General features: G+C 37.7%; 7 protein-coding genes and 1 long non-coding RNA gene across 8 annotated transcripts; 3 read left to right on the forward strand and 5 right to left on the reverse strand.

Annotated features, from left to right (window-relative positions):
- Nucleotides 1–27,205: 27,205 nt before the first annotated feature.
- Nucleotides 27,206–31,150, reverse strand: HEY-like (hairy/enhancer-of-split related with YRPW motif 1-like). The gene is made up of 5 exons (NM_001164995.1): nt 31,019–31,150; nt 30,811–30,859; nt 30,086–30,169; nt 29,703–29,781; nt 27,206–28,960 (listed from the first exon to the last, which is right to left on the reverse strand). The coding sequence occupies exons 1-5, from the start codon at nt 31,075–31,077 to the stop codon at nt 28,362–28,364; spliced, it is 870 nt and encodes a 289-aa protein (NP_001158467.1). The 5' UTR covers nt 31,078–31,150; the 3' UTR covers nt 27,206–28,361.
- Nucleotides 31,151–71,008: 39,858 nt separating this feature from the next.
- Nucleotides 71,009–73,489, reverse strand: LOC100377130 (small ribosomal subunit protein bS1m-like). Its single transcript, XM_002736417.4, has 2 exons — nt 73,031–73,489; nt 71,009–72,430 (listed from the first exon to the last, which is right to left on the reverse strand). The coding sequence occupies exons 1-2, from the start codon at nt 73,453–73,455 to the stop codon at nt 72,295–72,297; spliced, it is 561 nt and encodes a 186-aa protein (XP_002736463.1). The 5' UTR covers nt 73,456–73,489; the 3' UTR covers nt 71,009–72,294.
- On the forward strand, nt 73,484–93,785 carry LOC100376977 (5'-deoxynucleotidase HDDC2-like). Its single transcript, XM_085507792.1, has 6 exons — nt 73,484–73,655; nt 81,266–81,393; nt 91,425–91,527; nt 92,083–92,151; nt 93,185–93,323; nt 93,648–93,785. The coding sequence occupies exons 1-6, from the start codon at nt 73,599–73,601 to the stop codon at nt 93,737–93,739; spliced, it is 588 nt and encodes a 195-aa protein (XP_085363918.1). The 5' UTR covers nt 73,484–73,598; the 3' UTR covers nt 93,740–93,785.
- Nucleotides 93,786–95,115: 1,330 nt separating this feature from the next.
- Nucleotides 95,116–149,418, reverse strand: LOC100376827 (dolichyl-diphosphooligosaccharide--protein glycosyltransferase subunit 2-like). The gene is made up of 17 exons (XM_002736415.4): nt 149,309–149,418; nt 127,855–128,048; nt 122,732–122,827; nt 121,317–121,425; nt 117,417–117,480; nt 116,238–116,358; nt 114,895–114,984; nt 113,828–113,935; nt 111,375–111,443; nt 105,724–105,851; nt 100,384–100,593; nt 99,764–99,878; nt 98,127–98,324; nt 97,753–97,938; nt 97,175–97,250; nt 95,905–96,034; nt 95,116–95,439 (listed from the first exon to the last, which is right to left on the reverse strand). The coding sequence occupies exons 1-17, from the start codon at nt 149,316–149,318 to the stop codon at nt 95,433–95,435; spliced, it is 1,911 nt and encodes a 636-aa protein (XP_002736461.2). The 5' UTR covers nt 149,319–149,418; the 3' UTR covers nt 95,116–95,432.
- Nucleotides 149,419–149,785: 367 nt separating this feature from the next.
- LOC102805280 (structural maintenance of chromosomes flexible hinge domain-containing protein 1-like) lies at nt 149,786–213,858 on the forward strand. Its single transcript, XM_085507793.1, has 43 exons — nt 149,786–149,954; nt 150,112–150,190; nt 151,598–151,759; nt 154,757–154,839; nt 162,438–162,565; nt 165,421–165,547; nt 167,224–167,343; nt 168,493–168,656; nt 169,224–169,534; nt 173,225–173,318; nt 173,554–173,737; nt 173,927–174,124; nt 175,087–175,200; nt 177,405–177,511; nt 177,911–177,993; nt 178,427–178,537; nt 178,789–178,866; nt 179,484–179,603; nt 179,849–179,993; nt 182,472–182,644; nt 182,827–182,969; nt 183,885–184,019; nt 184,280–184,442; nt 188,234–188,444; nt 188,721–188,850; nt 189,564–189,803; nt 191,985–192,110; nt 197,106–197,185; nt 200,329–200,486; nt 201,515–201,701; nt 201,897–201,984; nt 203,046–203,177; nt 203,964–204,110; nt 204,885–205,008; nt 205,485–205,604; nt 205,735–205,820; nt 208,922–209,041; nt 209,585–209,775; nt 210,443–210,552; nt 210,942–211,012; nt 211,421–211,592; nt 212,031–212,189; nt 212,641–213,858. The coding sequence occupies exons 1-43, from the start codon at nt 149,793–149,795 to the stop codon at nt 212,916–212,918; spliced, it is 6,114 nt and encodes a 2,037-aa protein (XP_085363919.1). The 5' UTR covers nt 149,786–149,792; the 3' UTR covers nt 212,919–213,858.
- A 5,428-nt stretch (nt 213,859–219,286) lies between these two features.
- Nucleotides 219,287–220,816, reverse strand: LOC146734370 (uncharacterized). The gene is made up of 2 exons (XR_014931582.1): nt 219,812–220,816; nt 219,287–219,533 (listed from the first exon to the last, which is right to left on the reverse strand). It is a non-coding gene; the product is annotated as an uncharacterized LOC146734370 (long non-coding RNA).
- Nucleotides 220,817–223,549: 2,733 nt separating this feature from the next.
- LOC100368701 (uncharacterized) lies at nt 223,550–235,572 on the reverse strand. Its single transcript, XM_002741475.4, has 5 exons — nt 235,462–235,572; nt 232,044–232,242; nt 229,945–230,194; nt 228,098–228,271; nt 223,550–226,016 (listed from the first exon to the last, which is right to left on the reverse strand). The coding sequence occupies exons 2-5, from the start codon at nt 232,213–232,215 to the stop codon at nt 225,797–225,799; spliced, it is 816 nt and encodes a 271-aa protein (XP_002741521.1). The 5' UTR covers nt 232,216–232,242; nt 235,462–235,572; the 3' UTR covers nt 223,550–225,796.
- A 40,456-nt stretch (nt 235,573–276,028) lies between these two features.
- Nucleotides 276,029–276,649, forward strand: LOC146734371 (uncharacterized). Its single transcript, XM_085508221.1, has one exon. The coding sequence runs from the start codon at nt 276,029–276,031 to the stop codon at nt 276,647–276,649; it is 621 nt and encodes a 206-aa protein (XP_085364347.1).
- Nucleotides 276,650–288,358: the final 11,709 nt, after the last annotated feature.

Genomic DNA, 288,358 nt, shown 5'->3' on the forward strand with positions numbered 1-288,358 from the left:
TTTCGTACGGTACCGTGGGCACCGATACATGCGCATTTGATATGGTTTGTGAAACTAGTATATGTTGCGTCGTGAGAATATGTATATGCGTCATTGTATATTTCATGATAGAACGAACCTCACTGTTGTATAAGTAGTCACTTGTGATATTGGCAAAAACCAAGTAGTTAAAACAAAGTCCCATGGAATTTTAACTTGTGAGAAAGTCACATTTATAACCTTTGTAGCAGTAATAGTAATTGTGTCAACTCTGTCGGTAATGACACATTTTTTTCGCGCCGCTGATTTCCTTGTGGTCACGATAGTTAAAGTATATCTGTGACTTGGCTAAATTACTATTATTCTTGGAAATCATAGTGGCTTAAAAAATACAACGTGAGACAATAACTTGCAAATACCAAGCTGTCCTCAAAATCATTCTTCCCATCTCAATGTTTCAAATGTTTCACCGTGTTAGTGATGAATACATGTGTTTCCACCCTGATACTATTAGTATTTAAAGCAGCCTCATGTCGTTCACCTCTCTCATCGACACCACATGCAGTACAGATGATCTTAAATCGGAGCAGCAATCTACAAAATGCATGTCATATAATGGGTAACAGCGAGCGGTGGACTCTAATTCCAGACGGACTGTTCCCACACATATTAATAACAGTCTCAATTTGAGGTGGAAAGTGAATTCGAGTTAGAAAAGAAAAGTAATCACCTTCAGCAGAGATCACTTAAATGATAAGCCACTGAAACACGTGACCACAAGACACGATTGATATTTCAAATTGTGTTAAAATTTAGCATTCATCCGCGGTTGTGGTGGCAGACCCGACTACATTCTGCCTTAACTTGCGGTTTTATTTTTTTTCAGCGGTGGTTTGGTGTGGGTATATCATAAGCCCCTAACATATGTATGTATGTTAGTCGCTTATAAAATTACTGTGATCAAACTCCTGGGATTATAAGTCGTCTATATTTATCACTGATGAGATAAATAATACATACCGAGGCGTTCATCGTTCATCATTTCACGTGAATAAACAATGGATTGCACACCGCGTGTAAGCGCCACATACATCATGGCGCTATCAATAAATCTTTCTTCTGTTATAAGCGGTCTTTTGGTGAAAACAACAAAGTATTTTATGGATTGATATCGATCAAATATATATCTAAATATATTGGGGTTTTATACTAGTACGATATACATAACTGTAATATATACGTGAAAATATAAGTACTAGTGTTTTTTATAATGTGTTCCATAAACATAAATTATGTGTCATAAACACACGTGCACTTATTAAGTTTTCTGCAGATATATACGGTGTTTCATTTACATAAATGGTGTTCCATAAACATAAATTGAGTTCCACGGACATAAGCAGTGGTAAATAGACATACATGGTGTTGAATTGACATATGAATTTCGCAACAACAAATAAAGAAATAACAAAAAAGAGCATTAAACTGCGCCATATTTGAGACTAGAAACAAAACCCTTTTTTGTTTTACATAGATATTATATGGCATTGTGTATAGTTTTTTTTTTACTAATTTTATATCAAATAAGCATCATTCTCAGTATGCTAAAATAAAATATTGAATATTTTTGTTAGTGAAGGGTGACAAAGTTGACTGTGGCGTCCATATCGGTTTTATTTCAGAAATGCATTCGCCAACTAGTAGTGTCTAACAGTGTCTTTGCTGGGCGTGACGTCATCATCCTCTCAAAGCAGATCGAGTCGCGTGTTGTACTCCTCTCGTTATTTGTAAATCCAATGTATCGATCCTATTTTCCTGTTTGCGCTAATTGTAATATAATCTAATCTATACGCTATTAGCAAGCGATATCGAACGCCTTCTAAACCCCAAGGCCAGTGATAATAACTACATGTTGTACGCCTATCAAAACCAGTTGACTTGACCAACGCAAGTTTCTAAGCGCTCCGTTATTAAAGCCCCGCATTCTTATTTGTAGATCGGTACCAAGTGCAGCCCTGTTATCGGACGAGAACCGAACGGTGCTCCGAGCCTAGGTCAATATGCAAGCATAAGAATGAGATTGTGTGTGTTGTACGACTGATCCATAATAAACACTTCCTCCGTCACAGTTGTGACACCCACTACTAGTATTTGTTCAGGCTACGAAATCCTGGTAAATTTTATCAGCAAGTTTAGGTCTCACCTATTGTTGCTCACATCCCCGTTTTTAAATACATGTAATAATGAATCAACCACAGCGCCATATTTGATGAGGAAAAGGGTCTATGGCAAGATAATGTGTGAGGTGAAGCCGAACACAATATCGCATCTAGACTCTTCTCTGAATCCAATATACAGTATTCGAATATATTGGTAATTTGCCATTTTGTTCGTAAATATCTACAAATTTATTTAAATGTCGTGCCTTTTTTAATGAATGAATGTTTAGGGCGAGTCCTACATAAATTCCAATCTCTTTGAGCACACATATGTATAACTTTCCAATACAACAATCCAATGCGGTTCAGATCTTGGTAACTTTCTTCCAATCTGATTGAAATCTGATGTATTGTACGGCGTGTATTTTATTTTATATATTTGTTTTACTTCTCTATTTTGTTTAATTATTTTATATTTTTTTTTATGTTTTTTTGTTACGTACTTGTGATTCGGTTCATTTTTAACCCAATCCCTATTTAAACGAGATTTCAACGAGATCTACATTGCTGGTTTAGTCAACGAATCACAGACCTCTTTCTATAGCGCACCTGATGACGTCACCGGTTAGAGTCAGGTCACAAACACACTCAAATAAAATGGCGGTTTATACCGATGTTAGCGACGAAAAAGATCGGGAAAACACGGTATCTCGGTAAGTTTATCATTGTCAAATGCAAGGAAAGTCGTCTATGATTTTTATGTTTATATTGTGGCTTAAATGGTTCCAGTTAAGGTCGTTATTTTGCGTAGTTATTCCGTGAATGATGATTCGCTTCGACCGAACACCGGTACTAGTATCTTTTTCCAGTCGTTTGCCTTAGAGACGGGTGACTCTGATATTTTGTTGGCGATCGAGCCAAAATCTTTTACGGTGTTGAAGCCGTAGCTGTAAATATTCATCACAATGTATCAACATTTTGTACAATAACTCTTTGTAAATCAAAAATATACTAGTAATTTTCTATTAATAATTTATGCAAGTAAATTTATTGAGCTGTACATGAATTGGTGGGCAAAATATAATGTACAGGAAGATTGTCCGTAGACGGAGTATTGCTACAGTATGAATTGCAAAAAAGTGACACTAGAGCGAGAAACTGACACTTTCTCGCACCTCATCTACACTTGATATTATCCTCGCCACTGATATTTTTTCGACGTGGTGGTGGTGTGGAATTTTGAAATAAAACGGTTTAATGACGAGAATCCAAATTCCCACTGATAATAAGGTCAACAAAAATTTGCGAGAAAATGCATTGGAGAAACAAAGTATACCGATAAGAACATGAAGAGTTGTCAAACTGCGAAAAGTGTGCGCTTCTCACATTTTAACAATTTAAGGTGTAAGTGACAGTAGTAATACTGAAGTCAATCTAAATGTTACTACAAATCAAACACGCAATAGTTGCATTCAAATAAATTCTTTTATGTTGAAGGAATTTAAAATTTGCAGTTGTATTTTTGTGTAAATCGGAGAAGCCACCTAAGCAGCCCCCTCCTAATAATTCCTTCGGCTTTGGCAGTCAACCGCACATTTAGATCGCCGAAGCAATGACGATTTGGATGGTACATGTCTGGCCGTGTTCTGTGCAACTTACAATAAATGATAGTCAAGAACAACTCATTAAAAGGAAAAATTAAATATATTGTCCATTGTTAGCCTACGAACACAGTCGCAGAGTTCTGGGTAAATCAAGTGCGCATACTCATTTTCATCCAATCAGGCGTGCCGTAACAGCCAATATTTCCTTGATTTACCCAGAACTCTGTGCGAATCCCCCTTGATTCTGGCTGCTGGCCATTTTCGTTCATGAAATCGTCTGATATCGTCAGAAAACGCGGGATTTGTGCAGTTTTGAATAAAACCAAGTTTATGATTATGAACAATGGTTATTAACGTAACACCTGATCCCCTCTAAAATTTTTGTTTCGCATTTCAAGGTAAGAAATCGAAATTTGAAACCGACAGGGTGTCGATTTACTAGGTGCCATGTTTCACAACTTGTTTATTTATATACGTATAGCGGAGGATTTTTTTTTTTAAATTAGTATTTATTGATTTTCAGCCCCCAAGTGACTGTGCCTACGAAGGCAATTGAAAATTGGCCCCCGAGTATCTAACCACCTTTACGGGGCATTTTCCCTGGGCAACCTTTGATTGAGATGATTGTCTTCGAAATGAAACCCGTGTGACGCAACACGGTCTTTTTTCTTGTGCATTGAAATTGTTTGTTAAGTATTTTCTCCAACGAGTACGCCGTCAGCCAAATTAAAAGACTAGCTGTGATTGGCTTATGAGATTGGAACGGGATTTTTATAAGCATTGGGTCAGATCCTTGTTTTGGCATTATCAACAAATAAAATTAAATTCAAAATAATGAAAAAAAAGCCTGTTACGGTGAACACACCTCATAAATTGTCCAAATCGCGCATAACGCCAGAGCACGCATGCGTACGGTCGCCTTTATATCTCTACCGTTTTTGGCGTCGAGTTATCGTGTTATGATACCATTGAATTATAATTCAGGTGAACGGTGGATCGCAGTTCCGTTCAGTCAATTAGATAGCAAAACAAAATGAAAAACATCTATTGGATCCGTGTATTGGTCGATGACTTCGTTCTGTACTCACCTAACAATTTTGTTGACAATACAACCAACGGTGTCGTGTTCAATATAATTATAATTTTCAGTTAATTATTGTTGAATGCGCTGACGCACATGGCGCCGATCATAATGACCAAACTTTTAATGATGACCAAGTCAAAATTGATTACTAAAGCTGTGTATAGTCTAGAACCATGTTCCGAGCATACGTTGTATGTACTGCACAGATGCAAATCGCCCTTCGGGTATATTTCCAAAAAAACGGCATGCTAACTGTTTGCGGAGCGTGAGATGCGAAGAAGACCATAGTTAAAGTTTAATCTACATTGAGGGAAATGCCCCGGGCGTTCGTGTTCACATTACGTACACTGCATGCCTCTGAAAAAAAACGCAACAATGATGCAAAAGCCGTAAAATGATTTTTTGGGGAATTCTTTAAAAAAAATATAAAAAAAAGCGATGCCGGCTGCCAGAGCAACCAACTATAAAAACTTGAATGGAAGTATAAATAAATGTGGAGTGTACCGCAAAACACACCAACGACTGGCTCTTAAAATTGGGGGGGTGATTGCTACTACTATATATTTAAACGGCCGATGATAAGCGTCGGCTGAAGCCCAAACCACAAACGCGAAATTAATTGACGTACTTAACATTTTTATATAGATACTACCATCCGGCGCATCGACTTGCTTGCACAACACTTACACCGTTTACAAATAAAATAAATGTGTACATTGTATGCCGAACACGTTAGCCCGTATGTATATAGCTGTAACAAAGTTGATGAAAAGTTTTTTTCTTTTTCTTTTTTCACAACCGATTTCGGAAACTCGTAAAAATCTGTTTTCTTTTGTAATAAAAGTACATTTTCTCTGCATTCGGTGTGCGTATAACCCCCAGAGTTCAAATGAGTTCGTCGCCGCTGACTGGAAACTTTAAACATAAAAAGAGCACCGCACAGCGGGCCGTCTTTCGGTTTGGAGCCGCCTTTCTCCTATCATAATGGTTTCAACGAAACGGACGTTTCTGATACAAAGACTGAGAACGCGGGAACGTGTGTATGTTTCGTCGGATTTTAAGGTGAATAACCCGCCAGTTAAACGTTTGTATTCATGATTGTCTGTGCAATGAAAACAATTACCAAGATGGAGCCGTGGTACAGACTGACTCACCTAACATGTAGCAGCCTGGCTGTAAATGTTAAAGCGCGATGGTCGTCGCGCAGCGCGTGTTCGAATTTCACGTAAATAAACAATTTTACACGCGTTGTATACGTCGCTATGAGTCCCATATCGAACAGGACGCGGCACGACGACTACCGCCCTTTAAAGTTGGAATATCCAAGTAAGGTATAAGTCATTAAATTGGTGCACGATGAACACTGGTTCAATGAACGCCCAGCGACACACACTTATAACTAGGAATTGGAAATAAATGTTGTTTCAATCTCGTGTTATTGACAGCAATTTTAATTTATTTCCTCCTGACACCAGTCGCCATGGCAACATTGGGTGTTGATAGATTCGGAATTGACAAAAACTATGAAAATATTGTTATTTTTCATGTTGAATTTAAAAAAAAACACCCGTAGAGTACATTTTATTGAGAATTGGGTGAAATTAAAAGACATCCTTTCTATCGTTATGTGGACATGAATGAATAAGTGTAAGAATATAATTGTTTCACTATCTCTGTCACAACTATGCGTTCATCGCATGGTCACGTAATGGACAGTCCGCTGAATGATAAAGACAACTTTACAACCTAGTCAAGCAGTACGTATATTGCGTCACCTGGGTATCATGGTTATATTTTTATTTAAAATTAACCGATGTTTTGAAGCACGTTATACGGTGATGGGTAAAATCCATCATTTATTATTTGGGGAGAACAACACCATATGCTAAAATACGACGTTTCTAGCGCCACATGTAGAAAGGAAAAACTACTCTGTGTTATTCATAGACCAAAAGCGCGACAAAAACGCAGTGGGTTGTCTTACTACCCACTCCTACGCACAGTAATTATAAGTCAAGATAAAACTCAACGTCACACGTGTGTCAAGAATGTGCTATTGAATTTGATAATAATGGCACACAACTTCAATGAACTGATTACATGCACTACGGAGCTGTTTGGATGGGAAAACACACTAGCGTAAATTAGAAATGGATACAAGGACACATCAGACCAATCACAATCCACCAAATCCACGTGCGTACATGCATACGACATCCAACCTTTGCACACAAAGCATTTTTAGAAACAGTCTTATCACATATATTTTTCACTATTTCGCTTCCTACGATTCTGGTCCGATTAAAAAAACAAAAAGGCGTTCAAAATAAGTTAACCCATGAACGCCCCTTTTTTCACCCAAATGTTGGTTTAACATTTTGTCCATTTTGGTGTAAGTACCAAATAGACATAGTTTCATATTGGCTACAGAAGAGATCAAAATATGTGTGTTGTTCAAATTATTATTATGTGCAAGGTGACTAGTAAGCTGTGTGTGATGACTTTGGTGTTTCGAATGTGGCAAAAGTCACGGTATTATTGACCGTTAGTATTGTTCATTCAATGTGCTTCCCTGTGCGTCCTTCCCCTCCGCATTTTCTTGATCGTAAAAATCATTGATTTTTGATGATGTTAGTAATTTCATTAAAAGGAAAAGATTATTTCAGCTAAGAATAGTTTTTTAGGCAAGTAATATTTCTACAGGAGCCATTTGCAGCTGTACTTGCTTCCATCACTTCCAACAACCGGAAAATGATTTCGCGATCATGTAGCTTTTTTGCTATCAACAATTTTTTTCTTTGCATAATTTCCAATGTCGATTTTCTTTTCAAAATTGTTTCTATTCATTATATTAATTTACCAAATCTACCAAACCCTGAACTTCTAATGACTAACCCCTTTTCACAGACACATTCTTTCTTTTTTCTCCCATTTGCATTTTTTGCTTATTTATAGCGAGATAGACATCGTAACACCCAAAATGCCAGCTATGCCAAATTATGGTCCCGTAATTTCCTGACAGCCTTGTCACTTTGACCTTCATAGTGTCAATACACTATCGCCCATGACGGTGAAACACCGCCTAATATGTTTTTTTGTTTATCTGTCACGACTATTCTGACAATGTGCACAAAGGCCTTTCAATATGGCCGGGTGCATTCGGGGAAAGTCCATTCCGGGGCTACGAGGCGACACAGCAGTTGTATTGAAAACCGTGTGCTTAGCATACCACAATCGTCCAGTAAAACACCTGCCTAACACCACACGTGTACGAGACAAGACTCTGTTATCGTCTATGTTCCAAAAGACTCTTATCGTGTATGTCTCAGACAAGACTCTCCTATATCGTTTATGTTCCACGCGCTCTAATTGTCGTAGGATAATAGAAGTGTTTTGTTATGAGCTTTCTTTGAAGCTTTAAGTCCTTGCGTCCTTATAATGAATTGTGGCATAGTTCCATATGTAGTATACTCTATTTGCAAGTTATACAACAGATTACGACCTTCACTGATTTTTTACATTCTGGCTTGGCTCCCTATGTTGTCGGATATTTAATTCTGCTTTTTTAGCCTCACGAGGGAGTGTAATGTGAGGTAATAGAAGAACCCCAAGTCGCGCCAAATTATACGGACGGCGGCAAAACATCTCTTCAATGTTTAGTTCATTATGAGCTCACGACAGCAAAACAACAGGAGAACATAACATTGTTAATTCAAGCATTTACTTCTGCAGTTTACGGGGCTTCCCATTTTTTTTTAAAAACCAGAGCCTGGAGAATTTTGGGGGAAAAAGGCGCTGGATCAACTGCAGTACACGTGTATTACACATTCCACTCAACTGCAATACACGTATATTACACTTTCCACTCAACTGCAATACACGTGTATTACACTTTCCACTCAACTGCAATACACGTGTATTACACTTTCCACTCAACTGCAGTACGCGTATATTACACATTCCACTCAACTGCAGTACACGTGCATTACACATTCCACTCATCTGCTGTACACGTGCATTACACATTCCACTCAACTGCAGTACACGTGCATTACACATTCCAATCAACTGCAATACACGTGCATTACACATTCCACTCAACTGCAGTACGTGTATATTACACATTCCACTCAACTGCTGTACACGTGCATTACACATTCCACTCAACTGCAATACACGTGTATTACATATTCCACTCAACTGACTCAACTGCAGTACACGTGCATTACACATTCCACTCAACTGCAATACACGTGCATTACACATTACACTCAACTGCAGTACGCGTATATTACACATTCCACTCAACTGCAGTACACGTGCATTACACATTGCAATCAACTGCAATACACGTGCATTACACATTCCACTCAACTGCAGTACACGTGCATTACACATTGCAATCAACTGCAATACACGTGCATTACACATTCCACTCAACTGCAATACACGTGTATTACATATTCCACTCAACTGCAGTACACGTGCATTACACATTCCACTCAACTGCAGTACGCGTATATTACACATTCCACTCAACTGCAATACACGTATATTACACATTCCAATCAACTGCAATACACTGCATTACACATTCCACTCAACTGCAGTACGCGTATCTTACACATTCCACTCAACTGCTGTACACGTGCATTACACATTCCACTCAACTGCAATACACGTGTATTACATATTCCACTCAACTGCAATACACGTGTATTACACTTTCCACTCAACTGCAATACACGTGTATTACACTTTCCACTCAACTGCAATACACGTGTATTACACTTTCCACTCAACTGCAGTACGCGTATATTACACATTCCACTCAACTACAGTACACGTGCATTACACATTACACTCAACTGCAATACACGTGCATTACACATTCCACTCAACTACAGTACACGTGCATTACACATTCCACTCAACTGCAATACACGTGCATTACACATTCCACTCAACTGCAGTACACGTGTATTACACATTCCACTCAAATGCAGTACACGTGCATTACACTTTCCACTCAAATGCAGTACACGTGCATTACATATTCCAATCAACTGCAGTACACGTGCATTACACATTCCACTCAACTGCAGTACGCGTATATTACACATTCCACTCAACTGCAATACACGTGCATTGCACATTCCACTCAACTGCAGTACACGTGCATTACACATCCCACTCAACTGCAGTACACGTGCATTACACATTCCAATCAACTACAGTACACGTGTATTACACTTTCCACTCAACTGCAGTACGCGTATATTACACATTCCACTCAACTGCAATACACGTGCATTACACATTCCACTCAACTGCAATACACGTGTATTACACTTTCCACTCAACTGCAGTATGCGTATATTACACATTCCAATCAACTGCAGTACACGTATATTACACATTCCAATCAACTGCAGTACACGTGTATTACACATTCCACTCAACTGCAATACACGTGCATTACACATTCCAATCAACTGCAGTACACGTGTATTACACATTGCAATCAACTGCAGTACACGTGTATTACACATTCCAATCAACTGCAATACACGTGTATTACACATTCCACTCAACTGCAATACACGTGCATTACACATTCCAATCAACTGCAGTACACGTGCATTACACATTCCAATCAACTGCAATACACGTGTATTACACATTGCAATCAACTGCAATACACGTGCATTACACATTCCACTCAACTGCAGTACACGTGCATTACACATTGCAATCAACTGCAATACACGTGCATTACACATTCCACTCAACTGCAATGCACGTGTATTACATATTCCACTCAACTGCAGTACACGTGCATTACACATTCCACTCAACTGCAGTACGCGTATATTACACATTCCACTCAACTGCAATACACGTATATTACACATTCCACTCAACTGCAGTACACTGCATTACACATTCCACTCAAATGCAGTACACGTGCATTACACTTTCCACTCAAATGCAGTACACGTGCATTACATATTCCAATCAACTGCAGTACACGTGCATTACACATTCCACTCAACTGCAGTACGCGTATATTACACATTCCACTCAACTGCAATACACGTGCATTGCACATTCCACTCAACTGCAGTACACGTGCATTACACATCCCACTCAACTGCAGTACACGTGCATTACACATTCCAATCAACTGCAGTACACGTGTATTACACTTTCCACTCAACTGCAGTACGCGTATATTACACATTCCACTCAACTGCAATACACGTGCATTACACATTCCACTCAACTGCAATACACGTGTATTACACTTTCCACTCAACTGCAGTACGCGTATATTACACATTCCACTAAACTGCAGTAGACGTGCATTACACATTCCACTCAACTGCAGTAGACGTGCATTACACATTCCACTCAACTGCAGTAGACGTGCATTACACATTCCACTCAACTGCAGTACGCGTATATTACACATTCCACTCAACTGCAGTACACGTGCATTACACATTCCACTCATCTGCTGTACACGGGCATTACACATTCCACTCAACTGCAGTACACGTATATTATACATTCCACTCAACTGCTGTACACGTGCATTACACATTCCACTCAACTGCAGTACACGTGCATTACACATTCCACTCAACTGCTGTACACGGGCATTACACATTCCACTCAACTGCAGTACACGTGCATTACACATTCCAATCAACTACAGTACACGTACATTACACATTCCAATCAACTGCAGTACACGTGCATTACACATTCCACTCAACTGCAGTACATGTATATTACACATTCCACTCAACTGCTGTACACGTGCATTACACATTCCAATCAACTGCAGTACACGTGCATTACACATTCCAATCAACTACAGTACACGTACATTACACATTCCAATCAACTGCAGTACACGTGCATTACACACTCCACTCAACTGCAGTACACGTGCATTACACATTCCAATCAACTGCAGTACACGTGCATTACACTTTCCACTCAACTGCAGTACACGTGCATTACATATTCCAATCAACTGCAGTACACGTGCATTACACATTCCAATCAACTGCAGTACACGTACATTACACATTTCACTCAACTGCAGTACACGTGTATTACACATTCCACTCAACTGCAGTACACGTGCATTACACATTCCACTCAACTGCAATACACGTGTATTACATATTCCACTCAACTGCAGTACACGTGCATTACACATTCCAATCAACTGCAGTACACGTGCATTACACATTCCACTCAACTGCAGTACACGTGCATTACACATTCCAATCAACTGCAGTACACGTGTATTACACATTCCACTCAACTGCAGTACACGTGCATTACACATTCCAATCAACTGCAGTACACGTACATTACACAATTCACTCAACTGCAGTACACGTGTATTACACATTCCACTCAACTGCAGTACACGTGCATTACACATTCCAATCAACTGCAGTACACGTACATTACACATTTCACTCAACTGCAGTACACGTGCATTACACATTCCAATCAACTGCGGTACACGTGCATTAGGGACGACGTCAAAAGATCGATGTCGGATAAAAAACTTATTTTCTTTAGTTTGGGGTGGAGGGTTTTGACCTTAAAAAGTTTCCATCCTACAAAAACGATTTTTTTTTTAATGAAGTCAAAAAAATCTTGGAGTATATGTAGTATGTTTTTTTTCTATCCAATCATGAACAAAAATAACAGCAAATGAAAAAAAAAGCACAACCAAGAACAAAATGGTTTGGTCTGAGTGTAAAGTCTTTTTACACCCACCCGACAACCAACTGCTATGCCATACTACTGACCGATTATCAATTTCTATTTAATGCTGAATGTAGTCTGACGCCATGGTCAATTATTATTAATTATGTTTCAGTGGGGGGGGGGCTTTGGGTAAAAACTAAAGGAATTAAGTTTTTATCCTACATTGAACTTTTGATGTTGTCCCTTACACAACTGCAGTACACGTGTATTACACATTCCAATCAACTGCAGTACACGTGTATTACAAATTGCAATCAACTGCAGTACACGTGCATTACACATTCCACTCAACTGCAGTACACGTGTATTACAAATTGCAATCAACTGCAGTACACGTATATTACACATTCCAATCAACTGCAGTACACGTGTTTTACACATTGCAATCAACTGCAGTACACGTGTATTACACATTCCACTCAACTGCAGTACACGTGTATTACAAATTGCAATCAACTGCAGTAGACGTGCATTACACATTCCACTCAACTGCAGTACGCGTATATTACACATTCCACTCAACTGCAGTACACGTGCATTACACATTCCACTCATCTGCTGTACACGGGCATTACACATTCCACTCAACTGCAGTACACGTATATTATACATTCCACTCAACTGCTGTACACGTGCATTACACATTCCACTCAACTGCAGTACACGTGTTTTACACATTGCAATCAACTGCAGTACACGTGTATTACACATTGCAATCAACTGCAGTACACTTATATTACACATTCCAATCAACTGCAGTACACGTGTATTACAAATTGCAATCAACTGCAGTACACGTGTATTACACATTGCAATCAACTGCAATACACGTGCATTACACATTCCACTCAACTGCAATACACGTGTATTACATATTCCACTCAACTGCAGTACACGTGCATTACACATTCCACTCAACTGCAATACACGTGCATTACACATTCCACTCAACTGCAGTACGCGTATATTACACATTCCACTCAACTGCAATACACGTATATTACACATTCCAATCAACTGCAATACACTGCATTACACATTCCACTCAACTGCAGTACGCGTATATTACACATTCCACTCAACTGCTGTACACGTGCATTACACATTCCACTCAACTGCAATACACGTGTATTACATATTCCACTCAACTGCAATACACGTGTATTACACTTTCCACTCAACTGCAATACACGTGTATTACACTTTCCACTCAACTGCAATACACGTGTATTACACTTTCCACTCAACTGCAGTACGCGTATATTACACATTCCACTCAACTACAGTACACGTGCATTACACATTCCACTCAACTGCAATACACGTGCATTACACATTCCACTCAACTGCAGTACGCGTATATTACACATTCCACTCAACTGCAATACACGTATATTACACATTCCAATCAACTGCAATACACTGCATTACACATTCCACTCAACTGCAGTACGCGTATATTACACATTCCACTCAACTGCTGTACACGTGCATTACACATTCCACTCAACTGCAATACACGTGTATTACATATTCCACTCAACTGCAATACACGTGTATTACACTTTCCACTCAACTGCAATACACGTGTATTACACTTTCTACTCAACTGCAATACACGTGTATTACACTTTCCACTCAACTGCAGTACGCGTATATTACACATTCCACTCAACTACAGTACACGTGCATTACACATTCCACTCAACTGCAATACACGTGCATTACACATTCCACTCAACTGCAGTACACGTGCATTACACATTCCACTCAACTGCAATACACGTGCATTACACATTCCACTCAACTGCAGTACACGTGTATTACACATTCCACTCAACTGCAGTACACGTGCATTACATATTCCAATCAACTGCAGTACACGTGCATTACACATTCCACTCAACTGCAGTACGCGTATATTACACATTCCACTCAACTGCAATACACGTGCATTGCACATTCCACTCAACTGCAGTACACGTGCATTACACATTCCACTCAACTGCAGTACACGTGCATTACACATTCCAATCAACTGCAGTACACGTGTATTACACTTTCCACTCAACTGCAGTACGCGTATATTACACATTCCACTCAACTGCAATACACGTGCATTACACATTCCACTCAACTGCAATACACGTGTATTACACTTTCCACTCAACTGCAGTACGCGTATATTACACATTCCACTAAACTGCAGTAGACGTGCATTACACATTCCACTCAACTGCAGTAGACGTGCATTACACATTCCACTCAACTGCAGTAGACGTGCATTACACATTCCACTCAACTGCAGTACGCGTATATTACACATTCCACTCAACTGCAATACACGTGCATTACACATTCCACTCAACTGCTGTACACGGGCATTACACATTCCACTCAACTGCAGTACACGTATATTATACATTCCACTCAACTGCTGTACACGTGCATTACACATTCCACTCAACTGCAGTACACGTGCATTACACATTCCACTCAACTGCTGTACACGGGCATTACACATTCCACTCAACTGCAGTACATGTATATTACACATTCCACTCAACTGCTGTACACGTGCATTACACATTCCAATCAACTGCAGTACACGTGCATTACACATTCCAATCAACTGCAGTACACGTGTATTACACATTCCACTCAACTGCAGTACACGTGCATTACACATTCCAATCAACTGCAGTACACGTACATTACACATTTCACTCAACTGCAGTACACGTGTATTACACATTCCACTCAACTGCAGTACACGTGCATTACACATTCCAATCAACTGCAGTACACGTACATTACACATTCCACTCAACTGCAGTACACGTGCATTACACATTCCAATCAACTGCGGTACACGTGCATTAGGGACGACGTCAAAAGATCGATGTCGGATAAAAAAAACTTATTTTCTTTAGTTTGGGGTGGAGGGTTTTGACCTTAAAAAGTTTCCATCCTACAAAAACGATTTTTTTTTAATGAAGTCAAAAAAATCTTGGAGTATATGTAGTATGTTTTTTTTCTATCCAATCATGAACAAAAATAACAGAAAATGAAAAAAAAAGCACATCCAAGAACAAAATGGTTTGGTCTGAGTGTAAAGTCTTTTTACACCCACCCGACAACCAACTGCTATGCCATACTACTGACCGATTATCATTTTCTATTTAATGCTGAATGTAGTCTGACGCCATGGTCAATTTTTATTAATTATGTTTCAGTGGGGGGGGGGGCTTTGGGTAAAAACTAAAGGAATTAAGTTTTTATCCTACATTGAACTTTTGATGTTGTCCCTTACACAACTGCAGTACACGTGTATTACACATTCCAATCAACTGCAGTACACGTATATTACACATTGCAATCAACTGCAGTACACGTGTATGACACATTCCAATCAACTGCAGTACACGTGTATTACACATTCCAATCAACTGCAGTACACGTGTATTACACATTCCAATCAACTGCAGTACACGTGTATTACACATTCCAATCAACTGCAGTACACGTGTATTACAAATTGCAATCAACTGCAGTACACGTGTTTTACACATTGCAATCAACTGCAGTACACGTGTATTACACATTGCAATCAACTGCAGTACACTTATATTACACATTCCACTCAACTGCAGTACACGTGTATTACAAATTGCAATCAACTGCAGTACACGTGTATTACACATTCCAATCAACTGCAGTACACGTATATTACACATTCCACTCAACTGCAGTACACGTATATTACACATTCCACTCAACTGCAGTACACGTGTATTACACATTCCACTCAAATGCAGTACACGTGTATTACAAACTGCAATCAACTGCAGTACACGTGTATTACACATTCCAATCAACTGCAGTACACGTATATTACACATTCCAATCAACTGCAGTACACGTGTATTACACATTGCAATCAACTGCAGTACACGTATATTACACATTCCACTCAACTGCAGTACACGTATATTACACATTCCACTCAACTGCAGTACACGTGTATTACAAATTGCAATCAACTGCAGTACACGTGTATTACACATTCCAATCAACAGCAGTACACGTATATTACACATTCCAATCAACTGCAGTACACGTGTATTACACATTCCACTCAACTGCAATACACGTGCATTACACATTCCAATCAACTGCAGTACACGTGTATTACACATTGCAATCAACTGCAGTACACGTATATTACACATTCCAATCAACTGCAGTACACGTGTATTACACATTGCAATCAACTGCAGTACACGTGTATTACACATTGCAATCAACTGCAGTACACGTATATTACACATTCCAATCAACTGCAGTACACGTATATTACACATTCCAATCAACTGCAGTACACGTGTATTACACATTCCACTCAACTGCAATACACGTGCATTACACATTCCAATCAACTGCAGTACACGTGTATTACACATTGCAATCAACTGCAGTACACGTGTATTACACATTCCAATCAACTGCAATACACGTGTATTACACATTCCACTCAACTGCAATACACGTGCATTACACATTCCAATCAACTGCAGTACACGTGCATTACACATTCCAATCAACTGCAATACACGTGTATTACACATTCCAATCAACTGCAGTACACGTATATTACACATTCCAATCAACTGCAGTACACGTGTATTACACATTGCAATCAACTGCAGTACACGTATATTACACATTCCACTCAACTGCAGTACACGTGTATTACAAATTGCAATCAACTGCAGTACACGTGTATTACACATTCCAATCAACAGCAGTACACGTATATTACACATTCCAATCAACTGCAGTACACGTGTATTACACATTCCACTCAACTGCAATACACGTGCATTACACATTCCAATCAACTGCAGTACACGTGTATTACACATTGCAATCAACTGCAGTACACGTATATTACACATTCCAATCAACTGCAGTACACGTGTATTACACATTGCAATCAACTGCAGTACACGTGTATTACACATTGCAATCAACTGCAGTACACGTATATTACACATTCCAATCAACTGCAGTACACGTGTATTACACATTCCAATCAACAGCAGTACACGTATATTACACATTCCAATCAACTGCAGTACACGTGTATTACACATTCCACTCAACTGCAATACACGTGCATTACACATTCCAATCAACTGCAGTACACGTGTATTACACATTGCAATCAACTGCAGTACACGTATATTACACATTCCAATCAACTGCAGTACACGTGTATTACACATTGCAATCAACTGCAGTACACGTGTATTACACATTGCAATCAACTGCTGTACACGTGCATTACACATTCCACTCAACTGCAGTACACGTGTATTACAAATTGCAATCAACTGCAGTACACGTGTATTACACATTCCAATCAACTGCAGTACACGTGCATTACACATTCCACTCAACTGCAATACACGTGCATTACACATTCCACTCAACTGCAGTACAAGCGAATTTTAACTGCGTGACTATAAACTCGTTAAATACAAAGAGATATTAAAGGGCGGTAGTCGTCGCGCCCCGCATGCGCGAGATATGGGTCTCATATAAACAAAGGTGTTGACTCTGACTGTTGTGCAGACCAACGGATCTAAACTGAGACGTTACCAAGTTAGATAATTTCTTTGGTGATTGGAAGGTATCGAAGGAGTCACCGGCGGTAATTAGTACAGTCGCGTCCAGGTCAAAACTCGTACTCGTGATTTAATTAGAAGAGCACATTGGATTCTGGAAAAATATTGTTTTATAAATGTCCCACATGCACGGCGCGACGACCATCGCCCTTTTAATATTTATCGCTGGGCCGTGGTCAATGTAGTAGTCCAAAGCAAGCCTTCTTTCATGCTCGTAGAGCAGACACGCGCCCTCATCGGCGTAAATGGCTTTTTTTTTTAGTTCGGGAGATTTTACTATGATTATTATGGGGTACTACATACATGTATTAATGCGCACTTATTTCATAGACATCAGGTGTAACGTGTCACCTACAATGACTACCTTGTATCATTCTTGTCTCTATCTGAACTCAGAAATGCTGATCTATTCTATCACTGTTAACTTTGAGGTCGCTGTTGATCAATGTTTAGTAATTTTCAATTATCCAACTCCCCCAAAATTATCATAATGTCGATTTACATATCTACTATGTTTTTCATAAATTTATTAGAAATCTGTAGTGAATACTTGATGTTTCAAGTGCGTCAATGGTTCTCAAACCGGTAACATAAAAACAATAGTTCTCAAGCTGGTAACTTAAAAAAAAACAATAGTTTCCAGACATGTTAGTACGTCCATGGTTCCAACATAGAAATAACAAGAAATTAGCTCCATGTTTCAAGTTTATATGTGTGTACATATTATTATGACATTTCACACGGCCCAGAATTGTCAACTATTATTGTGCGATTGAAAAGTACACAAAGGACAAAAATATATGGTCAACAGAAACATTTGTTGTCAGTGCCATTGGCGCATTATCCAGTGGCCGCCATATTTACGATTTTCTGGTGTGAACGGAAGATTGTGAGATCTTAATCTCTTAACTACCGGGTGCAACTTACGTCGACGTAAGTGAACGTGGTATATATTTCATGTTTATTAGACATTTGTGGCATACGGCATAATTTCAATCGAAATGATGCACACCGAGCACGATACAACAAATAAATAAAATCTTTATTTTTAGTAGTACCTAACCTGGTTTAAAATGGCGGATTTCCACGTATTCTCGGGCGGTATTTTCATAGACTTGCAACCATCACCGATGAAAACAAAATTCCCAAACTCTCGGGAAACTTTGAGCATGCTGTTGATACCCTCCTGAATAGTCACGATGTAACGTGACTATCCCGTACTCATGTGTCGTATATGAATTTGGTTACTTGGAATTACATCAAAGTTAAGTTTGTGTTGTTTTATCGACTTAAACTGTTTTCATTGGCTTTTCGACCGGCGTTCCACAGCAGCTCACACATAGCCTATAGAATAACACGTGACAGTGGTGCGCGTCTAAGCAATATAGAACGTTCCGTGACGTAGCTCCGCCCGGAATAATAATGAGTGACTATCTTCATTGTATTGCCAGTTTTGGATAGATTCATTTTCTTTGTTTGGGACGAGCCATATAAAATATGAATTTATGCTGACGGGAAATACTTTGTGGAGTTTATATGATTCCCAACTATTGTTAACTTATGTTGGCGTCAGTTATATGACTTTTTGCATAAAGTGGGTAATGATATACAGTTGTCATGGTTACTTGTTTTACCAACATATCATTAAAATATGGCAGTAATTATACTTTCACATTTACACGTATGTGGCTATGACATGTGTCTACTCATTAATTGTACCGTGGTCTTATGTTCAGTGTCAGAGAATGTTATCATGCAGGTAATATTGTTACTCTGCAAATAGGAAGGTAACTAATATGGAACTAGAGAGTCATTGGTGTTTGATCCGTTCACTGTCCCTTGTATGTGTGTATTTTAGTAAGTCCCATTGTCCCAGTCCCAGGAATTGTATCAATGAGTTGAGTAACTAACTATTCCTGCGATCGGACGTGCGATGAACGGCGTTTCGTCCACGCGTTCGTCCTTTTGTAAACGACTCGCGCCCACCGCCACAGCACGTATGTAACGCCAGTGGTTGCACTAAAGTAAACACATCGAGATATTTTTGCGCACAAATGAATCCTTTCTAAAAATCCATTTACCGCCATATAGTTTGGTTCACCACTAAAAAGATGTAAGTAGGCCCTCATCGTTATCAGATTCAAGATTATGCATATAGAACAGAACATGAAGGGTGGCCGCATTCGCCAGAAAGTGGCCGATACATCTCTGAACAAGTTCACACCCTTGACTGATTCCCGATTTCTGCCTGATTGACATCGCCATGGCAATGGTTAACTTCGCTGCTGCGGCTTTGAAACATGCCTTGAAACTTTTACTCGTCTGAACACTGCATTATAAAGAGTCCACGTGGCCACTGCAAGTTCAAGTAGGGACTGGGGCATTATTTTATGTGTAATTCATAGTATCCACAGTGAAGGGATACTTCGCATCCCCGTACGCACTGCCCCTCGCCGCATTTGTTTATCTCTCACCATAATCTACAATCGACTTCGAATAAGCCGATTATAATTAAAACACAATTCAAAACATGCTAAACATGAAATATAACTATTTACTATATATAGCTATATGTGAGTACGGTACAAATACGAATAATGCCGACTATCGGGGACGTCATACTCCCTGGCGACGAAAGGAATCAATGCATTGATAAAGTAGCGATAAGACCGTTGGTGACGTGATCAGTAAAAAACACATCTACGTCGTATTATTCTCTACTGGCATGAATTGTTCCGCATTTCACAAACCGTGCCTTGGAATACAAAATCCTATACTATTTGCCGGCTACAATAAATGCCTAATTTCATACAACAGCCACAAAAAAATATACAAACTATAATTCAGATATAAGCAATTTCAATAACCATCATGATTTGGTAGCGGAATCACACTTTGGCTCTGTTTTTAATTACTTTCTAAGACTGTATAGTTGTATTATATTCGTGGTGAGTGTTGCCAAAGAGTATGTATTGTTTACCAACGCCTTTGGGGATCGTGCGGTCTTGTGCTCGACTCGTTTCTTTAGTGTTAAACTTCCGTCGCCGTATCCGTTCCAACCCGAGGCAGTCACGTGGAGCAACGGATGAGTGACGTCACTGACTTCTCCCAATTTATTCTCGCCTTCTAAGAAGAAAACAAAATCAAAGATTAAATACCGGCTTAATTTAATATTCGCGCTCTTTTGTCTCTGTTAACAGAGCGTCTCTCTTATTTAACAAGGTTGTGAATATCCTCTTCCCCAAAAGGCGAGCAACAAATGGAGCGAGGTGGATTCATTGAAACCCAGTGTTCCGTTGATGAAAACAATGAACATTTGAGATCGTTGTTCGCACAGGTGTCTGGTTGCCCAGGCAACAGCGCATCCCCGTTCCACATTCCTTATTTTAAAAATACGCTAAATTTAAAAAATAAATGACCCTAGTCTTTCACGTCATATATATTTAAATAGAAATGTGTTAACGTGTCGACGAACAGTTCATAGTTTTGTATACTTCTTAATGCGATCTTTGAAACTGCCATGTTTTTAATTTATAGAAATCGTTATTATTCATTTTTTTAAATAATACACGATTAAGTACCAGATACTATGAATTTGCAGATATTTCAGTTGTACGCAACTCTTCATTTCTTCGCTCAACGTAGAAAATAATTTGACAAACTTTAAAAGTAAATACACTGAACTGTTTTTTATCCGCATTTTTAATCAAGGTATTCACAGAGTCATGCAGATTGTTCTGTTTTTATTTTATTCTTTACACACGGAGTATTGTTTTTTACAAACGATTAAAAAGGGGGTGTATTACTGTACCTAATACACTATATATTCTGTAGTTAATGCACGTAAAATGAATGAAACGGCCATTTCTGTAGTTAACGGCCATTTCTGTAGTTAACGGCCATTTCAGAAACAAACTCTAGATGTATTGATGTTTGTATTTTTGCTTTAAAGCGTCACGTGACGAACTTGAACGTCAGACAGCTACCGAATTTCGTATAAATAAACTGTATTTTTAAAATTACCCATGTCAAACTGTAACGCTTTAAAACGACTTCGGACCCAACATCAGTTGTCATAGAAACGATTATCTTCAATCACATATGCGTAATCTACCAAACTCGTTCATTTTCCATTACTGAACCATTTTTGATGTCGCTGGGTGACCAGTCTCCTTTGGATTATGATTTGCAGTAAACTGAATAATTACATTATTTCGTCACATACAAGATTACATTCATTTCGTCACGTGACATTTTCAATAACGGAAATACGAAAGTACTTTGAATTAATAGTACGTTCCAGTAATACAAATTGATAGTGGTGTCAAACGAATGCAATTCTTTAACGTGAAAAAAGCAACTGTTTTTACTGACTTTACGATAAATTTTATATTTTGGAACTAAGCACACAGATATAAAATATAATCATCCATATTGCCAAAGTATATAAACATTAAATGTCATAAAATTTATCCAGCATGAAAACAAACGTTATCATGTTGAAGCCGAAGTGTTCCTAGCCGACGTTTTCCTATCCAATAGATTACCATATCTTCAACTAATGTTTCTAAAACTTTAACTTTCTCAAATCGGCTCAAATTTGTAACTGGGTGGTGACTGTTAGCGGTGACGGCTGCACAGGCGGGGCGGGGGGTGGTTGCCCCTCGAAAAAAACGTTGTGGGCATCGTCCCTCCAAAATCAAGCTGAAACCCTTAGTGTAAGCAAAACTTGCCCCTCAAAATGCAGGAAGTAGCCTTTCAGAGGGTCTAGATTTCAAAAATGTGTAGGTGGAGCATGCCGCGGACCCCCCTAGTAAGGTTGCGACTTCGGCGCAAGGTTGGCTAGCAGATTCCCCCATGCGAAATCTACTGTGTTCATTCCGTCAGTATAAACATGATGTCTCAAGTAAATAAGTAAGTTTTCTACGAAAAATTAAACACGAAATGTTTCAAAAATGTTAAGCGTTGTTGAAACAGAACATCGTCGGGAATTACGTCAGTTTTAATAGTTAATTAAGAAAAAACGAAATTGTACCAAGTCCTTGTAGACGACCTTATTTGTGTTTAGAGATTCCCTATAATAAGATTTGTCGGCGTCAAAAAACGTATATTACAGATGTCGAAAAATTATTGAATCACATTGAAGCAATATAATTTTGTTTTATCGGGGATAATGTTGATTTCATCTAGACATTGAGAAACCGACAGGCGCATTAAAAGTAACATCCGGTCGCACTCAGCCTAGCGCTCCTGCCTAGTTTGATACCGTGGGAAACGCTTTGTAACGAGGCGAAACTTATTTACCTCTATTGTGATATCCGACTTTATTATTTGCCCAAATATCTCGTTAAAACATTGTCGCCAATTGTTTAAAAAGATCCCGGCAAAATTGTCGAAATTACAAGCGCACAAAGAAGGGGATTGTCCGCGGGAACAATGAAACGATGCCGGCTCGTGCGGTTTAAATAGAGATTGTCCCCACTCAGTACTTGTTTCCTCGATGACGGTTGAGTGCGCATTATTAAGAGAGACACAATAATTATAACAGTTCTCTGTGTCGATTTAAAAAGATGTTAAATTGAAAAAAAATGAAATAGTGGTCTTAGCATATGATTGTGAGTCCAATCCGTTGTGTGACTCATTTTGATATGTAAATCCGTCGGTGTGGGAAAGTGCGTGGCTCGCCAGTCATCTCCATTTTTTTAGAAATGCCCAGCTGTATTAAGTACTTTGATACAGAAAAGGCGACATTCCATCCTTTTTAATATAATTAAAAAATAGTTTTTCGAATTATTTTCCCCGTTCTTAATATATTCACGATTCGAGTAATACACGTAAGCACTGGGCCGGCCGGTTCCTTCATTGTTCTTGTTTGGCATGTTTACAACAACAAAAATCGTGGGGAATTCTTATTAAAACTTGTACAAAATGTCAAATACTGTCTGTTTCTTAATGGAACCAATAAATACATAAAATTAGAACAAAAAGTTGACGGGAAAGAGTAGAAAACTATTTATGTGATAAAAGTGAAATAAATAATTTTAACCCAGTTAGAAACAAAAAAAACGAAAAACGGAGATAGTTATATGAAAATGACTTGTCGCAATTCAAATATGCCTTAGAGGCAAATCATTTGAAATCATGGGGTGACTTAAATGGTGTGACCAGTGTATTTTATCTGTACATTGTTATCTTCTTGAATGTTTCACTAAAATATCTTCCGTGCATTTTTATATATCTTGAAATGCCTCCCCCAATGATTTCAAATGGCCAACTCCTCATGCATTACCCCAACAAAGATCACACACACATCCCGGTGGGTTGTAACGACATTTTATCGATCATTACATTTGGGGGCATGCATAATATAAGGTTATTACGATGATACCTCAAAGTATGCACGAAGACAGTACAGCGGGAGTATCAACCGACGCGCAGCGAGGTGTACTGTCTGGCTGCATACTTTGAGGTATCTTCGTAATAACCTTATTATTATACTTCTTTTCATCCCAACGATACATTATGGGTATGCCGAAATACAGTAAGTTTAAAACAGAATCAGCGAACTTGTGTGGAGTCCGGTCAAACCCTGGTGGCAGCCATGTTTGTTTTTATTATTAGAGGACTCTTACGCGCGTAATCATTCCATTTTTGGAATTCGCATTTCCTAATATGGTAAAATGAAAATAACCCGTAAAATACCGCAAAATTACGGCACGTTGTAACTTATGGCGTTACGGTGACAGATGTATAATAATGCCAATTACTTTATATTTTTTCATCGATTGATTGTTGAATTGTATCAAAAATGTAGTAGTATTATTAATGCTGGTGATTGTTTTTGACTCAATTGGAATTTATTTATTGTCATAATACAAGTACATTCGTATCAGACGTCGATGTGATATCATAAGCGTATAAATTCCACTGCAATTGAAAGGTAGACAGCCAATCCACATAATGTGTTATATTCTCAGGCTTGCCGTGGAGAGATAATTGGTGGTCATAGTCGTGATGAGTCATACGGGGATCTCTTCAAAAGTTGCTATAATATATCATGAGTCTAGATATTTGAAAGTCCATCACAAACATTTAAGGTAAGCAAAATAGTTTGTGGATTACCAACCTCAGTTATATGTATGTTGATCTATGTTCTGGATTGTTTAACGCTGTGAATCGCAAAGACACAGTTACCGTGAAAACAGTTCGAGCACCGAGTTCATACAGTTGATGATGCCTACAACATCTGAATTCATCACATATGTTGCATTAGTGGAGAAACGAAACAACAAGCTTGCGTCACCAGCCCCCTCAACATTTTGTACAGTTTCCTGTGTTTTTCTTTGTTAATTTTGGAAATAATTGACAGTTTCCAATTTTTACATCGTTTCCATTTATATATATATATATATGGGTTTATCTGTGAACCACCCCAACAAAGGCACTGTGGTTCAACAGATTGATCAGCAAAAGTTTATTTATTTGCTCTTTGTCAAGAAGAACAATTCTTTGGTAGCGCTGAATCACGTGACAATAAGCACCACCATTTAATGTAAATTTCGATTTGATTTTACGCCGGGTGGCTGTCACGTATGTCACGTAGCTACGATGAAGTGGACCACAGTCGGACAAGTCCACCAGTCATTGATTTGCTAGCTACCGGGTACTGACTAAACATGGGAGAAACCATACGGTTATAAACGATGTGTCTTGATACAACACGAGATACACGTCATATTTGCATCCCATGGTTAAATGTCAAATTGTAACGTTGTTCTTGATTCATACTTGTTCTGTCTATAGTATTCAATATAATTACAGAAGATGAGAAGATTTATCCGAAATTATCTTTTTTTTTTCTTATCACTGTGTTGTCCTTGACAATTACTTCATTACGTAAATTTCCAGTGTTGGTTCTATTTGACAGTTCCGAAATAGTTTTAGTTTTTTCTCGCATAGTTTCGTTCAGTAACTCAGTCTATTAATATTGAGATAAAACAAACACACGTGTTTTCCAGACCGATAAGCAATTTTGTGTTCGCAAATTTCTCGGTGTGCAAATATTATCATTGCCAGCGTAAAGCTGCATGGCTCGCCGTGCACGTAACTGAATTACTAATGTCATGTGAGATAATTTTTATCATCCAAGGCTGACTAATTTGTAAAATAAAAGATTTGCTTCGCCACGGACTCGCCGCCCACTATAATTAACGACCTGTCGAATGTAACTGGCTCAGTTTGTTCCCCTTTTTTGTTAGGGACGTTTCCACCAGATGCCTAACTCAGGCTGTTTCAAGCAAATTGTATAGCGCCCTCATTTTACGCTTCGTTGTCATGTGGCCGGGAAGGTGCAGTCACTGTAAAACTTGTTTTTTTCTTTGAAGACTTTTTAATCACATTGACACGTGTAGCTGTATTACACGCGACCATCACCACTCTATAATGTACGTATAAATTAAAACGTTGTTCAAAGGCACGTCACGAAAGAAAGACACGTCTCGTGGGACGTTGGTTTAATAGCTCGTTCGTACTGTATTGTAAAGTGAAAACGATTCTTATATTTGGGTGGAGTACTAGTCAGGCATCGTGCGAAAAAAATGTGTTTTATCTTGGTAGGCGGGGGTTACGTGGGTGGAAGGCGTACATCCAATAACGTGTATACATTTATAACAAAATACGTAACTATCTATTTTGATTCTTCTTTTCCACATTACGCGCCGGGATTAATTTCCAATCACCGTGTTTTTTTTTTCAAATCATGTAAGGGCGGTCAGAAACTCCTTAAAATAACGTGGGGATAAGGGAATATTGTTGGATTGTTGGAGCAAACTGACTTGCCATTCACTATACAACATACATCAAGAAACAAGATGATAAATAAAACACCGGTTTTAAATATTTCATTTTTTTAATGAAAGGTTTCACAAACCTGTACAGTAATTTACATATAACAATCTTGCATAGACGGGGCTCATCGGAGCACGTGCTCAAAAAAGAGACGCCCTTTTTAAAACTGGTCCTCTGTTTCAACCTCTGCCGAAATTACTTTTTTCTATAATAAGTCAGTTTTCTAATTTCTCTCAAATGAATAAAATGTACAATGTCTTAATTGTGTTGGAGGATACGCTGTTATACCATACCATTTATTGCATCTTTCTTTGGTTTTACAAAAAACGTGGTAGTTGTAGATGAAATCAGTTGGTTGGACCAGTGCCGCAACTGATCCACATTATATGCGTGACAGTTAGGGAACTACATCACATAGAAGTATCCTCCAAAAATGAGACTGCCAACCAATCTAACATAAATCACGCTTAGTCCGTGTAGCGTTGGCAACTACGAATAATACAGCTTCAAGCTTTAGCTGTTTGGCAGCAAACAAATGAACTAGAACAAAAGAATAAATAACTATAAAACAAATTTCAAACATAAATTCTTGTTAACTATGTACAAGAAAAGGATTTCAGATAAGGCACCTTGAAGCCTGTTCGTAGAAAAAAAACAAATCACGCATTATTTAATAAAGAAAAACAATTATCAAAATATAAAGATTGTCTTTCATATGCTTGGTACTCAAGGCGATAAGTTTCGTACAAAACATCATATATTCATAAAAAAATAAAAGTTTGTGTCTTGGCAAGTTCTGTCAGTGGAGCTAAATTTATAATGCGATTTTAGCATTAATTGGCCAGGTTCCATGAACGTTGACGATGTTAAATTGTGACGTCAGAGAACTTTAGTTATCACGTGTTCGTGGAGGTTGGCCGACTTCAAATTTGCAGCTTATATTTTCCTCAATATAAGTCCTTGTTGTGCTCCATAAGACGTTGAGCGGTGGAGGGATGTAATAAATTATGGTCATTTCAATGGTACAAATATCGGTGGTGAGATTTCGCCTGCTTCCCCGGTTGTCCTGAAACACGGACACCATAACTGACGATTGTTGACGTATTTGGTACAACAGATATTGCAAATAGGTCACGGCCTGGCGCCGTGCAGTGTGTCCAATGGCACAGAAACTGCACAAGTTCCGCTATATGTGTGTTCAGTAAACAAGTTCCGATCCCCACGGTCTGTACGGTTTTGACACAATAGTATGTGACGTTGGGCTGAATCCGTTAGGCGATAGTACTGGTAGTGTGCTCACTGACATGGGGAATTGCGTGTGCACGGCAGGCATTGACGACAGAAGCTGTGGTGATATCTGCGCCGTACAGCTTGTACTGGTGACTGAAGACGGCATTCGAAGGTGGCACGAGGTTGGTAGTGATGCTGTGTCTGGTCCCTGACTTGTCATAATTGGCTGTCTCATAGGTTCTGAGGTGGCTTGTATAGGAGCTGCAGGTGGTATCGACAGATGTGGGTCCGTAGGATTGTTGTGTTGGCTTATTACGGTGGTGGATGTGAACTGGCTGTGATGGGATGAAACGTTATTCCAGGCCTGTCTGCGTTGTGCTTCTTGCTGTGCTGAGTAACACTGGAGATGGCTCATCAAACGGAGACGCAGGGGGTCTTGGATGTCCAACCCTTCAACGGTTACTAGGTAACGAGCAACTTCCGCTGCACACTCTCTGAATCCAAGGGCTCGGTAATCCATAGCGTAGGCATGCGCGTCACCATAAGGATGGAACGACCCATCGATACCTGTTAATGAGAGGAAAGAAAATATTAGTCATGTGTCAAAAGTACAGCAAATACCGTTCCCCATCTTATCATATCTATCTTTATCTATGCAGTTTACAGAACATAATTTGATATGTGGAAAAATTGTTCAACAAACAATCTACTCTCTGATTGGTAGCTGTTAGGACTGGGTAGCCAATCAGGCGTGATCTTGTAGATAGCTTTGCATTGACTTCCACAGTTTATGCTGGAGGCAGGTGCCAACACTCGACTTGCTTAGACAGAAAACAAGAACCGGAGCCCGTTTTCATTACCATATCGTTAACGAAAATAATCTTTCTGTTTTCCATCAATGCCTCAAATGTGGGCACGTTATATTTCAGATCTGTACAGGTGGGAGCCAGAATAGAATGTTCCCCTGTCATAGATCTGGGCAATGTATCTCGGTCAACACACGAGCAAAGCATTGAACGCACTGCCAGTATAAAAGACCATAGCATGAATAGCAAATGAGCCTTGTCAACACAGTGCCTTGTCATTTCCGTATTCAAAACTAATTGCGCGATCCCCATTCATTCGCACAAGCCTGTGTACTTCTAATGTATTGTTTCCGGCATTTTCTCACGCCCGTAGTTTGCTGGCTGGCTGAACTGTACTGCACGCCACTAGAACGCCTATCTCCTTGAAACCTCCGTTAAGAGGGTGCAGGTGACTAATAAAACTCATTCTATTACTTAAAAATTAAAATAGTGATAATACTTACAAGCTCCTTTAGCATGAAGCATTTTCAGGTGGTCGACCGTCATTTGCAATATCTCGGCCTTTTCCAGCTTAGCAGAGCCCTATTGAAAACGTAAACAAAGAACAAAGTAGGCGTTAGTCATATATATATATAAGAACGCGATTTAGTATTTTTCTCACAAAAAACAAATCAAAGAGATACCATCCAAGACTGTATGATATATTCCCCGCACGCACGAGTCGCCCTCCCACAAACTGTCTATAGAATTTTTTTTAGATTGCGGCATTTCAGAAAAACATGATGATAAGGTTCCTCGTTAGAGAGTTATTTATTGAAAATATGTGTTATCCAAAATGTTTATAAAACTAAACAATATAAATGTCCATTATTAAAATTGTTTTTACCTGTTTTTCGAATGCCGCAGGCACGAGCCGGCGCAGCTCCGACAGACTGTTGTTGATTCTGTCTCGCCGTCTCTTCTCGATTATCTGTTGAAAAAAAAAAGAAAAGAAAAAATAATTAAAAAATGAAGTAAAAGCACGATGTACGCCGGACAACATCACATCCCAATCATGGAGGATAAATCCGTCGCCATGGCGACAACACACAAAAGCCTCGCCAGGTTCGTCGATCAAGTACGAGTTGACATGCGACACCCCTATTGTATAGTGGAGTGGCGTGTTGCTCGATTCCACTTCCTGGACCCGATCAGCTGATTGCTTCGTTGAAAGAACGCCGCCCGAGCACACACACACACACGCCCGCCCGCCCGCCCGCCCGCGTGAGTGTGGAGGGGGGTGAAATACCATCGGTGCTACGTCAGCCATTCCTACAACTTGTAGAACGTCACTTCTATTTGCCATGACTATCGCCACTTCTATTGCCGATTGGGAATACATGCATGCTACGGTTACATGGTATGTGGCATGCCTGTTCCGGTCGTTCAATTGTGGCTACAGTACAAGTATCGAGTTATTCCAGCCATCGAACGTAAACATTGAATCCGCGTGCAAAGTAAACCAAGTTAAACTGTTGATAACCGAAAACCATAATAATGATATTTCTCCGGATGTATACTTGTTATTATTATTAATAATAATAATAATAAATAGCGGAAATAAACACTTACCCCGCGTCGTTTTTTCCGTGACGCCAGTGGACATGACTGACTCGGTGAGCTGTAACGGCAAAAGAAAAAACTCTGATTACAATATGCCACACGCAAGCGTTAAACATCAACACATTAAGACCCATTTCAGAGCGCCTGCACACGTGTCTTAAAAATTGTAGCAAGGCAACAATTTTTTAAAAAAATATTTCGAATTTGGTTTTCTTACCTCTTGTTCATTTCGTCGAAAATGTCCTCACTTTCTGTTTCACTAAACGTCCTCTTCATTTTCGTAGTGTGTTTTGGTTAGGTTCTCGGGAGCGATCAGGAAGTACGTGTTGACTCGTTCGTCTTCTCCTCTCAAATGCTGTACTCTATTTCCCACGCTTGGAGCTCAATAAAAAAGTTCGAGTGTGTGAAATTCACTCCTACCCAGCGGGGCAACGTCAATGATTGACAGGTCATTTGCTGGTCGACATGCCATGTTGTCAATTTCACGCGCCTTGATTGGTTCACGCATGACCAGGTGATCGGTCATCGTGTGGACGGTTTCAAGAGACCCAACTAGTATGGCCCATATGGTCGCGTGCCATCCCTTTAGGACTCAGCTAATCGTTAATGACGTCGGGGGTGAGTGCACCATGAGAATTTGTGTGCAATAGACGTTGTCAAAATGGAGCTGAAAAATCGCAACCAAAATATTTCATTTCAACGCAGAGCATATATAATACGGGGCGAACTAGACTGAATAAATTCAAAGCTCACGTTCTTCAGGTTATCAAAGGTTTTTTCTTTGTCTGGCGGCTTAACTGTCACCCGTTCATAATGAAAAGACCCGCCGAATGTGGTGGGGACCATGAAACCGTGTATTTCCTAATAGACGCGCGGCATGCACGCGCTCTATCGTGGGAACCTACACAGCTATAGAAAATTGGCCAATGACAAGACCGCTGGCCGACTTTTTTGTTTGACAAGTACTTTTCGCTTCACCGATCATCGGTCGGATTTTACCGTGTGAACGTTCTACCGAGCTATGGAAAACTTCTGATTTTAACGGATCCTAATATTGAGGGGCAGGGAAAACGGTTGGGGGAATTCGAACAAGGAACAGGGTAGCGTTTGTACAGCATGTCTATCGCCGGAACGCCGGGTCGTTCGGCACTTCCACGGTTTTTATCCAAACTATGCCAAGCATGGACCTTTCAACGCCAAATTCTTTAAAATCATTACAAAATTCTGTTTAATAACCCCACGTGCCAGCCTGGGTAACACCTCACATTCCCGGGTGGGTGGTGTACAGGGGGAATCAAGCACCAGATTGTGTGTAAACACAGTATTTTCGCTGAGGGAAAACGTTCCCACGGTCGGCTGTTTGTTTATTTATTTTTAGCTCCACGGCCCAAACACACGTGACAAGGCAGAATTGGGAATAATTGCTAACAGGCGGCGGTGTGTCATTGAGTAGGCCGGCCGATCAGTCTGTGTATCACTCTCTCAACGCCACTTTAGTCGTGTGTGCGCATAATACTATGCAGACGGTGGAAACGCTCTTCTCAGCTGGTTCAAGGCACTCAACAAGACGATGCTTGGATTATTCAAAACTCGAAGCTGTCCGAAACATCTCGTGTCCCAGTTCCGTATCTTGTTCATGTACTTGATAGTAAGTACGCTTGCTCCTCGGGCGATCTAAAACTAGCTTTCTCACAGTACGTTTACAAAGATTATCGAGGGGTGACAATAAAGGGGGCGTAGCCAAAGACAAACACGCATAAATACACCATGACTCGAAATAAAAGTGCACTTTTATTTGTAAAACATTGTGATTGTTGTTGTTTCAGTGGGTAGCTGTCGAGACAGCGACTGATACTCATCAATACTGTTACCCTCTTTCATCGCACTGAGTATGAACGTTGGGCAATAAAACGCGACACACACTGAATGTGTATGGGACACAGTGACGGACACTTGGCACTCTACCCTCTCTGTCATCGTCCACACCCATCGACTCTTGGACAACTGTCCAGATAATTAGTCTACGACGTGCTCCACGGGTGCATTCATACATTGACACCCTACTCATGTAAATCAGAGCAAATATACAGTATGGTTTATTAAATACTTCCGCTACAAAATCAGCAATTACCATTCAAATAAAATAAAGTGTGTGTTTGTTATTATTTTCAGAACCACCAAACTGCGTGTATTGTATTTATATACGTTTAATATTATGTTTATTTCGGCGTCATTCAAGTTCACATTGTATCTCAATATCAGTTTCTCATCGTGTTGAACCAATGTTCCGAATAGAAAATTTTCGGTGATCAGCGAGTCTCTAGTTTCCTATTCAAGTGTTGTCTATTTCTCTACTCAGTTGAAATAGGCGGTTTCTAGACACTTCATCATACATTCAAATGACGATGACTCATTCAAATAGTGTTTCTTAGAGTCAGTAACAGCGATGGGGAAGAGTTGTACATTTAACGAGAGGATGCTGAAAACACGACTGTTCCGAATAACGAAAATGAGATGGGGGAATTAAACTGAAGCCTAATAAAACCGAATGAGGTATTAACTAGTGCGTCTGTTTGACAAAAACAACACTGGCGATACGGAAAGCGACTCGCGTGTGCCTGATAAGAGACATGTGTTAGGTGTTGATATCATAATTGGCCCGGAGGTCGCTCTCCACTCAGGCCACTGGACACGCGTGCGCGTGACCGATAATCTTTACTAACAACCGTGTTTATAACACAGTATGACTAAACCGCAAATTGCTGTATGGTAATGGACACATTTCACCCAGTCGTGGTAGATAAATGAATGGTGATATTTTCTCGTTGACGTGGGTATTTTTCTTAGAATATCAAATTGCACATTTTAAAAAAAGAAATCCGGAAATACTGGCATGTTATGTTCTATTTTAAAAGTGTGGGGGGGGGGGGGTACGTCACGTGGAAATTTATTGGTCCTTAATTCATTTTAGTTTCGATGTTTTATCCGTCTTAACTGTCTGTGAAGCTACAACGACGACGACTCATATAATCTACTAACTGATGTCGTGTGAAATGTTTGATCCCAGCAACTTTATGCATTTCATCAACGATTTCTTTCTCGTTTAAAACTGAAGAGCATTTGACTTGTATGTAGCTTTAGTCGCATACAATTTTTTACGCATTAAAGTTTAAGAAAATGTTCAGTTCATAATATGATATGTATACACGTTTCCACTGTTCCATGGAAGTTGACATTTAATTTCCAGTCCTTCCAATTCGGGTACATGTATCTAGAGAAGTCCTAACATGTTTGGACATTTTTTTGAAGTGTTGATCGGGCGTAGGACGTAAATCATAGGGGTCATCCATTAGTCTGAAATATTTTAACTGATTTCAATAAATAGATCGATTCGACGACAGTTACGGTGACGCCTTAGGGGCTGGCCGCTCTGGAAGAGCCTGAGTGAAATATAAAACTGAAAAATTTTTTTTTTCTTAGGAGCAAGATTGGGGGGGGGGGTGTTGCTGCTTTGTTTTGCTTTTGTTTTCGATTTCTCTATTAAATGTGAGTGCTTTGCTATATATACTTTTGTAACCATTGTTTCTGTGATTTTTACAGTATGTTTTTATTTTTTCTGTGTAGATCTGTTTCCTTAAAATTATCGCAGAGTATATAATAGTAAACACATTATGTTACGTTGTTCGGGCGGGTTAGTGTATATTTGAATAACCCGACTTTGCGCCTGAACGCTTGCACACTGGAAGATATTATCTTGGCAAACGTTGCGGAAATTGAGGCGAGCGTCCGAAAGTCGTTCAGTGAAAAGAAGCTGGTCGTCAACATCGGTGGCTGCGCTGCGTGTGGGAAAGGGGATTATTTTTGAACCTGAGTATCGCTGAGTATTTGATTTCTCTTTCAGCTATCGCATCTCACTTTGCAAATATGTTTCCCAACGTTCGCTGGTCATGCTGAACACCTAGCACCAACCGGATGATTTATAAATACACTAAAGTCAACTTTATGCTTCTGATTGGAGGCCAATAGATTAAAACATCGGGCGACGCTCAACAATTAGAGTAGTCTGGGGAGAAATGGAGAGAGCCAATCAGAGTCATGGTAGAGGTATAGGCTATTACATTAACGACAGTTTCCCACAGAACAGAGTGTGAGTTGTAATCATATCGCCGTGCGAACGGCGGTTAGGGTCCCAGTCGTGTAACCTAAGATCTTTGCCAGGCTAACTATCCTATGCCCTCCCTTGGCGCTGAGCGTATAGATGAAATGTACAACACGGCTTCATAGCAGGGCTGAGATAACTTATTGGCCAGGCACCAACGCTATGGAAAACTACGGTCTCCATGCGCTGGATGACGAAGATAAAACGTTGATTGATGGTCTCTGAGCAGACGTTCGCACGCTGTCCAGCCATAAGCACCAGTCCTTCGCAGTAACTGTCAGAAGGCTGGCGATAATTGACTCTCCCTGCATACTTGTTTTTTTTTTTTGGCAATGTTTTCTGTACAGTCGCCAGTACTGATGCACACAGTCAGAGCACATGCGTGCCTCCGTGCTCGCCAATTGTGTCACGTGACAAAACGTGATGTGTATATCTTTACGAGAGTTTCTTCTCTTAAATGCCCTTTAAGCTTCTGGCCTGGAAACAGAAATTGTAAAAAAAAATCACCGCGGTAAAAATCGACTATTAAAAAAGCATTTAAATTGATGATCGTGATCTCCGACTGTTGAATCATGGGATAAAACGTTGAGAGAACCCTAGACGAACAATTTCCCACACGGTATTGTGTATGGTACTGATCCCTTGAGAACAGCGACAACTGGCCACTAGGGAGTTATGTGTCGCCATTTCAGATTCTCCTCTGACGTCACCGCATTGATGGCAATGATTCTTCTTTTTATGACCAATTAAGCCACAAACAGTTCCCACAATATCTTTATTTAATCGCGTTTCTCTCTTAATTGTTTTTCCTGTGCTATTACCATTGTATGCAACGTGCATTTAAATACATTTTTAAGGCAATGGTTTTCAATAAATAACCATAATGCAAAATTAATAAGAAAGTGTAATAAATCCAGAAGTATGCTCCATTTAAAAATGTTTCCATTAACGGGGCCGATGGGAGACTTTACTAGTGAAAACGTAAACTTGGAAAAGTACACGCTCCTTGCAATGATATCCGTTTACTTAAGCACGTCAATGCAATTGTTGGTGAAATTATTCTTGTCAATGTTATTAACGCGTCTATATCTTTGTTTCCTTCTCATATACATATAACTGTTTCGTTCTCTATGTGTGTGTCTCTCTCAGCTGGAACCCCAGCTATCGATATCCATAATCGTTATCACGTGTGAAAAAAACACTGACGATTAATACTGGGCGACCATCATAACGGGCCCCTTTTCAATGGTTTTTGTCATTTCTGTTGTTGAACTCCGAAACAATGACAATAGAGCGCGAAAACGGTCTCCTCCCACTGTCTGTGTCACCCTCCCGAACGCATTGGACACTTTTGCCACGTACTGGAGTGTGCCTTGTTTGCAATACGTGACCGGTCAAACGGGGACAAGTTCACACTTTGACTCCAATGTGTATACATTAACGATTCGTCTCAATGATGAAATGTCATTCGCGTTTTTAATTTCATTGTGGAGCACAATTTAATGTTGGCGAAAAACTGGGCAATTGTGATCTCCCGAAAAATGTTCCACGGAATAACAATGCTCTCCTTCTCTATGGCCCTAATTTGTCATTCCGACTTGCAGCTGCCCGCTGAATTTTCCCACACTCACCATGATGCCCCGATGGTATCGCAAAGGGCACTGGGTTTTACATGTAAGCTGGAGGAAAGTCACCTGAAATGAAGTTCTACTAAATACTAAAATAAACAAGGAAGCCCACTGCAGCAATAACTAGTACAAGAAACATGCAATTCTTATTTGTCTTAAATATCAAGACAGTCCATATGTAGTTACAATTACCTCCACATTTGTAACGTTCACTGAACGGTGAGACAGAAAGTGTTGCTGTGTTTACGCCGAATATAGCGTATACTATGTTTGTTCTCACACTGCTGACAAACATTCTCACTGAAGCGTTAAATTGTGTGGCTACGTGTGCCCTAATGTACAATGTATTGGAAGAAAGCTAAGTGTACATTAGCTGCAATATCTCTATGGCCGTACACGTGTATGCAGGTGTCTTGTCTTCCCATTAAAGAAAAGGACCTACTTCTCCAAAGAGGGGTGGCCGCTACTGAAACCGGGATGAAAACGTTCATTGCCGCCCGTCCTCGCTGAATTGTCTTTGTTTAAAACCAAACGGGTGTAACTAAAATGAAATTCCTGGCTTCAACGACACTAGGGGATGCAGATACTTGCATATAAATGAGAACGGGCACAGTTACAAAAACTCACCCGCCCGAAAACGGCAGTGGGCGAGCACCAGAATGGACAATGCGATTGCCTTGAGTGACGGTACGCCAACTGAAAGGAGCGTGTGCGTGCATTGTGTATGGACTATACCAAGAGCGCCCCTTGGCAGTCTTCCACAATGCCGGCCTTTACGTACCATTGTTTGGTATATTTGCTTTACAAATCTTTAGCCGTTAGCCCCGGGCCAATGAGCATTGTATAGGCAGTGTCTGTTGCCATTGTTTTCGACATTTTCCCATGGAAAAATTCGACCAACTCTGACTGGGGCGCAAACAGAATAGTATACGCGTATACTGCAATGTTTCAAACGTTTGATATCTTTGTTATATTGAGCCCCCCCCCCTCTATTCTGTCCGATGAAACCTTTTTAAATGATTACACGGGAAAACGGGATTCGTTATTGTCATCGCTTACATTTTAGCTGCATATCCGAGTTAGTAGCTAAAATCGCAGAGTTAGTGTATCTCATGCGTTGCCAACTAACGTGAATGACCAATCGGAAAGCAGCCGATTATTGGTTTATATGCCGGAAATCAACACCAGGCGTGACCCTTTACACCAGCATAGCGGCGTGTTAGACCACAGGAAACAATTATTCATATTGATATATATATATATATATATATATATATATATATATATATATATATATATATATATATATATATATATATATATATATATATATATATTAATACAAACTATTTTATATATATAGAATTACTATATTATTGTAAAAAATTCACAATGGCACAAAGAGTAATTTTAAAAGTCTACAACACCAACGAATCGATATAGCTGATTCAAATATATTCACCAATGAATATTTTATTGTATAATTTGTCGTCGGGTTTACGCCTTTCCTGTGTGTTCGATTTTAAAGCGAAACAGGGTAGCTTGTCTTGTCCAAAAACGTGCCAGTCGTACGCACAACACGCTTAAGCACATTGCACAACTTTAACGCACTCATTTGACGCTGCACACGACTCACACTGACTTTGTCGTGCTCGCGTGCTAATGCATGTGTTGTTGGCGAATAATAAGAGATCTTGTCCGTGAAATTCTTGTTCCCGCTGTTACGAACCTAAAATAACTACACTGTCTTTTTGTTTAGTAGTATTATTGTTTCTGCTCAAAATATTGAAAGCAAACATTGTTTAATAATTATGATATTTCCTACAACATCGTCACATTTATTCGTTTTCCGCCAACGTAACATTTCCATGGCAACAATTCGAAAAGAACATAACACTGGCTCCATCTGGTCCTAAATTTGATGATAAACCGGTGTATATTTTTATTTATTTTCAATTTGTGCTTAAAACGATTCAGCTGCGACCAGCAGGCTATAAAATAGGTCATTTTCATGTTGTTATTTTAGGGCTAATATGCTTCGACTTTTGAATTGGTTCCAAGTGTCAGCCTTAGCGTAGCGATTGGTGTCGATTGCGATTCGGATTTACATCATTTCGCGTTCGCGGCGTAATCCTACGCCAATTGGTCAAACGTCGAGTCAGTGCGTTATCGTGCCACCACCGATGTTTAGTCAATCAACGCTGTTGCGTGCATGTTCAATGTATATAGAGGAAATTATTTAATGCACACACGGAACGAATCGTTCGACCCTCATACTGTACTGTATCTATAGGTTGGTCAATGTGCAGGTGCACCACTGAGCGGTCCCTGGGGTTTCCACACTCTGACAATTAATATATATTTCATTGATGCGAACTTGAAAATAAACTGCTCTTTTCGACGGCTTCTACAATCCCACCATTAAACCTAAGGTGACACGTGTCTGTTTAGGAACATATTAACACCAAAGCAGTAACCGAGATGTTGTCATGGTTTCGCATCACGGCGATGTCCAGCGATATATTCTAACCCGCCAGTTGTCACCAGAGTATGACATATCTGTTGAGAATAGATGGGATTATATTCGTTTAATTAAAATTATATTAGTATAGGGACTAGCATACTATATTGGACGTTCAAGTTTGTTCATGACTCAGCGGGGATCATTCCGCGACGCGAAGTCCGCGACGGGTGTTTAAAGTCCCGAATTATTGATGACAAAAGTTTCTGCCGAAGGGAGCAAAATAAGGAAGAATGTTTGCCAGCATGTTTGGTCACGGTAGCCGGATAGCTGTCAGCGTCGAGTTTATGCTCCACAATATGCCAGCATGCCCACAGATTACAATGTTATGCTATCTTACACACAGCGTTGGGTCAACATGCTGAGTGGGTTTCATGCTAATAAGAACGGCTCGCCTGATTGGTTTATCCAGTGCGCTACCCTTGCTTGTACCACGATCCTCTGAACCAATCACATGGAGCGGTCTATAGGAATAACGTTACACGCTCGGCTCGCGTCTACCGTGGGAACGGGATGTTTCCATCGAATAGCTGGAATACCGCTCCCAGGCTCTATCGAACCTGATTTAGTTATTTCATTACTGGAAAGTCTGTGTGTCAATTCACAGGCAAGAGGTAATAATTACCGCCCAGTGTGACACCGTGTTCGATTCTTAGCCGGCAATTAGTCGTTTGATCGCTTTTTGTTAATTTTGTAAACAGTTTGTTCCACCACGAAACATATCTTTGGTCGAATGGCAGAAACTTGAATAGTATTTTTTTTAGGAATAGTTATTCAGTGAATTCGTAAAAGAAGACAATGATATTAATAAAATCGCTAGTAAACATTAAAACATTTTTTAATGATTTTTCACGTGACGGCACAAGTGTATCTGAAATACAAATTTATTTGTCATCCCATATAACTCACTGATAAATTCGTGATGAATTGTTGGTATTTGAATATATCAAACCACTGCCAACCATAACCATTTTAGTTTCAGTGTTCCCTGTATGTTCTTTGTTAACTCAAATCAAACCCAAAACGAATGTAGGTGCATTATTTTATTTTATTTTATTTTATTTTATTTTATTTTATTTTATTTTATTTTATTTTATTTTATTTTATTTTATTTTATTTTATTTTATTTTATTTTATTTTATTTTATTTTATTCCACGACTTTATCGTCAGTATGTCATTTTTTTCTTTAAAACTTTGAACAAAATGTATCGTTCTTTTCGGATATGAATGTATAATAGTTTGAATATTGAACGAAAGAGTAAGTTTCAAAGAGAGAAAAATGGTTAATGTTTCCCGGGCCAGGGGACTTCGTGCGAAGCCGTAATTTATTCGAATTGTAATACAGTGTAGTTGAAATTGAGCACATGACATCAGTGAAACTAAGTTTAACGAATCAGTCATTATTATAGCATAACTCAAAAATACTTTAGTTTTTTATGTGAGGTGCGTAATTTGTTGAAACAAATCCAACGATTACGACACGTGGTTCTGCAATCTCCGGATCAACCGATGTCACAAACAGGCGATTTTATTGTTTTTAGCGGAAAGCCTATTTTTGGCACGTGTCGTGTCCTGCTATTAGTCTGACTAAATATGACCCGTACCATGGAAGTGTAACGGTCAGACATACAATGGGACCCGTTCCTTTGGTGTATATAACTGCATAATTGGCAGTCTAACTGTGTTGTCCCAATACAGTTGACAATGATAGCGGTCGATTATTGCCCACACGTCGGTCCGACCAGTGTCTCTTGTCACATGCCAGCACCACTCGCCAATTCCTACAAGCCCGTGCTTCCTGCCTTCACTACGAGATAGCCTACCGCCACATTTTCCATAGTCGCTACCAACTTTTGTTTGCCGCCTGTGATAAGTTTAGTATAGTATCAGTTAATGTATTCAGAAATTTGCAGCCTTCTATTGTTATGACTATTTTCCCACGGTTGGTTCCTAGCTTTGGTGCAGGCTGGGCATTGGGCTCGACTATTTTACTTCAGTGGGTATTCGCAAACTCATCTTTTGTTTTCTATATTAATTTAAACAACAGCACACTTGGATTGACAATAAAACAAAAACAAAGAAATCATTCTTGTTTTTTTCCATAAATTTGGCTCTCGCCTTTGATAGAGATTTCATCAAAACCACTCCAACTTTATAGAGTGGCCATGGAAACGCACACTGTTTCTCATCTTTATCTATTAAAACATCTTGCATTTTAACACTCTTGAATTTTAGTTCGACCTTGTCCTGTTGTCCATATATTTTCGAAGATTTTGACCAAAACCTGTGGCCAATGGAAAAGTATGTCCATTTGGTCCAAAAATTAACAAAAAAATAAAATGCATTATTGTTGTACCAAAGTTTGTATTGGAAATGGGGTTAATACACGTTATATTTAGCATTTTGGTATTCTAGCGACTATAAATAAATTAATATTACGGCTCTAATAGTGATAATAAAATATGTATTGTAGAATATAAATATTTGTATTTAGTCAGTAGCCTCTTATAATCTCCTTAGTCCCATACCCCTTTGACAATGGGCATGATTCCGGTGATCACGTTTTCCCGGAGCTGGAAGCAGCACGCCGTGACGAATCTTGCGTAATACAAATGTATTAATTCACTCGCACGAGTCTGCAGATCACTACACCGTGTACGCATGCATACAGTCGTACTCAATAAACTGTAAAAACACACGTGACTATCACCAGACTTTAGAAAATAAAGCGTTCCTTGCCCGCCTCGCTATCTATAGCGTGTTTGTTCCCTCTATTGCTTTTTCGTGTTTTTTTTTTTCGTCAAGAGTTTGTTCTTGTGAATTTTGAACTTGAAACCATCATAGAATGTCGATGAAAAGATCATATTCAAGAATTTCTCAAACTAAATAAAATGGTGGACGTGAATTATCAGAATATTTATTTTAATCATTCGTTCTTTCATTGTTTGGAGTTGACCATAGATGCACACTTGTGTGTGGCAACTTCACGAGATTCACATTTTTCACAAAACGTTGTATGCCAAAACGTATCTGAATTTCGCAAAGACCTTCATTTGAAGCTTATCTGTTCAATCTGCGCCCCTATATATAGTTTGGGACAGCCCATTCATACCCATGACGTAAACAAGATGGCTGGAAAGTTGACACAGTATTTAATCCTCCCGTTCATTAGAAAAGTTCGTCCAATGTGTTGGCACCCTGTTAAAACGGTCAGTGTGCCCATCGCGCGATTGATCGCTTCGCTTTGCTTTGTTAAAAATGGCCTCGATTCTCATGTTGGACATGTATCGTTTGTACTCTCACCGCCGTCAGCTGCGTTGATACACGGTTGTAACAAGTGTTATTTCTATGCTTGATAGTAGCCCTGCTATCTTGCCTCGTTACGAAGTTATACAACCGGCTTATATCCGTGAAATTCTAGTAGTACGACTGCCTGAAAACGTCTCGGTCCACAACCCGATGTCATCCAGAGCTTTCGAAGGTGACTTGAGCGTATGCAGGGGCGGCTGTACATAACGACACACGTGTGTATATGATACGTCTATCAACCACCCGGTAATTGTATATCCACGCTGAACGTTGAAACGGTTCAGTCTAGGCTCAGATACTTTTTTCTAATTATCTTTAGGTTTATACCGCCGACGATTCTCAGTTCCAAACTCAACTCACAGTGACCGTGCTCGGTCACAGTCTTCAGTTATCTACTGACGTCACATTACGTCACAGGAGAGAAATCAAACATGACGTGAAGAAGAAAATAAATATTGTCTACTGAAGTAAATAACTTCAATATTTGACATTTATTCGTTTCTCTATGTGGGTTTTTGTTGTTGCCTTCGATCAGGATGGTCGATTTTATTGGCTGGGGGTTAGAGTGTCGATGTTCCGTTGTTTAATCAGTAATACTCGGTGGACCAAAACATATCATCCCCGACACTGCTGAAGTCGAAGTACCGAAATAGGGGAAATATATAAAAACGACATTTCATGAGTATTACGACAGTGAATTGGTGGAATTATTCTCAAATGTCACGTGACCGAATGCGTGAGTTATGCACGTGGCTTAAGGTCATGACGGAGTTGTCCATGTATGTGTCCAGTAAAGTTTATTAAAGTATATGTGCGGGCGCACTCATGATGTGTTATTATATGTGTCAAGATAATGAATTACAGTTTTCTATATCTAAGACGTTGTCTTATGAATCAGGGTAATAATCTTATATGGAACGTCCTGAATTGCACTGACTTGCGATGTAGGTATGGTTGAAGATTTTTGAAGTCCTAGGCACCTTTCATAGTACCTAATATAACATGTACACTTTTTTTCAGCTGACGCGCCGAACCAATTCGCATTTTCCTAACTATAAGACTTACGTTCAAAACGATAACATTATTTATAGAGTTTAACGTTAAACGCAGCAAAGAAGTCACGGAGTGTTAATTTTTCGCTGTCAGCAATGGGCGGAGATTCGAGGTTCCCACCGTCCAAAATTGGACGCTCTCCAGACACGCCGCGGGCGCTATCATTTTTGAGACCGTTAATTTACGAGGCGGATCATGACCCAACATAAATACATCTTGTCCTGTATATGCTTGAAAAAAAAACACTCGATAAAAAAAAACTTGAACAATTCTGGAAAAAAACAGAGCATTGACAATAAGCCAGAGGCAGCTGACTGTTGCTCCCCTCCATCCCCTATGGAAACAATAAAATTGAAGGTGTGCGTTGTTTTCGCAATTTTATGTCACTATGGAATTTCAAGGTGCGTACCCATCGTGAATCGATGCTTTGTGATTCCCAGCGGCTCCGAACATTTCTCCCACGGTAAGGCGCATTGCGCTATTGAGTCTAACACCTAGTAATTACATCACCCGACATAAACTAAACGAAAAACGATTAGATGATGGATATTGGTAGCCGTTCAAAAAGTGTGCGATCTGAGTAAAAAAAATATCATTAGAAACAGTGCCAATACACCGAGGAAAGTAAAGGTCGGTGCGACATACGGCCAGGCAGCTGCACGGTTCACGGGGCAACAACAAGTTATCAGTAACCGACTGTGCTGGGGGAAATCTGGCTGATCGTAACACATTTAAACAGTATGGCTACAAATTAAGTCGTGGTTTTACTGAAAGATAGCTTTGACGCAGTTGTAGGCACTGATGCGGCCCTTTAATACCAAGAAATACTAACAGAGCTTTTTAATCAAACTTTACAAAAAAAAGCTATCGATAATTCAACTGAAATGATGAGAGAAAAATCATCAGACGGTCACATCATAATTTATTGGTCAGGGACCAAAAGATCAATTTGTCGTTGTTGGGTGTGGTGATTTCTTTTCCCAAAATAGTTCCCATGTCTTTGCTGCAAAACAATATGCGTGTATTTGTGAATATAGTTCTGGTTTATTAATAAATAACTAATGATACATATATTGTTTTATCATTTCATATTCCAATTCATCATACTACCGATTTGATAGCGAACAAAGACCCCGGAGAGACCCGACGAAGACCCTGGACAGGCCCGACAATCACTTATTAATTTTCATTTGCTCACAATTTCTCCGTGAATGACCCGGAGCTGAAACGCGATTCCAAATAAAAACAACCTAAATTAGCGTTAAATCACAGACCCTACATTATGATCTATGGTTAAAATAAACGGACGACAAATGAACAGCCTGAACATATCAGTGTTCTCCTTCGTATAATAGGCGTCGCTTCGCCCAATCATGTTTTCACCTCAATGGCCCGATATACGAACTCTCTGGTATGTTTTCAAGTCATGAACAGTTCGTCTGGTGGTAGTCTTTGAGAAATCATTGAATTTCCATTGAGATGAATGTGAAATAATGTGTAAGTAGTGGACATCCGACCCAATGATATTGCACATGTCCAACAATTCTTCAGTTTATTACTAACTGATTTAATGTTAAAATTCAGCAATAAATTTGAGGCCACTCAGAAAACCAACTTGAAGAACACAATAATAGAAAAAGACGTACGTCACTTGATCTTGGTTTCGTTATTTTTTGCAATGAGCTTGAACACGTGGAATTACTCGATTTGTCTTTGAAAAAAAGCTCATCACCCGCACCAAACAGTACGCAGACAACGACGGAGTCGCCCACAGTCGGGGTTCATCCCTCGCATATTCACATAAGGCGATATAAAAACCAACATAGCCTGGCCAATTAAGGCAGACATGAGCCGGATAACGTTGCATACTTTTACTGCACGCTTTCCAACACAACATCAACCCAGGTACAAAAATAGCACGTGGTGATGAAAATACAACGGACTCCCAGCAAGTGACTGACACGGACTACCTCTTGGATAACAGAACACGAGTAGGGATTGTAAACGCATCGCTGAAATCGACACACGGTCTTCTTGTGCGGCCAATCATTTTATATATTCGTCTAAAGTAATTCTGCTGTCAAATTAAACAGCGTATTCTCATCGACAGATCGTTGTCAAACTCTCCAGATATAAAAAGAAAACGGAAAATAGCAATTTCAATGATAAAAACAAAATCTGAATTTGTAATGGACGCGGTTGGATTTTCTTGTTCACTTCTTGCTCACAATAAATGCAAAAGTTTCTTCATCGCCAACTTTATTCAAGTTAAATCACAAATTAGAAATGATCTGCCACGTATTTTGACAATGACGCGACGTGTTCTCTCAGCGTCCGACCTCTTGAACACTTGAAAAAACAGGACATAACTCGAATCGAGTACAAATTTGATGAATACAAACTTGAACGTGCCAGTAAAAAAAACAAATACGTAGATTCACGCGCTGTTGTCAACATTATAAATAACTTCTATTATGTGTAAATATTGCGGTAAAAATAAATATATGCGTACATGTGTTCAACAAATTGTCGACCCGTGCATCATTTGAAGCCAGAATAACATACTAGTAGTATGTTTGACGACAATCCCCTCCCCTATATCATCTAGCAAACTGATCCCAAATACACCAAGACACGCTGAAAGTATTTTATCCATACATAGGCCATCGTCCAGTAAAGGGACACTTTCAGTTAAGCCTAATCTCACAGCAAATTTACTTTCTGGATTAAAATTACAATGGATAACAAAAGATAGATTAACTTTGTAAACAACATAAACAATAGTGTCCCATGATTCTCTGGTGCAATCCCTGGGCTTGGAAGGTTTCTTTGAAAACTAAGTGCCAGTTTGCGATTTGCCTACTAAGGCAGAAATAGTTACTGTAACGGTTCTTGGTACTTCCGAAGTAGAGACTCCCTCAACGGCGGTATGAGAGACGTATTGCCTGCATAGACATAAGGTTTACGCTGAATGTCATCAATCTCAGTGTATAGAAATCCACACGCATTGTGCTACGTGCATTGTGCTACGTGCCTTTGATGTTGTAAAGCAAATTATAAATCGCCAATTAAACGGCGCAAATGTTTAGGTTAATTTTGCCATAGATTCAAGTTCGTCATGACTTCATCACGCACGGTCCTGCCATGTGTCCCATAAGATCTACCCCAACACGGCATGTAGCTACAAAATTGAATATTAAAAATAAATAACGTTTACTGTTCTTATATTAAACAGGCTTGACTAATTTATTTGTGTCCAATGCAGTGATTTTTCGATACTTCGTAAACATGGAATGTTGACTCGTGACATGACCCGCCAATCATCGTTGTGCTAATGAAGTTCTACGTCGACTCTACATGAAGCAAGTCCCCACTCAAAGTGACACAGACCACATTTTTACAAAATAATTTACTTGTGATAGCTCACGCGCTCTGTTTTGATTCGCACACGCTTCGGGGTAAGACTCAGAGATTCCTCTGAATCGTGATCCAAGCGACTGTTTTTGTTTCTTGGACATGCTCACAAGATAATTCACATTAATATTTAATAATCAACAAAACTGTTTCAGTTCTTCACGGAACACCTATCAGTCTTTTGGGAACACAAGTACACCGAGAGCGCCGATGTGGACACCCGTCGCAGTTATCGGTCGAAAGAGGGCGACATGCTCGGTTTTTATATCCGCCTTTTTCGTAAACGGGTTTGTCCGTGTATGTTTCAAAGAGAAGCGTAACGTGGAAAATATTCTTAGATTTAATTGACATACATGTCATGCTGTGTGCAGCTAAAAAGTAAATGGTGAAGCTAAGAGAAATGATAAAGAATGACTCATAAACATAAGTGGTAAAATCTTACGAACTGCGCATGGCCAAAATGTGAATGCAGTTCAAGCTCGTGATAAAACATGACACAAGTGTTAAAATAAAATACCAATATCGCCGTTAGTTGTGGACAGCTTAATGATAACAACATAAACACGGTGAGCTACTACTTCAACAAAAAATATTAACGAAAATTGTTGGCAAAGGCGAGTCTAAATTAGGCACACGGTAGTATATGATATGTGCTCGAAATGTGACAAATTTTCTGTTCAAATCGCCTGGAGTACTGAGGTTTTAAAGGTATGAGAAATTCGTCGTATGAAAAATTCACATTCTTTCCAAACAATGGAACACCTCTCCTTTTATTTTCTCTTTGTCATTACTCGATGCTAGAAAAATATCTCACAGAAAAAGATTTTGCATTGCTTTCAAAGTTTCCATACTCGTTACCGTTTAGTCGCGCTCATCCTTAAATTCTCTAATACGCATGCGCGCTGCTGTGGTACGTAAAATAAAAGTTGAATGAACTGCACGTGGGGGAATGGGGTCAAAGGTAATGAGGTCAAACTAATACTATTGTGTGTTGCAGAGTCAATATTTTTGTTTTATGATAAATCATAATACAATTTGGTCTCAACAGCAGTTTTCAGTGACTTTCGCGGAATTTTGTCCTCGTGTATGCAATAAATTCCGTAAACGCATATGTGTAAAATACAGAAATCGAGTGCGCACTCGATCTAGTCTCGCTGGGGACACATTAATTAGAATTCAATAACAATACACTATCTCATTCTGCTACGTCATCTGCTAATTAAAATAGTAATCAATGCAAGACTAAAGAGTGTTTCAACATTTTAATCAAGACTATATGGCAACAAAAAAATGGGTTTATCTGGTCCAAAGTTAACAAAGAAATTATAGAAAAATACCTAAATATGTGCAAAATATTGCACAATCTCAGATTTGTTCATTTCGTGATGATATCCCCAATTCTCTAATTTTGATGAATATTTTTGTAATTTTTAATAAAAAGTGGTATTTCGACTTCTTTTTTAAAACGGCAAGTCCGATTGCTTTGATATTATACATATATATATAGTATAGGCAGACCTCTCTCAGATTTGTTCATTCCCTGGTGAAATCTTTAAAACTCTAATGTTGATGAATATTTTTGTAATTTTTAGTAAATGGTGATTTTTTAAACTTCTTGTTAAAATCGCAAATCTGATTGCTTTGATGTTATACATTTAGGTACCTCAGGTAGACCTTTTTCAGATTTGTTCATTTTCTAATGATATTTTCGGTTCTTTAATTGAAATGTGGAGCGGAGCTGTTGGATTATACATCAAGAACTTGTTATCTGAAATTATTGCATTCCCACTATATATCCATTATAATACGACTAAATACGAACAAGTTTGCGGCGTTGATGACTTATAACCGTAACTGTTGCTATGAAAATGACGTCTTAATGTTAATTATTTAATATAAGAAGCATGAAACAGTTTGGCCTTCAGAGTGCTTCATCAATCCATTCACATCATTATATAGGTTTACCTTGACATTAAAATAATCTGTCCAATAACCGGAAATGTCCGCCGTCGTCGTTATGAAATACACCCCCTCATCCGTGTCCGGCTCGAAAGCCCTCCCCCAGTTCCCAAATTTGAAATACTTCCGCAATGATACGTCTTTTCTAAAAATGTTCTTGGGTATCGTATTTCAAGATGAATCTTCGCCATAGAAGTATGTGACGAAATAAACGTTTTGAATAGTGAAACAACTCGCGGCAAAATATACTAGAGGCTCCACGCACACTCACACGCACGCCAATCATGTACAATTATTTGAAGTCGTCAGGATTTTATGTAAATATAAACATGATTTATTTTTTGCATTATTTTTTGAGATGTTATCTGATTCCACACCGCTTGCAAACTTGGTGGCGTTGCGTCTGTTTCTTAAGCAAGTCTGTAACTGGCGCCTTATTTACACTGAAAACACACATTGAAATAGTTACACGCCATTTTGTATTTCGCTCTATGAATGAATTAACAAAACGTTAATTTAGGTATAGCACGATCTATCTCATTGTGAGAATATATTATATCTTGAAATTATGGAATAGCTAAAATGTTAGCTGTCACTGTGAGGCAAAACAACAATTAGGCCTCACATTCACTGCACTGCGTACGTATTTTTCATCTATATCATCAGTTATCATTATTATTGGTGATAACATTGTGTGGAATTTTTTTTTGAAGAATGAGATAAAACACTATTCAGGAGTATTACCCCCACCTGAGTTACCGCCTTTTGCCGTCGTTGCAGCAGTCTGCTCGGCAACAGGTCCACCCACCGACCCGTCACAAGGCGTCGCATCTGTCGCTCGACATTCCAGTACGGTTCAACCAGTGTCCCTTGGAAACAGAGGTCTCCCGATGAGTTTGTTGAATCAAGCGCGTCTCTTCGTGGTATCATTAACAACAGTCATCTTATACTGAAGCATAGTTGCAGGAGTCCGAGATGTAGATAATGGTCTGATCAGCTTTACTGGCCCCGGGCTTTTCTAGAAGCAATTTGGAGTAAGGATGAATGGAAACACCGTACTGTTATGTAGATCAGTTAAGTGCCACCGGGAGACGGTGTCCAAGCAACGGGAAAACATGATGTAATCTTTTACATCTTTTGCTTCTCGTTTCCGCCACAACTCTCAAATTGACGGCCGCGCGTTTATCCGCGTGCGCCATCGGGAAAGAAACTGTTTCCATATGCGGGTCACCGAAGTATCACACTTTTCTTCTTTAATGGATTTCGTTTTATTTACAAAGCTCAAGCATAGTCAACAGTGTGAGGCTGGTCGACACTGATAAGTGGGGTGGGACGCTATTCTATGGCAACAGAAAGCGACAATGATGATTTTACCATCAAGTCATACTCTTTAGGAAGTCAATTCGAATGTTTATAAATATAGGACAGCAACCTCGCCAAATTAAACATACATGAACATTACATAAATCCTCATCTTTAGTCAAAGTTTTTATTTCAAATTCGAGTTATTAAAATGACTTATTGAATGACAAATTCTAAACTCTGACATCTTACAACAATATATTAGAAATTATGTGTGAATTTGTTTACACAACAACACAACAACAACAAAATAGAAAAGTTGATTGGATTTTATAAGGGAATATAATTTTATTATACTATTAATTGTGCCGAATGGTGTGTGTCCATCTGCTTTATGAAGCCTTTAGTTAAAGGGAGAAAATCAGCACTAGTTATTGGGAATTATAAAAGAAAACAAATTGTCACTTTGCTATCCAGATGATTAGACATTTTAAATGTCCACACAACTCTACCACATTCTTTGAGATATACGTAACTGTTGTAGAGTTAATTTAGTTATAGGTATCTCCTGGTTTCAAATTATTTTAACATTTTTTTTTATTCAACAACAATGTATTTCGCATGATTCTTATAAGCCCCTTGCAAATAATCATGCGTAATAGCCGTATTTAAAGGGCGGTGATCGTCGTGCCGCGTTCTGTTCGATATGGGACTCATAGAAACGTATACAACGCGTGTAAAATACATTGTTTATTTACCTGAAATTCGATCACGCGCTGCGCGACGACCACTGCGCTTTAAACAGCACTCGAAATGCGTAAACTTATCATACTATTTCATTATTGTTACCGTAGTTTTTCATTCTTTATTCAGCGATGTTCTTCGCCTTAATGTCTCGTTTTTGAGTGCTGTGAATAGCTTTAATGTTATCAGAGCAGAGCAGAGCAGAGCAGAGCAGAGCAGAGCAGAGCAGAGCAGAGCAGAGCAGAGCAGAGCAGAGCAGAGCAGGGCAGAGCAGAGCAGAGCAGAGGAGCAGAGCAGAGGAGCAGAGCAGAGCAATAATAAAGGCATGCGTAGCTATATATACATCATTATAGTAGGGAAACACGTGACCTTGGCTTTGTTGGATATGTTGAAGGAAAGAGTGTACCCTTTATGTCACAAAAGGACATATTTCAAAAAAGAACTAATCAACAGGGTATCAAAGTATCAAATCAATTGAGGTAGCGGTTTTCAAAAGGCAAAATTGCATTTTCACTAAAGATTACCCCAAAATTGCTAAAAATAAAGGATTAATGACGTCATCACGAAATGACCAAATGTGATGGAGTTTCTCCAATGTAATTACATATCAAAGCAATCAGCTGGTAGTTTTCGAGAAGAAGTCGAAAATATATTTTCTATTGTTGGCGACGGACAATCACCTATATGAATAGGTCCGCTCCGTCATCTTTGATGACAGCGGACTTGTGGAAATAATCAGAGTAATATTGGATGTAAACCACGGGAATGCAACCATGCTTTACACGTCGTGTAGAATAAATACCATACCGTTCATTAGTTTATTTCTTTGTTTCCTGTGTACGTATCTCACCACGTGACTATACCGTAATTTACACGCGATATTGTGTTTAACATAAACCACAAAACATCCGTCTTCAAAGATTGTTTTTCAAAGTTGTACTCCTTATTTCCCTGCTAGAATCGGGGAGCGAGAGCATTGGATTTTGTACAGTACAGCTCAGGAAAAATTATATCCAATAAAACCGTCCTAAAATATATAGAGTGGCCTCGAATAATTGCAATTATGAAAAGTATGTTTCATTTGGCGATTACACATGACCTTCGGTGTAGGCTAGCTTTAACTTTCCAATATTTCAGGATTTGTTGCCATGCCAACTGATATTATAATCATTTTTCATAGTGATTAGAAAAGTCAATTGGAGGTGCTGGGGAGGGGGACTGCATATGATACAAAATGGGACTGCAACTTCGAGTGATATTCTATCTAACTTAACTTAGTTTGAAACTGAAACTGTACGGCACAATAATATTTTCTTATAAAATTTAAAATATATATTTCAGAAAAGACTGTTATCCACCAAAATTATAAAATAATTTGGCATAAAGAATTACACACATATATCGACACTCATTTATAGTTTATAATTTTGTTCATTATGTTAGTAGTTAAATAATAAGAAAACATCGAAACTGATTACGGAAAAGAATTGAACTCTTGTTTTTCAATAAACTTTTAACTTACTACCCGACACTAGGAGTGGAATGAAGTCACTGCTTATCATTCCTGAGGGGAGGGGAGCATAAGAGATCTCCTATTTCGATAGGGATTTAACGATCAACAACGTATCGTGATTTCCAGCAGGAGTCGGGAACTACACACAAAAGGCCACACATCGCCAATTACTTCCCGGTCGCCTATAAACGGTTTTTAGTATCGCACGCTGATCTGTCATCGCGCTGTAACTTGAAAGCCGGGGCAGGGAAACACGTCGCGTGCACGTGTCGTAGATCAGGCACAACTCCACTGCTAATTGCAATGCGTTAAAGGCACAGATCTCGTCTATAGGTACAAACAATAGTCACATCCGATAAAGCCTTTTAATAATTCAGTGACCACAATGTTACTATTAATGGACGGGGCTGCTCGTTAATATCTCCTCCAACTAGATAGACTGAATCCCTATCAACGTCGTACATTACAATCCGTCAGACCAGCAGGGCGCACAACCCCAGCCTTGCCATATGCCGCTAATAAATCCGCCGCCGCACTAAATCTGGAAATGAACACGCATATGACAAAAATATCAGCTAATGTTTAATTTAAAAGGTTTATAATAAACCATCTGACTGTGTCCCATTAATGATTGGGTTCCTAGTCGCTGACAGATTGTAGATATTTGATTTCTGAATTAGTAAATAGTTATTTTCTCACAAGTTTTCATCACGAACTTGGCGGAGTAAATTTACGATGATGACCTTGAATTTCTAGAGTGCTATAACAGAAAATTGTATTCGGAAACGGCTCACACAGTTTCTATAATTTTATTCTATTTTTAATAACATTATATTATGAACTTGAACGAGTATCTGTGATCACGTGATATGATAGTCAGTCAGATCACTAATAGCTATTACTAGATGACGGAATGTCAGTTGTCGACTGATTTCCGCGTTAATGCATGGATCCGACAACTCAGCGCCCCGTGCGGCTCGTTGAATGCATCATCCCACAGAGGCGTCTGCAACGGATACCGACATTGTAATTTTTGTTTCGCTTCCGTGTTGTTTTATTTTTTGGCGAAGGTCGTTGTTTACCACTCGTCGATTCAATACTTAACATTTTCATCAGTCTCGAAGTATTGGTTATTCTTGTGTTATCCAGCATTCGCTTGCAACTTGAATGCCAATCAATCAACACACACGGGCTCCGATCTTCGTCATCGCTTGGCGGGATCGCAAAGGGACGTCGACCCGCGCCCGCCACGGTATCTCATCAAGAATTGCCACAGGCTAGCCTGAATAAAAATATAACACGGTGTTGTTTTTTCTGGCATTGAAAGAAAAACAACTGATCTATAGCGAAAGAGCGCTCTAGAAGTTGTGAAACAATTATAATTTTGGCTTTCTAAAATGTATCTGTATGTTGTTATCGTTGAGTAAAAACCTCCTGATAGTAAATCGTCATTTGAACATGTAACCACACAAACATGTGTCTTTCAACAAAAGTTAGTGGCGTTACTTGCATTTTCTATTTTAGAGAAGAAAAAAAAAACACCAATGTTGAGGGCGCACTCACTACCAAAGTCATGTGCTTGGGAATTACAATTCTGAATTAATTAGCTATTTTATTTCGCATTTGATTTGCTGACATATGTTACTGTATCGTGATTGGCACACACAAACCCTATTCATTGCATTGTAAACGCCGATTCAAGCAATTATAACACGTTTCTGGCTGTCTGCAATCCGTAGAAATTCAACAAACATGCCTTCCTAATGCCAATAACCACTGTTTTAACATACCATTGTGATTTATAAATTTAATAAGCAATTTTTATTTTTCAAACTTTTTTTATATAAATATGGTTGATAACATTCTAATTTGACTCCCAATGCTTTCGCGGAAATCATTTCCGTAACTATTGTTATATTACTATTGTAGGCGTAATATCAATCAGAATCATTTTTCACGGTGACTACGTTCTACCTTTGTAAATTGTCCACATGTAATTACGTTATAACCCTAAACAAATCTAGTCTCGTCCCATTAGTGTGCTCCTTTCAATGACAATGCTAATACAACAAACATAACAAAGCATTCTCTCCACCCACACTCCATACTTTTTCCTAAAAAGTACTGATTACAAAATTTAAAAACTGAAATTGGGATCCATTTAAATATACACGCAAGTATCCTGACGATAAGCCATTCGCCCCTAATATCATAATGGTACATGCCAATGACGTACAGCTGTCTCACCCCACAGGGATCAAATAGATCCCACGACTGTGAACGTGGGGATCAAGTGAAACGGCCGTTCACAGAAACCTTACAATGGCCATGACCTTGACACGAAGCCTTCCAAGCATCATTTTTAAAACACACATACAATTAAATATAATACCGCGTTGATTTTAAACAATTGTCGCTGAGAACACTTGTTTTGCAGAAAACAAAAGTATGTGCAATCTGGACTAACACGGTCATGAGAAAGAGTCATTACTTTGGTTAAGCTTCAAATTGGATTATAGATCAGTTCACAGTCCCTCTAAAGTAGTTTCTTTAACCACCAAATAAAAATGGAATTGGAGAATCACCCCATTCCCTTGTAATCGGAACAGAAACTAGCGTTACAATTATACGACTGAGAGAATGATGTGATCCAAAATGGCGCCGTCGTGAATACAATGACGTGCAAAACCAAGACCCAAAAATCATACATCTTTGTGACATTAAACAGTATTTCAATTGATTGTGTTGCCGATATACATAGTTGTTGCAATTAATATGCCTGAAAAACAAAATAAGCAACAACAACAAAATTACCGAAGTAAAATGTGTACAACGTCGTAACTGGGACCGGCCATTTTGTTTTTAACTACGCCGTTTACTTCTTAAAAATAAGTGTAATTTTTTGAACGAACAATCATCAAAATCGTATATTCAACATGACCATTGTGCTAAACGTATTTCAAATCTAACAAAAACACAAATGTTGTCATGTTGTCAAGAATGTACCGTTAATGAGAGGAACAGAAAAACGAGTCAGTTTACAAGTCATGGCACAGTCCCTCTATTACAAAAGGTGAAAAAGACATAATTTCACACAAGAAAACGTCGAGCATCAACATATTGTATACAACGAAACTTACTCTCCTTAAAAACAAAGACGTTACAAATCAACTATGGTAAAAAATATTTGTATACGGTATCGAATATGTTCTGGAAACGTTAAAAAATAGATCACAGCACTGAACACGATGTATCTCGAAGCTATCAACAGTATAGTACCGCGCTTCGCGGGAAGCCGTTTCAAGCGTTAGCCCACTCATCCCGCCGATTCACACGTAAAACAATAGGCGTTTCCAGACCAGTGATAGAGGGACTGTGATCAGTTATATTGGATCAGTCCGCATCGGTGATTAAACTCCCGTGTGAATCGTCTCGATGCGTTCACTCAGATGTTTCGGTCCTGTTCGATGTGGATTCATGCGACGTATAAACGCTTGTAACATACCAACCTGTTTACATGAAATTCGAACGCAAACGGCGTTGCACGGCAACTATATTGCTTTATTAATCAAAATTTGAAAATGTGTTACAATTGGGTGGAAATATAGTATTCGTAATTCAGAAAAAAAAAAAAGTGATGGTGCATTTTCCATTTCATTTTTTGAGAATCGCTTTGTAACCGCGATCAATTGTATAATATCCTTTCGATTGTGTGTTACATAACTATTTTCCGCACATATCGGGACAATGCGGTTTAACAAGAAATAACAAGAAAGACAAACGCTACAACTTACTAATACATTTTTACTAATTTAAAAAAAAATGATAATTTTGAAATTCGAATGTTTCTTGTATATGCACAAGCATTGTGTTCTTTAGTAAAACGTCGTAGCTACATAGTAAAGATGAGCACACTGGAAAACATTGTAATCATTGTTTACTTTTCTTTCAGTGCCCTCCAAGCCAGCAGCCAGAAAACAACTCTTATTTGTATAACTTACACACACATTGGTATATTTTCAAGCTGCGTAGTATTAATATAGGCAGTAAATGCACGATGTCTTTCGGGCAATTGGGAAAGTCAGTACAAGAGGCAATAATTTTGTTCAAAGTACAGTGAAATTGAGTGGCTAGTTGGCCTAATTGTGATCGATTAATGATCTATTGATTTCTTAATTAGGGTTTTAGATAAACGAAAAACAAACTCTGATTTTGCCCGTCTATACATTATGATAATACATATTGGTGTGGTTGTTTTATCGACCAAATCACGTGACCGACACCCGACAAAGACGTTGGCTACTGCAGTTTTTCCGCCCACGTAACCGGCACCGTTTGTTGCTGCGATGTTAACGTCCACGTGACCGACATATAAAGAAGACGCCTGTCATTTCCCCTATTCACGTGACCGACACATGACATAATCGCCTGCTTCTGCCATTTCCTCTATACACGTGACTGACACCTGACATGACCGCCTGCTTCTGCCATTTCCCCTATTCACGTGACCGACACCTGACATGACCTCCTGCTTCTGCCATTTCCTCTATACACGTCACCGACACCTGACATAACCGCATGCTTCTGCCATTTCCTCTATTCACGTGGGCCAACACCTGACATAACCGCCTGCTTCTGCTATTTCCCCTATTCACGTGACGGACACCTGACATAACCGCCTGCTTCTGCCATTCCCTTTATTCACGTGGCCAACATCTTACATAACCGCCTGCTTCTGCCATTTCCTCTATACACGTGACCAACACATGACATAACCGCCTACTTGTGACATTTTCTCTATACACGTGACCAACACCTGACATAACCGCCTACTTCTGCCATTTCCTCTATACACGTGACCGACACCTGACATAACCACCTGCTTCTGCCATTTTCTCTATACACGTGACCAACACCTGACATAACTGCCTGCTTCTGCAATTTCCTCTATACACGTGAATGACACCTGACATAACCGCCTGCTTCTGCCATTTCCTCTATACACGTGACCAACACCTGACATAACTGCCTGCTTCTGCCATTTCCCCTATTCACGTGACCAACACCTGACATAACCGCCTGCTTCTGCCATTTCCTCTATACACGTGACTGACACCTGACATAACCGCCTGCTTCTGCCATTTCCTCTATCTATTCACGTGACCAACACCTGACATAACCGCCTGATTCTGCCATTTCCTCTATACATGTGACCAACACCTGACATAACCGCCTGCTTCTGCCATTTCCTCTATACACGTGACTGACACCTGACATAACCGCCTGCTTCTGCAATTTCCTCTATCTATTCACGTGACCAACACCTGACATAACCGCCTGATTCTGCCATTTCCTCTATACATGTGACCAACACCTGACATAACCGCCTGCTTCTGCCATTTCCTCTATCTATTCACGTGACCAACACCTGACATAACCGCCTGCTTCTGCCAATTCTTCTATACACGTGACTGACACCTGACATAACCACCTGCTTCTGCCATTTCCTCTATCTATTCACGTGACCAACATCTGACATAACCGCCTGTTTCTGCCATTTCCTCTATACACGTGACCAACACCTGACATAACCGCCTGCTTCTGCCATTTCCTCTATTCACGTGGCCAACACCTGACATAACCGCCTGATTCTGCTATTTCCCCTATTCACGTGACGGACACCTGACATAACCGCCTGCTTCTGCCATTCCCTTTATTCACGTGCCCAACATCAGACATAACCGCCTGCTTCTGCCATTTTCTCTATACACGTGACCAACACCTGACATAACTGCCTGCTTCTGCAATTTCCTCTATACACGTGAATGACACCTGACATAACCGCCTGCTTCTGCCATTTCCTCTATACACGTGACCAACACCTGACATAACTGCCTGCTTCTGCCATTTCCCCTATTCACGTGACCAACACCTGACATAACCGCCTGCTTCTGCCATTTCCTCTATACACGTGACTGACACCTGACATAACCGCCTGCTTCTGCAATTTCCTCTATCTATTCACGTGACCAACACCTGACATAACCGCCTGATTCTGCCATTTCCTCTATACATGTGACCAACACCTGACATAACCGCCTGCTTCTGCCATTTCCTCTATCTATTCACGTGACCAACACCTGACATAACCGCCTGCTTCTGCCAATTCTTCTATACACGTGACTGACACCTGACATAACCACCTGCTTCTGCCATTTCCTCTATCTATTCACGTGACCAACATCTGACATAACCGCCTGCTTCTGCCATTTACTCTATACACGTGACCAACACCTGACATAACCGCCTGCTTCTGCCATTTCCTCTATTCACGTGGCCAACACCTGACATAACCGCCTGCTTCTGCTATATCCCCTATTCACGTGACGGACACCTGACATAACCGCCTGCTTCTGCCATTCCCTTTATTCACGTGGCCAACATCTGACATAACCGCCTGCTTCTGCCATTTCCTCTATACACGTGACCAACACATGACATAACCGCCTACTTGTGACATTTTCTCTATACACGTGACCAACACCTGACATAACCGCCTACTTCTGCCATTTCCTCTATACACGTGACTGACACCTGACATAACCGCCTGCTTCTGCCATTTTCGCTATACACGTGACCAACACCTGACATAACTGCCTGCTTCTGCAATTTCCTCTATACACGTGACTGACACCTGACATAACCGCCTGCTACTGCCATTTCCTCTATACACGTGACCAACACCTGACATAACTGCCTGCTTCTGCCATTTCCCCTATTCACGTGACCAACACCTGACATAACTGCCTGCTTCTGCAATTTCCTCTATACACGTGACTGACACCTGACATAACCGCCTGCTACTGCCATTTCCTCTATACACGTGACCAACACCTGACATAACCGCCTGCTTCTGCTATTTCCCCTATTCACGTGACGGACACCTGACATAACCGCCTGCTTCTGCCATTCCCTTTATTCACGTGGCCAACATCAGACATAACCGCCTGCTTCTGCCATTTCCTCTATACACGTGACCAACACATGACATAACCGCCTACTTGTGACATTTTCTCTATACACGTGACCAACACCTGACATAACCGCCTACTTCTGCCATTTCCTCTATACACGTGACCGACACCTGACATAACCACCTGCTTCTGCCATTTTCTCTATACACGTGACCAACACCTGACATAACTGCCTGCTTCTGCAATTTCCTCTATACACGTGAATGACACCTGACATAACCGCCTGCTTCTGCCATTTCCTCTATACACGTGACCAACACCTGACATAACTGCCTGCTTCTGCCATTTCCCCTATTCACGTGACCAACACCTGACATAACCGCCTGCTTCTGCCATTTCCTCTATACACGTGACTGACACCTGACATAACCGCCTGCTTCTGCAATTTCCTCTATCTATTCACGTGACCAACACCTGACATAACCGCCTGATTCTGCCATTTCCTCTATACATGTGACCAACACCTGACATAACCGCCTGCTTCTGCCATTTCCTCTATCTATTCACGTGACCAACACCTGACATAACCGCCTGCTTCTGCCATTTCCTCTATACACGTGACCAACACCTGACATAACCGCCTGCTTCTGCCATTTCCTCTATTCACGTGGCCAACACCTGACATAACCGCCTGCTTCTGCTATATCCCCTATTCACGTGACGGACACCTGACATAACCGCCTGCTTCTGCCATTCCCTTTATTCACGTGGCCAACATCTGACATAACCGCCTGCTTCTGCCATTTCCTCTATCTATTCACGTGACCAACACCTGACATAACCGCTTGATTCTGCCATTTCCTCTATACATGTGACCAACACCTGACATAACCGCCTGCTTCTGCCATTTCCTCTATACACGTGACTGACACCTGACATAACCGCCTGCTTCTGCCATTTCCTCTATCTATTCACGTGACCAACACCTGACATAACCGCCTGATTCTGCCATTTCCTCTATACATGTGACCAACACCTGACATAACCGCCTGCTTCTGCCATTTCCTCTATCTATTCACGTGACCAACACCTGACATAACTGCCTGCTTCTGCCAATTCTTCTATACACGTGACTGACACCTGACATAACCACCTGCTTCTGCCATTTCCTCTATCTATTCACGTGACCAACATCTGACATAACCGCCTGTTTCTGCCATTTCCTCTATACACGTGACCAACACCTGACATAACCGCCTGCTTCTGCCATTTCCTCTATTCACGTGGCCAACACCTGACATAACCGCCTGCTTCTGCTATTTCCCCTATTCACGTGACGGACACCTGACATAACCGCCTGCTTCTGCCATTCCCTTTATTCACGTGGCCAACATCAGACATAACCGCCTGCTTCTGCCATTTTCTCTATACACGTGACCAACACCTGACATAACTGCCTGCTTCTGCCATTTCCTCTATTCACGTGGCCAACACCTGACATAACCGCCTGCTTCTGCTATATCCCCTATTCACGTGACGGACACCTGACATAACCGCCTGCTTCTGCCATTCCCTTTATTCACGTGGCCGACACCTGACATAACCGCCTGCTTCTGCCATTTCCCCCCTATTCACGTGGCCACATAATATCACATGTTTGTGAGGGCAATATCACGATTTGTTGCCTGCTCAAGGAACAGTGGTCATGACTATAATATTGATCATGCCAGAGCCGAAGGCATCATCAATAATATGGTTACGACCAACGGCCCGTGGGCAGACCCATGTGTTATTTATTGACCATGACCATGTGTTATTTATTATATCACATCGAACAGACATCCACCATGACAATCACATCTGCCATACATCACTCACACCCACTATCCCACAAAATAACAACACTTATATTTGAAGTATGCAATATTTTATTTTATCTATTATAACAAGTTTCACATTACTCGACACAATACATACATTGTTTGCTGAAAAACTGCAAATTACACTCAGTAAATGCTATTTTCAGTCAGGGATAGTTTTTTTTAGTAACCAGGTTCCAGCAGTGTGAATCACTCAATATATATATAAAATTTGTTGAAATGAATTGAGAAATACTCAAATGTTATGACCACTCGCTAGATAAAAATGTCAGAGTGCCGTGGAAGGGCCTGAAACTACTTTTTCACGAACGTACCACACCTTCACATCACAAACACTGTTTACTCATTAATATTCTTAATATTCATTGCACACCCAGTCCGTTCATCACAAACACTGTTTACTCATTAATATTCTTAATATTCATTGTACACCCAGTCCGTCCATCACAAACACTGTTTACTCATTAATATTCTTAATATTCATTGTACACCCAGTCCGTCCATCACAAACATTGAAAATTCTACGATACGAGTGTATGGATTGCAATTAATTGCCGGTCAGTGGATTCAGTTATTGTCAATAATATCCAGGGGCAGGGAGGGAGTGGGGCATTTTTGGTTCTTCATCTTGTAAATGATCTATAATCGATATAGTTAAACGATCGATAGTAGCGTTTAACCTCAATGGGAACACCGATATCAAGATGCACCCTTCTATATCGGATTGTGCATTCAATGTTGACACGGTGTTGATAGCTTGGAATAGGGGGTTTTTCGTTCACGTAATCAATAACAATGTCCCACACTTTTTTATTTAGAAAAATTGTAGAAAAAAACACTGTTGGTATCGGGTAACGCGGACCGGCGTCGATAAATAACGACGCCCTAAGTAGAACGGAGCACGTCCGGCTTGTAATTAGCGGTGGTCATAATAAAAGTAGACATAATGATGTCTCAATGCAAAATAATGACCGTAAAGGCACGTGCCAAGTGTCAATTGTTTACATTGCAACAGACGACCGTTTACTGCCAGCATCATGACCGGCGTTTTGACGGTATGCGCATTTTTCCTGGAAAGTCACCTCATATTTGTAACACGGTCGTGCAGCTGTTCCATGAGTTTCAATAAAAGATGTTCTTAAATTTAACGATTGCCAGTAATGTATTATATTTGATTTCATAGCTTGTGTTGCTTCTCTATGTTTTGTCAATGTGCCCTTGGAGGCGAGTGGTCGTTAACAGATGCCAAAACAATTATCTAATTGATATTACCTAAACGTCTGTCATTTTCACGTCAAACAGGAAACGGGTGAATAAATGCTATATCATGCTCGAAGATTGTCGTTCTTTCTTTGTAGTCTCTGTTTTTGTATCGGCAAATTTTCAACATCAGTACCTATTATATTGGTATAATGATGGCCGACATATTAATGAGTGCCGTTTATGGCTAGTCGGATTACCGGACACATTGAATTGAGCAGGTGGGATCTTATATTAAAATGGGGCAAATATATTACGACGCCAGAAACACTTGAAAGCGGCCCACTTTCACTCGGGTATAACCTTGTTCTATATATGCAAATTGGGTTGGCTGTATTTGTGTCACTGAACAAACTATATGTATATGACTAAAAAAAATGAGTACTTGATATCCGATACGATCTTTTGCAGCCGTAGAGCAATCGAGACTGTGTTCCGCCATAGACTTTACCTTTTCTAAGATCCAGGATTCTATGTACAAAAATGTCTCAGATTGTCTTTCATCGGATATAATACCGCCCAGAATGTTCGATATAAACCGTATATGCATGGTGAAACAAATGCCAACAAACAACAAGCACGCGACCTGTGATAGCCAACGTCGCGTTGTTTGTCAATACAAATAGAGTATTCCTACTATTGGTTGGAAAACACGCAGGACCACAGTTTATTTATCTGTGTACAATTTATGACGAACTAGCCATTTACTTTTGGGCCGTACTTATATGGGACTGGTTACTTCTGAAAGACTGCGTTTTTTCGGCATCAAATACAATAAATGTGCCATTTTAGTAGAGCCTGTGAGATAGCCTTGAATTGCCAAAATGTTTCGGGGCTATTACAAGTTACAAGTATTAAAGAACATTGCCCCGGGGTCACCACGCTTCTCGTTGGGTCAGCGTGTTGTTTATTTCCTTTTGAAGTCTACGACCACAAAGACAAAGTTTCCACTTAATTCCAAGCGCATTTTGACACAGTTTAAATTCCTGGTTAAGAAGAGGAATATTACTTGAAAAAAAATCATGTTATCTTCTTGTAATCCTGAACTATAGTGAGACGACGACGTCAGTTTTCAAAAAAGAAAGATAGAAAAATCGTTTAAAACTGACGGCAGAGCAAGAAAAAAGTGTCTACACGGTGCAGCGACTGAATTACGTTCAAACATGGGCATACAAACGTCATATCATAAGTCAAACGACAAGAAATTTACATCACTCAGGCTTCTTACACTATTATGTTACGCTATAATAATGATTTTTTACCCGACACTGACAATAACAACATTTAGTAGCACTATAAATGCTTCGCTAGACAGTCGTTCAAATCTCGACTTAAAAATGAACTTTCTCGTCTTAAGACATTCAGCGTGCCTCTACCACGGCGACGCTAGGGTATAATAGGTCTACTCGTGCATAATACACCGCCTGAATAGAAACTAACATCTTTGGAAATAGCCAAGGTTAAACCGAGAAGATACCCCCATAAAAAGCCATAGCGATATGCACGCATTTTCTGAACCGGAGAATCTTAAAACGTGACAATACAGGCTACTGGTATATTCATGAGCACTGCAGTATTGGTGTCTACTGTCCACCAAAGTTGCCCCTTTTAAAACTCTAGAAAATACACGTTTGCCCCGGTACACCGTAAACATTTCTGCAGTATTTAAAAAACAATTGAGTCAGTTTTTGATTGGTAAAAATATTTTCTATCAGACTGTGGAGCCGCCTCCTTGACAAACTCGCTTCGTACTTTGGCGCCCATAAGTTAACTAATTTATTTACTTATAAACGCAGCGTGTAAATCAATAAAAACACGCACAGTCGTCATCATCATTGTTATTCTTGTTCAACTATGTAAATATCAAACACGGTATAGGTGTAGTTCGACTAATTTGAGGCACGCGCCGGCGCAGTTGAACGTCAATAATAATCACCATATCAATGACTTGCAAAGAGGGAAGATGAAAAAGGAATGTCTTGCTCAGGTCTTACCCATAAACTTGTCGCTTCAAAAAATCCAATGAAATTCAAAATGTATGAATAGTGATGGGCGTATGTGATTGTATTTGTGATTTAGGCAAGACATTGACTACGGCACGGACTCATAGTTAAACTACCCTCAGCTGTCACCAAACCAGTCACTGTAGTGACGAAAGATAATTCTATGGTTCAAAGGACTCGAGTGTCATAGAGAAGGTACATTCACGAGTAGCAAAAGGTAGACAAGAAATAGACTAAGTCACAGTCCCTCTACCACCGGTCTCGAAACGGCGCGTCTAATAAGTGCAATATTATCCTTAATAATGTTTATTTGAAGTGCTCCAGCCATCGCAGTGCTTCATGTTCGATATGGGACCCATAGCAACGTATTCAACCATGTAAAATATATTATTTGTTTACAAAAAGTTGGAACACGTGTTGCGTGGCAAGTGTAGCGCTTTAAATTGTCATACTTAGACCATGGGCATACTCTCTAGTACGTCCATGCTTAGACGTAAAAGTTCATATCCCATTTTGTTGATTGCTATGTATGTCCTTTTTAACAACCAATCTATTTGAAAATGTTTTTTTTCTTTTCATAAAATCATTTCTCTGATTGTTGTTGGCAATATTTCTTTGCTTTTCTGCGTTTTTGATGTGTGATGAATCAAAGGCATTGGCAGTATTATAATAACATGAACAAATAAACAAGTCATTCATTACTGAACATTCGATCACTGCACAATCACACGAAATGCTCATCAACTCACTTTCCACCAAATAACACAAAACTTTATTAAACATACGGGCAAAGTGATATGTTTATGAATATGTAACTGCAGAAAAAAACAGAGCAAATACACCCAAGCATTTTGCATTGAAATGATTAACCAGAATTGTGAATGAAGGTATGACCATTTTGACGTTTGTGAGCAGTTAATTAGAGAATACCCACAATGCTCTGCTTCATTATTTGCTACTGTCTATATTATAAAGACTATAATGCGAATATTTTTAATGTAACATATTCACACTTCATGTGCACAGAACAGTGCTGGTTTAGTAAAATGCTTTGTGTAGCATGGAGTTCCTTGTGTGTAGCTCGCTGACTTTGCAGTGAATGACTTATTTGTTCATCCTATTATAATGCTGGATAAGGGCTTTAAATGTTGTCGGGTGTGGGGCGACGACTGTTGCGTTTAATGAGCGGTGGTCGCCGCGCGGCGCCCTGTTCGATATGGGACTCATAGCGACGTATACAACGCGTGTAAAATACGTTGTTTGTTTACATGAAATTCGAACAAGCGCTGCGCGACGACTACTACCCTTTTACAACCATGGGTGTCGTACTGAATGACATTTGGTCACAATTACAGTGTTTGATATCTTCCTTTTCACTAGCACCTTGTGATCAAGTTGTTAAGGTTGTCTAATTCCCATAGCGACCCCCATGGCAATTCCAAGTCGAGACAGCATATGATAAATGGACAGCATTCGAACAACGAGCACAATATCGAATAAGAATGAAGGTAAAACTCAACTCAAGGCCATGGAGGTGATTCATTACTCAGTTATTTTCCGGTAAAGCCAGGTGGGTTTCCTTCCACGCAGCACAGGAAAGGAAGAAATGGGTCAAAAATACGAAACGGTAGTCCAAGGCCGCCCTCAGTGGCAGAATATAAGTTTTGACTTTCGGAAATTCGACTCGTATAATACGTACATATATAGACGTAATGCATTTCTTTGCATTTATAATTGCTCCGTTTTAAAGCCTTTGGTTTTTTTATATAATAAAACAAATACTTGCATATAAACGACAATTTTATAAACATATTCTGTATTAAAAAAATATTGCTATAATACCATGTAAATACAAAACATACCTTCATCTCATTGGCTCTATAATTTTCAATAAACTTACAATGACACCTTGTCCTACCCGAAAGCATAAATTGCCAAAAATTAGACATACCAAATCGAGACACTATCGCACGTAAATTTATGAATTTAACTTTATTTATCCTAGGTATATTTAGCGACAATGAAACAAATATTAGTATTAGCTTGACCCAAAATAAAATCCTTAAAACAATTTCGTGAATGAATTGACAGCTGTGACTAGTGTCGACGACTTTCACGAAATGTTGCCATGATTTTATTGTTCAGATTGCATTACACGTCGTTGTTGTTGGTGTACATTGTTATGTTATCACTTATTCACCGTGTATCTATGACAAATTATATACATGTTCTGGAAGCGCTGTGAAAGAGAAACGGAACAACATGTGTTGTAACTATGTTTTCTAGATTGTGTGCAGTCTTCTGTCTGTGGGTGATATGTCACTGTGTTTAATGTGACTCAATGTACATGATTGCTGGTGATTTCACAAGGCAATCAACTGACTAATCGTATTGTCTGCACACATTTCCAGATTAGAAGGTGCCGCGTCGATGTTTTGTTTTTTACATATGCTATCATATTGGAAAAGTATACGTACGACCTGAGAGCGGTATCCGGACAAAACGCCCCCAGACAAAACACCCACATATCATATATTTTTTTACAGCGCTATGTTTTCGATCACGGATCGGTGGGCGGAACTATCGAAGTTTGTATTACAATAGAGAAAATATGATTAGAATGCGATTAGACGTTGGACATATGCACGCGCATTTGTTTAGTGATCTGATTCAAGTTGGCTGAATGATGGCAGCCATTTTAATTTCAAAATTGCTACGAAATCGCACATTTTCACGATCATTGCACCGGATCTCAGTCGTGCAATGGCACCGTGATATGTGCATTTTTCGGACTGGGTCGGGTTAAACATTGCCTATTAAAGTTGTATCAATAGTTTATTGAAACATGTAAAATTCCTTGGAAGGAATTACATTGGTTATACATAACACCGACAATGAAAATCCAGATAAAGAAATCTAATACAAAACAAACTACACACGAAAGACACTGGCTTACCAAAACATAACTTTATATGGAAAGAATACCAAGTAACAATGTATGAAATACAAACATAATATGCGATCCGTGTCAGTTATTTTTAACTTCAATGGCCCAATAAATATAATATTATTTCAAGCCCTGAAATGGAATAAATTTTTGAATTCTCTCCGGTAGGTTCTATTTTATTTCTTCCTTTTTTGCGGAGTCATTATTTATTTCATCATTCCAGTGCACTTTAAACAGGTTTTTTAGTTTTTACTTTTAGTGTTTTTAATTCTCTATGTTTGTTCTTACTTTGTTTGTTTCATTGAGATTGGCTAACTGGGGATGTTATTATTACATTGTATTTAGTTTTTAATTTGATGAATTTACGAAACGATTGCAGTATTTACCCAATGGCATCTGTTTTTTGATATACGTGTCTAGTGGGAATCAAGTTCCCATAAATATCCTTGAACCGTAAGAACATCCTCCGCATCTGATCTGTATGTGCTTTTTTTTAAATACATTTCTAGTGGAATCAGCCAAATTTTCCATAAATACCCATAAATGAAGTGTTCTTTTTCACTCCAAGTATGAGAACCGACAGAGACTCAAATAAACATCCTCCACGTCTGATCTGTATGTGCTGTATAAACTAGGAGTGGTTTAAGTAATTTATCAAACAATCATAAGGCCACACTGATTTAATGTTGTGGATGACATCCTCTGGAGACCCCAAAACTAATGCGAGAGGGCGAAAAAATAAAATCCTGCCAAAAAAAAAAATGCTGCTAAAACCACAGGACTACGGAGCTGGTATTACGAATTGAACCACAGAACAGAGTGTATCAAAAAAAAACAAAAAAACAAGAAGTCTTTATTTGTAGGAGGCACATGTTGATGTACACATCTATTACTGTATTACTGTCACAGGTATAACCATTTCAGACAAGCTCTAGTACATGTAGTCATGATGAAGTACCGTCAGTCAGAAACACTGCATTCAAGGTACAGCATGAACACCATTTTCAGTACAAGTCAAGGCGGAATGTACATATCACTACTTTATGACAATAACTAACAAAACATTGCACTGTGTGTGCAAGCAAATTATCCGAATCAGAAAATGAAAAAAAAAAAATAAGAAAATTTTCTTCACCTCGAAAGCGGACTTCGGCCGAGGAGCTTCTTCTGCTTTCGTTGCAGTTTTGTCGACTTCAATGCGGACAAAGCAACCAAACTGACTTGTCGCCTGACCGACTTTTAGGCCACCATATACACCTCCACTCCTCTCCCATTTCTCTCATCGTTGCAGAAGAAACGGAGGAAGGCGCGACATTGCACTTTTTAACGTTATCCGATATTATCGTCTAAAAATGTCTAAGTTAGACAGGTCTGTCTGGGCAACTATTGGGACAGTTCGTTTTTCTCCGATATTATCGATAATATCGTCTAACAATGTCTAACATGTCTAAGTTAGACAGGTCTGTCTAGGCAACTATTGGGACAGTTCGTTTTTCTCCGATATTATCGATAATATCGTCTAACAATGTCTAACATGTCTAAGTTAGACAGGTCTGTCTAGGCAACTATTGGGACAGTTCGTTTTTCTCCGATATTATCGATAATATCGTCTAACAATGTCTAAAAATGTCTAAGTTAGACAGGTCTGTCTGGGCAACTATTGGGGACAGTTCGTTTTTCTCCAATATTATCGATAAAATCGTCTAATAATGTCTTAAAATGTATAAGTTAGACAGGTCTGTCTGGCCAACTATTGGGACAGTTCGTTTTTCTCCGATATTATCGATAATATCGTCTAACAATGTCTAAAAATGTCCAAGTTAGACAGGTTTGTCTGGGCAACTATTGGGACAGTTCGTTTTTCTCCGATATTATCGATAATATCGATAAAATCGTCCAATAATGTCTAAAAATGTCTGAGTTAGACAGGTCTGTCTGGGCGTCTAATAATGTCTAAAAATGTATAAGTTAGACATCTCTGCCAACATTTCATTAGATTTTATTAGACGATAATTATCCGATAATGATTTATATGACATTGTCGCGCCTTCATGAAGAAAGAGGAAACGTGGGACAGCCACTCTGGACAATGTGTTCTTGAAGTTGTCTGGGCGAAACTAGCTTGCCGCTACCAATCTCTCGTATAGCTGTGTAAACGTCACATCTGCGTACCAGTCTACAACAATCCCACCGTTTTTCCTCTGAACTTTTATGCTCACGTATTTTGGTGGTCTGGTCGCCATGTTGGAATCATTTACGACAAAATTGGCACGTTTTGAGGTAGTCCAAAACGAGTTTTACGACAAGCCGGCGCTTTGTGACAATATGAGTCGGCAAGTTCCAGACAGAAAACCGATCTGTGGAGACTCGTCGTCGGTTATTTCTTTTTCTTTCTTTTGAGAACAGTCGAAAACTAATGCGCGCGCGGATGTCATCCATAAAATTAAGTCGGTGTGGCCTAATAATGTGTTTTTATTTTATTGAGCTTGTTTATTTGTTGTTGTTTTTCCAATAAAATGAAACATTATGAGAGTGTATAAATAGCGAAAGCCGGGTATACCGCGACACAAACAAATGTCGTGTTTGTTTGGCGGTAATCCGACCTTTGACGTTTATGGACTCTATGAACATTTGTGTAATGTTCCTATTCAAGATGGCCAAATGGCAGCCATTTTAAATCATACATTTTCACCATTTCAGAACCGGTCTCAGTCATGCGTGATTTTGTTCAAACTTTGTACATAGATTGAATTTTGATGCAGGTCTTTTTATATTCAAAATGGCTGACTAGCAGCCATGTTGGTGTTATTTTATTGTGCCCCTAATCATTTCTCCAACATTCTTCGACAGATTTTGTTTTGCCCCCCTCCCCTCCAAGAAAAACAAAATCATGAACCGTTTTTTTCAGCATGCCAATTTTATTAAAACTTCATAATGAAAGGTTTGCATGGGACACAATATTCAAAAGTAATGTCACATGATTTGTTAACGAGTAGCCTTACGTTCTGTACAAGTGACATCTAAATAATGATTTGCTATTGACCTTTGACATAAACGGCCGCCGAGACCTTGTTTAGAACAAATATACAAGATTTGTTTTTGCTCCCCAAAAAGTGGTCTAATCTCTCCATCTTTGCATCCATTTTTTGTATCAATAGACACAATGACTGAAGAGAATAACGCTATTCGAGAAACAAAAACAACTGTGGCCTTTCGCTCAGTGAAATCTTGATTGCTATTTGCTTCTAAAGTCTATTTAGTTGTACTTCATGCAATATTATATATGGAAAATAATCCTGAAATTCGAGCGACTTTAATTTTCATCTTCAATGCATCTTAAAAGAGTTGAATATTCTCATCTTGTAAATCTTTGTTATTGTAGCAGCTTTTGCATCGAAATACACAATAGAAACCGTGAGGAAAAACTTTGATGTAGAACCAAAATAATTCTTGAGGTTTCTATGACATTGCAAACTGACATAGCCAGCAAAATGTTAGCAAATCACTTATTCATCGTATGATTCTTTTACAAGCAGACAGTCATAACAAAATCCTGTAAACACTTTATTAGTTCTTGTTTTTTATACAAATGTATTTGTTTCGCTATTCAATTCAAGATGGAGGCCATTTCATACATCATATACAACACATATCCCACAATGCAGCATTTGTACTTATGTGAAAACAAATCAAAATGACCAAATCAGTGGTGCATAGATAGATTTAACTCAAACTTGGTACTTCACGGAACATTGACGACTTCATTTCATTTTACAGCTTTGATTCAAAATGGCTGATTGGCAGCTATCTTATTTTAAAGAAAGGGTTTCCAGAGCCATACGCATGTACACTAGTAGAAGCATACCAAGGCATTATGGGATCTAGAACTTAGGCTTCATGGATAGATTTTAATTATGATACATAAACTATAATATTTGACATGCATGTATGTTTTGAATGAATGCATTCACAAAGTAAAGATGTATCATGGGGTGTATAGTACATGTGTACAAACTTTAATTGCAAAATGAACAAAGACCGTGTCACATCTTGACTTGTCCTTGCTAGTGCAAACTGTAACAAGTCTAATGAGTGTCATTGTAATTTTTAACCAAAAGTCAAATCAAAATAGCTGTCAGAGTGAGAATTTGGTCACCATTAAATCTGTGATTTTCTGTCCACTTCAAGATCTTGCGTATTGCACGAAAGGTGGGGGATCAAATGTCTGCCGCAAAAATCAAACGATTCATTTGATTATGAATTTATTCATAGCTGAATGTCAAAATGATGATCTTTCTGAGGAGAATATGGCATTGAGAAATACTTACTTCATTTAAATTATTGACCATCATCAAGTCATAGATCTTGGATTAAATGTGTATAGTACATATCCAAAAAATACTTTTGCGTTTGCGAATCTCAAACTATGTTTTTCCATCACTGGAATGATATGATTTCATACATAATGATGGATATCGTAGTGAACAGAAGTGGAATATTGTATTTATTGTCTTTTACATAGTAGATCAACTTGAACAACACTTATACACAAACATAATGAGGTACACCCAAGACGTTATCAAAACGAGTGTAGCTTTGCAGTAAAAAAAAACTGATGTAAAACAAGCATTTTTCACTCTGTATTCTGATATCAGTGGTTTTTTTCAGTTGTGTTTAACAGGATTCTCCCAAAGTCTTTTACACTATTGACAATGCATCCTGCTAGATATTCCAACATTACTTAAAGCGTGTTCCTATAAACACTTATAGTACCAGTCTACAATTACAAGTCTCGTATCTGTACAGTTATTTGGTACTCTATTTTCTCATTGTTTATCTGCAAGTCCAAGTAGTGTAGCATCTGCTTCTAAGAGAGAGATATCATGAGTAGCACCAATAAAATGCTGAGCAAGTTCCAAATCGTGAAGACGTAGACGAACTTTCACACCACGATGAAATCTCCTGTGATTAAGAGAAGAGAAGAATAAGCAGTGGAATATGACAATAGCACAGAATTAGTACATTTCAGTGATGTACAGTCATCTTTAGTGCATTTCAGTGAGAACACATTGGTATATTACCAAGAAAATAAAAATATGCTAATTGAAATCAAGTCACCAGAATTAATGATTCATTGTGTGGTTATGTAAATAATTGTTAAAATTTACATCCTGTCTTAAGGAAATACTGTATGTGAAAAATGAAACAACATGTCAACAAATCAGACCATTATTAGAAAAATTGTTGAAAATGGTTTAATTAAGCAAGTTCATTAACAATCATACATGTAAGTATACCAGACCTTACTTTTTAAGAAGAGTGATCACTCCACTCATCAATCACTTGCCCAAATCTAGACCTAGAAGAACTAATTACCATTCTCCCAATCCCCATCATTTTGAAGAAATTGTAATAGCACAACTCTTCTAGAGAGAAAGGTCAACGTTCTTCATGCTGCTGAAGAAGGGCACCCCCATACACCATCAAATTACACCAATGCCGAGGCATGGCGGACAGGTGACGGCTAGCTACTGACATCTAGCTACTGACATCAACACTTACCGCGGATCAATGTCGGGAATACTTGGCCTTTTACAAACACAGTGAAACTTGCCACCAAAATTTATATATAAATCGTCGCCAACAACGTGAAATATTTTCCCGATGACAACGGCATCTTTACCATCCCCGATGTGGACAAGAGTAGAATTCCTGAACATACTGGCAAAGGACCTTGGAGGCTCCACCATTGGAGGTGGTTCATCTAGTATTGTTGCATGTTTCACAAAAGCTTTTGCAAAACCTGTTACTTTTGATTGCGTATCGACAGTGTCGTTGTTGGCAAGTCCTCCATCACTGCCAGTTTGTTCATTCTCCGTTTGGTCGGAATCGTTCCCGTTCGTCGATGAAAATGATCTTCGGGACAGAGCTCTGCCTAATATCCGAGGGAAACTTTCAAAGCCGCACCGCAGCATGGGCGCAGCCATTTTGTCGTGCTCAACAAAATATCCAATCAGAGGGCAACTTACAAAACGTTCTGCTTGTCAGTTCGGTCAGAGGTCATCAGGTCGGCATTGGAAAACAACACACTGGTGGCATACAACACAACACAACATTAACGACTGATGTCATGGCTTCAGAGGTTAGGAAAATGTTGGAATTCTTCTCATTGATTGGACAGCTAAAGGTTAGTAATATAAAATAATAATTAATTTCATAAAGTTGGCAATCACATTTCATCGGACTTTATTATTGCCACGTGAGCTAAGCCGGTAATGGGGGGGGGGGGTGCTCACAACTCGCACTGTTTTACTATTACCTGTAAATATAGAAAGTGGGAGACGACGTCTGAACGTCGTACTTATAGCATCTTGCGCAAGAACACAGACTTAATTTTTGGTTAACCCAAATGACGGTAATTTTTAATACGTACAATAACAATCACTGCACATGCGTAAAGTTTTCAACAAGAAGTCAAAAATATATAACTTTTTACCAAAAATTACAAAAATATTCATCCAAATTAGAGAATTAAAGATATCATCACGAAATGAACAAATCTTATGGAGTTCTGCCCATGGTACATATACACCAAATATCAAAGCAATGAGAATTGTGGTTTTCAAGAAGAAGTCGAAAAAGTAAAAAGTTGACATGGACGACAACAAACAATCACTCATATGATAATAAAAAGTTAAACATAAAAGAGGCTGCTGCATTTGGCAAGTGAGACTTTCAGAAATGTAATAACAGGTCTAAGTTAATGAATTGAAGGGCACGGATCTAGAACTTAGCCGTACCTACACACGGATTGGTGACGTCACAAAATACATGACCTTCAATCGGCGGCTTTTCCTCTGTATATATGAATTGGTATATACAAATTACAATAAAGATACTTAAGACATTACACATAAGGTAAAACAAATCACGTGACAATATAATGATAATAACGATAATAAATCCTAGCTTAACAGTTGAACAGAACGCTCATATAGTCAGTCGGGTGACGCCGAGGGTCACGCACTGTGTTGCAAAATGGCCGTGTGGTTGAAACTGGGTCATGGCGTGACGGGTGAGGAAGACATCATTAAACACTCAAAATCACAATAAAACGGGGAAGTGGTTGCATATTGCAGGGTAGCCAACATGGGAAATGAAAAAACGCCCAATACAAACGACATGGGTTCGAATCACACGAGATACACACTCACCAGAACCGAAGCAATTAGAAACCAGCAATCGATTTGGCTTTTCCGTTCAACTCATCGGAACACTGGAGTAGTTAGAAAAATGAACACCACTCAACGACCAACGTCGTGGCGTGGTACACAAGCGTGCCATCAAAATAAAACAAAATTAGCTTGAAAAGACAGTGGATTTGAGTCCCGCTCAGAGCTACTATAAAAACGTAAATCAAATAAACTGAAATCTCTCAAACCGTAAACAAGTAAACAAAGAACGTCGCGAAAAAATAATAAACCTCACAAAACTCCACCATACAAAACTGAATGAATGAATAATAAAATAACTTACGTCTTAAACTGGAAGACGCGCAATTTGTTCAACAGTTTCCAGATTGTGACAAGAGATAAACTAGACCCAAGTCAAGGTATATATATTACGAAAACAATTCAAGCAACAGACAAATATCTTCTGTGGTGTGGAATTTATACTGTGTCTGCGGAATTGTTGATTGAGGGTTCGAAGCCAGCAGTTAACATTTTGTTAGAAAGTTTCACAATTAAATCAAATATCCAATAATACCAGTATATTTATTTCATTATTTTAACAACTTGCAATGGTGGAAGTTGGTCAAACACGAGTTCTTACACCTAAATAAGTATCAAATATTTGTCGACACATTTATTCTCTCAACCTTGTAGAGGTGGAAATTAATTAAACAACAGGTATTTACTCACAAATATAATGGTCAATATTTGTCCATACATTCATTTTGTCAATTTAAGAACTTGTAATTGTTGGAATTAATCAAATGAGAGTTGTCTACACCAAAATAAGTTTCAAATACTTGTCCATACATTTATTCTCTCAATTTAACAACTTGTAATTGTGGGAATTAATCAAACGAGAGCTGTCTACACCAAAATAACTCTAAAATATTTGTCCGCACATTTATTCTCTCAATTTAACAACTTGTAATGGTGTAAAATAATTAAACGAGAGCTGTCTACACCAAAATAAGTCTAAAAAATATTTGTCCGCACATTTATTCTCTCAATTTAACAGCTTGTAATTGTGGGAATTAATCAAACGAGAGCTGTCTACACCAAAATAAGTCTAAAATATTTGTCTGCACACTTATTCTCTCAATTTAACAACTTGTAATTGTGGGAATTAATCAAACGAGAGCTGTCTACACCAAAATAAGTCTAAAATATTTGTCCGCACATTTATTCTTTCAACTTAACAACCTGTAATTGTGAGAATTAATCAAACGGGAGTTGTTTACACCAAAATAAGTATTAAATATTTGTTGAGACATTTATTCTCTCAATTTAACAACTTGTAATGGTGTAAAATAATTAAACGAGAGTTGTCTACACCAAAATTAATCTCAAATATTTGTCCACACATTTATTGTCACAATTTAACCACTTGTTAATAGTGGAAATTACTTAAACGCGACTTGTTTAATCAGTTGACATCAATGCAACTTACCCGCAGACAGTGCACAACAGAGTATCATTATTGAGCAATTATAAACAGGAACGTGTCTTGGCATTAGAGTTGGGGTCGGGTCAGGTATGGGCAACGCAAACGCAAATGGCAAACACCCAATTGGCAAGATGAACACTAACGGGTTATGGCATGCATATAGTTTACACAAGTAAAAACACAAAATTGGCAATTTTTGGACAATTGTAACTCAATAATAGAAATATGTTGTATTTCTATATATATACACACTATATAGTCTTATCAAATGCAAACACATCCAGTCAATCAATTGTGGTCTTGTGGTTCAGTTGTCTACACAGTGATCAGGAGGATCGGGTTCAATTCCCATGCCTGCTAGTCTTTTTTCGCAAACACTAATTTGCAATAAAGCTAAATATGAAAACAAATGATTCACAGTCAATTCGTCCCAATTCACATTCGTCCCAACACATTCGTCCCACAAGTCGATTCGTCCCAATTCACATTCGTCCCACGAGTCGATTCGTCCCAATTCACATTCGTCCCATTTCACATTCGTCCCAATTCACATTCGTCCAATTTATTTAATTTTTGGTCAGCATTACGATCTTGAGCAGGGTCAATTTCTATGCCAACTGTTACTGACACGCTAATTAATAACTCCACGTTGCATGTACGATGTATTTGTATTTATTAACTAATAACTCTACGTTGCATGTAAGGTGTATTTGTATTTATTAACTAATAACTTGTACGTTGCATGTACGGTGTATTTGTATTTATTAACTAATAACTCTACGTTGCATGTAAGGTGTGTTTGTATTTATTACCTAATAACTTGTACGTTGCATGTACGGTGTATTTGTATTTATTAACTAATAACTCTACGTTGCGTGTACGGTGTATTTGTATTTATTAACTAATAACTTGTACGTTGCATGTACGATGTATTTGTATTTATTAACTAATAACTCTGCGTTGCGTGTACGGTGTATTTGTATTTATTAACTAATAACTTGTACGTTGCGTGTACGATGTATTTGTATTTATTAACTAATAACTCTACGTTGCATGTACGATGTATTTGTATTTATTAACTAATAACTTGTACGTTGCGTGTAAGGTGTATTTGTTTTTATTAACTAATAACTCTACGTTGCGTGTACGGTGTATTTGTATTTATTAACTAATAACTTGTACGGTGTATTTGTATTTATTAACTAATAACTTGTACGTTGCGTGTAAGGTGTATTTGTTTTTATTAACTAATAACTCTACGTTGCATATAAGGTGTATTTGTATATAACGTCGGCAAAAACAGTGCGTGGGACGAATCGACTTTGGGACGAATCAACTTGTGGGACGAATCGACTTTGGGACGAATTAACTTGTGGGACGAATCGACTTGGGACGAATCGACTTGTGTGACGAAATGACTTAGGACGAATGTGATTTGGGACGAATCGACCGTCCCCCAAACAAATCATTCATTTGCATGACTATACCCATATGGTTCAGTGGATATGTACAATGTAGGCAATGTGAGAGATCGCTGGTTCGAATCCAGTACAGTTAGTACGATTTTTGAATGCTAGTGAAAACATTGATCTTATAAGTAAGACTTAAATCCTATCATTTGTGTGAAGACACTCGTGGTACAGTGGACAAGACAGTGCGCTGGGAACTCAAAGATTGCAAGTTCGAATCATGGACAGGACACTCCTACAAGACAAGATATGAAAGAAAAAAAAAACATAAACAGCAACTTCTGTATATCAAGAACTCAAGTCAGAAAAACAGAACACAAGAAACTACCTCACATGGAAGCCAGTCGAAGTCGTCGAAGTACGAACACAGTTGACAGCTGCAGGTCACGTGCAACAACAGACACGAGGATCAATGCTGCTCTCCAAATGGGTCCTTTCCTTTCTATGGACCCGCTAAGGATTGCTAATCCCCCTTTCTAACTCTTCCCCCAAAAATAATATATCGCCCCTTTTAGAATGTATTGATCCACAAATTAATGAATATTCATGAGCACAGAAACTGCTACGTCATGAATAAATTAGCATAATTTAAAAAAAAAATTGCATAAAGTGTAGGTACTCCTTCTGGAGTTCTGCCTTCAAAATATATTTTGTTCTTTTCCTTTCAGTAAATGACACAAGAGGTTAGAAAGTGGATTTTATCCTCTAAAAAGTTTTATTTTTTGCAGAGTCTATCTTCAATTGGAGTTTTTGATTTTCTGCATCTACCCAGTTCAATTTCAAGTTTGTGGCTACCAAGTCAGAGTTGAAATAATAATATAATGTGGTTGTTAACATATTTGAGTTTTGTTCAAACACTGGCTGATGGTGTTTAGTGACAGTATCATTTAGTCAATCACATCTTCCACTTCATATTTGAAAATCTGTCCTCCATTATTATGGATTAATGACATCAGGAAACAGAAAATGCATTTTTGTATGAGTATCTTAAAAAATAAAAACAAAATTTGCATATGAAAAATATTTGACTAGTGCTGCTAAGACAAAACTCAGAATACGTGCTCATGTCTCTCAAATTGAAAAGAGCAGATATAATAACATTAATGCTGAAGATGGATTCTGCCCAGTCTGTGACCAACAGAGTTAAGAATAAAAAACATTTCTTCCTCAAACCTATATAAGAAAGAAATTCTATATAATGAAATAACATGATTAAAAATATTAATTTCAGTAAAATCAACTCTGTGCTAAAAAAGTATGAGACAATGAGACAAGACAAATCCTAAAATGCCAGCTGCATGTCTCAACCAACCAACCAACCAACACGTAATAAAACCAAATTTTAGCCAGAGGCTTAAGGGTATAACGGAATATTTCCAGTTCCGGCCAAACAACTTCCACAGGAAGTTTACTATGTGTGAGTGGATTCATTCGCCAAGTGATGGAAATGTAATATTGGGTATATTGGAACTGTTTCCAAAATTCTAGTTTTTATTAGTTTCTGTTTGTATGCAGTCTAAAAACAGGGACTAATGTATTAACCTCTGTGTGTCCGTGTGTGCATCCGGACCTATATCTTAGACATGCCTCTACCGATTACATTCAAACTTCACACATACATCATATGTAATATTATACATACTGGTATGCACATCAATTTGTTTCACAATCTGATTCAAGATGGCCGAATTGCAGCCATTTTGTGCTGAAAAATGATCAAAATCAAACATTTTCGGATCTCAGCTGTTTACAGATAAATTTTGTTCAAACTTGGTACATACATTGGACATTATGGGATCTTGATGCACATCATTTTATTTTTCAGATTCAAAATAGCCTAATGACATCCATTTTGTTTTAATGAATTCAGTTCTGGTGCCATATCTCTGACATGCTTTGACTGATTGTGTTGAAATTTTATATATTCATTATACAACATGTAATAAATAAGATAAGATAAGATAATTCTTTATTACAACCTTGTAGAATGAATTACATATCTATTTTGGTTCATGAAATGCAATAAAGGTGTTAAAATAAACATAACAAGTTAGATATCTAAAATCTACTACAATACAGTTACATGAAATAATGTAAAAAAAAAAAAATATATTAATGACCCATTAGGTGGTTTTCTCTAATGGTATTTGCTGTAGATATATATATCTACGATTCAAAATTGCGGATCGGTTGCCATTTTGTTTTAATTAATACTGTTCCAGAGCAATATCTTTCAATATGGACAAGTACTGGTACTCGTTAGATGATTAGATACAAGATAACTGAATGTCAATCATTTTAATGTTAAAAAATAATCGTAATCAAGCATCAGCTTTTGGATCCATAGCTCTGGCATGTTTATGTTCAAACTATACAATTACTATAAACAAAACTATATATCTTAAAATTTGTAAGTAACAGTAACTGTGCCATGCATGGCTTGCTGCATTTTACCGAAGATTAACAGTAGTTGACCCCATGACCTACCACATTCTTGACTGCAAGTTATCCCGAAGTCGCAAAGCTGCCGATTAAAATCTAGAGGTTGAATAGTGAAAAGCTGAAATGCAATATCACTAACAGCAGGTGGTGGTTGTATCTAAACACTGATGCAACAAAAATATTTCAAAAGTTTACATGTTATACTGTAATAGTAACCTACCTTAGTCATTTGTTTGTAAAATGCAAGTATGATGCGGGTGATTGGCTTCCTTTTGCAGTATAAATTATATAAATAGTCATATAAATTTAAATCTGTTGTGACAGTGGGCTACAAATCCAAAATTAATTAGGCCATCATGATGAAATAGTTACATTTTTTTTCTGCTACTCAATTTTGATTACTCATTCTATTAACAGTATTGGGATCGGTTCTCTCTCTAAGATTACTTTGCCTTGACCTTGTGTTCAATCCTAAAGTTGTGTTATGCAACATCCAGTTGAATGATAGTGTTAAATGCTGACAATCTGACACGGTCAATGCCCTTCCTAAAAATTAATCTCATAAACAGAAGGACATAAAACAACTCAAGAGTCGAGTGTGCATATCTTGACTGCCCCGGTAATCTTAATAGAAAATGCTTTACATTGAATGTAGATGTTATGATACTCGTCGAATTCGATCTTAAACTAAGAATACCATACATGTTATATTGTACAAAATTATTGGTGTGCCAAAGGCTTCAAACAAAATATATTTTTTTTCATATTTGATGAGAACCGCAGCTAAAGTGGTATTTTATGTGTATCATTTCATCCTTTTTCTAACAAAATTTCAATTGAAACAAATAAGTTCACATACTGCTGATTAATAATAAAATGATTAATTGTAACTAGATTTTATGCTGTATTTGCAAAATTATACGCACATGTGAAAAACTCACATCTACATAATGTTTGACGGATTCAAAATGACAGAATTTGATGCAACTCATTGCACACCTTTGATTGTTCATTTCATTTGGTTTCATCAGTGTTGTTTTTCCTGATTGTGTCCCGTGTAGTGCATTATTATACAAATATTGATAAATCTATTGACCAGTTGTGTAAATTCTCTATGTTAACATTGTAACTATGACAACAATGTATTTCATTCATATATTTTAAGATTTGAAGTGATCTTACTGTGTGTTTGTTTGTTTGTTGCTAGCAAGTCAAGAGAACTGGCTGGGTACTGAAAGGAATCCAGAATGTAGAGAGTGTGTCTGATCATATGTATCGAATGGCAATGATGTCATTACTTGTAGATGACAATAAAGACAATCTAAATAGAACCCAGTAAGTATCACAGATGACAAACAAGTGTTATTACAAGTTTATTTCCAAGAATATCACACTATTATATATGGAGTCTAATGTTGCTGTAGATTGGTCATACTTAATTGCCAATGATATAAATTGGTCCTATCTGAGTGCAATCAATGGCTTACTTTGGTGCCACACTGTAAATTGAGCCTACCACCCATTGCCTATGTGAGTGCCACACTGTAAATTGAGCCTACCACCCATTGCCGATGTGAGTGCCATGCTGTAAATTGAGCCTACCAGGGTGCCACCCATTGCCTATGTGAGTGCCATGCTGTAAATTGAGCTTACCAGGGTGCCACCCATTGCCTATGTGAGTGCCATGCTGTAAATTGAGCCTACCAGGGTGCCACCCATTGCCTATGTGAGTGCCATGCTGTAAATTGAGCCTACCACCCATTGCCTATGTGAGTGCCATGCTGTAAATTGAGCCTACCAGGGTGCCACCCATTGCCTATGTGAGTGCCATGCTGTAAATTGAGCCTACCAGGGTGCCACCCATTGCCTATGTGAGTGCCACACTGTAAATTGAGCCTACCACCCATTGCCTATGTGAGTGCCATGCTGTAAATTGAGCCTACCAGGGTGCCACCCATTGCCTATGTGAGTGCCATGCTGTAAATTGAGCCTACCAGGGTGCCACCCATTGCCTATGTGAGTGCCATGCTGTAAATTGAGCTTACCAGGGTGCCACCCATTGCCTATGTGAGTGCCATGCTGTAAATTGAGCCTACCAGGGTGCCACCCATTGCCTATGTGAGTGCCATGCTGTAAATTGAGCTTACCAGGGTGCCACCCATTGCCTATGTGAGTGCCATGCTGTAAATTGAGCCTACCAGGGTGCCAGCCATTGCCTATGTGAGTGCCATGCTGTAAATTGAGCCTACCAGGGTGCCACCCATTGCCTATGTGAGTGCCATGCTGTAAATTGAGCTTACCAGGGTGCCACCCATTGCCTATGTGAGTGCCATGCTGTAAATTGAGCTTACCAGGGTGCCACCCATTGCCTATGTGAGTGCCACACTGTAAATTAAGCTTACCAGGGTGCCACCCATTGCCTATGTGAGTGCCATGCTGTAAATTGAGCTTACCAGGGTGCCACCCATTGCCTATGTGAGTGCCATGCTGTAAATTGAGCTTACCAGGGTGCCACCCATTGCCTATGTGAGTGCCATGCTGTAAATTGAGCTTACCAGGGTGCCACCCATTGCCTATGTGAGTGCCATGCTGTAAATTGAGCTTACCAGGGTGCCACCCATTGCCTATGTGAGTGCCATGCTGTAAATTGAGCTTACCAGGGTGCCACCCATTGCCTATGTGAGTGCCATGCTGTAAATTGAGCTTACCAGGGTGCCACCCATTGCCTATGTGAGTGCCATGCTGTAAATTGAGCTTACCAGGATGCCACCCATTGCCTATGTGAGTGCCATGCTGTAAATTGAGCCTACCAGGGTGCCACCCATTGCCTATGTGAGTGCCACACTGTAAATTGAGCCTACCAGGGTGCCACCCATTGCCTATGTGAGTGCCATGCTGTAAATTGAGCCTACCAGGGTGCCACCCATTGCCTATGTGAGTGCCACACTGTAAATTGAGCTTACCAGGGTGCCACCCATTGCCTATGTGAGTGCCATGCTGTAAATTGAGCTTACCAGGGTGCCACCCATTGCCTATGTGAGTGCCATGCTGTAAATTGAGCTTACCAGGGTGCCACCCATTGCCGATGTGAGTGCCATGCTGTAAATTGAGCCTACCAGGGTGCCAGCCATTGCCTATGTGAGTGCCATGCTGTAAATTGAGCCTACCAGGGTGCCACCCATTGCCTATGTGAGTGCCATGCTGTAAATTGAGCCTACCACCCATTGCCTATGTGAGTGCCATGCTGTAAATTGAGCCTACCACCCATTGCCTATGTGAGTGCCATGCTGTAAATTGAGCTTACCAGGGTGCCACCCATTGCCTATGTGAGTGCCATGCTGTAAATTGAGCCTACCACCCATTGCCTATGTGAGTGCCATGCTGTAAATTGAGCCTACCACCCATTGCCTATGTGAGTGCCATGCTGTAAATTGAGCTTACCAGGGTGCCACCCATTGCCTATGTGAGTGCCATGCTGTAAATTGAGCTTACCAGGGTGCCACCCATTGCCTATGTGAGTGCCATGCTGTAAATTGAGCCTACCACCCATTGCCTATGTGAGTGCCATGCTGTAAATTGAGCCTACCACCCATTGCCTATGTGAGTGCCATGCTGTAAATTGAGCTTACCAGGGTGCCACCCATTGCCTATGTGAGTGCCATGCTGTAAATTGAGCTTACCAGGGTGCCACCCATTGCCTATGTGAGTGCCATGCTGTAAATTGAGCCTACCAGGGTGCCAGCCATTGCCTATGTGAGTGCCACACTGTAAATTGAGCCTACCAGGGTGCCACCCATTGCCTATGTGAGTGCCATGCTGTAAATTGAGCTTACCAGGGTGCCACCCATTGCCTATGTGAGTGCCACACTGTAAATTAAGCTTACCAGGGTGCCACCCATTGCCTATGTGAGTGCCATGCTGTAAATTGAGCTTACCAGGGTGCCACCCATTGCCTATGTGAGTGCCATGCTGTAAATTGAGCTTACCAGGGTGCCACCCATTGCCTATGTGAGTGCCATGCTGTAAATTGAGCTTACCAGGGTGCCACCCATTGCCTATGTGAGTGCCATGCTGTAAATTGAGCTTACCAGGGTGCCACCCATTGCCTATGTGAGTGCCACACTGTAAATTAAGCTTACCAGGGTGCCACCCATTGCCTATGTGAGTGCCATGCTGTAAATTGAGCTTACCAGGGTGCCACCCATTGCCTATGTGAGTGCCATGCTGTAAATTGAGCTTACCAGGGTGCCACCCATTGCCTATGTGAGTGCCATGCTGTAAATTGAGCTTACCAGGGTGCCACCCATTGCCTATGTGAGTGCCATGCTGTAAATTGAGCTTACCAGGGTGCCACCCATTGCCTATGTGAGTGCCATGCTGTAAATTGAGCTTACCAGGGTGCCACCCATTGCCTATGTGAGTGCCATGCTGTAAATTGAGCTTACCAGGGTGCCACCCATTGCCTATGTGAGTGCCATGCTCTAAATTGAGCTTACCAGGATGCCACCCATTGCCTATGTGAGTGCCATGCTGTAAATTGAGCCTACCAGGGTGCCACCCATTGCCTATGTGAGTGCCACACTGTAAATTGAGCCTACCAGGGTGCCACCCATTGCCTATGTGAGTGCCATGCTGTAAATTGAGCCTACCAGGGTGCCACCCATTGCCTATGTGAGTGCCACACTGTAAATTGAGCTTACCAGGGTGCCACCCATTGCCTATGTGAGTGCCATGCTGTAAATTGAGCTTACCAGGGTGCCACCCATTGCCTATGTGAGTGCCATGCTGTAAATTGAGCTTACCAGGGTGCCACCCATTGCCGATGTGAGTGCCATGCTGTAAATTGAGCCTACCAGGGTGCCAGCCATTGCCTATGTGAGTGCCATGCTGTAAATTGAGCCTACCAGGGTGCCACCCATTGCCTATGTGAGTGCCATGCTGTAAATTGAGCCTACCACCCATTGCCTATGTGAGTGCCATGCTGTAAATTGAGCCTACCACCCATTGCCTATGTGAGTGCCATGCTGTAAATTGAGCTTACCAGGGTGCCACCCATTGCCTATGTGAGTGCCATGCTGTAAATTGAGCCTACCACCCATTGCCTATGTGAGTGCCATGCTGTAAATTGAGCCTACCACCCATTGCCTATGTGAGTGCCATGCTGTAAATTGAGCTTACCAGGGTGCCACCCATTGCCTATGTGAGTGCCATGCTGTAAATTGAGCTTACCAGGGTGCCACCCATTGCCTATGTGAGTGCCATGCTGTAAATTGAGCCTACCACCCATTGCCTATGTGAGTGCCATGCTGTAAATTGAGCCTACCACCCATTGCCTATGTGAGTGCCATGCTGTAAATTGAGCTTACCAGGGTGCCACCCATTGCCTATGTGAGTGCCATGCTGTAAATTGAGCTTACCAGGGTGCCACCCATTGCCTATGTGAGTGCCATGCTGTAAATTGAGCCTACCAGGGTGCCAGCCATTGCCTATGTGAGTGCCATGCTGTAAATTGAGCCTACCAGGGTGCCACCCATTGCCTATGTGAGTGCCATGCTGTAAATTGAGCTTACCAGGATGCCACCCATTGCCTATGTGAGTGCCATGCTGTAAATTGAGCTTACCAGGGTGCCACCCATTGCCTATGTGAGTGCCATGCTGTAAATTGAGCCTACCAGAGTGCCACCCATTGCCTATGTGAGTGCCATGCTGTAAATTGAGCCTACCAGGATGCCACCCATTGCCTATGTGAGTGCCATGCTGTAAATTGAGCCTACCAGGATGCCACCCATTGCCTATGTGAGTGCCATGCTGTAAATTGAGCCTACCAGGGTGCCACCCATTGTCTATGTGAGTGCCATGCTGTAAATTGAGCTTACCAGGGTGCCACCCATTGCCTATGTGAGTGCCATGCTGTAAATTGAGCCTACCAGGGTGCCACCCATTGCCTATGTGAGTGCCATGCTGTAAATTGAGCCTACCAGGGTGCCACCCATTGTCTATGTGAGTGCCATGCTGTAAATTGAGCTTACCAGGGTGCCACCCATTGCCTATGTGAGTGCCATGCTGTAAATTGAGCCTACGAGAGTGCCACCCATTGCCTATGTGAGTGCCATGCTGAAAATTGAGCCTACCAGGGTGCCACCCATTGTCTATGTGAGTGCCATGCTGTAAATTGAGCCTACCAGGATGCCACCCATTGCCTATGTGAGTGCCATGCTGTAAATTGAGCCTACCAGGGTGCCACCCATTGCCTATGTGAGTGCCATGCTGTAAATTGAGCTTACCAGGGTGCCACCCATTGCCTATGTGAGTGCCATGCTGTAAATTGAGCCTACCAGAGTGCTACCCATTGCCTATGTGAGTGCCATGCTGTAAATTGAGCCTACCAGAGTGCTACCCATTGCCTATGTGAGTGCCATGCTGTAAATTGAGCTTACCCGAGTGCTACCCATTGCCTATGTGAGTGCCATGCTGTAAATTGAGCCTACCAGGGTGCCAGCCATTGCCTATGTGAGTGCCATGCTGTAAATTGAGCCTACCAGGGTACCACCCATTGCCTATGTGAGTGCCATGCTGTAAATTGAGTTACCAGGGTGCCACCCATTGCCTATGTGAGTGCCATGCTGTAAATTGAGCTTACCAGGATGCCACCCATTGCCTATGTGAGTGCCATGCTGTAAATTGAACTTACCAGGATGCAACCCATTGCCTATGTGAGTGCCATGCTGTAAATTGAGCTTACCAGGATGCCACCCATTGCCTATGTGAGTGCCATGCTGTAAATTGAGCCTACCAGAGTGCTACCCATTGCCTATGTGAGTGCCATGCTGTAAATTGAGCTTACCAGGGTGCCACCCATTGCCTATGTGAGTGCCATGCTGTAAATTGAGCTTACCAGGATGCCACCCATTGCCTATGTGAGTGCCATGCTGTAAATTGAGCTTACCAGGATGCCACCCATTGCCTATGTGAGTGCTATGCTGTAAATTGAGCTTACCAGGATGCCACCCATTGCCTATGTGAGTGCCATGCTGTAAATTGAACTTACCAGGATGCCACCCATTGCCTATGTGAGTGCCATGCTGTAAATTGAGCTTACCAGGATGCCACCCATTGCCTATGTGAGTGCCATGCTGTAAATTGAGCCTACCAGAGTGCTACCCATTGCCTATGTGAGTGCCATGCTGTAAATTGAGCTTACCAGGGTGCCACCCATTGCCTATGTGAGTGCCATGCTGTAAATTGAGCTTACCAGGATGCCACCCATTGCCTATGTGAGTGCCATGCTGTAAATTGAGCCTACCAGGGTGCCACCCATTGTCTATGTGAGTGCCATGCTGTAAATTGAGCCTACCAGGATGCCACCCATTGCCTATGTGAGTGCCATGCTGTAAATTGAGCTTACCAGGGTGCCACCCATTGCCTATGTGAGTGTCATGCTGTAAATTGAGCCTACCAGGGTGCCACCCATTGCCTATGTGAGTGCCATGCTGTAAATTGAGCCTACCAGGGTGCCACCCATTGCCTATGTGAGTGCCATGCTGTAAATTGAGCTTACCAGGATGCCACCCATTGCCTATGTGAGTGCCATGCTGTAAATTGAGCTTACCAGAGTGCTACCCATTGCCTATGTGAGTGCCATGCTGTAAATTGAGCTTACCAGGATGCCACCCATTGCCTATGTGAGTGCCATGCTGTAAATTGAGCTTACCAGGGTGCCACCCATTGCCTATGTGAGTGCCATGCTGTAAATTGAGCCTACCAGGGTGCCACCCATTGCCTATGTGAGTGCCATGCTGTAAATTGAGCTTACCAGGATGCCACCCATTGCCTATGTGAGTGCCATGCTGTAAATTGAACTTACCAGGATGCCACCCATTGCCTATGTGAGTGCCATGCTGTAAATTAAGCTTACCAGGATGCCACCCATTGCCTATGTGAGTGCCATGCTGTAAATTGAGCCTACCAGAGTGCTACCCATTGCCTATGTGAGTGCCATGCTGTAAATTGAGCTTACCAGGGTGCCACCCATTGCCTATGTGAGTGCCATGCTGTAAATTGAGCTTACCAGGATGCCACCCATTGCCTATGTGAGTGCCATGCTGTAAATTGAGCTTACCAGGATGCCACCCATTGCCTATGTGAGTGCCATGCTGTAAATTGAGCTTACCAGGATGCCACCCATTGCCTATGTGAGTGCCATGCTGTAAATTGAACTTACCAGGATGCCACCCATTGCCTATGTGAGTGCCATGCTGTAAATTGAGCTTACCAGGATGCCACCCATTGCCTATGTGAGTGCCATGCTGTAAATTGAGCCTACCAGAGTGCTACCCATTGCCTATGTGAGTGCCATGCTGTAAATTGAGCTTACCAGGGTGCCACCCATTGCCTATGTGAGTGCCATGCTGTAAATTGAGCTTACCAGGATGCCACCCATTGCCTATGTGAGTGCCATGCTGTAAATTGAGCTTACCAGGATGCCACCCATTGCCTATGTGAGTGCCATGCTGTAAATTGAGCTTACCAGGATGCTACCCATTGCCTATGTGAGTGCCATGCTGTAAATTGAGCCTACCAGGGTGCCACCCATTGCCTATGTGAGTGCCATGCTGTAAATTGAGCCTACCCGAGTGCTACCCATTGCCTATGTGAGTGCCATGCTGTAAATTGAGCTTACCAGGATGCCACCCATTGCCTATGTGAGTGCCATGCTGTAAATTGAGCTTACCAGGGTACCACCCATTGCTTATGTGAGTGCCATGCTGTAAATTGAGCCTACCAGGGTGCCACCCATTGCCTATGTGAGTGCCATGCTGTAAATTGAGCTTACCAGGATGCCACCCATTGCCTATGTGAGTGCCATGCTGTAAATTGAGCCTACCAGAGTGCTACCCATTGCCTATGTGAGTGCCATGCTGTAAATTGAGCTTACCAGGGTGCCACCCATTGCCTATGTGAGTGCCATGCTGTAAATTGAGCCTACCAGGGTGCCACCCATTGCCTATGTGAGTGCCATGCTGTAAATTGAGCCTACCAGGGTACCACCCATTGCCTATGTGAGTGCCATGCTGTAAATTGAGCTTACCAGGGTGCCACCCATTGCCTATGTGAGTGCCATGCTGTAAATTGAGCCTACCAGGGTGCCACCCATTGCCTATGTGAGTGCCATGCTGTAAATTGAGCCTACCAGGATGCCACCCATTGCCTATGTGAGTGCCATGCTGTAAATTGAGCTTACCAGGGTGCCACCCATTGCCTATGTGAGTGTCATGCTGTAAATTGAGCCTACCAGGGTGCCACCCATTGCCTATGTGAGTGCCATGCTGTAAATTGAGCCTACCAGGGTGCCACCCATTGCCTATGTGAGTGCCATGCTGTAAATTGAGCTTACCAGGATGCCACCCATTGCCTATGTGAGTGCCATGCTGTAAATTGAGCTTACCAGGGTGCCACCCATTGCCTATGTGAGTGTCATGATGTAAATTGAGCTTACCAGGGTGCCACCCATTGCCTATGTGAGTGCCATGCTGTAAATTGAGCTTACCGGGATGCCACCCATTGCCTATGTGAGTGCCATGCTGTAAATTGAGCTTACCAGGATGCCACACATTGCCTATGTGAGTGCCATGCTGTAAATTGAGCTTACCAGGATGCCACCCATTGCCTATCTGAGTGCCATGCTGTAAATTGAGCCTACCAGGGTGCCACCCATTGCCTATGTGAGTGCCATGCTGTAAATTGAGCTTACCAGGGTGCCACCCATTGCCTATGTGAGTGCCATGCTGTAAATTGAGCTTACCAGGATGCCACCCATTGCCTATGTGAGTGCCATGCTGTAAATTGAGCTTACCAGGGTGCCACCCATTGCCTATGTGAGTGCCATGCTGTAAATTGAGCCTACCAGGGTACCACCCATTGCCTATGTGAGTGCCATGCTGTAAATTGAGCTTACCAGGGTGCCACCCATTGCCTATGTGAGTGCCATGCTGTAAATTGAGCCTACCAGGGTGCCACCCATTGCCTATGTGAGTGCCATGCTGTAAATTGAGCCTACCAGGATGCCACCCATTGCCTATGTGAGTGCCATGCTGTAAATTGAGCTTACCAGGGTGCCACCCATTGCCTATGTGAGTGTCATGCTGTAAATTGAGCCTACCAGGGTGCCACCCATTGCCTATGTGAGTGCCATGCTGTAAATTGAGCCTACCAGGGTGCCACCCATTGCCTATGTGAGTGCCATGCTGTAAATTGAGCTTACCAGGATGCCACCCATTGCCTATGTGAGTGCCATGCTGTAAATTGAGCTTACCAGGGTGCCACCCATTGCCTATGTGAGTGTCATGATGTAAATTGAGCTTACCAGGGTGCCACCCATTGCCTATGTGAGTGCCATGCTGTAAATTGAGCTTACCAGGATGCCACCCATTGCCTATGTGAGTGCCATGCTGTAAATTGAGCTTACCAGGATGCCACACATTGCCTATGTGAGTGCCATGCTGTAAATTGAGCTTACCAGGATGCCACCCATTGCCTATCTGAGTGCCATGCTGTAAATTGAGCCTACCAGGGTGCCACCCATTGCCTATGTGAGTGCCATGCTGTAAATTGAGCTTACCAGGGTGCCACCCATTGCCTATGTGAGTGCCATGCTGTAAATTGAGCTTACCAGGATGCCACCCATTGCCTATGTGAGTGCCATGCTGTAAATTGAGCTTACCAGGGTGCCACCCATTGCCTATGTGAGTGCCATGCTGTAAATTGAGCCTACCAGGGTGCCACCCATTGCCTATGTGAGTGCCATGCTGTAAATTGAGCTTACCAGGGTGCCACCCATTGCCTACATGTATGTGAGTGCCATGCTGTAAATTGAGCTTACCAGGATGCCACCCATTGCCTATGTGAGTGCCATGCTGTAAATTGAGCCTACCAGGGTGCCACCCATTGCCTACATGTATGTGAGTGCCATGCTGTAAATTGAGCTTACCAGGGTGCCTCCCATTGCCTATGTGAGTGCCATGCTGTAAATTTAACTATACTCAGATGCCCATGATATAAATCTGAGTGCTCATGGTATAAATTGGCCCCACCATGGTGCCTGTAGTATAAATTGGGCCTACCATTGTGTCTATTGTATTAATTCGCCCTATCGTGGTGCCTGTGGTATAAATTGGCCCCACCATGGTGCCTGTGGTATAAATTGGCCCCACCATGGTGCCTGTGGTATAAATTGGGCCTACCATGATGCATTTGATATAAATGTCCCCCATTAACGCATTTTCTGGTAATTTCAAATTAATTTTACAATTTCCAGTTAAATATTAAATGATATAAACTATTTATGTATATTTATGTGTATTTCCCAGTTGTATGAAATTAGCTTTAGTACATGATATGGCAGAGTGCATTGTGGGAGATATAGCACCAACAGATGGGATAAGTAAAGAAGAAAAACACAGACGAGAGAAGGTAATACATAATATTAACATAGTATTCAACCCATTCATCACCAAACATATGCCTATCAAAATGTTAGTGCATCATTTCGTGCAATTTTATTGTTTTTCTCACAAATGCATTTAATTTGGCTACATTTGGACCTACCTGGGTGCCAGACATGATCAGAATTTCAACGTAATATATGCAGACTTATTCTGTGAATGGGGATAAAAGATGACTTTGTAAAATGATCCGTACTCTTATATACTAGTAGGCATTTGACACATCACTCAAATGCTTACTAATACACAAGAGTACGGATCATCAATGCAATCAAGCGGCAATTAGTGAGTTTACATAGTGAATAAATTACAATCTATTTAAATTATATGAGAATGGAAGATTTTTATAATGAGTTAATAGTGGTATAACATTAGGCATAGAAAAGTATATTTTCTAATGGTTTATGGATGCACATTAGTTTATTTAACATATCTAATTTTGCATGGTAATTCATCTATTCAATATTCTCAGTGTTAAAATCACATAATATCTTACAAGGCTATGACATTTGTATTGTTCCAGAAAGCAATGGAAAGATTGTCAGGACTAGTTAGTCTAGATCAAGGAAATGAGCTATATAATCTGTGGGAGGTATGTGTATATTATTGTAAGCTACAGACATTAGATCGACTGTCATTGCGGATTTACTTGACCTTTAAGACCGTAACTTTCCCAATACTCTGGAGTACTTGACCTCTGTCATGGACAAATTGTTCCTGCTTACCTGAACTTTTGCATTGTGTGAATTTGCATATAGCCATGTATAAACATTATTGCATTGTGACCCCCCAGACAGTGTTTCTCTATGCAGTTATGTAAACTTGGTGCTCATTGTAAACTTGCATGATCTTATGTAGTTATCTCAACTTTGTGGTAGACTATAGTACATGCCTATCATATTATTCTGTGTAAATTGTGTACTACTTAGACTTTTGACCTGAACTTGAACATGGTGGCCTGGCTTAGGTGACCATTGGACCATGCCTTGTATTGACCTATATGTTAATTAGCATGGCACTGAAATTGTACTTCAAGTGTATCATCTTTGTTGTCCAATGTGTTCAAGCATACACAAACTCCCAGTGCAAAGCAACTTCCACCATGATGTTGTATGGTAACACAATGTGGATGTACGATCTGTTGGAATTGATTTCAGCACAAAATGGCATGATTTAAAAAAAAAATAATTAGCAATTTTTGAATGGTAAACTGAATATGGAATGAAGTATTTATTGCCTTTCACGGTTAATAACAGGTCATTATAAAGCCTAGTTTGCACACAGTTACCATGGTTTATGAGTTTGCATAATAGGTTTTATGAGCATTTTGGAAGGAATGGATGTTTAACAGCACATAAAAGTAGGGGTTGGCACTAAGCCAGGTTTATTTAAGTTGTGATATCTTCAGTTCTCTTATTTTAGTGAAAACTGTTCATTGTTCACCGTTCCATGAAAACTACTAGCTCAGTTGCTTTGATATGTAGGTACCGTGAATGGACCTCTGTCAGATTTGTTCCATTATTTAAAATGGCCATTCCAATTGCTTTGATACTTTATATGTACCAGTAGACAGATTTATTTAGTGAATATTTTTGTCAACAGGCTGTTTGTTATCATTTTTATAGGAATATGAATACCAATCCAGTAAAGAAGCACATTTTGTAAAAGATTTAGACAGATTTGAAATGATTCTCCAAGCTCATGAATACGAACAACAAAATGCACGATATGGTGAACTTCAAGAATTTTTTGATGCCACAAAAGGTAACTACATGTACTTTAATATCACTATTGATGTTTTGAGCATATTCACTGTGTTCTTAATGGTATTTTACATGTTCATGTATATTTAGTTTAGTGGATTTTAATTAGCGAAATTAAAACTCTGAATAATTAATGCATTCACAGTACACTGATTGAAGCCTCAGATATATGGTGCATTATGGGATAGCCTCCTATCCTATTGAGTTGAAACAATTACTTAAAAACATTTCCACTCACTTGCTTCACTAAATTATCTTCATTGACAAGTTTAAATTATTTCATGAATGCAAGAAATTCCATTTTCTTTCTATACCCTCATTTCAGGTAAATTCCAGCATCCACTGGTGAAGACTTGGGTGGCAGAATTAAACACATTAAGAGACTCAACCAAAGACACGACAGATTCCACAAGTTGATTTTATATACCTTGAATTATCTATTAAATTAATCTTTACGATACTACCCAGTTTTGCACTTCCGTTTTTTATCATAAAGACTTGCTCCAATTATAGTCATGGACTAACCAAGTTTGCCGATATTTCTGAATCACTAGTGCATGTTTCTCTGGACCACTTTCCACCCACCTCTGTATTATACGTTGTCTGATTGCATTGTGTAGAGTGCAATAGAAATCACTTGTATCTCAAACAAAAGGTAGATAAAACTAATTATTATACATCTATAACACCATAGTTACAGCGTATTTTGCAGTATTGCACTGGGTATTTTCATCCTACCATATTAGGAATGATTACACGCTTAAGCGTCCTCTATCAATAAACAAGAATTTGAAAATATTACTTTGTACCAAAAACTAGAGAATTGAAGATGTCATCAGGAAATGAACAAATCTGACAGGACTATCCCAAGAATCTGTTGCAAATATGAACACATTTGGTTTAACGATTTTGAAGAAGACAGGCTGTGCATTGTCGACAGCGGCCCTAAAAATCTGTTCTAAAAGGTATGGATTTCGGCATTCCCATGATGTATAATAAGGCAATTACAAAGTATGCCATCTCTGCCAATACTGTCGTCGTGCATACTTTGCAGTATCCTCATTATTAAAATTGTGTACAATTCCACTTCAAACAGTTGAAGACTATCGTAACAATCAGGAATTTTGTTTTCATAACCTGCCTGATGAGCGTGCCCACAGATCTTCTGCAAAAATTGAATTGATTTTGAAGCTTAAATTTTTTTTATGGTGCTGAAATCGCGTGAATCTCACCATGTGTATTAAGCATGAACCACCCCCCCAAAAAAGTTTGTCCCACCTAACAACTGTACGACCCGTTTTTACATCTAATTTCATGCATAACAGAATCCTACACGTGCAATTGAGATGCACTATGGGAATACAGCCGTTTGCTAACAAAACAATCACTAAAACCCATAGACATTACAATACTGACTTTTTTTAGTTCTGTCATCGAAGATGAGAGTAGAACTGTACATGCAAGTAATTTTTAGGTGTACCTGTGGTGGACCTCTATTAGATTACAGTAGTTCCTTTTGTGACATAAGAACACTTGGTTGATTTCTCCTCATGCATGGCTCTCCCTTATTGCATGGCTCTGCTGAAACAGCGCAGCTATTTAGGCCATCACAGTTGCTTGTTTGGTGAATATGGACTTTGAAAATCACTTGTTTAAACAACCCCCCAGAATATTAACCGTTTTGTATGTGAATTTTTAATCACCAAGACTCATATTCTATGCATTTGTTTTGGAGACTAAATGGACTGCAGGTCTTAACGACACAAATTGTTCAGTTGACACAATACAATGACTAAAGGTGGTATAGTATTTTATTTTAGCCCGGGTTCCGAGCCATTCCCAGTACAAAAGAACAATTTTTAAAAAATACATCAGAATTTGCACTGAACCTTGTACATCAATTTCATACATACACTTTATGTTGCGTTTATTTTTTTAAAGTTACTATAGTTGGTAAATGATACTGGAAATCTAGTTTTCGTGTTCAACGACGAGTCATCTCGGTTACCATTTACCAACTTGTTTGCGCCTGCATCCAGACGTGTGCCAATATTTACTTTATTTCACTCAGACCACCATACATAATACAACTTTTCTGGGAAATGTACATTTAAGCTCTGCAAGAAATGACATTACAAAAAATTATTACCGCAAGAAAACAATAACATGTTGCAGTTTGTTCCTATAACAGTCATTGTTTCATTGTATGTAATGTGTGCCCCTCCCTCTCCATACACATTATTTTCACAAAATAGTCATTTTTGCAAATTTCAGTGACAGTTTCACAGCAAACAATTGTCATCAAAATATGAAAATTATAAGCAGACGCATTTGAGTAAAGATAAGTTGAAATCATTTTAGTATAAAGTTAAACAAGTCTGTCATTCAGAAATAATCTCCAGTACATCTCACATAAATGTAAACTAGATAATCCAAAACAATTGACAATTTGTCAAATGCAAATGATCCAAACGGTTCAATTTAATATCCAACGTCATGGAAGGGGAATCAATCATTATATTAAGTAATATTCTTGTCCCCATGGTTACGTTGATAGCTGAAAACAATTGAAATAAACTTACCTTTTCTTTGCAATTGCACCCAGCATCCTATTACCAGCTAAGAATGTGACCACTCCAATGAGAGTGAGATATTTCAGTGTAGAAAACATATCAAGGTAGAGGAAATAGCAGTAGTACAGCCCAAAGATGCCTGAAAAAACATAAAATTTAATTCAGTCACGTTTGTATTGATTATTGTCCCATGTGGCATGTTTGTTAACCCTTTATGCAGATTGTTGTTAACATCACCTGCAGACAAGGTGTAGAAGTAAAATTCTAGATATGGGGACAAGTGTTTCTCTCAAATATTGCTTCATCATATCTGAGCCATTATTTAATACATAACATTTTTCAAAACCGAAATGTTATACTACATAATCAAAAACATAATTAGCATCTTCCTAGATTTTGTTCAAGTGAGATGCAACTTGTCTTAGAACATTATAACACTGTTAATCTGAATCTAGCCATCTGATTGGATGCAGCAATGTCTTATATCAAGTACTAGAAGACTTGTGATCCTGCCCTGAACCTGAATAAACTGGTTTAAATATCTAACTTTAATAGAGATCGCACAACCAAGCACTGTTCAGTGATCACTTAGGCTCAGATATCATCTCCCACAAATATACTAATTTTTCTTATAAAAACTACCAAATACTCGAGTTTACTACCTATAAATATAGTCTAAAAACATTCCCATAATGACTGAAGAGACAATACACCAAATGTAATATCACATTTGTCGGTTCGGATGTTCTATAGATGTCGTTGATGGCTTTTTTAAATACTATTCACTCAAACCCTTTTCTAATTTTACGCTGTCCTTCTCTATATAGTCAAGAGATCTCATATTGAGAAATCTCGGTGGAGAGAGAAGCATTTATTATAGCATTCTATACTACACAGTAACTCACTAATCTAGGCTACCATGTGAAGAGTTAAAATGCATTAATTAAACGATTTTAGAAAACTTACATAAGGTTTCTTTTATGTACCGTAATAAAAATAATAATTTAGATTAAAAAATCCAGTAATGTCTTAACCCATAAGCAACAGAAAACTAACTAGCTTATAAACACTAAACATGTAATTTTTTTCACAAAATAGCCTGCATACAAGTTGGTGGAAAAATACAGCATTTAAATGGTTTAATGAAAGCTATTGACATAGAAATGTGACATTTAAGTCAACAGGGCTGTCTTTCTCACTATAGAGGGCATACTTCTATTTCAATTCAAAATGCCTATAATAAGGTTTGATGTGATCAACTAATGTATAAAGCACTTACCACCTAGGCCTACATGAAACCCAATTGTACCCAATGAGAATGTGAAGTTCTTCAAATTGGCACCAATTCGTATCCACTGTAAAGAATAATGAATTACAGTACTGTTAGTACATTCCGACAATCACAGATGGGGTAAGATTGACAATGGCCGAGTTTCATTCACTAATGAATGCGACTTTGAGGGAATCTTTGTTAAGGTCTGCAGAAGCTTGTGTTCGACCAGGTCTGGTTGACACCAGGATAGCACATTAAAAATGCTATTTGACAGAGAGAAGACCAAACAGCCCTGTCATGTAGTCCCAAACATGAATATGCCTTTTGTGGCAAAAATGCACTATGTGTCAGCACTAGCAATTTACACATACAAACAAAAAAGTCAGGAGAGACAATAGTGACATTCAATTACTAGAACTGTCGCCTTGCACAAAAAAATTATTGAAAATGTGTGATGTAGAAACCGCAAGTTTATCTCTGTGCTAACATTGCCTTTGATTACTTTTAAATTTAGAAACCACATGGCCAGTATTAGCAGGCAGTTCTAAGGAAACTTATTACAAATATATCAGAACAAGCCTTACCAGAATTATAAGTACCAAGAATGGTAAAACACACAATGCAGCGAAGAAATTTGACAGCATCAATGGTGGGCGCTTCTCTGGTTTATTGAATTCATGTTGTATTTCTGGTTTCTTAGCATACTGATTGACAACTTCTTGTTTATTATCACCGTCTGCTGTTTCAGGGAATTTCAACTGCAAGTCAGCCTGCGAATAAAGCAACAAAATGATCACTTAAAATCCAGACAATTGTTTTCAGATGCAACTCTTGTATCATAGCAACTAGGTGGCTCGAAACGATGCCTTTCCTATCTTGAAATCAATGCTGAATATGTTCAGTGACTGACTTGATGGCTCAAAAGTCATCTATAATGTAGTATCCAGTAGTGACTTACCACAACCCAAACGAATGGATTCTGTACAACTGCATCACCAATAATCATCGACATTGTGTATTTGCCAGAGAGAGAATTGAAGTGTTCTTTAGCACTTTCGGCAACATCTAACTCAAATCTATATACATCATTGTCATCAGCCTCCGCAATAAAAATGATCTCTTGCTTGGTCTTAACATTCACCAGTTGAACAAAAGTCTGAAAAAAGCAATTTATACGACATAGCAATTACCGTATTTGTCTTCAATTAGGCGCCACTTTGTTACACTTTCATGTTATGGTGGCGCTTATTTGTGGTTAAATTTGAGCAACTTTGTTTCAAATGGCGCTTATTTCAAGCACTTCAAGTTCTAGTACCGGTAACTGTGTTACAAGCCATTGTTTTTGCTCCATTCTGGTGATAGATTATTGACAATATTTTACATTACAGTCTGACACTTAGTCACTGTAGCCTTTATTTTAAATACTGAGTAAATGACCCGTTTTCAGACAGTTTAGAAAGTTATACAAAAAATATCATTCTTTAGAAAACATTCACAGTTTGCCGTACAATCAACAGAAAAATAAAACAAACACAAATTCAACGCTTAGTAGTCAATGATCACGGTAGCAAAATCCGGTCATGCTGCATTCCACGGTTACGATTATTACTCAGTAGTAGTTATAATAACGTACAAAAAATAAAATGCAAGTAAAATTCAACTTAATTTCATCGTAAGCGAATGATTCTGGTCGCATGTAAACGCTCGGCGCGATTCGATGTCTGCCATGCTTCCTGTCTAGGACTTGACCTGGAACGCGTTTTTTGACCTGATAGGTCAAGTCGTTAATTAACCAATCAAAATGCTGGATGATGCCAACGTGATCAAATTACCATAGCTCATTTAAATAATGTATGAACGCAATGCGGAAGTGATTTGCCGATGTTTGCGATATTTTGGCTTTGATTTTGGTGGGAAAAACGGCATGATTTTTTTTTTTCAAATCAAGAAATTAGTTATTTTTGGAAAGTAAACTGAGCATTTAAAGAATAATTTAACACTGTTTACTGTGACAACAGTGCATTTGAAACAGAACATTTTCGCGTTGTTTTAATTTCGTTTTTATGGACTTACTGCGAAATTAAAAACCACGCTGATATTTTCTACAGTAGACTAAAAAAGACATGTTTCGAGAGATTATAGACCGATTTCTTAAAAATTTTTAGAAAGAAAACCAATTTTTTTTACATAAAAGCCATTCGTACAGTAACAGCGAGGGACTTCCGCGATCGCGTCCATCGCTACGAACCGGTAACCGGTAGTCGATCCGCCGGCGCCCAATTCACGATCATTACGTGCCAAAATTTCAACTTTGTCTGGCGCTTAATTGAGGTGTAAAATACAAAGTTTTTGTGGCACTGGCGCCTAATTGAAGGTGGCGCTTAACTGAAGACAAATACGGTAATATAAATGAAATGAAATAAAATGGAATGGATCTTCTATTGATATTGTGTCCCTCAGTATTAGTTGACATCTCATTTGATGTTGGTTTGACCCAACTAGTTCTAAACAGATCAAGACTTGCACAGAAAAATCAAAGCTGGAATACAAAACAATACTTCTGACAACCTACAGATAAAGTTCATGTTGTCTCACCTGATGTGCAGTCATAATTTTGCTGGTTGCTTTATCCTTCAAAGCAAACTTGAACACAATCAACTGATGGTGATCTGCTTCTACAACTCTGTCAACTTTTCCTGGATAATTCACCCTGTCAATCAAAAAACGATGAACATATTGAAACCATTATTACCTTAACATCTGGGCATGTCAGTTATCACATATTTGTTATGAAGCACACCAACAAAAGGGAAGAGCCCTTGAATAGAACTAGTTGATTCACACTTAATTTGGTCCGCCATTTAAGAGGGCATTGATCTCAAATAAATGCAATATATACAAGCGGCATTGTGTGACCAATGAAAATGCATGCTTACATTTTACAGGTGTATATTATTACAACCAGAACGGCAATACACCAACACAATTTGCTACTGAAAGTTGAGAGAAAGAGGAAGAGGAAGAGGAAGAGGAACAACTACATAATAAATTTTTCTTACAAATAGTATTCAATTCTTTCTCATTGATCACGCTCCATGTTCCTCTGAGCTATGCAACTTGTGCATCTTGGAACAGAATGATATGTATGCAAATCAAATACATAAGCTTCCTGCTGATAATTCATTACTACAATATCCCAACAATTCTCGACTTACTTAACACTCTTAGAGGCAATAGACTGGTCTCTATCCATCACAGCCATCTCAGAGTTCACCACAGTCACTTCTGTGGTCACCTTAACCTTGACCTCTGACCCCTCAGTTCCAATTAATCTTTTATCTTCTTTGCTTGGAGTGACATTTACTTCAATGGTATAGAAGCCTGGTGCGGGTTTGGTTTGCATCAAATTCAACTCGTACAGAGATCTGAAAAATAAAAATATACATGTTTTAAGTGATTTATAAATTCAATTTCACATTAATATTTGTTTCATTACTAGCGTATACACTTACTCAAGTAACAAAGGCCTGACTATGGTAACAACTTGTGTTTTAATGTTCCAGAATGTGACAAGGAGCTTCTCAGCTGATATAGCACAACTGTTTGCAGTACATACTCAGAAAAGAAAGATCTAAAAATGCCACTCAAGCATTACGAATTTGGTGAAAAAAATGCATACACATTTGGCAGATATGACCAATTTTGAACTTGTTCAGTACGAGCATGTCAGATGCGACCTGGAACTGCATTTTTTGAAACAAAATGGCCGCCATTTGAAACCCTATTTATGTACCAAGTTTTAACATAATCCATCCATGTGCAACTGAGCTCTGGTTTAAAAAATGTGTAATTTTGATACATTTTTGGCCTATAATGGCTCCTATTTGGTATTTTAGAAAACCATAAATAAATGCATGTGCACATGTCCTATATAATGTATATACAAGGTTGAACTTTATCGGTCCAATCATGTGCGAGATACAGCGAGATATGGATGGTAGGAGTGAAGCACACATGGACGCACAGAGATCAATCCACAAGTTTGTTTTCTGAGACTAAAAATATCTCGTATGCAAATCGCACCCATGATTCTAATGTTTAGATTGCCAATTAAACCAGTTGATACTTAATCTGTCAAAAAGCATTCTTTTTACTTCGTCAAACTAAAACTCAAAAGATTGTGACAACAGCATCAGCCATGGTTGCTTTGAAAAGAGTGACCTAGGGAGTCAAAGGGGTGAAATTCGCCAGGTCATGAAGATGTCACCCTAGCTTGAGGCAAACATTAGCAAAATGGCTCCACACAGGACGATATTGTTGTTAGTATGTTATGACAAAGAAAGAAAACGTGGCAATGATTTTCGTTTTTTAGATTATGATTGAAAATACTTGGTGCTTTTAGACTTTGGCTTTTTTTTTTGTGTGTGAAAATTTCAGTTAGAACTCGCCATATGTACACTCATTGCAAACCACTTTGTAGCTTTGACCTAATTACCATCCCCTAACTTTGTAGCTTTGAACTAATTTTACAATTTACAAAGTTGTAACACAAACAATGCCAAGTATTAAAATTCCAATGGTAACCTGTATCCAGCAGTCAACAAATCATAGATGTACAGTGAATTTAGCACAATTCAAAATCACAGAAGATTTAGAATTACTGGCATTCCATTTTTTTTTTTATTTACCGATAGATAATTTTTTTTAAACATTTGAGATTAAGCTTAACTAAATATGCCATTGAAACTTAGCAGAAACACTGATCTGAAAGATTACAAGAGTTGTGGTGTATGCCCAGTCTCCACCAAAGAAATAAAAAAAATATCCATGTGCTTCTATAAAATAAACATTTCATTATAAATGGTAATACAACCAGGCTCCTTAAGAATCTCAACATTTAATAACCAATGAGAATTCCATTCAAGAATGGATACAAACTATGTATCTGTCGCCTTCCCGACACGGCGAAAGTTCAGCAAACAATACATCTAAACAAAATTTTGGCTAAAATTTTGGTGTAAACAATTGTGACCAAAAAGAAACCAAACAATGACCTCATCATAACAGCATTTAATATTCACGTTTCTGTATATTATTGTACCAGTGAAAACAACTTAAACATTTTTGGAATTTTAGGTACTAAATGTTTTTGGTTTTCCAAAGTTTAGTCCATTTTAGATTTTTCTTCTTGGAACTACGGTTTAACACTAAAAATAGTGGTAGAAACATATCTAAACAATACATTTAACATACAAAAGTAAGTTAGTTTTTAAGGTATTGCTCATTATTCTGTCAGGATTAAGGGTTGATATGAAATATTGAAAAGCCAACTTTGTTTTATCTTGATCGATTTTGGCACATGTTTTTTTGACAGGCGTGCGAGAAATGAGAAATTGAACATCTTTCCTTGACTTTAACACATTCTTTTCGTAGTCACCCCTCCACATTTTTCATGAAAAGAAATAGGGAAAATTTAGATATGTTACAAGACGTATATCAACTGAGTGGACTTCATTGATTTTTTCCCCTTTGGGCTTATTTCTTGCTGTAAGACACAAAAGAATGACATTGATTTGTTGCCAAAAGTAGCACGTGTTCGTAAAACCTTGAGAGCAATAAATTAAATCAAGTGGAACTATTGTATATCCTTAATGTTCTCTCTGTCTGTGCACAAATAGTGAACAACATTGATTTATTTCATTTCCTCAATAGAGTACCAAGAAATAATTACCACTGTACAAAGAAATCATGTAGTCGAGGATGCTGTAATCATCATGTATTGAAAATGATCACTTCGGTAGGGCGTCAGCAGGGCATGATGTAAAGTTTTTTTTCTTTTTACCCAAATTGCATCTGCCACGCCTCCATGGCCCAAAATAGGCTCTGTAATTAAAAATGGTCGATAACAATAGAAGCGAACTGAAAACTTTTAACTAGTAATTTATAGAATTAATAGCATCGGATGCCCAACAAATTAAAAGTATAATGGTTCACACGTAGACATGCGCCAGACCTGGTGCAATGCTTGTAAACACTGACTACCAGGTTATGACATGTTGCAACTCTCTACTGACATCCTACAGGTGCCAGAGGAACACATTAAAGATAAACTTTTTGCACAGGAATTTCCTTAAATTTGGTAAATGATATTACTAGTGACAGGCTATTTGAAAGTTTGAAGAAAAAAGTTGCAGAAGAAATGGTAGAAGACAATACTAAACAATGTTAAAGACCAATGTCACGTTGTCACAAAGTCACAAAATAAACCTTGCTTATTGGCAGAATATTTGTGGTTTGGGTATTTTCATCTTTCATGGATAAGATCTCCACACATAGGTAGATTATTACGATAATTATGGCATTACTGCTGTAATATTCATAGTCACATATATCAATTATATACAGTGAAGCATAAGCCAATGAAAACGGTTCAACCAGAAAGTCTAACGTTTCTTTGCAACATTGTTCATAAAGTTGACACTTTGTCTTATTCTCAATCCTACTTATAAGCCTCCAAATATTTTTTTTAACACAAACCAAAGTTATCATGGAAACCGCTTTAAAAAAAAAGTAAAGCCGAGTATAGTTTCAACTCCAATTAATGCTACTGGCCTGTTTACCCAGTCATTCATGGATAAGCATCTGGAAACTAATCATTAAGATAGACTAATTTTAACCCTGCAGCAAGAAGTCTAGCTCTCGTACACATGCTGAATTTATGTAGATTACCCACATTAGATTAGTAAATGTTTGTACTACCCAAAAATAAAAGATTGTGATAGATTGATTTATGAGATGACAGCTTAAAAGACGTGATAACATCCGCTGTATGCGACGTATTGTACACACAGGACAGTAGATAAACACCTGTTGCTGGTAGCAACACGATTTCAATGGTCAAGTCTTCATTCCAATCTATACACACAGTAGACTGGACGACTACCCAGGAAAACGAAAATATCCAGGATTTGTTTTATTTTCATTTCTTAGTATATAATAAAGATTTTAGCATTACAATAGTTGTCACAAAACTATTTCAGAGCTTGAAGGCAATTTCTGTGGTGCATTTTGAAAAATACAGATATCTGTTTTTTTTCTAAACCAGGGAACAGGGGCGCAGCACCCCGATACTCGCGGCTGGTGCTCTCTTATCGAATTGCCAATCGAGCTTTCAAATCAAATATAGTTCTTCAGTGGCGTGCTGCCATACAACATGAAATCTTTCGTGAGTGGCGTGCTGCCATACAACATGAATTCTTTCTAATATATTTTTCTCCGTGAAAACTTGTCAGCAACACCAGCTGACAAGGTATCTGACATGGACATAAAATACACTAAAATTACTACTACAAAAATATTTCAATGGAGATAGATACACCAGTAAAATGACAACCTTCTGATATGACGTTTCCAGGTCGATCGCCTGTGTGTGCTCCCTCTTGTTCATTTTTCTAGAAAAACCCATGGATATTATCCCTTCTACATTGCTTGTGGCAGTGTACATGATTACAGCTTTATTAGGTTCAAGTCTGATTATTTATAAAAAATTAACTTATTCCTGTCATAACCACGTTTTTTATGTCCCAATATCCAATGCAACCTTTACAGAAAGAAAGAATTCAACTCTCATAAGTACAGCAAAACATCTGCTTTCAGTGCAGAATTTGGTTTTCAGAGTTCAGTTCTCATCAATTTGACTACAGATACTGCACACATGTAGGACAATGATACGCTTGATATTTATATCACAGTGTAATTGACCTACTCATGAATTCACTCTTTCAATGCTTTGATGCTTGGCATATCACTTTTCAGTTATAGTATTTCATTGGCACCTTTTATGCAAGACAATCATGCATCTTTTATATACACTTTCACACGTTGTGACCCAGGATATTGTTACTATTTTGGGAGTTTTACCCACAAGTGTTTCTTTTTAGCAAGGCTGCAATAAGGAAATCAATGTTTTTGGAAAAAAAGCACATATCTGGAAAATTGTTGACTTTAGTAAATGAACTTGGCATCATTTTTTTATATTTAGAAAATAAAACAAGCATTATTTTTGTTCAAAGTTGTGATTTTGTGAACATTTCAAAAAAAAAAAACATTTTTCAACAACTATGAGGGATAATTTTTTTTTACCAGCATGAACAGTGCAGTGTTAGAAAATTACCTGCTTCAAATTTAGTGCAACTTGTACCAAAATAATAAACTTTGTTCAAGAAAACTGTTAATTCATTGTCATCAGTTCGTGTTTTTCTTAGCTTTTATAGTGTCTTTATAGTGTCTTGAGTCTGCGCATACACAAATTTCTCAACTTTCATGCGGCAAAGTCTTCAACTGACATAGCAATCAATTCTGGGTTAGTGACTGCTGCAGTGGAAATATTTCATTTTTAATTTGATTGTATTTACTGTTAGCAATTAAATTTCCTTAAATTTCTAAAAGTTCAAAATGAAAATACCAGATTTGAAGTTTTCAAGCACTTTCTTGCCTTTAACAGGTTAATAAATATAGTAAATGAGAGTTTCTCACTAGATAAAGCTACAACTTACGGGTCTGTACTAGAAGCTGTGAAAGGTTTCTTGCTTAGAATGACAGCATCATCCTCCATGTGTGTTGCCGAGTTAGCAGTCACAGACAGTTTGCCAAGAGATCCTTGCATCAAGTTGGTTACTTTCACCTGTATAAACAAGAAATATTCAAAATAAGTGCTATGAGATATGTGGTCTGTCTATGAATCTATCAGCATCAATTATAAAGGCCAACATTAAAACTAATCGCAAAACTTCTTGTTCAGGTACATGTGGTACTTGTGTATGCCAAATTTTTGGGAAATTCAGAGAGATGCCATTTATTTTTTATGAAATAATACGCGACGGTAGAAACAGCTCCACTTTCCTACAAGAACATTGTGGCAAGTCATGTCAGGCAATGCACACCCAAAAGACAAAACATGGTTACCCCACAAAAAAGTAGTTGGGTTCTGGCTGTTGAGAACATGTCAACTCAACTTGAAACAAATTGTTCACAATAATAATATACACCTCAAATATCAAAGCAATTGGATTGGTAATTTTCAAGAAGTTGAAAAAAAATTACAAAAATATTCGCCAAAAATACAGAATTGAAGACATGATAAACTGAACTAATCTGACAGAGGTCCACCCAAGGTGTTGTGTTGAACCTACATACCAAGTATCAAAGTAATAAGGCTGATATTTTTAAAGAAGTTAAAAATGCAATTGTTGACCAACACCAAACAATCACCTATATGATCAGCCCCATTCTGTCATCTACGATGACAGCCCATTTCTGCATGTTTTCAGACAGGTTTTTTCCAAAAAATTAATTCATAATGGAGAAATAAAAAATTTAATGACTCGTGTTACACCTTTGAAACATGATTAGCCTTTTGTTTTCATGTGCTTGTTTTAGAGGTGTGCTTCTAATAGAGTGAATACAGTACAGTCGTAGAGTTCCAAATAACAGATCAATCGTGACCATTTCCATTTGTCATGCACATGTGATTGTCTGAAAGTGTTTAGAATCGCTTGTTGTACAATAAAATATTTTACAGTAATTCTGAATAGATACAAGTATCCCAATGGCTGATGTAGCCCAACAGTTGGGTACAGTCGTGGTTTTAGTGAAATATCGTCTTGGACTAATATCATGATTATGCAAATCATAAAACTCTACAAGAACATAGCACTTGCTTTATAAACATGAAAACAAAAAAATTTAGAATCAGTAACATGATTAGCAAATGAATGGTCATTTTTGCCAAAATCTGAAGCATTTAATTTCCTATAAGAACTGCGAAAGATGATTGATTGTCATTTGTCCATTCTGAGTGATATGTTGATTCAAAGAGTGCATAAAATGTAATAATGTATGATAAGTTTCATCTAAAAAATGTGAAAGATTTTGCGAGTATAATCAAAAAATAGTAGAAACGTACTTTCTATGGTGACAATTTTATGATGGGGGGGGGAGGGCTTGGGTCAAAATTGAAATTTAATAAAATTAAGTTGGCAACTTCTGGAAAGTTATTCAAGGAAAATACATTTTATGTGGTTGTAGGAAAGTTTATGAAAGTAAACTATTGTGACACTATTTCTTTGTTTTTTTTCACTAATTTTGTTCGTAAATCTAATTACATTTCACCAAAGCACAAATTACCATGTCACTGTATGATAATTGTGTATCAAGTATCTGTCAGTGAATTATTAACAACGTGACATGCAGTGGTTTCTCACGTTCTATGTTGTAGTTGCTGCAGTAAATTTACCATACCATGTTTTGAAAAACTCATTTAAATATAAATCGTCAATGGTTCAGTTTATTCGTTGATTCGCTGAGCAAAATGTGACGAACACTGTTTGCTCACCAGATGCTTACTGCAGTATGGCATTCCTGATAAAAATATACCGTAATCTTAAGTATATATACGGTAGCTCACACTTGCAGTGAAAATAGAATGCTCACTTATGACAGAACATTGGAAAGCAGTCAGGCTTTGTGTTGAACAGAAGCACTTGTTAATAAGAATCCACAATATTAGACATTTCAAGTGAAGAGCAGGCAGACCTAATACAGAATATCACCTCACAGCGTAGAACTGATTAGCCATGGTGTTGTTTAGCCTAAAGAAATAGACAGCACTACACTTCACTCATCAATTATGTGTATTATATTTCCAGGTGATGACACATGTACTTGTTTTGACACTGGGATCGATAATCTGGGGTTGTAAAACCAAAAGTTTAGACAATTTAATTCTAAAATTTAAAACGGGCTAGTATAAAACATACTGACTTAAGTTCAATTGCAATTTTTGATATGAGAAAATAGTAACTGCAATATACCCAAATATTTTATTCCACAGAAAATCACATCTTAAATAATTCACTCTACATGTAGCCAGAGTCAGACGAGAGTCTGTCACAAGAATTTGCAATCTACATTAGCCAAAGCTACCCCCAGTTTCAATACTTCAGTTTTAGCAATTGAAATGATTTGGGGGGGGGTGCTCCAGGGTAGGATGTGAACTTATAGAGCCTAGAGAAGAACGCGCAACAAGGTAAGTGTGTTGAGATGTTTATCACTACTTAGTCTTTAACTGAATACTCGTGTTGTCAGAATGCTAGAAATAGGCGATACAACATTTCGCTGTTACTTCCATTCAGGGCTCCTACATGTGAAGCTCATAAAATGTTAGACCTTTTTCAATTTAAGAGCACATGTCGTGTAGAAGGCATGTAATTATTCAATTAATCATTCACATCTTGCAGTGACAGTGTTCAAATTTAGACTTTTCAAAACAAGATTTTTGCCTCAAATAATGATAATAGATTAGAAATGCAGTATATTCCAACATTTGAAGTAAGTCTCATTCACATTTTTGTTTAAAAAAAAAAAAAAATTCTCAATTACAGTCTAAAAAAAGGAGTTGTCATTGTAAAATTTAAAAATATTATTATACACATGGCAACAATTATTTCAGTTAGAGAGCAACAAAACCCCCAGAATTACCAGGATGTGTGACCTTTGGGGTCATAAACAAGTCAAATTGGTGGTCATCTGATCTCGCACTATGACAATGAGTTCATTTATATTTAAGTGGCACACTTGTACTTCAAGTAGCACTTTCATAGATTACCTTTCATTCACACGATATTGGTAACACATTCACCAGCAATGCATGACTTGGGTAGTCAGCTAAAAAGGAATGCTTTACACACGAGCACTTTGGTCGAATTCCTTCAAGTTACTATATTTTAATATTTACAAAATAGACAATTTAACATCTAAGAAAACTGTCAGGTAGTATAAAAGCAAAGGCACTGATTTATCTCAAACCAAATTAAATAATTTTTCAAGTGATAAATCCCTATTTGACTTTTCCCGATCGGCAAATGACAAATGTCCAGCTGTTCTTGTTCATACATGGTTAATACTCATGGGGCAGTTTTTGCAGTAACGAGACGCATGACTCGATCCTTTCAGAGGGCACTACATTTGATGGATCTTTATATAAGAGAGTATGGACATGTTCATTTTCTAATTTACTCTTTTTTTTCTCCACACAAGGTGATAAATTTAATTGTCAACGAAAATACCAGCTGCATAAGTGCTCTATTCCTTGTGCCATATGCAACAGCAGCGAACTAATTGAATCAACCGAAACTGTCTTTCGTTTTTCTCAAAGCACAGTTCACAATGGTCCATAAATTAGCGCATACCAAACTGTTTGCAAGCTGGCTGAGTTTTACCATCAATCATGCATCTTACTTGCGTTGTTCTATATTCCCTAGGCAGAAAAATTTCTTCCCCAAGGACAACTCTGAACAACAAGAGGGTCAGTGCCCTGGGCTATGTAAGCCTTCTCTTAAGAGAGAATGCAAGTGACATTATTCCCGAGAAATCAGATTCTCAGCAAAATTGGATCATCTGAAACATTCCCTTTTAATTTCATGTATTTTTCTTTAAATACAATTAGTAATTTTGAGATGATACAACATGCTTTTTTTTGTATTTAAAAATTATTATTGCGTTTTCATAATAGAATAAACAAGTCATTGCGAATGACAAGTCCCCGTCCACTTTTCAGTGACTGGCAACATTAGTGACGAATAATCACTAAAACTCAAATAGGAGCCAGTTTATTTGTGCAATTCTTTGCTTCATTCTGCCCATGAAAATGACAATCAGCCATTTTGAATCAGATTTTGATTCAGATTCTGAAAAGGATTCATAATCAAATGTGTAACATCAGTCCATCAATACGGCTCCAAAAAACAGCATTCATTAAAAACAAAATGGCCACCAAATTTTCTCACATTTTGTAGCTGTGAACACTTCACAGGGTCTATGAGCACCAAATTCTTACTGACAAAATTTGTTTCCTACTTATTTGTTAATTTTTGACCTGATAAACGATTTCTTTATTGGTTCAGGTTTTGATCGAATTTTGTTTTTAAAAATCTTTAATTATGCAGGGGGTCCACTTTTCACATTTTCCCCACCAAAATTTTGATCAGGCATTTTGCACCTTTTTATGCATTTTTTAACTTAGTTGTAGATTTTTGAACAAAGGAACATCCTTTTCTAGGCATTGATAAAATTGTATAAATAAATTATGCAGGTTTATCTTATATTTAACTTTGCTGCTCAAAGGGTAAAAATAATCAAATCATGAAAATTTGTAATGTCAGCTTTGCCAGTTACTCTCGAACACCAATCATAAATCAATTGGAAAGTTGCTTGATTGATTCCAGTTAGACCTTTCAAAATAGTTGTCAAGGCAAAATGCTATAATGCTAATTGTACTGGAAATATTGAGCAGGATCGAAGTTTTAATTCATGATTATCTTAGATTTATTACAAAAGAAATTAAGACTGAACTGGAAAAGCTGGACACATTGCCTATTTTTTTTTTGTTTATATAATTTGCATAAAATAATGATAGATTATTATTTGATTATTTACAGAATCTGTGAAAATGCAAATTGGTACACAAAAAAAAAGTTGGTGATTGGTTGTCTGGAGCCACCTCCTCACCCAAACCCTGTCAGTCAGTGAATACTCAAATGTTGAATTGAACAATAAAAAAGCCTGATGAATTGTGGATCAGTCAATTAGAGACTTATCTTGTATTATTTCATAAAGTTACAATATTTCTTTTTGAGTGCGTCTCAATCATTCAATGTAAAGTATATCCTCAACTACAGAGGGCAGTATACAAGTCAAGTCCTTACCTGTGAATGAACTCTAGAGGGCCCTCTTTATAATTTTTGTAAAAACAAGCAGCCTCTCAGCTGAAATATCACTTTTTACCAAAAATGACAAATATTCATCAAAATTAAAGAATTGGAGATATCATCATGAAATGTACAAATCTGAGAGGTTCACACGTAGTACCTATCAAAGTATCAAAGCATTCAGGCTTGTAGTTTTCAAGAAGAAGTCGAAGAAGAAGTCGAAGAAGTCAAAAAAGTAAAAAGTTGACACCGACGTCAACGAGCAATTACTCATATGATAAGCTCTGCTTTTCATAAGAAATAAAAAATAAAAGTTTAAATGCTTAGGAAAAATCACTTAACTACTTATTTAGGTAGTCCACAAACTTTTATACGCACCATTGTCACATACTAAGAAAGAAATTGAATACCCACGTTAGAAATAGGTCTAGAATGCTTACCTTCACATTGGGATCTGCACCAGATACAGCCACGGAGCTGACCAGAGTCACGGCAACAGGAACATGATACTGAAATACAATTAAAGTGATAAGTGAGATATTGACAGGTCATACACCAAGCGTACACACACACAAACACAACATGAAAACAATTTCTGCAGATTACAGAGGGTTTGTGTCAAGTTTTAAAAGAGTTCTTTTGTATGCCTGCCTGGCTTGGTACTATTTAACAATTTCTAACATTTCCTCATCAATCTTTGAGCTGAACAGGTAGTCTGGATATAGAATTTCATGTTTTGCAATGTCATGGTCACCTTTTGCCAACATTACTAATCAACAAATGTACAACTTGTTGCACGTTATTATCTTATCAAAAAAAAAAAAAAGAAAGCTAGTAGAAACCTTGTGTATTAGTTACTACAGCATTTCACCACGTGAACGTAAAAGTCAATTTTTTTGTCACCATTTGTCTTCATTTTTTTTTACAATTTTGGTCCAAAATTAACAAATAAGTTACAGAAACTGTTTAATGGACAAGATGTTAAGCAGGTTATCCCATATTATGATACATGCAACATTATCTTTTCTCTTTTAAAGCGTACTGATTACATTTTGTGTGCCTGCATAGGTTATTTGTATCTTAACTTATTAGGAAATGTGAATTCCAAATACAAAAAAATTATGACACAACAAGGGTTCAAAATACAGTTCACTATTAGTGACAACTACATACCAACCAGTAAGAACAGAACACTAGAAAATTTATCAACAAAGCTCATATTTTGGATACAAATGTAAAATTATAAATTATGCCCTCTGTGGCCAGGCATGGAAACAAAGCTCCGAGCAGGTCATAGAACTACGCCCTCACTGGTCATGCATGGAAACAAAGCTCCCAGCAGAACGGCGCCCCCCTCCCTGTACCTAAATGAAATAATATATCCCGAGTACAATAATATTAAGGCTGTATTCACAAAATATCTGTTGTAGGAGAGACTAGGTATTTGGCATTTGTCCATCCCTATATAGTCAAGAGATCTCATATTGAGAAATCTCGGTGGAGAGAGAAGCATTTATTATAGCATTCTATACTACACAGTAACTCACTGTAATTGGGGCTACCATGTGAAGATGAAGAATGCACAAAAATATTTATAAATGACCCAGAAAAGCCTCTTTTATTACAGATGTTTGACAATGTATTTTCACACCAAATTAACATTACAGCACCAAGCACAACGCTGAAGATTCAAATGTTATAGATTACAGTTCTAATACATGTCCTAGGCTTGCTTTGCTCGTCTCTGTACTTAATTTATACAAAAACAGTACAGACATGTTCCAAAAATTACTGACATACAACGAAGCATCAAGATACTTAAACCAAACTTTGAATCTGAAACTTTAGCACTGTGCTTATAATGAACCACTCAAGCAATAATCACATGTTTTTTTTGAGTCTGATGCAAACCTCTTAACCTGACCTGACCTGAGATGTGATGAGATGGTTCAATAAAACCATGCAGGACACCTCTCGTGCTATTGTCTCCAATTAGTCTGACAGAAAATTACCTTATCAACTTGCTGTTAATGTTTGAAATTTGCACGCTATCTAAAACTTGAACCAAATATTGCCCATGATGTATGTGAAGAATTTATCTGGCTGTCAACGTGCTATTAATTTTATGAAAACAAATTCTAAGTTGGCTTTCATGTGAGACAATGGAGTGTGTAGGGCTACATGAAATGCTTAAACTTGATTAAAGGTGAATTTTGATAATTTGTAAGCGTATCCAAAAATTCAAAGCTAGAAAGTCAAAACACGCCTCCAGAGGGCGATATACTATATTAATAAACTTAGTTCTCCAGATAAACTTTTACAATCACAAGACAAACAAGTCCTGGTAAACACTCAGCCACATACTCAGTGATGGAAGGGACTACAATTTTGCCTACAAGTCAATAGAATTTACAGCACAATGTATCACTTTGTAGTTGGTAATTGGCTTGAATATAATCACCACATCACTGGGTATCTAGACAGGCCAGCACAGAGAAAACATTATGGCAGAAATCAGAGCACACACATCGATACAACACGACATACAGGAAACCACAGCACATATATCTATACAACATGACATGCAGGGAACCACTTACCAAACTCTGTATCAGACATGGTCAAAGATGTACAGAAGAAATGATAGAGATATGGTTAGGAGAGAATGTGGAATGTCAGTTTAAATACGATATAATTAGGTTGGCTGTGGAAAAGGCACAGATGGAGGGAGAGGATCACCACTGAATACGGATTTTCAATTTTACAATGATTCACTAGCTTAGTAAACTATGCCACGACCACATGATACAAACCATAATAAAGCATAGCAAAGTGTCCTAATGTTTTTATTGGTTATTAAGATATGAATATGCATATTATGCAAATATCCTACCTGATTTTCTGAAAGTGTGCGCAAGGCTGCCACGACATAATAACCGTTCTTGTTACTCTGAGTGTGCTTTCGGCTCAATATATAGTTTGCCAACATTACAACTTTATCCTGTAAATAGAATACTATGTATGAATGTATGGTCCTTTAGTCAAACTGAAAGACATTACAAAAATCTAATTTCAAGTGTTGTAAGTTCACTTTCCTATGTTTACTACAATATATTGTGAACTGTTATATTTTTGTATGCATTCATTTTTGTTGCATGTTCTTCTCTATATAGTCAAGAGATCTCATTTTGAGAAATCTCGGTGGAGAGAGAAGCATTTATTATAGCATTCTATACTACACAGTAACTCACTAATCGAAGCTACCGTGTGAAGAGGTAAAATGCAGATAACATGCCTTTTGATGGACTTTTTGTGGAAATGCCACGATTATAAACACAGCATTTAGTGAAAAAGACCTGACTGTCACAGTAAAGCGGTACTTTTGTCAGAAGTACGGACATACAAACTCCAATGTTCTAGTCACATCGCGCATTATGCACTTCAAAACAACACTCGGTCAAAAAAAAATTCAAGGTCATTTGTTAGACGTAACTCTGGATGATTGGATTTAAAGCGATATAAACCTCTACGTACATCAGACTGAAGTCACAACTTCCTAAACTTACTGTAGACGCAACATCCCTGAATATCCCAAGTCTGACCAAGATAGGGGGGTGGGGCCGATTCAGAGATGCGTCTTACAGTGATAGATGCAAGATGCAAATGGTTGCCAAGAACTCTTTGAGAGTGAGAGTCAAGACTTAGTTTTACACTTCAAATAAAGTTCTATTTTCTCTCATCTGGTTCACTGTTCTAAATACCATGGTAACATAAGGGGGAGAATAAAACATTACGAGGGAAGCATAAAACAAGGCTTGTGGCTTTCTCATTTTCAACAATATCTTGGCAGATAGGTTTGTTTATTCACAAGTTTTAAATTTCTGGTTTGTAAATTTTCTGTTTCTGTCACATTTGACTTGCTAAAGATAGTTATCATCCATGGTGATCAAGATGACTTACCTCTGTGATTGTTGGTGGTTTCTTTGCTCTGTTTGCCAGTTTGTATGCTCCATCAATAAACAGAGAGGTCACGCTAAGACCACCTTCAAACTGAAAAATACAAAACATTTTATTTCTCTATTGTGCATCTCATTAATATCACAGGATTTGATTTGAATCATGAGGAACAAAAACAATGACTTGCAGAGACAATGCCATGGTGCAATGCCCAGGGGTTGCCAGGCTCCTTTTTACACACTACATTTTTTGTCAAAATATCGATTCAACAATTTGCACATTGTATGTTTTTTTTATAATTTTTTTGTTATTTTTGAACCAAATGGTCATTATTTTGCTTCATGTTTTGATTAAAAATGTTGACGAAATATGTAGCGGAGTCCACCAGTAGTAGTAGTGAGACAGCCAATACAGGCTATTTGTGTGCTACGCCCTAATTTCACATTAATGGAGTATATCGGCTGTAAATCATATGTATCTTTTTATTGCATGGAACATGAAAGCAAGGATTGAAAAGTGAATTCATGGCAGTCACATGATGCGCGAGAATACTTGCATAGTTTGCTAGTTTCAATACCAGTAACAAAAAATTGGCATTTCCAATATATCTGGATATAGAAGTCTAGGTATTTTATATGTCCTTCCCTGTATAGTCAAGAGATCTCATATTGAGAAATCTCGGTGGAGAGAGAAGCATTTATTATAGCATTCTATACTACACAGTAACTCACTAATCTAGGCTACCATGTGAAGAGTTAAAATGCATTAATTAAAAGACTTTAGAAAACTAGCATACAGGTTCCTCTATGTAGTAGTAAAAACATACAACTAAAATATTCAGGTATTTGTAATTTAGTTTTGAAGTTCTGAAAAATAATTTTACATGAAAATTGCAAGTGCTGACATATGCCATAGAAACCATATTCCATGTTTGAGACTAGGTGGCAGAGCGGTGTGATCATGTTCATAGACAATAGCAGTTTAATATGGAATTTGGTATCACAAATACATACAGATTTTAACAAAGATTCCCCTAATAAACTTACAGTGAGATTCTCATTCAATGGATTTTGCCTTCTCATCCCAGATTCTTTTTGTGTCAACCACTCTACTATCAATGATCAGAGACTTCACAGTGCTAACTGTGTTCCTTGATTCAAGCCAAGAATGCTCTTAACTGTGGCATAGGGGATATTTACAAGTTTCAATCTATGCATAGCAGACACTTATTTACAAACTGGGTTATTATCCCCAAGAACTAACACATGAAAATGACAACATCATGCACGTTAAAGCAGATTGTCAAAATCAAACCAAAACAATAAATACAGATTGTGTACACTCACCTGCATGTAAGACTCGTCAATTTCATCCGCCTGTGCTAATAGATCCTCCACAGAATCTACATACAAGCTCACATCAGACTCTGCTGATAACTGCGATGCTATGTGTAACGCATACACTGAACTACAAACGTAAATAGGCATCAGTAAATTAAGTACATGGAGTAAACCTTTCTGCAATAGGGCTAATAAACATGACCTTCTAAAGATCATGCATCCTGGTTCTTTATGGAGGTACAAATTCATGATGAATGTAAATGTAATATTCAAAAATAGTTTAACACAGAACAAATTTTAGTTTTAGTCACTGTTACCCATGGTATTGTAATTTACTTCGTAAATAGAGCATGGGAAAAGCATCAAATACAAAGTTTAAATACAGTTAAAATTGCTACGTTCACACGACAACATTTTATCGGAGCCCAACGGCTCGAGCCAAGTTCGGCTCCACTAAACCCTCGGGGTTGAACTCCGATAGGGTTGAGTCCCATCATGGCTCCGATCATGTAAATGCATCAGGGCCCAACTTTCGGAGCCGAAATCACGCCCTCAATCGTTTTCTTCGAGTAACCTCTCATTTCAAGACAACATCTTTCATAATTTCACACAATTTCCAGCTTGAATAAGAGGTACGCGTCCTAATATATAATAACGAATCATTGTGATAGATTAATAGCTCAACGGGAAACAAAAAATGGCGTGCGACAAAAACTAGAAAGAACGACTGGACGTAAACTTTTTAAAGACACTAAAGATAAAAATCGTAGAACCGATCCCTCTTTCTTCTCCTAGCTCAACAGCACCATGCGATGTAAAGAAAAAACACAAGGACGACACTAAAATAGTTTTCAGTCACTAATTATTCAAGGGCACTGTTCTGTTCGACTCTGATCGAACTGAATCGAACTCTGGCAGAACTCGGCTCTCGTATGAACGCATTGGAGAAAATCTCCTGTTAATCCGTGGGAGGAGCAGTAGTTCGGCTTCGATAGAACGCTGTCGTGTGAACATAGCAATTAAGTCAATTGTTTATGTACACTTTCATGAGATATAATTTTCATAAAGCAAATTCATCAATCATGGTGCATAATACAACATAAATACTGAGTATAATTCTAATGATCCAGAATATGGTAGAATGAATATTTCTAATGTGAATCAAAAAACAGATTGGGCACATACCTGAGAAGACTGTCGTCTTTTTTCAGAGCAGCCTCCAATGATTTTAAAACATCAGCTGAATTGACTGTGAATAAATATGTACACAAAATTAAACTCCTGGAGTACAATATATAGACAATGTATTTGCTGGTAAAATCATGAATACATCAGTGTCTCATCCAGAAAGTGTTCTCGATTTTATTTTCAAAAATTGCAAAATCTCCAATGAAGTGCCTGAAGTCTGATCAGCAAACTTGCAATGCCATGAGAAATTTCTAACAATGAAGTACACACAATTCACATAAAGTACCCGACTTCTTGTAAACTTTCTCAAGAGAATCATGTGATCAATCAAGTTTTTCAACATTGCTGACAATAACAAACAGGGTCAATTAAACAAAATTAAGTAATTATGTTTTGCAAACAGAAGCCGGTTAAAAATGCAACTGAAGATTGAAAACGATCAATTCCAATTTTATTTCGAAAACATCAAATGGGACTTATGAATATCATAGAAATTGAGCTAGAATGGAAATCAGTTTCAGAACAAGCAACAACATTTAATCTGGCTGATGAAGTGTTTAACAAATTATTTTATTCAGAATGAAGCGGGAGGGAGGGGGGGGGGTTTCACATTTATTTTATAAAAAATCTCCACCTTATATTGAAATAATTGTTATAAATCCTGAATGAGCAGCTGAAGATTGGAAATTAAAACAAAGTGAAAAATTAACGAGTTCACAGTATGCTACAGAAATAATACCAGTTACTTTTGACAATTTTCAATATTTCTGAACTACATGAATTGTTAATATTTCTTGTAGGTTTGTGTCTAGGCGTTCTAGGCATGTCCTTCCCTATTTAGTCAAGAGATCTCATATTGAGAAATCTCGGTGGAGAGAGAAGCATTTATTATAGCATTCTATACTACACAGTAACACAGTGATCAGGGCTACCATGTGAAGATGAAGAATGCATAAATTACACAATTTTAGGAACCTAACCTAACATAAACCATCTTAAATTAGTCGTAAGCAAAAACAATATTTAGTTCTGCAGTTCAGAAAAAAACAGTAATATTTGGATTGCATGGTGCACAAACAAGATTGATCAACAATGGCCAATTCCAGAGTTACTATTTTTCTCACTAAATTTGATAGAGGGCGTTCCCCAAAGTACCCGGATGACAGCCCGTTCAATGTTCGTGGTGGGGTTGAAATTTGAGCGGCGTCTGCTGTAAGCAATATACTACCGTAAAAATCATATTTGAGGTCGCAGCTTTAATAGAAGTCGCACCCCTAACTTGAGACATTGTTTCATGTTGAAATTTACATGTTTTGATCCGTGAGAAAAGTCTGCAATATAAGCCGCACCCCAAACTTTCACAAACCAAACAGCCACCACATTTCAGAAAAAGATATACCATTTAATTTTAAATTAAGGCATAATTTTTCCAACATTTCAATGATTCCTGACGGTTAAATTAGAGTCTAATTAAGGTTTTCCGTAGTCATTGACGCTTATTCCAGAGTACAGGTTTATTGTGGGTAACGTGACTCGGTAAACTGTGTTTCGACAATGAGCTGTTATTATCTTCAAAAGTGTTAAATTCTTCTTCAATGCTCAGCTTATCTTTCGAAAACAAATAATTTCTTGATTTAAAAAAAAATCATGCCGTTTTCCCATCAAAATCAAAGCCAAACGATCGCACTACAACAACGGTAAATCTCTTCCGTGTTTCGTTTACCACGAGGTCGCTCAACAACATTAACATATTTAAATGATCTATGGTAATTTAATCACGTTGGCACCATCCAGCGTTTCGATTGGTTAATTAGCTACTTGACCTATCAGGTCAACATAACAGTTTCAAGTCACTATAGATGTTTGAACTAACATGGTGGATATCGTATCGGATCAAGCATTTATATGTGACCAAAATCATTCGCTTGCGGTGAAACTAAGTTGAATTTTCACAACAATTCAACGAATTTATTTTTTGTACATTATTGTAATCACTACTGATTAATAATCAGCAATTGTAACACTAACAAGCAAGTTATTCACTTGTGTGAAACGCAGCATGACCGTTACCGTGATCATTTGCTACTCAGAATGCATTCGTTTTTGTTTTGACTTCTTTTAAAATATACTTTTCGTTATCAAAAAAAAATAAGAAAATAAATATATATATTACATTAAATAATATACTGAGTATTCTTTTTGTTATCATGCGAACATTTTTTTTTTGATTGACTTTTATTTTAATTTCCCCGATGTCTAGATTAAACATGGAATGTACAGTCACTCGAACATGCTGCAATCGACTGTGTCAGACGGCTGTCTGCACGGTCAGTAAAAGAGTGACCGGTGCTAACGAATTAGTCTATTCAAGAGATTGTCGTATACAGTACCGTAATCTGCAAATGCATACAAATCTATTTGTAGATAATATTTATTGTGCAGTATGTTATACAGTGTGAAATTTTGTTTGTGTTCAAGTTTGTCTGTGTGTAAAAATCCGAAAGTGCCTTAGAATCGCAACAAAGTTGCAATCGAGTGCCGTGCATCTCATTATCCCTTCTGGCCTTTGTTTTCTGAAAAAAAAAATTCCCACTGTTACCGAAGTGAATGCTCTAATTAAAGCCGCACCAAGACATCACGCATCTGAATTCGTACATTGAAAAAATTCATTAATTAATTAAAGCCGCGGCCTCTATTAGGAATTTTACGGTAGTAGTTACAATTGTCTAAGTCTTATTTTTTACAAATGTTTTGCAAGAATTGGTCAAAATGATTAACTGGTATTGTAATTCCCCAGGCTATTCCTAGAGTTCGACTAAAGAAAAAAACTGCGAAATTCCTGAGATGAAAGGCGCAACTTTTCATACATTTCTTTCGTCCAAGAAATCAACACTTCAACGCCAATGAATTCGAATGCTTCGTTGTCGTTTGTTCAGGGCATTTTCCAGGTGGAAAACCATCCTGTGCCAGTATTTTTTGACTACAATAACTGTAGACAGCCGTCTTTCAACCGTAGTTATACATCGATTGAAAAAGGAAGACTGTCAGCTTCCCGAGACGAGCGCAAATGAATCATTGAGCCGGATTTGATGGAAAATTCGCTCGTTGCCGATTCCCACATTGATCTTGTTCAGGATCCTTATAACGACATTTGTTGCGAAGTTGAAGTTAAAATGACTACGGAAGGAAAAAATGCATGTCCAATTATATAAAATATGAATAAAATATTAAATCAAACTTACACTACACAGTTACAAACACCAGAAACTATTTTAGAGTTTGATTTAATAATAAACCATGGCTTGTAAGGATTTTCCTTCATGGATCATTGCCGTAAACACTTCCATAACGAAAATAAATTCTGTATTCTGCACATGATGAAGCTTTACGGAAATGATGAATTAAATATTAACCATTATCAAGTCGATATTTTTTCAGTCTGGCGGTTGTCCAGTCACTTTGATGCAACAAATATGCAAATGAAGGCAAAGCACGAAGGTTTTTTTGCCAAGTTTTTACGTTATACGGAGCTACCAAAGTTATCGTCGACTCACCGTGTTTTACAGTACGACGCCGATTGATTCTTTGCGATCGTCAGGCTCCAAAGGGCGAACATTTATCTCGTATGAAGAAATTTAAAGACTTTTCAAAGATTTTTTTATTTTTCCTGTAATTTAAAGACACCTCAGACTTTCCAGACCTCAAAAATCCAAAGACTTTCAAAGGATTTTCTCAACGCTATTGACCCTGTATTTAGAATGAATGGCAGATTTTTGCTCTTCAAAAATAATCACTACTTTTTATTTTAAGACTGGAAAGAATTTTCCCCTCCTCAGTTTTAACCTTTTATTAGCAGTTGGAGAATGAGTTGTCTCTCTCCACACACATAATACTTACATTTTAATCCCATATTGGACAGCGCTGACACTGCATAGTAAAGTGTTGCTACATCGGCACTTTCATTGATGGCTGTCGTCAGTACTTGCTCAGCATCACCACTTGCAATCTGTTCAACAAATTATATCGAGAACCAAACAGAAAAAAAAAATTAATTTAATTACAACATCTATTTGAGACAACAGATTTATCATAAACATATCATACAGGATTCTTTAACCTTTTCACCGCCACTTTCTTGCCCTAATTTTTCTGCACTTTTTTCTTACAATTCTTCAATAATCCTGGAAATGAATCCTAATTTTGGAGACAACAGATAAAATTTGCATCAATTTTCAGTCAAAAAAATGGCTATTTTGTTCCCAATCTTCTGAAAGAAAGTGCACACTATAACCGGACCATTTTGTGAATTTGTGATGAAAAGAGGGAACTGGTGAACAGTTATAATTTCAAATGCCAAGTGTATAAATCTTATTAAATATTGTATTCATTTTGACTACAGTAAAAAAAAGAAAAAAACATGCATACAACATACAAATTTGCAAAATACTGGTGAAAAATAATGGCACTAAAAACTTGTATAAGGTATTTGTATCATGTCCTTCCCTATTTAGTCAAGAGATCTCATATTGAGAAATCTCGGTGGAGAGAGAAGCATTTATTATAGCATTCTATACTACACAGCAACTCACTGTAATCGAAGCTACCGTGTGAAGAGGTAAAATGCAATAGTCTAAATATTGAAGAAGGAAGTACAGAAATCAAACCCACTAACAGCAATACTACAAAACTAACCACAACATGCACTGAATTATTCAAATAGTTACTTTGATCCCATTTATTTACCCAAGTATACAAAGTTACTTATAGTGCAAAAAATTACATTTCACAGTATTTAAGTTGGCATAAATAGGCCTATATGCAAGTTTGGTGTCATACCAACTTCTGAGTATAACGATCAAGGTCCGATATTTGCACTATATTGTGGAATACTTTATTTTCGCTGGAATTAATTTTCGCTGAAAAGGCTTTTTGGGCGTTTCTTTATGGAATTTATTTTCACTGATTTTTGATGAGTTGAATGAGAAATATAGGAAAAAAAAGTATATTCGCTGGATTTTATTATCACCCCTTCGGCGAAAATAGCGTAAATAAATTCCAAGCGAAAATAAAGTATTCTACAGTATGTAGCACATCTCCAATAGAAGTGTGTGTAAACCAATAGTTATATATATTTTATGACGCATGAAAATAAAAATAAAACTATTTGAACACAGATTTACCTGTCATTTATGCAAGTGCATGATCTACTAATTGAGTAAATATGAAATACTGAATTCAAATTAGAGTTAGTAACAGAATTTTTTTCGGTAGGGTGGTTAGAATCACTTCTAAGAATGATATGAATTGCTTACCTGACAAGTACCAAGTGCCTTGGTGGCCGCTGTAGCATAGAAAAGTGATTGCACATTTTTTGTGTCTACTTTATTTTTTAGAAAAGTACAAGCTTCCTGAAAATGAAATGAAATAATACTGGTTATAATAAAACAATGTGAAATAAACACCAAATAAATGGCTATAAAGTCATCAATGATATCTAAATTGTTTGCGCAATATTATGGAACACTAGTAACATTGTAGGAATAAAATTAGTATGCACGGACATGGTTCAATCTGAAACTCAAGAAAATGAGTAGGGTATGGTAAGGTAAGAACAGGTAGCTTAACACATCACTACTAAAAGCCCAAATGAATCAATAAAAGAAGAAGCAAGTGATGACTGCTTCACAATTGTGGAAACAAATAATAATTCATGTTGCATGGAATGCATCTAACAAGTCAGAAATGAAATAGCCAGCTGGTTCCTTGAAAATAAATTGTGGTCATACATGTAAAAGCAACTATTTAGGGGCCAAACTTAAACTTTTACACATAAAAAGACAAAAACAATAACATTTGATTTTGTTCATTTTGTAATGCTGGTGCTGATTGGCTGTCGACAATTCAACCATGCGAAAATTGAACCAATCACAGGCCACATTTAAGGGTGTACAAAAACAATGTGCAGACAATAATTAAAATTGGATGTATCGTATGCGTCCCAATGATTTTGTTGATTTTCTCAATATTTTTAATCTCCGTTAAAATATCATGTACATTTTTCACATTTGACTCCTACTCAAATTTTTTTTTCACATGTGGCTGGAGCCACAGCTTGCAATGTTGCCCGACAAGTAGGTGTGAACAACGTCAGACCTCACTAACACCTTACAGAATAGTGTAACTTGGACAAGATCAATTCTGCAAATTCAATGAATATTTATTTTCACCGTCAATCAAAGCCGTGTTTGTATTGTCGGCAAAAATTTGATTGAAGGTGGGGATACTCTGTATGTACTGAATCATATGAACCAAGAGCTTGGAGCACCCACCCAGGAACGCATTGATTACCTGCCTCATTATGACACCCAGGGTTCTCCCCAGAAAAAATGCATAGCGCCGGGGCTAATTTGCATAATAATTTGCATATCATTTACATATCTTTCCTTCATTGATTAACAGAACTTATTTACAATTATGAATATTAGTGAGCTCAGTCACAGGGCAAATATTTTTTTTAATGGAATCAACACATTATGTTTCACAATTTAGAAGAGTTTGAAACATTCTCGAAATACAAATGCTACAGACTAAAAACAAACACAAATACATTATTGTTGCAATTTAATTGTTTTGTAAAACGTTGAAGGAAACTCATTCAAAACGTTAAGCCAGATTTATGTTCACGAATCTCATAATTTTATTCACTCCAAAAACATTCTTTCAAAAAATCGATCACGTAATTAATTGACGTATTGTTGTAATTTATTATTCGTACCATCAACTTCTAAAACGTTTACAATTACAGTAATGAGCGAACAAATAAAGCTTCAAAACGATCATCAAAGTTACGACGTGACATAACTTACTTGGCCATGTTATACACCAGTTATAGCAATAATTCCTCAACAAATTTTACTTCTTTTTTTTTTTGATATGAAATATAAGTAAAATCCGACTTATTTTTATCGGGAGCGATTATTTTTGATCACTTGATCGCTTCGGAAAAAAAAAAAAACAGACCCGCCATGATGTTTGTGAAACATTAGCATGTGTCCTTTGACCCGATGGATCAAGAATTCCATTAACCAATCAAAATGCCGCATGGTAAGGCCAGTAGAACCCGAAGTTTTCCGAATGGTAGTGATCATAAAAATTACATTGCAGAAGTAAAGCGATGTCGTAGCACGATGTGTTGGCATCGATTTCAATTGAAAACTGCATGACAGCTTTCGAAAGAGGTGATTTGCAATTTTTAAAAGGTAAATTAGGTCTTGAAAGAAGAGTTTTTACATGATTCGCAATGATAACAGTTCAAATGTATTTTACCAAATCACGCAATAAACACGTTGTTTTTTACTTGAGTAGCGTGAACTGATCGTGAACTCCGATTTGACCATGTTATATCGAGGTGGAATTGATTTTGAAATAATTTTAGCTTTCAAACTAGAGACTGTGTCTATCGCAGAAAGTATTTACTTACAAACAAAGAGGTGCTAATTCCACAAATTTGACTAGCCGCTACGTATCGTGCGACTAGGTCTATTGTTTATAAATTATAATCCACGACTGGCAGGATGCGTGTCGGTCGGTATGTAATTATACCAACAATCAGACAATAGTCCTCGTCTGAAGCATTTCCGTGGTGGTCACTAATTTTGAGTGACGGTCGGGGCCGACCGGCGTGGCGAACAAAGCTTTTTCACATCTGATATTGGCATGTCAAATATGAAATCAAGCGCCGAGGTGCGAACACATAGCGCCGAGGTCCCAAGTGAAGCACCGAGATTCACAGGTATAGCGCCACGGACCTCGGCGCTAAAAAGCCCTGGGGAGAACCCTGATGACACCAAAATGTCACAGTGTAAGGCCTGCTTATCGCAATTGAGAGGGCCACCCACAGGACTCGCACCGGGACAGGGGATTCGTTCACTGCTAGTATGGGTTAGACAAGACAATAGTACTGGAAATTAAATACACATACACCAAAATATCAAGTTAAAGCTCCTGGCTTTAATACCTCTCAAAATAATTACAAGAAATAAAGAACAGAAAAATACAATGAATAAAGTCATTTAAATAGGGGATTGCTTAGGGAATAACTCGCATTGGTGATAACTCACAGTTCCAGGATATATTAATGGACAACAGTCGATGGCTTCTGCAACACAACAAGGAAGAAATACAGGAGTCTTGCTTGCAGAGGAAAGCTGTTATTCTGGAGTGCAATGCTGGAAGCAGGAGATCGCAGAGCAGTTCATACAAGTCTCACAGAATGATGGTTGTAGCCTGTATCACTTGACACACAATATCGTAGCAGGACACCGGATACATAGTAGAAATGATGAACCCAACTGTCCTCAATGTGCCCAATTTATAGGCATGATTCAGTGTAACCACCTGGTTTTCCACATGAGCCAATCAGAATGTGATCTTGCTAGCAATCCTTTGTTATTCAATTAACAGCACATCTAGTATTCCAATTCTCCTTCCAAAGTTGTAAACACCCTTTGTTATGTAAATTACAAGCACACCTGGGAGAACCCACTGTCCTTTCAGAGTTAGAAACAAGTATGACCTGTAAATCACCTACATGACAGTGACATAAAAAATGCATCACCCCGCAATGCAAACCAGTTTCTTCCCATGATTCCATGCACACTTCCATTTGCAAGGTTTGAGATAATACAACAAAATCATAAAACAAGCAGCCTGTCGGCTGAGATAGCTCCGCTGTTAGCAATGCACATGGCAATTAAAGAACAGAAGTTATCATTAGAAAATGAACAAATCTGAGAGAGGTCCACATGTAGTACCTATATGTATAATATATCAAAGCAATTGGACTTGCGGTTTTCAACAAGAAGTCGAAAATATCACTTTTTACCAAAAATTACAAAAATATTCACCAAAATTAGAGAATTAAAGATATCATTACAAAATGAACAAATCTGAGAGAGGTCCACATATAGTACCTATATATGTAATATCAAAGCAATTGGACTTGCGGTTTTCAACAAGAGGTCGAAAATATCACTTTTTACCAAAAATTACAAAAATATTCACCAAAATTAGAGAATTGAAGATATCATTACAAAATGAACAAATCTGAGAGAGGTCGACATGTAGTACCTATATATGTAAATATCAAAGCAATTGGACTTGCGGTTTTCAACAAGAAGTCGAAAATATCACTTTTTACCAAAAATTACAAAAATATTCACCAAAATTAGAGAATTAAAGATATCATTACAAAATGAACAAATCTGAGAGAGGTCCACATGTAGTACCTATATATGTAATATCAAAGCAATTGCACTTGCGGTTTTCAACAAGAAGTCGAAAATATCACTTTTTACTAAAAATGACAAAAATATTCACCAAAATTAGAGAATTGAAGATATCATGAAATGAACAAATCTGAGAGAGGTCTACCCAAGGTACATATACACCAAGTATCAAAGCATTCAGGCTTGTAGTTTTCAAGAAGAAGTCGAAAAAGTAAAACATTGACACGGACGACGACGACGACAGACAATCACTCATATGATAAGCTCCGCTCGACAAAGTCGACAGCGGAGCTAATAAAGGATGCTGACACCGTGAATGGTTATTTTTTGATGGCCGTCACTATCTGAGGTTCCTGCAATTTGATTGGTACCGTCAACAAATTGTCAGGGGAAGCGAAAAACTACATCTTGCGGTTTTCAACAAGAAGTCGAAAATATCACTTTTTACCAAAAATTACAAAAATATTCACCAAAATTAGAGAATTAAAGATATCATTACAAAATGAACAAATCTGAAAGAGGTCCACATGTAGTACCTATATATGTAATATCAAAGCAATTGCACTTGCGGTTTCAACAAGAAGTCGAAAATATCACTTTTTACTAAAAATGACAAAAATATTCACCAAAATTAGAGAATTGAAGATATCATGAAATGAACAAATCTGAGAGAGGTCTACCCAAGGTACATATACACCAAGTATCAAAGCATTCAGGCTTGTAGTTTTCAAGAAGAAGTCGAAAAAGTAAAACATTGACACGGACGACGACGGACAATCACTCATATGATAAGCTCCGCTCGACAAAGTCGACAGCGGAGCTAATAAAGGATGCTGACACCGTGAATGGTTATTTTTTGATGGCCGTCACTATCTGAGGTTCCTGCAATTTGATTGGTACCGTCAACAAATTGTCAGGGGAAGCGAAAAACTACATCGTTCTGTCAGGCGTGTGTTGGGTTTAGAGCACCGCGGAGGACACAACTCGCGCGACCTCATCAGGCTACTTGCAATGTATAGGGTTCAAAACGAACAAACTTCAGGCATAATTTACGGGTCTGAAATAACCATAAGGATTTGTGTTGATTCACAACCACTAAGTTGTTTTATTTTCTTTGCATAATGTAATTGATGACTTAATATACTCACCGGTGCTTTGGGAACACCACCTCCCAACAACTTTAATCCAAGGATGGAATAATGGGCACTTGCAATATCAGTGAATGGCTGAGTATTTTCAAAAACCGCTTTTAACCTTGCTTGATCAATTGCTGTCAGTACTGTTGTTGGTGTGAGTGCCTGACCTACCACTCCAAACGCAAGAAAGAACAATAAAAGTGCACCTGTAAAATAAAAAGTCAAGGAATCTTATTGAACACAACCCCTCACAAGTCTATGGCAATACTGCTAACTGTACAGCTTAGTTACACAAGGAATCTTATTGAACACAAGCCCTCACAAGTCTATGGCAATACCGCTAACTGTACAGCCAAGATACACAAGGAATCTTATTGAACACAAGCCCTCACAAGTCTATGGCAATACTGCTAACTGTACAGCTTAGTTACACAAGGAATCTTATTGAACACAACCCCTCACAAGTCTATGGCAATACCGCTAACTGGACGGCTTAGTTACACAAGGAATCTTATTGAACACAAGCCCTCACAAGCCTATGGCAATACTGCTAACTGTACGGCTTAGTTACACAAGGAATCTTATTGAACACAACCCCTCACAAGTCTATGGCAATACTGCTAACTGTACAGCTTAGTTACACAAGGAATCTTATTGAACACAACCCCTCACAAGTCTATGGCAATACTGCTAACTGTACAGCCAAGATACACAAGGAATCTTATTGAACACAAGCCCTCACAAGTCTATGGCAATACTGCTAACTGGACAGCTTAGTTACACAAGGAATCTTATTGAACACAACCCCTCACAAGTCTATGGCAATACTGCTAACTGTACAGCTTAGATACACAAGGAATCTTATTGAACACAAGCCCTCACAAGTCTATGGCAATACTGCTAACTGTACAGCTTAGTTACACAAGGAATCTTATTGAACACAACCCCTCACAAGTCTATGGCAATACTGCTAACTGGACAGCCAAGATACACAAGGAATCTTATTGAACACAAGCCCTCACAAGTCTATGGCAATACTGCTAACTGGACAGCTTAGTTACACAAGGAATCTTATTGAACACAACCCCTCACAAGTCTATGGCAATACTGCTAACTGTACGGCTTAGTTACACAAGGAATCTTATTGAACACAACCCCTCACAAGTCTATGGCAATACTGCTAACTGTACAGCTTAGTTACACAAGGAATCTTATTGAACACAACCCCTCACAAGTCTATGGCAATACTGCTAACTGGACAGCCAAGATACACAAGGAATCTTATTGAACACAAGCCCTCACAAGTCTATGGCAATACTGCTAACTGGACAGCTTAGTTACACAAGGAATCTTATTGAACACAAGCCCTCACAAGTCTATGGCAATACTGCTAACTGTACAGCCAAGATACACAAGGAATCTTATTGAACACAACCCCTCACAAGTCTATGGCAATACTGCTAACTGTACAGCCAAGATACACAAGGAATCTTATTGAACACAACCCCTCACAAGTCTATGGCAATACTGCTAACTGTACGGCCAAAATACACAAGGAATCTTATTGAACACAACCCCTCACAAGTCTATGGCAATACTGCTAACTGTACAGCTTAGTTACACAAGGAATCTTATTGAACACAAGCCCTCACAAGCCTATGGCAATACTGCTAACTGTACGGCTTAGTTACACAAGGAATCTTATTGAACACAACCCCTCACAAGTCTATGGCAATACTGCTAACTGTACAGCTTAGTTACACAAGGAATCTTATTGAACACAACCCCTCACAAGTCTATGGCAATACTGCTAACTGTACAGCCAAGATACACAAGGAATCTTATTGAACACAACCCCTCACAAGTCTATGGCAATACTGCTAACTGTACAGCCAAGATACACAAGGAATCTTATTGAACACAACCCCTCGCAAGTCTATGGCAATACTGCTAACTGTACAGCCAAGATACACAAGGAATCTTATTGAACACAACCCCTCACAAGTCTATGGCAATACTGCTAACTGTACAGCCAAGATACACAAGGAATCTTATTGAACACAACCCCTCACAAGTCTATGGCAATACTGCTAACTGTACAGCTTAGTTACACAAGGAATCTTATTGAACACAAGCCCTCACAAGTCTATGGCAATACTGCTAACTGTACAGCTTAGATACACAAGGAATCTTATTGAACACAAGCCCTCACAAGTCTATGGCAATACTGCTAACTGTACAGCCAAGATACACAAGGAATCTTATTGAACACAACCCCTCACAAGTCTATGGCAATACTGCTAACTGGACAGCCAAGATACACAAGGAATCTTATTGAACACAAGCCCTCACAAGTCTATGGCAATACTGCTAACTGTACAGCCAAGATACACAAGGAATCTTATTGAACACAAGCCCTCACAAGTCTATGGCAATACTGCTAACTGGACAGCTTAGTTACACAAGGAATCTTATTGAACACAACCCCTCACAAGTCTATGGCAATACTGCTAACTGTACAGCCAAGATACACAAGGAATCTTATTGAACACAACCCCTCACAAGTCTATGGCAATACTGCTAACTGTACAGCCAAGATACACAAGGAATCTTATTGAACACAACCCCTCACAAGTCTATGGCAATACTGCTAACTGTACAGCTTAGTTACACAAGGAATCTTATTGAACACAACCCCTCACAAGTCTATGGCAATACTGCTAACTGTACGGCTTAGTTACACAAGGAATCTTATTGAACACAACCCCTCACAAGTCTATGGCAATACTGCTAACTGGACAGCCAAGATACACAAGGAATCTTATTGAACACAAGCCCTCACAAGTCTATGGCAATACTGCTAACTGTACAGCCAAGATACACAAGGAATCTTATTGAACACAAGCCCTCACAAGTCTATGGCAATACTGCTAACTGTACAGCCAAGATACACAAGGAATCTTATTGAACACAACCCCTCACAAGTCTATGGCAATACTGCTAACTGTACAGCCAAGATACACAAGAAATCTTATTGAACACAACCCCTCGCAAGTCTATGGCAATACTGCTAAATGTACAGCTTAGTTACACAAGGAATCTTATTGAACACAACCCCTCACAAGTCTATGGCAATACTGCTAACTGTACAGCTTAGTTACACAAGGAATCTTATTGAACACAACCCCTCACAAGTCTATGGCAATACTGCTAACTGTACAGCCAAGATACACAAGGAATCTTATTGAACACAACCCCTCACAAGTCTATGGCAATACTGCTAACTGTACAGCTTAGTTACACAATGAATTTTATTGAACACAACCCCTCACAAGTCTATGGCAATACTGCTAACTGTACAGCCAAGATACACAATGAATTTTATTGAACACAACCCCTCACAAGTCTATGGCAATACTGCTAACTGTACAGCCAAGATACACAATGAATTTTATTGAACACAACCCCTCACAAGTCTATGGCAATACTGCTAACTGTACAGCCAAGTTACACAAGGAATCTTATTGAACACAAGCCCTCACAAGTCTATGGCAATACCGCTAACTGTACAGCCAAGATACACAAGGAATCTTATTGAACACAACCCCTCACAAGTCTATGGCAATACTGCTAACTGGACAGCTTAGTTACACAAGGAATCTTATTGAACACAACCCCTCACAAGTCTATGGCAATACTGCTAACTGGACAGCCAAGATACACAAGGAATCTTATTGAACACAACCCCTCACAAGTCTATGGCAATACTGCTAACTGTACAGCTTAGTTACACAAGGAATCTTATTGAACACAACTCCTCACAAGTCTATGGCAATACTGCTAACTGTACAGCTTAGTTACACAAGGAATCTTATTGAACACAAGCCCTCACAAGTCTATGGCAATACTGCTAACTGGACAGCCAAGATACACAAGGAATCTTATTGAACACAACCCCTCACAAGTCTATGGCAATACTGCTAACTGTACAGCTTAGTTACACAAGGAATCTTATTGAACACAACTCCTCACAAGTCTATGGCAATACTGCTAACTGTACAGCTTAGTTACACAAGGAATCTTATTGAACACAAGCCCTCACAAGTCTATGGCAATACCGCCGCTAACTGGACAGCTTAGTTACACAAGGAATCTTATTGAACACAAGCCCTCACAAGTCTATGGCAATACTGCTAACTGTACAGCCAAGATACACAAGGAATCTTATTGAACACAACCCCTCACAAGTCTATGGCAATACTGCTAAATGTACAGCTTAGTTACACAAGGAATCTTATTGAACACAACTCCTCACAAGTCTATGGCAATACTGCTAACTGTACAGCCAAGATACACAAGGAATCTTATTGGACACAACCCCTCACAAGTCTATGGCAATACTGCTAACTGTACAGCTTAGTTACACAAGGAATCTTATTGAACACAACTCCTCACAAGTCTATGGCAATACTGCTAACTGTACAGCTTAGTTACACAAGGAATCTTATTGAACACAACCCCTCACAAGTCTATGGCAATACTGCTAACTGTACAGCTTAGTTACACAAGGAATCTTATTGAACACAACCCCTCACAAGTCTATGGCAATACTGCTAAATGTACAGCTTAGTTACACAAGGAATCTTATTGAACACAACCCCTCACAAGTCTATGGCAATACTGCCGCTAACTGGACAGCTTAGTTACACAAGGAATCTTATTGAACACAACCCCTCACAAGTCTATGGCAATACTGCTAACTGTACAGCCAAGATACACAAGGAATCTTATTGGACACAACCCCTCACAAGTCTATGGCAATACTGCTAACTGTACAGCCAAGATACACAAGGAATCTTATTGAACACAAGCCCTCACAAGTCTATGGCAATACTGCTAACTGTACAGCTTAGTTACACAAGGAATCTTATTGAACACAACTCCTCACAAGTCTATGGCAATACTGCTAACTGTACAGCTTAGTTACACAAGGAATCTTATTGAACACAACCCCTCACAAGTCTATGGCAATACTGCTAACTGTACAGCTTAGTTACACAAGGAATCTTATTGAACACAACCCCTCACAAGTCTATGGCAATACTGCTAACTGTACAGCTTAGTTACACAAGGAATCTTATTGAACACAAGCCCTCACAAGTCTATGGCAATACTGCTAACTGGACAGCCAAGATACACAAGGAATCTTATTGAACACAACCCCTCACAAGTCTATGGCAATACTGCTAACTGTACAGCTTAGTTACACAAGGAATCTTATTGAACACAACTCCTCACAAGTCTATGGCAATACTGCTAACTGTACAGCTTAGTTACACAAGGAATCTTATTGAACACAAGCCCTCACAAGTCTATGGCAATACCGCCGCTAACTGGACAGCTTAGTTACACAAGGAATCTTATTGAACACAAGCCCTCACAAGTCTATGGCAATACTGCTAACTGTACAGCCAAGATACACAAGGAATCTTATTGAACACAACCCCTCACAAGTCTATGGCAATACTGCTAAATGTACAGCTTAGTTACACAAGGAATCTTATTGAACACAACTCCTCACAAGTCTATGGCAATACTGCTAACTGTACAGCCAAGATACACAAGGAATCTTATTGGACACAACCCCTCACAAGTCTATGGCAATACTGCTAACTGTACAGCTTAGTTACACAAGGAATCTTATTGAACACAACTCCTCACAAGTCTATGGCAATACTGCTAACTGTACAGCTTAGTTACACAAGGAATCTTATTGAACACAACCCCTCACAAGTCTATGGCAATACTGCTAACTGTACAGCTTAGTTACACAAGGAATCTTATTGAACACAACCCCTCACAAGTCTATGGCAATACTGCTAAATGTACAGCTTAGTTACACAAGGAATCTTATTGAACACAACCCCTCACAAGTCTATGGCAATACTGCCGCTAACTGGACAGCTTAGTTACACAAGGAATCTTATTGAACACAACCCCTCACAAGTCTATGGCAATACTGCTAACTGTACAGCCAAGATACACAAGGAATCTTATTGGACACAACCCCTCACAAGTCTATGGCAATACTGCTAACTGTACAGCCAAGATACACAAGGAATCTTATTGAACACAAGCCCTCACAAGTCTATGGCAATACTGCTAACTGTACAGCTTAGTTACACAAGGAATCTTATTGAACACAACTCCTCACAAGTCTATGGCAATACTGCTAACTGTACAGCTTAGTTACACAAGGAATCTTATTGAACACAACCCCTCACAAGTCTATGGCAATACTGCTAACTGTACAGCTTAGTTACACAAGGAATCTTATTGAACACAACCCCTCACAAGTCTATGGCAATACTGCTAACTGTACAGCTTAGTTACACAAGGAATCTTATTGAACACAACCCCTCACAAGTCTATGGCAATACCGCCGCTAACTGTACAGCTTAGTTACACAAGGAATCTTATTGAACACAACCCCTCACAAGTCTATGGCAATACTGCTAACTGGACAGCCAAGATACACAAGGAATCTTATTGAACACAAGCCCTCACAAGTCTATGGCAATACTGCTAACTGTACAGCTTAGTTACACAAGGAATCTTATTGAACACAACCCCTCACAAGTCTATGGCAATACTGCTAACTGGACAGCTTAGTTACACAAGGAATCTTATTGAACACAACCCCTCACAAGTCTATGGCAATACTGCTAACTGTACAGCCAAGATACACAAGGAATCTTATTGAACACAAGCCCTCACAAGTCTATGGCAATACTGCTAACTGGACAGCCAAGATACACAAGGAATCTTATTGAACACAACCCCTCACAAGTCTATGGCAATACTGCTAACTGTACAGCCAAGATACACAAGGAATCTTATTGAACACAAGCCCTCACAAGTCTATGGCAATACTGCTAACTGGACAGCCAAGATACACAAGGAATCTTATTGAACACAACTCCTCACAAGTCTATGGCAATACTGCTAACTGTACAGCCAAGATACACAAGGAATCTTATTGAACACAACTCCTCACAAGTCTATGGCAATACTGCTAACTGTACAGCCAAGTTACACAAGGAATCTTATTGAACACAAGCCCTCACAAGTCTATGGCAATACTGCTAACTGGACAGCTTAGTTACACAAGGAATCTTATTGAACACAACCCCTCACAAGTCTATGGCAATACTGCTAACTGTACAGCCAAGATACACAAGGAATCTTATTGGACACAACCCCTCACAAGTCTATGGCAATACTGCTAACTGTACAGCCAAGATACACAAGGAATCTTATTGAACACAAGCCCTCACAAGTCTATGGCAATACTGCTAACTGTACAGCTTAGTTACACAAGGAATCTTATTGGACACAACCCCTCACAAGTCTATGGCAATACTGCTAACTGTACAGCTTAGTTACACAAGGAATCTTATTGAACACAACCCCTCACAAGTCTATGGCAATACTGCTAACTGTACAGCTTAGTTACACAAGGAATCTTATTGAACACAACCCCTCACAAGTCTATGGCAATACTGCTAACTGGACAGCTTAGTTACACAAGGAATCTTATTGAACACAACCCCTCACAAGTCTATGGCAATACTGCTAAATGTACAGCTTAGTTACACAAGGAATCTTATTGAACACAACCCCTCACAAGTCTATGGCAATACTGCCGCTAACTGGACAGCTTAGTTACACAAGGAATCTTATTGAACACAACCCCTCACAAGTCTATGGCAATACTGCTAACTGTACAGCCAAGTTACACAAGGAATCTTATTGAACACAAGCCCTCACAAGTCTATGGCAATACTGCTAACTGTACAGCTTAGTTACACAAGGAATCTTATTGGACACAACCCCTCACAAGTCTATGGCAATACTGCTAACTGTACAGCCAAGATACACAAGGAATCTTATTGAACACAACCCCTCACAAGTCTATGGCAATACTGCTAAATGTACAGCTTAGTTACACAAGGAATCTTTTTGAACACAACTCCTCACAAGTCTATGGCAATACTGCTAACTGTACAGCTTAGTTACACAAGGAATCTTATTGAACACAAGCCCTCACAAGTCTATGGCAATACTGCTAACTGTACAGCTTAGTTACACAAGGAATCTTATTGAACACAAGCCCTCACAAGTCTATGGCAATACTGCTAACTGTACAGCTTAGTTACACAAGGAATCTTATTGAACACTAGCCCTCACAAGTCTATGGCAATACTGCTAACTGTACAGCCAAGATACACAAGGAATCTTATTGAACACAAGCCCTCACAAGTCTATGGCAATACTGCTAACTGTACAGCCAAGATACACAAGGAATCTTATTGAACACAACCCCTCACAAGTCTATGGCAATACTGCTAAATGTACAGCTTAGTTACACAAGGAATCTTATTGAACACAACTCCTCACAAGTCTATGGCAATACTGCTAACTGTACAGCCAAGATACACAAGGAATCTTATTGAACACAAGCCCTCACAAGTCTATGGCAATACTGCTAACTGGACAGCTTAGTTACACAAGGAATCTTATTGAACACAACCCCTCACAAGTCTATGGCAATACTGCTAACTGTACAGCTTAGTTACACAAGGAATCTTATTGAACACAAGCCCTCACAAGTCTATGGCAATACTGCTAACTGTACAGCTTAGTTACACAAGGAATCTTATTGAACACAACCCCTCACAAGTCTATGGCAATACTGCTAACTGTACAGCCAAGATACACAATGAATCTTATTGAACACAACCCCTCACAAGTCTATGGCAATACTGCTAAATGTACAGCTTAGTTACACAAGGAATCTTATTGAACACAACTCCTCACAAGTCTATGGCAATACTGCTAACTGTACAGCTTAGTTACACAAGGAATCTTATTGAACACAACCCCTCACAAGTCTATGGCAATACTGCTAACTGTACAGCCAAGATACACAAGGAATCTTATTGAACACAACCCCTCACAAGTCTATGGCAATACTGCTAAATGTACAGCTTAGTTACACAAGGAATCTTATTGAACACAACCCCTCACAAGTCTATGTCAATACTGCTAAATGTACAGCTTAGTTACACAAGGAATCTTATTGAACACAACTCCTCACAAGTCTATGGCAATACTGCTAACTGTACAGCCAAGATACACAAGGAATCTTATTGAACACAACTCCTCACAAGTCTATGGCAATACTGCTAACTGTACAGCTTAGTTACACAAGGAATCTTATTGAACACAACCCCTCACAAGTCTATGGCAATACCGCTAACTGGACGGCTTAGTTACACAAGGAATCTTATTGAACACAACTCCTCACAAGTCTATGGCAATACTGCTAACTGTACAGCTTAGTTACACAAGGAATCTTATTGAACACAACCCCTCACAAGTCTATGTCAATACTGCTAAATGTACAGCTTAGTTACACAAGGAATCTTATTGAACACAACTCCTCACAAGTCTATGGCAATACTGCTAACTGTACAGCTTAGTTACACAAGGAATCTTATTGAACACAACCCCTCACAAGTCTATGGCAATACTGCTAACTGTACAGCTTAGTTACACAAGGAATCTTATTGAACACAACCCCTCACAAGTCTATGGCAATACTGTTAACTGTACAGCTTAGTTACACAAGGAATCTTATTGAACACAACCCCTCACAAGTCTATGGCAATACTGCTAACTGTACAGCCAAGATACACAAGGAATCTTATTGAACACAACCCCTCACAAGTCTATGGCAATACTGCTAACTGGACAGCCAAGATACACAAGGAATCTTATTGAACACAAGCCCTCACAAGTCTATGGCAATACTGCTAACTGTACAGCTTAGTTACACAAGGAATCTTATTGAACACAACCCCTCACAAGTCTATGGCAATACTGCTAACTGTACAGCTTAGTTACACAAGGAATCTTATTGAACACAACCCCTCACAAGTCTATGGCAATACTGCTAACTGTACAGCTTAGTTACACAAGGAATCTTATTGAACACAACCCCTCACAAGTCTATGGCAATACTGCTAACTGGACAGCCAAGATACACAAGGAATCTTATTGAACACAAGCCCTCACAAGTCTATGGCAATACTGCTAACTGTACAGCTTAGTTACACAAGGAATCTTATTGAACACAACCCCTCACAAGTCTATGGCAATACTGCTAACTGGACAGCCAAGATACACAAGGAATCTTATTGAACACAACCCCTCACAAGTCTATGGCAATACTGCTAACTGTACAGCTTAGTTACACAAGGAATCTTATTGAACACAACCCCTCACAAGTCTATGGCAATACTGCTAACTGGACAGCTTAGTTACACAAGGAATCTTATTGAACACAACCCCTCACAAGTCTATGGCAATACTGCTAACTGTACAGCCAAGATACACAAGGAATCTTATTGAACACAACCCCTCACAAGTCTATGGCAATACTGCTAACTGTACAACATTGTTATCTACAGCTATATTTATAACACTAAGGTTAACTTAAAACAAGTGGAAATAAATCTCTGGTTTACATTTTATACAGATCTAAAGCAAAATAGTCAACTCAAGGTAATACATGACAAAGTGATCTACATAGGATTAGGTCCAGACAAAAAATTAACATTCTAATTAATTGGTTTTCAAAAAAATCAATAAACACAAGCTTTTATTTTGATATTTACCAAATACAACTAATTTTTTACTCTTTTGTTGAAAATGGAACTTGAAGTAAAATAGAGGAAGAATATCAGAAACCACAAATACTAACATTACTAAAGAAATACCGTAAAAACCCTCAAATAAGAGCCACTTTGTAACACTTTCATTTCTGGGTGGTGCTTATTTGAGGTAACATTTTGACAACTTTGTAGCCAGTGGCTCTTAAACCAGGGTGATCAAACTTTTTCATTGTGAAATGGGGAAGGGATAGGCAAACACACACAACCAAAACAGACAAATAATTATTAATGATGTATCATTGCAATTAATTTATTCTATAAAAATACTGTTATGGGAATAACAAATGTCAAATAAATAAGAACGACTGCTCGCTGACCGTGCTGCTTAGCGTACACGACGATTCAACGTTTCACCGACAATGTGTAGCGATGCCTGAAGTCATGTTTCACTGACAATGCGTAGCGATGCCTGAAGTCGGATTTGGTAGCACTCTCAGGGTCTGACCCACACTTGTACTTTCGTTGTACAATTGTTTACCAAGTCTGGTACGGCAAACTCCAATTTTTTTTCTTGAAAACTGGGAATAACTTGCGTGGCTGTGGCTGGCGTGGTGGTTGATTTGGTGACGATATAAAATAGTTTCGATAGAATTTATCTGACCAGCAGCGACAGGAGCATGGAACAAATGAAAAAAATGATGCCCAATCATTTGTACATTTATGGCAAAAACAATAAAGAAAAACACGTTTTTCTATAGATTTTTACAGCTTGGGTACTTGGGCATTGTTTTAATTGCGCTAGACGTCTGAAAGTACAGCTTTGGTTTATATATTTCCTGTTTCATAATCAAGCCAGCTTATAATGATATGTTAATGATATTCACGTACTTCACTGTCCAGGCAAACGGGGTCAAACTATAGCCCCACCCCTATATAACCAAATACGAAACAATACCGAGAAAGTAACAATTACATGTATTAAAAATAATTTCCTATGACCAATCGGAGAGACTAAATCATTTACGAAAGCCCAGGCCTGTTACAAGGCATTTTCTAATTGGTACAAGTCCAGATTATTTTCTATTCTCACAAATAGCTAATTTAAATATTTGGGTCAGGCGGGTCACGTCGACTTCGCTTTGCTGTAAGACAAGTTGATCGCGCAAGTTTGTGGAACTAATCCATTCGACTTCAATTTTGATTATTTTCGACAAGAGAGTCCTCGGCAAACTAATGCCAGTTATTTTGTCACTTCCCTGAACATTTTGTCTCGAATCACCCCAAAACGAACGTCTCAAATGAAATGTCAAAAATAACCCAAAATCACGATCAGCGAGAGTGGGCTGCGTAATCATTACATTCTCACAGTCGGAGCTAAGTCACGATCCCCCAAATGTTGCCAGGACCGGATTAACACCTCTGTTTCCCCCCACGCTAACCAAATTTCCCCCACGCTAAGGAAAAAATCTTTTGTTTTCTATTGACTTCCTGTTCTGGTCCGTCTGTGAGAAAGTATTTTCGATACCTCCGATTTTCCGATAAAGGCGTTCCAAAATCGTGACGTTTTTTACTTGGTTATAAAGACAACATTGGCAATGAATATCTCAACGTGTCCTTCGGTGTTTCGGCAAAAAACATAGTTACTACTAAATAGTTTGTGAATTGGTCGATTGTGTGTCAGAAATTTAAAATAGACAAGTTGACAGTCACATTCACGCTCTCAGTGTATTTCTTTCGTCTGTCATTCTTCCGTTCTCAATTATACTGGACATCAGGCAAGCTATGTGGATAATCTTTATTTGTCTCACACCTTCTGTGGGGCAATAAACAATGCAGGGTGGAAGTGAGGCACGACAAGCTTGTGTCTGCCTGATTGTAAACAACCGGGCGGCTGGTGCTTATTTCTGGTTTCTTATTGACAAAACCACTCAACTCTTGGTGGCTCTTAATGGAGGGTCAAATGTAACAAATTTCACTGAGTGGCTCTTAATTGAGGGTGGCGCTTATTTGCGGATTTTTACGGTATAGTATCACAATAATATTTGTTTTCATATAACGTGTCGCATAGAATTTAATTTGCCAATTCATGAAAAGTTGTCATGACAACTAATAGGTTCAATTGTCTGGTAAACAGAAACCCCCTTTGTTTGGCAAATATTTAAATATTTGGTGACAATTTGCACTGGGGCAGAATACACTAGTCATCGACAGTTTACAGTTGTCTAGTATTCACAATAAAAAATTAGGGCCATGGGATTTGAGTGAGAATATTACTACCGTAAAATATCTAATTGAGGCCGCATGTCTATTTGAAGCCGCACCCCTACTTTGATACAATGTATCATTTCAAAATTAGAAACATTTGGTTCCTTGAAAATACTCTAATTGAAGCCGCCCTGCTTTTCTGAGACATTGAGTGTGTGTTGTTTTCCTGTGCCAGTATTCCAAAATAAACAAAGGTGATTGACATAGATTTATTGTTAGTTTATTTCTGTATGTTGTGTTTCCTGTTGGTGTTCCTTATCCTGTCTAATAAACAAAGACTGCACATGAATGAGTGATAGACCTGGTATTATTTGTATCGTACGTTTAATAAACTTGAGTGTGAGACGTTTGGGTACCGTGTGAAACGACCACGCGACAGACATTGTAAAATACAGGAAACTTGCAACAAGTGCACGAAATCTTCGTTCGTAATTGGCGGAAACAAATACAATGCAAGAAACGCATGGTAATATAAACTCGCGATCAGAAGAAATTTTCATCCTGGGTTCAGTTTCTATACTGCTCAAGTTCTCTGTTCGCTTGCGCAACTATATTTATTTACATCGTTATTTTATCGAAGCCATGCCTCACTCTACCAGCCAAAATCGCCGTGCTTCCTATGATTCTGCTTTCAAGTTGAAAGTTGTTTGTAAAGCACTAGAGTGGAAAAACAACCGAAAAACAGCTGATCATTTTGGTATAAATGAAAAGCAAGTTCGACAGTGGATTCGAGCGAAGGACCAGTTGTATGACAACAAACGCCAAGCTAAACGGTTACCAGGCACCGGTCGTAGGGTCAAGAACAAAACATTGGATGACAGCGTAATGCAGTGGTTCGACGATCACAGAAAAAACGGTAACGCAATTTCTGGTCGACAATTGCAAATGCAAGCCCGGAGACTGAGTAACGACAGTGAGTTCAAAGCTACCGATGGGTGGCTTCATTCGTTCAAGCGGCGCCACTCACTGTCGACACGTGTCCGAACATCGATAGGACAAAAGTTACCAGCTGACTACGAAGACAAAATTCTACAGTTTCAGCGCTACGTGATTCAGCTTCGTCAGCGGCATGGTTACCCTCTTGGTGATATCTATAACATGGATGAAACTCCGTTGCTGTTTGATATGCCTGGCAACAGAACTTTGGAGCACCAGGGTGTCAGGACCTTCCATATCAAGACCACTAACTCCGAGAAGAGAGGGTTCACGGCAGTATTGACGGTCACCGCTGACGGTCAGAAGGTCCGACCTTTGATTATTTTCAAGGGGAAACACCGACTAGATGAACTGACACGCCGGGAAATCAAAGTGGAAGTACAAGAAAAGGGATACATAAATGAATCTCGTAAGTATTTATTTGATTTGTTTTTTGTCTTTCGAAGCTGGGTTTGCATTTGTATGATGTAAACAAACTCAAACAAAGATGGCGAATCAAAATGTGAACAACTGCGAGGTCAAACCTTTTTATAATCACTTGAGCGTTTCGTTGGTTTCGTTTACTTTATTCCACACTATGTTCAGTTGATGTTTCTTTCGGGTTCTTTATGTGTCCCATATTAAGTACAGTCGAATATATAATTATTTTATTTTCTATGAATTTTAGTTTGTCTGTCGTGGGTGAGGGATACTTTCCCAGAACGCAACGATAACTCTCGGCGGCTCCTAGTCTGGGATTCGTGCAGCGTCCATCTCACATCGAAAGTTAAAGAAGAGCTTTATTCCCGAAACGTCGACATCGCTGTAATTCCTGGTGGTTTAATGTCTCTTCTCCAGCCGTTAGATGTCGGCGTAAATAAACCACTGAAGGATTACATGCACGCGGAGTGGGACGAGTGGATGAAGACCGGGGAAACACTGTTTACTCCGGCTGGTAAACGCAAAGCCCCCGCCAAGAAGACAGTACTCTAGTGGGTCGTTTCGTCATGGAACAGAGTTCCCGCATCTACTGTGATAAATTCTTTTAAGAAGCCAGGGATATCAAATTCACTTGATGGATCTGAAGACAACTTAATTTATGAAGATCTAGAAACAGACGATGAGGCAGTTGGCGAAGAAATCGCTGAAATATTTTACAGTGACGACGATGATGACAGCAGCGACGACTTTCTAGGATTTTAACAATCGTGTAGTTTTCACACACAAACCAAACGGCTCTTTCCAGGGCCACCACATATTTCAAAAAGAGAACTACCGTACAAAAATACCACGTGTGCTTGTGTGTGTGTTTGTATGCATTTCAAATGATTATTCCTGACCTCTTTCACTTTACCAATCTTGACGCCAGAAATCAAAACAATGTCTCAATTTAGTGCGTGCATATCATTAACCCCTCATTTGCATATCTATAGAAAATGTCTTTCAAATTCAACCAAACTTATCTAATAGAAGCCGACCCCCGACTTTTTGTTTTTCAAGTGAGAAGGCGGAGATTTCCTTTTTAAATTAAGCCGCGGCCTCAATTAGATATTTTACGGTAATATTTTGTTTTCTGTATAGTGGAGATAGTGTCTTGCATAATTTCAAGAAATGTTTAAAAAGTGAATTAGTATCAATTTGGAATACTTTTTTTTTTATTTTTTTTAAATTAATAATTGTTACTTCTTGCATATTGATCTCATTACAGTGAAATGTGTACATCACAAGAGGGAAGGCGTCATAACTGCTCAGACATACTTTTAATTACCTGTAATCATAAACAGTTTTAGAAATTTTGGTCTTGTAATTCAAATAAAAGACGGCAAAAGCTGACTTTTAAGCACCATTGAATTTTCTGACTAGTTTTTTTGAATGTACTATTTTTGATTTTATCAAACTTGGTAAATGCAGCATGCATATTGTGCACTGAATGTAAAATGTCCTTCCCTGTATAGTCAAGAGATCTCATATTGAGAAATCTCGGTGGAGAGCGAAGCATTTATTATAGCATTCTACACTAAACAGTAACTTACTGTAAGCAAAGCTACCGTGTGAAGAGGTAAAATGCATATCAGTCTCATCTAGGACACCCAGGTTTTTTTTAAGCAAGGGAACAGAGAGTAAAATTCATGTATATCATCTGAGAGGCATGCAATAAAAATACTGTCTCAATATGGTTATTTGTGCTATGAAGGAAGGAGAACATTTGCCATCCCAATATCGGGCAAATTATCTCTTGTGCTGAGGCACAAATTCTCATATTGGAACAGTACGGCTAGATTTTTATTATCCCTTGTTTCACGAACCCATCAAATGAATAAGAGCCGAAAATGAAATAAAAATAAAATTTTATTTCGTGTAATTTCTCGCGCCCGCCGAATTGCGAGTGAAAAAAATTACTAAAAAAATTGTTATCTTCCATTTTTTTTCCCGCCAGCCGCATAACAAACCCAAGTGGCATTTTCGTCTGAGTATCATGATCAAAGTCCCGAAGTCTCACTCAGATGAGAAACAAGGTTATACATGGAATAAAATGTTATTTCATTTCTTCTCTCCGATCAATGATCTCACTTACAATTCTTTGAGAATCACACAAATCTAATGGAAAAAAAGAAATATTTTTATTTTTTTTCCGCCCTCAAAAAAATTGCCTTCTAAAAACTTGAGAAACGAGGAATAAAAAAAGTCTGGTCTAATGCACAATTCTAGTTCAATTTCGTTTGCTGTTTTGACATGTAATATAATCTGATCTATAGTGTTCAGGCTTTTTTTTATTATTAATTTTTTTGTATATTTATTTTGTTCGAAATGACAGCATTTCATTAGGGTTTCGAGCCCTATGGGGCGAAACCCTTTTGTAATTGCTATGTTTATTAGGTTTTCAAGACACATGTCTTGGAAACCTATTGTAATCGTTATGTTTTTTATTATTATTATTCCGCCAGATTTTTCGCTAAGCGCCATTCGAACACCGTTGCACATATCTGGAAAATTTTTTCATATGTTTGTAAAGTTTGATGAGATCTAGTGCATATCCTAAAATGACGCATATTGGTCACGTGGTACGGCGGCCATTTTGAATTTTAGGCGAAAAATGGCATGCTCATTTAAACACCTTTCTGAGGGTCTAGGAGTTTCAAACTTTCGCTTAAAAGAAGCATTGACCCTAGAGCTACGTATTTCATGAAAAAAAAGTTGAACGGTCATGTGACTTTTTTTTCTAGAATTTTCTGAAATATTGTTTTGCATCTCATTTGCATAATTTTGATCGTATCAAATTTCTACGCCATAATTTTGAAGAACATCATACATACTACAGATTAATCAAAGAATCATGCAAGTGCGACCAGTAGTTTTGGAGCAGTTGATTTATGAATATTTTTCACATTTTATATAAAATAGCCAGCAATGTTGCATTATGGGAAAGGGGGGAGGGCCCATTTACGATATACATTGAATTGACATATATAGAGAACTATTGCACATACAAACATGGAACTAAAGCTATATTGAAGACATTGGACAAGAGAATTGACCAACATATTGGATGACCATATATGGTCATGCAACTCATTAAATATGCATGTCTCTAATATCTCAGGCACTATTGCAAGTACAAACATGGAACCAATGCTATATTGAAGACATTGAACAAAAGAATTGATCAACATAGTGTATGACCATATATGGTCATAGAACTCATTAAATATGCGTGTCTCTAATATCTCAGGCACTATTGCAAGTACAAACATGGAACCAATGCTATATTGAAGACATTGAACAAAAGAATTGATCAACATAGTGTATGACCATATATGGTCATAGAACTCATTAAATATGCGTGTCTCTAATATCTCAGGCACTATTGCAAGTACAAACATGGAACCAATGCTATATTGAAGACATTGAACAAAAGAATTGACCAACACATTACATGACCATATATGGCCATAATATGCGCCATAATCATATACGCCATAATTTTGAAGAACATCATACATACTACAGATTAATCAAAGAATCATGCAAGTGCGACCAGTAGTTTTGGAGCAGTTGATTTATGAATATTTTTCACATTTTATATTAAATAGTCAGCAATGTTGCATTATGGGAAAGGGGGAGGGCCCATATACGATACACATTGAATTGACATATATTGAGAACTATTGCACATACAAACATGGATCTAACGCTATATTGAAGACATTGGCCGAGAGATTTGACTAACATATTCGATGACCATATATGGTCATAGAAGTCATTAAATATGCATATCCATAATATCTCGAGCACTTTTACAGACAGAGACATGTCCCCAAATCTATATTGAAGGCATTGGACAAAAAAATTGACCAACACATTCGATGACCATATATGGTCATAGAACTCATTAAATATGCATGTCTCTTATATCTCAGGCACTATCGCAAACACAAACATGGAACCAATGCTATATTGAAGACATTGCACAAAAGGATTGACCAACATATTCGATGACCATATATGGTCATAGAACTCATTAAATATGCAAGTCTCTAATATCTTAGCCACTGTTGCAAGTAGGAACATTGAACCAATGCTATATTTAAGACATTGGACAAGAGAATTGACAAACATACCCGATGACTATATATGGTCATGGAACGCATTTAATATATGCATGGCTATAATATCTCGGACACTATCACATATACAAACATGGAACCAACGTTAATTTTGAGGGTTATTGCAAACAGTCATACATGGCCATGCATTGCATGTGACTTGGCCATGTGCCATGGTCTTGAAAACCGGTGATTGCTGCTATGCAGCTATATTTATTCTTATTATTTTTTTTCCGCCGTTTTTATAAATCACTGTAACTTGAAAAATAATGCTGCGATTGATTTGCCATTTTGCATTCTGATAAAGTGTCATGAGTTGTGGTGCATATCCGAAAACCAGCCATGTAGGTCACATGACCTGGCCGCCATCTTAGGTAGAACACAAACCGGAAGTGCTCAATTGCACCACTTTCTGAGGGTCTAGGAACTTCCGGTTTTTTTGTGTGGCATCATTGGCTCATGTCTAGCAAATATCAGCAATAAAATCTTTAGCGGTCATGTGACCTTGGCCGCCATATTGGATTTTCCGAAAATTGACAAAAAACTTTTAAAATCTTCTTCTCAAAAATGGCTCATTCATGTGATTATACATTTGCTTTGCAGCACCTATGGCCATAGCCCTACAAAGTGACTGAAGCAGATTTTTGAAAAATGGCTTCCTTTGGCAGCCATCTTGGATTTAATAAAAAGTGTAAGTACGCTATAACTCATGAACAATTTGCCAGATTTAAACCAAAGTTGGCATACAACATCCCTTCAATAAGATGATTATGTGTTCATAAAAATATTTCCCATGATTCAAGTGGTTTTGGCGGCCATATTGAATTTATCAAAAAATTGCAAAAAACCTCAAAAAATTATCTTCTTAAAAACTGCTTGTTTGTTTGACAATCAATTTAGCATATAGTATCTCTGTTGATAGCTCTACAAAGTAACTGTAGCAGATTTTCGAAAAATGGCTTCTTTTGGCAGCCATCTTGGATTTAGTAAAAAGTGAAAGTACACTATAACTTATGAACGATTTGCCAGATTTAAACAAAACTTGGCATACAACATCCGCTCAATGAGATGATTATGTGTTCATGGAAATATTTCCCATGATTCAAGTGGTTTTGGCGGCCATGTTGAATTTATCACAAAACTTCAAAAAACCTCAAAAAATGATCTTGTTAAAAACTGCTTCCTTGTTTGAAAAGCAATTCAGCATATAGTATCTCTGTCGATAGCTCTACAAAGTTACTGAAGCAGATTTTCGAAAAATGGCTTCCTTTGGCAGCCATCTTGGATTTAGTAAAAAGTGAAAGCACGCTATAACTTATGAACAATTTGCCAGATTTAAACAAAACTTGGCATACAACATCCGCTCAATGAGATGATTATGTGTTCATGGAAATATTTCCCATGATTCAAGTGGTTTTGGCGGCCAAGTTGAATTTATCACAAAAATTCAAAAAACCTCAAAAAAATATCTTGTTAAAAACTGCTTGCTTGTTTGAAAAGCAATTTAGCATATAGTATCTCTGTTGATAGCTCTACAAAGTTACTGAAGTAGATTTTTAAAAATGGCTTCCTTTGGCAGCCATCTTGGATTTAGTAAAAGAGAAAAAGTTCTATAACTCATGAACTATTTGTCCTTGCATTAAGTTTATCATATTCCTGTGAAATCAAATCCATATGTTGTGTAGTTTGTCTGCTATCTTGCATTCTAGACATGAAACGTTCGTCAAATAATCACATCGAGCAAGTGCAATTTGTCATGAGCCACGCAGGCTCGAAACCCGTCATCGCTGCTATGCAGCTATATTTTTTTTTATTGTATTTACGTGGTTATAATATTTTGCTGCCCTACCTCCATCTGACTTGATACCCATACAAATCTTATTCAACGAGACCTATTCAGCAGATTTTGCTGATGAATCACATAGGAGTAAATTTCATTCATCATGGCTGCTGTTAGCGTTTATAGATTTATATGAACCTTATTTTAAGATTATGAAACAAGTTTTCGGTTACCTTTATGTTGAAATAATCATTGCTCCATGTGGAGTTAATAAAATTTGTTACGGAAAATTTGTGATCATAATAAAAAAAGGTTATCGAGAGCAAAACTGAGTCTCCTATTTTCTTTCAGTGTTTTATATTACACTCTTTGTACAATCAGAAGGACAACATAGTCTTACATTCATATCGAATAACAATTCTGATATTGTTGATAAATTAATACAACTAATGTAATGTAAAAGCAATAGTCCATGCAGTGCAGTATATTTGAAGACAAGTTCAGAGTTATTTCTATAAAAATTGTCACATCTGTCAGCAAGGAAAAGCTTCCTTGAGCCTCCCAAACTCCATTCCTAACCCTAACATTTCACCCCCCTAATTGTACATGCCCGTCTAAACATCTGAAGTGTTCTGATTAGGGCATATACAATTAAATCGGAGGTTGTGCACTGTAAGTAATTAGATTGATGGATACTAGTAGCGGAATGTCCAAGTACTATACCATTAATACCACCATCACCAAAATGTAGTGTAATAATTTTATATATCAACATTTTATTTGTCACTTTCAAATTAAATTTTTTTGTAAAGCATAACATGACCAGAAATGTAACTAGTAGTAACCATTATAAAAACATATTTCGTAGATTTTTCAAGATATGGCAGGAGAACAGAGTTAGCATATTTATTTATCGATTGTTTTCCGTGTGATATCGTCAATGGGAGGTCACACAGCGAGAACGTCCATACGCATTACACGTGGCAACTGCACAACGCTAAAACACTTCCTTACGCCTTCGACGATTTCAAAGCTTTCGCGAAAAACTACCGTCGAATTATTGCAAAAAATAGCACCGGCAAATATTGCAAAAAGATTGAATGTTGGTGTTTTCTATGTATTACAGAGAGTTATTTCAATTATTTGCGTTCTTTCTCACTTACCCCTCTCCATATTCAGGTCTCTATCAGGTGCACACAGTAAAAGGCTTGCATCCGGGCATTTCGTGAACTATGAACCTGCTACAAACATAACACGTACGCTCATATTTTTCTGGTTTATACCTGAGTAAAAAACGAAATGAAAATATATTTGATGGTTTATTTATATTAGAAAAAAATCAATCTTTTCATTACTTGGTACGAAAAAAAATATAGATTACAGTGTTCAGGAGAATGCATTTCTTACAATAAAATTTGCATATTCTCCATTTGTGCTTTGACCTGACATCCGGGGACCAACTGCAGCTGATGCATGCTAAATAAGAAACTTTATTGTTAAATATTTTATCGATGAATTGCACAGTAAATATAAATGCAAATTATTGTTCTATGTGAGGGTTATCAATATTACGCATCACGCGAATGATCTCAAAAACTCAACATCCGGGTTCGTTTGCCCCATATCTCACCGCGTTTTGAACTCAAGATGGCGGCGAAAACAGCACTTAACATGCTGACCTGCTCAGATGGCGACGAAGAAGACACTGTAGTTTACATCTATGACCGCAGACGAGGCAATGCACCCGAGAAGAAGATCCACTTAGGCGGCATATTCGATTTCGCGGCGTTTCGAACAAAAGTTCGGCAGGTATAGGGCTCGCTTCTCGCGTACCAGTTTGCTTGTTTTTGTTACATGCATTGCCATTGCCATTACGATAATATTATGACCGTGAGCTTTTATTGAATGGGCATGTGTCGATACTCGCCATACAATTACATTACTATGGACTATAATTCTTTTGTAGGCGCTTGAAATCGGGCCAAGGGATAAATTTGTAATTTCAACAACCAACAGGCTCGAAATTCGCGACGACAATACTTACGGTGAGTGTATTGCATGTAAACTTGGCAAGTTTTGGAAAATTGGTGGCGCTCGTCCCGCTCGAGTCGAATCGGATCGTGTTGACAAAACACTGCGGTTGATTCGTCCGCTCGGGTCATCATTTTGTTCAAACAATGTGTGTACGCATGATTCTTTCATATATAAATGTTGTTTTGTAGGCACGTTTGACTATTATCTTGAGTTCTTAAACGGTCATATGGTCTGTTTGTTTATTTTAAAGGGCAACCTTGTCATGTCCTTGCAGTCGCATCTTGACAGGGGGCGGTCCAACATTGATTATTGGTACACTAAATTGGTTGAAATACATGCATCTGTACTACTAAAATAGTGTATGACTAAAAGTAGAGTTTATCAGCCACATTATATAATTAATTAAATTAAATATCATCACATGACTTCCTACTTAATTACTGGGGCTAAGGTATATATGACTTGCTTAACATGTTTTGTTTCTTTATTTAGCACAAAAACTTGTTAGAAAAATATAAGTAACATGGCTAATTTGTATGACCGGGAGGTGATCAAAGGAAGGAGGTGGTCAAAATCAAACCAATTTGGTTTCCAAGCTCGAAGAAGCTACTTTGTCTTGTTTGGGACCTCTGTGCTATACAATGTATACAAATTTATGCATGTATTCATGAGCTGAAAGTTCAGTGTGGGCCTCATGTACTGTTTACATCTAACTGTTTGTGAACTCACAACTGGGGGGGGGGGATGATTGTCTTTGGGCCGTTTTTACTGTCTTTGATTGCAGCAAAAAAACAGCAATTGCATGGTTTATGTTTTTAAATAAATTCAATTCATACTGGTCAAATATTTCACTGCTATATGTACATGAAAACCTCTTCTCATTGTCAGTGATTAGTTTTCAAGTTAGCCTGACATGTCGGCCCTCATCAGCGGAACGTCATCTGACCTAAATAACGTTTGACAGAATAGTGTATGTCTCGTTGGCAAGATCAATACTGCAAATTCACAACATTCATGCATTCTTGCAATGAGTTTCAATGAAATTTCATTTTGGTGGCCATGGTAACACAGTCAATCAAAGCTGTGTTTGCATTGTCAGCAAAAATCACAGACTGTTTTCAACAAGATGATAAACATTGGGCGGAAATTTGCTAGCACCTTATCACACTTTATGTCAACAAACAAATAAACTTTTTGATGGCTGTCACTTTCTGAGGTTGCTGCAATTTGATTGTTACCGACAACAAATCGTTGGGGAAAGTGAAAAACTACATTGTTCTGTCAGGCGTGTGTTGGGTTTGGAACGCTGCGGAGGGCGCAACTCCCGTGACCTTGTCATGCTATTTCGAGTATAAAGAAGAACAACTGGAAATTATTTTTTTTGTATCAGTGATAATATTTTGTTTTCTTTGTTTCAGAGGATTTGATTGAAGGTGGGGATACTCTGTATGTACTGAATCATATGAACCAAGAGCTTGGAGCACCCACCCAGGAACGCATTGATTACCTGCCTCATTATGACACGCTGGTTAAAAGTGGAATGTACGAGTATTATGCAAGTGAGGGACAAAATCCTCTGCGTAAGTTGAAGTTATTTTATCTGCTCAGAACTGGAAATAAACTACCCCAGACCATTCGTCCCGGTGTTATCGCTATCGCCACACGAGACTCCAGCTTGTCTCCTATACAATTTGACTGCGCACATCCAGAAAGTAGATGTAGCTGCTGTGTTCTCGCCAGACTTCATGTCAAGCATCACGGTCAATTTGCATAACAATACATCTAATTTGCATAATTATATTTGCATAATACTAGTAATCAGTTTTTCCCAACCAATTTGGTCAATCTACTAATACAATTAATTAATACAATTAAGACAAGATATTTTTATATTTGATAAATTTTATATCATTTTACTGCATTGTATTTTATGTTTTTGTATCAAGTCAAATAAAGTTTGAAATAGAACAGCATAAAAAGGAAAACAAATTGAAAAACTTGTGTTATAGCTAGTCAGTGAATATAATGTTATCCATGGATGTAACTGGTTCATCATTGTGTACAAGTTTTAGTGCCCATGTCACTGTCAGTTCATATAACGTCGGGGGAAAACATCTTTTGGTTAAATTTATAAAGTCGGCGAGATATCGAAATATGTTGAAATAAATCAATAATTAGAAAAAAATTCTACAATGGCAGTTCGGCACTAATAGTCGGCGATTTTTCATTGCTATATACATGTACCTTGTGAGTAACGCTACGATCACCGTAACATTGTCAGCTGTCGGCATTGCGTTGGACAGGTATTCACTGCTGCTATTGCGATCATCGGTATCTGACTTTTTGGTGAAAAATACACAAATTGTTTATTAAAACGGTTCATTGACTATTATCATAGGCAATACATCAAAATCGCCAACGAGATGTTGTTTTTAAACATCGCGGAAAAACATGCACTCTGCGCCGCCATCTTTGTTACCTCGATCAGAGCCCCCTGTAACCCAGCATGCATCGGTCACAAGGTTGCAACGTGCATTATGTCGCCTTAGGGTGGCGTTCTTCGCTACTAAGGCATCCTATGAATGGGGTATTTCCAGAGGTCAGGGTTCGTTTTTTCTTAACCCGTCTCGTCTGCTGTTGAATTATTCACACTTTTCTTTCCAATGCGACTTAATTTCACTTGTTTTTTTTTAATTTTGGGGTAATTAATGTCACCGGCGATTGAGTGATAAAAAATCGGAGTGCAGCAAATCGGGGTTGATCTTCCCGACGTACGCCGTGACTTGTTTTGTCACATTGTTGCTGTTGCGTGCAATGGGCAAATTATTGCTACTCTAGTATATTTGTTTGGATTTGGAGGCTCTGCACCCCGGCTCTGCATCCTTGAAAGACTTCGCAACTTATTGCAGACTTCCGTTTTTATCACTGTCTTTGTATGGCTAACAAAAGCGGGATTACCTTTCGATCAATACATGTTATTGTTTTAAATTCGTGCAAGACGAGACTGACACTTGTAAACAAAGCAATAAGCATCACGGGCCAGTGACCAAGCGTCACGGACAAAGGGCAAGCATTACGGCCGAGTGTCCAAGCGTCACGGTACCGTGTCGCTTCAGAGGCCTGGGGAGAACACTGAGCTGTGATTGGTGGAATACTAATGAGTTGAGTGTCAATCAAACGCCCACGCTATCTTTAGTAAACAAAGTCACGTGACACGCGCCATTTTAGTTTTGGCAGGCGATTTCAAGGCAGCACGCTTAACCCTTTCGTTCACAGGTTGGGAGATATTAGAATGACTGACAATTTCACGCCACTGTTTTACATTATTGGCGGATTTTTCTGCGCTATCAATCTTTCTCTTACAAACTAGACATAGATGAGACGACAGAGTCGCTCCTTTCACAACGTCGCACTGGATCAAATTGGAAAGACGATTTCCATAAGTTATCCCTCCTGCTTTTCCTGGCTTGAATAAATTCACACACGACTTTAACTGTCCACAAACTCGAAGACTACACGAACACAGTCTACAATAGTCGTCCGCAACAATATGTATGTATTTCTTCGGTGTACTGATGCACGAATGCACCGTGACACGGTGTTTCTCGGGTATCGCCATCGCTGAGAATGCCGCCGGCGCAATTTTTCACCCAACTCGCGATTCTGTTTTGCAACATTTTATCAATATTCCCTTTGACAAAATCGCCGACAAAAGCACCGCTTTGCTGATCTTTTGTTCTATAATTCTTAATGCAAACACCGACCCTAGTAGTAATTAGTAACGTCGCCTAGTACATATGAACGGTCGTCATTGCAAATCGAACATCCTTTTGAAATTTGGACGTCGGCAGGCGATTTCAAGGCACCGCACTTAAATATTAGCAACATATTTTTCTGAGCGGTTGTTTATTCTCTTTCAAACGAGACATAAATGTGACGACATAGTCGATCCCTTATCCACCGCTAAGAATGCCGCAATGTTTCGTTCGTTTTGCAACATGCCACAAATTGTCGGAAAAAACACCACTTCGACGGAAGCTTGCGTAATAAGGGGGTTAAAACAAGAAAACAAATGCCATGTTTAATACATATCGACCTGTTTTACTTGCGAAAGATAACGGAACATGAACTCGTTTCGTGCGACTTCGGAACCCGAAGGAACACACCAACAACGTTGAATTTACCCGCTATCTTCCAAATATGGTATATTAATTTATTCAGTTGTTTATTTAGAGTGACGTCCGCGGTCGAATGCGATTGGCTATCGATGTCAGTGCAAAGGTCATATGAATATTAAAATTAAGTGGGCGGAAGGAAAATTGTATAGGAGACAAGCTGGAGTCTCGTGTGGCGATAGCGATAACACCGGGACGAATGGTCTGGGGTAGAAATAAACAGTTTCAATTGTCCAATATTTATCTTCTTGATCACAACAATTATTTTCCATGTTTAATAAATGGTTTTGTGAGACAATTTGTCTTCCTTGGGACTAAAATATAAATGATGAGTAAAATATCTTGTATATAGTGAAAACACTGCAGTATTTGATTACTATGTTTTTGTTTTTTGTTCTGCAGCCTTTGCGTTTGCAGAACTCATTGACAATGCTTTGGCTGCCACTGCTGCTAACATCGGACCCAGAACGATTGAACTTAGATTGGTAAGTAATATTTTAACTGATTTTACTGCTTAATTAATCTACTTCATTTCACTGTTAATGTTGGACCAAATATACATAACATTCATTTTAGGCTTTTATTAAACTTGGCTTTATATTCATTTATTCATTCAAAAGAAACAGTTCTGGGAATTTTTCTGTGACAACAAGATAGACACTAGTTTCTAATCATAGGTATTACAAACAAAAACTGCACTTTCTTTGTTTTATATTACTTTCACTCGCTTAATTTGTTTTTGTCACCAAAAAAACTTGCTCATTTAAAAAAAAATTATCAAAATCTGTAGCCAATAGCAAATTATGTTTATTTTGTTCAAAATTAACCCTTTTCCGGTCAAGTCGGTGAAAAACCGCCGTCAATATGGGTATGCTAGAATTTCCCACTCCAGCTAGCTAACTGGTTAAGTCGTTGAAAAACGGCCTGTTATTTAGGTTGCTCAGACGGTCAAGCGTTTATAATACGTTGTACGGAACCTGATATTTTACACTTGCGAAATTATGGAGGGAGAGAATTTGTTTTCGATTACGCCAAGTCAAATAAATTAACCAAGTAATAAAGAATGTAATTCTATACTCTTGTCTGCTCATTTCACTATTTTACCGTCACAACGCGACGTTTGCGACGACGTAAAAAAACCGCCTTGACCACATTGCAAACTGCAGCATTACAACCGTATTTGAACGACACGATTCACGGTTATAACGGTAGTAACGTATTTTGACCAGCTTGGCAAATAGTCCCGGCACTTAGAATGAATAGCATAACGGATTCCAACGGCTGAGCTTGGAATGTCGGCAATCACCAACGTAAAATGACCGGGACAGCTGGTGGGAAATATTAAAGTCCACGTGATTTCACCGTCTGAGCTAGCATATGCAATTTTATGTGTATGCAAATTGTAACCAATCTGTGTTCGAAAAAATAACATATTTATTTACATAACAATAAATATTCAAATTGTGGGGAGATGCAGTCTTGTGGACATCTGGTCGTTCAGTATAAATATGGCCGAAGAAAGTGAGATAAAGCCCAGACTCGCTGTGTGCCTCCTTTCCGACACATACGTTAATATGCCGTCCTATACAGATAGAAAGTGTTTTATGAAGGCAAGAAGGAAACTGAAGAAAACGCGTCAATCGTGCAGTGGCACGGGGAGTGATAAGTTTGACATTGACACGACAGATTTTTCACCAGCAAAGCGTGGAAAAAGAAAGAAATCCAAAGCAAAGGAAACATTTGACGTCGGTGAGTTACCAGCCGAGCGTACCACGGACACCAGTGATAATAGTCCACTCAAGAAAAGGCGTAAAAAGAATAAGAACAAACGCAAGTCGGAGACTGTCTCCTCTGTCAATGAACATGCGATTACAGAAGAAAACCGTTTGAAGGACTGCAGGGGCAAACCAGGAGGCAAACGTAAATCGAAGACGAACCGTAAAGTGGTTGAATCGCCAGCTGCCGACAAAGCAGATGCCGAAGAAACGGAAGTTGGTCACGCTGAAATACAACGTGCCGTCGAAGATGTGATACAATTTTTGCAAGACAATGTTTGCGATTCGGAACCGTCGACATCCGCCACAACTGCCAACGCAGAAAAGCAGGGGCCTGAACATATCGACCCAGCGAGTACGCAACAAAACGTCGATGTCACCAAAGAAATGGTACAAGAAAATGTATGCGGTACAGAACAATCAACACTTGCGAGTTTCCCCGAAAAACAAACTATTAAAAAACGTGTTGTGTATGCACACGCATCGCCAATGGACACGCGTGATGATGAACTTGTATTGGACGAAAAAACGGGTGAGCTACGACACAAAATACCAGATGATTTCATAGTTGCAACTGACGACGATACAGATTCAGAAATCGATGAAGATCGTGCTGAGAATGACGATTTTTTAGAGCAACGTTACCCACCTGTACTCGATAGCGACATTGAAATTGAATCCGACACAGAAATTGGTGCTACATTCGATTATGTTGCCTCCGGCACTGGTGAATGGAGAATGGCCACGGAGGAAGACGGCGATATATTTACTATTCCAGTTTTTGAACCCGAACCTGGACCAACTTTCGAACTGCTTTCATATGCTCGTGAGGTGGAATATTTCTACAAATTTATCCCACCAGAACTGATAGAACTGGCTTCTACCGAGACTAATAAATACGCCAAATATCATCAAAAATGCATTGCAAAAAAATTAAATGCCCGCTGGCGTAATACAAATTTCATTGAAATGCAAGCATTCTTTGGTGTGATGATATGTATGGGTGTTGATCACAAATCAGCAATCGACGATTATTGGTCGAGTGACCCCTTTCTGCAGAACATGGGAATTGCATCAGTAATGACTCGGGCCAGATTTCAAATGCTAATGCGTTATTTTCATTTAGCTGATCCAGTAAATGACCCACGGCGGGATCCTGACATTGAACGTCGCCGTCAACGATCAGAGGCCGACCCGTTGTATAAAATCAACCCGTGGCTGAAACCCGTACTCGAAAATTGTCGGCGATACTACCAGATGGGACAGGAAATTTCGATTGATGAGGGTATGATTAGATTCAAGGGACGGTCCAAGTTTAAGCAGAGATTGCCCCACAAACCCGACCGTGATGGCTTCAAAATATGGCAGGTGTGCGACTCGACAACGTCTTACATTGCAAACTTTGAACCATATTTGGGGGTGAAATATAAAACTACAATTGAGGGGAGAAAGAAAGAAACTGGGACAATCAAGAAGACAACACACCGGTTGCTACAGCCCTTCACAGAAAAAAACCATATTCTTTTCTGTGATTCGCTTTTTACGTCAGTTAACACGGCCCTTGAGTTACAAGACAAGAAAGTGTACATGGTCGGTAGTTTTAGCAGACGAAATCGGAAAACCATGCCGCCGCAATTAATTCCTGAAGGGAAAAGCAAGAAGCTGAAATTGAAAATTGGTGAAATGAAAGCAGCAACTAGACCGGACGACACTATCAATATTACTGCATACCAGGATGACAGCGCGCAAATATTGATTTTAAATACAGTCTATCCCCCACTGGCTACGTCGGCAGAAGCAGTAGATGACGAGAGACACGTGCCTGTATCGTTACAATGTTACAGACATCACATGGGTGGCGTGGATCGTTCTAACCAAAGGCGAAAATACTATCACACGGGCAGAAAAAACAATCGTTGGTGGATCTACATGGCCTGTTACCTCATAGATGTTGCATTGGTCAATGCTTATGAATGTTTCAAGGCATTGAATCGCACGACTAAAGTAACGCACAAATTCTTCAATATCCGCACAGGTAAACAACTGATTGGTGGACACTCGAGTAGAATTCAAAAATCCATAAGAGAAGTTGGCTCTCTTCCAAGTAACACGTCATTTATTCGTAGTGAAAACATGGATTCGCACGAAATATGCAGACTATCCGGGCGTCAAAAATCGTGTAAGCAGTGCAGCAAGGACGGGAGAAAAACTGCGAGTGGCCGATTATCAGAAACATCAAAAGGATGCCCAATTTGTAAAGTTCACCTTCACGCGGGCGAATGTTTCGCTGCTTTTCATCACAACATGGCACTGAGGGGAAAACGCACCGTGGGAACACAAACACGAAGTACAGAAGAGCAGCCCTCGACATCAGGCAGACGCATGGGAGCAGCCCGCCGGGGTGGACGACTAAGAAAGGCGTACAACAAATAAATTTGGGACTTATTACAGCGTCACGAACTGTACAATAGTTTGAGTTGGTGAAAATACGTTATCGTTAATTTAGTTTCATGCTCAGTCGGTATTTATACGTTTTAATGTCAGGATAGTTCATCGGGTCTAGTCGGTGGAAATACGTTTCTGCGTGAGTATATATATACATGCCAAGTCCCTGCAGTTACGTTCTCGCTAGTTCGTTTTATTTCAAGTCGTTAAATATACGTTGAAATATTTAGTTGGTTAATGTGGTCATGTCGGTGAATATACGTTGCCGTGTGAAGGTAACCCTGATCAAGTCGTTGCAGTTACGTTCTCGTTCGTTTCAGTCTCAGTTTGAGTCGTTAAATATACGTTGTAAGTGTGGACTTACTCATACGGTCAAGTCGGTTAATATACGTTAGAGCTTGAATATAACATCAGTTAAGTCACGGAAAGTACGTTGTAATATGTTACACATGTAGTTCAAGTCGTTGAATATACGTTGCAATTTGAAATGTACGCTAACGGGTCCAGTACGCCAAACACGTTTTCCCCCGTACATGTCCCAAATATCCCCATACTCACGCGTTTTTTTTCTTCTTACTTCGAACTTGCATTCATGTAGTGACCTTGTACTTGTTTGTAATGTGTTTTCAATTAAGCAATATTTATTTCAATGTTTAACACGTGTTTATTGAGACTGTACAAAGGGCAAAACATCGTTACTTAACGACAGTAAAAAATGTGTATTGAAATAAAACGGTGATTTTTTTTATACGAGAAATTGTTGTCCATGGTGGTAATGAAGTGTGTATGCAAACAGATTGCAAAAAATGTGAAAACTGTGGTTGATACAGTCTGTTAACTATGGCCTATTTTTGCAAAAATGTCTGGCAGGATAGCATGCACAGATGCTGGCTACTGGAGTGCATTGAATCATGACCGTTTTTCAACGACTTAACCTGATAGCGTGAAACTCCCCTGACCGGAAAAGGGTTAACAAAGAAATAAATGAAAAATACATGAAAATGTACAAAATGATACACTACAATACAGCTCTTTTAACATCAGTGTTTGCATTGCAACCTTGACTAAGATGATGTCTGATATGAGTGTCTAGTACCATACTCGACCGCGTTAGCGGCCATGCCCAGTCAAGTGCCCCCCTCCCACTTTTGCGCAATTTTTATATTTGGAGTCACATTCGGCAAAGCGCCCACCCCTTCAAAATGCAACTAATTTAAAACTTGGTCATGCGTAACGAATCTTGGTAATCGTTTTTATATGATACAGCGTGGATATCGACCGCTGTGAATATGTTGTGAATGCGTAGACCAGGGTAACCGTGCGTAAACTACGCTTCGACAATGACCTGTTAATACAAGTAAAATGCAGTAAATATTTCATGCCATATTCAGTATACCTCTCAAAATGGCTAGTTACTAGTTTTTTGGAAAAACCATGTCGTTTATTCGCTGAAATCAATTCCAACAGATCGTACTTCGACATCGATAATTCACTTCCGCAATGCGTTACCGGAAAGTCTTTGAGAATTTACGAAGAATTGCTATGGTACAACACAGCATTCTGATTGGTCAATAACCAACTTGACCCATTAGGTCAAAAGACACTGCTGCAGGTCAAATCTGCAAATGCGTCATGGCGGAAAGTGATTTTCATCGAGAGTTTGCGTACGATCCAACACCTTCGTCAGTGGAAATAATGATGAGAATTTTGACTTCGACAGTCTCTAATGTTTTTAGTCCCCGTTCGGACGCAGTCCGAAAACGGGGACTTATGTTTTGCCCTGTGTGCGTCCGTGCGTGCGTGCGTCCGTGATCACCTGTATCTCGAACATGCATGGACCGATTAAGTTCAAACTTCACTCATACATCACACATTATATGGGACATATGCACATGCATTTTTTTCATGATCCGATTAACGATAGCCGAATAGCTGCCATTTTAAGGCCGAAAATGCATTGAAATCGCACATTTTCACCATTCCGGACCCAGATCTCGGTTATGCATGGACGGATTTCATTCAAATTTGGTACATACATTAAACATAATAGGACCTTGATGCACGTCATTTTGTTTTTCGGATCAAGTTCGAAATGGCCGACTGGCGGCCATTTTGTTTTAAAGAATTCAGTTCTGGATCCGTATCCGAGACATGTCTGGATTTATCAAGTTCAAACTTCACACACACAAGGTACATCATGTCACAAATATGTATGTGCATTTGTTTCATGATCCCATTAACGATAGCCAAATGGCGGCCACTTTAAGGCCGAAAATGCATTGAAATCGCACATTTTCACCATTCCGAACCCGGATCTCAGTTATGCATGGACGGATTTCGTTCAAATTTGGTACTTGCATTAAACATAATAGGACCTTGATGCACGTCATTTTTTTTTCCGGATCAAGTTCGAAATAGCCGACTGGCGGCCATTTTGTTTTAAAGAATTCAGTTCTGGATCCGTATCCAAGACATGTCTGGATTGATCAAGTTCAAACTTCACACACACATGGTACATCATGTCACAAATAGATATGTGCATTTGTTTCATGATCCGCTTAACAATAGCTGAATGATGGCCATTTTAAGACCGAAAATGCATTAAAATCACGTATTTTCACAATTCCGGAACCAGATCTCAGTCATGCATGGATGGATTTTGTTCAGATTTAGTACAATGTGTTGTACATATGCAGGTGCATTTTGGTCATGATCGGCTTTGAATGTATATGTCACTCAAATATGAACGGAACGGGGACGTGTCATTGACAATGACTTGTTAATTTCTTAAATTCTGGTGGTACGTAATTAATATTAGGCGGCAAAGTGTGCATATTTTTTGTGATCATTCCTGTTTTTTCATGGTGAAAATCAATGACGACGCAACTAATTTTGTAATTTGATTTTCCCTCATTGACGTAATCTGTCACATGATGAATGAAATTTTCATTTGCTCTCTTTTTCGAGGGGGTGCTCGGATAAGTGCCCACCCCTAAAAAATCATGATTTTCTGAGTTGAGGCCCCTGGGCGCTAACGCGGTCGAGTACGATAGAATACACAAAACATGTAAACATCAATGTGTACTCAAAAGTGAATTGGCTGAGAAGGGATTACATACAACATATGCTATGTTCACACCGCAGCATTATACTGGAGCCGATCTACTGCTCCTCCCACTGATTAACAGGAGATTATACCCAATACATTCACACGGTCGGGCCAAACAAGAGCCAAGATCTGCCAGAGTTCCGAATGGAACAGTGCCCTCAAATAATTAGTATGAATAAAACATGGTTGAAAACGATTTTGATGTCGTACTTGTGTTGATTCTTTACATGACACGATTCTGTTCTGAAAAGAGATTAAAAGAAAGTCACGAGTCTGAGCATGGAAGTATAAATGACAATGCACTGGTGTTATGATTTAAGTACTACTAAATGTCAATTTAAACCTACTAGGAACACGTCACCGTGCCGTGACTACATCTACGATTTTTATCTTTGGTGTCCTTAAAAAGTTTCTTCAATTTCCATTGGATCTGTTCAGTCATTTCAAGTTTTTGTCGCATAATTTCGTACACCATTTTTCTGTTTCCTGTTGAGCTATCAATCTATCACAGTATTTCTTTACTCTGCCAAATAGATATTAGGGCGCGTACTTAATTAAGATGCAATGTATCAACATCAAAGTGTGAACTGTCTAGGCTGCAATGTGGATCCTGTTGCTGAAAGAGTTGTAGTGGCAGGAAACATGATGCCATTAAAGAGGTTGAACAACACAAACCAACTGGAAAAATGTTTGGCATTCAGAGTGATTGACAGAGTGATAAATGTAATAACATACTCTCTTTGTTTATATAAAGTTCCTGGACGAGTCACAGACAAAAAACCACATATGTGTCGTTGATAATGGTTGTGGTATGACGTCTAGACAGCTCAACAACTGGGCTATTTATAGACTTTCTAAATTTATACGGAAAGAGAAAAAAGGGTAAGTTGCTTTTGCTGGCCTTGTATAAATGTTTTTTTTTCATTGAAGTCTCATTGTTAAATACCGTATTTCCTCTATTAGAAGTGCATCTCCAATAGAAGCGCATGTAAGCCGATTTTGTTGTTTATTTTGGTTGTAATAGCAGCGCACCCACCAAGACGTCAGTATTGGATGGTTTGTTTGTATGGTTTTCAGAGTGGCATTTATAATCACGTGCTTACTTGCAAATGAATGTTCTACTTCACACATCTACCGTAATAATCCTTCTATCAAATCGACCCTCTCTATTAGTTGGACCACCTAATTTTGTCTGCAAAATTATTTTTAGTCCCCGTTCGGACACAGTCCGAAAACAGGGACTTATGTTTTGACCTCTGTGTGTCTGTGCGTTTGTGTGTGCGTGCATGCATGCGTGCGTCCGGACCTGTATCTTAGAAATGCCTGGATCAATCACAATCAAACTTCACACATACATCATATATGATATTATACATATGCACGTCAATTTGTTTCACGCTCTGATTCAAGATGGTCAAATGGCGGCCATTTTTGTGCTAAAAAATCCTAAAAATCAACCATTTCTCGGCTGTTTACAGATGGATTTTGTTCAAACTTGGTATATACATTAGACATTATGGGCCCTTGATGCACATCATTTTGTTTTTCAGATAAGATTCAAAATGGCCGACTGACGGTCATTTTGTATTAATGAATGTGTTTCTCGTGCCATATCTCTGACTTGCTTTCACTGATTATGTTCAAATTTTAAATATTCATTATACATCATGTCATAGATAGACAGATATATTGGTTTGACGATCATATTCAAAATGGCCAAATAGTGCCCTTTTTTGTGCTAAACAATCATCAAATATCAAGCATTTCTGGCATTTATGGATGGATTTCGTTTAAACTTGGTACATATATTAGACATTACGGGTTCCTGATGCTCGTCATTTTATTTTTCAGATTGGATTCAAAATAGCTGACTGGCGGCCATTTTGTTTTAATGATTGGGCTTCTAGAGCCATATCTCTTAAATGCTTTGACTTATTATATTTAAATTTTATATATTCATTATACATCATGTTATATATATACATGTATTAAAAATGGCTGATTTTGAATGCTGTTCCAGAGCAATATCTCTCAATATTGACAAGTACTTGTTTGATGATCAGATACAAATGTCAATCATTTTAATGTTTAAAAATCATATTCCTGACATGGTTATATTCAAGCTATATTACTATAAACAAAACTATATATCTCAAATTTTATAACTAACGGGGACTGTGCCATGCATGGCCTGTTCTTAGTATAGTCTGGTGGAGAAAGTCTGATTTACGTTTCAGCTTGGCCTGTCATTGTCCGAAGATCGAGGTCAATTTGGGAGATTTACCGCTGGCTGTCAACGTGTAGCTGTCACTCTAACGACCTTATATCTTTGTTAAAAGTTGAGGTTTTCATTGAGCCAATTATTTTCTGGAAGCAAAACATGAATGGTGAATAAGCATTTGATACATCAAATATTTTTTTTTTCTCCAATAGAAGCGCACCCATGTATTTTCAACATGAAAATTGCGTATAAAATAGCTCTAATTGTAGCGCACCTTCACCGTTTTCTTAAGCACATGCGCTTCTAATAGAGCAAATACGGTAGATGTTTGATTATGCACAAATTAAGAATATTGCTCTGAAATTGTTATCAGAGGTGTGTCTTTGACTAATGTAAAAACCATTAAATTTTGGTGGTGATCCAGAATTTGAAAGGTTTTCTATCATTGCGCAATACTACTCCGCAACAATTGTATAGAGTGTTTGGCAAAACATAAGATCTTAATGAGTTCTATAAGATATCAACGTTTGATAACAAAATTCTGGATGCTATGGTCTAGAACAGAAAAAATTAATGGGGCTGGTTGATTTTCAAACACTGTAAGGTAACAAATGAAGATATTAACTAACTCCAAACTGTAGCCAAAGCTCTGCTGAATCAGTGTTATGTCAATGGTTGCATCTTCAACAGATACAAAACTAAATCTGGAAGAAAAACTGTCATAGGGAAAATATCAATTTTTGTGAAAAAACCATAATAATGATATCAATGTAATCACAAAGGCTAAGTGTATGTTTTCATAATCAAGAAATCCAGTAATGTACATAAAATGAATATAGCTACATTAATTTCAAATGTAAGTAATAATAAGGTGAGAAGTGAACTGCTTGTAGGAACTCTCGGAGTGATTTCTAGTTACTCAACAAATGAGATTTTTGATCAATGTGTGCTACGATTAGAGATGCTCTTCTAATAGATCAAAAATGGTATTTGTTTGATATGATTCCACTAATGTGGTAACTTTGATTATGTGGTAATACTTTGACTATGTGGTAATACTTTGACTATGTGGTATTACTTTGACTATGTGGTATTACTTTGACTATGTGGTATAACTTTGACTATGTGGTAATACTTTGACTATGTGGTAACTTTGACTATGTGGTAATACTTTGATTACATAAGAAAATTAAAAAAATGTAGATCATGGTCATTTCATAGAAAGGAATGATCAGTTTGCTGTTTGACCGCTTTCATGTCAGATCAGGTAATCTTAAAAGCTTATGTCATTTTCAAGATTAAATTCAGAACATTTTAGCTCTGCTGACAGGTGGATCTATTGGTATAGGTGATTATCCACTGTTGACATTGTGCATTAACTTCTTCTAGAAAACTGCTACACCAATTGCTTTGATATATGGTATACATGTTCCTGGGATGGATTTGAATATTTCGTGAAGACATCTTGAATTATTGTTTATGTCCTGTTATTGACTTGTAACCTTTGTATCTTCAGGCAAATGCAAGCCATTCCGAGTAATCTTCCGAACCAAGAACAGATGCCGCGCTCCTTGAATAGCGATATATCTTATTTTGGTGTTGGTGGAAAACAAGCCACCTTTTTTATTGGTCATTCAACAAGGGTAAGTGTTTTTTACTATGATGGTTATCTATGGTAATAAATATATGGCACTTTGCTGTATGGTGCCTGTATAGGCTGTCATACTTGTTTACGTTTTGTGCACAGTGCACAGTAACTGATTGGTAAGAAATATATGGCACTCTGCTGTATGGTGCCTGTATAGGCTGTCATACTTGTTTACGTTTTGTGCACAGTAACTGATTGGTAAGAAATATATGGCACTTTGCTGTATGGTGCCTGTATAGGCTGTCATACTTGTTTACGTTTTGTGCACAGTGCACAGTAACTGATTGGTAAGAAATATATGGCACTCTGCTGTATGGTGCCTGTATAGGCTGTCATACTTGTTTACGTTTTGTGCACAGTAACTGATTGGTAAGAAATATATGGCACTCTGCTGTATGGTGCCTGTATAGGCTGTCATACTTGTTTACGTTTTGTGCACAGTGCACAGTAACTGATTTGTAAGAAATATACATGTACGAGTCCCTGTTAATTAATATTACAAGTTACAGGCAACATTGTTGGAGCAGATTGTCTTGTTTAGTGAACAACATTTGTTATCAACTACAGGTTTGCAAAAATATAATAAATGTTGTCACAGTGCACTGGACAAGGAGCAACTCTAATGGCACATTCTTATTGCTGTTCATTGCTACTCTGCTGTTCATGAAAATAAGTAATTTTTTTTGTTGATTTGCTGTTCAACTAAAGACAAAAATTAGTGACATACTAGTATTCATATCGATTTGTTGTCCACATATTGAATTTGTGACATATTTGTAAAGTTTATCTGCTATGCATGTGCAGGGTAAGTCAAATTAATAGCATATATTCTTGCACTGCTATTGACTGTAAGTAAAACATAATAGTATTTTGCTTTTCAAGTCAAATTAGTGACATATTCTTATTGTTCTGCTGTCCTTGTAAAAAGAAATCAAATCAAATTAGTGACATATTCTTATTGTTCTGTTGTCCTTGTAAAAAGAAATCAAGTCAAATTAGTGACATATTCTTATTGTTCTGCTGTCCTTGTAAAAAGAAAGCAAGTCAAATTAGTCACATATTCATATTGTTCCACTGTCCGTATAAAAAAGAAAGCAAGTCAAATTAGTCACATATTCATATTGTTCCACTGTCTGTATAAAAAAGAAAGCAAGTCAAATTAGTCACATATTCATATTGTTCTGCTGTCCATGTAAAAAGAAAGCAAGTCAAATTAGTCACATATTCATATTGTTCCACTGTCTGTATAAAAAACAAAACAAGTCAAATTAGTTACATATTCATATTGTTCTGCTGTCCATGTAAAAAGAAAGCAAGTCAAATTAGTCACATATTCATATTGTTCTGCTGTCCATGTAAAAAGAAAGCAAGTCAAATTAGTCACATATTCATATTGTTCTGCTGTCTGTATAAAAAAGAAAGCAAGTCAAATTAGTCACATATTCATATTGTTCTGCTGTTTGTATAATAAAGAATTAGTCACATATTCATATTGTTCTGCTGTTTGTATAAGAAAGAAAGCAAGTCAAATTAGTCACATATTCATATTGTTCCACTGTCTGTATAAAAAACAAAACAAGTCAAATTAGTCACATATTCATATTGTTCTGCTGTCCATGTAAAAAGAAATCAAGTCCTATTAGATGCATATTCATATTTTTTATTTTGTAGATGATTACAAAACCAAAAGATTCCAAAGATGTCCATGAACTCACAATATCTAAAGATGAGTTTGAACGACGAGAGAAAAACAGAGAAGCTATATATAGTGGATATATTAGAAATAGAAAAGTAAGTTGAGATTTACATGTTCCTTGGAAGTTGGTGCGATGCTGCATACAAGGCCAATAGAAAATTAAATGGTGATCTGTCTATGAGCCACAGAAGTTTGAAATTTAAATTTTGAATTTTTGTTGTCACACCATTATCTGTTGTTTATAGGTTGCTTTATAGATAGCATGTGTATATATGTAATTGTTCTTTTACAAATTATTAAAAGCAAAACAGCTCATTCATTATAAAACATTGTCAGAATGTTGTTCTTTGGTAGTGCAATCATTCTGACAAACTTCCGACACTCCTTGCACGATATCAGTGTTGAAAGAACGCTGACCTGCAGCGTCAATGGTTTTGGGTCATTTTGATCAGTGGCGACACACAAATCGTGCGCTGTCATTGTAGATGACAGAATGGAGCTGTTCATATAAGTCATTGTCCGTCTGTCGTCCGTCAACAACTGCATTTTCGCCTTCTAGAAAACTACAAGCTTTGATACTTGATAAGTAGATACTTTGGGTGGACCTCTATCAGATTTGTTTATTTTATGACGATATCTTAAATTCTCTATTTTTGGCATTTTGGGTAAAAAATGTTCTTTTCGATTTCTTCTTTCTTCTTAAGTCTTATGGATGTGGATTGCTTGACATGGCTACCACAGTCTTCTTGTTGGACAGCGGGGCTATTTCAACCGTTTGGTCACTTGTTTTGTATAGAGTCTGTTGAATAAAATAACTTTGTCTTGAAATTTTTGTATGTTGGACTGCGTCAACCCTTAGGCTAAATTCGATAAATTGGTTTTGCATTGGATGAAATATAGCTTCACAGAAGTGAATTCAGAGAAAAAACAGTACTGTATTTGCTCTATTAGTAGTGCATGCACAGTATGGGAATTACAAATCAAGGTAAATTGTGGGACAGTTTTGACCAAAACAAAAATAACAAAAGGTGTCAGCTTGTGCAACCAGACTCAACAATCCCACAATGCACTATAATTTGTAATTGAGATATGGTCTATAGGCAAACTAAGTCATATTTTAATGATCCAGTAAGAGATGAATACATTTTTTGGCATGTGTGTTCTTCCCTTTGAAATTTGGTGATAGAATAAATACTGTAGGTCACATGACACATACATAAATGATTGTTTTATTTCACATACAGCCTGGTGATAGCAGTCACTTATCACAAGATGATGATATTGTAGAAAATTTAATCAAAGAAGAAACTGGTAAAAGTAGCTTTACAGCGGTTATTATAACGGGTATCTCGCAAACACACATACAGTACCTTCGAACAGATTTCTTAGGCTGGTGTAGACAAATAGCGTAAGTGTGTTCTTTTATATGCGACATTATCATCATAACTATGTGTGTACATGTGTACTGGATTTACTATCAGTGAGTAGCAAACTCACCAGATCTATGTACAGAAGATGCAGACAAGAAGATCATCATTGGGTTAACTGAAATGATCAAGTCAAATTGGAATTAAAATATGTTGGTCATGTGTACTGTAAAATGACTAATTTTCACTAGGTTTAAATTTCATTAAATTACCATTTTAGGCATGTTCAGTGGGTTTTAAATTCGCGGTTTTATCATTTAGATAATGTGTTTTATGCTTAATTTTACATATTCACTGGGTTTTAATTTAACGCATTTTACAGTCAAAATTAAAACCCAGTGAATAATTAACCCTTTTACAGTATTGTCTTCAGTGTATTGAAAAATTATAGTTACGTTGTGTAGCAGATTTCAAGAAGATTTCTGAAATATTCTCTGATGGAACCTTCAAAAATAATTGCACCTTTTCTTTCCAATAAATAAAATTCAAAATTGTTTCATCCATGTGATTTGAGCGTGACTGACTTTTTTGTTGTTTTTATCACTTAGACACATTTATCACTACTACATCCATGGTCCCCGTGGCAATGAAGAAAAAACAGTTGGAAGTTGCAGGCCCAGCAGTCCATTTAAAAATCTTGACATTGAAATCACTTTGCATGATAAAGGCAAAGCTCCAAAGTCACTTAATCTGCGAGATATCAATGACGATATGCAAACAAAATACATTCGATCTTCACGAGATTCCTTTGAGTTTAAAGCAATAGTTGAAGGAACCGGTATTGTGGAAGGCATTCTCAGGTATCATCCTTTCCTCTATGACAGAGAAACATTTCCAAGTGACTACACAGGTCCCAAAAGTAAGTATGATTTTCACAAGATTATTCGTTATTTGATGCATTGCTAAATCATTGGCATTTCCGCTGACTATCAGAGAGATTGCAGGGTTCAGTTCCTATTGTAGAGCACTGACTACCAGAGAGATTGCAGGGTTCAGTTCCTGTGGTAGACCGCTGACTATCAGAGAGATTGCAGGGTTCAGTTCCTGTGGTAGACTGCTGACTATCAGAGAGATTGCAGGGTTCAGTTCCTGTGGTAGACTGCTGACTACCAGAGAGATGGCAGAGTTCAGTTCCTGTGGTAGACTGCTGACTATCAGAGAGATTGCAGGGTTCAGTTCCTGTGGTAGAGTGCTGACTATCAGAGAGATTGCAGGGTTCAGTTCTTGTGGTAGACCGCTGACTAACAGAGAGATGGCAGAGTTCAGTTCCTGTGGTAGACTGCTGACTATCAGAGAGATTGCAGGGTTCAGTTCCTGTGGTAGACTGCTGACTATCAGAGAGATTGCAGGGTTCAGTTCCTGTGGTAGACTGCAGACTATCAGAGAGATTGCAGGGTTCAGTTCCTGTGGTAGACTGCTGACTATCAGAGAGATGGCAGAGTTCAGTTCCTGTGGTAGACTGCTGACTACCAGAGAGATTGCAGGGTTCAGTTCCTGTGGTAGACCGCTGACTATCAGAGAGATTGCAGGGTTCAGTTCCTGTGGTAGATTGCTGACTATCAGAGAGATTGCAGGGTTCAGTTCCTGTGGTAGACTGCTGACTACCAGAGAGATTGCAGGGTTCAGTTCCTGTGGTAGACTGCTGACTATCAGAGAGATGGCAGAGTTCAGTTCCTGTGGTAGACTGCTGACTATCAGAGAGATTGCAGAGTTCAGTTCCTGTGGTAGACTGCTGACTATCAGAGAGATTGCAACGTTCAGTTCCTGTGGTAGACTGCTGACTATCAGAGAGATTGCAGGGTTCAGTTCCTGTGGTTGACCGCTGACTACCAGAGAGATTGCAGGGTTCAGTTCCTGTGGTTGACCGCTGACTACCAGAGAGATTGCAGGGTTCAGTTCCTGTGGTAGACTGCTGACTATCAGAGAGATTGCAGGGTTCAGTTCCTGTGGTTGATCGCTGACTACCAGAGAGATTGCAGGGTTCAGTTCCTGTGGTAGACTGCTGACTATCAGAGAGATTGCAGGGTTCAGTTCCTGTGGTAGACTGCTGACTACCAGAGAGATGGCTAGGTTCAGTTCCTGTGGTAGACTGCTGACTATCAGAGAGATTGCAGGGTTCAGTTCCTGTGGTAGACTGCTGACTACCAGAGAGATGGCTAGGTTCAGTTCCTGTGGTAGACTGCTGACTACCAGAGATGGCTAGGTTCAGTTCCTGTGGTAGACTGCTGACTACCAGAGATGGCTTGGTTCAGTTCCTGTGGTAGACTGCTGACTACCAGAGAGATGACTAGGTTCAGTTCCTGTGGTAGACTGCTGACTACCAGAGAGATGACTAGGTTCAGTTCCTGTGGTAGACTGCTGACTATCAGAGAGATGGCTAGGTTTAGTTCCTGTGGTAGACTGCTGACTACCAGAGAGATTGCAGGGTTTAGTTCCTGTGGTTGATCGCTGACTACCAGAGATATTGCAGGGTTCAGTTCCTGTGGTACACTGCTGACTACCAGAGAGATTGCAGGGTTTAGTTCCTGTGGTAGACTGCTGACTTAGCAGAGAGATTGCAGGGTTCAGTTCCTGTGGTAGACTGCTGACTATCAGAGAGATTGCAGGGTTCAGTTCCTGTGGTTGATCGCTGACTACCAGAGAGATTGCAGGGTTCAGTTCCTGTGGTAGACTGCTGACTATCAGAGAGATTGCAGGGTTCAGTTCCTGTGGTAGACTGCTGACTACCAGAGAGATGGCTAGGTTCAGTTCCTGTGGTAGACTGCTGACTATCAGAGAGATTGCAGGGTTCAGTTCCTGTGGTAGACTGCTGACTACCAGAGAGATGGCTAGGTTCAGTTCCTGTGGTAGACTGCTGACTACCAGAGATGGCTAGGTTCAGTTCCTGTGGTAGACTGCTGACTACCAGAGATGGCTTGGTTCAGTTCCTGTGGTAGACTGCTGACTACCAGAGAGATGACTAGGTTCAGTTCCTGTGGTAGACTGCTGACTACCAGAGAGATGACTAGGTTCAGTTCCTGTGGTAGACTGCTGACTATCAGAGAGATGGCTAGGTTTAGTTCCTGTGGTAGACTGCTGACTACCAGAGAGATTGCAGGGTTTAGTTCCTGTGGTTGATCGCTGACTACCAGAGATATTGCAGGGTTCAGTTCCTGTGGTAGACTGCTGACTACCAGAGAGATTGCAGGGTTCAGTTCCTGTGGTAGACTGCTGACTACCAGAGAGATGGCTAGGTTCAGTTCCTGTGGTAGACTGCTGACTACCAGAGAGATGACTAGGTTCAGTTCCTGTGGTAGACTGCTGACTATCAGAGAGATGGCTAGGTTTAGTTCCTGTGGTAGACTGCTGACTACCAGAGAGATTGCAGGGTTTAGTTCCTGTGGTTGATCGCTGACTACCAGAGATATTGCAGGGTTCAGTTCCTGTGGTAGACTGCTGACTACCAGAGAGATTGCAGGGTTTAGTTCCTGTGGTAGACTGCTGACTTAGCAGAGAAAATTATGACTATATACTGTTCATTTGTATTTATATTGGAATGAAAACCTATTTCTGTTCTTATTGCTGTATTGTCACAAGGAGCATCCAATGTGGAATAACTAGTGTTTTCTATATCAGGTACTACCGTAAAATCTGTATTAGAAGCCGCATCTCTAATAGAAGTCGCACCCAATCTTTTTGAATAATTGAGAATCAAAAATTCATTATTTCTCATAAGTGTAGATGCTCTAATAGAAGCCACATCCTCTCTGTTGCATTGTACCATTTCAATAGAAGTCGTGGCTTCTAATACAGATTTTACAGTAATACAGTTGTCTGTCACCTGACAAGGTTTTACTTGGCAATGAATTCACATCCAGAAGAAGCTAACATAACCATATTGACAAATAAATAATAAAATATTTACGTAACTTAACATTTATGTCTTACTTCCTGGTAATGAAAGTTTGTGTCTGAGCACAATAATTTTGCCTGGCATGAGGATGGAAAGTAGTCTTGTGTGAAGGCACGCGTGTTATCTCTCTGTGGCTCCCATATGATATAATTGAATTCTTCTCGTTAAAATAATCATCGACTATGCCAACGGAACAACTGCCAATGGATCCAGAAAAACGAAAAAGACCCAGATTAATCAGATTATTCATATGTTGAAACAAATTACTGTAAAAATTAGCACAATACATCATTTTGAGATCATGTGATGAAAATTTCATTCTTACTTTATTTTATTTGCAAAACACTGATTATTGTGATCACCTTGTGAGAACATAAAATGTTTAATTTGGCCACAATTCTGATTATTAGAGCAGTGAAGCTAGCATGCACCTTTCAGAAACAAGATCAAGGTGTCTACCCTAATCAAACATGTTTTTCATTGTTGTGAGTATGTTTGCATGGCCTGCTTAATTTTATAATTAAATTTCAGGCTTCTAACTCATGAACTGTACAAAAGTCAAATCTCTTAGGATACTTAGATTTTCAAGTGTGACTTTATAATGTACTTTAACCACATATTTTGGTTTTTCAGTTGATGTTGACTTTGAGTATTTAGAGAATTATGCTGAAGACAGACCTGCTAGAGGCAATCGTCCCATATTTGAATGTTATTGGAATGGCAGACTTATACCTTACACATTTATAGATGAGTAAGTACACTCAGTGTCATGCCTCAACAAGGCTGGGCTTCATCAAATGTTGTTGTCGCTAATATGTTCAGAACTTCAGAGGCATTAGAAGCAGTTGCTTGAGGCCAACATGTTTGCGTTGGTGTCTTTTTATATTTCTGTATTATTCCTATAATACCATGATTATTTTATTATTTTGGCAGATTATGCAAGGCTTTTTCTAATAGCAATTGACTTTTGTGACACTATTTTCCAGCTTTGATTGGAACGCAGTATCAAAGAAGAGAGGCCCGATTCCTGTTGAGTGTTATAACAGACTCTCAGGAGTGCTGTGGACAAATGATAAGTTTCAAGTCAGTACAAATAAGTTGACTTTCTTAGATCTGGAGTTGAAACTGAAGGACAAAAACACAGTATTTAATAGAGTTGTACAAGGCCAGGTATGTCTCTACAGACTTTCTCTTCTTGTCACTGCTTCACCAGTAATGTAATTTTGCATTGAATCACCATTGTCAAATACATTGTGTATTATTGTGGGAAATGAAATGGGTGGAAAAACAAGAAAGACACGTGCTAATCTTGCCTATGTATGTGCTGTATTGTTTCACAATTTGTTTTTTCTTTTACAGACGCAGAGAGTTAAGATTGAGCGAGCGTTCTCTGATTGGATCAGAGAATGCCATGAGCAGCAAGATAAACAAGTGATGTTTAGCGGTTATAGCGGCTCAGTAAGTCGTCCTGAGATACCTGTGAAGAGGCACCAATCACCATGGGCTGTCTATAAATCTATTGAATGGGATTCTAAAGTGTTTGAAACAGGGCAGCTGGTAAGAAGTTATTAGTTTACAATTTGCATTGTTAAGTTCTTCACTCTGTGCCGCTGGTTGTTGGTATCGCTGTCGACCGTTGGTATTGTGGTCGGTTGTGGGTATTGCGGTCAACTGTAGGTACAGCGGTTGATTGTTGGTATCGCTGTCGATTATGGGCATTGCGGTCGGTTGGGGGTAACGTGGTCTGTTGTAGGTATCGGGGTTGATTGTTGGTATCACGGATGATTGTGGGTATCGCTGACAATTGTGGGTATCGCTGACAATTGTGGGTATCGTGTTCGATTGTGGGTATAGCGGTCGATTGTGGGTATAGTGGTCGATTATGGGTATCCCGGACGATTGTGGGTATCGCGGTCGATTGTGGGAATCGCGATCAATTGTGGGTATCGCGGTCGATTGTGGGAATCGCGGTCGATTGTGGGTATCGCGGTGGATTGCTAGTATGTCAGTCAGTCAAGTACATTGATTGCAATTATTGATTTGAACATGTCATCAACTTTGTTTCTTTACACAAGAATTTTTTTTGAGACAAGTATATGTGAACAACAGCATAATGTAAATGATATAAAATTCAAGGAAATCAGATAATGTTTGAATGGTAGCCAACTATGTAAAGTCTTGAGGAAGTGTCAAATATACAAAATCATTTGGTGAGGTTTGAAAAACCAGAAATTTCAGCAATTGAAAATTATGTCTTTCTGTGTATTTTTGTCTGTTTCCCACATAAATCTGGACATGAGGCTATATAGTTGTTGTTGAATGTATTCTGATTAGCTAGCGTACATATCAAAGGTTTGTCAATAGCCCAAAATAATTCATATTTTAACATTACAGTACACAATATTATATGTGCTGCTTATAGAGCTAATAAGGTAGCATTAATTTGGAGTTTGTTGTGAAAATAAATGTTAAATCAACTCGATGAGTGAATGAGTGATTTGATTGTGTTTGGTTTACAGGTCAGAACAACGCGAACCAACCCAATTATATATGGTAGTATCAAAAGATTTCTTTTGTTTGGTCATCATGAAGGTGATGTGTTTGCCACTGGTGGTGAGATGGAACTCGGACAGGTATGTACAACTTGATCTTGATCTAGTGTAACTACCGTTAAAATCCTAATATAAACCGCACACATAATAGTAACCGCACCCCCAATTCCGGCTTCGGGGTTAAAGAGTTCTTAACAAAAATTGAAAACTTGAAAAGTACCTATTACTAACCGCACCCCCAATTCAACAAGACCGTGACTGACTTCATTGTTTCAACCAGCTGTTCCAAAATGGCATTGTTCCTAATCCTATTCATTTGTTTCGACAACATGCCTAAAAATATTCACACCTATTTATTGTTCAGCGATGATAAGATGTCAGACAGGCAATGAAACTGCTTTTGTTTTGGCGGCGACCTCTGTCAATACTCTTTCTGAATATGTCTGTGTTTCGTAAGTTTTAGACAATGAGCTTTTATCACTGTAAAAGTGTTAAACTGAGCATTGAAGAATAATTTATCTTTCGAAAACAAATAATTTCTAGATTTAAAAAAAAAAATCATGCCGTTTTCCCATGGAACTCAAAGGCAAAAGATTGCACTACATTATCGGTAAATCTCTTCTGTGTTGCGTTCACCATGAGGTCGCTGAACTGTCAACATCTTTAAATGAGCTATGTAATTTAGACACGTGGGCACCATCCAGCATTTTGATTGGTTAATTAGCCACTTGACCTATCCGGTCAATAATACGTCACGTGAGCATTCAAAAACATGGCGGATATCGTATCGGCTGTTTACATGTGACTGAAATCATTCGCTTACGGGGAAACTAAGTTGAATTTTACTTGCATTTTATAACAATTCAACGAATTTATTTTTCGTGCGTTATTGTAATCACTACTAAATAATAATCACCAATATCAACACTTCGAAAACAAGTAAGTTATTCACTTGTGACCCGCAGCATGGCCGGATCGAGCTACCGTTATGTGATCATTTGCTACTAAGCAGTGCATTCGTGTTTTTATTTGAAACTTTTGTGAGAATATACTTTTCGTTACCAAGAAAATTAAAAAAATAAATGCATATTACATTAAAAATACTGAGTATTTTTTGTATCATGTGCAATTTTTTTTTGATTGACTGTAATTTTTCAACATTTCGTAACGCCTGTTTTAAAACCAAAATAAGGCCTTTCACTCTTCCCCGACGCCTATTCAAGAGATTTATGGTGTATTGTTTGTTTTGTGCATGTGTTGTGGACAAAAAATGACCATGCCCATTTAGTGATTGCAATATGTACGTAATAGAAACCGCACCCCGAACTTGAGCTTTTGATCCCAATTTTTAAATTGATACATTGTAATATAAACCGCGGTTTATAATAGGACTTTAACGGTAGTCCAAACTGATCCCTTTGTAAACTGGAAAGCAAATAAAGTAAATGACTAAACCATTGTCAGCTATAATAACTTTTTCGAATGCAGTTATTACCAGTTTTGTGTGCGTGTCCTTGTGTCTCCACTTGTATCTCGGACATACCCGGTCCAATCACATAAAAACTTGATAAAAACTTCGCATATCTTGGGCATCATATGCACGTCAATTCGTTTCTGATTCGATGCAAGATGGACAAATAGCGACCATTTTTGTGCTAAAAATTCAAAATCAAAATCATGCATTTTTACTATTCCGAGGAATGTATGAACAGATTTTTTTCAAAGTTGGTACACACAATAGATATTATGGGACTTAATGCACATCATTTTGTTTTCACATCAAATTCAAAATGGCCGATTGGTTGCCATTTTGTTTTATTGAATGCTGTTTCAGAGCCTTATCTCTGACATGCCTTGACCAATCATATTCAAATTTTATGTATGCATCATGTCGCATATCATTTCATTTTATAATTCAATTCAAGATATCTAAATGGCGGCCATTTTAATCAAAATCAAGCATTTCTGCCATTCTTGAATCAGATTGATCAAAATTGTTGTACTATAAAATACTTTTCAGCAAAAAAGGTATATTCACTTCTTTTTATTTTAACTGAATCATTCCTTCAACAAAAATTATTTCCAAGCGAAAATAAAGTATTTTACAGTAACTTATCATTTAGTCCTAATCAATTCAATGTAAATATATATAGAGATGGCAGAATAAGGGTTTTAAGGGTTTTAGCCATTACAAACTAAAAGTGAAAGAAAATGTTGATGTTTTGATGATAATAAAAGAGTTGTCTGCACAGTACTTCAAATTGCTCCTGATTTTGACTCCATAGGAACCACAGTTGTTGTATGATGAAATAAAAGCAATACCATTAACCAAACTAGACAGAAATGCACCGAAAAGTGCCATCAAAAAGTACATTGAAGAGGAAGAAGGAAGGTAAATGATTTTTCATTTCAAATCAAATATACACTGTTTGGTCTGTAATTTTCAAAAAAAACAAAACATGTTATTTTGTTTTTGTTCTTGTTTGAGTTAGTTTAGTGTGTGGTATGTACATGCATACAATATATAAAATTATGATTTAAAACAAATGATTTCTTGTAATAACACTACAATATTTATTTATTTTTTGGGTAATTATGTGTGAATCTTTTTAACCAAACCTTTAACCAATAAGTCATTGCAAGTATTGCCCAAGTTTCACATCACTGCTGAAAAATCATACATTTTGCTGAATTTAAACCATGACGAGTCTGATTCTCATACAGTTCCCTCACACAGTGATTAATTGATCTACTTTATCAAAACGTTATCTTGTATATTTTTGTTTGTAAGATTACCCGAAAAGATTGTGGTTTCATGGCCAGAAGGAGATGCCTTAATTCACAATGAGAAGAGAGCAGCTGGCAAAACTATCGGTAAGTGAGGGGTTAACCATTAGAAACAATATCAGTAAGTTAGAGGGTGACCATAAAAAACTATCGGTAAGTTAGGGGGTGACCATTAAAATTTGGATCTCCCTACCTACCCATATTTTTGATGAAACGCAAACTTTTATTTTATGAAAATTGTTCAAAGATAAGTTTGTTAATTCCTTTGATGGAGTGGAAGACCAGAACATGACTGTTTTTAAAATCTAATGACAAACTGCCATATTGGTGGTTATTTCTCAAATCCTAAATCTGTATTAAATGCAAGATTTTGATAACATGACCTGTTAAAAGGTAGTCCCTACTTCCCTACTTATATTAATTGGCCTGTTATGGAAACATATTATTCCGAAAATGATAGAAAATAATCAGGTGATAATGTAATGCAATTTCTAAATGTTTTTATTGTCGCATCTCTCAGGTGCTATTCAGGTAGAAATTCACAACCGTAAAGGTGAACCGATCTCCAGACTTCCTGGGAGTATTCACTCATCTAAAAAATTACTGGTAGAACTCAAGATTGTTTGGCATGGTAAGTTGCTTAACCTTTCCCATCTCTTCTTTAATGCGTCTCTTTCAATTACTTTTTTATTTTTCCTTCCTCCTCTCCCTATGGTCTTCTAAGTAAATTAACTCATGTATATGCAACATAGATGCAGAGAATTCTGATTAATTTTTCTCAAATTCTTGGCTGCTAGTTTTATATCACTATGGCAACTGTTTCCACTGATTTGTTCAAACCATACATATACTATACATATTTCTAATAATCTGTTTTGTCAGCCCCTCATGGAGATGAGAGGATTGTATCCCATATCAGCCAACATGGAAAAGCCTGGGGATATTGGTTCAGAAAAATGGGTAAGCAGAACTAATATGCATGTAGTATAGATGAATTAATTATTCACTTGAATCTTGTTATTTTCACAGTTTCCTTTGTAAATAAGACATCAAAAATTAAATGATTTTACAGTACATACCTGCTTTAACCCACTCAACACCATTTGTTTTGTCAAAATTATGGTGACATGTTTCAAATTTTAATGCATTTTTTATGATTTTTTGTTAATTTTAGACCAAATTGACATAAATTCCAATTAACAACACCAGCTGACAACACTTTCATTGCATCTTTGGGTTTGAACAGTTGCTTCACTGCACTTGTGCATGCATGCAAAATGTAAACAAGTCCAACAGCCTATACTGTAAGCTACTTTAATTAATAGGGGAAAAAATGGGGAAATGATGGAATTTTGTCATTCAAGCCATTTTTAAATCATTTTGCCCTCGCGACACTTGTAAATAAGCAAAATGTAAAAATTAATCGCTCGAAAATGACAAATGTCGTAGCAGTGAGTATGCTTTGAAGAATTCTATGTAAATTTGTAATCTAAGATCTGTGGCTACCATGGTTTAGTGTTTAAATCTTTCGTTTTGGGGATGAACCCAGGACATTAAGCTTTCTCTGCTTTCTTTAGAAAATGTGAAAAATCTTGGTGTTTATTCACTGAAGTTACAAGTAGTACTCAATGAAAGTAGTGCAAAAGAGTTTGGTGGTAAAGAGCTGCCAAGCTGTAAAATTAAATTTACAGTAACAGGTAAGACTGTTTTCTGTTTTCTATGAAAAAATGACAGATATATAGAAATATGTCTTCTTTAAATTTTACCTGTTAGGGTAAGCAAGATTTTTCCCAACCCATGTCCTGTTATCCATCATTGTTCCTCACTGTTGCCATGAATACTTTTTCGTCGCCACTAAAAAAATGTTGTCCATGTTGTTATTATCAATTAATGTATAATCTTGATCAAATAAAAATTTTTATGATTGGTGATTTAATTTCAGAGGCGGCTCCTGCTAAATTCAGCGTTGGAATGATGGATCCTCCTTTCCGCGTTGGTGAACCATTCAACATACCTCTGGATTTGCAAGATGAGTTTGGTCATCCTACAAAACCTACTAGTGATATAAAACCAAAGCTAGAAACAAAGTAAGATAATTCATTGTTACCCGAGTAATGTAAATGCACGTCCCCCTCACCCTCAAGTTGCTGCTTTGAAGTGGCATATATTTCATCAATGTTAATTGAAAATGTCTGCCATTTTAGGTCTTAGAGTTGTATTGTTGGCATAATTCTTTGTAGCGTTTGACATGTTTGGAATAGTGCATGTATGTGTATTGTAATAAATTCAACAGTACTGTATTTGCAAAATATCTGACTTGTCAAACATCACCGTGCGATTCCCTGGATTTTGGTTGTGATTGAGTTTTTAGAGTCTTAGAGTTCCAGAAAGCCACCGGATCACAAGCAGAATTCTCTGTACGATGATTGAAAATGGACTAGATCATAAAATATTTTCTATTAAGATTAGTTTGTGACACAATCTTGAATTGTTGGCCATATTCCAGCCATAAGATCTCTCTCTTTTATAGGACCATTATTTACAAGTGTACTTTGAATATTCAGCATTAATACTCTCTAGGTTACAGTACAGTTCTCGCGGAAGCTTTGGCTTCACTTCAGCTTCACCTTGGCTTCAGCATCGCATCATTATGACATTGTTGTAATTCATGGGGATCATGTCCCGTAATTTGCGGGCTGTAAAACCAAATAATTAAACAAGTACTATTTATTATATTTTTTTTTTTACCTCGCGAAACTACAACGCAGCGTAGAGTTGTCGCGGTGAAACAGTCGCCTTGAAATCGATGGAACCTCAATTATCCATTTCTCGCCTTGAAATAAAATAAAAAAATTCAAAGAGCATCGGGGGATATATTATTATCCAGTCTTACCAATCGCTAGCTTTATTTTATTCGAATCCATGAAATTCACGAGTTTGACGACATTTGTTGGCAACCCAGGTCGTGCTCCGATCAGGTGACTCTCAGCCAATCAATAATGTTGTAACAAAGCATATTTGACGCTAATTTAAGGGTCGTCGTACCATCCAATCTCCGGCGTTGATTCACTGTGCTGTGACAGGCTTCACAATCATTCACTGAAAAACATCGGTATACATGTATTTTGACAAACGGCTGCTGGGATTTGACCTCAGTTCAAAAAAAGAAAAAAGAAAAACTGGGCTGAGATACAAATCAGCTTTGCAAGTTGGGAAATAAGGTAAACCAGATTGGGGTCGATGATATTCAGTATCGAAGGACTTCCGTGTGTATAATGAGTTTCAAATTGTTCATCGACTGGTCACCAAATGTTTACGGCTACAACTAAATGAACGCTTTTTTTCTGAAGCCCAATAAATTATTTCTGCATGTCAAGTGCTATTCGATTTTTTACAAGGCCTGTGGCTCGTTTTTATTCGAAAATACTTTTAAAGTACGTATAGATCGAGCTCAGATCACTGATCGTGACTTAATTTTGAAAATTGGATGTAAAATTTTACCAGACAAATGCCACCACAACCATCCAATCTTAGTTGGAAATGTACGCACTTGTTTTGGAACTTTGTATCAAGATGGCAGGCAACAACGCCGATGCACCAGGCGGCGTACGCGTGTTTTGCATGTATTAGTAGTCCGGGCATGGGATCGAACTCAGCTAAAACTAAACGAAACACAGAAAAATACCACCAAAATGAGGAATCTGAATCTGTTCTCTTACCAGCAAATAAAATGAACGAAAATAAGGTAATTTTATAACAAGAACAGTTTCATTTCGTATAGCAAATTGTGTTGTATCCGAAGAACGATTGCATCGCGTGATTTAAATTCATCACGATTTTCCTTGCAGTCAATATGACACTCGTCACCTTGCAGATTGCAATGTACTTCACAAAGTTTTTGGTACCCAACATTAAATAATTAAACAAGATATATTTTTAAAATGTCATTTTACTCTTGGTCATATTATTTTATTCTCCTTACTGCTTTGAATTTCAAATCGATTACATATTGAACTTCTGTAAATGTGTTTTTCTCTACTGCCTTTCCATGTGAAAATAATGAGGTCATACTCATGTCACAATACTTTGAAGCTGATGCCATGTTGATGCCATGAGACTGCGAAGCTGAGGCCACGATAATGCCACAAAATAAGAGAGGCGAACACAGCTTCAATTTTCAATGACGCGAAGCTGATGCCACAATGATGCGATGCTGAGGCGACAATGAAGCCATGCGTAGGCGACAATGATGCCACAAAAGCCAAAGCTTCCTCGAGAACTGTACTGTACTTTAGGTGTTTATTTTAAATTAATAGACCACATTTAACATCACAAATTTCACAATTACGTAAATGTTCATGTACAAGATGTACATTTTTGATTGTCTCATGGCCTTTACGTAACAAACATTAGGAAATCCCAGATAAAACCAGTTCACACCAAATAATAGTCAACATGAATTGATAGGATTACTACATTCCTTCTATTTTCAGAATGGGGTTTAATCTAAAAAAAAATGTCCTAACCTAGTTTCTTGAAAAAATATTGTATTGTTTATATTTCAGTGATCTGTCCCTTAAATATGAGAGCCTGCTTGCTAAGGGTTGTAGCCTGATAGTCAAAGGAGTAACAGCAGACGGCATAGTAGGATCTCATCACGGTAAATCATTCAATCTGAAAGTTACTTTACCGGGTCTGGAGGAACCTATGCAGACTTTGAAATTACGACTACTTCCTGGTAAGTTCAAATACTGACATACCTTTAATATGGATAACTTTGAACTTTTTTTGTGTATGTTCAATTCATTTAGTTTGATATTACATTTTGTTAAATACATTACAATTTATTACATATGTACTGCATATTTATTGCTTGGTCATATTCTGTGAAAACTGATTGATCAATTTTAATATTTCAAGGTCCACCACGTTCTCTACACATCGTTGTTCCTGAGGATGATGAAATAGTGATTGAGAACGGACGATCCCTGTCCATTGAAGTGGAAGTACGAGACAAGGCCGGCAATCCCACAGTACAGCCTAAACTCAATGTCACATGCAGAGTGAGTAAAAATTAACTCTTGTTAAATTTAGATGTTACTAAGACTTACTTGATTCAATGTGTTACAATAAAAGGGGGAATGCAATCATTGTAATCATGATAGTGTGTGCAGAGACATTTAGGCATGGACCATTATTTCATGGGGGCTGAGGGTCAGTTGCATGGGTCAAAATTTAGGCATGGACCATTATTTCATGGGGGCTGAGGGTCAGTTGCCTGGGTCAAAATTTAGGCATGAACCATTATTTCATGGGGGCTGAAGGTCAGTATTTAAAAAGAAACTTTCTGTGTGAAAAATTACATCAACAGAACCCGAACAAAATTGACTTTCTCAGTTTAAAATAATGTCTGTGTATGTTGAAAAATAAAATTTGACAAAGAATGTACTGGAAACAACTTTGAGCATCACAGTATTTCCCGCCCAGATCTTAGTGCGTCATTCTACTCTTTTTATGTACATTCCATCATTTTTTCTATTTGTGCTTTTTTTATCATTTTGAACCAGATAGACTTAATTTTTATTAGCTGTATCTCCTGATCAAAATTTTAGAAAAATACAGACAAGTTATTTTGTGAATGAGGACAAACGTTGATGTTGTCATTCAAAGCGTTTACAGTGAGCATTGAAGTAAACTGATATCTTCCTATCAATTTTCTTTGGAACATTACAATACATCTTGGAACATTGTTAGTGGTGTTCGTTCCACTGTATTTGAAGGGAGTGTTCGAATTTGAAATATTTTTTTTGTGTAAAAAAAAAAAAATTTAATTATTTTTTTTTTAATTTCTCTTTCAAACATGAAACATCTTTCATTTAAAAAAGGCGTGTAACATCTTTCATTTAAAAAAGGCGTGTAACATTTGCATTCTTTTAAGTTTATCGCTGAATCATGTTTTATTTTTATTTTCCCAACAGCTGATTGGTGCTCCAGGTCTGCCCTCCTTTTCAGCGGATTGTAGCAATACGGGTAAAGCAACGCTGACATGTAATAGTGTTAACGTTAAAAACTTTAAAAAGGACCTCAAGATTACAGCACGCATAGAATTACAGGTAGATTGAATTGTGAAATCTAGTGGTATTCCAAGTAAAGGTTAAAATAAAACAATGTCAATAGTTATTGGGTGTTCTGTAACATTTGAATTTTTGTATTGCATTGAAATTTGAAAATACATGTAACGTAGTGTGGTGATTAATTTGCAATATATATATATGTTAATCACCTACGTGATATTTATCCAAAGCGGTCTGGAGCGAAACATTGTGGTTAGTACAGATTAATGGTTAACTAATTAATCTTATTGTTCCTACAGCACTTCAGAGACATTCCTGCCCAAGAGAAAATCATTCGAATTAGTCCTAGTACTAAAGTATCTAAGATTGAAGTGTATCATACTGATCATAATGATGTAGAAACTAAACTAAAACATCATCAAGATCTTCTTTGTACTGCTGGTGATTCTGTGACCGGTCTCAGTAAGTATCATATGTTCTTTTAACAACAAAGTTGTCTCCTATTTGTTATTACCGTACTTCCCCGAGCATAAGCCCCTCCCAGAGTATTAGCCCACTCTCTGTTTTTAGACATTCAACAGGTTGAGGGCATCCCCGAGTATAGGCCCAGGATATTTTTATCGGGCGTCTACGACATTTATTACAAATGTGCATGTAAAAAGTGCATTTCATTGAATAATAATCGTGATTGGTACAGTAGTTTGGTTCCTGCTTTACGAGAAAACTCAAATTAATTTCATAGCCGGCAAACGTACGAAACCTGGTTCGGACCTTTTCTATTCTGTTAGTTACTCAGGATGAACCCTGATGTTGCAATACTGAAGCAATCCATATTTCTTTTGAGTAGTGGTTTTAGACACACCAAAAATGTGATCGTCAAGTCGTGAAACGTGATCATTGAACATCGTTTTACTTTTCCGAATAATCCTGTCAATTGAGAATATCGTGAATGGGATGTGAACGAGCTATTTTTCGATACGACTTGTTGGCGACCGTGAAAAGTTTAATTACTTCCTCCACCCTCAGTTTACCTTTCGAAAATTGAGAATCAACAGCTTTAGGGAAAAAAATCATTGTTTTTTGTCAAAATCAGATCGCATTTCAACATTGCGGTAATTCACTTCCGCATTGTGTTGAAAAAATGACTTCGTCAATAATCGGAAAACTTCGTCTGTACAACACAGCATTTTGATTGGTTAACGAAAGACGTGACCTGTTAGGTCAAAGGAAGTTGTTGAGGTCAAATCATGATGAAAAACACTATGGCCGAAATTGCATTATATCGAGAGTTTGCGTACGATCAAAAACATTCTACAACAAAGATATTAACGATAAAGTTTTGCCTTCGACTGTTTTCCCACAGACCCTACCCATTTTACACCGTAAATTCAGACGTATGTAAACCGTATTGTAATAAAATGTGTGTATTTTTATGAACACGTTTGTTTCTTCATTTTAAAAAGTGTCGTGGAAATCAAAAAGACGTAATATTTCTCCGAGGCCGGCGCTGTGAACGAAAAATGTAATTTGGATCATTTTTCGTGGTTGGGAAGATGGTTACAATTTTAAACCCCCCAAAAGAATTTTCTGAGGAGGTCCTTGAGTATAAACCCACCCCCTAATTTTCCCGAATTTACATGTTCAGGCCCCAGGGCTTATACTCGGGGAAGTACGGTAATGTAGGTGCATATACACTGTTGAGGTAACTTCACTTTTGAGTAGTTTGATTTTTATTTGTTCAGTATTGTATATTTAAACAATAATGAATGACCCGCCAACCCATAATGGCGTGAGCCGAGTACAAATATGGAGCACAAAGTGTGCTTGAGTCCATTATGGGTTGTCAATACCAGTGGATTTGCTGCCACTAAAAGCGTAAATCCAGAGTGAATGGAACAGTCACTGGCCCGTATTTAAAATGTCTTTCTGGAAATTGTTTGTACAATCTCATACGGCAAACTAAGAAAGAAACTACCGTAAAAACTCGATTAATTCGCGGTCTCTATTCGTTCGCGCACCCATTTTATTTTCGAACGCTAATTTTTAAATGTATCCTTTTAATTTGCGGCGTTCAAAAACATGTTTAAAATTGTATCCTATTAATTCGCGCGCCAGAATAAAGTGGATAACTCAGAATATATTGCATGAACATTAAAAATATACATATAATGTTATGTTATCAGTATTTGGTGTCGCCGCAATCGCAGATGATCTCCGCCATCACCGCCTTTCAGTTAGCAAGCAGTTTAGGTTCGGTAAAGATTTTATGTGAAAAAATCATTCCCCCACGACACTACAGATGTTGGGCAAGATTATTACTTAGTCGATAAATATCCATCGGTCAGCACATCGATTACGAATTTCCGTGATGGAAAGCTTGGTACATGGCTTTTTCGTCGCTGGTCCACAGGATTGCATCCCAAGGTTGCATCGACCATGTGTCCGCCATTATTCTATTACGTCATTTAAGTTAACCGCCCTATGGTGCGTAAATTGACATTTTTGATTGGTCGGACAATTGACCTCGTGTCACATTTCATTATACCGGATTCGGTAAAAAACATGTACCTTCTATAAATATAACCTTGCACACATAATCTTGTACTGACGTGTTTTTTGTCCAAGAAAGACGTTCCCTTTCATTTAACCCCCAGTTAACTCTTCGCGTCCATGGTATTTGTGAGAGTTGAAAGATTCTTTGAACAAATGAACTACTAGTATATTGATTTGTGTCAAGCTGGGTGGCCCGAATTTAAATATCAGTGCATGAACTCTGGATGTCATTGCCCAATGCCGCACGTAATTCAAACACGTGGTTATTAGAGTTCAGTCGAAATGTACGTGAATAATGCGATCGAAGTCCGCTACCCAGAGTTTATTATATTATAGTAAAATTTAATTTGACGTATGGTATGTTTATGTTTGCGTAATTATTACGAATGCAACGCATTATCAAGTCGGTGATATTGAAATATTCACAGACCTAATACCCCGGGTCAGTGCCCTAACAATAGTTAAAAAAAACCTAATTATCATGAAAGCAATACATTACGAAGTTGAAATATTCAGAGCTGGTACAATATTGTAAATAAATTTGCGTAATTAGAAAAGCAGTGCACTAAGTAAACGACGTTGATATATTCAAGCCAGTACAGAGTTGCATACAAGTTGCGTAATTACAGTACCTTCGGAAATAATTAATAACAATTTTACTAGTTTGACGCGCGGGGCACGAAAGAAAAAGGTTGCTAAGGTAACACGCCAGTTCAGCGCGTGACTTGGGGTCAAACTTCAGTCAACACACACTTGATGTCAGCATCACCGCGCAACAAGTTTCGCTAAAGTACTTGAAGTTCAATTGCGTCCCAAAATGATGTCGCTGATCACTCAGTTGTCGCAGCGTGTGTTGTGTCATGTCCATGATGCACCCCGTTTCGACTTTGGCCTGCTTTTCCTTCTTGTTCACGTAAAATGCGACCTCTCACCAATGTATTAAAACACTTTGAATTTATACTTTGCATGATTATATTTGGTCAATGCGAAACATTATTTTTTCTAAACATTTTCTGAGACTGATTTTATCAACGCAGAGTTATTTTTCCAGACAAGATGGGCTTCGTAATATCTGCCATAACATCGCCCGGGCGATGCCTAGAAAAATAAAAAAAGGCAGTGCAGCCAGACGGCTACTTTGTAGCCACGTGTTCATTGTTTGTTTGTGTACAGAGTGACCTTTGCCATTTTTCACTGTTTCATTTCAAGTGTAACATGGTGCGTGGTCCTTGACGCAGTGCGTGTTCTCTGTCCGACTATACGCCATGAATGTCGCTAGCCATGAGTCTCAGAGGCACTAAAAAAATGTCCCGTAATCGTGTTCATTGAAAAACAAAACAAATCACAAATAAATTTATGTAAACAGTTCCTTTTTTAATCGATCTAAAAGTACTCGTTTAATTCGCGCACCAAAAACCAATAATTTCCGTTTTGACGCTAGTAATTCGTGCACTTGAAAAAATAATTATTTTTACTACCGCGAATTAATCGAGTTTTTACGGTAGTTCTAATCCATCAAATATTTTAATGTTTTACATTGCGAGTGGACGAGTGACTGATGTTCATTGTTTTAAATTCAGATTTGACTGAAGACTTGATAGAATAGTTAATAGATGATTAGTAACAAACTACTGAAATGAGTGTATTTAGTGTGACCAACAAGGAACATCTGTCTTATCACAACTCTTTTCTATTTATAGCTTTCAAACTTTACGATGAGGGAAATCGAGTCCTTAAAATCACTCCAGAAATTGCAAGTAAGATCAGAGTTCATTGGACTCCTAAATTCAATAAAGAATTGTTGCTAAAGGAACAGCTGCCTAACGTTAAAGTACCAAACTCTACTGCTGAAACCAAATACTGCCAAGTGAGTCTCAGTGAAGCCGGCATTGAATTTGCATTTACACTCAAGTAAGTCATATGGAGATGTGGCCAACATAGATTTTTATTTTCTTTGCTCTGTTGGAGGGTATGCATTGTATTCACGATAAATGGACAGTAACACATGCAAAGTTTGTCACAAGAATATGCCTCAGTAGATACGATCACAATGCTGCTTTTGTCCATAATTTGTGATATTCTCATAATATCCTTGTAGTATTGCATAAAATAATATTGTCAATTCATGTCTCTTAAATACTTGATTGTGTTGGTGTTTGATGAATGTGTTTATTTGTGTCATGTTAGACCGATTTCAGGTGAACCTTCTCAGTTAAAATGTACGTGTAAAGGTAACAAGAAGATTGCCCTTGGACAGAAACTAGAAGGTGATATCATTATTTCAATCACAGATTCCCATGGAAACCCTGTCAAAAAGGTATGTCATAGAAAAGACATTTTTAGCTCCGCTGTCGACTTTGTCGAGCGGAGCTTATCATATGAGTGATTGTCTATCGTCATCGTCCGTGTCAATGTTTTACTTTTTCGACTTCTTCTTGAAAACTACAAGCCTGAATGCTTTGATACTTGGTGTATATGTACCTTGGGTAGACCTCTCTCAGATTTGTTCATTTCATGATGATATCTTCTGTTCTTTTATTGCCATGTGCATTGCTAACAGCGGAGCCATCTCAGCCGACAGGCTGCTTGTTAGTTAAACCATTTGTGTATTATATTTCCTATCAAAATTTTTGTGAAAACTTTTTACCTGTTATAGGTGAAAAGGATGTCTTGACCAAAGTTTTTTCAGAAAAATATGAAAAACATTTTTTGAAATGGTCCAAAATGTTCCACCAAAAATTAAATGTGAATCATCTTTTCCTGTTGCAGGCCTGTTTATTTCGCTTAAAGTGTTCTCTCTGTGAAAATTTAATGTCATGCCATTTTGCTTTATTTCTATTTCCATAAGCTATGCCAACTCTAGACCATGTTTAGGAGGCTTCTCCAAACCGGTCTATGTATTTTTACAGTAGAATTTGTGATTCAGACGATAAGGGTTAATGTGTGGTAATCATCAGACGACTTAGATCAGAAATAATTCAGTGATAAGCTCAAATTAAATTATTAGATTATTTATTGTTTTATTTTCAGCTACCTTCCAGTACCTTAGCAACTCTACAAGTATTTGGTAAGGGACTTGTCATTAATGAAATGGTGAGGGCGCCCTATCAAACACATGGATTTCTTCTTGAGAACATCAAGTTTACTGGAGTACCTTTAGGAATGACAGAGTTACTCGTCAAATGGAAAGATTTGTCAGATTATGTAAAACTGGAACTGGTAGCTGGACCTCCTGCCAAGATTGCTGTAGTTGACATCCCTATAGATCAGGTGAGGCTTTCTTAATATTATCTGGTCAAGTCAATGTGAAAGTACATGGGGCTGGCATGATAAAAAAAGTTAGAGGTTAAAGTGACATTTGTAACTACACTCATGGGGGAGACTCACTGAATTGTTTTTCTCTGATTTTTGTTATAGTCCAACTTATGTATTTATCTACCCACACGCCTAACTTTATCCACCCCTGGGCTTAACTTTATCTACCCACACTCCTAACTTTATCTACCCCCGGGCCTAACTTTATCTACCCCCGGGCCTAACTTTATCTACCCCCTGTGCCTAACTTTATCTACCCCCTGTGCCTAACTTTATCTACCCTCACGCCTAACTTTATCTACCCCCGGGCCTAACTTTATCTACCCACACGCCTAACTTTATCCACCCCCGGGCTTAACTTTATCTACCCACACTCCTAACTTTATCTACCCCCGGGCCTAACTTTATCTACCCCCGGGCCTAACTTTATCTACCCCCTGTGCCTAACTTTATCTACCCCCTGTGCCTAACTTTATCTACCCCCTGTGCCTAACTTTATCTACCCCCTGTGCCTAACTTTATCTACCCCCAAGCCTAACTTTATCTACCCCCAAGCCTAACTTTATCTACCCCCATGCCTAACTTTATCTACCCCCCCGGGCCTAACTTTATCTACCCCCCCTGGCCTAACTTTATCTACCCACACGCCTAACTTTATCTACCCCCACGCCTAACTTTATCTACCCCCACGCCTAACTTTATCTACCCACACGCCTAACTTTATCTACCCACACGCCTAACTTTATCTACCCCCTGTGCCTAACTTTATCTACCCCCATGCCTAACTTTATCTACCCCCACGCCTAACTTTATCTACCCCCACGCCTAACTTTATCTACCCACATGCCTAACTTTATCTACCCCCGGGCCTAACTTTATCTACCCCCGGGCCTAACTTTATCTACCCCCGGGCCTAACTTTATCTACCCCCGGGCCTAACTTTATCTACCCCCTGTGCCTAACTTTATCTACCCCCCCCCCTGTGCCTAACTTTATCTACCCCCACGCCTAACTTTATCTACCCCATGCCTAACTTTGTCTACCCCCACGCCTAACTTTGTCTACCCCCACGCTTAACTTTGTCTACCCCCACGCTTAACTTTGTCTACCCCCACGCCTAACTTTGTCTACCCCCACGCCTAACTTTATCTACCCCCGGGCCTAACTTTATCCACCCCCGGGCCTAACTTTATCTACCCCCACGCCTAACTTTATCTACCCCCACGCCTAACTTTATCTACCCCCGGGCCTAACTTTATCTACCCCCCGGGTCTAACTTTATCTACCCCCGGGCCTAACTTTATCTACCCCCCGGGCCTAACTCTATCTACCCCCCGGGCCTAACTCTATCTACCCCCCGGGCCTAACTCTATCTACCCCCCGGGCCTAACTCTATCTACCCCCCGGGCCTAACTCTATCTACCCCCCGGGCCTAACTTTATCTACCCCCCGGGCCTAACTTTATCTACCCCCCGGGCCTAACTTTATCTACCCCCCGGGCCTAACTTTATCTACCCCCCGGGCCTAACTTTATCTACCCCCCGGGCCTAACTTTATCTACCCCCCGGGCCTAACTTTATCTACCCCCCGGGCCTAACTTTATCTACCCCCCGGGCCTAACTTTATCTACCCCCCCCCCCCGGGCCTAACTTTATCTACCCCCGGGCCTAACTTTATCTACCCCCGGGCCTAACTTTATCTACCCCCCCCCGGGCCTAACTTTATCTACCCCCCGGGCCCAACTTTATCTACCCCCCCGGGCCTAACTTTATCTACCCCTCGGGCCTAACTTTATCAACCCCCCGGGCCTAACTTTATCTACCCCCCGGGCCTAACTTTATCTACCCCCCCCCCGGGCCTAACTTTATCTACCCCCCGGGCCCAACTTTATCTACCCCCCCCCCCCCCGGGCCTAACTTTATCTACCCCTCGGGCCTAACTTTATCAACCCCCCGGGCCTAACTTTATCTACCCCCCGGGCCTAACTTTATCTACCCCCCGGGCCTAACTTTATCTACCCCCCGGGCCTAACTTTATCTACCCCCCGGGCCTAACTTTATCTACTCCCAGGCCTAACTTTATCCACCCCTCGGCCTAAGTTTCATCGACTAACTTCTTTTCCTTGTCTATTCACAGCCTGTTCTGGTTTATAATGATAATAAGCTAGATAAGCCATTGATACTTCAGCTGTGTGATGAATGTGATAACCCAACCACAGATAGTAATGCTAAGATTCTCTTAGGTAAAGATCCTCGTATCAAGGTTAGTACAATGTAATGAGAATAAATACCCAACCATTCTGGCTACTTTACACAATATAATACAATCTAATTTGCATATGTGTTTTGTGACAATATAAACATTACAATACCCACTATTTGTGTCTTTGAAGTTCAAGTTTGGCATTTCTGGCGTCAGCATTCTTAAAAAGCCTAGGGAAAATGTTTTCTCAAGATTCATTGTGAATATGCTAAATAAACTGTCTTAGACATCTTACATCATCACACACACACCATACCTGGACTCCTTACATCATTACACACACCATACCTAGACTCCTTACATCATTACACACACCATACATAGACTCTTTACATCAATTACACACACCATACCTAGACTCCTTACATCATCACACACACACCATACCTGGACTCCTTACATCATCACACACACCATACCTGGACTCCTTACATCATCACACACACCATACCTACCCTCCTTACATCATTACACACACCATACCTGGACTCCTTACATCATTACACACACCATACCTGAACTCCTTACATCATCACACACACCATACCTAGACTCCTTACATCATTACACACACCATACCTAGACTCCTTACATCATAACACATACCATACCCAGACTCCTTACATCATTACACACACCATACCTAGACTCCTTACATCATTACACACACCATACCTAGACTCCTTACATCATTACACACACCATACATAGACTCTTTACATCAATTACACACACCATACCTAGACTCCTTACATCATCACACACACACACCATACCTAGACTCCTTACATCATCACACACACCATACCTGGACTCCTTACATCATCACACACACCATACCTACCCTCCTTACATCATTACACACACCATACCTGAACTCCTTACATCATCACACACACCATACCTAGACTCCTTACATCATTACACACACCATACCTAGACTCCTTACATCATAACACATACCATACCCAGACTCCTTACATCATTACACATACCATACCCAGACTCCTTACATCATTACACACACCATACCTAGACTCCTTACATCATTACACACACCATACCTAGACTCCTTACATCATTACACACACCATACATAGACTCTTTACATCAATTACACACACCATACCTGGACTCCTTACATCATTACACACACCATACCTGGACTCCTTACATCATAACACACACCATACCTAGACTCCTTACATCATAACACATACCATACCCAGACTCCTTACACCATTACACACACCATACCTGGACTCCTTACATCATTACACACACCATACCTAGACTCCTTACATCATTACACACACCATACCTAGACTCCTTACATCATTACACACACCATACATAGACTCTTTACATCAATTACACACACCATACCTAGACTCATTACATCATCACACACACACACCATACCTAGACTCCTTACATCATCACACACACCATACCTGGACTCCTTACATCATCACACACACCATACCTACCCTCCTTACATCATTACACACACCATACCTGGACTCCTTACATCATTACACACACCATACCTGAACTCCTTACATCATCACACACACCATACCTAGACTCCTTACATCATTACACACACCATACCTAGACTCCTTACATCATAACACATACCATACCCAGACTCCTTACATCATTACACACACCATACCTAGACTCCTTACATCATTACACACACCATACCTAGACTCCTTACATCATTACACACACCATACATAGACTCTTTACATCAATTACACACACCATACCTAGACTCCTTACATCATCACACACACACCATACCTAGACTCCTTACATCATCACACACACCATACCTGGACTCCTTACATCATCACACACACCATACCTACCCTCCTTACATCATTACACACACCATACCTGAACTCCTTACATCATCACACACACCATACCTAGACTCCTTACATCATTACACACACCATACCTAGACTCCTTACATCATAACACATACCATACCCAGACTCCTTACATCATTACACACACCATACCTGAACTCCTTACATCATCACACACACCATACCTAGACTCCTTACATCATTACACACACCATACCTAGACTCCTTACATCATAACACATACCATACCCAGACTCCTTACATCATTACACACACCATACCTAGACTCCTTACATCATTACACACACCATACCTGGACTCCTTACATCATCACACACACACCATACCTACCCTCCTTACATCATTACACACACCATACCTGGACTCCTTACATCATTACACACACCATACCTGAACTCCTTACATCATCACACACACCATACCTAGACTCCTTACATCATTACACACACCATACCTAGACTCCTTACATCATAACACATACCATACCCAGACTCCTTACATCATTACACACACCATACCTAGACTCCTTACATCATAACACACACCATACCTAGACTCCTTACATCATTACACACACCATACCTAGACTCCTTACATCATAACACACACCATACCTAGACTCCTTACATCACCACAGACACCATACATAGACTCCTTACATCATCACACACACCATACCTAGACTCCTTACATCATAACACACACCATACCTGGACTCCTTACGTCATTACACACACCATACCTGGACTCTTTACATCATTACACACACCATACCTAGACTCCTTACATCATCACACACACCATACCTAGACTCCTTACATCATTACACACACCATACCTGGACTTCTTACATCATTACACACACCATACCTAGACTCCTTACATCATAACACATACCATACCTGGACTCCTTACATCATCACACACACCATACATAGACTCCTTACATCATTACACACACCATACCTGGACTCCTTACATCATTACACACACCATACCTAGACTCCTTACATCATAACACATACCATACCTGGACTCCTTACATCATCACACACACCATACATAGACTCCTTACATCATTACACACACCATACCTAGACTCCTTACATCATAACACACACCATACCTGGACTCCTTACATCATAACACACACCATACCTGGACTCCTTACATCATCACACACACCATACCTGGACTCCTTACATCATTACACACACCATACCTAGACTCCTTACATCATTACACACACCATACCTAGACTCCTTACATCATTACACACACCATACCTAGACTCCTTACATCATAACACACACCATACCTGGACTCTTTACATCATTACACACACCATACATAGACTCCTTACATCATTACACACACCATACCTAGACTCCTTACATCATTACACACACCATACATAGACTCCTTACATCATAACACTCACCATACCTGGACTCCTTACATCATAACACTCACCATACCTAGACTCCTTACATCATAACACACACCATACCTGGACTCTTTACATCATTACACACACCATACATAGACTCCTTACATCATTACACACACCATACCTAGACTCCTTACATCATTACACACACCATACCTAGACTCCTTACATCATTACACACACCATACCTAGACTCCTTACATCATAACACACACCATACCTGGACTCTTTACATCATTACACACACCATACATAGACTCCTTACATCATTACACACACCATACCTAGACTCCTTACATCATTACACACACCATACATAGACTCCTTACATCATTACACACACCATACCTGGACTCCTTACATCATTACACACACCATACCTGGACTCCTTACATCATAACACACACCATACCTAGACTCCTTACATCATTACACACACCATACCTGGACTCCTTGCATCATTACACACACCATACCTGGACTCCTTGCATCATTACACACACCATACATAGACTCCTTACATCATTACACACACCATACCTAGACTCCTTACATCATAACACACACCATACCTAGACTCCTTACATCATTACACACACCATACCTGGACTCCTTACATCATAACACACACCATACCTAGACTCTTTACATCATTACACACACCATACATAGACTCCTTACATCATTACACACACCATACCTGGACTCCTTACATCATTACACACACCATACCTAGACTCCTTACATCATTACACACACCATACCTAGACTCTTTACATCATTACACACACCATACATAGACTCCTTACATCATTACACACACCATACCTGGACTCCTTACATCATTACACACACCATACCTAGACTCCTTTCATCATAACACTCATCATACCTGGACTCCTTACATCATAACACACACCATACCTAGACTCTTTACATCATTACACACACCATACATAGACTCCTTACATCATTACACACACCATACCTGGACTCCTTACATCATTACACACACCATACCTAGACTCCTAACATCATTACACACACCATACCTGGACTCCTTACATCATTACACACACCATACATAGACTCCTTACATCATTACACACACCATACCTAGACTCCTTACATCATAACACTCATCATACCTGGACTCCTTACATCATAACACTCACCATACCTAGACTTCTTACATCATTACACACACCATACCTAGACTCCTTGCATCATTACACACACCATTCCTAGACTCCTTGCATCATTACACACACCATACCTGGACTCCTTACATCATAACACTCACCATACCTAGACTCCTTACATCATCACACACACCATACCTAGACTCCTTACATCATAACACACACCATACCTAGACTCCTTAATCATTACACACACCATACCTAGACTCCTTGCATCATTACACACACCATACATAGACTCCTTACATCATTACACACACCATACCTGGACTCCTTACATCATAACACTCACCATACCTAGATTCCTTACATCATTACACACACCATACCTATACTCCTTACATCATCACACACATTGTTACTTCTTACAAGCTTTACAATGACGTCGTCTGTTACCATTCTCTACTGTCCATAATATTTCTTTGAATTCTTTTCTCTATAGCTTACCCCTTCTCCTCAGCAAATGAGACCGGACAACAATGGTAGAATAAACTTTGGAAGATTTCAAGTATCTGCAAACAGGTAGTGTATATAACAATGTCCACACACGTATATAGTCTAAAACAGGGACTTTTTTGTTGATTTTTACATTGCTTATCCCAGTGATAACAAAATTTTAAGGAATGACAATTTTTGATGCAAAGCAATTAACAGATTGTCTCATTGGCTTCCCAGCTTCAACAACTAACAGTCATACCGTACTTACCCAGGTAAGAGCCCATGCCTGGACAAATGCCCACCCCCCACTTTTGACACAATAAAGAAGTTGAGGTCATATCCGGCACACTCCCAGGGGGTCTTTTTCTACACAAAACAAAAAACAAAAAAACTATTTTCTATTTGTTGACTTTCTTGAAGTCTATCGTGATACTTGTAAAAATTGGAAATTGCGTAAAACAAGGGGTGAACGCAAAATAGCTGTGACAGCTTTCTGCCTTCAGGGCAGCGCATTCAACGCTGATTTTTTTCAGATTCATAACAGTCAGCAAGTCTATAAAAATAAATATTAAAGCAGAAACGGTAGTTCTCTTTTTGAAATATGTTGTGGCCCTAAAAAGGCCATTTGGTTTGTGCTTCCTTAGAAGTGATTCAAGCAAATCATATAAGGAGAGCCGCAAAGCAAGTGTTGCACTCGTTTTGCTTTAGCGTCGTCGACAATGAAAACAATGTTGCAATATTGTAGCAACCCGTACCTGGGAGAATAATTGAAATCACGTTATTTTGGCTTTATTACCTTGCCCGTACCATCAAAGATGGAAGGGAAAGGTATATTAAGGGAAAAATTTGTCCGGCGTTGTCGTCGTCGTTAATAATTGTTATTGTGTGCATAATAACTTTACTAATTCTATTCCAAACTTTATCAAACTTGGTCACCTTATTCATCAGTATAAAATCTTCCCTGAGTTTGAACAACAGATGTCCTGTATGAAAATATCATGCAAAAATTGAGAAAATCTGATAAAATATTTTGACTGTTTCTACTTGACTGATCACTGGTGATACACATCAAAGGTCACTGATCTCAGTGGAAATATGCATTGTTGTATGTGTTCAATGAAGCAAATGATTTATCTTGTAATAATATTCTTGGTAATGTATCTCAGAATTTCATACTGGGTTTCAAAACCAACTCATGGAGAGATTGCACAGTCTGATACACATTTGCAAACCTACCAATAAAATCTTTACAGAAAACAAGATGTCAAAAAATCAATATAAGCACTGCTATGAACTAGGTGCCTAACTTTGATCAAGATCTGAAGCTAATAGAAAATCTGTTTAGTTCAAAGTTATCAAATCAAAAACAATACGTAAAAAATACATTAAAAGCAAAACATTTCATTCACATTTTAAAAAGAAAATTATTCTAAAATATATGTATTCTGTATTTGACAAACAGTTCATTCGACAAATGAAAACTCACAGGAATATGTTTCAGCTATTAGAACAGAATGATAGAGTTTTTATAATACTAGTTTAAAAACGCACTTCAGAGATTGCAATGTTTGAAGATGTAGTTTCTCAGGAGGCAACAGTACTGTTGACTTCTCCCTCCACTGGACACCAACTATTTAAGTTGATTTGCATACAAAGCAGAGCTTGCAACATGATAGCTATTCATAAAGGGTGTTTTTTTTTTACTTTTCATATAATACAGTAGTCACACAATGAGACAGTTCATTTTTGACAGACACCTGTACAAAATACTTGGCCAGCTAAATTTTTCTGTTATCTTGCATGTTTTATGAATCTTCACATCTAAATGCAGCACTTTTTTTTTGCAATGAGACATTTGTTTTTATTCTAAAATATCTCAATTACTTTCAATAAAGCTGGAAATTATGTTCCTTAAAATAATTAAACAAATAAGGCACCAATGTTTTTGTAAGATATTTACATCTTTTAAGAACATTGGGTAGACTGATTCCCCACTGTTGGTTCAACCCCAAAACTTGTTAGTATTCAAAATTAATTATGACAATGCATATTTATATTGAAACAAACTATGATAAAGGGAATTATATTATATAACAAAGGGCAAGGTCACCAGAGTTCAACTATGTTAAATATTTTGTAGCAGCTTGCGAATCCATAACTGGGACCAGCAATTTTGCAATGTCACGCCGAAGACTGCCAACTTTTTTACCATCTTTTATCACCGCTATTGCATTTCTGTCATGAAAAATATTCTTTTGTCGTTGGATAAAAAAAAGTCCTATTTCAAGTCAACCGCGATATCCATATAGTAAAACATTCCAACTGCCGAAACTTGCTGAATGATTAATAAGCGTCGAGACCGTTAAGAAAGCAATGTCACGATTTGACCTTTATGATGAAATACTAGTAGTGATGTCATTCTTAGCCAATCAGTAAAGCAGATGCATAAAGGTCAAAGATGATTGCTTGACTGTAAACAAAAGCATTGTGTGTCATCGCAGCAGAGCGACTCCATTTTTCTTGTCTCTTTATTATGATTAGACATGAATGAAAAGTGCCAAGCTGACAGACTGCAAAATCCGTGGATTAAAAGTGCTAAGTCCAAATTGTGTGGGACGATATCGACGAACTTCAAGAATAAGTTGTAGGGATTTTGTTTGACAGCTACAGTGACGCCAACTTGGACATTTGAGGGTTTTGAGTTTGACGAAGATGGCGATGAATGTACAAATAAAGATCTGAGAAGTTTTTTCAAACAGCTATGAATTTTTATAATTATTATTGATCTTGTATGACGGTTAATTCGTAATTTGTCGAGACCGGAAATCATTTTACGCAGTTTAACCCCTGACATTTTAATTCATTTTGAGTTCACGTGTATTGGGCATGTTTGTCGGCGGGAAAGTGTTAACATGTTTCTTTTTAAGTGTTTTTATTTTGTTCACATTTAGATTGATGGAAAATACTGTCTCAGATTTATTTATTTCCATGTATAACTTTCTCAATTCAAAATAAGGACTGAACATTTTCTGATAGCCACCAAGATTCACTTCTCTCTGCAATGTTTTTACTGGTAAAAGTAGATTGAAATGATTGTTATGACTGATAACAGTACTTGTATGAGGACGTCAATGAAAAATTGTAATGAAAATTTCAAGTAAATTTGCCATCCTTGGATAATAATGTGAGTTGTTTGCTACTTATTCATTATACTGTATTTATTTCAGAGGTCTTTACGAGTTGCGTCCTAAGGCTCTGATTGGCCGAGTTAACATTCCTGGTCCAATCATAATAATCAAAGTTGAACCAGACCCTGGCAAACCAGTCAGTATACTGGTGAAGTATGACAAGACTGCTACATTTTCAGCAGGAGGAACTCTACCAGGTATGTATATGACAACTTGTTTAATATTTTCACCTTGTTTAATATTTTCACCTTGTTTAATATTTTCACCTTGCTTAATATTTTCACCTTGCTTAATATTTTCACCTTGCTTAATATTTTCACCTTGCTTAATATTTTCACCTTGTTTAATATTTTCACCTTGCTTAATATTTTCACCTTGCTTAATATTTTCACCTTGCTTAATATTTTCACCTTGTTTAATATTTTCACCTTGCTTAATATTTTCACCTTGCTTAATATTTTCACCTTGCTTAATATTTTCACCTTGTTTAATATTTTCACCTTGCTTAATATTATCACCTTGCTTAATATTTTCACCTTGTTTAATATTTTCACCTTGTTTAATATTTTCACCTTGCTTAATATTTTTCACCTTGCTTAATATTTTCACCTTGTTTAATATTTTCACCTTGCTTAATATTTTCACCTTGTTTAATATTTTTACCTTGCTTAATATTTTCACCTTGTTTAATATTTTTACCTTGCTTAATATTTTCACCTTGTTTAATATTTTCACCTTGTTTAATATTTTTACCTTGCCTGTATTTAAGATTTAATGATTAATTATGGCATTTATTGTCGCCCTACCGATTAAAAATCTTGCATTTCCATATTAATATTAATACTTTTGTTGTTAATTATATTTTCAGCTCGTTCTTGAAAACTGCTTGCCCAATTATTTCAATGCAAGTTTTGATATTACTTTCTTATTATGCACTTAAGTGTGAATGATTATCATTGATTTTATTAGACACTCGTAGTTTTGTGACAAATTATCTATCAATACCATGAGAACCCTAAATCCTGCATCTCTTACTCTCAATATTTGAAACCAGTCTGGGGTCCCCACTCCACTATGGTAGAAACATAGAATGAATTTTCAATGTGCCTAATCTTGTATATCAGAAATCTCTTCTCAATAAGGCTAGCACAATCCACATAGAACTGGTAGTCTGTGTGTGTAACTTTTGAGTGCTGATTATTGAAAGATCAAAACCATTTTTTAGATTTTGTTGTGACTGTCACTGCGGAGGACGGGAACACTATGACAACGACACAGTCTAGACATATTCGTATGAAGATGTGGCAACCAGATGGATCGTCAGGAATATTGTCAAAACCACCCGAGAAATGTCTTACCGTGCCACCAGATGCAAAAAAATCAACTGATCAACAAGGGCATTTTTATTTCAGGTGAGAATAATCTTCCTCAGTGTTCAATGTGGGTTCTATGTTAAATATACAACACATGTAAATACATTGTTTGTAAACTGTGAAGCTTGTCATGGTTTTTGTTAAAATTATAACCTTTCAACTTTCAAAGGTGTTTTAGATCCTGCTTTAATTTTTAATAATGTTTCAAATGATTTAATCAATCATATTTTTCAGAGAAAAGAAAATTCCAGTTCGATCCGGTACTCACAATGTCGTTTTCCATTATTCTGACAATAAAGGAACATTTTTGTGCACCAATACTGTAAGTACAAGCCGGCAGGCTGGTTGGCGATTCGCTCCGCTCAAAAAACAGCTGTTACCATGGTAGGACATGAACTTGAAGCTAAGTTTTATGACTAAAACCGGGCCCTGTATACGAAGTTCAAAAAAAACATTCAGTCTTCAGAAGTCACTTCACTTTATTACTAGCACATATTCTGCTGTTATAATTATTTCCAAAATTATTATTTTGCGATTGTTTTTTCCATAGTGTAACAATATGGGCACCAGTGAATACTGGTAGGAGGTAATACATTTGGGGTGACAGTATTCAAAAATCAGCTTTTTTTTTTTTGCTGTTGCCATGGCAGCAGTGGGTCAGGAATTTGTTCCCAATTAGCGAAAGTCTGACTTGCCTGCCAAGTTTGAACAAAATCGGCCAAGCCAAAAAAATCACAGAAGAGCTAAAAAGTCGTTCCTGGTGAACAATTTCTCGGTAATGAAAAAAAAATGTCGACTAATTTTGTGCCCACACTCAAGCTGAGTAGATAGCTATGTTTGAGTATTTTAGTCCTAGAATTGGCTGTTGCTATGGCAATGGTGGGCCAGAATTGTTTTCAGATTTTACATACTAACTAGGATAATGGTGTGACCTGCCTGTCAAGTTTGAACGAAATCGGCCAAGTCAAAAAAATCACTGGAGAATTAATACGTAAAGACACTGGAAATTATGCACACACGGTGATTTTAATGGCAATCCTAGCGGAGCGGATCAGCAATATACATGTACCATATATATATGTCTTTACATTGGGTGGATATCTATTAGATTTGAAAAGTTCATTATGATATCTTTAATTCTAGCTAATATTATTGTTGACTTCTTGGAGACCTCTGCTTGAATTGCTCTAATACTTGTTATACATGTACCGAGAGTGGACCTCATTTATTTACCCACTTACCCGCTTATTTACTCATCCACCTACTGAATCTCTCAAATACTTTTCCAATCATTTCCTCACCCATCATGAGGCTACCTTTCTCACCTGGCTATTCACACAATTTGGTTTTCTGTTTCTCTGTATATTTTCTTTGCATCTCTAGGTTGTTTTATTGGTTACTCCATCTTCTCCAAATAAATTGGTACCAGTTGGAATACCAGGTACACCCACAGTATCAAACACACAAAAGTCTTCAAGTCGAGTATTGATAAGATCACTGAAATTGCAACTGAAGGTAAGTACTAAGATGGAAACCTAAAATCTTATATAAAGTTTTTCATTGATTGGACATTTCAACACTGTGATTTCAGTTTAGTCACCAACATGTTTGGCTTGGATGTCAAATGCTTCAATTATTTACACATACAATGCTGCGCTCCCATCTGTACTTCACCTTTCCACTGATGATTTTTTTCTTACTTGGGCAGAACACTATTACTTGTCCAACACCTTTCTACAAACTGTTTTCTATTCTAATTTGTTTTACACTGCTTCTGACTTGAAGACACATTTTGTTTCTGAATAATCACTAATTGCTTAGCAACTTTGAAATGTCTGAATTTGGAAACAGGTGCTGCCATTGGTCAGAATATCGAATGAAACAGGTGCTGCCATTGGTCAGAATATTGAATGAAGCATGTTGAATGGTGATTTGTTAGGGATACATACATGTACATCTCAATCATCGATGCAACATTCTTTTATGAGTTTGCTACATGATCAATTTCAACAGTACTGTCATAACTCTACCCTCTGTCCTCTTCATAACTCCACTCTGAATCATTTCCATCTGCTTGTTCTGCCTGTCATACTTGCAATAATAATTTTAATTTATCTTAAATTTTATGTGTCTGTTATGAGTTCCTCAGTGCCCATAGCTGAGATACCTACCGATTGTCTTTGTCTTGTAATTGTATTTGTAGTACACTGACCACACACTATGTATGCGATAACACAGTGACCAATGCTAGTAGTAACCTTAACAACTCAATTAGTGACTGGAGGATATCTTGTGTTTCAGGATCAGTATGGTAACGATGCAGGTGATGGCATAACTGGGAAAGTATCAGTCACTATAATTCCAACAACATGTGATGAAATACCTAAACTGGTAGGAAATGTCTCTTCCATTGAAGTTGTGTTAAACAATGGAGTAGCCCAGCTGTCAGTAAGTATTACCTGCAGAATGTATGTTTTATTTGGATTCTGAAAAGTTCCATGTTGTTATTTAAGTGGAAGTTTGTCATTTATTTTCCCATGGAAATCTCACTATGTATGTTTTATTCTTCATGGACCTGACTCGTTTTTGTGGCCCGAGGTCATACGTGTCTGAGCTTGCGAGGATGCATTAGCTGTATAACAGAGGCCATAAAGTTTTTATCCTATACTTTGTAGATTCCATTTCAAAACTGTTTTGAGCTACTGGTGTTTGGTAAAATCTAATTTTTTCTAATTCAAATAAAGTCTTCAACTCTGCCCTGGCTCAAAAATATTTAAATTTAATTGTCGTTTGTGGTTCAACTCTGTATATAATTTAGTGCCACAGTTTTGATGTACACTCATTGAATATTATCTAAAACAGTGTATTTTACATGTATTGTATACTTTATATGGAACTAATGACGAGTCTGTCGCTTTAAGTTTAATCATTAATTGTTAATCATGTTAAAAATATATTTCATAAAATTTGTAATCATATTAGATATCTATGATTTAAGATTAAATGCATCTCAATTCCAAGAACTAGTGTAAAAAAATCATTATTTATGTTGAATGTTTTTTGTGAAACAGCTGTGGTGTTTACTAACAAGTACAGTTTTGTTTCGGAAAATTATCACTTGGATTGGAGAACAATGTAAATGCAAAAGAATTCTGGGTTTTGTTGGGGGAAGCAGCAGTTTAAGATCTAAGACAACGTGATTTTTTTTTTTTTTTTTTTTAGAATTTGATGATTCAGGAGAACTCACCTGGTAAAGATGGTCAGGAATATATACTACGATGTCAGGTCATAGGTCAAGGACTAGAAGATATTGAACCTTACGATCAATCTTTCTTTTTTTACAATGGTGTGTATTTTTTTAAAACTTTCGTTTTTATTAATGCTGACTCACTTTATGTGAGGAAATACTTTGTTGTCACTTTTAGTTAGTTGAAATATACAAGATTTTGTTTGCTGTTTAAATGCAGAATCTGAAATTTAGACCACAGAAAATGTTACTTCACAACATATTTTATGGGAATATATTATAATGTTTATAAACACTATGTGCAGGATTTTTGTGGATATATTTAGCAAGTTATCTGCTATGTGTGGTGATTTTTTTCTCGCCAAATATGTAAATTTCTCTTCAGTATTGTTTTATAACTGAACCAAATGCCCTAATAAGTTCATATTACGTTGATTTGAAATGCAATTTTCATTTCACAAATTAAATTATTGCATCACAATCCTATAATCCATGTAATTCAATTCTGACTCTGAGGGCGCTGTACAATCATTGCAAAATGTCAGCAATAACTATGATTCTTTCTTATCTCAAAGATGCCAAGAAGCAGACACAGATGTCTCAACTCACCAAACAGCGAGATGAGTTGTTCCAGACGATAAGGACCTACAATGGGTTCTTTGAGACCACTCAGCAGCTGATAAAAGAAATGAAAAGTAAGTCACACTTTTACTGTAAAAGCTTTTATGTTCTGTAGAATTTTATTTCATTGTTTGATCTTATTATTTTAATTTTAAGTGCATTAATTTTTCAATGTAATAATTCAGCATTGTTTTATTTCTTCAGTCTCTGTACATGAAGCACAGACTGGAGAACAGCATTTAAGAAGTGAACTAAGGAGGCAAAACATTCCTGCCACTCAGCTCAATTCAGTAAGTAACTTGTCTTGTAAATAATGTTACCTTATTTAGGGGGCTGATTTGTTATGTAATTGTGGTTATCAAAACTCAACATTGTGGTTATCAAAACTCAACATTGTGGTTATCAAAACTCAACATTCTGGTTATCAAATCTCAACATTCTGGTTATCAAATCTCAACATTGTGGTTATCAAATCTCAACCGCCATGCTTGGCGACCCGGCCGCCACACTTGGTCTCGGACCGCCATGCTTACAACTTCACCGCCATGCTAAGAGGATGCATTGTTTACATCCTTTTGACCCGCTCACACGTAGCACTGCATAAATTATCACCGTCTACGCTACGGCGGTTTGAACTTGCCGAGACGAATTAAACAGTCCCATTGTTAAACGCGTGTGAAGTACAGACGCTGTCAATGGGGAACAAATCGTCACTCAAGTTGCAAACACCGAGATCTATACGACTAAACATGTAAAGGAAAAATAGGTGATGCCGCCCGGCTGAAACGTACAATCACCGCTAGCACAGCACAGAAACGGAAGCGTGTAGAAACTCGGAAACGGCGTGAGGCTGGTTTTGATGAGTCGTGGAAAAAGACATTTCCCTGGTTAAGGTCAATTGTTCAGGTAAGATTTCGTAATTTTAGAAATAAAATGCCAGTGTGTGTATGTTTTGCCGATCGTAAGAACACCGAACATGGTAGGCCTGCACCGATTTCAATCAACATCTTAGACACGAGGCTGGTATAGACACGACATGAAAAAAAAAACATCACTCGTTACTGTCAACTTTTTTTAGATTATTTATGGATATCTTCATAGATTAATGGCTACGCGTATGTTATAATTTGTCCAAGAAAAAAAAAAAATCGAATTTTGTAATCTTCCGGTCACATGTTGACCTGTGTAGGTATTTCCAAGATGGCGGCCTGTCAACGTCTTGCGAACGACAGCTGCTATCATCACGCGCTATGATCGATGGAATCCCGATTTGTATACATAATTCTATCGTTACGTTTTAATTTTAATTGAATAGTGACCTCATGTTTTTTTTCCTCGAAATTCCCGAGTCTCCTTGTCGTTGACCTGACAAAACCAACATGTAAACAACATGTTTTGCAGACGGTATGCTATCCATACGGCACTGGGTTCCCGATCGTGGCACAATTCGTTATGTTTACATTTATTTGAACCTCAATCCTCATTGTTTTTTTTTATTATTTTTCATTTTTTCCCACTAGGAATGTTGTGCAGTTAATGCTCAAAGCACGTCTATGACGAGTTTAACTACAGTAAGGCAGCCAATGTTTGGAGCACAACAAAGTCAGAAGGATTAGTTTAGACTAAGTTTTATGGAACAGTTTCACATTAAATGACGATCTTGTCAAATTATGGTATATTATGTAAAGTATTATGTAATTTAAATACAGTCTCTCATACATTTTAATACTGTCTTGTATGTTTGTTTTTGTGAGAGTGAATCCTGAAAAATATGCAAATTAGTATGCAAATTAGACCGCCATGCTTGCCTCTGAGCCTGGGGAGAACACTGGATTATCAAAACTCAACATTGTGGTTATCAAATCTCAACATTGTGGTTATCAAATCTCAACATTCTGGTTATCAAATCTCAACATTGTGGTTATCAAAACTCAACATTCTGGTTATCAAAACTCAACATTCTGGTTATCAAAACTCGACATTCTGGTTATCAAAACTTAACATTGTGTTCAAAAGATATCAATAAGCCATTTTTTGCAAACTGCGAGATCACGCGTGACCACGGTCCACGTACCTTAGCAACCAATTGAGTCACGTGATACAGGTCAAGCTTTCAGTTTAATACGATAGCAACCGCATTGTCCTACGTGTTGTAAACCTTATCTCGAAACAATATTTTCACCAATGGGAGTCAAACGGTGCACTTATGGCGAATGTAAGAGTGATTCTCGCTTTCAGTACAAAAATTACATGAATACTGGTTTTTTTTTTGCTTTTTTTTTTGCGATTCCCTAAACTAAAAACGCTGTCTGAAAAGTGTAGTGCCTGTTCTCGGGCAGACATTTTTGGTCGACACGGAATCATCGAGGACATATACATGTGTACGCTTGTTTTCTGTATTTTGTGGGAGGAAAGGATCATTCAGGGTCGTATTTAACCCAAAAACAGCGATTGCGATAGGTGTTGAATGCCGTATATTCGATCGAGGACATGATCGAGCGGCATTCATAAGAAGCGCCGGAAAACATTGAAACCTGTTTAATACAGTTTACAAGTTGTACTGATCGTAATATGTGAATCATGCAATATTGGCCGTTATTTGTTAGGAACCTCAAAAGCTGTAACGCTGGTAACGGTGAAAATAGCAGTAATGTGAAGTATGTGCCTTTGACATGTGATGCCAGTACACGGACAGATGTACATGCCCGTCGTCAAACAACTTTAAATCTTCGCACGATTTGTGGGCCCTGGGCTTCTTCCGGTCATAGTCGTGCCGATAACACATTGACATTAAATCATTGGACAGACCGAATAATTTCAAAGGATCGATGAAATTGCAACCAAGTTGGCTAAGTCTTGAAGTGATGTATTTTTTTTAGGATCATGGCGTAAAAAATCGGGGTCTTCCTCGAGCTCCAAATCGTGCACAGCTTTAGTGATTGCAAGAAGAATATTCTTTTTATAGCTGGACGATGAAACGCCGAATTTACGCAGCAAGTCTTCGAGCTGTGGCAAGGTCATTCTGTCAAAGTCGAAACGTGAAACAGTGAAACAAATGCAATAAATCACTCGGGGAAATTTAACGCACGACACTAGGTACACGCAAGATTTAGCGCTATTTTGATTCAAAGCTTGACCTGTATCACATGACTAGCAACCGGTTGCTAGGTAAATTTAACGGTCTCGCGAGATCTCGGCCGAAGCGGAAAATAGCCTATTGCACATATTGGAAGTATTCTCCCATACAAATCAGAGTTATTGATTAGGTCAGCTGACGGTCAAATGATGATAGAATCAGAATAACATGTTAAATATGCATATATGCCTTTCTAGGGTAAGTTATAGTTTACAGATAGTGCCCTACTAATACCAACTGATTTATTGTTTGCAGATCGCAAATGTTGATGGACTAGTTTCACAGAGAATTAGAGAACGAGATACCATCTTGCATCGTCCAAGGCGACAATGTGGACTAGCAGCACCACCACGGGATAGGGATGTTATTGGAAAGGTACAGATAAATCCAAGATTTAATTATTATAAAAACAATTGGAAAAATCACTGTATTGAAAAGCGAGTCTATGATCAAAAATAAGATGATTGATCTTATCTCAGAATTATGAATTGGTTTATTTGCGGTGCTTTATCTGTGTACTTGTAATAGAGCAAATATGATTGTTGCTAAACTTTGTATAGGTCTGGAAAAAACAAGTAGGAAACCTGGTCAAACATTTCTAATGCCAAAATATGAATTTCTAAAAATCCGGAGGAATTGTGAAAGTAAATGTGAATTTATGGTATCTTTGTATATCAGTGGTTCTCTGGTGTTTATTCATCACACAGAGAAAAGGTTAGTATATTTTGGGACACTGAGGGCGCTGCCCACAAATATGACATCATAGTTTAGCAAAGCATGGCTAAAATGAATGTTGCTAGTATTCTAATGAATGTGAATATGGCGCTGAACCTTGCAACTAATTTAACCCTACACAACATAATAATCTTTCTACAATAATCACAAATATTTTTAAATTAAATTTTTACCTAACCCCAGATTGCTCACTTAGCTACGATTGAAAATGATGACATAGCGAGAGTATTGTCTTGGCATATGGCCAGCGATATGGATTGCGTTGTGACGAGAACTAACACTAAAGCTATGGAGGTGTACAGAGTTTCAAACGGAAGACAACAAGTACTGCCACTGGATTCAATTTACAGAAAAAATTTACCTGATTGGAACAAGTAAGTTGTAAGGAGATCATCATGACATGGTGGTTTGGTGTTGCCCACCTTGCATTGCGACTTGAAAGCATTCCCACTGTGCTTGTATCTGTAATGCAATAAGTGACAGAAATACTGGGGTTGTACATGGACATCACTGTGTACGTTGACTTGTTTGTATCTTAAATATAAATGTGCAACTTCCACTTTGTTTTCATGGGAAAAGTTGAACAGAGAAGATGAATTGCATCAGAACAACAATCAAGTTTGAGAATGTAATTCAGGTTGTATTTCATCTGCGAAGACAGAATACTCAAAAAGACTGACTCAACTTTTTATCCATGATTAGTTATTAACTGTGTTCTCGCCATTTTTCCCATCAAAACAATGTACATTTTCTATTGTACAATGCCAAATGTGCCAACACATGATCATTCTCTGAATCGCATTCCTGTGCTTTCCTGTCCTATCTTATATACCGGTATTGATAAGATAATGGACATTTTTATTCTCACAAGACAGTCTGATGTTCATGATTTATTTATGCAGTCATTTTATACATCTGTCACTTTTTTGAAAATTGATTTTGCAAAAAAAAGTTTAGAAAACAAATTCTCCTAACCCAATTCAAACTGTTATCGACTTTATATGTGTCTTTTTTTTATTTGGTTTATTTGTTTATTTTCAGGCCTCTTCCTCATTTGAGAGGTAGACAGAATAATTTTCGTCCCAAAGGCAATCCAGTTTTTGCAAGGAATTTATTAGTCTTCACCAAAGATAAAGAGGAGTGTAAAGTTGGTAAGCTACGATACCTGAATATTTATGGTTTGAACCTCTTGTCGTGTACACATCTATGCAGCCTATAGATCATACCATTTGTAATACAGGGGTGTTTGCATGGTCGCCACCATGGATAGGATCCTAGTTTTCTGTATCTATCTTTCCGTTTCGTACCTGAAATTATGTTGGATACTGAGTCATTGACTTCAGTTCATATGTTGCACACACACTCACTTACAGTGAAACCAATCTAACCTTAACTCCAAAAGGACTGTGAAGGTTTTAATAGAGCTGTTGTAAAGGCTAAAGGCTTTGAAAATGATGTTCACGAGTATAGACAGGTTTCCAGTTTATTGTGCCAGTTTATACCATACTTATTGAATGGTTTGTGTATTTTTATTTGACAGTGTTTGGTATGTTACTTGGGGATACTATAATTCTTGATAATTTACAAGATGCAAATGACTACCGACAAGAGGTAAGTCAATACAGACATTGAATAATCGTATAATAAAAAGTTGTCTTTAGACTCAGTGCACAGTGATGTTATAATTGATTGATAACGTATAGTGTATTACTTCTATTTGTAACACATACACGTATGTCAATGACAGAGGAGTGTTCATGGTCAAAAAGACATGACAGCGTGCAATAATAATAATACTTTGTGGTTTATATGCACCTTCAATAGAGCAAATTAACAATTTAATGCATAAACCGTGATGCGTCTATGATGTGGGATATATTTCAATATATCATGATTAAAAGGATATCAATGTGATTGGTTGATGGATGCTCTTTGAACTTTGAAGTGCCGATTTGTGAAATAAACTGTGTACAAATACATGTTCTTATCATGTGACGTTTTTCACAATCTATTCAATAGGTGACCAGGATCTCTCACTGTCCAACGCTCCTCACCAGAGAGGGCGATAGAATCCGTAGCAATGGTAAATTTGGTGGTGTGCAGAATAGAGCGTTACCGATTGATAAACTAAAGGGAGCCGTATTTGGTGCACCATTACCAATTGAGTATCATGCATTGTGTACTCAGATAGGTATGTATTCTAATTGACAATCTTCAAATCTTGTAATCTCTAATACGCGGTGTCAATCATGTGACTTTTGACTCGGTTGGTGTTTGACAATACCAATTACATCTTGTTGTGTTAGGAAGGACTTGTAGCTACAGTACTCATTGGTTATACTATAAATGAGGTATCAGTTCTGTGCTCTCTCAATTCATTGCATGCTCACTCACATTAATTGGGGGAGGGAGGGGGGTATCTGGAAAACTAACCTGGCATTTTGCTTGATTTCTTAAAAACTTTCAGGAATTTAGGTTATGTTTTAATGGAAGAATTGAGATTTCTCATTCCTACTGAGTACTATCCTTGAATGACTCCCACCCATCCTAGAATGACAAGAGAATGACCCCCACCCATCGTTATCTCACTGATGTCCTATTCATTCGCATGCTTTTCTCTCCTTGACAGACACTCTCCAGAATTACAGGCAGTCCATGATAAAACGTTTGAATGCAGACAAGGAATTACAAGAGCAGCTCCAAAATGAAAACACTCCAGAAATGAAATCAAAGAGACGAGAATATCATGAAGCGGAAGAAATGCTGAAATCTGTTGAGAAACATCTTGGTAAGTACAAGAGGGGGTGGTTAGGGATCATGTGTTCGTAAGTACAAGAGGGGGTGGTTGGGGATCATATGTTCGTAAGTACAAGAGGGGTGGTTGGGGATCATATGTTTGTAAGTACAAGAGGGGGTGGTTGAGGATCATATGTTCGTAAGTACAAGAGGGGGTGGTTGGGGATCATATGTTCGTAAGTACAAGAGGGGGTGGTTGGGGATCATGTGTTCGTAAGTAAAAGAGGGGGTGGTTGGGGATCATATGTTCGTAAGTACAAGAGGGGGTGGTTGGGGATCATGTGTTCGTAAGTACAAGAGGGGATGGTTGGGGATCATGTGTTCGTAAGTAAAAGAGGGGGTGGTTGGGGATCATATGTTTTATGACATCAAAATTTTGCTATAGTCGCAATTTTACATTATAAACATGTCATGACTCTTTTTGTTTTTTTCTCCCACTTCAGGTATGTCTCCAACATCAGGTTTTTCACCAATTGGTTCACCAAGAGCCAGAGCAGTGACTCGTCTCCGCCAGGATGCGCCAATACCATTGAGTATGGATGAGGATGAACCAATATCCAAACGTGCTAGATCAACCAGTAGTCGTACCAGCACACCCCCAGGAACTCCAGTTCCCAACGGATTGACATCTGACAGGAACACCCCTACGAGGACAACACGTCGCTCTGCTGCATCACCAACACAGTCACCCACAACATCAAAACGACTCCGACGGACGTAGTTATTTGGAATGTGCATATAAATGTGTTGTCTGTTTCAAGGATTATCGGAATCACTTTTTAAAAATGAGTAACAAACAGTACTAAAGTGTTACAAACAATTTTTAAAAGTAGCAAAAATGTTTTAAACAGAAATTCCACTTTTGAAGTATTCATGTTCTCTCAAATTCCAGTTCATTTGCATATAACAATATTTTTAACATCCTGAGTGGATCATGAAGTGCGTGTTAAATCAACAGTTCCTGTGACATGATGTGGCTGGTCAAAGAAACATAAATGCAAAGTGATATTTGCATAATTTTTTTGTTTTTAATTAACTGTTTGTTGGGACTTTTTGCTCATGGTTGTTTGCATGCCCTTATTTGGTCATTTAGACATTCCAATTTGTTGAAATGAGAGATCAGTTATATGATGCATGTGGGACTGTAGTACCTCCAACTCAATAACATGTGAATAGATTTGGGGGAGGGATTGATGAGGGTCATATGTTATATATTATTGTTTCAAGCCTTCTGTAGACATATACAGAACTAATTATTTTCTATGTTAATTGAAATTTGGTCGGCAAGGGTATTTTTCATATACTTTTGAGGAATGCTGTAAAATTTGGCTACTGATTATTCCTTCAAACCTCTCTCTGTCAACAATACTCATTATATATCTAATTCTCAGCTCTTTCCTGCTGTGTACACTGCCGTAACATTATTTGATATTTTTTTGTTGAGTTGAGATAAAACTTTTCACTTTGCTGTGTAGATAATGCATACCCAATGATGTCTTTGTGTACTTTACTTTCACTACTGGTGTTCATGATTGAGTGCATGTATGGGGAAATAAATGGGAGGAAAGTTGCCATGAACCCCTACCTCGTGAATCTCAGAGACATTTTCACTACTACTGTCATGTGTCCTTGCAAAATAAAAGCTATTCAATATTGTTGAATGTCCTTGTCCTGGGTTAAATTTAGTTGCTACTAAATTTTTCAATATTCTGGTGAAATTACAGCAGTGATTGCCATGGTTATTTTTATTTCACTGGAGAAAGTTAGCTGGAAGTAACTGGCAGCATAGCACTTCAACCTAACATGTGACATGACTGTGTATCAATAGGGACAACTGTGCTATGCAGAACTAAGTAAAATATCTTTCTTTGTTCCAGGGGACACAATCTTTCACCCACCATGTTTAATAAGTCACCCTCACATGGTAGCTAGAATACTTGTAATCATTAGGAATATTCACTGTTTTATAATCTTTTGAAGACAAAATTTTCTCCAGCAGTTGCCAACAAATATCAGTTAAACCGCTATTTAACTTCTTTTCAACATTGCAATACTTGTAGAACATTGCCTGCTGTGTTTGTTTGGCAATTTCAATTCTATCAAGTTGATGCTCCTGGATGCAACTATTTTCACAAGGGTTATTTGTAACTTGAGGACAGTAAAAACTGTCAGTGGAGGAACACTTTGAAGTGGGATTTGTATCTCAGATTTTGAGCAAAAGAATTTTGTGAAATATAAAAAAATATTGAATCCTATGAGCATTCTATCTTTGAAGACTGAATTATTATTTGATAACAAACATACAATTTCACTTAAAAATTGAGTGTCCTGCCAAATAGTTGACTTGTGATATGCAGGCGAGTGTTCTTCCGTTCCAATGGTTTGAGACAGTCATAACAAACAAACTTGCAATGTGGCAAGGGAGAATCATGAGGAGATAAGTTTTCCTGATCAGTTTCAGCATCAGCTGTACGGACAGACTGCTACAAGAGTTTGTCTGATGAAATAAAAATGATTTACAGTGATATCCTGTAGAGAATGTGACAGTCTAAAAGTGCATTGATTGAAAAGGTAAGAAAGAACTCCAAGAATTCACCTATGTATAAAGATATACAGAAGTGGAATGAATCCCAGCATGCAGTTGGATAAGAATAGGATAAATACAATGTATTTCAAGTATTATCTCAGTCAGTCAGGAATAAATATTTGATTGTGAACATTCAGTTATATTTGCTTATTTTTATCTTTTTTTTCTCCTATCAGCATTCTGAACCACTGTTGGTTGGCAGAGATTGTCTTTTATCGCTAACTTTTTGCAATGTAGCACTGAAAAATGGTTGCATTATTGCGCTTTAAAAACAGATTTCATTTTTAATGTACAGTCAAGTTTTCAAAAATATTATTTTATTTTATAAGGCTGGTGAAATCTTGAAATTCTATTTGTTTGTTTGTAACCTCCATATCTGTCTCCTTAGTTTTTATTATTATTATATATACATTTTTTGTCTGCCTGTATATGTTTAACTCAAAGTTTTATATGTCTTTAATGCAATACATAAAGATGAAAACAGCGTCCGGATAACTTTCGGAAATTCCGTCGCGTTTCGGAAAGATTTAATTTTCACAACTTTTGAATATTTATTCATACTTTTAGGCTAGTGAGGAGGTTATAATAATTTTTCATTTCACTTTAACTCTGTTTTTTTCACCCCTCAGACCCCTTTGAAAAGTCACTTCTGGCCATTGTAATGGCCACTATTTTCTTAATGGCCAGAATACCAACCAGAAATTTTTTAATGGTCAAAATATTGACCAGTATTTTCAAACTGGTAGTTATAATGACCACTATTTTTACACTGGTCAGAATAATAGTAATTTTTTATTTAATGATGGAGTGGGTGACAATCTATTTTTTTAATTATAATGATCATTTTATTTTTCATTACATGAATAAAATGGTCATTTTTTTTTTCATGTCACAGATATACCCGGTAATGGCACATGGGGATTGACAGCTCTCCTCTTTTTCCTCACTCGCTTCAGTTTGCTTCAATTTTAAGCCAGTACAATTGTAGGTAAACGTAAAATACAAGATTTTGAAAAATTTGAAATATGGAATTATATATCTTGAAAAAATATGACGTTTTGGGTTAATTTGTTTTTAAAATCACAACAAATCATGCACTTGATACTGTTGACTTAATAATATATAGTATAATGCAATAGGTTATTGAACATAGAAGATGACTCGTTTTCAAAATTCGGTCTAGACCCTTATCACGGGTGCTAATGAAGTGTGTGCAAACATTGAGCCCAGGCTAATCACCCAAAATACCATTGTACTTGATGTCCATTTGAAAATTTAACTATTATATTCATAACTATTCTTATTCATAACTATACTAAACTTGACAATCAATACAAGCACATTCTGTGACATTATTCTTGAGATAAAAATGGACTGACAATGAGACTCTGTACTACATCCTGTTCTTATCTCTTATGTATTGTATGTATTTATGTTCCTTACCATACAAAAACCCTCTGAAGGTTTTTTAGTAGTGTAATAAAGTTATTATTATTATAAAGGCAATGTCCAGCATTTTAATACCTTGAACAAACAAACAAGACATTCACTACTGAACCTTCGAAAAGGGTGCAACCCCAAAAATACTCAGCAACTGACTTTCCACCAAAAAAAGTCACATAAACAGCTGGTTACTCCAAAAAGTCACAGGGAGTTACTCCAAAAAGTCACATAAACAGCGAGTTATTAATCCGAAAATGAGCCTGTCTTTATGAGTGGGGTTAAGCTCAAACATAAACAAAATTCCCATTTTAATAATGACAAAAAACTAAAGTTTAGTCTTCAAATACACCCAAACTATAACATGTGTTATAAACTGTAGAAGTTTATGTTGAAGGGTTGATGGAAGGTGATTTTAAAGTGGCTAAGACACAGTCAACTAAAAAATACCCATGATGCTCTGCTTTATTTTTATATTTTGCTATTTTCTCTATTATGAATGGTTTAATGTGATATGAAAATTATCTGTGAAAATATTCCACGACTACTGCATGTGTACAAAACGGTGTTGGGTGGTTCAGTAAGTTATATGGGGGGGGGGGGGTCCTAGCATAGAGCTCCATGTGTGTAGCTAGCTGACTTAGCAGTGAATGGCATGTTTGTTTGTTCACGGTATATTATAATGCTGTACAATAATAGTGTTCATGCTACATGAAGTACTGGCTAAGATTTTAGCTGATGTTTTGACTAGACCCAATTGCATCCATGCATTGGGAGGGCCAGTCCTTAGCACGGGCTAAGGGGCGCTGTTTACGAACGCAAAATTTCTGCTGCTGACATGTTTCATTCTAATTTATGAAGCGAAGTGCACTGGAACACGAGCGTAGACAGACCGATTTATTTGGATGCACAGGAACAGTATATAACGGCGTTACAGAATGCAGAGTTTTATTAGTGCATGTTGTAGACAGCGAACCAAATTGGCGTTGTTGTATGCTCTACTACAGCGACCCAATCAGTGTGGAAGCGTGTACGGAGTAATTAATGACTGGTGGGATACTAGTTGACGACTTCCCCAGAAGTCGAAGATATGGTGTTTCGCATGCGCACGCATGCCATTTTGGAGTGTAACGTAAATTGCACATGTGATATTGCTTTTGAGTGTACCAATCAACATCACAAAAATTCCCTTCTAACAACTATCAGCAAACTAGTATCGGAAGCACCACAATGGTTTAAAAAAAAAACAATTGAAAAAACTGGTGATGATATTAATAAAAAAAAATAAGCATTATAAATCAATAAAACATGGAAAAGGAATGAAAAAAAAAAATATTAAGGGAGAAAAATATATGGTGGTTGTTTCAATAATTTGTGGTTGGTTTATTTCGGTTAACAGTGTAGTTATAGAACTGTACCATTGCTGTTTAATTGTTTGTTCATAATTGCTGCCTCCCTTGGGAAACAAGTTTGGGTGTTGTTAGCCAGTGCACAGACCCTCAACACTGTGGCTTGTGCTATAACTGTTGGGCCCTCCTGTGAGTGAACACAATTGCGTATAGCTGATATGCAAACATTTGGGATTAGCTTAAATCTTAGCCTGCACTTGGTCAAAGTCCCTCTAAGGACTGTGACTTGGTGTAGCCTGAAACCAGACTACTGTGGATTAGTGATGTTTTGTAATGAATTACCTCCCTGATGAGTACATTTAAATAACAATGGAAACTAGCATATCACTGGCAACACATATAAGGATTATGGCAAATTTTCACCGTTTTGTATGAAACTATTTTCACAACAACATTAATGTTTTACAATAAATTATATCAAACATATGTATAATTTAGTAGTATTAAAACTTTTTAAGTTTTTTTGAATTAAGAATGCACCAATCTTACTAGGAATCTATTCAAATCTAACCCTTAGTGTGCTATTAATAATGGCTCATCAAAGGTATTGAATTACTGAACACACATCTTTGCATAGTTTCCAAAACTAAAATATTATTTCATGCTCTGCCCCCTCTCATGTAACAGTTTGTTAAGAATACGTACATTATTTAAAATCATTTTAAAAATGTGACTGGAATGTCCAGGCCCAAACTTCTGCTGCTGCAACATCAGACCATTCCTGCATGTACATGCAATTGTTTCTCTGAGATTCTGCATGCAACCAGTTTATTTTTTGAACTGAATAACAGATTCCTAGAAGTTTATTTTGACATTATCTTATCTTATCTATATATAATTTAACAATTTCAGGAATAGATTAGATTGCTTGCTATTCCATTAGAAACTCTTACTTCCAAGTGTGATTTTCAACAAGCATTCATATGTTTAGCTAACCAAAGGGAAACAAAAGCATAGTGACAGGAAGTCAACACAGCAGAAAGTATGACAAAGGTTTACACTTCAAAAATGACTGGAAAGTAAATAATTTATAACCAAAGACCATCTATGCATAAACAACTAAAGATCTGGGAGGTACAGCTTTGCAAACGAAAAAAATACCATATGGGGGGGTGGGGAGGGGGGGTTTAAAACATTGCTTCAAACACAGTCCCTCTATCACTGTGCTTCAAAACATCATCTTAATTATTCAGCTCAGTGTACAAACACATAAAGTACAGAAATTGGATAATTAATGAAAACATTAGACAAAACAAGAATATGTAAGCAATATTTTGTTTTGTTTTTTAAAAATCATGATGTAGTGCACAGCCATACAGACTGTTTTAGTGGATAATAATATTTTAGGTTTGCAATGTCATACTCCTCCAGATATTCATCAAGTTTTCTTGAGAGGCGATTAGCTTAAGGAGGGGGCTGTGCAAAATGTTTTTTCTCCTCTTTGTTTTTGTGCTATTCTTTTTCTAGTGTAAAATATTTTTTCTCAAAGATGTAGGCGTGTCAAATTTGTTCATGTTTTGATCTCTACAGGATTTTTTCAATAATATTTTCCTGTTAATTATTATTAAGAAGATGAAAGATTGTGGAGTGAGTGTGGGTGTGTACAAAAGGGTCAGCAAGAAGAACTATATAAGATAGCTGAAAATCATGAAATACCAGTTGAAAGATGTCACTTTTATTTGAGGGAAAACATAAAAAAAAGGAATGTACAGTAACTCTACACACTTGGAACTTTCAAAATCTGTGTGCAAATGTAAAACTGATAAACATGCAAATGCTAAACCATTGCATCCATCAATACTGGTTAAACTTTTTTTTTCCTTTAACGTCCATAAATTCTGGTTCTTCAACTTCTTACGTTCCATTTATATAGTATTTCCTTTTTTTAAATTGTCATTATCTGCAAAAAATAATTCAGATTGCTATTAGCTTACAATGACCAGTTTTTAATTAAGACACTTTGTAATCAATTTTGGAAACAAAAATTTGTGGTGTCTGTGTATTTTGGCATATTTCTGTCCTCACTAATAACAATGTGGATAAAATGACATCTTGTGATATGTCAATTTTTCTCCTATGCAACTCAGATATACTTCCAAAAAGATGATACCCGGTACATTCTGATTGAAAAAATATAAATATCAAATAAAACAGAATAACATCAAATTGTTTCTTAACCGAATATATTAGGGGTTGTGCCATATATACACACAGTTCATCTCTTGAGAGACTAGGACAGTACACAGTCCCTCTGTGGACAGTACATTGCTGTACTTGGGAACCTAATTTCTGAGAACAATAGGGGGATTTAACTTCCTACAAGAGACAAAAGAAAGTTATGTAACAGTGCAGCTGCATGATTTTGTCTTTCAAAGTAGGAAGCTGTGTACATACAAAATTATAGAGTCCCTCCACAATGGGAATGCCACCATGCATGTACAACTTCATCGATCCCCAGGTACTTTCACAAAATAAATAATTATATTATAATTATGATCCAATACAATACCATATTTGCTCTAAAATTACATTTGTGGATACTAAATCATGAAAATATTACATATTTCGACCATTGAAGATCCCTGTAATTTACCTAAGTGCATGTGCTGCTAATAGAGTAATTATGTTAAGTGTAATATTGTTTCTATATTTTTTTTTCAAAATCAAAAAAATGATATTAAAAATATAAAAACAGTTTAGTTTGAAAAGTGAAATAATGGTATTCAGATGGTTATGATTTAAGCATGACCTTAGAAAACAGAGTCATGCAACTTCTGTCTGAGACAATGTGCAATGTGGGTTATAACCTCCTGTATAATCTCATTAATACATATACATGTACCTAGAAGATTTATACATCTGAAACAGTTTTCACTAGTATTCCCATTAGTCAGTGTATAACAAGTGCACTATGCTATATCTGTTCTAAATATGATGAAAAATCCACTTGTTATAATGACACAAATTTCCACAGGTCATTGTTTACTTTTAGGCAGTTTTGTTTCCTTGCAGAGAAAACTTACCATTTTTGTTTCCCTTTCCTGATTTCATAGTGGAATAAAAATTGTTAATTTTTAGTTTCACTCGCATCAATAGAATGGACTTGGCTATTCAAGTTTTGATCAAATTTAATTTTTCTGATTATATTCCAACCACAAAATTGTCTCATTTTGTGTAGCTACACCCTGGCAGCCATGTTTGGCTTATGAAACAGGAAAGGATGTAACAGTGGTGTTGACATAGATTTATTATCAGTTTCTCTAAGGTGTTAATTTGGGTAGGGGGATTATAACTAAGGTTACATGAAAGGGGTAGCCACAGTAGCATGTCCCTGTTCTCTAAGGTCTATGATTTAAGTACCATTATATAGACTAAATATTTTTTTGTCCAAGTTGAGCAAGAGTACCCATGATCAATTTGGCTGACCCAGAAATGCCTAGGACATTTACTGACTGCATATTACACCTTCATTATATTTTGTTTAAGTCTCGCCCATTTGCCCCCTGTATCTTCAAAAGTAGTGTTCATGCTACACAAAGTACGGGCTAAGATTTAAGCTAATCTCATATGTTTGAGTTCATGCACAGAAGGAAACAATGGTTAGCACGGGGTAAGGAACACCCAAACTTATTAAGAATAGGCAAAATCTTCAGAAATTTTAACTATGAGTGCTCAGTAAGAGTAAGTAGGAAGGTTAGTTCTACAGCTATAAAACAATACCAAAGCAAATTCAGAAAGTGCAAATTGCAGAATAACAGGAAGTAGCACAGTATCTCATCATCAGTACATTTTTTCTTGAGTCAATCTCTCTATATGTGTTAGCGTTGATTGTCATGCAGGAAATGGCACACCAAAATAAAAAGTTATGAATATAGTAGTAAATCTCCTAAATGAACATTAAATACAATGGTTTTTTTAGCCGAGCTAAGCGTTCATGCTTGTTTTGTTTTGCCTGTGCTAAGGCTTTGGACTGACCAGATTTACTCTGTACCTAGTATTTCTTAGCCTGTATTCATGCACATTTTTTTAGCACAGGTTAAGATATTGGACCTCTTAGCCTTTGCTAAAGAGCTCTACGTGAATCTACGAATAAGTGTCTTCTGTTTATTTCTACCTTAGGTGCATACATTAAGATTCACTTCCCCTTTATATTGATCTCTACAACTCATTCAAATCAAATCAAAGATGAGCAAAGAATATTAGATTCAATTGAAATTTAGTTTAAATCCATGCTAAATTAAAAGTTATTTTGAGTATGAGTTTTACTTTTTTTCTTTTGTGCGCAAAGAAAAATGAACTGTTGCACACTGTAGACATATATCATCTATACTAGTTTACAGGAAAAAGGAATTCTGGATGGTATTTGATGTTATGGGCATAATATATACATGTATAGTTAATACATGATTACTAAATTAGATTTCCCAGTGTACTATTTCCCACTATTGCTGGTATTGTCTGAGGAGAAAAAAAAAACAATATACATAGTCTTCAAAAATTTTAAAAAAACAAACATTTTGCAGTCAGTTAAATTATTTTATTAAAATAATTTGAAAACATTGCCATGAATGGAAACAAATTTACGTTGATGTTTTTTTGCAGATTTCAGGAGTTGGAAATAAATTTTGTTTATACTTTTCTTGTATTAACAAACATAGGAGCTAATCCTCATTAACACCTACTTGAGCTTGTTGTTTGACAATTATGAATAATAATGAAGCATTACTTACACAGTGTGCCATGACTGAACAAAAACGAAAGCCCCAAAAGACTATCCTGCTACATAAACAACAACAAAAGTATCTAATATTGTATTGAAGTCATTGTAAAATGGTAAAATAATTACAAATTCATACCTTGATGTGCCAGTTGCAGTACTGCAATCGTCCTATGATTCAACACCATCTAAATACTCCGCAGGTTATGCAGTCCACCAGCAGTCACTGGCATCAGCGTTACTATGAAATTTCACTGGGGATCGAGGCAATATTCGCGAAATTTCATTTAAGTGTACTTGGAAGCGCCAGTGAAACTTGGGAAAAATAAATTCCCACACGTATATTGAGGCTGTTTTCTGGGCCATTATATTTAGAGACATGAACAAAAATACTGGTCATTTTATGTATGTAATGAAAAATAAAATGACCATTATACTGCCCATAAAAAAAAAATGTTCATCAACTCCATCATTTAAAAAGCAATTGTAATTATTCTGACCAGTATAAAAAACATGGGTCATTAAAACCACCATTTTAAAAACACTGGTAAATATTTTGGCCACTTAAAATATTCTGGTCAATATTCTGGCCATTAAGAAAATAGTGGCCATTATAATGGCCAGAAGTGACTTTTTAAAGGGGTCTGAGGGGTGTAAAAACAGTGTTAAAGTGAAATGAAGAATTATTATAACCTTCTCACTAACCTAAAAGCACAAATAAATATTCAAAAGTTTTGAAAATTAAAACTTTCCGAAACACGACGGAATTTCCGAAAGTAATCCGGACGCTGTTTGAAACACTTATTGTTAAACATTTAAACTATCATTCAGAGTTTACCAATTCAATGCACAAACCGTCAGTGTCATTATATTATCATACCAATAATATCAAAGAAAGATAAAAAATCGTGAATTTTTGAAAGATGACACCGCTTTAGCTTCATTCTTTGTTGAAATCAACTGTGTTTATGCTTGCGTCGATGACGCATGGAGATATTTGTACAAACACTATATTTTATAATATATTTTAAAAATCTTTCTATACTGTTGGGTTCCAAACATGTGTAAAGGAATAGTGTAAAATACTAACCTGGTTATATGCACCTCCAGTAGTGTAAGCATATTGCCAAGTTAGTATCAGGTATGCTAATGAGTGGCACACAAATGATATACAGTTGATTTACGGGATAGACAAATAATTTTTATGTGGGTAGCTTTTATTTTCCAGTATATAGGAGCAACAATGATGTTCTAAAAAACAAAATAAAATTGTTATATTGCTATATGCTTTTGTGATTTGATATTTCATATAAAGCATTCTTGAAGTTGAAATTTTGGAAAAAGTCACTGATTCAGATTTACTGTTTGGTGGAGTGGAAATAGTTTATCTTGTGAAATTTAATTGTTTTTCAGTACCATTATTCTGCACCAAATTAACTCTCATCCCAGCAAAAATTTAAGAGTTGCATTAAAACTAGCAATTTTCATCAGTGAATATTAATATTTTATTCCTACTAAAGTTTACAAGACTTGTCTCTTTTGAAACTTGTTAGAATTCCTGACCATATTGGTGATGTGGATGACAAGATTCTGGTTTTAAGAAATTAGAACCACATGTGGGACTTTCAGGTAATTTTAGAGTTCCTAGATTTCAAGACGTGTAACTTTGCATATTGTCAGTTTTGCCTTTCAACTAGTTATAGAAGCTTTTTATATTTTCTAGCATTTATACCGGTATACAGTTTTAAGTATAGTTCTGGTTTCATTAATAAATTGTTTCAAGATTGTGTAATTGTTATTTGTTTTGTGCAATAGCAGCAGTTTTGCTGGGCAGGAATAATTGGCAAGTAATTTTTGGCTTTCATGTGTGCAAAACACAACTGCAAGTAATGTTCTGATGTACGTGTCTCTATTTTGATACCAAATCCATGCATGTGAATTTGGTAACTTTCATTGTTTCCCTGCTAGTTGTGTAGATCATTATTTTACATAAAAGCTTCCATTTAATATCTAATTTGCATAATTGTTTTTAGCGTCATAATTTATAAAAAAGATTCATAATATCAAACATCACTGCACCAGAAAAATCTTTCACTGAAGGAGTGTCCTTGTTTTGAATAAATCAGCTCAATTCCCATAGTGAGCAATTAAATAACTCACACTGGAGCACATCCTGTTTTTGTCTGGTGTTTGATAAAAGCCAATAGCAATACATTTCTGGTGACTGGCTGCTTGAGATTGACATGCACTGGAAAATATTAATTCATACTGGAACACCAGTTGTAGCACTGAAAGTTTTCTAAGCTTAGTCACTCTACCTGCCAGTGAGGGGATCTCCCAGTCTGAAACGATGTTGTTTTTCTTCTAAATACCAGTTGTGGCTTTACAAAAAAAAAATTACCCTAGCTGCAAGTGAGGGGGATAGTCCTTGTTCCTCTCTGTACATTTGTTAACACTTCAATCTAAAATGATCATATTTAAATACCAGTTTTGGTTTTGCAATAACCCCAGAGAAATTATCCTCAGTGTGTGAGGGTGATCTACAATGTACAACCTAGGCAGTCAAAGGTCAAATCATGTCAATATAAAGCAAACTTATTGCTACATTTGCATTTTTCATATCGGTGGATTTCAACGTGTGCAATCAAATCATGATATTGACCAAAATTCCATCAGACTGCCACGACGTGATATCATTTGAAAATCAACCATTTTCCCTGCCAAATTTAGAAGGAATATTTGACATATTTTGATTCCTTATTTAGACCAAATAGACACAATTTTATAATGCCCACAGGTCTTGATCATAATTTATGAAAAAATATTGTAATATACGGGTGTGTTTTTGAACAGGTGAAAAATATGGAATTTGATGTTCAACGGGTTTATGGATCATGTATATTTAAAGACTGATTTTGCATATAACGCAAAGTTTCCTACAAAGATATGCCACACACATCGTTATCCACTACAATGCTCAGTGTTTATATTAGAATTATCTTGCTGATTTTCCACACCTTGAGGAATCAAAACAAGACAGAATTGTCAGTGTAGCATAGCTGACTGCATGTATCAATATCGCATCTTGAATTTTCAAAGTATAATGAATGTGGAGAGAAGAATAAGTGGATCTATTTCTCATACATGATACATGATAAATAAATCAAACTTTGCATTTGCTGTAACCACGGGTAACGGCAAGCATTATGTTTCCTAGTTGAAATAAACTATGTGGAAGAATTTGTAAGACAAATCAGGACTGACTTCTCACTACATCTCGGGAGGTTTGTATAAAATTTCACCTTCACAGTCAGCATTAGAAACTGTTCCTATATGTTGACTGTACTATATTAACCCACTTACATACTAACATTTTTAAATATCAGTAAAAATAAATAAAAATATGTGTCCATACAAAAGACCATGTCCTGTAACATGTGAAAATCTCAGGGCATTTCTATCTCTGTCAGCACAGCCGGTCCGGTTACGCTTCGAACAATTTTTTTCCATTGTTTATCTCGTTCTCTTTCCATGCTTCTTATCAGAGCATTTCGTTGCCGTGCCATTCTTCTTCTCTTTCGGTCTTTTTCCCTTTCTGAGGTCCTGTAATCAGAATCCTGCCTCTTGGCTCGCATTCGCATTCTGGCTCGTTCCTTTTCCCGCTCCCTGCAGACAACAAACAAAGAAAAGTTGTCAAGTTTGTCAAATAGATGTTCATTCTTTTTTAGCTCCGCTGTTGACTTTGTTGAGCGGAGCTTATCGTATGAGTGATTGTCCGTCGTCGTCCGTGTCAATGTTTTACTTTTTCGACTTCTTCTTGAAAACTACAAGCCTGAATGCTTTGATACTTGGTGTATATGTACCTTGGGTTGACCTCTCTCAGATTTTTTCATTTCATGATCATATCTTCAATTCTCTAATTTTGGTGAATATTTTTGTCATTTTTGTAAAAAGTGATATTTTCGACTTCTGGTTAAAAACCGCAAGTCCAATTGCTTTGATATCACATATATACGTACTACATGTGGACCTCTCTCAGATTTGTTCATTTTGTAATGATATCTTCAATTCTCTAATTTGGGTGAATATTTTTGTCATTTTTGGTAAGAAGTGATATTTTCAACTTCTTGTTAAAAACCGCAAGTCCAATTGCTTTGATATTACATATATAGGTACTACATGTGGACTTCTCTCAGATTTGTTCATTTTGGTGAATATTTTTGTCATTTTTGGTAAAAAGTGATATATCCTTCTTGTTAAAAACCACAATCATTTATGGTGAAAAATGATATTTTTGAATTTTTGTTGAAAACAGCAAGTCCCATTGCATTGATACTATGCATACTGTTCATTTTCTAATGATATCTTCTGTTCTTTAATTGAAATGTGCATTGCTAACAGCGGAGCTATCTCAGCCGAGAGGCTGCTTGTTATTCTTCATGGCAATCAAATTTTTCTTTTTCTTTTTTCTGAATTGTGAACATGCAATGACCATAAACACACATTTTTCTGGGGCTCATTATGGTCACAGGAAATTTTTAATGGTGACAAGGAAAGTAATATATTTTAAACAAGAGTAAAAGAAGGAAGGAAATTAGTACAAAACATAACAAAGAGTGTAACATTATGTGTACTTTCAATCAACTTCCCAAAATCAAATCTGTTCAATTTTATGAAGTAGCCAAATGGAAATTATATATTGGTCAATATTTTTTTTTATTGGACATTATTTATGTTCTTGTCCAAAAGATGGTTGAAAATAATTGTGTCTAATATAATATGAGGTTATTACGAGGATACTGCAAAGTATTCACAAAGACAGTACAGCGGGAGTATCGACTGACGCACAGCAGAGGTCGATGTGACAGTGTACTTTCTGAATGCATACTTTGCAGTATCCTCATAATAATCTTTTCCTCCCAGGAATACATCACGAGAATGCCTAAATCCAAAACGTTTAGAACAGATTTAGCAAACTTCTTTGTGTGGGGTACGGTCAAACCCTGGGGGCAGCAATTATGCATGTTTTTGCTTTACCTTATGTGCCAGTGGTAGGATGAAAATATCTAGTGCAATACCGCAATACATGCTGTTACTTATGGCTTTACAGTGACAGATGTATAATAATGGCTGTTATTCAATGTTTTAAACCAAATTAAAAATGCCCAATTTATTGGCCAAATATTAATAAAATAATATTGAGTCGTGTATTGCCAATTGAAAAAGAACCAATATCAGGTTTAAAATATGGTAAATAAAGTAGGAATGTTTATATTTGGCAAATAGGATTTTAATCCAACCAATTTTTTTAAATAATAATTAAATTTCAAGCCAAGGTTAGTGCAGAAGCCCAGTATACAGGAACATTGACCTCATTTGCAGACCAGCATAGGGAGATTGACATCGTTTGCAGACCAGCATAGGGAGATTGACATCGTTTGCAGACCAGCATAAGGAGATTGACATCGTTTGCAGACCAGCATAGGGAAACATTGACCTTGTTTGCAGCCGAGCATGCAGGGAGATTGGCAACCTCAAAATAAAAAAAGGGAGGCACACTATAACCAAAATCACCAACAGAAAATAAAATCTGCAATCTTTGCTCACAAAATAAGACCGCAGCACCCCATAGTATATTTATAGATGTATGTATGTTAATGGACTTTCCTGTACTTTCCAAAATCAGTGTTTTGTCAATAAATAAACAGTTATGTCATCTCAGCTGCCATCACTCACTCCTTGCTTACCTAAATTCTGGACATTTTCTCAATTCTCTTTTTTTAAGTCGATCTCGCTCTCTTTTTGTTGCTGCTCTCATACACAACTCGGTTTGTGTACTAGCACTGTTTGTGTCTGGTTGCTGGGCAACAAAAATAAATTGTTGGCCTTCCAGGCCCAATAGATTGTCTTCATGTGTCCCACTATAATATAAATACACCAAGACAGATTACATAATGTACTGCTTACATTGTAGCATAATTCAAATTGGCTGTGAATTTTTTATGAAAACTACGGTACACCAAAAATACATTCCACTTATCAACCAATATAGCTATATGCTATGTTCACATGGCAGCATTCTATCGGAGCCGAACTACTTCTCTTCCCACGGATTAACAGGAGATTATCTCCAATGCGTTCATACGGTCGGGAGCCGAACGAGAGCCGAAATCTGTCAGAGTTCGATCAGAGTCGAACGGAACAGTGCCCTTGAATAATTAGTGGCTGAAAACGATTTTAGTGTCCTGCTTGTGTTTTTTCTTTACAAGGCATGATGCTGTTGAGCTAGGAGAAAAAAGAGCCTGAGCATAGAGGTAGAAAAGACAATAACTGGTATTATGATTTAGATACTAGTATCACAGATTATCTCTATCATAGAGAAACTATGGAAGAATCTAAACCTACCAGGAACACGTCACCGTACTGCGATCGCTTCTAAGATTTTTATCTTTAGTGTCTTTAAAAAGTTTCCGTTCAGTCGTTCTTTCAAGTTTTTGTCGCATAATGTCGTGCGCCATTTTTTTGTTTGCCGTTGAGCTATCAATTTATCGCAATAATTCGTTACTATATATTAGGACGCGTACCTCTTATTCAAGCCTGAAATTGCATGAAATTATGAAAGATGTTGTCTCCGCCATGATTGAAATGAGAAGAAGATGATTGAGGGCGTGATATCAGCTCCGATAGTTGGGCCCGATGCGTTTACACGATCGGAGCCATGTCGGGACTTGACCTTATTGGAGTTCAACAACGAGGGTTTAGTGGAGCCGAACTTGGCTTGAGCCGAAAGCGTTTACACGGCCATTTTTGCTGGCTTGAGCTGGCTTGAGCTGTTGGGCTCCGATAAAATGCTGTCGTGTGAACCTAGCAATAAATTGTTAGACAAAGAGCCATTACTCAAAATGTCTAGTTGTTTTGAATAGTTACATGAACTTAGGACAATCACTACCAAATATTATCTACTGTATACCATAGATACAAATAATGCAAAACATTTCTGTACAGGTGTTTTCAAAACATGTTTTTAATCAATGTCCACAGCACTGTTGAAATTTTCACCACCTGAGTTTCTCACCCAATTTGTTTTGCACTTTTTTTCTTAAATTCTTCAATATTTTTGAAAGTGAATCCTATTTTTGGAGCCAACATTCAAAATTTGAGTAAATCTTCAGTTTTTACTTAAAAAATTTGGCTATTTTCATCCAATCCTCGTGAAGGACTATTTTGTGAATTTGTGATGAAAAGAGAGAACTAATGATGAAAAGGTTAAGATGAGTATAGTGTTTCATACATTTGTTGTTGACCATTTTACATACTACCGGTAGTGCAGTGTACGTGCCACATTTTAAATGAATGTATTCAAAAATGATACAACAAGTGGTAAAAGTTGGACATACTATGAATACTTTTGATATCCACTTGCTACAGCATTGAATACTCTTAACACAAATAAAATAAAAGCCACATTACTGCATCATTTTAAAATACTCCTTGAGATAAGAAGTAAAACCTATTTTTGGTCTTACGTCAATTTACATTTTTATTATTAAAGATTTTATAATTGTAAAAATCACTGAATAGAAATGTTAAATACCTTTCTGCTGAGTCTGCTGTCCAAGCTTCAAAGTGACTTGCAGGGTCCAATGTTGGTACTTCAATTCCATTAATAAGACTATTATCTTGATGTCTGGTGGGGTGTGATGACATGAGTTTGGATTTCATCTCATTCTTTGATGATTTCGGGATTGATGTTGTTGTCTCTTGGATAGACACATCGTCGCCATCAGTGATTCCTTGTTCAGACGTCTCTGTTGTTTGAATTTCAATAACTGGCATTGTGACAACTGGAGGTATAGAAATTACATGATAATATCACATGACTGAATATACAATTCTGATTGGTTGATGACATGGCAACCATTTGAACATCATGGTTTTTCCCACGAAAATTTAGGTAAAACATTTTTGAAAAAAATTCAAAATTTTCCAAACATATAGTTATCATTTGTATTCTCATACTTGTCAGTGTTCTCCTCCAGAAAATGCTCAAGCGTCACAGATTTGTCTTCATGTTCATAATTTAACCAGTTATCCTGGTGAGGTCACATAACTGTATTTCTATTACATGTAATCTTGACATAAGGTCAGAATTTAATAATTGTCAAGTATTATCACATTTTACAGGTCTTGATAAGCCATCCAACTTAAAAAATTGCTTGCTGACTAACTTGAATCAGCAATTTAGAATTTTTGATCTCTGTTTTCACCAGATTTCTAGTCTATAGCTAATGGCTTGTTAAAATAATACATCAGTAATACTTGTACATACCAGCAGGGATTCATCTAGCCAATGGCGGAGAAAGTCACAATTTATTGTAGCCAAATGAAAGATTAACGGAAGCCCAGACATGACTATACTTTATTTGCTCTATTAAAAACACATTTGAGTCAAAAACTTTAAAATTTGCTTTTGTGTGCCAAGTACCAGTAGCAAATGTTTGTATGTGTAGGCCCCAAACTTACCTGTACTGAAGTCATGTAATTAGAAGTGCCAAGTACCAGTAGCAAATGTTTGTATGTGTAGGCCCCAAACTTACCTGTACTGAAGTCATGTAATTAGAAGTGCCAAGTACCAGTAGCAAATGTTTGTATGTGTAGGCCCCAAACTTACCTGTACTTAAGTCATGTAATTAGAAGTGCCAAGTACCAGTAGCAAATGTTTGTATGCGTAGGCCCCAAACTTACCTGTACTGAAGTCATGTAAATTAGAAGTGCCAAGTACCAGTAGCAAATGTTTGTATGTGTAGACCCCAAACTTACCTGGACTGAAGTCATGTAAATTAGAAGTGCCAAGTACCAGTAGCAAATGTTTGTATGTGTAGGCCCCAAACTTACCTGTACTGAAGTCATGTAATTAGAAGTGCCAAGTACCAGTAGCAAATGTTTGTATGTGTAGGCCCCAAACTTACCTGTACTGAAGTCATGTAATTAGAAGTGCCAAGTACCAGTAGCAAATGTTTGTATGTGTAGGCCCCAAACTTACCTGTACTGAAGTCATGTAAATTAGAAGTGCCAAGTACCAGTAGCAAATGTTTGTATGTGTAGGCCCCAAACTTACCTGTACTGAAGTCATGTAAATTAGAAGTGCCAAGTACCAGTAGCAAATGTTTGTATGTGTAGGCCCCAAACTTACCTGTACTGAAGTCATGTAAATTAGAAGTGCCAAGTACCAGTAGCAAATGTTTGTATGTGTAGGCCCCAAACTTACCTGTACTGAAGTCATGTAAATTAGAAGTGCCAAGTACCAGTAGCAAATGTTTGTATGTGTAGGCCCCAACCTTACCTGTACTGAAGTCATGTAATTAGTACCAGTAGCATTTATTTGTTGAGTGAATACTGCTATATTTGCTGTTAAAACATCATTTTGTTTTTACAGAAAAACTCACTTTACTGTGTTTACTAAAATACATTCATCATTCATTCATTCATTGCTTGAACACTCGTTTAATCAACATTACCCCCACCCTCTGTACTGTATTTGCGTTATTAGTAGTGCATATGCTTAATGACAGAGGTGTATTGATTATATGCAATTGCTTGATTATACATGTATGTGTTTCTACTGTCGATGCGCTTCTAATAGAGTAAATACGGTACATTTTGAACCATAAATGTGATTTAGGAAATATTCACCTTCAGTTGTGTCACCATCTATTGGTGTCTCCACAATGATTTGTTCTGTTGCTACATCGCTCCATTCTTCTACAATACTATCTTGTACAATTGAATCATTATCATTTGCTGTTATTACAATGATTTGTGCTGCACTGTTGTCATAGTGTTGCACTCCCACGGTTTCTGCCATTGATGCAACAGTTCCTGTTTATTCTCTCTAGAAGAAATAAGATTGATATCATTTTATTTAAGCCATATGGCTATATAAATATAAAGTTGTCATTCTTTCAATCCCCCAAATACAATCTACAGATTGGTGCTAACTGGTGCTCCTAAGAACTGTACACAACAGTCATTATATGTATCCTGAAACTGCCCAACCTTGTAGAGCAAGGAGAAAACTGTTCAATATTTATTTTGATCTGGGAAGTACAGAATATGTTTGTCACATTGTAAACCTTGCTTTGTAAAACATCAGTCACCTTACTGATACCAACCAACTAGTTCAAGGTAAAGTACATAAAGTTAATTAGTGCCTGACCATATTCAGGAGATTTTGTGATCTAGCTGGTTCTATTACCGAAAGAACTGCGACCAATTGTGTTAAAAGCATTGCATGTTGTCTAACAGATAAATTCTATGATTACTTACTGAAATAAGTTAAACACCTGTAGCTCTAAGCAACTGCACAAATTTCTAATTGGTATATGATAAAAACTACATCACAATAGCCGAATCCAGAGTTACGGGCCAGAGCTAGTAATTGGTGAAATATGGATTATTTAACATGTTGGTTGTGAAAGGAGTTATGAAAGGATGAGAGAAACTAGACTTTGGTAGTGAGACGATCCATTGAACATGAAGTTCTGAAAATCCACTCACCAAGTGAAAGAGATGTAGATGTAGATCCATATACTTGGCCAAAATTTGTCACTTTCAAAAACACACCGGCCCACAGTTTACAGTGGGTCTGTGGCATTACCCTTCCCAGATTGACCACAGGTTTTGATATAGCCATATATCATATATATTTTAAGGTGCAATTATTAATAGAAAGCATTTATTATGAAACAATACAAGCAAATATTTTCGGCTTTGACCTCCACCCTATCTATTTTGGTTATTTAAAGACTGCACACACTCTTTTTACCGTATTACACTGGTTACCGGATTTAACAAGTGCTGCTGCCCCACCTTTACGAGCCACTAGATTTAGAAATTATACAACGCGACCAGAGGCTACAATGTTTATGCATCTAGTACATAAAGACTATTGTTATACTTCAGTAAACAACAGAATTTGCAGTTCTGTAAAAAGATGTATTAGCACTTGTTCAAATTTTCCTTTAAATTATATGGGGTACTCTTTGTACTGCCTTGCAAATTAGTGTACAGGTATATGTAGCGAATGCAGTAGCTGTTGATTTATATAGTCTGTTGATTTATTTTTTAAACCATTGTTGTGCTTTAGACAGTAATTCTTGTAAAATTTGTATGTTTTATATACATGTATGTGTTTTAGCAGTTAGTGTAACCATTTTAATTTCTTCTGAGGAATTTTAAGTGTTTCAATAAACCAATAATACTGCAGTAGCTGATGTATGTTGCATTACATTACATTACTAACTCAGAATGCCACAGTAGACAAACAGATTTTTAGTCGTCATATGTAATTGCAAAAGTATCTTGTGCAATTAAAAATAGCATTTCAATGACACAACTATAATTAACACTATTTTTCACATGTTTAAACATATACAACAAACACTGTGCTAGTTTACTATTACTAAGTTCATGTTACGGGATATCGGCACGTGCCGAAATGTTTAATCCTTTGTGTTTGCAGAGGGATTACAGCAGTTGCAATCACATTAGTCGGGACCCACTTAGGACCGAATCAGCTTGTGTCAAAATCACGCCCTCATTTGTCAATCTGTTATTTGACCCAAACATGGAAAACGATACGCAGACGATGATAATAATAATTGCTATATTGAAATTATATCCATTTATTGTTATGGTATTTATTACGAGTCATCATGCCCATGAACTGCAAAGTAGATTCGAAAAACAATTATTTTTTGACGTCAATGTAGCATTGCAAGGAATTAGCGGTTGCAGTAGCATATAAATATGCCTCGCTGACGACTTTTGCATTCATTACTACAGCATCCGACCATATCTGCATTTCTCTTCATCGTCATTTCATAAGTATGAATCAGTGTATGTTCTCTTAAATTCACCACCGAGGGCGTAATTTCGGTCTGTGTAGAGGTTCAGGCAGCAAATCTCGAAACGTGCTGAGTTTTGGGTACCGTCGGGACCAAGATCAAGTTTTTTTCGGCACGTGTCGACTCAATTCCGACTGTTCACACACAAGTTTCGGTCCCAAGCCTTTGCACGTGCTGAGATCTCTAACGTGAATGCCACTTATGTGTTATGTTTATAAATAAACAACTTTATTACACAATAGCATCAGAGGGTACATTATGGTAAAACAGAACAACAACATTCAAAACTGTGACAAGTGAATTATAAAATCACATGGTTCTTCAGTTCTCAGGTTTGGTATTCATCTATAATCTGTAGCTTACAGATATTTTAGAGACGTGTGGTTGTGGGTCTATTCTTGTGGGCAGAGTTTTCAGCCTTTGTTTTCACTGTGATGGTTGCCAGAAATTCCAGGATGTTCGCCTCAAGAATGCAATGTAGCTCTACTACATGCCAATTCTCATAATTGTTAGCCCCTTTACAGCGAGATTTGGGACTTTTCATTTACTGTGCCAACAAAATCGAAAAATAATGGAAAAACAAATGACAAGAATGTTGTGTTAAGGACCCACAGCTACAGTACAGTGATTACAAGACTGGCACAGTCGTAACATTTTTTTTTTCTTTTGTGAAAAAAATTGTGAATTTTTAATATCAAATTATCATTATTGTGACCGCGGGAGACAAAATATTTTTTTTTCTTTGCACAAAAATAGATGCATCGATTGCGGCACGAAGCCAGTCTTGTCTTCGTCTTCAACGAATCTCAAAAAACACAGTATGAGTTTCACCGCCCCGGTACTGCTCGTACATGATTCCAAAAGTGTTAATATTACTATCGCTGCCGAGAAAACCGGTAGTACGGGAAACAGAACTATTGCACTAAATCAGTTAAATAAGCGATTAAAGTATTCATTTAAAGCCCTGGTGGATCACATGTGTCCTATATATTGAAAACATATCGTTGTCGTATTGCCGCGCAAGCGAAATTTACGTTTCTGGCTGAAAACGACTCCGCCAAAACAACAACATCCACTTCGGTCATCCGCCATCTTTGAATGTGCAGCAAAATGTCTGTTCGCGTCTGTGTGTCTTTTTCAAGCCAAGGTCCGTTATCTACTCATTGAACGCTCTTATTTTCCAACTTCCGAGTTCTACGACTTACCTTCTTTAAGAAAATGAAACAAATTTGCTGATACGGCTCGAATAATTCCCTAAAAGGGCTAAAATTCTCCAATGTCTGTCTGTGTGTCGCCACCATTAGGGGTTTTGCCGGGAAGCTGATTTGCATAAAAACAATAGGTGTTCGCCGACTGACCACAGCGGCGTGTACATCGTACTTGGATTTGGATTTGGACGACCCATATTGCCACAGTCCCTCGACACTGAGAGACTGACATTACTAACGTGATTGTTCTGGGGAAAAAAACAGTTGCACACGAATTTAAGTCACAATGTAAAACAACTACAAGAGAACAGTGACAAATAGTCTGTTTCTTGTTTTGAAACCATGTTAGACAACCTACATGCAGGGAGATCGACCTCGTGAGTAGCATTGTACCTTAAAACCAACTAAAACACATTTTTTATAGAGCAATATTTCATATAAATTGTAATTTTATTTTCTAAATATTTTCTCTGAATATAAATAAATGCAGACATCTTCGTGAAATATACAAATCGAAGACAGCACACGTCAATAGCAGTGGTTAATTAATCTTGGTAATTATTTAAACTCAAGTCATTCAACCAGAAAAACACTACAAGTATGAGAGGTTAATGACTTCGAAAATTGTTGATATTTTGCCAGATATTCTAACAAATCCGATAGAATAAATATAGCTAAAAAACGAAATGACTGGGTCCGAAACTGGGAGTGGGAACAGTGCATTTTCCTTGAAGCATGTAAGGTACTAACGGTACCGTCCGTGCTTGAAGAGTAGGAGATAAGACCAAGATTATGCAAATTATGGAAATTTTTCATGTTACCTATGTGGCTGAAAATAGGATATGCGTCAGATCTGACCAACCATTACCGTAAATACCTAAAGTCAAACTGATCGATCTAACAGAGTTCAAAGAATGGCAGAGCAATATTAATACATGGAACAATTACAAGAGGCCGGGTTTCAATCCAATTGGATTCGAATCCCTAACGTGTTACCCAATCCCAATTATAGCTGGGTCAAAGTGGCTCTCCTTGTTTGCAAAAACAGGTATCTGAGGTAGCGACTCAATTTATCACTAAAAAATCAGATTTAAATGTAAAGAGACCTATTTTGTTTCAACAGTTTTCTGTGAATCAGTTCAGTATTTTGAATTAAAAACCACGACTTTCTTCGTATGTATAAAATGTGCGGTTTGACCATGGCGGAGATGTTTCAGGAAGTATTTTTTCCAACTATCCAACTAAAACGGGGTTGATGACGTTGATTAGCGTTATAACCAATCTTCCGCGTACAGAGTTGGTATATATTTTGATTTTGAAACTAACAATGACAAAACCAAACACATATCCCTCTGTGACGAGCGTTAATTTATTATTTATGAACATGACTTTCGCGAGAATTTGGAAAATTTCAAGTGTTTAGAATGTTATTGAAGCACATCAGTTCGCTCACCGTTGAGGAACGGTGGTTCGCCTCAACCCTCCTTTAGATTATTTGTAACGAGGCTATTCCCGACGACTAAGTTGGAGGACATATGTGAACAACTTAAAAGTTTGTTACAAATTTATCATTTATAGTTGAATCTAAACCAGGAAATTTCATGTCGACTATTGAATCTTACTTCTTGGCCAAATGGAGTATTGATTCGCAAGTATCGTTAACAATGTACATATCAATCAAAATGGGCACATACTTGTAGGCGTACAAAATCACCTATTAATGTCTTTCGAGCTATGTGTGACACAAATGTCATCGCTATAATTCAGAAACATTGTTTCAGTACAATTCATTGGTATCAGAAATACATAACGACTTGTCTCCATGTGGAGTAACTGCTATGAACGGCGAACAGGCCATTCGTATTGGGAGGTGGCGTGGCAATAAACTTTATGTAATATACGGCCAATATAGTTGAAACCAGATATTCAAATGACAATAGACCTAATGCGGTTGAAGTACGCGCCGAGGAAAGTAAATATATTATTGTCTGTTCCTATTTGCCTACTTGATCAAGTAAACTTATTGTATTATTCAAAAGTTTCACTCACCTAATGTCATCCACAGTCTTTGACCGTGAGGCATCGTTGGGTCTGGAACATGAACGTTTTTCTATTGAAAATAACTTATAAATTTAAGATTTCAACTTTATCGGCAAAGCATAATTTCACTTTTTATATTGATCCACATGGTAGTACCGCTTGTCTGGATCATTTTATTAGTACATATTCGGTGTATAATGCTATATCTGTTATCAATATTAGGCCTGACTTGGTGTCCTCAGATCACTTTGCTTTGAGTGTCCATAGAGTTGGCTGGACTAGTTCATTTCGATAGCCCCTCTGCCCGGTGTCGCCCCCACTGCCTGACAAAGACCATGCAGCCAGAGATGCGTTCGAATGATGGGTATGGATAGGAAGAACACGCGAACTCTATGAACTCATGCGTAAAGGATGTGTCGGAATAATGTAGATCAAATCAAATTAAAGTAAATAAAACAAGTTATTGAAAATGACACAGTCCCCGTAAAATTTTTGAAACTTCTCTTTGTGCTCGTCATATTGAAATGAAGGGGTTTTTGCGAGTTTGTCCTTGAAACTTGAGTCCCAAGTGGCGTACACAACAGATTGCTTATTTACATCAAATTCATTCAAACACGTGTTGCGTGACGATCCCTCTGGTTTAAGACATAGCAACGAAAAACATAGATCGCAAGTGAAAGCATGTCCAAGTTATCACATTTTAAAATAACAAGATGGCCGCCAGTCGGCCATATTTGATCAAATTGCAAATTGAATTGACATGAACATGTATCCATCTATGACATGCTAAATATCAATGAAAATGATACATTGGTGACAGAGATATAGTAATATGGCCAAAAATAAAAACAGTTGTTATTTGGCCATCTTTGATCTGATTATGAAACAAAGTGTATGATCTATGTGCTAAATACGAATCAAAATGGTACATAAATCTTGGAAATATAGTAGTAAGGCCAAAAACTCAGATGCCTGTCAATCGGCCATCCTTGATCCGAATTTGAAACAAATTGTCATGGACATGTATCATAACATGTACATTGTATAAAATATATGCCAAATTTGAATAAAAACTGGTAAAGCATGTTCAAGATACCACATTTAAAGAAAAAAACAAGATGCCTGCATGGTCGGCAATTTTGATCCAATTGCAAGGACATGTATTCTAACATGTATAATCTATGTACCAAGTTTTAATGAAAACTAACAAGGCATGTCCAAAATACAACATTTTCAAAAAACAAGATGGCTGCCGCAGACGGACAAACGGATGCACGGACGGTCATAGGACATGTATTCTAACATGTATAATCTATGTACCAAATTTGAATGAAAACTGACAAAGCATGCCCAAAATAAAGCATTTTTAAAAAACAAGATGGCTGCCAGTCGGCCATTTTGAAACAAATCGCTAAACCACTGCATGTGCATATGCCCCACATAAAGTACTAGGCAAATGCAAAGAATGAACAGAATCGGTTCAATGGATTCCGAAATATGACTCCAGACAGACGCACAGACACACATACGGATACACCGACGGAGACTAAATGGAACAGGGACTAAAAAGGAAAAACAATGATGACTCCCTAATAGCTCAATAGCGACTCTAATTGTGAATACACAAACTGGTATTAGAAAAACCTTGTTAATTTGCGTAACCATCTATTTTATTAACAGGTTCAGTGACATCTTTGAGAAATCACAAAAAATCTGAAATTTTTTATATCCTACTAGCTGTGGTCCGTTTATTAAAATCGTTCATTTAAATAGCATTTCCACGGTCGAGTGTCTAGGAAAGTGTCTGGGCACAGTCTCTGTGGTCTGGGGTAGAGCAAAGTTCCTTGGTAATTGCCTACCAAGTGCAGGAGTTAAGTGTATGTAAATATCTTACACCCGCTGTAAAAAGGATTAAAATCGTCTTCATCGAACAGGAAGGAGAACGTATAAGGGTGCCCATGTGAAAACGACAGTAACAGCTGGCTCATACTAGTACTTACTTTCCCAGACTGCTGAGTATGGGATAAGATAAGATCTGTTCAGCAGACGGTCTTTTCGTTGGATCCTGCTGTAATATTTCGCGTACCAATGCCTGCATGTTATCTGAGTACTGAGAGTCGACCTGCGACTGAAATTTTCCCTTCACTATTTCATAGCACAGCTTGAGGGGATTCTGTTGAGAAAATAATGTGACATGGTAATACAAGTCATTGAAAATGACACAGTCTCCGTTAAGTTCTTTGTGCTCGTCATATTAAAGCGGAGGGGTTGTCGCGAGTGTGACCTTGAAACTTGAGTTCCACGTGGCGTATACAACAGATTGTTTATTTACATCAAAACACGTGTTTCGTGTCATAGTAATATGGCCAAAATAAAAACAGTCGTTATTCGGCCATCTTTGATCTGATTATGAAACACACTGATATGTATGATGTTGCCAAATACGAATGAAAATGGTACATAAATTGTGGAAATATAGTAGTAAGGCCAAAAAGTCAGATGGCTGTCAATCGGCCATCCTTGACCAGATTTTGAAACAAATTGTCATGGACATGCATCCTAACATGTATAAAGTACATGTATGTGCCAAATTTGAATGAAAACTGACAGAGCACGTCCAAGATACTGCATAAAAAAACAAAAACAAGATGCCTGCCAGTCGACCATCTTTGATCCAATTGTGAAATAAATCGTCATGGACATGTATCCTAACATGTATAATCTGTGTACCAAGTTTGAATGAAAACTGACAATGTCCAAAATATGACATTTTCAAAAAAACAAGATGGCTGCCAGTCGGCCATTTTGAATCGAATCGCTAAACTACTGCATGTGCATATGTCCCACATAAGGTACTAGGCACATGCAAAGAATGAACGGAATCGGTCCACAGGATTCTAAAATATGACGGACAGACTGACGCACGGACAGACAGACGGACGGACACACGGACGGTCGGACGGACGGACAGACTCAGGAACTCACGAACGGTCGGGGACATGTATCCTAACATGCATGATCTATGTACTAAATTTGAATGAAAACTGACAAAGCATGTCCAAAATATTACATTTTCAAAAAACAAGATGGCTGCCAGTCGGCCATCTTTGATCCAATTGTGAAATAAATCATCATGGACATGTATCCTAACATGTATAATCTATGTACCAAGTTTGAATGAAAACTGACAAAGCATGTCCAAAATATTACATTTTCAAAAACAAGATGGCTGCCAGTCGGCCATCTTTGATCCAATTGTGAAATAAATCATCATGGACATGTATCCTAACATGTATAATCTATGTACCAAGTTTGAATGAAAACTGACAAAGCATGTCCAAAATACAACATTTTCAAAAAACAAGATGGCTGCCAGTCAACCATTTTGAATCAAATCGCTAAACCACTGTATGTGCATATGTCCCACATAAAGTACTAGGCACATGCAAAGAATGAACGGGATCGGTCCAAGGGATTCTGAGATATGACTCCGGACGAACGCACAGACGCACAGACACACGAGCGCACGGACACACGGACGGACGGAGACCGAATTATAAGTCCCCGTTTTCGGACTTCGTCCGAACGGGGACTAATTACTTACGGTGACAAATGTAAATGTTGGGAATCAGTTTGAACTGTAAATAATAAGTTATGTCCACTGCCCACCACTGTAGAGGGGTGCAATGGTCGTTTGGATATACTAGTATATGGTGTGTAGAAACAACACTTTCTCAACTCTGTAAAAGGATGTACACATAAAGATCGCATAAGTAGTTTTTGATAATAATAATAATGATAGTCATGCCACAAGAGATCACAAAGGCTGTGAATAAATTCGTGGATATGGGCAATCTGGGCTCTGAACACATACTAATGCAAGTCTCTGTGCAATCCTAAGTATGTGCTTTAGTACCGCTTTCCTTGTACATGTTAATATTGTTGAAGACAAATCCAAAGATGTGTTGTCTAAAGTCAATTATAGACCTGTCACGATTGCACTTGTTTTATCAAAATTTTGAAATCATGTTTGCTGACACGCCTTGGGAAGCTAATATTAATCAATAAGTTAATTTGTAGAGGTGTTTCTTTGCTTATTGTGCGTTTTTAAAGGTATATAATAGACAGCTTTTTATGTACGTTGGGTCGCCATGGTTTGAGTTAGTTTTATTGTATCAAATGATGTCTACTCGTAGAGTATTTTGTTACCTATGTTATTTGCATAGTATGTAGATAGGCTTGGTGGTAAGCGTCGCTTAGGTGTTATTTGCATAGTATGTAGATGGGTTTGATGGTAAGCGTCGCTTAGGTGTTATTTGCATAGTATGTAGATAGGCTTGGTGGTAAGCGTCGCTTAGGTGTTATTTGCATAGTATGTAGATAGGCTTGGTGGTTAGCGTCGCTTAGGTGTTATTTGCATAGTATGTAGATAGGCTTGGTGGTAAGCGTCGCTTAGGTGTTATTTGCATAGTATGTAGATGGGCTTGGTGGTAAGCGTCGCTTAGGTGTTATTTGCATAGTATGTAGATGGGCTTGGTGGTTAGCGTCGCTTAGGTGTTATTTGCATAGTATGTAGATGGGTTTGATGGTAAGCGTCGCTTAGGTGTTATTTGCATAGTATGTAGATAGGCTTGGTGGTAAGCGTCGCTTAGGTGTTATTTGCATAGTATGTAGATGGGCTTGGTGGTTAGCGTCGCTTAGGTGTTATTTGCATAGTATGTAGATGGGCTTGGTGGTAAGCGTCGCTTAGGTGTTATTTGCATAGTATGTAGATGGGCTTGGTGGTAAGCGTCGCTTAGGTGTTATTTGCATAGTATGTAGATGGGCTTGGTGGTAAGCGTCGCTTAGGTGTTATTTGCATAGTATGTAGATGGGCTTGGTGGTAAGCGTCGCTTAGGTGTTATTTGCATAGGATGTAGATGGGCTTGGTGGTTAGCGTCGCTTAGGTGTTATTTGCATAGTATGTAGATGGGCTTGGTGGTAAGCGTCGCTTAGGTGTTATTTGCATAGTATGTAGATGGGCTTGGTGGTAAGCGTCGCTTAGGTGTTATTTGCATAGTATGTAGATGGGCTTGGTGGTAAGCGTCGCTTAGGTGTTATTTGCATAGTATGTAGATGGGCTTGGTGGTAAGCGTCGCTTAGGTGTTATTTGCATAGTATGTAGATAGGCTTGGTGGTAAGCGTCGCTTAGGTGTTATTTGCATAGTATGTAGATGGGCTTGGTGGTTAGCGTCGCTTAGGTGTTATTTGCATAGTATGTAGATGGGCTTGGTGGTAAACGTCGCTTAGGTGTTATTTGCATAGTATGTAGATAGGCTTGGTGGTAAGCGTCGCTTAGGTGTTATTTGCATAGTATGTAGATGGGCTTGGTGGTAAGCGTCGCTTAGGTGTTATTTGCATAGTATGTAGATGGGCTTGGTGGTAAGCGTCGCTTAGGTGTTATTTGCATAGTATGTAGATAGGCTTGGTGGTAAGCGTCGCTTAGGTGTTATTTGCATAGTATGTAGATAGGCTTGGTGGTAAGCGTCGCTTAGGTGTTATTTGCATAGTATGTAGATGGGCTTGGTGATAAGCGTCGCTTAGGTGTTATTTGCATAGTATGTAGATAGGCTTGGTGGTAAGCGTCGCTTAGGTGTTATTTGCTTACTTTACTTTCTATGTCAGCAGCAACTATGAGTTTACAACTCTACGCTGCACCGCTGTGACACATACGGATAATCAGGTTCCGAACATTTCTACAATCACATTAGTTAGTCCTAATTTCAGTTATTAACGATGCATGCATAGAATCATTTTCCCCGGCCTGTTTATTTATGTGATATTTTCCAAATACGTGTAAATATGTGAAGCGTATTGAATGTTGTTTTTCCCTCTTGTCGAATGTTAGTAACTGACCTTGTCTAGTGCGTATTTTCATCATATTTACCCTTTCCTAACTAGGTGTCCGCATTGGTGGGTGGCAAAGGCCACTTTTAGTGCGGAACTTTTTCAGGGATGGGCGATATTGCCTGAGACAAGAACGTTGCGAAGCATACATGTTGTTGTTACACTGTACCTAATAAACTATAACGTTTTATGTGTAAGATTGACCAGTGTACATTCTTTACGGCCAAAAACAAACTAGTATGCAAATTTTATTTGTCACTACTTTCAACCCTATGAATCCTAATATATAAGAGATGATAACTATATCATGATTTATATTTCAGTCAGTTTGACAGTGGTTGTCATGACATATACTGATAAAGGTTAATGACAAGACCAGATGGCGAGCTGGTCGAAATCAACCAAAAACATCTTATGACTCTGCAGTTTTTAAGATACAAGACAGTAGCTGTAATTCTAAACCAATGTTGTTTGCGAGTTTAAATAAGGTGGTATCTTGGTGGAATGTTAGTGCGAGATTATTACCCCATCAATATTAGTTAGTGTTGACAATGTATAGAAATGTTTTCTCTAGACAGCTTGACGAGTAATTAATTGATTATGATGTGTAAAACTTTCATGTGATTGGTTGTTTGTTGGAAGGAAAGGCCTGGGAGTCTCTTATACTGATTGGAATTGGTTAAGGGGTGACAAGAAATAAAGATGGATTTAATGCTGTCTCGGGTGAAAACCAGGGACTTGGCAGAGAATCGTTTTGGTAACATGAACGAAGTTTGTGTGTGTCTTTTGTCTTGTAATCATACAGTGTTCCTAGGATGATTTTTGTGTTGAACACAATGCCCGGGTTATCCACCACGTGTGATAGGTATTTTTGATGGTTAAAAACCTTTCACTTAGGTAACCGGGATTCGGTCGTTTCCACGCTAGGCTGACAAAAGACACACACAAACTTCGTTCATGTTCCCAAAACGATTCTCTGCCAAGTCCCTGGTTTTCACCCGAGACAGCATTAAATCCATCTTTATTTCTTGTCACCCCTTAACCAATTCCAATCAGTATAAGAGACTCCCAGGCCTTTCCTTCCAACAAACAACCAATCACATGAAAGTTTTACACATCATAATCAATTAATTACTCGTCAAGCTGTCTAGAGAAAACATTTCTATACATTGTCAACACTAACTAATATTGATGGGGTAATAATCTCGCACTAACATTCCACCAAGATACCACCTTATTTAAACTCGCAAACAACATTGGTTTAGAATTACAGCTACTGTCTTGTATCTTAAAAACTGCAGAGTCATAAGATGTTTTTGGTTGATTTCGACCAGCTCGCCATCTGGTCTTGTCATTAACCTTTATCAGTATATGTCATGACAACTACTGTCAAACTGACTGAAATATAAATCATGATAACTAATTAATATTTCAATATTTTCCATAGATCACCAGGTTGCATTGGTGCCATTGCCGAACCACCTATAATAGCTAATCGACGCGGTCACAATCTTTGTGATCTATTTGTTCATAATGGGCTTTTCTGCCAGAAACAAGAACACAACTACGAAGACATTTCAATAACCATCTAGGCACTACGCGACATAAAGCAGATACATCAGTAGCCATCAATTTCAACAAAGCAAAATACAACTTCCAAGACATCAAGATTACTGGCATAATCCGAATTAATAAAGGAAATAATCACCTACGAAAAAATGAGGAATCTATAGACAAATTGAAAACACTCTAACCGAATAAATTTAAGTTAATGATGCGTGAACGCTGTTGATAATATTCCTATGTTAGCGCCGTCATGTGGTAATATTTGCAATTTTCCACACATTCTGTTTATGTATTAATTCACGAATCTGATCTTCGTTTTGATTTTAGTACATTTTTTTATCACCACTTATTTATTGTATGTGATTTCAGTCTAGCAAGCGTCCCAATCAATATAGCTCACAGGAACATATTTTATGCAAATCTGCACTCTCCTAGTTAGACGTCACAGATAATCATATTTCGTTATATGCAGAAAGATTCTCATGCCTAATTTAGTTGAATTCCCTCTCTTGATTCCTCGATTGCTATAATGTTGATGTGCAACACACCACACACTACTACCACCAACACACAGTCATCATCTCAACTTGCTGGGAGTTTGCACATGTCTGTCACATGGTCAGAGGTGATGAAACATGACCTCTATAAACAGGTAGTATATAACTGCCCACTGCTGAGGACATGGTCATTGGGCAAAAAGTGATGGTGTTCTGTCATGAATTTGTTTTCGCGTATCTGTTGACCGACTTAATTAGCTGATTATTAGCGAATTCCTGTGTTATGTCTGTCATCGTTTAGGTCTATTTGAAGTTTTGGACGGAACTTGGCTCAGTGATTTGGAACTAATTACAAGATACCGTCGCTATTCTGACATCCGTAGTTATTAATGTAGTGAACGATTAATCAAAAGATATGACGTATTCAGTACTTAGTGTGATTGGCTTTATGATTGAAGGTTACGCCCTAGAGTCTTTTTACTGCTTTGTAATTGGTTAGAGTTTTGAAAATGAATAAAGAGAGTTTGAGTTGGTCTTGGCGAATACTCCACGACAGACGCAGTCCGAGAGAGTCCAGGAGCGAGCCTTGAGGCAGTCCAGTCTTGGGCTAGTCTTGGTTCGGCCTTGTGAGAGTCTTGGGGACTTTTCCCCAGGGCGCTGTGTCTTATAGAGTGCTCCAAAAGATCGACTAAGACGAGAGCTGAAACGTATTTCGTTGTGTGTGTCTGATTTGACTGTAAAGTTAAAGTGACTTTCCCGATCCCGTACCTCAAGGGGACGAGATAGAGAGACGAGACGAGTTTTCCCCCTGACAAGTGTGGAGAACCCCAGAGAGAGAGATTTATCCCCTGATAGTTAGGAGGCATAGGGTGTTCTGGTATTGTTATTGAAAAGAATTTGGCACATCGTATTAGCTGACGGAACATAAAAACGAGTCCACGAGTCTTTGAAGCTGATATAGATGTCCGTACTTCTTACCACACTGGAATTCAACAAGATTAGAACCTCTATTTGATGTGTTGATAGGTAATATTTTGGAGTGATGGATGCTAATGCTATGTGGCACACATGGTGAAGATGCATCTCATTGTGATGCGAGTGTCACTAAAAATCAAAACATTCAGTGGGAGTGATGGACATGGGTAGTTTGCCTGAGGGGCAGAGGCTTGAAGGAGACTCACTAACACCTGTCCAATACAGCACCTATCCTGGTCATGCAATTAACATGTGAACAGGGGTGGTAATCTTGAGGGCCAGGTGGCCGAATATAACCTAGCAGATTATCTGATTGCTGTCCGAGATGGTGCCATTGATCATCCTAGCAGGCTGGAAATACTGGAGGTCATACATGGCGCAAAAATAGGCATACACAATCATTGACGATACCAGAATTCAAGACTCACGACTTTGTGGTGATCCCTGAATGAGTGCATGAATTACATTAAAAGGACACGAGTTTGAATTGGTGATAAGTCAAGTATAGTCGATAGTCCGACGTTATGAAAACACAGTCATTTTTTCTACTGGTCAGTGATTTACAATGACATTAAATGACACTGTCGATCACGCGAACTGTACCCGAGGGTCGAGTTGATAAGATTCCTCTTAGTGCTATACCCCTGATTGATGTCTGTAAAATTAACTCGCGAAACTATGCCTAGATAGACGTATATTTATTGACACACAACTGTTGGCGGCCGTGCCGTTCAAGTATCCCAGAATGCTATACAGTCGACTGTATCGAGTGATGTCATCGGTCATACACAGATAATGATATAAGACATTACAATGTTCATTCAAACGAGCTGCAGGGGGCCAAATGAACCAATTGCTGCGTTTACATGACAGCATTTTATCGGAGCCCTAAAATGACCCTGTATGCACGTGTGGCCCGAGCTGACTCGCTCCAATAAACCCTCGGGGTTGAGCTCTGATAGGATCGCCCCCGGGGGTACTCACATTGAAGTGCTATATGTATATGTGCCGCCAAAAGGGGTCCCAAATTCACCACTTCTGTCTGAAAAGTGGTATGTTATTTTACCCTGTCTGTCTGAAAAGGGGTATTCTTTTTTCATTATTTCTGTCAGAAAAGGGGTCCATATTTTCCAAAGACTGTCTCTAGAGCTTGAGTGATCCAACAATCAGGAGAATGTACTGATTTTTTCGGTCTGTACTAACTTCATTTCGATCGTCAAATTCCATCTCCGGGAGTCCACCTGCTTTTCCCTTGGTACCATTTAGGCTTGCTGTCTGCAAAGGGATGTCAAATTATCCACAGTCTGAAAAGAGGTAGGCATTTGAGTTTATTTCTGTCTGATAAGGGGTAGGGGTTTCAAACAACCAGCTACGCTATGGAAATATGGAAGGAACTCCAGATGGTAGATCTGGTGTAACAATGGAAATATGGAAGGAACTCCGAATGGCAGATCTGGTGTAACAATGGAAATATGGAAGGAACTCCAGATAGTAGATCTTGTGTAACAATGGAAATATGGTAGGAACACCCTAGATGGTAGATCCGGTGTAACAATGGAAATATGGAAGGTGCTCCAGATGGTAGATCTGGTGTAACAGTGGAAATATGGAAGGAACTCCAGATGGTGGATGTGGTGTAACAATGGAAATATGGAAGGAACTCCAGATGGTAGATGTGGTGTAACAATGGAAATATGGAAAGTGTTCTAGATGGTAGATCTGGTGTAACAATGGAAATATGGAAGGAACTCCAGATGGTAGATCTGGTGTAACAATGGAAATATGGAAGGAACCCCAGATGGCAGATCTGGTGTAACAATGGAAATATGGAAGGAACCCCAGATGGTAGATCTGGTGTAACAATAGAAATATGGAAGGAACCCCAGATGGTAGATCTGGTGTAACAATAGAAATATGGAAGGAACTCCAGATGGTAGATCTGGTGTAACAATGGAAATATGGAAGGAACTCCAGATGGTAGATCTGGTGTAACAATGGAAATATGGAAGGAACCCCAGATGGTAGATCTGGTGTAACAATGGAAATATGGAAGGAACTCCAGATGGCAGATCTGGTGGTTGGTAAGGTGTTAAGGATATATTGTACATCGACATAGACTACAGCATAATGGGAGGACTCCGCCAGTATTGAGGGAATGGAGGGTTATATATTCGTAATTGATTTTTACACCAAACGAGAACAGATATAGATGGATGAAGGGCTGTCAGCTGTTGGTAGCTTTACAGAGGAACATCCCATGATGACGTAGAACATTTGAATCAGGAAGGACCATAGAGCTATTGAGAAAACTTTCCACTGTTACTACCGTTACAAACTAAAACATATCCACCAACTCATTGTCTTATGAATCATTTTTATACATTTGAAACATGGGACACTAGATGTGACTCAGGTATGATCAACGACCTGCTAATAAATGTATTGTTAAAAATAAGTCACTAGTGTTGTTTCTCGCATTGTAATATTTAGGGGAAACATGTTTATCATAAATATAAGCTACATTGTCTTTGATTTTCTTTGAACCAGTGTGTATTATGTCAAGACTTCATTTTACTTTGGCTTTAATATGGCGCGAAAGTCAGAAATATGCAAAAAAAATAAATAAAAAAACACATTATAAATTTCCATCATAAATTTCCATGAGCATTTTATATACTAGCGCCCTCTTAGGCCACACGCACATGTGTTGACATTTTAGTGGTAAATGAATGCAATATATACAAATGTACATCCATACATATATATATACTTGCGCATAGGTTTAAAATTGAAACATATTTTGAGGTTCACTAAAAAGCGTGTTGAACAATACCACTTGTACCGAGCCTTGCTACACAGAAATCGCTTCTTCGGCATTGCGATATTTTGTTAACCAGCGATGTATAGGATGTTTGTTTTGTATACAACTAATTTCATGTAAATTCACGTATGATATATGAGAAGCATATAAAACCAGTATCACACCTGATTATGGCCGTTTGTTAATCGCAAAAAATCTAATTTGTTAACAGAAGGCGAATTTATTGCACTAGACAAACAAATAATTTCTTCTTTCTATGAGATTTGAGTGTGTAACTTTATATATAACCATGTTCTTGATATCATTGTGGCACGTGTGTAAAAAAAAAAACTGTAGTTAATGGTTTTAGCACGTGTGAACATTAAACGAAAAGTCAAGGCTAACAACATGTTACTCACGGATGAAAGAGCTCGGCAAATGTAAGGACATGCAATTTTCAGTATATTTATATCACTTTTTATTCTCTAGATATTCAACTTTTCGCCATTATTATGTAGTCCGCCATCTTGGTTCTTTAGCAAAGGATAATGGGTAAAGTATGACATCATATCCACTGTTGTCAGAAATTGAGAAAATGATTTCATCTAAAACTTCAAAAGTTGAACTTCAAATTGGCTGAAAGTTTAGAACATGGTAGCATACATTTCTATTTTTAACGATTAAAATAATGTTTTTTATTTCTTAATACTCATGGCAATATCTTCACTTTATGTGTATTTGTAACATTCCAATTCTCAATATTTCACAACAGTAGCTATGATGTCACACTTTACCCACAATCCTTTGCTGGAGAATCAAAATGGCGGTGAAAAATTGAATATCTAGAGAAAAAAAAGTGAAATACAAAAACTGTAAATCGAATTCTCCTAAATTTGTGGAGCTCTTTGCTTGGGAAGCATTATGCTGTTTGGCTTAACTTCCCCTTTAACACCCCCTTAAAAGCACGCCCTCAATGTCAGCCTCGCTCTGGAGTTCCATTCATTGCAAGTATTTTAACATCTTCGGCAGCCAGGGAACTTTTGTTTCGTGTCACCCATCTAAACTAACCTTTAGCAGATTGAACCACCACAGTGTGTATTTAACGACAAGGAGGGGAGGGGAGATGCGATAAAAATAAACAGCCAATCAGCTATCTTGTACCAACATACAGTAGAGCGGTGTTTTTTAAATGGCGGCCCAACCTGAACAGAACTCGCAATATGAAAATGTAATTTAGGAAAGGTATATAACGAGAGAAACAACAATTCAAGTCCATTTTACTTTTCATGCTGTCTGAATAATAATAATCAAACATGTATGTAATATTAGACACTTGGGGGAGGGGCATTTAGAGTAATCACAAATTGGCACAGGTGCGTGGTAATCACCAAATAAGCTGCAATTGACGATTGCAGCTCTGCTAATTGAATTTGATGAGTTAGGAATTTGACCATCAAACTATTTCAAAAATATTAATTTTGAATAAACTTTAAATTGATATACTATATGCTTGTACAAAAGAGTAGAAAATACAGAATGAGGTTTGATTTTATACGAAATACAGTGAAATTCAAATATAGTAACATGTTTATGCATTATGTGGACAGGTAAAATATAATACACGTGTTTTTTTAATTTCAAGTTTGTTTTTAATTGAAATAGCGTGTTTTATTCAACAACAAGAAGGTACTTTCCCGATTTAAGTGTAAAAGATGAGGTCTATATATTAAGTAGTGATGGGAATGAGTTTCATATCGCAGTAAATTGCCCAGATCAAACCAATTGATACCCTGCAACTATGAACCAATTTGGATTCTGTCAGCCACAAAAAACTCTTTGAATACAGGTAACAATTTTCATCATTCATACACCAATTTCAAATGTATGTATAGTCAGGTGACCGTAATAAATGCGCTGTTTAAATACGCCAATGTAATCGTCGAATATTACATTTAAAGGTAGCTCTCTCAAGTCATGCATGTGTGCAGCAGATTTCCAACTTTAGATTTTCACTGTATTTTGCATTGTTACTTCATTCTGTACATTTTTACGCTAAAAATAAAAATTGTCGTTTAAAAATATTAATCATGTAGACAATATTATAATTTGATGATTTAGTAATTTATCAATCAAAATATTCAAAAAACGTTAATTTAAATGAACTTCTTTCCAAAGTAATTACATTGATATAATATGTAATTGTACAAAAAAGGTACATAATACGGAATGAATTTTAACTTGATACAAAATAAAGTAGAATTCAAGATCTGGACAGATAATATTGGCACAAGTCGTTCATTAGACGGAAGAAGTTAAACATCTGTTACATCATCATTAATAGGAGAACCTTTATCTTTGGTGCGAAGTTAATAAGTAAAATAAAATAACATCCACCACTTAAATTTTGGATATGTTGAGGATATTTATTATGTTACGATGATATAACTTCCTTCAGCTCAAAATACACAAAGACTGGACTATTATTAGAGCTTGGCTAAATCAGTGTCAAAGTTTACAATTTAGAGTTCTTTCTGAACTATTGAAAATGTTGGACAACCTTGATTCGAATAATGACATTTTGGTAGTCAGGTTCTATGCGGCGTTTGGCTTGATGCAATACAAGTGTAGGCTTTTGAATAATACATTCGTCGGCACGTGATATGTACTGCAGTGAATTGAATAAAGTCTTATGTGTTTATGCAAATGTCCGTTGCACTGAAAGCAATGGCAGTGCATGCATTATGCGAAGTGTCATGGAAGCCACTAACACATACACAGTACATAAACCGATTGACTGAACGCCCATATGAAATAACCACTATGATATTTAATTCTACAACTTTTGAAAGCCCATTTTGTTTTGCATGAACGAATTAAATCAACACCATTGACAAAAACCGTATTGAGCTGTGATTATTTTGTTAATTTCACACTAAATGTTATCACTTAAGAATGACGTCATCCGTTGCAATCAGTTACATCCTATCATTATTGTTAATGGCGTCACTGGGCGTTATGTAATTAGAGAAAACACTGTTCAAATATCTTCACTGTATTTTACATAACGTTATGGGGGTTAGAACACATTTCTTCCTCATTTAATTGTTGTGTATTGAGAATATACATTTTAAAATGTCAGCCCCATTGAGTTCATTTGTATGGGAATTGTGTGTTTGTGATTCTCGTGTACAGGATAGATATGCATAATAGTCATTGACACACAACCGTCAGTATTAGTTCAAAATTTTGCTCTCTGCTATGCGTATATCGCAGCAACGCGCATAAATATAGGGCAGCAGAATATGGAGACACGCTATGAGCCTGAACGCGTTAAAGAAATTCACGAATCATGGACCCACAAATCATTGACGAATTTTAGACTACAAATAATGCAATGAGTAGTTTATGTGATATAACACCCGTAGACAAATTTGAGCGAGCGCACAGAGTTTACAATTTCGATGTATTTATGGAAAAAACACACTGCGAAACAGAAAATGAGATAAGTAGGATCTCCAGTTCGTGATCACAAGATATTAGATTTATTAAACTAGGAAACACTGACAGGAAATTATTAGAGATATGTGAACTTAGCCTGTTTCTGATCAATTTGTTCAACCTTAAACGAAGCAGCAGTATGTACTATATTGCTGTAATCACACGATTCATCTTTATAACGAATGTCCTGTCACCCACAAAAGAAATTGAAGTAAAATAGATTCTAGACTAATGAGTTACACATATTCCGTGGAGCGTGTTTGATTGGGAGTGAATAATATAATGATTATTCATAGGTTTATTAATAGTGAAATCACATGAATCACATGAGTTTTATATATATATATATATATAATGTATATATATATATATATATATATATACAAATTAATGATGGACGAAGGCATTCAAGCGACGGCATCATTTGAAAAGCAGCAAATTTAACTTGCATTTTAGCATGTGTGGGTGAAATATACATGACACAATACACGCTTTCTTTTGTCGTCGTCTTGTTACGTTCGAACGTGAGACAGTCGAGTTTTATTGGACTACGCAAAATTTTATATTTATAACACTATTGCAATGATACAGTCCGGTTATCGATACAATATGGCTGTATATTATTGATGTTACCATCATCTTTGGAAATAAAAAATAGCAAACGAATTTTCATGAACAATACTTCTAATAAAATGTTTATTCTAATAAAATATGTTTATTGTAACGTTTTTTTTTATCTGGGTAGTTAACGGCTAATCACATTGGAAATTACATTATTGGAATAGTGCCAAATGCTAAAAGTATTTCTTGGCAATTGTGAGAAACAAGTACCACAACAGTACAGACATATAACCAATACGTTTCAACAAAATGAAAAACTGCATAATCTAGCATTGATAACGCGGAGAGATACATTCTGAAAACTAGAATACTGTAATAACGCCGTTATAAATATCATTCCGCTGAAGTTTTTACCTATACAATCATGATGAATGAAAAGTTCCAAAGCGAAACCGCGTTTGTTGTTTGTGTTTCTGAGAACTATTACAATTAGTAATTTCACTGTAGTAAAATCTCTACTCATTTATGATATGTGATGTATTTACCCTCAACAGATAAATCTGTCAGTGAGATATAACATATTATTATATCTCATAAGATTCGCGCATTTGGCGATCAATATATTTGCATATTGACTTCTCAATATATTATTATATGAGGCTTCTGCCCTTGTGAAGACGTTATGATAGATCTTAAAATGCTGATTCACGTTGATTGTGAACAAGTACACCAACTGTAACATTATCTGCTCAACAAGGTATCTTGCATTACTTAGGATGAGTCATGTTCTATATGAATACTTGTAACCGGGAGATAATCATTGCACAACACGACTACATCGGTCGGTCGGTCGGTCAGACCCCCCCCCCTCCCAGTCAGTTGGCAAACAAGTGATAATAAAATAAATTTGATATTTACTTGTATACAGCATGACACTAAATAAAGAAAAACGCATTTCATAACTTGTCTTTTTATTTAGTTAGCGATCAATTGGAAAACATAAGTACCATACTCCTTCAGCTTTAAAATCCTATGTGATCATACATCAAGCACAGTCAAAGCTTACTATTACGATCAATTCTATGTTGAACATCAGATTTGCACGCCATCTTCAGTTTTTAATAACGTTTGAGCTTCAATGTTCTACGGCGATTCAGATGCACTTATATGCGACAACCACTAAATATTAGAGCGCTCACGCGCCTTGTTATGGTGTTAAACACATAAATAATAATTTCCGCTGTCAATATTTGAATAAATGAAAGGAATGCGATTAATAACTTAAATATATGGCACACCAGTAGCTAGAAACAATTGCATTCCTTTTAATAAAACTTGTAAGGACTGGCTTGGGCGCTTCCACTGTAAGACCTCGAACTGCAAAACCCGTACCCAGTCGATAAAGTATAGTGTTTGAAGATATAAAAGCATTTTAGTCATGTTTCCGATGAATCATACATAACTGTTCTTCACATGGTACAATGGAAAAAATATTTTAGTTATACACTTAGCAATTGCCTTTTTAAATAAATGTCGATTTGGTGTTACCTGTCATAAAGCATCTTCGCCATTTGTTGAAAATAATTGTGAATGGGTGTTTAGTTGACTGCCGATCATCAAATCGTGATGATCGGTTATTGAAATATTCGAATATAAGCTTCGCAAATTACATGAGAATAAGTGAATTTAGTTCATACGATCGTGTTTCAGGAATATAAAATATTGTATTCTAAAGTTCTCTACAAATAATCTGTTGCGACAATACAGCCTGTTTACCATATTTGTCCTCGACACGATTATGTAATGTCAAAAGCACGTCGATGACATTTAAGCAATCACGACATAATATCGACCCCATGAATAATGTAAAGTTGGATAATCAGTTGAGTTCGAGAAAGTATTGTCATGAATTAGTTTACGCGTATCTGTTGACCGACTTAATTAGCTGATTACGAGTGAATTGCTGTGTTATGTCTGTCATCGTTTAGGCCTATTTGAAGTTTTGAACGGAACTTGGCTCAGTGATTTGGAACTAATTACGAGATAACCGTCGCTATTCTGACTACGATTTCCGACAGTTGGTATCCGTAGTTATTAATGTAGTGAACGATTAATCAAAAGATATGACGTATTCAGTACGATTGGCTTTATGATTGAAAGTTAAGCCCGATAGTCTTTTTACTGTTTTGTAATTGGTTAGAGTTTTGAAAATGAATAAAGAGAGTTTTGAGTTGGTCTTGCCGAGTACAGCACGCAGACGCAGTCTAAGTCCAGTCCTGAAGAGTCTTGGGGCGAGTCTTGAGACGCAGTCTTGGGCTAGTCTTGGGCCAGCCTTGCTATAGTCTTGTGGATTTTTCCCCAAGGCGCCGTGTCTTATAGAGTGCTCGAAAGACCGACTAAGACGAGAGTTGAAACGTGTTTCGTTGTGTGCGTCTTATTTGACTGTAAAGTATAAGTGACTTTCCCGATCCCGTACCTCAAGGGGACACGATAGAGAGACGAGACGAGATTCCCCCCTGGCAAGTGTGGAGAACCCCGAGGAGAAGAATTACCCCTGATACGTGGTGTGAGAACCCTGGGCATTGCGTCTTACGCACATTGACATCCTGTGAAGAAAAGTGAAATGGCGAAGGTGTGTCTTTCTTGTGAACCGAACTAACAGCTCCATGGCAGAGATGACTCAGAAACCGCGCTTGACGACTAATGGCTTTACCAGTATTGCATCGATGAACGACGCTGCAGACATGAAGACTTCGAAGCCCCTTCAGAAGGACGAGTATCGATAGGACTGTATAATTGAGAATTGAGCGACATTAAAGACAAGAAGATGAAAGAACGACCCCGGACTAACGCGACGAAAGTAGAAGACGCTATATAGACTTTGAATTAGAACTTTAGCTATCTGTGTATTGCTTAGAGAACCGCTCGTTGGACACTGTAACTGACACTGTGTAACTCAAGACGTTGAACTCTTTTCCAGAATCCTAACCCTATTGCTCAGTAATGTAATGTATTGCTTGCTTTTCCTATCGTTTTTTCTTACCTTTTTTTTTGTGATATTGAATTGTATGTATGTAAGCGCCCAGATCTTTGTTTCGAACTGATATTTAGTGACTTGCGAGGTCCTTTATAACGATTTAAGCGCGCCTCAGTGGATAAGTATTTGCAACACAGTGTTTTGAGTTTTGTGAAGTTTTATGGTGTTTAAATGAGTTTATGAGTACGGAATATGATGGGGAAAGTAATGCCCCAATGAGTTTTTCAGAGTTTTGAGATTTGTCGATGTACAGAGATACCGACGTTTTAAGAGTTGTTTTTGTTTACGTGTTGTTTCGGAATACTTCTGACGCTTTTTGAGTGGAGAGCACCTTTGTAACGTTTTTTGATGTCTTTTGAAATGGGAGGTGGTGCACTTATATACGTATTGTTTGATATCGCAAGCTTTTGTTCATTATTGACAGGATTATATGTAACTTAGTAGTTTCTATCGTTTTGCCTTTCTCGTCTTAATTGCCAGAGGAGTAACGTGTTAAGATAGCTTTGTCTTTGCACTCTGTCTCCACGCCGTAAGGCTTTTGTTTAGATTAACGACTTTTGAGTTCAGTTGAGGTTTATAAGCGTATATGACAGGAGTTTGATTAATAGCTTTTTATTCATTGTTTATTAGTTACCGCTTTGCAATGCTTTAACCGAGAGACGCATCCCTGGTAATCACGTGATCATGCTGTCGACTGCAGCGATTGGCTGATCGCTTGGTTACACCGCCACGCCTTAGTTTTTTGATCTTTTGATATAGAGTTTGTAACCTTAGTAACGAGAGACAGTGCAGCGAAGGGTCACCTCAGCGAACCGTTTTGAGAAAAGTGAGTCGATTGGTAGCCTTTCCCTTGTTTTTGATTTATAACCGTTGATATTTGAGACTTTATAACCATTGTATTTAGACTTTATAATCAGTTTATTAATCAGCGTGTTTTACTCTTTTTGATTTATATCCTTTTATTAGTATTGTATTTAACCCTATGCCGATGAGTGGCTGACGGTATCTTTGATTTGTGAACGTGCAATGCCGGGAGGCATAATCTCAGTTTGGGTGAAGGGATGTGTCATGAATTAGTTTACGCGTATCTGTTGACCGACTTAATTAGCTGATTACGAGTGAATTGCTGTGTTATGTCTGTCATCGTTTAGGCCTATTTGAAGTTTTGGACGGAACTTGGCTCAGTGATTTGGAACTAATTACGAGATAACCGTCGCTATTCTGACTACGATTTCTGACAGTTGGTATCCGTAGTTATTAATGTAGTGAACGATTAATCAAAAGATATGACGTATTCAGTACGATTGGCTTTATGATTGAAAGTTACGCCCTAGAGTTTTTTTTACTGTTTTGTAATTGGTTAGAGTTTTGAAAATGAATAAAGAGAGTTTTGAGTTGGTCTTGGCGAGTACAGCACGCAGACGCAGTCTAAGTCTAGTCCTGAAGAGTCTTGGAGCGAGTCTTGAGACGCAGTCTTGGGCTTGTCTTGGGCCAGCCTTGCTATAGTCTTGGGGATTTTTCCCCAGGGCGCCGTGTCTTATAGAGTGCTCGAAAGACCGACTAAGACGAGAGTTGAAACGTGTTTCGTTGTGTGCGTCTTATTTGACTGTAAAGTATAAGTGACTTTCCCAATCCCGTACCTCAAGGGGACGCGATAGAGAGACGAGACGAGATTCCCCCCTGGCAAGTGTGGAGAACCTTGAGGAGAGGGATTACTCCCCTGATAGTATACTAGGCAGAATTTGACATCGAAAAAACTGATGCTTTCAAGCTGCGTTCTCGTTGCTCTTATTTTTATATGTCGGGTAGCCAATCAGGTACAGCCAATGAGAGCTTCATTCCTAGTTTGTAATAATGTATTGTCTGTTGTGTCGGTGAGAAGTTTTATTTGCAAGAACACAATCGTATTGTCAGAATGAAGCATACTTTTTTAATCTCAATGACAGAACCGAGGATAATTCACTATGCCATCATTTTGTATTATATGCGTGGTAATCACAGAACATTTTTAATAAAGAAACGATAATATTTCGACTTCTTTTCTGTTGTCATTGGAAATGCAGTTCGCTGTTACTGACGATTGTGTACCATAAGTAGCAATAATGACCTCGCATTCTTGCAAAACCAAGACTTCCGGCAATTATTAATTATGTAGGGCGCATACATGTGGACATGTGAACTAAGTTGAACTTTGACAACTAGTAACGAAAACGTCACTGGGGTGTCGACCTACAACATGTTTACTACGAACCATAAATCGCCAATTTAGTGGTATATGTAGGTACGTACGGTGCTTTATGACCCGTACGCCCCAGGGGTATAAAACATAAAAATACCAATCTAGGTTATTCCCTCTAAACGCACAAATGTATCATTGCTTTATGCAGATTGTAAACCACTATTATTGTATTCTTATGCAGATTGAAAATCGCAATGGTTGTATTTATGATTGTAATGATTATATATCATATTCTAACTGTGGTTGTAATAATATACAGATTGAAAGCTAAGGTTGATGTATTTATATGTAGATTATAAATTGCTATAATTGTATTCATATCAGATTATTGGGTTTTAGAGTTGTGCTTATCATGATGTATTCTTATTCAGATTGTAAACCACAATGGTTGTAATCATATACAGATTGTAAACTACAATCTTATCCAACTTTATAGAATTGCGTGTTGTTAACAGCTCTGATGAAGCCTAATTTTTAAGATAAAACACTAAATAACAAATAACCGATCTTTTGGAAGAAACAACCAGTTATGCCTATAAATAGGCTAGACTGAGGACAGTTGGGGTCCATCATTTCAACCGTGTACCATGTGTGTAGCTGCTGCGATACTGTGAGAGAAATGATACGGGCTTCAATCATCGTTTTGTGAGACTTGTATGAACTGCTCTGCGATTTCCTGCTTCCAGGAGTGCCCTCCAGAATACCAGCGTTCCTCTGCAAGTAAGACTCCTGTATTTCTTCGTCGATGTGTTGCAGAAGCTATTGACTGCCATCCATTTCTACATCCTGAAACTGTGAATTATCACCAATGCACACTTCTCTAAGAAATCCCTTTTCAATGGAAATTTGTTTTGGTATTTTTCTGTGTTTGTTTTTTGTAATTATGTTGAGAGGTATAAAAGCCAGGAGCTTTAACTCGATATTTTGGTGTAAGTGTATTTCGTTTCCATTACTATTGTCTTGTCTACACTATTCTAGCAGCGAACGAAACCCCTGTAGGGCAGGCCTTATACTGTGACAGACCAACGTTTAATAGTAAGTTTGAATCGCATTTGGGTAAATCTCCTTGGAGTCTTACTAAAACATATAGGGTTTGTGTGTCTAAAAACTGAACTCATTCATATATTGAGTACAATTGTTTATGTGTGTTACCGGTGTCATTCAAATTCTCTCGTAATCGTTATTTATGGAGTAATTCTACTTAAAATTTAACACTACAGATGATAATAAATCGAGAGACACAAGTACAGTTACCCCATATAATGACACAAAACAGCGTCTTTGAATTGAATGGTGTCAATACATCTAGGTCACATGAACACTTTTACCATGGGCAACATGTGTGCACGATGTAGTAGGTATATAGTTTCGCGGCATTCTCGCCTCCGGGGATTTATTTCTTATTTTGTAAGTAATGCGGCTTATATGGTGTAAATACTATCGTGTATTCAACATTGGTTCCGACATCAAGTTGCATTGTGGGGCAACGTGATTATATTGACGCATTGTAATGCGCTGTTTTGTTCCCGGAAGATATAAATATTCGCAGAGAGACAAGACTGCCAACTGTTCACATTGTTTGTAGAATTGTGTACGGTTGTATAATGTTGCATGATGCACGAATGCGAAACCCAATCTTTTGAAGCTTTTCTTACAGCCCGAATATATGTTTCGCGATAATTTATTCCGTTAGTTACGTTTACGTCTTTCAAAGTTTTTTTTTAAATTGTTCACACAAAATGATCCGATCCAGATGGTTTATTGATTTTTGATTTTTATTGATTGTAATGATTTTTCCGCTGATGTCGTGGGACTGATGTTCCCTGAATTGTAAAACGGGGTCCCATAAGCTAGTGGCGTACTTCATCGGACTATTCCCCAAAATGACGTCATCGCGCATGCGTGTACATATGCTGAATGTTCTGATTATGTTAGTGTAGTGGCGACGATAACATTCGATCTAACCTTATAATAAGCTAACCACATATCGAACAAAGATCAGCATGTTTCAAAGAAATATTCCTCTGTGCAATAATCTAGTTGGGTAATTATTACGGCACAGTAGGAACTCGTAGATCTAACTTGGCATAATAAGCCAGTAAGATTGTATCATCGTGCAGCGCTCATTTCAAATTTGGTTGAAGACTGGATGAGTTGATGGTCACCGCTGTGCCATTAATAATATCTGCATAGTGCGCGTCAATAGCATACGTCTTTCTCCTTCTTCGATTAAATTGTAGTCATACAACTTCGGGAAATTACAGTTTTCGTGTTATTCCCCTTGGAAAAATATACGCCGTACATACGCCGATACGCCATTGTTTATTCTAGACGTATCATAGGTATAGTCGATTAATTCCCTTCCTGTCAATATGTTACTTGTTTAACTTGTAACAAGCATCTCTGGACAATAATGAATTGTATTTCGAGGCAATGATGACTGGGATTTATAGTTAAATGTCATCTACCCTTTTGTTTAACTACTCAATTATTCAAAACTGGAAGTTTGTTACCCGCAGGTTAATCATTAATTCATTGGGTGAACATTCGGTAGTTGTGCCTTGTAATCTCAATGAAGCATATAGCAGTATGTAATTTCTTACAATGTGTATTGGCTGATTTAAAATTCGTTACTGACTTTTCATACATTTACAAATCTGCATATTCTAAATGTTTTTGTTTTATACTATCAGATGATAATACAATCGTGATGTTAAATACGGACAAAAACAAAAAAAAAAACATTAGGTATATAGCAATTCAAAGATTAAGAAAATGAATGCCTTAAAAGATGAAGTAGGAAAATATTGTGTCAATAATATTTGTTGTCTGTAACCCAGTACAATATTGTGATCAGATGCCGTCGCGTCGTAGATAAGCGATTACAAAATGTATTGTTTGTTTGTTTGTTAATACGAACGAATTCGAACGCCCTGGGTGAGGACCGCGACGCTTAATGTAACAGATTATTGCGCGAGGATATTCCTGGTATGTATTGTGTAAATTTCGCTTGTAGTATATTCCAGAAGGAGATTTTTCAAATCTTATCCATCTGCCATCAGCGATTAAACACTTTTTCTTGACAATGTGGACCCTGTTTTTCGTATTACGTCCCGAAAAAGCTCTATCAAATCCGTATACAGCACACTAGCGCATCAAAGAAAACAGGCTCTGTACTTATATCACACTGCGCTGATATGATTTGTTTACATCACACTATGGAAATGCCTTTACGATTACAATGTCAGTGCTGGAAATCACAAGATGCGAAATGTATGTGACATCAAAATCGTAACTTTGCGCCATGCGAAAAATGAAACTTATTACACAGTCAAACAAACTGGCCTATTTAATGCGCATTTTAGAGGCGTATATAGAAGTGGGAACCTAGCTCTTGGCAGTTAACACTTTAAAAATTACGGGAAAAAAGAACCATGATCACAGATGGAAAGCTGTATTGCTCGGCAGCCGTTCAGGTGACCGACTACCAACTTCAAACTCCCCAAATCTAATTACAGTTGCTTACACCTCTGTGAAAAATCTAGGGGTGCCAAAAACAAACATGTTATTCACCAATCGCTGCAAGCGGTAGTTGGATGACGTAGTTTCTAGGCGTGGAACACTATTGGTAAATGTTAACTACAGTATATTCATAAACATAATGTTTTCACAATATGATTTTTTGGTAGAATATGAATACATAAAGCTTGCATGGTGGGAAAGCAACATGTACGCGATTCCCCGTCCATATAAAGCATGCATGGTGGGAAAGCAACATGTACGCGATTCCCCGTCCATATAAAGCTTGCATGGTGGGAAAGCAACATGTACGCGATTCCCCGTCCATATAAAGCATGCATGGTGGGAAAGCAACATGTACGCGATTCCCCGTCCATATAAAGCATGCATGGTGGGAAAGCAACATGTACGCGATTCCCCGTCCATATAAAGCATGCATGGTGGGAAAGCAACATGTACGCGATTCCCCGTCCATATAAAGCATGCATGATGGGAAAGCAACATGTACGCGATTCCCCGTCCATATAAAGCATGCATGGTGGGAAAGCAACATGTACGCGATTCCCCGTCCATATAAAGCATGCATGGTGGGAAAGCAACATGTACGCGATTCCCCATCCATATAAAGCATGCCCTTCCTAACAAATTGCCCTTTAGCTCAGAAAAGAGAAGATTTATATCATATATTACAAAATATTACCGAGTTACTTTTATCGAACATGGTAAAATATTTGCATTTATGGAGTGATACTATGGTTCTATTTCACAATTATAATTATTACGTTATAAATATCAATATATGCAAACTCGTAAAATATAGGAAATTTCTTCTTTTACGACCCCATTCGAAACAATTCTCTCAAACGCGCGTAGATTACGAGATGTTAAATTGTTCGAATTAAGAACATCGAGTTAATACATAAATGAACATACCAATATTGTTTTCGAACTACGCCCCAAAATATCTAAACATCATCAAAATATAAGCATCCTATATACTACCGTACTGAAGGGAACTTGTATTTTGTCTCCGTGTTTTGTCAAATTTTCGCTGCTTACAGCTGTCGAAACTGTAGTTGTAACACACATGTATGTTTATGATCAAGTATACAATAGGGATTTGTTTATCTATTACAACAATAATAATATATCTATTACAAAGCAAAGTCAAATTAGTTAAAAAATGTTACATTAACCCCAAGAAATATGCTATTTTTTCTAAACACAATCCTTGCTTAAATAGTTCGCCAAATACGTACTACAGACTATTATTTTGCAGTACAATGTTGTACAAAGTCAAGGCACAAAGTATAAGGCAGAACCTGCAGTCTCCTTAATTATTTTTGATTAAACTTTTATTAATCTTGTTCTTAATAAACTAGAAAGAATCGTAACGGCGTATATGCCAATTACAGGATTACAGGATTTTGACAAGCAATTTACTAAATCCAAGTGCAAAGTCAAGTGACCAGTTTCATAAAATAAGGTATCTCTTTCGTTTTGATGTGTCCCACACGCTGGGTGGAATTACACACCGAATTAAACACATGGCGTCCACAGCTCCGAAAATCATGGTTAAAAAAATCATTGAACGCAATGACGAAAAAAGTAGAAGATTATTTGGAGGACAAAACGAGTGGCTTTTTGCATTTATCGTTTATGTTAAGTGATGTATCACATTATAAATGACCAATGACTAAATAACCAAACAATGTCGTAGTTTTTAGCGACATTGCATACCACGTCTTGTGTACGCCACATAAGCGCCTAGGTCTGTAGATGAACATTGTGTATTTCAACGACTTTTCAAATTGACAAGTGTCTTTGTTGCCACGATTATGAACGCTATCTAACGATATTATTACGTGTTATGGTTGAATTGACACCGAGGCATGGTAATTATTTCCTGTGTGTGCTATGGCTAGTTGTTGTTACCATGGTTACAATTCAATAAATCTCAAATGATATCTATAATGCGTTGCAGTAACGTTGTTGTATTTGCATATTGTATTGCACGTGGCAGAGAACTGTCAATCAAAGTAAACACGTCAAATTGACGTAATATTGTTATTCAAAGGAGTAAAGTAGTGAAAATATACACGAATATTTGTACAGAAGCTTTACGCATATTTTGATTTGTTTCCTATGAAAACTAAATCTAAACAGCACAGAACACAATACTCGCATTGGTTTACATGTATTGTTCAAAAACGTTTCGTATATATTTGCTCATTGGACTTTAAAAATAATTACCGATCGAATTCGTAATGGTTGTTGTGTACATCGTCGTTTGCATGACATAATACTCCAACAAATCCAATTTATTTTCACATTCACAAGTCGTTGGTTAATTGATAATTTTCGAATTTCAATCATGAACATTTCTGTCATTTGGATTACATCGTTGATTAACCACAATGCCTAAATAATTTTAAAATAATATTAGTATCCAGAAAAATAACACCTCCTTTCGCATTGCAAAACCCTCCTTTCTACGTTGAAATATTTTGCGTATAGTATAGATCGGTGAATAAATGGGTATATAACTAGGGATTTTGTGTTCAAAATGGCAGTTTTGAATTTTTAAACCTAATTTTTAAACCGATTTATTGATTGCGTGTACGCATTTTAAGTAAATCCGAGGCGATCGCGTACTTCTGTGTTTATGGACAAAATAATAGTTTTATTTCACAATATATCCTACTTAGCAGTATATAAATTATTCACCTCACTTTTTCAAATATAAAGTCACATTTAGAATGATTATCAACATATATACTTGCTAGCTATCAACATCTGTTTTAGGAGAAATTGAATATTGTTTTGTCTGTTACATTTATCGCCACCGGCGTGTAGCTTTGAGTTTCTTCATGTCAAGTTTACAGTCAGTGTTCAATATGTTGCGATAATCCTTAATCATCCTGTCCAATAATTAGATGCATAATTTATACCTGCATCTCAATTGCCTTGACCCAGCATGACTGTCGCCAAGAAAGTGTATCGTTAATATCGTTTCCTAGTAATACTGTCGTTATGACAATGTTCTCAGTTTTCTATCTCAATGTAGGTACATGTTGTATCAGTTTAATCAATTCCAGTACGGAAACATATTACTTCAAAATTCTTTCATTTTGAAATTCTACTTACACACCAACAATTTCAATAAAGCAGTGTTTGAATGCAACCATGTTTTTGTTGAGTAGATGTGTCAATGCGCATTTTGACATCTTTGTGAAACCTTTCCAATTCCACCATGTTTTGTTGGAGGAAGATGTTTATAAGAATTGTGTTAATTATTCATCACTACTTTTTACGTGACTGATAGATATCATCTTGTTTTTATAACATTACCCCGCATGATCGGATATCGTGTTGCTCATTACTTTATAATTATCAGGTTAACTGTGCTCATGAAGTCCCATTATTTTTTAGTGTTTTAACTACCATGTAATTAACCGTAATTAATTGTTAATCTAATAACGCCAAGATCAACTGTTGTCTCCTTTCACAATACAGACCACTTGTCAATATGTTCAGTTCGGTATGATCGAGACTTGGGTGGCTCAAACATTGCAGAAACCATATTGCGTTTACAGCCATAATTACAAAATTATGTTTAATAACTCTAGTAAGTGAATGGAAAAGTACGTGGATGTGAGAAAATACAGGTCACTGTTGATCCGAACCATGCTTGGCTTAGTATCTATAGATTATACATACTTAATAAACAAATGATAACAACTAATTTCAAATAAGGAATTCAACATTTTACATCATCTTGACATGGTTAGTATCACATCAAATATTTTATTGTTGAATTTCATCATTTCATATCACTGACATCTGATTATACCACGTGATTCACTGTTGTATTGAACTCTTTCTAAGATTGGATTCCTGTATTTTCGCCCGCAGCAATAACCTGATGTATTTATGTATCCCACACTGAGCAGGAAATTCACTACACTGATTAGAAATATATAATTCATGTTATCATCACTTATTCGGCTTTATAAAGAAATATTATTTTTGTCAAACACATACAGTATTTTTTTAAATATTAAAAATTTTGTGAATTTTATAAAAAAAATATTTCAAACCTATGATATAAAACAATTGCTTAGCCGCAGCCGTTGTGGCGAAAAACAATGGATCCCGTTGTCGGTTGCTGGGAATGAGCAACCCTAAATACCAAATAGCAAATCGTTGTCGGCCTCAGAGGCGAGAGATCCGTGGTCGGGTATGGGGAGAAACTACACAAGTCTTAGTGCGTATTGAATTAACAAATAAATCAATTTAATCAATAGAATATCGATATCATAACACGTCTTAAATCTACACTTATGCGCACAAGTTAAAGCCCCTAAACTACTAAATGTAAACTATTATAATAACATACAGGAATTCATTTGGTAATACAATGTCAGTTCTGGTCATAAATACAGCAGTACAATTAATTTATACGATATCAGTTCTGGCAACAAGTACAGCAGACGTGCATGAAATGAAACATCTTGCGTGTGTCTGTATACTGCGTGTGTTTTGAAGACATAAATTTAAAAAAAAATTCTGACGTTTAAATATCTTGTGTCTAGTGTAGATTGAATGATGCTATGTTCCATCCAGATTGTAGTTTGGAAACAATTACAAAATAAAAACTAAATTTGGTAGTTGCGTGTTCGTATAGGTAGGTCTGTGGTGATTGTGTTCTCTAACATTACTTGAACGTGCTCAGAAGTAGTCAAAGGTATCAATGTCTCCTCTTTAAATATGACGCTATTCTTTTCTAAACTGATCTACATTATCACATTTACTACTAGCTATTGAAATCAAAAACGTAAATTTACACCAAGCAATGCCATCAAATAATATTGCATCATGCCGTTAAGTGTACCCGTTCACTGGATTATAACACCGCCATAAAAATGGCGTACGATTATTGGGTATATTTCAATAAAAAAACGTCCAAATTGTAAATCTGTTTCAAAATGCATCTCCACATACATACATACATACATACATACAAAACGTACGTGGTATACAGATAATACAATTTCATAAAAAAAGTCGCCCCTACTCCAATCTATGATTTCATTTCACAATTTAATGTTACACTAATACTATAAAATTTCAGTATTTGAGTATTTTGACAATTATATACGCGAATATCATTAGTGTTATCTTAACATACATATTATACACGGTCCATTTAAAAATGTTCATAAAATTACAATGCATGGGTCTGTATGCCTAAGCATTTTATTCTAAGATATCTATGATTTGGGTATTTTACGTTGTATAATCTATTTCAGAGTTCAGTCATAGACTAATCAATAAAACATGTGTTCTATTGATACTGTTGTTGTATGCATCATTACCATATTGTACACATAATGTATGATAATGAGGGCATTACTCTATTGCCCCGGCCGCGACTAAAAGATATCTCGATATGTCGGTAACTGATTTGTTTTGATGTCCACTGGGTTTTGATATATTGGGCGCCAAAATTCTTTTTAGATTTTTATTTCTGTGGGGCATAATGTCAACAGCAGTTCTTTTTTTAAATACGCTGTAAGTCATATTTGAGAGTTATCAATAATAAAACTCATTTTCAAAATCTCACGTAAAACTGACAAAATAACGAGCATAAATCGTCTACTTCTTTCTCCTCAATATCCACTAGCAATATTCGACTAGCAAAAAAATCATGACAAACGTATGTGTTTTTCCCACAAGTATGTAGTTCTGCATTTTAATTGAGACTAAAATACTCTAGTTTTTGTGCCGAACTACCCACGTCGGCATCAAACCTAGCAAGGGAAGACATATTGTAACTTTATTGTCATGTGATGGTAACGGTATCAGCATACACCACGTTTTCAAGTGAACCTTCTGCTGGGTCAACCAATGTAATACAAAAACTCCACGTGACATGGTTTTGACCAGTTATTAATATGTGTTATAACAGGTTTTGCATACTACTGTTTTTATAAGGTATTGCGATGAATCTGCACACATTTAACACTTTGCTCAACTCTATGCGTATACTAAACATAAACAGAAATATTGTCACGTGTGAGTTTGCTACCTGTATATTATCTTATGATGCACTAGCATTGTACAATGTATATATTCAATCCTCGCATCGCATTAGCCAATATTATTGTATTATAATAAATATTATCATATAATATTATTATTATATATTTCAATTATTTTGTATTTACATATTAATTTGCCTATAATGTAACTATTGCAAACGATGAATAAGAACAAATAAAATAAAATAGCTTGTTTCTGAGTAGTACAATTTCTTCATCTTAATATTACAGGTGTATTTAAAACTCCAGAATTCCAAGATTGTACATGCATATGTAACGTAACACTCGGGGCTAAACATACAACAGAAACAAATGCATTCTATACATGACTAATGGACAAACAACAGGATGGGATTACAAATCAATTTACGGATTAAGCTCATGCATTTTACATTAACCTTTTTTATATCCATGTTCCATTCATATACTCTTATTTGGGTGGTACTCTCATGTAATCGGTCATGAAATTATGTAAGTACTACCTATTCGAAACCCAAATTGTCATCAATATCGTGAACTATTCTTATTCGCGACTTATCATGGTGAATTTGTTGTTTTGTTGAAGGCATGATTGAACGATGACGTAATCTCTGCAACTAAGCTTTGCTTACTGTGTAGTATTTAATCAAGTGGTTGTGCTTTCCAACAGAAATTGTATATATTTTTTAAAGTTACGTCTGTTAATAATTTAAATGTCTAACGGTTATTGTCAAACTCTCAATACTTAATAGTTAACACTGCAATTGCCGCGGTGCTGTATGTGAGCCTGTACCAGTGCGGGTAGAATATCGTAATGCTATTGTAGCACCCGTTGTATTTGTAGAGTGGAATTGAGGGTATTGGCGTCTGTTCAAGTTCTTTTAGATTAATTTAGTTTAGTTATTTTCAATAATTGTTAGTGCCTATGTAACTACTTTTCTTTTGGGAAATCATTTTGTCCAGGATTTGATATTGACACACGCCTTGTTGGGCAGCTATTTTCTGGTCATTTTTGCAGGCTATGTCAGGGTTACAGTGTCTGACTATTACTTCTGTGCTGAGTTAGTATTACTGATAAATTGACAGTTTATGCTGTCACTTTTTTATGACTATAGTTTGCGTGTTGCGTAAGGTTAGTTGATTCCATCCCATCGCTCCCACTGTAACCATTGATTGTATTCCTATTCCCGGCATACTTAGGACTTGTGATTGGTGTGTGAAATATTCCCTGTATTTGCTTTAACGAAAGCAATTGTATTAGATTGCTTCAGGAAGATTATTATAATTATTATTAGTAGTAGTACAGTACACAGTACAGGTTAAATTGTTTCGATCTACATTCTTTACTCGTGTAGATTAAATATTGTTTTCACGAAGAAGATGAATATGTACTAGATGAAAAAACGTAATTTACGGCACATTTACGACGTCATTTAATGCACGTGAATTTCACGACGGACGTTTTAAATGTTCTGGTTATCTCCGGTGCGAATACAGCCTTTGAAACAAACTTGAGGGACTCTAAAACGCAATTTATGGCAAGTGACTTAAAACACATTTTAATATACGTGAATTTCATGTTCAATTGGAGACAGAGGTCAAAGAAATTGCTATGCTAATTACTTTTCTGTCATGTTCAATAGAGTTTTTTTTTTAATTTCCTATGTAAATTACAACCAAAACGCTATCGGCAAAATTCCACGCACGACAGTGACGACCCCAAAACCTTAAATAAACATGTGAAGCATAACAACATTCAAATCGTAGTATAAAGTACGGGACTTAGCCACGACCCTTGAGGGAAATTGGAATTTCGAGGATGTTACAATAAGCGAGAGTGCAAACTGTGTTTATGTTATGACCTTGAACGTACCTTTTTAATGCCCATGTGCTGCAAGACAGAGTGCACATACCAAAGCCGTCGTCCCTCAGGAAATGATTTAGCCCGGGTATTTCCGTGTCGAAATCGCGAAACTATTCGTTTTTGCGCAATCTGGGAAGTCCGAATTACTAAACGAAGCACAGGACGATGAAGCTGAAATATCCAAGAACCAACACATACCCAAAATTCTCAAAAGTAAATATTCGTGGTATATTTTAAGTCTAACCGGACCTGAAGTGAAAATTTGTTACTACTCTATCCAAACATATTTTAGAAAATGGTAGTAACTATAATAAATTGTTTTCGGTGTCACAGAGAAAGAAAGAATGTTGTCCGATATTATTAAAATAACAAGAATAATTAATACAGATATAATTAAATGCAACATTCACCAATCGTATCACCAATGCCTTCATTAATTTCATGGTTTTTGTCCACTTTATCAGTTGCATAGTAAATACATTCGGAGTCGTCGTGCGTAAGTTTTCACGACCGCGACGACACAAGAACAACATAAGATCAAAAAATACTTTCCTCTGTAATCCTTTTGGCTTTTCAGTGGTGAGAACATCGTTAGAGTGAAGCTTCTTTAGGTTGTCAGATTCAATTTAAGCGTGGTGATCAACTTTGGCTTTCCCAACCTTCTTCAGCTGTACATAGACGGATTAGAATTGTTTTTTTTTGCATCACAAAAATCCACGTTATTCACGATGTCAATCTTCTGTACGCCTAACAGGTGTCTTGTGATGCCAGATCCGATGCACGACATTGAGTAAAACACTCCCACTTGTTGATGACTTCATGCGGTATTCTCGAAACACTTTGACAGTAAATATTTTCTTTCATCTTCCCAAATGTCGCGAAACCAAAACATTTCCTTTGTCAAGAGTCGAGAAATCAAATTCCAAATCAAAATTTGGCTCACTGGGACAACCGCAGCAGACGGAAACGGAGTTGTTCTGTTTTTGCATATAAACATTAGGAATTGAAATCACTGACGTCATCAAAAACTTTATGAGCATATATCACTTCTTTATACTAACGATTGAATATTTTTGTGGTGGGAGCACGAGTCCACATTGTGTTGATATTTCATTATGTATATAATACTCTGCCATAATGTTTATACTACGTATATGCAAGAAAACTGCAGATCAACTCACACCCGCATCTTATAATGCCACATTAATCGTCTTATGAAACTAAGACGGTTGCAAACAACGCTTAGGAAACATCTAAATTTAATTTAATTTTGCATGCATATTATCACAAATAAATATAAATGATATATCGCATGCGGCTATTATTGAGTGTTATGAAGTCCTATTATTTGTACACGCAAATGAACACAGATATATACGAACTCACAATCGTGGTAATTGCTTCGCTACGGCTACCTATGCCATACAATGCATATTTTAGTATACCTGGCATCGACTTTAGATGATATAGGTAAACACCCTCTTATTTCTTGAAACGTATGTAAGGTGTTGCTTTTGGGGGGCACACATGATTAGACGTCCACGACCACTGATTGTATGGTACCAAAGAGCAGGCACACCGTGTGTCTGCATGCGACTGTGAAGGCATTGGGAGACAATTATTCCGTACAAAATGCGTCGTCGCCAGTCTACAGCTTCGTGAATCACCTGGTAACATGGCATTGTACACACATACAAACTACAATTCGTGGGTGAGGTTTATTGTGAAAAACTATAATGTTGTGAGAGGATTATTTATAATTTAATGTATGATTAGTTTGATTTATATTTATCAGATTACGTTGTCAGATTATTATGCTAATCCGACCCATACGCTAGTAGCATCGTAGGACCTTGGATATATGCACTAACGATTTCACTTATCTGCTCGGCGTTTGTTTCATATACATTTTAGTTTTCGTCCGAAACGTACTATACCACGTAAACAAAAGGAGATAATGTATGCAAAGTATATGTCAATCACAGATAACTTGTTGGTTTACAATCAGTGTAATTGTGTGTCAAATTATTAGTTGCATCAGCATAACGGAAACCATAATCAGACTTATTGTGGCCTCCGGGATATCACATATTGTTTCTGTTTAACCAAAGGCAAAGATAATACCAGTGTACTAGAAAATAAATATGTTGTTTTTGTAACGCACGAGTTATAAGTGGACGAAATAAATATACGTGTTGTACCATAGTAACAACAAGTTATTGGTAAAACTTACAAATAGGAAATATGCCGTTTGTCATGCCATGAATGTACTAATCATGACAATCACTTGACACTGAGTGTTTTATCTGGTAACACTTGGTTATCAGGTTTAAGTATTAAAACCTGAAACATAAATCGACTGACAGTAGCATTAACACATATTAATAAAACACACCAAGTGTTTCTCGACCAACTAAATGTCCCATTGCATGACTTACATACACACATTATCTTTCTCAGTCTCAAAAGTCAAATATCTTGTTTCCTAAGACTGTTCTCATTAATTGAGTTGTATATAAATTTAGAGACATAAAAGGTGAAATACATATATGCGCTTTTTATGACAAGAGTGACTACAAATTCCGAAAGGTCAACGCTCATGCGCACAAGTACTGAATTCTAGAATCTTTGTAGAATTTCATTTCTAAATAAGGGCAGGGTATTTTTGTGCAATAAGAATATATTTCGTACATAAATGTTGACACAACTGCCTTCAATAGTATGAAAATGTCGACTAATATTCCATACATTGTGACAAGTTCTAGTTACAGGTGAATATAGACGACAACATAAGTACTGAATAGAAATAATAACTTGAACATCAACATGACGCTGAAAACTACATATGCGTCATTTTTTTCCGATGAAAATACGCAGCACACTGATTGTCAGACACTCTACTACTTCACACTACTTCTATGATGGCTGTTTTATGCATACACTGTGTGTGATTTGTGCTGTAGAACACAAAACGTGCTAAATGTGGATGTTCGAAGGTCACATAATTACGGCTAAATACAAACTCTGTCAAGGTATACCGGTGATGCGACGGCCGAAATGAGCGTTGGCTGGCAAAGATAGTAATTCTAATTGGTTTAGATAATTGTTCCTGTTTGTTTATTTAGTCTCGGAACATAAGCGCTATGGACTAGGTATAGATATAGAGTTAGGCGTCTCCTGGTCTACATATAAACCATGTTTCGGTCAATCAAATGACAGATCTAAAATAAGCATATTTGTAGAGATACAATTACCTTAGAGATGTTCACTTTCATTTCAGAGACTATGGCATACAAGTCTTGAAGAAAGATTGAACATAATTATGTGCTAGAGGAGATGGGCAAATTTGAAGAAATATTTAATGAAATTAAACTACTGCCTACTTATGTGTAAGGACATATGATACTGTCCGCTCTTCAAGACTTAAACAATCAAATTAAGTGTCATCTGACCTTCTGGCTTCATTAACCTAAAAACTTCGTTTATTGCCTAAATGAAAAAAATGCACTGCCTCGGGTGATGTGATTTCTACCCGACATCCTCATTGTAATTTCACTCAAACAAGCACTGCTGTGAAATTACAGCTCTTTGAAGTTTTCGGTGTCTTTAGCATTCGAGTAATAATTTCCAGCCAGATAACAACATAAATCCTTGAAATTAGGGAGTGTGTGGTAATCGGAAGTAATGAGACGAGACCAAAATTACATATGCGTTGCCCTGATGTTTCTGAAAGATTTGTTGGATGTTGTTAATCGATGAAAGTTTATTCTCTCGCAAAACAAAAAGGTAATTTCATTTGGTTATTTTTTCCTTTTTTTCTTTTCGACTGAAATGCAATGAAAAGGAAACTGGGTGTCACAAAATTGATTAATGCCGGTTTATACAATGGTAATTCCGAGAGTCTGCGTTTTCCATTGGATTAATGATTTGTTTCTGTAAGAACTGAATAACGTATAATTTCGATCCACGATTCAATATACGAGCCTTTTTGTTTAAGAACATAGTATATATATATATATAGATTTAAAACTGTTACTATTTATAATTTTAGTATTTACAGATTAATCTGTCCAACATAACACGTACTCTTCACTAATAGTCGGAACTACCGAAAATAGGGTTGACCCAACACTACCTAATCCTTTTTTTGAAAATATAGAATATTTGATACCCTATAAAAAGCGTATATCTTGGTTAAAAATAGAAACAAAATGAGTCGTCCGCAGGCAGAACAATCGAACCTTTACGAGATCCGCGGTTTGTTTACGTCGAAAAAACCTACTGAATTTCTTGGAAGAAACTGTATATGAAACAAAAACCCAGTAAGTTACAAACTAAATGGAGAGTAACAATATATTGGTTAGTTATTCGCGGTGCTAAACATGTTTCGTGTTCGGTTTATCTACGTGCCGTCCATTTAGAACACGATTGAAATATTCCTTTTATAAAAGACGAATACTATTTATTTTATTTTTTATTTTCAAAATGGCTTGAAAATAAATGATATTCATTTTCAAAACTCTAACCAATTACAAAACAGTATTATGACTCTAGGGCGTAACTTTCAACCATAAAGCCAATCACACAATAGACTGAATACGTCATATCTTTTGATTAATCGTTCACTACATTAAAAACTACGGATACCAACTGTCAGAAATCGTAGTCAGAAGACATAACACAGCAATTCGCTAATAATCAGCTAATTAAGTCGGTCAACAGATACGCGAAAACAAATTCATGACATCACCACTAAACCACGATTCGCGATTTATGATTTTAAATTTTCAATTAAATTGCAATTCGAAATAGGAATGTAGTTCAATGGGTGGCCCCGTAGTAATCATGGCAACTCGCATGCAACTTATGTCAACAACCGGGAGTAGGATATTTCAAGCAGATTATTAGCGCAAACTACAGGCAATGTAATATTTATTTTGTCCATGTAACCAGATCATTGAAATGACTCCTATGAAAATGAATACGATAATAATAGGTTATCACGTGACCAATCTGTTTTTATCATGTGTATTTGTGACTCGTCGGAATAGCAAGATAGCTCGTAAAAAGACGCTGTTGGGAAAAGCACACACGAGCAAAAATCATGGATTTATGCTCTCCGATAGAAAGGTTTCGTGCATATTTGCTGTATTATCGCAATAATCTCATATTTGACGCTGTCTGATTTTGGACGTTTGTACACAATCGCCAGGGGTATTTATATGACACTAAATATAGCATGTAATAGTAAAGAATCTCCAATGTAAAGGTAAACAGTGGTGATGTGTACGTGTCATGTATGAATAATAACATGTATTATTATACATCTGTCACCCTAACGCCATAAGTTACAGCGTGCCGTAATTTTGCGGTATTTTACGGGGTATTTTCATACGAATTCCAAATATGGAATGATTACGCGCGTAAGCGTCCTCTAATAATAAAAACAAACATGGCTGCCACCAGGATTTGTCCGGACTCCATACAAAGAAGTTCGCTGATTCTGTTCTAAACTTTTTGGATTTCGGCATTTCCATGATGTATCCTTGAATGGAAAAGATTTATAATAATAAGGTTATTACGAAGATACCTCAAAGTATGCACTCAGACAGTACGCTGTCGCATTGTGCATTGTGGGACAGTGAACAGTGAACAGGTACATTTTCTAAGCTCTTGGTCTAATTAAAAAAAACTCAGTATTCGTGAGTAATTTTACCTCTGTGACTTTACATAATAAAGTGCAATGACTGTAACGTGAAACGAGGCGTGGTTTTGTGCCAAGGGGATTTACCACTTTGTGGAAAATGCAAGGTAAAACGATTTCCTACCACGGATGAAGCCGATATGGCGGCGAATACAGTGAATACCAACACAACAGGTGGTTCTCCTAACAATGGTGATGACAATATGGCAACAATACTACGTGAAATTCGTAGTATTAATGAAAAGCTACAGAAAATCAACGTATTAGGGGGAAATTGGAGCAGGTAGAAAAATCTATGAAATTTATTAATGATGTCTATGAAGAAAATAAAAAGAAATTAGAGGAAATACAAAACACTAACCATCTACTTATTGCTGAAAATGGTCTATTAAAAAGAAAGGTTTCAAGTTTGGAGCGAAATTATAATGATTTGGATCAATATACGAGACGGGAAAATAGTGTTATTACTGGCATCCCTGAAACAGATAACGAGGATACTGACGAAATAGCTTTGAAAGTTGCTAAAATCGCCGATAATAATGTAACGATGTCGGACATTGATGCTTCGTATCGTTTTGGAAAACGTCAGGTATCCGGTGAACAACATCATACATATCCATCTCCAATAATTGTTCGTTTTACTACAAAAAGAGTTCGTGATTCTGTGTTCAAAAATCGTAAAAAGCTAGCTGATGTCAATTCATCAAACATCGGGTATCGAGCTGCAAATGTTATCTATATTAATGAGAACTTAACACCAATGGCGAAATCATTATTGACAAAGGTAAACATCAAAAGAAAGCATTTTAAATGGAAATTTATGTGGACACATAATGGTAGAATTTTAATAAAGAAAGACGAATTGTCACCTGTGGTCCATATTGCCGATGAAGAAAGCCTTATTAAGATATGCTAATGTAACCATTGTTATGTGTACTTAATGTATAACAACCAATCATATTGATGGATTCAGACTCAATATACAGTTTACTACAAAATCATAGCATCTGTCAATCCTATTCTTTAAATGAGTTCAATGGTAAGAAATCACTTCCTTTGTTATCAAATAATTTATCTGCTCTTCATTTAAATATTCGGTCACTAAGTGCACACTTTGATGACCTGTCAACTTTTTCAAGTTTTTTGAAATGCAAATTTTCTCTAATTGGTGTTACTGAAATGTGGTTACATCCCGGTTCGGAAACTTCAATTTATAAAATACCACCATATAACTTTATTAATAATAGCCGCAATTACTCCAGTGGTGGTGGTGTGGGTCTTTATGTATACCAGTCATTATCATATACTATGATTGATTCAATTACTTTACGTCACTGTGAATCATTATTCGTGGAAATACAAATAGGCATTAAACAAATCACAGTAGGAGTTATCTATCGCAAACCAAATACACCTGTACATGAATTTCTGGAGAGTTTTGAAGTCTGTCTCGAACATTTTTCAAGTAACAAAAAACGTTGTGTTATCCTCGGTGATTTCAATATAGATGTTAGTTGTACAATTATTTCACAATTTGAATATGTTACCTTACTTAATGAAACTAATTTTCAACAAATCATAGATGTTCCGACCATAGTAACTAGTACTACATGCACAACAATAGACCATTGTCTCTGATTATTTCATCGAAGGAGGTACTATTGAAACTGATATTAGTGACCATTTCCCAGTGTTTGCCATATTCAGGGATCTACATCATGTTTTTAACAGAAAGTTTCATTCAGATGCATTTGAAGCGGAAATGGCCAATATTTCTTGGACAAATATTTATAATTTATTGGATCCGAATTTGGCATATGATTATTTTTATAATTTGTTTAGTGATATAATTACTGAACATCTACCTAAGAAAATGATTTATTCTGCATCAAAATCATCACAAAAACCATGGTTATCTAAGGGGCTTCTCATTTCAATTAAAACAAAACATAGACTTTTCTCAAAAACTAAGCGACATAGCCCCAGTTCACCAATTCACATTCAATACAAAATTTATGGTAATATTTTGTCAAAATTATTAAAAATTGCTAAGAAGTCTTACTTTTCTGGCAAGCTGGCAAATGTTATTGGAAATAGCAATAAAACATGGCAGGTTATAAACGAACTGCGGAATAATCATTCCTGTAATGATCGTTGTCCACATAAACTTAAAGTGAGTACTAACCCAGATGAATTTGTGACAGAGGGTAGGGATATTGCTGAGAAGTTTAATTCGTATTTTGTTAATGTTGGTCCAAATTATGCATCTAAAATCAATTGTAATGCCAACTTCAATGATTACCTTGATAGTAGACAATCACATTCATTATTTTCAGCCCAGTTTGTGCTCATGATATTTTAAATGAGATCGATACATTAGATCCTAATAAAGCAGTTGGCTATGACAATATGTTCCCTAAACTTATCAAGCAGGCTGCTGAACAAATTGCAGAACCACTGGCTCATATTTTTAACTGTTCTGTGTACACGGGTATATTCCCTGATAAATTAAAAATAGCCCGGGTTTCTCCATTATTTAAAAAAGGTTGTGCATTTGAAGTTGGTAATTATAGGCCGATATCAGTGTTACCCATTATTAGCAAATTGTTTGAATCTTTAGTAAATAAACAGATGTGTGTTTTTCTAGAAAAATTCCAAATTCTTGATGAAAACCAATATGGATTCCGTAAGCATCACAGCACCAAATTAGCTTTAGTTGACCTTACTGCTGAGATTTCAAAACAAATAGATGACAGTTTTATCACATTTGGTATTTTTCTAGACCTCAGAAAAGCTTTTGACACCATTAACCATACCATATTATTGTCTAAATTACATTATTATGGTATAAGAGGGTCTACTTTGAGTTGGTTTGAATCTTATTTAGAAGACCGCCAGCAATATGTTAATTTAAATAATTGTAATTCTGATTATAAAGTAATTTCTTGTGGGGTCCCACAAGGGTCCATACTTGGACCACTTTTGTTTTTAATTTATATAAATGATATTGTAAAATCATCCAACATTTTCCAGTTTAGGCTTTTTGCTGACGACACAAATCTGTTTCACTCTGTTAAAAATGATTCTATTGATATTGGCCTACTTAATTCAGAATTGAATAAGGTTTGCACATGATGCAAGGCAAATAAATTAACCATAAATATTGATAAAACAAATTTTATGGTTTTCAAAACAGCTCAAAAGAAGACAAATATGCAAAGTTTATTAAATATTGATAACTCTCCTATTGAACTTGCTTCCTCTGTGCTATATCTTGGTGTCACTCTCGACAGATCACTTACTTGGAGACCTCACATTAATAATATTGTTAAAAAAATCAGTGAAATGATTGGACTCATTTCATATCTGCGTCACTACCTACCCAAATCACTTATAATATTACTATATAATTCACTCATTCTTCCACACATAAGCTATTGTATTGAAATATGGGGCAACACTTTTAGTACCGTTATAGATCCAATTTTAAAATTACAGAAAAAAATTATTCGCTTAGCCACTTTTTCAAATCCCCGTGCAAGTAGCTCACAACTCTTTAAAAGATTGGGCATTCTTGATGTGCATAAATTATGCAAGTTCCAAACGTGCATGTTTATTTATGACCTGAATGGCGATCTTTATGCTCGTTCTCTGAGTCATTATGCCTCTTCAATCTCTCACTCTTATTTGACACGTTCAGTTATTTCTGACAAACTTGAAATTCCGAAAGTAAAACTAAGCTCAACTAAAAACAGTTTAACATATTCATTAGTAAAACACTGGAATGATCTTCTAATTTCCATTAAAACATTAACATCAAGAAATCGCTTCAAGCTTACCCTAAAACAATTTCTTTTAAATAATTGAACATCAATTTTATTGTTATTTCTCTATCATTCAATTTACAGTATTGTCATTTCACTATTACCACCATATTTCATATAATTTTTCTCCTTATGTATTATGTACTCTTAAACAATATATTAATATGATTTATGAATTCACTATCCTTATCAAATTTTTCTGCTATCAGTGAATATGCAAGGGCTAGAGACTAGATTAGTTCTACTAGAACTACCTCTCTTGTCCTCGCCAGATAGTTATGTACATCTCTATCTTCGTTTTGTACTTTGTAATGTAATTTATCTGGTGAAATAAAATTGTATTGTATTATATTGTATCGACCTCCTCCTCTTCGTAATAACCTTATATTATTATTCGGTACAGAATATGTGTCCGCGCTGCATCATGTTATACGTTGTATTGCCTAGAGATTGTGTATATGGTGTCAACAATATCGTGGTAATAATGAAGCAAAAAAACAAAACAAAAACATTATTTTATTTATTGACGGACAACCACAGATCGGAACGGTGCACTATGATGAATTTGTTTTTGCGTATCTGTTAATCGACTTAACTAGCTGATTATTAGCGAATTGCTGTGTTATGTCTGTCATCGTTTAGGCCTATTTGAAGTTTTGGACGGAACTTGGCTCAGTGATTTGGAACTATTTACGAGATAACCGTCGCTATTCTGACTACTCTTTCTGACAGTTGGTATTCGTAGTTATTAATGTAGTGAACGATTAATCAAAAGATATGACGTATTCAGTACTTAGTGTAATTGACTTTATGATTGAAGGTTACGCCCTAGAGTCTTTTTACTGCATTGTAATTGGTTAGAGTTTCAAAAAGGAATAAAGAGAGTTTGAGTTGGTCTTGGCGAGTACACGAGGAGAGACGCAGTCGTGGTCCAGTCCTAGAGAGTCTTGGACAGAGACTTGGGCCAGCCTTGCGGTAGTCTTGAGGACTTTTTCCCCAGGGCGCTGTGTCTTATAGTGTGCTCGACTGATCGACTAAGACGAAAGTTGAAACGTATTTCGTTGTGTGTGTCTTATTTGACTGTAAAGCTTAAGTGACTTTCCTGATCCCGTACCTCAAGGGGACGAGACGAGATTCCCCCTTGACACGTGTGGAGAACCCCATGGAGAAGAATTCCCCCCTGATACGTGGTGGAGGATCCGGGCAGGTGTTTAACACACATTGACATCCTGTGAAGAAAAGTGAAATGGCGAAGATGTGTCTTTCTTGTGAACCGAACTAACAGCTCGACCACAGAGACAAAACTGCGCTTGACGACTAATACCGTTAACAGTATGACACTGATGTACAACGCTGAAGAGATGAAGACTTCGGAACCCCTTATGAAGGACGAGTACTGGATAGGACTGTATAATCAAGAATTGAGCGACATTAAAGACAAGAAGATGATAAAGAACGACCCGGACTAACGCAACGACAAGAGAAGAGACGCTTATAGACTTTGATTAGAACTTTAGCTATCTGTGTATTGCTTAGAGAACCGCTCGCTGGACACTGTAACTGACACTGTAGAACTCAAGACGTTGAACTCTTTTCAGAATCACAACACTATTGCTCAGTAATGTAATGTATTGCTTGCTTTTCCTATCGTTTATTTGACCGTGTTTTTTTTGTGCTATCGAATTGTATGTATGTAAGCACCCAGATCTTTGTTTTGAAATGATATTTAGTGACGTGCGAGGTCCTTTATAACGATTTAAGCACGCCTCAGTGGACAAGTATTTGCAACACAGTGTTTTGAGTTTTGTGAAGTTTTATGGAGTTTTAATGAGTTTATGAGTAAGGATTATGATGGGGAAAGTAATGCCCAACGAGTTTTTAAGAGTTTTGAGATTTGTCGATGTACAGAGATATCAACGTTTTAAGAGTTGTTTTTGTTTACGTGTTGTTTTCCGGAATACTTCTGACGCTTTTTGAGTTGAGAGCACTTTGTAACGTTTTTTAATGTCTTTTTGGAATGAGAGGTGGTGCGCTTATATACGTATTGTTTGATATCGCAAGCTTTTGTTCATGATTGACAGCTTTATATGTAACTTAGTATCGTTTTAGCCCGTCTTAAGATAGCTTTGTCTTTGCATTCCGTTTCCACGCCGTATGACTTTTGTTTAGATTAACGACTTGTGAGTTCAGTTGAAGTTTGTAAGCGTATGTGACAGGAGTTTGATTAATAGCTTGTTTATTCATTCTTTATTAGTTACCGCTTTGCAATGCTTTAACCGAGAGACGCATCCCTGGTAATCACGTGATCGTGCTGTCGACGGCCGCGATTGACCAATCGCTTGGTTACACCGCCACGCCTTAGTTTTTTTGGACTTTTTGATATAGAGTTTGTAACCTTAGTAACGAGAGACAGTGCAGCGAAGGGTTACCTCAGTGAACTGTTTGACAAAAAACGAGTCGATTGGTAGCCTTTCCCTTGTTTTTTTGATTTATAACCGTTGATATTTGTGACTTTATAACCATTGTATTTAGACTTATAATCATTTTATTAATTAGTGTGTTTTACTCTTTTTTGATTTATACCTTTATTAGTATTGTATTTAACCCGTATGACGATGAGTAGAGGACGGTATCTTTGATTTATGAACGTGTTATGCCGAGAGGCATAATCTCAGTTTGGGTGAAGGGATGTGTGATGAATTTGTTTTTGCGTATCTGTTAATCGACTTAAGGTAGCGAGAAGGGAAATTTTCACTTTTTTCTTGATTTTTCAAAAATTGATAAAACGGTTACTTTAGACCTTGATACATCACCCCAGGTTTACAAAAGATCGAAATTGCGAAATAACGTTGCTCAAATTAGTGTTTTAAAACGTTTCGTGGATATTTGCATAGTGTTTATCTTTGGAAGGAATTAAATGATAACATCTTATCTGTATACTCTGTTGTTGACGATTTTGATATAACGGGTGATAAGCTTCCAATTGCAAACAATGCGTGTTTATCTAACGTCCATTGTCAGCATTATTGTCAGTTGAGACTTCGTCTGAGAAACATGGTCATACAGTACTCATTTCGCCCAACCTTCCGCTTTTACATCGACCGCTTATCGCTTAATTTCCGACCACGCGGTCTTGTCCGACCGGAAACCGACCGCATTTTAATCGCGTTTTTTTTTTCGCTCGCTTGCTCATTGAAAACATTGACCGCTCGCCCAAACACGTAAAACTGGCACATGGGTGGTCGAAATGGTGGTTTTGATAGTAAAGTGTGAACATACAACTAGTATTAACTATTATTACATTCTGAACGACACTTCAAATCTAATAGCTGTATTACACTTGTATCGTGAAAGAAACTGAACTGGGACTTCTTGTTACGTGTTTTGGGTGCTTGTTCTAGATGTAATATTTTTATTTTTATTTTAATGAGACAGTTACGTGAAAAAAGCCTAGGTAACTCCTTTTGATAGAGCAAAGAAACAAGGAAATGTTAGTGATTAATTCCAAAAATAATGATATCGAATCCACATCGGTCCACGTCTGGTAAAATTTGACATTCAATTTTTAAAATTAAGTCACGATCATTGAATGAGCTCGGTCTATACCGTATACGTACCGCAAAAGCGTTCCCACAAAAAATATTTTCGACTAAAAACGGCCACATGCCCTGAAAAAATCGAACAGAGCTTGACATGTATGAATAATTTATTGGGCTTAAAAGAAAAACGTGTCAAATTTAGTTATAGCCATAACTATTTGGTGGCCAGTCTATGAACAATTCAAAGTCCTTCAGGGCTGAAAATCATCGACGCTACTCGGGTTTACTTTATTTCACAACTTGCAGAGAAAACTGATTAGCGTGAGCTCTAATGTATCTTAGCCTAGTATTTTCTTTTTGAACTAAGGTCAAATTCCATCAGTTTGTCAAAATATATGTTTTTCAGCGAATAATTTTGAAGCCTGTCACAGCACAAACAACTATGTGAATCGACGCCGGTGATTGGATTGTACGACGACCCTTCAATTAGCGTCAAATATGCTTTGTTACAACATCATTGATTGGCTGAGAGTCACCTGATCGGAGCACGAACTGGGTCACAGAACCATATTTGTCCGTATTATCAACAGGACTTTGCAAAATAACCACACCCACATTTTCAATCATTTTTAGCGCGGAAGTTGCCAACAAATGTAAAAAAAATCGTGAATTTCATGGATTCGAATAAAATAAAGCAAGCGATTGATAAGGACGTTTATTAATATTTACCCGATGCTCTTCGAATTTTTATTTTTTTTATTTCAAGGTAAGAAATGGCTAGCTGAAGTTGCATCGTCTTCATTACGGTTGTTTCACCGCGAACAACTCTAGCTCTGTTTTGGGCATGGTTTAGTTTTGCGATGTAAAATAAAATATATATTAAAATAATAATACTTGATTAATTATTTGGGGTTTCAGCCCACAAATTACGGACATGATCTCCATAAATTACGGTCAATGTTTGTCTTCTCTCGGCTGATTGTCACGGTGTTGATCGACGCCCTTCCTAAACTCAGTATGGAGAAACCAACGGGGATCGACATTCCAAACAAACAATCGAAATTATCAACGAACGACGAGATTTTTCTAGATATTTACAAACATACTGTCATGACAAACATATGTAAAATTAACAAATACACAAAGAGGTGTAATATTAGGTTTTATTTTAGGCTTAGAAATATTTTCTTTCACTCAGCCCATGCATGTAACTGCCATTTAGCTTTACGGTCCTTCAGCATCGGGGGAAAACAACAATAATTATACAAAACACATTGCGAAGACTCAACAATCAGGAAAGAAACCCCAGACAACCCTGTCGTACTTGTGTTGAAATACATTTTGTATTTCACGTCAGAATATTGTTTAAAATAAAATATTCAGTCCAAGCCAAATCGAGGTCAAAGGGTCAGGTTGCGTGCATATAATTATATATAGTTAAAACAAAAAGTATTTGAACTTTTGTCAGCTGTTCAACATCTATAAAAACCAGAAAGACAATTATAAGACAATGTGAACCTCGGAAATTATTCTGTTAGTCCGAATTTTAAATGCACGCGAGCGAGCAGGTGGGCGGTGATATTTCGGGGTTTGCGCGGTCGAAAACAAAGCGGAAATTGTCCGGTCGAATTCAACAAGCGGTCGCAAAAGCGAGAGAAAAAGGTGATTGGAAAGCGGAAGCGGGCGGGAGGTTGTGCGAAAGGAGTACTGTAACTTTGCACAACTTTCTTTTAAATCGTTTTATTTTCCAAGTCAATATTCTATTTTACTAATACATTTTTTTCTAACGCAATGGCGAAGAAAAGAAAGAAAGCGTAGACAGACGAGGCAAAGAAAAATCTGCCACTCAGTGTCGCACTCTGACACTGCAATTTTTTTTCAAACATCGGCCATTTTGTTTCACCATGAAAACCGTTTTATTAGATGTCTCATCTGAGACACTTGAAGGATTAGCTTGTTTGTAAACTGTCAGCGTGTACAGTGGGACAGTAATGTTTGTCAGAGAATTATCCCTCGTTGTTCGTTTGCATAACAATGGAAAACCCGAACGTTCCTGGAGTACGGACTCAAATGCCAGCAGTTTTCTTCATTTTTCGCGCTTGAGCTTGAAATTATTCATTATCTGACACTCTTTATGAGTTCTATGATATCAGTGGTTAATATGTTTGGCCATTTTTAGTGTATATTTATAATAATGCAGCAAATCTACAGTGTTTTATTAACCAAAACTGTTTTTCGCGTTTTTCTCGAGTTGAAGTTTTGATCGAGAACGACTCATTGGGACCGCCGTCAAATCAAGTGCGTTCGGACTAGGACATTCAAACTCGCAGTTATCGTTCAAAAGATAATGATGGTGCGAAATATGTCTGGGTTTTTAAAGAAAATGCTTTGCCACAGAATAATAGTCTGTTAAAGGTGCCAAGTATGAAATAATTTGGGGACAAAAAAAACAAACCTGCATAGAAATCGGAATAATAGGTCTTTTGATTATCAGAGACGCATTTCAATGGACTTGATTACGGACAATGCATAACTTAAATTTCACCAGGAAATTCCGCAGTGTGCTCTCGCAATCGCGTACTTAGTCATTTTTACAAGGTTCGCCATTTTTGATGTCACGTGATAATTATGTAAACAATGTCTGTCCAGTTTGTGCGAACTTGCACCTCTATACTTAGTCTTTTGATATATATAACCTAAATTACTGTTCTGAACGAGACAACAGACAGAGAATGTTTTATTTAAAAACGTCACAAAACCTTCTCGCTACCTTAATTAGCTGATTATTAGCGAATTGCTGTGTTATGTCTGTCATCGTTTAGGCCTATTTGAAGTTTTGGACGGAACTTGGCTCAGTGATTTGGAACTAATTACGAGATAACCGCCGCTATTCTGACTACTCTTTCTGACAGTTGGTATTCGTAGTTATCAATGTAGTGAACGATTAATCAAAAGATATGACGTATTCAGTACTTAGTGTGATTGGCTTTATGATTGAAGGTTACGCCCTAGAGTCTTTTTACTGCATTGTAATTGGTTAGAGTTTTGAAAAGGAATAAAGCGAGTTTGAGTTGGTCTTGGCGAGTACACGAAGAGAGACGCAGTCGTGGTACAGTCCTAGAGAGTCTTGGACAGAGTCTCGGGCCAGCCTTGCGGTAGTCTTGGGGACTTTTTCCCCAGGGCGCTTTGTATTATAGAGTGCTCGACTGATCGACTAAGACGAAAGATGAAACGTATTTCGTTGTGTGTGTCTTATTTGACTGGAAAGCTTAAGTGACTTTCATGATCCCGTACCTCGAGGGGACGCGATATAGAGACGAGACGAGACCCCCCCCCCCCTGACACGTATGGAGAACCCCGTGGAGAAGAATTCCCCCCTGATAGCACCTCACAGCTACTTAAATCATTGAAACGATTCGTTGCTAGGGACGATGTATTCGATGTATTCAGTAGCACAGGAAATGGTATTTGACAAACTCGTTCAAAAGACATACTCGGGTAACGTGACATATGGCTTATCCAGGCACTTACTACATCACGACAGTGAATTGATGGACGTGGAGGTGTTTTTACGCCGCGAGAACACGTTTCATCACTGACCCTCCTTTTATAATTATCTGTAGTATAAAAACAATGGTAGAGTTTTGACCGTGGCAAGACCGTCCAAAAAATTGCTCTGAAGATATCCTGGTCAAAATTTGTTTGCAAACAACCAACGAATCCATAAATGTATCTGACCGACGGTTCTAATATACTATGAAAACTTTCTCAATAAGTTTTGTGTGCTACACCTATCTCATATGTATGTTGCGTTATTCGGGACATAATCAAACCTTCAACAAATTAAATCATGAACATTTAAATTTAGAATACGAGTGCTTCAATTCAAAATATATACGAATGTTAAATTTAAAAATTTGAGCATTTAAATTCAAAATACGAGAATTTAAATTTAAATATGAGCAGTTAAGTCTAATATATGATAAATGAACGTTAAATATTTATCAGTTTATTTTTATTTCAAAACCGGAAGTTCGAACTTACTAGATTTGAACATAGCGCTTAGGTGGTGCTCTGCTGAACACAATATGCAAATGAGCATTAAAGGAACTGTGACGGGTCACTGTGTTTGTACGTTGCACAATATGCCATTAAATGGGCGGTCGAATTGGCCCGAAATATACATTCGTTCCACAGTTTATTTTCCCCACAATGAAACACTCAGTGGTCTTAAATCCCGAGTCACAGCCACTTGGGTCATTTTATATGACAAAGCGTCTACACAATGGAATATGGGGTATACGATTCGACCGACACACGTGAGCGACTTTTTTTTTTACAGTGAAAACATGTGACTGAAATTACTGCCCCATATCCCTGTGTACTCGAGACGGGTAATATTCCATTCGGGCTGGTGAAAATGAAAAAGTACATGCCCAGTGGTGTAGTAACATTTTGTACATAGTATGCTTTAATCAACGGAACTGTGTATTAGTGTTGGAGTAAGAATGTTTTAGATTTTCGCTCACTTCTCAGATCTAGATAAAAATGACGAGCAGAGAGGCTTGAAATTATTTATACCCTCGTTCTTATCTCCTTCTATTAAATAGAGCGATTTGGTGAGCTTGGAATGGGAAACATTTTAAATTGATGTGTAATTAACTGTCTGGCAGGACTCATAGTGAAATTTCAAACACTGATGTCATGATACTTTAATCTTTATATTTATACACTATGTGTTTACTTTTTTCTCTAAGATTTAGACGTGCATTTTATTCTGTTATTGATCCTTAAAGGAATTTTTCCAGGGTTCTTTCCTGTGCAATTTATTATTTCCCAATTTTGCCATCACCTACAGAGTTTTTAATGGTCAACTCCTTAAAGATAACTAAAAGGAAATAATATAAAATTAAGTTGTCTATCTCATTGACGAGCAACAGAACCGGATATCCGTTGTGTGAGCTTACACGTAGTTGCTCGAATTTTCACGCAAACTCCCCTCACCCACTCAGCCGCAGAGCTCACCTACCCCGAGGTTTTTTTTTGGGGGGGGCGTTGTTTGGGTTTTACATACATATAACGAGGACGCTTATGCGCTCTAACACGGACGTGAAATCAGTTCGGGTGTGAAACTCTGACTTCGATGTGCTTCCCCGCCTTACAGTACACAAATGCCTGATACTTTTACCTGAAAGTAGGTTTTATCGATGTTACACAAAGCATCGTGTATGTCAGCTGTCTGCAAAATGGCAATACTGTCTG

The sequence above is a fragment of the Saccoglossus kowalevskii genome, chromosome 14 (genome assembly GCF_978046115.1).
Source record: "Saccoglossus kowalevskii chromosome 14, keSacKowa6.1, whole genome shotgun sequence".
In the NCBI taxonomy this organism is placed as follows: Eukaryota; Metazoa; Hemichordata; class Enteropneusta; family Harrimaniidae; genus Saccoglossus; species Saccoglossus kowalevskii.

Excerpts from the sequence above, each read along its gene's own strand:
- LOC102805280 (XM_085507793.1), top strand. The coding sequence starts at position 149,793 with ATGGCGGCGAAAACAGCACTTAACATGCTGACCTGCTCAGATGGCGAC. Across the intron at positions 205,009-205,484 it reads ATCTTTCTTTTTTTACAATG|ATGCCAAGAAGCAGACACAG; the intron begins GTGTGTATTTTT and ends CTTATCTCAAAG. Across the intron at positions 211,013-211,420 it reads CAAATGACTACCGACAAGAG|GTGACCAGGATCTCTCACTG; the intron begins GTAAGTCAATAC and ends TCTATTCAATAG.
- LOC100376827 (XM_002736415.4), bottom strand. Across the intron at positions 113,936-114,894 it reads AACCACCAACAATCACAGAG|GATAAAGTTGTAATGTTGGC; the intron begins GTAAGTCATCTT and ends TTCTATTTACAG. Across the intron at positions 98,325-99,763 it reads AAATTATGACTGCACATCAG|ACTTTTGTTCAACTGGTGAA; the intron begins GTGAGACAACAT and ends TGCTTTTTTCAG.
- LOC100377130 (XM_002736417.4), bottom strand. The coding sequence starts at position 73,455 with ATGGCTGCGCCCATGCTGCGGTGCGGCTTTGAAAGTTTCCCTCGGATA. Across the intron at positions 72,431-73,030 it reads ATTCCCGACATTGATCCGCG|GAGATTTCATCGTGGTGTGA; the intron begins GTAAGTGTTGAT and ends TCTTAATCACAG.
- LOC100376977 (XM_085507792.1), top strand. The coding sequence starts at position 73,599 with ATGGCTTCAGAGGTTAGGAAAATGTTGGAATTCTTCTCATTGATTGGA. Across the intron at positions 73,656-81,265 it reads CATTGATTGGACAGCTAAAG|CAAGTCAAGAGAACTGGCTG; the intron begins GTTAGTAATATA and ends GTTTGTTGCTAG. Across the intron at positions 91,528-92,082 it reads AAAAACACAGACGAGAGAAG|AAAGCAATGGAAAGATTGTC; the intron begins GTAATACATAAT and ends GTATTGTTCCAG.
- LOC100368701 (XM_002741475.4), bottom strand. The coding sequence starts at position 232,215 with ATGGCAGAAACCGTGGGAGTGCAACACTATGACAACAGTGCAGCACAA. Across the intron at positions 230,195-232,043 it reads AGATGGTGACACAACTGAAG|TTGTCACAATGCCAGTTATT; the intron begins GTGAATATTTCC and ends CTATACCTCCAG. Across the intron at positions 226,017-228,097 it reads AGAAAATGTCCAGAATTTAG|GGAGCGGGAAAAGGAACGAG; the intron begins GTAAGCAAGGAG and ends TGTTGTCTGCAG.
- LOC146734371 (XM_085508221.1), top strand. The coding sequence starts at position 276,029 with ATGAAATTTATTAATGATGTCTATGAAGAAAATAAAAAGAAATTAGAG.
- HEY-like (NM_001164995.1), bottom strand. The coding sequence starts at position 31,077 with ATGAAGAGGACGTTTAGTGAAACAGAAAGTGAGGACATTTTCGACGAA. Across the intron at positions 30,170-30,810 it reads CACGGAAAAAACGACGCGGG|ATAATCGAGAAGAGACGGCG; the intron begins GTAAGTGTTTAT and ends TTTTTTCAACAG. Across the intron at positions 29,782-30,085 it reads CTGCGGCATTCGAAAAACAG|GGCTCTGCTAAGCTGGAAAA; the intron begins GTAAAAACAATT and ends CGTTTTCAATAG.